The sequence below is a fragment of the Chlorocebus sabaeus genome, chromosome X (genome assembly GCF_047675955.1).
Source record: "Chlorocebus sabaeus isolate Y175 chromosome X, mChlSab1.0.hap1, whole genome shotgun sequence".
NCBI lineage: Eukaryota > Metazoa > Chordata > Mammalia > Primates > Cercopithecidae > Chlorocebus > Chlorocebus sabaeus.
Genome location: NC_132933.1, coordinates 52792443 through 53052873, shown reverse-complemented (window position 1 = coordinate 53052873; position 260431 = coordinate 52792443). Strand labels below are relative to the sequence as shown.

Below are 260431 nucleotides of genomic sequence, written 5' to 3'. Positions count from 1 at the left end.
AAAAAACAGAACAGGAGACATTACAACCGGCACCACTGAAATACAAAAGATCATTCAAGGCTACTATGAACACCTTTATGCACATAAACTAGAAAACCTAGAAGAGATGGATAAATTCCTGGAAAAATACAACCCTCCTAGCTTAAATCAGGAAGGATTAGATACCCTGAAGAGACCAATAACAAGCAGCGAGATTGAAATGGTAATTTTTTAATTACCAACAAAAAAAGTCCAGGACCAGATGGATTCACAGAAGAATTCTACCAGACATTCAAAGAAGACTTGGTACCAATCCCTTTGACACTATTCCACAAGACAGAGAAAGAAGGAACTCTCCCTAATTCATTCTATGAAGCCAGCATCACGCTAATACCAAAACCAGGAAAGGGCATAACCAAAAAAGAAAACTACTGATTGATATCCTTGATGAACACAGACGCTAAAATCCTTAACAAAATGCTAGCTAACCGAATTCAACAACATAATATCAAAAAGATAATCCACCATGATCAAGTGGGTTTCATACCAGGGATACAGGGATGGTTTAACGTACACAAGTCAATAAATGTGATACACCCATAAACAGAACTAAAAACAAAAATCACATGATCATCTCAATAAATGCAGGAAAAAAAATTGACAAAACCCACCATCCTTTAGAATTAAAAGCCTCAGCAATATCGGCACAGAAGGGACATACCTCAAGGTAATAAGAGCCGTCTATGACAAACCCACAGCCAATGTTATACTGAATGGGGAGAATTTAACAGCCTTCCCTCTGAGAACTGGAACAAGACAAGGGCATCCACTCTCACTCACTACTCCTCTTCAACAGAGTACTGGAAGTCCTAGCCAAAGCAACTAGACAAGGGAAAAAAATAAAAGACATCCAAATCCGTAAAGAGGAAGTCAAACTGTCACTGTTTGCTGATGATATGATCATTTACCTTGAAAACCCTAAAGGCTCCTCCAGAAAGCTCCGAAAACTGATAAAAGAATTCAGCAAAGTTTCCAGATGCAAGATTAATGTACACAAAGAGGTAGCTCTTCTATACACCAACAGCAACCAAACAGAATCAAATTAAGAACTCAATCCCTTTTACAATAGCCACAAAAAAATAAAATATTTAGGAATATACATAACTAAGGAAGGGAAAGACCTCTACAAGGAAAACTAGAAAACACTGCTGAAAGAAATCACAGATAACACAAACGAATGGAAACACATTGTGATGGTTAATACTGAGTGTCAATTTGATTGGACTAAAGGGTAAAAAGTATTGGTCCTGGTTGTGTCTGTAAGGGTGTTACCAAAAGAGATCAACATTTGAGTTAGTGGGCTGGGGAAGGCAGACCTACCCTTAATCTGGTAGGTACAATCTAATCAGCTACCAGCAAATATAAAGCAAGCATAAGCATGTGAAAAGGACTGGCCTAGCCTCCCAGCCTACATCTTTCTCCCATGCTGGATGCTTCCTGCCCTCAAACATCAAACTCCAAGTTCTTCAGTTTTCGGATTTGCACTGCCTCTCCTTGCTCCTCAGCTTGCAGACAGCCTATTGTGGGACCTTGTACTCATGTAAGTTAATACTTAATAAACTTACGTGTATATTATATACAGTATATATAGTATATATAATATACATATAATATATAATGTATATATTTTACATATAATATATATAGGAGTTGATATATAGAAAAAAGGAAAGATATATACATATACATATCCTAATAGTTCTGACCCTCTAGAGAAACCTAATACACACATCCCATGCTCATGGATGAGTAGAATCAATACTGTGAAATTGACCATACTGCCAAAAGCAATCTGCAAATTGAAGCAATCCCCACCAAAATACCACCATCATTCTTCACAGAATTAGAAAAAAGAATTATAAAATTTCTACGGAACCAAAAAAGAGCCTATGTAGCCAAAGCAAGATAAGCACATAAAACAAACTAGGCATCACACTACCCAATTTCAAACTATACTATAAGGCCATAGTCACCAAAACAGCATGTTATTAGTATAAAAACAGGAACATAGACCAATGGAACAGAATAGAGAAGCCAGAAATAAACCCAAATACTTAACAGCCAACGTACCTTTGACAAAACAAGCAAAAACATGGACTTTATCTCGAGGTCCCGGAGCAAGATGGCCAAATAGGAACAGCTCCAGTCTCCAGCTCCCAGCGCGAGCAACACAGAAGACGAGTGATTTCTGCAGTTTCAACTGAGGTACCGGGTTCATCTCACTGGGGAGTGCCAGTCAATCGGTGCTGGTCAGCTGGTGCAGCCCGACCAGCGAGAGCTGAAGCAGGGCGAAGCATCGCCTCACCTGGGAAGCACAAGGGGGAAGGGAATGCCTTTTTCTAGACAGGGAAACTGAAACACACAACACCTGGAAAATTGGGTAACTCCCACCCTAATACTGCACTTCACAAAGGGTCTTAGCAAATGACACACCAGGAGATTATATCCCACACCTGGCCAGGAGGCTCCACGGAGCCTCCCTCATTGCTAGCACAGCAGTATGCCATCTAACTGCAAGGCAGCAGCAAGACTGGGGGAGGGGCGACTGCCATTGCTGAGGCTTAAGTAGGTAAACAAAGCCACTGGGAAGCTCAAACTGGGTGGAGCCCACAGCAGCTCAAGGAGGCCTGCCTGTCTCTGTAGACTCCACCTCTGGTGACAGCGAACAGCTAAACAAAAAGTAGCAGAAAGCTCTGCAGATGCAAATGACCCTGTCTGACAGCTTTGAAGAGAGCAGGGGATCTCCCAACATGGAGGCTGAGATCTGAGAACAGACAGACTGCCTGCTCAAGTGGGTCCCTGACCCCTGAGTAGCCTAACTGGGAGACATCACCCACTAGGTGCAGACTGACACCCCACACCTCACACGGCAGGGTACACCCCTGAGACGAAGCTTCTAGACAGACAGGATCACTCGCCATTCAGCAATATTCTATCTTCTGCAGCCTCTGCTGCTGATACCCAGGCAAACAGGGTCTAGAGTGGACCTCAAGCAATCTCCAACAGAACTACAGCTGAGGGTCCTGACTGTTAGAAGGAAAACTAATAAACAGGAAGGACACCCACACCAAAACCTCATCAGTACATCACCATCGTCAAAGACCAAAGGCAGATAAAATCACAAAGATGGGGAAAAAGCAGGGCAGAAAAGCTGGAAATTCAAAAAATAAGAGCACATCTCCCCCTCCAAAGCAATGCAGCTCAGCGCCAGCAACGGATCAAAGCTGGACGGAGAATGACTTTGATGAATTGAGAGAAGAAGGCTTCAGTCCATCAAACTTCTCAAAGCTAAAGGAGGAATTACGTACCCAGCGCAAAGAAACTAAAAATCTTGAAAAAAGAATGGAAGAATGGATAACTAGAATAATCAATGCAGAGAAGGCCATAAATGAACTGACAGAGATAAAAACCATGACACGAGAAATACATGACAAATGCACAAGCTTCAGTAACCAACTCCATCAACTGGAAGAAAGAGTATCAGCGACTGAGGATCAAATGAATGAAATGAAGCGAGAAGAGAAGTCTAAAGAAAAAAGAGGAAAAAGAAATGAACAAAGCCTGCAACAAGTATGGGATTATGTGAAAAAAACAAATCTACGTCTGATTGGGGTGCCTGAAAGTGAGCGGGGAAATGGAACCAAGTTGGAAAACACTCTTCAGGATATCATCCAGGAGAACTTCCCCAACCTAGTAGGCCAGGCCAATATTCAAATTCAGGAAATACCGAGAACGCCACAAAGATACTCCTCGAGAAAAGCAACTCCAAGACACATAATTGCCAGATTCACCAAAGTTGAAATGAAGGAAAAAATCTTAAGGGCAGCCAGAGAGAAAGGTCGGGTTACCCACAAAGGGAAGCCCATCAGACTAACAGCAGATCTCTCAGCAGAAACTCTACAAGCCAGAAGAGAGTGGGGGCCAATATTCAGCATTCTTAAAGAAAAGAATTTTAAACCCAGAATTTTATATCCAGCCAAACAAAGTTTCACAAGTGAAGGAGAAATAAAATCCTTTACAGACAAGCAAATGCTTAGAGATTTTGTCACCACCAGGCCTGCTTTACAAGAGACCCTGAAGGAAGCACTAAACATGGAAAGAAACAACAGGTACCAGCCATTGCAAAAACATGCCAAAATGTAAAGACCATCGAGGCTAGGAAGAAACTGCATCAACTAACGAGCAAAACAACCAGTTAATATCATAATAGCAGGATCAAGTTCACACATAACAATCTTAACCTTAAATGTAAATGGACTAAATGCTCCAATTAAAAGACACAGACTGGCAAACTGGATAAAGAGTCAAGACCCATCAGTCTGCTGTATTCAGGAGACCCATCTCACATGCAGAGACACACATAGGCTCAAAATAAAGGGATGGAGGAAGATCTACCAAGCAAATGGAGAACAAAAAAAAGCAGGGATTGCAATCCTAGTCTCTGATAAAACAGACTTTAAACCATCAAAGATCAAAAGAGACAAAGAAGGCCATTACATAATGGTAAAGGGATCAATTCAACAGGAAGAGCTAACTATCCTAAATATATATGCACCCAATACAGGAGCACCCAGATTCATAAAGCAAGTCTCTACAGACTTACAAAGAGACTTAGACTCCCATACAATAATAATGGGAGACTTCAACACCCCACTGTCAACATTAGACAGATCAACGAGACAGAAAGTTAACAAGGATATCCAGGAATTGAACTCATCTCTGCAGCAAGCAGACCTAACAGATATCTACAGAACTCTCCACCCCAAATCAACAGAATATACATTCTTCTCAGCACCACATTGCACTTACTCCAAAATTGACCACGTAATTGGAAGTAAAGCACTCCTCAGCAAATGTACAAGAACAGAAATTAGAACAAACTGTCTCTCAGACCACAGTGCAATCAAACTAGAACTCAGGACTAAGAAACTCATTCAAAACCGCTCAACTACATGGAAACTGAATAACCTGCTCCTGAATGACTACTGGGTACACAACGAAATGAAGGCAGAAATAAAGATGTTCTTTGAAACCAATGAGAACAAAGATACAACATACCAGAATCTCTGGGACACATTTAAAGCAGTGTGTAGAGGGAAATTTATAGCACTAAATGCCCACAAGAGAAACCTGGAAAGATCTAAAATAGACACTCTAAAATCACAATTAAAAGAACTAGAGAAGCAAGAGCAAACACATTCGAAAGCTAGCAGAAGGCAAGAAATAACTAAGATCAGAGCAGAACTGAAGGAGTTAGAGACACACAAAACTTTCCAAAAGATCAATGAATCCACGAGTTGGTTTTCTGAAAAGATCAACAAAATTGATAGACCGCTAGCAAGACTAATAAAGAAGAAAAGAGAGAAGAATCAAATAGATGCAATAAAAAATGATAAAGGGGATATCACCACCGACCCCACAGAAATACAAACTACCATCAGAGAATACTATAAACACCTCTACACAAATAAACTAGAAAATCTAGAAGAAATAGATAATTTCCTGGACACTTACACTCTCCCAAGACTAAACCAAGAAGAAGCTGAATCCCTGAATAGACCAATACCAGGCTCTGAAATTGAGGCAATAATTAATAGCCTACCAACCAAAAAAAGTCCAGGACCAGATGGATTCACAGGGAATTCTACCAGAGGTACAAGGAGGAGCTGGTACCATTCCTTATGAAGCTATTCCAATCAATAGAAAAAGAGGGAATCCTCCCTAACTCATTTTATGAGGCCAACATCATCCTGATACCAAAGCCTGGCAGAGACACAACATAAAAGAGAATTTTAGACCAATATCCCTGATGAACATCGATGCAAAAATTCTCAATAAAATACTGGCAAACTGGATTCAGCAGCACGTCAAAAAGCTTATCCACCATGATCAAGTAGGCTTCATCCCTGGGATGCAAGGCTGGTTCAACATACGTAAATCAATAAACATAATCCAGCATATAAACAGAACCAAAGACAAAAACCACATGATGATCTCAATAGATGCAGAAAATGCCTTTGACAAAATTCAACAGCCCTTCATGCTAAAAACTCTCAATAAATTCGGTATTGATGGAACGTATCTCAAAATCATAAGAGCTATTTATGACAAACCCACAGCCAATATCATACTGAATGGGCAAAAACTGGAAAAATTCCCTTTGAAAACTGGCACAAGACAGGGATGCCCTCTCTCACCACTCCTATTCAACATAGCGTTGGAAGTTCTGGCTAAGGCAATCAGGAAAGAGAAAGAAATCAAAGGTATTCAGTTAGGAAAAGAAGTCAAATTGTCCCTGTTTGCAGATGACATGATTGTATATTTAGAAAACCCCATTGTCTCAGCCCAAAATCTCCTTAAGCTGATAAGCAACTTCAGCAAAGTCTCAGGATACAAAATTAATGTGCAAAAATCACAAGCATTCCTATACACCAGTAATAGACAAACAGAGAGTCAAATCACGAATGAACTTCCATTCACAATTGCTTCAAAGAGAATAAAATACCTAGGAATCCAACTTACAAGGGATGTAAAGGACCTCTTCAAGGAGAACTACAAACCACTGCTCAGTGAAATAAAAGAGGACACAAACAAATGGAAGAACATACCATGCTCATGGATAGGAAGAATCAATATCGTGAAAATGGCCATACTGCCCAAGGTTATTTATCGATTCAATGCCATCCCCATCAAGCTACCAATGAGTTTCTTCACAGAATTGGAAAAAACTGCTTTAAAGTTCATATGGAACCAAAAAAGAGCCCGCATCTCCAAGACAATCCTAAGTCAAAAGAACAAAGCTGGAGGCATCATGCTACCTGACTTCAAACTATACTACAAGGCTACAGTAACCAAAACAGCATGGGACTGGTACTAAAACAGAGATATAGACCAATGGAACAGAACAGAGTCCTCAGAAATAATACCACACATCTACAGCCATCTGATCTTTGACAAACCTGACAAAAACAAGAAATGGGGAAAGGATTCCCTATTTAATAAATGGTGCTGGGAAAATTGGCTAGCCATAAGTAGAAAGCTGAAACTGGATCCTTTCCTTACTCCTTATACGAAAATTAATTCAAGATGGATTAGAGACTTAAATGTTAGACCTAATACCATAAAAACCCTAGAAGAAAACCTAGGTAATCCCTTTCAGGACATAGGCATGGGCAAGGACTTCATGTCTAAAACACCAAAAGCGACGGCAACAAAAGCCAAAATTGACAAATGGGATCTCATTAAACTAAACAGCTTCTGCACAGCAAAAGAAACTACCATCAGAGTGAACAGGAAACCTACAGAATGGGAGAACATTTTTACAATCTACTCATCAGACAAAGGGCTAATATCCAGAACCTACAAAGAACTCAAACAAATTTAAAAGAAAAAAACAAACAACCCCATCAAAAAGTGGGCAAAGGATATGAACAGACATTTCTCAAAAGAGGACATTCATACAGCCAACAGACACATGAAAAAATGTTCATCATCACTGGCCATCAGAGAAATGCAAATCAAAACCACAATGAGATACCATCTCACACCAGTTAGAATGGCAATCATTAAAAAGTCAGGAAACAACAGGTGCTGGAGAGGATGTGGAGAAATAGGAACACTTTTACACTGTTGGTGGGATTGTAAACTAGTTCAACCATTATGGAAAACAGTATGGTGATTCCTCAAGGATCTAGAACTAGAAATACCATATGACCCAGCCATCCCATTACTGGGTATATACCCAAAGGATTATAAATCATGCTGCTATAAAGACACATGCACACGTATGTTTATTGCGGCACTATTCACAATAGCAAAGACTTGGAATCAACCCAAATGTCCATCAGTGACAGATTGGATTAAGAAAATGTGGCACATATACACCATGGAATACTATGCAGCCCTAAAAAGGGATGAGTTTGTGTCCTTTGTAGGGACATGGATGCAGCTGGAAACCATCATTCTCAGCAAACTATAGCAAGAACAGAAAACCAAACACCGCATGTTCTCACTCATAGGTGGGAACTGAACAATGAGGTCACTTGGACTCAGGAAGGGGAACATCACACACCAGGGCCTATCACAGGGAGGGGGGGGGAAGGATTGCATTGGGAGTTATACCTTATGTAAATGACGAGTTGATGGGTGCTGACGAGTTGACGGGTGCAGCACACCAACATGGCACAAGTATACATATGTAACAAACCTGCACGTTGTGCACATGTACCCTAGAACTTAAAGTATAATTTTTTAAAAAAAAGCAAAAACACAAAGTGGGGAAAGGACACCCTTTTCAACAAATGGTGCTGGGATAATTGGCTAGCCACATGTAGGAGAATGAAGCTGGATCCTCATCTCCCAGCTTATATAAAAATCAACTCAAGATGAATTAAGGACTTAAATCTAAGACCTGAAACTATAAAAGTTCTAGAAGGTAATATTAGAAAACCCCTTCTAGAAATTGGCTTAGACAAGGATTTCATGACCAAGAACCCAAAGGCAAGTGCTATGAAAACAAAGATAAATAGTTGGGACTTAATTAAACTAAAGAGCTTTTGCACAGCAAAAGGAACAATCAGCAGAGTAAACAGACAACCCAGAGTGGAAGAAAATCTTCACAATCTACACATCTGACAAAGGACTAATATCCAGAATTTACAATGAACTCAAACAAATCGTAGAAAAAAAAATCCCATCTAAAAGTGGGCTAAGGACATAAATAGATAATTCTCAAAAGAAGATATACAAATGGCCAACAAACATACGAAAAAATGCTCAACATCGCTAATCATCAGGGAAATGCAAATCAAAACCACAATGCTATTGCTATTACTCCCACAGGAATGGCCATAATAAAAAAAATCAAAAAACAGTAGATGTTGGTGTGTATGCAATGAACAGGGAACACTTCTACACTGCTGGTGAGAATGTAAACTACTACAACCACTATGGAAAACAGTGTGGAGATTCCTTAAAGAACGAAAAGTAGAACTACCATTTGATCCAGCAATCCTGCTACTAGGTATCTACCCAGAGGAAAAGAAGTCATTATTTGAAAAAGATGCCTGCACATGCATGTTTATAGCAGCACAGTTTGCAAGTGCAAAATCATGGAACCAACCCAAATGCCCATCAATCAACGAGTGGATAAAGAAACTGTGATATATTTATTCGATGAATACTACTATGTCGTAAAAAGGAATGAATTAATGGCCTTTGCAGCTATCTGGTTGAGATTGAAGAGTATTATTCTAAGTGAAGTAACTCAGCAATGGAAAACCAAACATTGTATGTTCTCACTGATATGTGGGAGCTAAGTTATGAGAACACAAAGGCATAAGAAAGATACAATAGACTTTGGGGTCTTGGGGGAAGGTGAAATGGGGGTGAGGGATAAAAGACTATAAATAGGGTGCAGTGTATACCGCTCAGGTGATTGGTGCACCAAAATCTCACAAATCACCACTAAAGAACTTATGCAACCAAATACCACCTGTACCTCAATGACTTATGGAAAAATAAAAAATAAAACAAAATTTTTAAATTACTTAGTCAATCAAGAAACCTTTAAAAGAAAGCCATCCAAGTTGAGAATAATTCTTATTACCACTATTTATCACTATCCAGTAAATAGATTCAAAATCCTCTGACATTGGTGGATTCTCAGAAGATATACACGTACATATCAGTACACCCACCCAGCAAATCAAAGCAAACATTGAGTTGAGTTTCCTGGAGTTTCACTCAACTTTGCCACAGTTCTTAATACACAGGAGTATTCATATAGCATGCTAAGAAATGATATATCAAGCTAATCTATCCTCAGATGTTCTCTGTCTGAGCTTCCCAAATAAGTGAGAATAGAGTATATAATTTTCTCACAAAGATGTAACTGCTTCTCTCAAATTGGCCACTCCTTCCTTGCCACCATTCTAGTTCAAGTCCCCATCATCTTATAGTACTCTTGAATGATCTGTTTTCTCTTTCTTCCCCCCACACTAAATTCTTTGTGCAACAAATAGACTGATGCTTTTAAAACATAAATCATGTCACGACTCTGCTTAAAATACTTCAATGGCTTCTCTTTGTATTTAGGGCAAAATTCACATTTTTATGTTTATCAGAGCCTATGTGATCTGACCCTTGCCTATTTAATTGGCCCTTCTACAAAACCTCACTCACTTGGTCCAGTCACAGTGCCCTTCCTTCAGGTCCTAGACTATGACCATCTGTTCCCACCTCAGAGGCTCAACATAGGCTGTTTTCTCTGCCTGAAATATTCCTAGCCCAGTTATGCTTTCTTTATAGCAAATTCCTTTGTAACAGGTCTCAACTGAAACATCTCTTCCCCAGATTGACCTTTCCTAATAAACCTATCTAAAGTGGCACCACACTCCCCATCATTACTCTCCTTCAAAGCATAACTTGTCCTTCATAGAACTTATCACAATTTGTCATCATGCATTTATTTTTAAATTGATTTTTAAAATGTATCTATTGGTTATTAGAATGTAAGTTCCTTCAAGGCAGGAATAGTACCTGTTGTATTCACTTTATATGCAGTTCCTAGCACATTGCCTAGTATACATTAGACATGGATAAACATATGTTGAAGAAGAAACAAATGATTAGCAACTGATACATTTGGAAATTCTACAATACAAATTATTACATCACTAACAGTAAAAAAGGATCATGAATTAGACAAGATTTCAAACCCAGTACCTTTTTATTGGGTAACCATAGTGAAAAAATAAGTGGAAAGGGCAAGGACACAAAAGAGAATACCACTGCAGATATTCTGAGGTGGCACGGGAAAGTGGATTATCCATAGATCCATACTGGACTATTCTACACTGTGTATTTGTCCCTAAAAGCCTAAGCCCTTCCCTAAAATACAGCTGTCAGGGGGCACATTTACCTACTTCTTGTTTTTCTCACTTCTATCCTGGGAAGCTGCCTTGGTACATTTTCCACATCCAGAAAATCCAAATCAAGATGACTTCAAAAGAGAAGTATAGTGATGGTGAAAGTGAAGAAGGAAAGCCTTGGGTAGATTAAAGAAAGACCCAAGATTGGACATACAGCTATATATACTTAAGCTTATAATATAGAGGAACAAGTCTCATTTGGCATCCTGCATATGATTTTTTATATTGCCATTTATTGTTTTATTATTTTCAGGTTCAGCTATATTGCAAGGCCTTTCTTGCAGGCTGGGTTCCATTCACCTTTGCCTTGCTTATTATGCCTTGCCTAGTGACTTATACATAACAGCACACAAAAAACATCATCATCATCATCATCTTCATCATCTTTATCATAAAACTTGCACATTTTCTCCAGGCTTCACCTTCCTTATTTTTTTACCCCTGCACTTGGAACATTACTTAAAGTTGACTATTCTATCAATGTGACAGGATAGATATCTCGTTCATACCCGGAACATGGGAACCAATCGCTTTTGTGTAGAGACCCATTTCGTGGGATAGAGGGACTTTCTCTTCGCTCTGTGAACTAAGTTCTGTTGCCTTGCAATGTTGTAATTAACCTTCAGAAGAACTTAAAGTTCCAAATAGGAATGGTCAGTGTAAAATCGAAGCTAATAGATGAAAACTCTGTACCAAAGGTCTTGTACACTTCACTGCCATCTTCTTTTTAGAACAGCTGTTGCAGAGTGTAAATTAGAAGTTAAATGCCCCCCTCCCCAGCTTTGTTTCACTTGAAGTCCACAAACCACCAAAAACACAACAGAAACCAGCTTTAGCAAGTAAAGATGTATTATGTAGGTCTAGAGCCTTCATCTATTTTTAAGGAAACAGGTTTTTATTAAAACATCTCAGTACTCATCATGCTAGCTACATTGAGGGTAAGAATTTTTGGAAACATAAAATTTTAATTTGTTTGCTACCACAGAAAGCAAGAGGAGAAAGAATTTCTCAGAAGGACATGGGAAAATTATTTTTAAAATACGCAGAAAATAACACTGATAATTAATTAATTAATTGAACAAATAACTTAGTAATCTCATTGACAGAAAACTTTTGTCCTATAAGGACAGTCACAAGTATTCAGAACCATGACTTGTGAATCACATGTGTGATTAAGCTGCAGAATATAGCTAACACTAAAGTTATGGTGGGGACCTGAAGAAATAATATGCCCTTTGCTATCTGATTCATTGAAGGCAATGTTCAAAAGGAGATTCTCAACTTATATGACAGTTGCTTAGAGATTCATAGTCTGTTCTGTATATTCAACAAATAGGCATACTAGTCCATCATATAGGAGTTACCCCAATGTGACAGGGGCTGAAATAATCAGGAACTAAATTGTAAATGAGCTACAATTGAGACGGTTTAGGTAAATATTGATTTGAGTATAGAGTCTTGTCCAAAGATGTTTCGGAAGGCAGCTCCTTAGGGAAACTTTGCTATAAAGCAGTTCATTATTTATTTTATAAATATTTAATGAATACCTACTATGTTCTAAACACTGTTGGATGGTTTAAAAAATAGCAATGGAGTACAAAACATACAGTGTTCCTCACCCTTATGGGACTTAAAAAATAGAGAGTAAAAAAGATAATAAATCAATAAATAAATATACAGTATTAGATAATGTTAAGTGCTATAAGAAAACAGATTTATCTGATAGTCATGCATGAAACCTACATCAGATTGGAATGTTGCCAATTTGCTCCTGACAAGCCACTATCTTCATATACTCCAAAATACTTCCCTACCACTGCATAAGGAACCAGCTTCCTGGGTATACAGGATACTAAGAAAATAATAATTTCTCCAGGATAGACTACATTCAGGCTAATTCTCAAAAGCATTTGGTTTCTGGGATTAAAGCAATTGTGAAACCAGGTGGTTCTTGACTCAACCAGCATTCCAAAAGGACCAGACAGGCCCAACAATATACCTAGTGCCTCTGGCCTCTAGTTACACCCACATGGGTGGAGTATTAGTCACAAAATTTGAATCATGGGCACATAGCAATCTTATTTCCCAAAATCTGATATAGGAATGGGGCTTTTATCAGTCTGAGGGTGGGTTTTAGTGGTTATTTCTGGTGCTTTTTAACCACCCACACAAATTGCTTCACAAGCCTTCTAAATATTTTAGAAAAATAAAGCATGTTGGGTTTGAAAGATACTAAAATATCAACATTTTATTGAAGAAACAAATCATAATGTAATGTTTTAAACGGTTCATTGGGAACCTCTGTTAAAGAATGCAAAAACATTAAGGTAAGCATGGTTTTCTGACGTTATGCTTTATAGAAAAGCTGATGGGGCTTTTTGTTGCTGATACCTATTCAGTATCCAGTCAATAATAACTTGGGAATCCATGGATTAATTCCATTTTTAATGAGCTGGGATGCAGACAGGAGCATTTGAATCTTGGAAAACAGTCTCAATCAACAGGCCTGACCATATCTGCAACTCTCCCCCAATCCTGGACCACAGGAGCCTCCAAACTAACCTAACATGTTAGCTTTGAATGCAAGTAGAGCAACATGAATTTATCAGGCTAAGTTCCTTTGGAACTACAAGCTTTAAATGCCAGCATCTCTATCTACAAAATCCAACAACTTGGCCAGGCATGATTGCTCATACCTGTAATCCCAGCACTTTGGGAGGCCAAGGCAGATGGACTGCTTGATCTCAGAAGTTCAAGACCAGCCTGGGCAACATAGCGAAACCCTGTCTCTACTAAAAACACAAAAATTAGCCAGGTGTGCTGGCAAGCGCCTATAATCCCAGCTACTTGGGAGGCGGAGTCATGAAGAATTCCTTGAACCCGGGAGATGAGTTTGCAGTGAGCCGAGACTGCACCACTGCACTTTAGCCTGGGCGACAGAGCAAGACTCTGTCTCTAAAAAAAATAAATAAATAAATAATAAAATCAAACAATTAATACTGAGCTCTCAGCCTCTCGTTCAACTACTTTAAATAACTCTAGACACTACTTGCTACACATTTTTATCATTACAATTGCTAGATATCAGGTATATCAGGTGCCTAGGTTGACTTATTAGCATCATATCAGATCAATATTTTATTTCCATTTTCTGGATTGGAATTCCACTGCAAAGGAAATTATTTGTTTTCAGGACTAACATCTGGAATGAACAGTAAACTTACTATAAGGAATTTGGTTAGCACAGAGTGTGGAATTAAGCAGTTAAAACAAATGCAGTTAGTTACATGACAGATTGAGTTTTATTTTTCAACCATCCCAAAAGCCATCAAACAGTGAGAGAAACTGGAGCTTTCCTCTAGTGCAGAAGTCATCAATGCCATTCTGGCTCCCTGCCAACATCCAACATCGTGGGCTCAGCTTGGCCTGCTGCTCTGTCTGCCTATTGCCACTTCCCAAACTCCATTCAATGTTTGTAGATGTATAAGGAAAATACACCCTGGGCTGAGGTGGAAGGTATCAGACTGTGGAGGGAAGAAGGGAAGTAGGGATTTTTTTTTGAGGTACTTAAAAAAGTAAACAACCACAAAAGAACCCCAGGGCTTTCTGACCTGAAAATCTCTATGTTAATAGTCAAACTTTTTTTGAAGCTCAGTCAGCTCTGTCCTCACCCTCTTGGCAAATAAAACCCATTCAACAAAGCTCAAAGAAAGTTCATGAAAAGTGCATTTCACTATAATAGACAAGTCATCCAGGCCTAGCCCTCAAGGAATTCTCATGAAAACACATTACTGGGGCTAACAATGATACAAACACATGGACAGCATCATGCCAAACACATAAAATAGAAATGGCTGGCCCTTATTAAGCTCTTATTGTGTGCTAGACTTTGCTATGATTAATAATATAATTATTATAACAGCCCTACAAGATAGATACTATTGATGTCAAAATTTTACAGATTAGGAAATTCAAGTATAGAAATGTAAAGTAATTTACCTAAGGTCACACAGCTAGTAAATGACAGAATTAGGATTTAATCTGAGGCACTCTGCTTCCAGATCCCACATTTTTTTCCCCAATCCCACCCAGACATTCTTATTCAGTAGGGTATAGTGCCTCCCTATTCACCCACAGATGTTAGAGTAGGCAGATAGCCAGTCGTGAGCAGGAAAAGAGAGCCCCTGTGGGGAGGAAAGCCTAGAAAAATCTCACACCCCAGAGATTACCCAAAACATGCATGCTAGTTATAAGCACAGCAGAAGGGAAATACCTACACAGGAAGGAATGCCCATTAAGATGCCCAGTAATCATTCACTCTTCAGTTAACCTGTTAGAATGTAGCTAAGATGCATGATGATAAAAGAAAGAGGGCAAAGGAGGAAATTTCTAAGAAATACATAGGTGCAATTCAGAGCCAACAGCAGGCCCACGCATGTGCAACAACTAATAGTAAAAGACGGTACCACAACCCTTGGGGTGGGAACTAGGCCAGGAAAAAGCAGAGACTTAAGGCAGGAGCTGGAAAAGTAGACCAAAAAAAAAAAAAAAAAAAGGCAGAGACTTAAGACAGAGGCGGGAACTCTAAGACAAACCCAACATCATAAAAACCCAAGGCAGAACTCTCAGGGTACTGCTGGCTCATTCCCTTTCAGGGGTCCACTCTTCTTTATCTTTTCAGAGTGTACTCTCTCTCTAAATAAGCTCTCTGCTCTCTATTTTCCTTCAATAAGTTCTCTTCTTTGGCTAAACCAGCTGCTTGGCAGAATTCTTTCTCCAAGACTAAGAACTGAGGATTCCTGCACTTCCTGGTAACACAGAGACGTCAAGAACAGTGCAGCACAGTAAACTTACAGCATTTTCCCACTTAAATTGAGGAAAACTGATCTAATACTTCACTCCCATCTTTTCTACTTTTCTCCTCCCAAACAACACTAAGAATACTATTCCCTTTTCAATCTCCTGTCATTGGGACTCCTCATCTTCTGACAAAAACAAAAACAAAAAAAAGCCCTTTCCTGGACTTGAACCCTTGTAGTGACGCTTCTTGATGATTTAATGCTCTGACTGTATCAACGTGCTTTATAAAAACTGAGCAATGCTTCTTATGTGTTTTTTAAAGTTAGCTCCCACCACTGCCTTACATGCCTTTTTTGCTACCTGGCACCATACAACTTTTATTACAGATGAACCCATGAACATATTATCCATAATCTTTTCCAATTTGAGGCATGCAGGTCCAATGACAGTCTCTCACAGGCCTCTGAAATAGGTATTTGTACACATAAGCACCTGTTTTAAGCTATCTAAAGGTATACATTAGCACTCCACATTCTGTACCACATCTCAGTTTGTATGGAATACTTAATCAATAAGAGCACATTGTGCCTGATTCTTCCCTTGATGGTTGGTGAATACACTATTATAAAGCTATGGAGGGAGTTTCTGGGCTAAATTACTTAAGGAGTGTCAAGTCAAAAGTTGAACCCATATGTTTATACAGCTGAATAACCTGCATCTGGGCAGTCAGCTAGAGGTGATGATGAAAGGGCCTTCTGTTTAAAATCTGTATTTGTAAGGTCCACTTATGGAACTGCTACTAAGATACACTTCTAGGTATTACTTCCCAGCACACATAAAAGCCATACTTGCAGTATATCGTAGTGGTTAGAGGCCCAAGCTTTGGCAATAAATTTGAATTTTAATCCTGGCTCCACCATTTGTTGACTGTGACCTTGGTCAACTCACTTTACCTTCCTATACCTCAGTTTCCTCATCTATAAATAGAGATAGTAATAGTATCTACCTCATAAATTCACCTGTGCTTCAAATGAGATGTTTTATGCAAACTAATCATCTAATGTTTGGCTGTTTGGCACACAGTAAGCAACTAATAAACAGCAGTTATCAGTTATCATATAGTCTCCCAATTCTGTCAAAGTATTCTACCTTGTACATTCAGTAAAAGGGGCATAGATGGGGCAGAGAGCAAGTTGTATCACATCGGCAGCTTCAAAGAAAATCTTAGGGCTCCCCTAAGGTAAAGAGAAAAACTGAGGCCACTGTGTTTGCGTATGTAATCCAGTCCTATTCTAGTTGATGTCAGAATACACAGGCACACATTTTTGGCATGTGAAATAAAAGCAGGGGGAGGAAATTACAAGACAGTGAGCATGCATAACAAAATGCTCTTAATTTTCCCTGTAATAAAAGAGAATCAAAGTGGATCATTAAAACTGTTCATTGAGGCGGGGCACGGTGGCTCACGCCTTAATTCCAGCATGTTGGGAAGCCAAGGCGGTTGGATCACTTGAGGTCGGGAGATCGAGACCAGCCTGGCCAGCATGGTAAAACTCCGTCTCTACTAAAAATACAAAAATTAACCAGGCGTGGTAGCAGGCTCCTGTAATCCCAGCTACTTGGGAGGCTGAGGCAGGAGAATCACTTGAACCCGGGAGGCAGAGGTTGCAGTGAGCCAAGATGATGGCACCATTGCACTCCAGCCTGGGCAACAGTCAAAAAAAAAAAAAAAAAAAAAAAAAACAAGTTCATTGAGAAATCAAGTAGCTCTCATATTAACACATGTGAGACAATGATAACTTTGCATGATTTTAGAATGAGAATGTGAGTGTCAAAATGCAAATGCCAAGGGGAAACCCAGTTGCCTCATTTTTTTTCAATATTAATGTTTTTCTTTTGTCCACTGAATTCTAGAGCTATTTTATTTAAATTCAATGTTTGTATGTAATCTTGCCTGTGGTTGGCATTCTTCAGTAAAAAATGGTTCAGCAGAACAAAAACAAAATCTAGTAATTATGGCTGTAGCTACAATGTTTGTTAAAACTCAAAAGCAGACAATAGAAATGATTGTTTAATCACTGAAATTCAAAGAGCAAAAAAAATCTCCCCGTTACCCTTTTGTTGAACCTGGCTCAGTGAAGGAGAATTATAGCTGAATGAACCAATGCAGATGTGTGTCTCTTTTTAAAATATTTTAAAGGTGCAAAACAGATTTCCCAAAGCAAGTTTGGTGCTGATGAGTTTTCTTCATTGGTAAATACTGCCTACCAGCCTCCAGTTGCCGACACACAAGACAGGTGAAAATATGATTTTAAGAGGTGTGATAACGGCTCCCTCACCATACTTTATTAATTCCAAGATGCGTTTGTGTAGGTGTTAAGTACTTTTTTCTGCCTCTTACTGAAAGATTTCAGGATATTTTGAGCAGATGTGGCTAAGAGGTGATAAAGAAACTAGCTATATTTTACTGCAACATAACGTAATGGCAGTCTTGTGTCACCATGTGTAGTGGTCACTGAACCATTCATTCAAGCTTTCATGAAAACTTATCGAGAACCTACTATGTGCTGAGGAATCAAGAGTAAATCCCAGTGATGTGATCCACAATTTCATAGAGCTTACAGTCTACTAGACATGGACAATAAGCGAGTAAACAAAAACATATAATAATTTCGAGCTGTGAATAATGCAATGTAGAAGATATAGCATTGTTAAAGTGCCTAATGGGAAAGAAATATTTCTAGAAAGCATAGCATTCACTGGGGAAATTGTCCAGTTTGACCACTTCAAGGATGAACTGACCATCTTGAAGCATGAAGATTAATGACCCTGGTAAGTTTAGCCCAGTTACTCTACCTGTTCATAGCATTTAATTTACCCAAGGAAAACTTACCAAAAGAAAATAAAATGTGTTGACATGTCTGGTAACATAAATGCCCTCATTTATATCATGTGACTTATGGAAAAGGATCAGGTTTGAGCTTTTTTTTTCAGGATAGTTGCTGTTTAATTTTACAAAACATTCTTTTATTCCCACATCACAGGAAAAAGTATAAAGGTATCACTGTGCCCTCCCTCAATTGTTAATCATATTTGTTCATCACTCCCCCATTCCCTCCCCTTCTTTCAAAACAGAAACAGTCTAGAGTGCTTAAATCTTTCTTCTTCCAGGTATTTCTCAGGTATTTCGATTGTTGGGTTTTGTTTTTAATTTATTCTCCTTATTTTTTTGAAGGAACACTGATCATGAAATAAAGCATCCCAAGCTCACTTTCTGTAGCAAAGGAGTCCTTATTACATTGCTGACAGGATTCCATTAAAATGTAAGAGTGTAATCATTCATCTTATTAACCAGTCCCAGAACTAGCCAGAAGAGCACAAAGGGATGGAGGAGGTCTTGAATAGAAAATGCATCTGTTTGGTTACTATAAGGAATGGAGCTACTGAAAGACTTTGTCCTTCTTGCACCTGTTCATACTGTCAACAATATCCTTGCTTTCAAAAGGGCTGTTTGTTGTGGTGCTGGTTTGTTTGATTCTTAGAGTGGTAAATGATCAAATTCTGACAAATCTGTGATGTTATATAAAACCATGGTAATTCATCAACTTGGAGCACATTTCCTGGCACTCACACAAGGTCACTGCCCTTGATCAAGCCCTGCTCTGATCTCCTCTGAACTCTGTCAAAAACAAGGACTATATTGTTTATTACCATCATTCCAGGAAGGTACAGCTTTCCCTCAGTCCCCCCCTCCCAATCCTATTTCAAACTAGTTTGTTGTTTTTATCCTTTAAACCATATCTAATAGCCTCTTATTGGAGGAAGGTGCAGTCACCTATAGGGAGGATGAAAGGAATCAAGATACTATATAAGAAAAAGCAAATGAATGGCTCCTCCACTGACTCTTAGTGTACAGAAAATGACAGATATTCCTTGGGGGAAACCAAAAAATATGGTTGTCACTCTTCTCTTCCTCTTTTCAAAATGATTGGAAAAGTGTAGCCAGAATAATGCCTAGTTTCCACATAGATGAAGTTCTAAGCTGATAACTCATGTGGTTTTTCTTTTGATTGTTGTAGGGATTTAAAAACTAATTTTAAACACAGAGATATTCTTCAAAATGTGTCTGGCAACAGACCTGGATCTCTAAATGATAAGACAGGTATGAAAGAAAACAATTTATTCAACGGGATTTCTAAACTACAGGAAATGTTCTGGCATTTTGGCAAGGAGTATTAAGCTCTAGCTGCGTGATAAATAAGTTAGTCTTTTAATAATGTATTCTTTCTTAGTGTTTTTGTTCCTTTATCTACATAAGAGAGTGGGGGAAAATCCCTTGCACCACTGTCTCTCAGTATACTACATTTCTATATTGTTGGTTGCTACTGAAGGCAAGTTGAAAGCAAAATTCTCACATAAATCATTCATTGGGATTTGTGGATATCATAAAGATATGTAGAGTGAAGATTCCACTACTCTTCTTTAACAGTATTACTGGTTATAGCCCTCTCTGCAATACACTGGTAAATTGTATTATCTGTATTAATACTCCAAATAAACATAAGCATCTGCCCTAGGTAACAGGGTAATTAATTAAGCAGTCACTCTCCTTATGTAATCAGACCCTGTTGAATATGTCCTAAGAATCAATGAAAGAAAGACACACCTCTCATTTCAATTCACACAATATTCATCAAATTCTGTAGTTGGTGGTGTAGGGAAGACCTGCGCATGGACCTGGAAGAGGCTCCTTTATGGGCTTTCTGAAAATGTGTGTTCTTTTATAAAAAGCTTAACAGTAGGTCAGCCTACGAACACAAGAAACAGGGAGGCTCAGAATAATCTTTTAAAAGCTGCTCCTTTTAACAACAACAAAAAAATAAAAATTGATGAAAAAGGGGAATGGAGGGATGCATACTTGGTAGGGTGTTAACACAATTACTCAACAAACAGCAGCATCCAACTTTACAGGAAGCAGAAATCAAGGGATTAACAACTTTGTCCATCCATACATGGATCTATAATGCAAAACAGCTTCTAGCAAACTAATTAAGGCTTGAGGTTGATCATAAGGTCACCATAGAGGTGGCTGGAACAAGCCCTTCTCCAAGACATTTCAAATAAAAATAGGCAATAAGAAGAAGAAGAAGATTTCATATTATTTGAATAAAATGTCTTTGGAATACTTGGAAAAAATTTAATTGATATAACATAAAACCTAAGTAAAAAGAGTATACTGTTACTCACACTTTCAAGGCCAATTTTCTAGAAACATACCAAATATATAATTGCTTTTCATTTCCTGGATAGAAATTTTGGAGCCACCACAGTGGCTGAGAGTTAGAGGGTGGACTTGGGGTTAGGAATAGGTTCTCATCAAAGTTACCACGTTTTGGGGTTAGGAATAGGCTCTCATCAAAGTTACTAGGGTTTTTTTCAACCAGGCTTGCATGAAATTAGATGAATGACAGCCAGGAGAGAAGCCTAAACCAAAGTTTAAGCATGGTCCTTGATTTTGCCCCTGATGCCTCATTAATCTTCCTATCCCGAGGCCTCAACTTACAATTGTAGTATGGGGAGAAGGGATGTTTCAAACTAACCATTCATTCTGCTATGATCTGAATGTTTTTGTCTCCCCAGAATTCACGTGTTGAAATCATAAACCCCAAAGTAATGGTATTAGGAGGTATGGTTTTTAGATAAATGATTAGATAATAATGGAGGAGCCCTCTTGAATGGGATTAGTGCCCCTATAAAAGAAGCCTTAGAGAGACACCCCCCTGACACACACACACCTTATGCCTTCCATCATGTAAAAACACAGAAGGTGCTACCTATGAGGAAGCAGGTACTCACCATACACTAAATCTGCTGGCAGATGTAGGTACTCACCATACATTAAATCTGCTGGACTTCTTAGCCTCTGAAACTGTGAGAAATAAATGTCTGTTGTTTATAAGCCATTCAATTTCTAGTATTTTGTTAAAGTAGCCTAAAGGACTAAGACAGGAAATTGATACCAGGAAGTAAGAGTGATATTGTATATAACAAATACCTAAAAATGTGGAAGAGGATTTGAATCCAGGTAATGGGTAGGAGCTGGAAGAGTTTTGAGGTTCATGCTAGAAAAAGCCTACATTGTTGTCAAGAGTTAATTCTGGTGAGGGCTCAGAAGGAAAACAGGAGAGCTGTAGAGAAAGCCTCAACCTCTCAGAGAATGTGTAACTGGTTGTGAACAAAATTACTGGAAGAAATGTGGACAAAAAGGCCATTCTGATGAGGTCTCAGACAGAAAAAAGGAACATGTTATTGGACAATGGAGGAAAGGCCACCCTTGTTATTAAGTAGAAAAGTACTTGGCTGAATTGTGTTAGTGTCCTAGTGTTTTGTGGAAGATAGAATTTGTGAATGATGAAAGTAGATATTTGGCTGAAGAAATTTCTAAGCAAAGTGTTGAAAGCATGGCTTGGCTCATCTTGACTGCTTATAGTAAAATTGGAGAAGAGAGAAATGACTTAAAGATATATAATTGTTCATCAAAAGGAGAGTAAAACTTAAAAATCTGGAGATTTTGCAGCTGATCCATATTGGAAAAAATGAGAAAACCTGTTCAGGAAAGAACAAAGGTACAGCCAAGAGACTATCTGATAAGGAGATTCATATGAATTGAACATCTCAACGGAAGTCAAGTACTATTCATCAAGACAATGGGAATATTAGTCAGCCATCTAAACAAAAGCCAGGACCTATTGTCTAAGACAATAGAAGAATGACCCAAAAGACATGTCAGAGATCATCAGGGCTTCTTCTCCACCATAGGCCCAGAGTGCCAGCGTCTAGGGGGCAAAATTACATCCAAGGAAAGGTTTAAGCTGCTGCAAATTGTAAGTTCCACCCTTCTTACTCAGTTGCCTTATTCTTTGGCTGCCCTAGATGTGACTCTAGTAGGTCTGGGTCAATGTGTACTTGTACCCAGCAAAACCGTACGAGCAGGGCTGCCTCCAGAGAGCCACAGGACCCAGGTAGAGAACAAATACAGGGGCAATGCCACCACAGAGATCCCTCACTAGGGCAATGCCCAGTAGATCCATGGAGACAGAGTCACACCTGCAATTCCAGACTGCTAGAGCTACAAGCCGCCAACTCCAACATGTGAGAGCTATAGCATGGGCTTTGCCCAGCAGTGCCACAGGGTCAAGGTTGCCTAGAGTCTTAGGAACCCAATCTCTGCCTTGTAATGTCGCAGAGGCAGGATAGCTGACTCAGTGGGTCTGGAAGGCAGGACCTCCACGGCAATGGGCCTGGAGGACAGAGTACTGAGCCAAAGATTAATCATGAGCCTTAAGATTTTGGATTTGTTTGGGATCTGCCACTCCTTTCTTCCCTATTTCTTCCTTTTGGAATAAGAATGTCTATCCTGTGTTCGTCCCATCATTGCACTTTGGAAGCACATAATACATTTGATTTCACAGGTTCACAGCTGGAGAATAATTTGTCTCAGGATAAATCAATCATACCTTGAGTCTCACCCATACCTGATTTCAATTATATTTAGATGAGACTTTGCACTTCAGACTTTCGAGTTGACGTCAGAATGAGTTAAGACTTTGGGTGCTACTGGAATGAAATAAATGTATTTTGCATGTGAGACAGATATGAATTTTGGGGGCTCAGGGACAAAATGCTATGGTCTGAATGTTTGTGTCCTCCCAAAATTCATGTGTTGACATCCTAATCCCTGAGGTGATGACATTAGGAGGTTGGGTCTTTGGGAGGTGATTTGGTCATAAAGGCAGAACCCTCATGAATAGGATTAGTGCCCTTATAAAAGAGACCCAAGAGAAACACCTCTCACCACTTCCACCATGTGAGTACACAGCAAAAAGACACTGCCTAAGAGCCAGAAAACAGGCCTTCACCAGATACTGAATCTGCTGGAATCTTGATCTTGTACTTCACAGCCACTAGAACTGTGAGAATAAATTTCTGTTGTTAATGAGCTACCCAGTCTCAGATATTTTGTAATAGCTGCCCAGACTAAGACAAATCTATTTTGTTAACTTCAAAATAGAATGAATTTCTAATTGAATATTTAAAATATAAAGGTATTTTACATCAGATGATATACAAGAATGAAAGCACTTTGAAAAATGAGAAAGTGTTACACAAAGCTAAAGGCTTCTCATGACAACTTTAGCTATAGTTTTGTTATAAACAGTGTTTTAAGGGGTCCACACAATTTCACCACATGTTAGCATCGATGGTCAAAACAGACAACTGAGCACTTTACATCTTTAGGTATCCCTTGGTAAAATAAATTTGGTTGTGCATCCAAAGCTTGGTAATCTACCACCTTCAACTCTCACTGCTGTAGAAAATCTCAGCAAACTTCAAATATGGGCAAAGTGGGAGATGGCCTCTGCAAAATGTTAATGTTTAATTTCAAATTGCTATTAGACTAAAGAAGCGGTTTGGGGAAGATGCAATGCAATTGCACTGTTAGTGACTTCAGTGACAATTGAATACTAAATTGGAACTCAAATGGGATTTTTAGTACAAAAGTCACCTTTGTGAGTCACAGTCCAGCTGGCCAAGGGTTACCCTTAAAGACTCATTTATGATTTCATTTTTCCAATGTGTGCAATTTACTCAATTCATGAGTATCCTTGTTGACATGAAACACACTGAGTTTGGGTACACAAAATTAATCATTCATTTGCATTTAAGGATTCTTTCCAAACAATTCTTCCTAAGCTGATGTCATGAAGCTGATTGGACTTGTACCAAATACTGAAAGCCAATATTAGTATATTTGTATGGAATTTCTAGAACTAGTGAATGCCAACTCAGGGATTCCTTATAATGTTTCTTAATATGAAGCCTTATCTTTGGACATCTGAAGGCCAAACCTATGAACCATCAATTAACATAATTTGACTTATCAAGACAAATATAGTAGTGTTTGAGGTAAAGGGTATATCTCTCAAGTAAACAGGCTAACAAAATAAGAAAAATATATTTAGCAAAGCTCTTGGTTTGGGTTCCCCCAAGAACAGATCCTGAGATAAAACTCAAGAGCAGTATGTTTTTTGGGAGCTGATCCCAGGAAATACCCACAGAAAAGTGGGGAAGTGAAGCAAGGAAGGGAAAGAAGCCAATATAAAAGGGCAACAAGAGCTCAATCTTGGCGTGGGACTCTGAAGAAATTTATTCCAACTGAGAACCAAGGAATTACAATATTTACCCACAAAATTCCCCTCAGACATTGGTTGAAGGATGTTTCCAGGGCCATTAATTCTCTGGCACTTCAGGCTTGCTTTGCATCTAGGACAAGTGCTCCCACAGGCAAAAAAAAAAAAAAAAAAAAAAAAAAAAATCCTCAGGCAGATAGTCAAGGGCATAAGCAGTCTCCAGGATGTATTGAGATGAGTGTCAAGAAATATGGATAGGGCACCACAGTGGCTGTTACACTCAAGCAGCAACATCAGAATAACCTGGAATCTAGTTCGAAATGCAAAATCTCAGGCACCACTTCATCTCCATGCACATTAAAATTTGAGAGGTGCTATGGTATGAGATACATAGATTAGATAGATAGATAGATAGATAGATAGATAGATAGATAGATAGACAGACAGACAGAAACAACCCCTCTCAAATAGAACCAACTGCATCTACATGCTATTCTGAGCCAAAAGAAGCAAAAGAACAATCTGGAATTCTAATAAAGGAATCCCTTTTTGGTTGCCCACTAACATGCTTTGTCAGAGCCAATTAATCTAAAGTCCCACAAACATCAGAAGGGCAAGAAAGTGCCCCTGCAGATGCAGAAATTTCTATAGTTTCAATACCTGAAGGGTGTGGGGCTACTGCCAAGAGGCTGCCTAGGGTTTTAGCACCTTGTCTCCAAGCCGAAAACTAGTCAAGACCATCAGAGTAAGTATTTCTTAATAAACTATTTCCATAATGATAGTTATTCTGATTCAAATCTGATTCATTTTCTTACGAAGTATATTAAAAATGCATCACAATGAGAAAATGTTGACCTGAGTACAAACTTAAAAGCAGCAACTGACATTGTTAGGCTCTTCAGGCTCCCTAAATAATCCCTCAAAGCAAGAAGAATGCTGCAGATCACCTAGAAATAATTGTCAATGCTAGGTCTTCCATATATATACAAGGAAGTTGGGGATGAGAGAAGGCTCTGCTAACCCATAGAAAGTGAATAAAGTCTAAGAGGGACTACAGTCTGGGAATTAGCATCTGGAAAGCATACTGAGTTAACAAGCCCAAGATCATGGGGTAAGAAGCTTCAGATGGAAGGTATCTGTTACATAGGCAATCAGCCACCCACAAGGACACATCATACTGAAATCTGAATTGTAATTTCGGTTACAAACTTCAGTACATTTTTCAGCACGTTTTAATTGCATTATAACACACTGTTACCTCTATGAGGAAACTATAAAATTATCATAAACATGACATATAACATGTATTGAGTATTTATATGCCACACGTATGCACTTGCATGCTTCCACTCTCATGTAATTCTCAACCTGATGAGGTGAGGTGCTATAATTAATTCCTATGTTATAGATGAGGAAACTGAGACTGAGAGAAGATAGGTAACACACTTTCCCACTGTTATACAATTATCAAATTGTCCAGTGAGGATTTGAACACCAAACCTATGGTGACTCTGAAACTCACACACTTATGCCCAAGACTCTTCTATTTCATTATAAGATATTCTCTCCTTTATTAGTGAACCAGTCATATTTGAAAAACCAGCCCATCACAAGTCAAAACAGGTTTAAAAATCATTGGACTACAATTGAAATTAGAACTGGAGGAGTTTCTTTTCTGCTGAGTTTGTTTTAATGTCAAAAGCAGATGATTTCTCCTCAGTGCGCTTTCACCTCTGGATACACAAAACATTATCTATAGCAACATTACTCATACAAAATGTGGGAGATTAGTTGGTTCTACTACCTTTTAGGGGCTGCTCATTCCCTTCAGGCTTCAATATGTCATTTGAAATCTGGCCCTGGATTTAGTTGAGAAGGGCCTAAACTTTCATAGTCAACCAAGGGAAAAGATTGAAGCCATGAAGAGAGCACAAAGCACCCTGAATTCTTAAGTTTGGTTTCCTATTCAGGTTTCCTGTTAAACTGCAGGAAAAAAAAAGAAAGAAAGAAATGCAGAGAGGTAACATAAGGGCTCTGAGAAGAAACCAGTAGTTCTATGAAAATCCCACCATGGAAAATGTGTCAAAATATGCTGATACCCTAAAAAGTACAAATGCAAAATAACAGACATTTAGACAGAGTTTTACAGATTTCTAAATAGGGGAACATTAGCAAAAGAATTCAGGTAAAATAGATAAATTTATCTTTTGCTTTAAAGCCTTACTGACTCAGAACTTGGTCAAACAAGTTTGATTTTTTGAAACAAAGAGAACCAGAAAAAAGTGTGGAAAAGAGTTAGCTAAAGACTATAAGAAAGGGAAGGGGGCCAGAGGATCAGGTGGAGAAAGAGCAAAGGGGAAAAGAAGAATAAGTAACTGGAATAGTTGGGGCAGGAGGAAGAATATACTCAATTTAGTAGCTTTTAATGAAGTTGTCCAACATTTAAGTCCAGCAACATATGGTTAAGCAAAACATCAACTTATCAAAGTAAATACTTGTTACAGAATTATTATTATATATAAGGTATTCTGTATATTTTTTAAATCAAGAAGAGTACATTAAGGAGAAAAGTGTTTGAGGGTATTTCAGGAGAAAAGTGAAACTCCCAGGAAACCTGATAAAATGAGACTATTTGTGGGGATGGGGACAGAGTTTAGAACAGAGTCAAGACAGAGAAAACAAGTCAGTAGCTGTTTCTGAAGAGTCAAAAGGCACAGAAACAATACTATAGAAACTTGACTTAGAAGTGCAGGTGGATTAATGCCACACTCAGCATACTGCATGTGGCATTGCCTGTATTTATTTTCATGCTGGTAAAGGGTCCAAGTTACAAATCCAAAAGCCTCACAATCTATTAAGCCTCATGATCACTGCAGGAGTGAATGCAAGAAGCATACACGGGCTCAGTCCATTAGCCTCCAAGGCCCCAACCACACCTAGACATCCCAGAATGTCTTGACTTTCCCTGAGGGGAACTTGGTAACAATGGCTCAGGCCCATCAAATATGTCCCAAAGTAACACAGCAGGCACCTCTCTGAGTACAAACAGCACAAGATCCGCATGTACTATTATTCTCCATTCCTCACATTTATCACCCTCTTGGAAGGCTAGTATAATTGAGAGTGTACTATTATACATGAATGCATCTCTGAGATCAAAGTCCAGAGAAACCAGTATCTGCATTATTTTCTCTAGTGCTCACCCAATCTACCTGAGAAAGGGAACTTGTAAGTTTCAGCAACTTTTAAGTAACTTTCCAATAAAAAATTCAGGGGAAACGTGCTATTAATAATGATATCTAGTTTTATGGGACTGATGTAAGAACAGATGGGGCGCGGGTGTTCAAGGAAGCATCCGTGTGCAAGTGTGAAACTGCAGAGAGGTGTGAAGAGGCACCTCGTCTTCCCCTATGTAAGGGCTTCTGTGGGCATCTGTCACAGTCTCGTCTGAGAATTCACTGAGGAAACTTGGGAGTAGAACCCTCAGAGGGCACCTGAGGGAGTCCTGCTGCTTACTGGAAAAAAGAAAAAATAGAGAATCAAATCAGACACAATCCCACAAACTCCCAGGACATTAATTGAGAGGAAGTGGAAAGAGAAACCAAATAAGAAGTGATTTAATGAAATTTGTTGCTTCCCTTAAACTCCAAAGTTATCTGAAATGTTGAAGGCTTCAGATACATCTGCCAAATAGAACCACATAGTGCCTGAGTGCAGGCCAAGCCTAAACTCTAAGCAATTTATATCAGTAGAAAACACTACAGTGAAGAGCAGCCATACTCTCATTTGGCCAGGCACTGTGAAGATCGCCAATACAAAACAGCATTTGCTCTATGAAGTGTCTTTAGCAAAACCAAAACCTTCCATCTTAAAGCAAGCTTATGGTCTTTTTAAAAATGTATATTATTTCATGGCAGCTTTGAGTCAGAGTAATTTGCCCACAGGTAAAATGGTTAACTGTTTTAGATACTTTATTTTTCTGGTTTAAAGGATATCAGAAGAAAGAAAACAAAAACCAAAAAGAAGGGAATTCTGAGAAAGGGACCAAACAATGTCCCTTCTTAGGGAAGAAAAAAAATCTTTAGCCATAGCTGGCTACAAAGTAGCCTCTAGAGTAGACACTGCATCCCAGTACCCTGTACACACATAGCAGTATCACAACTACTCTTGCTAGCTGTCCAGGGAACTATTGGTTCAAAATAGTTTGATTCTACCAGTGCCCAAATCCATGATTGGCTGTAAAATCCAAATTGAACTCTAGAAATGGAAAAATTTACCTTGACAGCATAGGGCAATTTTGAAAAATTCAACAAATTATGGAACATAATATTTCTGAAGATGATAAAATACAAGAGGGATAACACTATTTTATATACACCAATTATAAATGCATATCATCCAAGCATCTAAATTCACACTATCCTTGGCTATAAATAAGTAAAAACCAATATAAATAATATGTCAATTGTGTTCTAATGATCAAAATCACTGAGAGTACAAATATCTCAAAATCCATAACTGGAATTAACGGGAAAATGCCCACTTAACAGTCCTATAGTTGACCAATGGCTGTTCTTAGCAAAGAAACAAGGTTACTCGAGTTATCATTTATCACTTCTGTGCAGCCTGGATTCCTAGGAATTCTCTTGGGAGTTTCAAGGGGCCTGTACATCATCAGCCAATTAGAAAGTGATAGCCAATTAAAGAGAGTTCAATCAATAACTTTGCTTTAAATCTGACCACAGAACCACTGTCTGTTCCTTTCTTTGGAAATAGGAATGATTGAACTCCCTTTTCCCACAGGACAAGCATGAGGAACCATTGCAAATCACTGCTCTTACATTCTACATCAATAGTTGCAATGATAATGATTGTGTTGGTTTATAGCATGAATATTGAACCTAGTGTTTTTCCAAGGAGGCTCTCACAAACCACTAAATCATTTCCCTACCTCACACTCGCTTAATTTAGAAGTTTTTGTTCTGGGCATTTGAGCAGCTAGAACATTTTAACAATTAATTACCCTAACCTCACAGTGCTGCCTTCCAGTCTTATAGAAGACTCTCCTCTCTCGGGGATCAGGATACATGTTTTTCTACCTTTCTTTATGACTATCTTCTCTTTGCCCCTAGACCACATATCCACATTCTTCAAGGTCTTTGGTACCACACTCTCTGTCAGTCACTGTACCTTAACTCCAGTCATTGGCCTGTATGTCTTAACCATGCTATAAGCCCAACCATATAGCCCACAGTTCCTTGAGCTCTTTTACTCCAAGGACTTTCTCCTCCATTTCATTTTAGAAACCTACTCCCAAGGCCACACTCTGGACTTCATCTCCGACCAGAACTGCTCCACTTCAGAAATCTTGAATACCAATTGATCTTTTCTTGAGGACTAACTCTTGTTTATTAATCTCACTCCATGATTCTTACTTCGCCTGTTCCTCATCTTCTTTGAGTTCCACAATCCTATGACCCTTCTGTTTTGGTCAGTATATTGGTCCATTTCTGGCTTCACTTCCTTCCTTCCCCAGCCTCAAGTTTACAATCCAATCTGTAAGCATTCTTTTGCCAATACCCTCAAATATACTGCCTTCTTAGGCGATTCTACCAAGACTATCTTGTAAACCTCTAGCCTTTATTCAATCCAACCACCTACTTTCTCTATTCCTACATTGAGGCATCTGAGCATGACTAGATTTAAAAATCATACAAATGTGTTGGTGTTCTGAAAAATGATTGTCTCCAAACTAAGGCATTAGTTAATTACTCCATAGGTGTCCAACAATTCTTCTAAATATCTTTGGTCCAAAATTCCACTTATTAAAAAAGGAGAGAATGGTTATTGTCTCTACATTTTCACCTCCTATTTCACCCTTAAGTCTGATACAATCTTACTTCTGCCCTTAGAAACAGCTTTAGCTTATTTTACTCATTATTCTTTTTTTTTTTTTTTTTTTTTTTGAGATAGAGTCTCACTCTGTTGCCCAGGCTGGAGTGCAGTGGCAGTATCTCAGCTCACTGCAACCTCTGTCTCCCCGGTTCAAGTGATTCTCCTGCCTCAGCCTCCCAAGTAGCTGAGACTACAGGCGCATGCCACCATGCCCAGCTAATTTCTTATTTTCAGTACAGATGGGGTTTCACCATGTTGACCAGGCTGGTCTTGAACTCCTGACCTCAAGTTATCTGCCCACCTCAGACTCCCAAAGTACTGGGATTATAGGTGTGAGCCACCGTGCCAGGCCTGCTCATTATCCTTGAGGGCAAGAATGAAGGTTTCTTTGTCTCTCAGAGATAAAGCATAATAATATCAAAAATAGCATAATGTCAGCATGCATCACTGGCATTTTACTGAATAAGGAATGGAGACCAAAAGAAGAGAGGTGACTTTTCCAGAATGTGTGACCATTCCATGTGTTTAGGTATATATGTCAATGTTTGACAACAGATTAATGTAAAGATGGTAAAATAAGGAGAATGGAACATTAAAAAGAGTCTTATACTTCATAGTTTGTGCTCTCAACACCTAGTGAGAGTGACCAGAGCTAGATTTAAAGAATGCAAGCATGGCATGGATACTGAGTCCTAATGAATCTGTGTGGGTCTTACCCAGTTGGAAATTCATTTTGCTTCACTCATCCATGTGATCAGGATCCAAATAATCCACTCTACTTTCAGGCTTCCCTTAATTCTTTTATTACTATAAAATTATTCCACTCCATCCACTCATTGACCAAGAATCATGGAAGAGTATCCTGGAATACCTTACACTTTCAGCAGGTGCCAAGAGCAGAAACTATGAAGTATAAGGTTCTTTTTAATGTTTCATTCTCCTTATTTTGCCAATTTACATTAATCTGTTGTCAAGCATTGATATGTATGCTTAAGCACATGGAATGTTCACAGACTCTGGTAAAGTCACCTCTCCTCATTTGGTCTCCATTTCTTACTCAGTAAAATGTCAGTGATGCACACTGACATTATGCCATGCCAGCCCGGAGCACCCTAAAGTTATAACTGTACACTTTCCTTTATGTAAATGATACAAACCCCCATAGTCAGAGAATCATGCCTGGGAATGACATGGCATAAGTTTCCTCTCTAAATCTATGTCAAATCAGCTTCTAACTGCATCTTAGAGGTATCAAAAGGCTTTTTCTTTGCAAAGCCATGTCAGAACTTTCTCTTTTCTCTTGGATAATTTTTCATTTAGCATTCCATTGCTTTAGCTCAGCACACCATTCATTTAAGGGTCAACGGGCATAGGTACACTTTTCTTTAGGCAAGGTAAATTAAGTCTATTTATAAGCTCTTGAACCAATGAATTTTCACAGTAGGTTGCTCCAGAGTCATTTAGCTCAAGATTCTGTGTAATTGTGATACATTGAGACAACTCTCTACTGAACACTGGGGTTCAGTACAAAGTGCATTATAGTTGCAGGTGCTGATGTGAGACTTGAAGGACTGGACTGAGCCTGAGTGAAATTTCTCCTAAGGAAAGTGCTTCTCTAAAACTCTGAGTCATCCAAAGTTAGGAGAGTTTCAAAGTAAGCTCAGAGGGCGAAGAGTAAAAAATAACAGAGTTAATTAGGAGGGCTATTACCACAGGAAGCTTTGGGCAGGCAGAAACCCCGGTTAAACAGACTCCCAGACATAAATCACCAGTGCTTACCAACTACATAGGCAAGTTGGCAGGCTTTACAAAAGACATGGTTGGGTTCCCAAGCCATACCACTTGAGAGTCAGAAATGGTGTAAAATGAGGAAGCACGGTAGCAGCTGAGATAGCCAAACTGCGAAAGCAATGGTCCCCTGGAGATTCAGCTATGCAGAGCAGGAGGCAGGCAGCAGTTAAATCATTCTTCAGTGGGTGTTTGTGCCTCACGATTTAACAGACTTAGAATTGTACACATTTTTATAAATTTTCAATTAAGCCACTGGATTATGTTCTTCCTAATTTGATACTTCAAGTGTTAGTTTCTCCTCTGGAAATTCCTCTGCCCTGTGACTGTCTACAGGGAGCATGACCAGAGGAGCCACCTGGAGGCAGATAGGCCAGCTGTAAACTCAGGTTTAGGATTCCAGGCACAGCCCTCTAGGAGATTACCTTCTGATTCATTTACAGTTTTCCCCAGACTAATACCTCTTGGGAAACCTGGGGCTGTCTCCTGCCCTTAGGCACTGTGTTGTAACTCCTAAAAGACAGCTCCTTTGAGCAGGTCTGCACTTGCTTTTGTGTCACTAATGGAGGACTGGATTTCCTCACGCCCTAAGAGTCTTTTGGGAGGAGAGATGTTTGGGCCTCCCTCCTCCTCCCTTGAAAGTCCTTCCTTCTTTATCTAGGCTTCCTACACAGATTGTTTTCTCACTATCCTTTTCTAATATCCTCAACGAAACCTTCTCCAGCTACCTCAGCTCACACAGAATTCTTCCTCTCCTAAACAGCTATGGCATTTAGGGAAGCAATGTGGCACAGTGAGAAAAAAAGAAAACTCTGGAGTCAAACAAGCCTGAACTTGAATGCCAGCTCCAGCATCCCCTACCCATGTAACTTTGGAAAAGTTGTTTCATCTCACTAAAGGTCAGCTCTCTTATATGTAAAGTGAACATAACCGCAGTCCCTATTTCACAGGGATTTATGAAGACTAAATAAAAATCACAGCAACCATCACTTATATTGACAATGTGTTAAACTCTTTTGTAAGTACATTGCATATATTAATTCATTTATTGCTTTTTTATTGAACTTTAAGTTCTGGGGTGCATGCGCAGAACGTGCAGGTTTGTTACATAGGTATACACGTGCCATGGTGATTTGCTGCACCCATCAACCTGTCATGTACATTAGGTATTTCTCCTAATGTTATCCCTCCTCTAGCCTCCCAACCCCCAACAGGCCCCAGTGTGTGATGTTCCCCTCCCTGTGTCCATGCGTTCTCACTGTTCAGCTCCCACTTATGAGTGAGAACATGTGGTGTTTAGTTTTCTGTTCCTGTGTTAGTTTGCTGAGAATGATGGTTTCCAGCTTCATCCATGTCCCTGCAAAAGACACGAACTCATCCTTTTTTATGGCTGCATAGTAGTCCATGGTATGTATGTGCCACATTTTCTTTATCCAGTCGACCATTGATGGGCTTTTGGGTTGGTTCCAAGTCATTGCTATTGTAAATAGTGCTGCAGTAAACATACGTGTGCATGTCTCTTTATAGTAGAATGATTTATAACCCTTTGGGTATATACCCAGTAATGGGATTGCTGGGTCAAATGGTATTTCTGGTTTTAGATCATTGAGGAATTGCCACACTGTCTTTCACAATGGTTAAACTAATTTACACTCCCACCAACAGTGTAAAACCATTCCTATTTCTCCACATCCTCTCCAGCATCTGTTGTTTCCTGACTTTTTAATGATCACCATTCTAACTGGCGTGAGATGGTATCTCATTGTGGTTTTGATTTGCATTTCTCTAATGACGAGTGATGAGCTTTTTTTCATATATTTGTCGGCTGCATATATATCTTCTTTTGAGAAGTGTCTGTTTATGTCCTTTTCATAGGGTCGTTTGTGCTTTTTTTTTTTTTTTTTTTTTGTAAATTTGTTTAAGTTCTTTGTAGATTCTGGATATTAGCCCTTTGTCAGATGAATAGATTGCAAAAGTTTTCTCCCATTCTATCGGTTGCCTGTTCACTATGATGATAATTGCTTTTGCTGTGCAGAAGGTCTTTAGTTTAATTAGATTCCATTTGTCATTTTTGACTTTTGTTGCCATTGCGTTTGGTGTTTTAGTCATCAAGTCTTTGCTTATGCCTATGTCCTGAATGGTATTGCCTAGGTTTTCTTCTAGTGTTTTCATGCTTTTAGGTCTTACATTTAAGTCTTTAATCCATCTTAATTTTTGTATAAGGTATAAGGAAGAAATCCAGTTTCAATTTCTGCATATAACTAGCCAATTTTCCCAACACCATTTATTACATAGGGAATCCTTTCCCCACTGCTTGTTTTTGTCAGGTTTGTCAAAGATCGGATGGTTGCGGATGTGTGTTGTTATTTCTGAAGCCTCTGTTCTGTGCCATTGGTCTATGTATCTGTTTTGGTACCAGTACCATGCTGTTTTGGTTACTGTAGCCTTGTAGTATAGTTTGAAGTCAGGTAGTATGACGCCTCCAGCTTTGTTCTTTTTGCTTAGAATTGTCTTGGCTATGCGGGCTCTTTTTTGGTTTCATATGAAATTTAAAGTAGTTTTTTCTAATTCTGTGAAGAAAGTCAATGGTAACTTGATGGGAATAGTATTGAATCTATAAATTACTTTGGGCAGTATGGCCATCTTCAAAAAACTGACTCTTCCTACCCATGAGCATGGAATGTTTTTCCATTTGTTTGTGTCCTCTCTTATTTCCTTGGGCAGTGATTTGTAGTTCTCTTTGAAGAGGTCTTTCACATCCCTTGTAAGTTGGATTCCTAGGTATTTTATTTTCTTTGTAGCAATTGTGAATGGGAGTTCACTCATGATTTGGCTCTCTGCTTGTCTATTACTGGTGTATAGGAATGCCTGTGATTTTTGCACATTGATTTTGTATCCTGAGACTTTGCTGAAGTTGCTTACCAGTTTAAGATTTTGGGCTGAGATGATGGGATTTTCTAAATATACAATCGTGTCATCTGCAAATGGAGACAATTTGACAATTTGACTTTCGTTCTTTTGCCTGATTGCCCTGGTCACAACTTCCAATACTATTTTGAATAGGAGTGATGAGAGAGGGCATCCTTGTCCTGTGCAGGTTTTCAAAGGGAACGCTTCCAGTTGTTGTCCATTTAGTATGATATTGGCTGTGGTTTTGTAATAAATAGTTCTTATTATTTTGAGGTATGTTTCATAAATACCTAGTTTATTCAGAGCTTTTAGCATGAAGGGGTGTTGAATTTGTTGAAGGCCTTTTCTGCATCTATTAAGATAATCATGTTGTTTTTGTCATTGGTTCTGTTTACATGAAGGATTACGTGTATTGATTTGCATATGTTGAACCAGCCTTGCATCCTAGAGATGAAGGTAACTTGATCGTGGTGGATAAGCTTTTTGATGTGCTGCTGGATTTGGTTTGCCAGTATTTTATTGAGGATTTTCGCATCAACGTTCATCAGAGATCTTGGCCTGAAATTTTGTTGTTGTTGTGTCTCCACCAGGTTTTGGTGACAAGATGATGCTGGCCTCATAAAATGAGTTAGGAAGGAATCTCTCTTCTTCTATTGTTTGGAATAGTTTCAGGAGGACTGCTACCAGCTTCTTTTTTGTAGCTCTGGTAGAAATTGGCTGTGAATCTGTCTGGTCCTGGATTTGTTTTGGTTGGTAGGCTATTAATTACTGCCTCAATATCTGAACTTGTTATGGGCTATTCAGGGATTCGACTTCTTCTTGATTTAGTGTTCAAAGGGTGTATGTGTCCAGGAATTTATCCATTTCCTCTAGATCTTCTAGTTTATTTGTGTAGAGGTGTTTATAGTATTCTCTGATGGTAGTTTGTATTTCTGTGGGATCAGTGGTGATATCCCCTTTATCATTTTTATTGCATCTATTTGATTCTTCTCTCTTTTCTTCTTTATTAGTCTAGCTAACGGTCCATCTATTTTGTTGATCTTTTCAAAAAACCACCTCCTGGATTCAGTGATTTTTTGAAGGGTTTTTCACGTCTCTAACTCCTTCAGTTCTGCTCTGATCTTAGTTATTTCTTGTCTTCTGCTTGCTTTTGAATTTGTTTGCTCTTGCTTATCTAGTTCTTTTAATTGTGAAGTTAGGGTGTCAGTTTTAGATCATTCCTGCTTTCTCTTGTGAGCAGTAAGTGCTATAAATTTCCCTCTAAACATTGCTTTAGCTATGTCCCTGACATTCTGGTATGTTGTATCTTTGTTCTCATTGGTTTCAAAGAATTTATGTATTACTGCCTTAATTTCATTATTTACCCAGTAGTCATTCAGGAGCAGGTTGTTCAGTTTCCATGTAGTTTTGCAGTTTTGAGTGAGTTTCTTAATACTGAGTTCTAATTTGATTGCACTGTGGTCTGAGAGACTATTAAGATTTCCATTTTTGTATTTGCAGAGAAGTGTTTTACTTTATGTGGTCAATTTTAGAAAAAGTGTGATGTGGTGCTGAGAAGAATGTGCATTCTGTCAATTTTGGATGGAGAGTTCTGTAGATGTCTAATAAATCCACTTGGTCCAGAGCTGAGTTCAAGTCCTGAATATCCTTGTTAATTGTCTGTTTTGTTGATCTAATATTGACAGTGGGATGTTAAAGTCTCCCACCATTATTGTGTGGGAGTCTAAGTCTCTTTGTAGGTCTCTAAGGACTTGCTTTATGAATTTGGCTGCTCCTGTATTGGGTGCATATATATTTAGAATAATTAGTTTTTCTTGTTGCATTGATCCCTTTACCATTATGTAATGCCCTTCTTCATCTCTTTTGATCTTCATTGGTTTAAAGTCTGTTTTATCAGAGACTAGGATTGTAAATCCTGGGTTTTTTTTTGTTTTGTTTTGTTTTTTATTTCTATTTGCTTGGTAAATATTCATCCATCTTTTTATTTTGAGCCTATGTGTGTCTCTGAATGCAAGATGGGTCTCCTGAATACAGCACACCAATGGGTCTTGACTCTTAATCCAATTTGCCAGTCTGTGTCTTTTAATTGGAGCATTTAGCCCATTTACATTTAGGTTAATAGTTATGTGTGAATTTGATCCTGTCATTATGACATTAGCTGGTTATTTTGCCCGTTAGTTGATGCAGTTTCTTCATAGTGTCGATGGTCTTTAGAATTTGGTACGTATTTGCAACGGCTGGTACTGGTTGTTCCTTTCCATGTTTAGTGCTTCCTTCAGGAGCTCTTGTAAGGCAGACCTGGTGGTGACGAAATCTCTCAGCATTTGCTTGTCTGTAAAAGATTTTATTTCTCCTTTGTTTATGAAGCTTAGTTTGGCTGGATATCAAATTCTGGGATGAAAATTCTTTTCTTTTAGACCATTGAATATTGGCCCCCATTTGATTCTGCCTTGTAGGGTTTCTGCAGAGAGATCTGCTGTTAGTCTGATGGGCTTCCCTTTGTGGGTAACCTGACCTTTCTCTCCGGCTGCCCTTAACATTTTTTCCAACATTTCAACCTTGATGAATCTGATGATTATGCATCTTGGGGTTGCTCTTCCTGAGGAGTATCTTTGTAGTGTTCTCTGTATTTCCTGAATTTGAATGTTGGCCTGTCTTGCTAGGTTGGGGAATTTCTCCTGGAAAATATTATGAAGAGTGCTTCCCAACTTGGTTCCATTCTCCCCATCACTTTCAGGTACACCAATCAAATGCAGGTTTGGCCTTTTCACATAGTACCATATTTCTTGGAGGCTTTCTTCATTCCTTTTCAATCTTTTTTCCCTGATCTTGTCCTTATGCTTTATTTCATTAAGTTGATCTTCAATCTCTGATACCCTTTCTTCCACTTGATCAATTCAGCTATTGATACTTGTGTATGCTTCACAAAGTTCTCATGCTGTGTTTTTCAGTTCCATCAGGTTATTTATGTTCTTCTCTAAACTGGTTATTCTAGTTATCAATTCATCTAACCTTTTATCAAGGTTCTTAGCTTCCTTGCATTGGGTTAGAACATGCTCTTTTAGCTCAAAGGAGTTTGTTATTACCCACCTTCTGAAGCCTACTTCTGTCAATTTGTCAAACTCATTCTCCATCCAGTTTTGTTCCCTTGCTGGTGAGGAGCTGTGATCCTTTGGAGGAGAAGAGTCGTTCTGGTTTTCGGAATTTTCAGCCTTTTTGCTCTGGTTTCTCCCCATCTTTGTGGATTGATCTACCTTTGGTCTTTGATATTGGTGACCTTTGGATGGGGTTTCGAGTAGACGTCCTTTTTTAGATGTTGATGCTATTCCTTTCTGTTTGTGAATTTTCCTTCTAACGGTCAGATCCCTCTGCTGCAGTTCTGCTGGAGTTTGCTGGAGGTCCACTCCAGACCCTGTTTGCCTGGGTATCACCAGCAGAGGCTCCAGAACAGCAAAGATTGCTTCCTGTTCCTTCCTCTGGAAGCTTCATCCCAGAGGGGCACCTGCCAGATCCCAGCTGGAGCTCTTCTGTATGAGGGGCCTGTCGACCCCTGCTGGGAGGTGTCTACCAGTCAGGAGGCACGGGGTTCAGTGACCCATATGAGGAGGCAGTCTGACCCTTAGCAAAGTTCGAATGCTGTGCTGGGAGATCCACTGCTCTCTTCAGAGCTACCAGGCAGGGACCTTTAAGTCTGTTAAAGCTGCACCCACTGCTTCCCCTTCCCCCAGGTACTCTGACCCAGGGAGATGGTGGTTTTATCTATAAGCCCCTGACTGGGGCTGCTGCCTTTTTTTCAGAGATGCCCTGCTCAGAGAGGAGGAATCTAGAGAGGCAGTCTGGCCACAGCGGCTTTGCTGAGCTGCGGAGGGCTCCTCCCAGTTGGAACTTCCCTGTGGCTTTGTTTACACTGTGAGGGGAAAACCGTCTACTCAAGCCTCAGTAATGGCAGACACCCATCCCCCCACCAAACTCGAGTGTCCCAGGTCGACTGTAGACTGCTTTGCTGGCAACGAAAATTTCAAGCCAGTGGATCTCAGCTTGCTGGGCTCCGTGGGGGTGGGATCCACTGAGCTAGACCACTTGGTTCCCTGGCTTCAGCTCCCTTTCCAGGGGTGTGAATGGTTCTGTCACACTGGCATTCCGGGCGCCATTGGGATATGGGGGGGGGGGGGGAACTCCTGCAGCTAGCTCAGTGTCTGCCCAAATGGCCGCCCAGTTTTGTGCTTGAAACTCAGGGTCCTGGTGGCGTAGGAACCAGAGGGAATCTTCTGGTCTCTGGATTGTGATGACCATGGGAAAAGTATAGTATCTGGGCTGGAGAGCATCATTTCTCATGGCACAGTCCCTCATGGCTTCCCTTGGCTAGGGGAGGGAGTTCCCCGACCGCTTGCACTTCCCAGGTGAGGCATCACGCCACCCTGCTTCAGTTCACCCTCCGCGGGCTGCTCCCATTGTCTAACCAGTCCCGATGAGATGAGCTGGGTACCTTGGAAATGCAGAAATCACCCACCTCCTGCATTGATCTCACTGGGAGCTGCAGACCAGAGCTATTTCTATTTGGCCATCTTTCCAGCCTCCCTAATTCATTTATTTCAGAGGAACAGAGAGGTTAAGTAACTTCCCTGGGTCACACAGCTGGTGGGTAGAGAGAGGAGTTGAACCTCGGAGTCTAGTAACCACAGCTCATGACCTTTAACCTCTACATTATAATAATATGCTATATATGTGAAGGATTTAACAAGGAGCCCCACAAATAATGGATGATCAAGAGGGATAAAGAAGCCCCCTACCTGTTTGTCCACAGGAAACCAAGTGTATACTATAGAAAGAATACAGACTTTGGAGTAGGAGGCAAAATTCCAGATCTGTTACTACCTGTGTTACTAAAACAAAGTCACTCTTCCTATCTCAACTCCACCTTCCTCATCTGCAAAATGGGGCTGATCATAGCACCAACTTTATATGATTGCTGTGAGGAACTAATGGCCTGTGTAGATGCTCAGCAAATGCCTGTTTACTTCCTCATTGTTTGTATCTATCATTTGACACTTATGCTGCCTCAGATTGCTGCTTCTCTCCTGGTTTGTGGGTCCTATCTCTCCGGGTCTATGATAAGCCCTTAAGGACTAAGACCATACTCTAAGCCTCTTGATAACCCTTTAGCATAATGCTATGCCCATTAAAAGTCCTCATTAATTGAATTCTTAACCTCCACTGGGCATGTACTCAGGCACTATGCTATGTTCTCAAATGCATTATCTTCTTCAAGTCTCACAACTATTGTCTGTGTTTGTTGATGAATTTTATGTTTTCAGGCATAAAATCTCCACTGAGAAAAGAGACATGCCCTTTTCTTTCAGACTAATTTCAATGGGTGAGGATAATTTCAGAGTCTTCCAAACCCCTTTGTTGGCTAGTAGAAATAAAACTTCTTTTGCCCTCCCCTCTAGATACCCTTGACTTACTGACATTTTCTAAACAATTGTCAGTGTTTGTGCAGGTGGGAGCCAAGTTCTTTTTCTGGGGTTCAGCTGTATGAATCACCTTGAGATTCTTTTCACTGAACCTTTGCCCTCAGCTCTTTTTCTCCCCCTTTTATTTTATTCATCATATTCAAACCTCAGAGGACACGCAAGGCAGGGCTGTGTGACAATACTAATTCTTAGCATATGTGGGGCCAAAAAGAAAAAATTGCAAATTGTGTGTAAAGAAATTAACCCTGGAGCATTATTTGAATGGACTGAGGAGTCATAACGCAGACATGTTGAACCATGTATCTGTGCTTATTATTTTCATGATTGTGGCTTCATAATTGTTTCTGATGAAAAGCAAGGAAATGAAAATTCAACATTGAAACATAAATTAAAGGATTTACTTTCCCAGACAAAGGGGTGAAAATAAGTGGGTTTGCTGCTATTGAATTCAAAGAAATTGAACTCAGCTTCTCTCTGTAGTTCAAGTTTCCAGCAAATAATTTACAGTGTAAATGTAGCAGAGGTTTTTGCTGAACAAATGGTTGTGTATTGTGAATATGATAAATTAAGGATAATATTTTTCTTCTAAACCCACAAGTAAATAACTTCCCATCATGTTTCCCTCTGTACCGCAGTTCTCTTTCCATGTGTGGAATGTGTTGCTTTGGAACAAAATCGTGGAAACCAGCATCTATTCGAGTGGTGTGCAATCACAATGGGCGGAGGAGTGCAGTAATGCAGTGTGGTGCTTTAAATGAGTTCAGGTTAATACCACAACTTAGGAATATCAATTTCTATTACTTACATTAAGGCTAAGCTATTGAATGTAGCAGTTATAGGTAGCAGGCATTGGAAGCCACACATCGAGCAAGATCTGCTTAAAGAGTCACCTGCAGTTGTTGTTTTTATCCCCTTGGCTCTGGATTGAGATGCTAAGTACCCATTACCAGAACATGTCAACTCAATAATCTAATTGTACCACTTCTAATTACTGAAACTGTCACCATTATTGGGTACCTGTGATCCACTACGCTCTTCAATAGACATTTTGCTTATCTTGCTGCATTTAATCCTTACAACAACCATGCAAAGTAGACATTATGATGTTAACTTTATAGATTTGGCAACTGACAGACAGAAAGGTTAAGTAACTTACCCAAGCTCACACAGCTTCTAAGTTATACTGCAAAGATTGGACCAGATCTGTTTGAATGCAAAGCCTGTGCCCTTTCCAGTGTGACATGCTGCTTTGGCTCTACTGGTGCAGAGAAACGGAATGATCACTTTCAGCAGTACCCTTGACCTTCTGACTGAAAGAAGGTTCCACACCATCTCAAGAACTCCTTCTGCTCGGATTTGGTGGGAAAAAGACAGCATTATGGTTGCAATGTGGGTTTTAACATTAGATAAACCTGGAAGTTCTCCAGTTCTACCACTTGCTAGTTGTGGGATCTTAGATAACATACTTATCTCTGGGACTTGGTTTACTCACCTGAAAAATGAAGATAATAATGCTATGGCATATCCTACAGAAATTGCAATACAGATTAAGTGACATCATGCATGTTAACTATCTGACGTAGTACCTGGCATATACTAAGTGCTCAGTAAATCTTAGCTATCATTATTAGTGTATTATATAATATCTTCATGTATAAAGTAAAGGATTTCGCTCTCTCTCAACTTGAAGCTATGCCTGTCTTAGCACTCTAGCATAAATGCAACTGTGGCTGGTATTTGTCCCCTAGCACCCCTGGAAGCTATGTTTCAGCTATAAAGCACGGCAGTTGTAATATCGCCTCAGATGCTCAAAGATCTTTGAAAGTGCCACATCAGAGGAAAATCCTTAGAGAAACAAGAGTCTCAGATTTTTAAACCTAACTTAAGATTTTTCTCCCAAAATAACCAAATTTACTGAATCAGCCCTTCAATTCACCTACCTTAGGCATCCACCCAAATTTCAGAATTCTTTCTTGTAGCCATGCTCCCTGAGAACTTCTTCATTGGGTCATAATCCAAACAGATATTTAAGTGTCCTCCACAATACCCTATTAGGTTGCTGTTACAAAGAGCTGCTCCTTTTCAAACACATTGCCAAGAATCAAATTCTTAGGCTGACTTACTTCATTCTGTATAAAAACCTGAGTTCCTAGCCCTGATACTGAAATATTTAGTGTGCGTGTACAGCACAGTCATACCTAGCATTTATTTTTAATTGCCATAGGATTATTTTTGCTATAAAGCAACTGTACACTTTTTATTTCAACAAGGTAAGCAGAAGCAGTGCTTATAAAGAATGAGCTTCATCCCCAGGATCAAACAACTTAGCAAGGTTGAGTCAAATGGCCAATTTATAAAACTCCATTTAAGAAATGTTAAGGGAAACATTAGAAGAAAAGTAAAGTGCTGGGAAAGTGAGAGACCACTCTAATTTTATTACAGCTGCAACCATATACATTAAGCCTTTAGGACAAAGAAAGTCATTTAATAATGCCACCCCTAAAAGCTGTAGCACGGTATATAACTAGCAATCTGTCTTCTATAGCCACTCCCTAGGAAAAAAAAGAGGGTGTGTCAAATGACAACTAGTACCCTGAACTCAGTGGGAAGACCAAATGGACTCAACAGGCAATCTCCAACCTTTCACTCTGCTTCAGACTGAGGAACATCCTCCAGTTCTTCCAATGTAGCATGCTTTCTCTCTCCTCCAGCCTTCACACGAACTGTTCCCTTTGCCTAAAATATTCTTGCTCTGCGCCATCATCTGTTTCACTCTTACTTACTTTTCTGATCTCATTTAAAATGTCACTTTCACCAAAAGCTTTCCCTGACCACCCCCTCCCCACAACTCTGGGTTTGTTAATACTGCTTTATGTAACCAGAATGCTATATACTATCCCTATCAGAGCACAGTTTATATCACACTGTATTATCATTGCTAATTTATTTGCCTAATCATCCATTTTAAGCTGTAAGTTCAATAAAGCAGAGACAATGAGTTCCTTTTTCACTATTATATCTCAGTGCCTAGCACAGTGCCTAGGAAATAAATATTTATTCAATTGAATATAACTGTACTTGAACTTCCATAGATAAGAAAGCTGCCAAAATAGTAAATTTATGATTGGGAAATTTAACCTTCTTTGGCAATACAGTGTAAAAGTTATGAAATAGATTTTAGAGTCAGTCAACCAGACTATAAGCTTCACAAGGGCAGTTACCATAACTGTCATATTCTCTACTACATCCCTAGTCCATCGAACAGTGTTGAGGAATGATGAAAGTTCAGTAAATATTCACTGAATGAAGGAATAAATTGATAGCTCTCATTTTAGATAGTTTCTCCCAATCAGGAAAAGTTCATTGCCTTGGAACACAAGGGGATCCCCACCAGACCCTAACACGAAATCTACCTCCTCCATGGAGTTCTTACATCCACTACCCCTGACTTAACAGGAATCTTTATACCACACTGAATGAAGTCAGAAGGCAAACTTATAAAATGTGAACATTACTACAAAGCTTAGAAGAAATAGTCAATAGGATGGATGACCAAATCAAGATTCAGAATGATCTCAATAAACCAGAATAAAATGCCTAAATGAAAAAGATTCAATTTAACTGAAATATGAGCTAAGTCCAGCATTCAGGTTCAAAATATCAATTTCGCAAGTACAGCAGAGGGAGAGACCAGTCTTGACAGCAGTTTGTGTGAAATAGACCTAGGGATTTTAGTTGGCCTCAAGATCAATATGAGCCAGCAGTGAGATTTGACTGCTAAAGATGCTGGTACAATCTAAAGTTACACTAGTAGAAGTATTTTGTCTGCTTCACAAAAAGCAATTGTCCCACTGTACCCTGTTACAGTCCAACCATATGTGTGATATTGTTTTCAACATTTTAAGAACAACATTTACAAACTGATTAAGTTCAGAGTAGATCAACTAGAATGATGACAGAATGTAGAAAATATAGTATATAACAGATAGCTAAAGGACCTGGGGACATATACACTGAGAACAGAAAATCTAAGATCAAGGAATGTAGCAGCATTTCTAGGAAAGATGAAAGAAACAGGTGGTAAGGAGTGGTGAGGGGCATGTGTAATTTGAGAAAGTCCCATCAATACGTCAAATACACACACAATCTACCATACCCACGCCACATACATGGCTGAGGACTACCGTCCCTGAGGAAATAAACCAGCCAGCTGAATATTAGAGGAGGGCAATTCTAAAACTAATGTTATAATGGTATTATAGCTGAAGCAATATAACAATGCAACAGCTTCTTATGAGGCAGAGGCCCAGTATCATTGGAAATATTTAAACAGAAACTGAATGCCCACTCTCAAAGATACTAAAAAGCAAATTGTTTTGGAGTCAGATGTTGGAGAAGATGCCTTGAATAACCACTCCATGTTGCAAAGATAATAATGATTCTATGTCCTCCTACTTCTCCTAATCCCTAAATCAGGAGTGTCCAAACTTTTACATTCTCTGAGCCACACTGGAAGAAGAAGAATGGTCTTGGGCCACACATAAAATACACTAACACTAACAATAGTTGATGAGCTAAAAATATCACAAAAAAACTCATAATGTTTTAAGCAAGTTTACGAATTTGTGTTGGGCTGCACTCAAAGCTGTCCTGAGTGGACAAGCTTGCTTTAAATCTTCCAATTAATTCTATTCCTCTGGCAATTAACATCCATTTCTTTGAATTGTATTATATAAGACCTTCATAAGGGTGAAATCTATGCTAGTCTAGAGGTAGATTCTATGGCCACTTGCAGAGTAGGCCTCCAAATGTATAGTGAACAAATAAATCCTTGAATTTATCTTGTGCACAGCAAAGGAAACAATCAATAGAGTGAAGAGACAACCTCTTGAATGGGAGAAAGTATTTGCACTATTCGTCTAACAAGGGATTCCTATTTAAAATATACAAGTAGCTCAAACAACTCAAAAGCAAATACATAAATAATAATTTCATCAAAAATGTGCAAAAAAATCTGAATAGACATTTCTCAAATAAACATATACAAATGGCCAAGTATATAGAAAAGAAATGCTCAGCATCACTAATCATAAGGAAAACACAAATCAAACACAATGAGATATCATCTCAACCAAGTTAGAATGGCTATTGCCAAAAAGACAAAAAATAACAAATACTGCCAATGATTCAGAGAAGAGGGAGCTCTCATACACTGTTGGGGGAAATGTAAATTAGTGCAGCCATTATGGAAGACAGCATGGCAGCTCCTCAAAAAACTGAAAAAACTAAAGCTAGAACTACCATATGATCCAGCAACCCGCTATAGGGTATTTATCAAAAAAAAAAAAAAAAATGGAAATCAATATATCAAAGAGATATCTCACTTCCATGTTTAATGTAGCATTATCCACAATAGCCAAGATATGTCCATCAGCAGATGAATGAATAAAAAAAATGTGCCAGCCAGGAGCGGTGGCTCACGCCTGTAATTCCAACACTTTGGGAGGCCGAGGCGGGCAGATCACAAGGTCAGGAGTTCAAGACCAGCCTGGCCAATATGGTGAAACCCCGTCTCTCTAAAAATAAAAAAATCAGTTCGGCATGGTGGCAGGTGCCTGTAGTCCCAGCTGCTTGAGAGGCTGAGGCAGGAGAATCGCTTGAACCTGGGAGGCAAAGGTTGCAGTGAGCCAAGATCGTGCCACTGCACTCCAGCCTGAGCAACAGAGGGAAACTCGGTCTCAAAAGAATAAATAAAATAAAATAAAATGTGCTATATTTACACAATGGAATACTATTCAGCCATAAAAAACAATGAAATTCTGTCATTCTTGGCAACATGGATAAGCCTGGGAAGACATTATGTTAAGTGAAATAAGTCTGGCACAGAAAGACAAATACCACATGTTCTCACTTACATTTGGGAGCTAAAAGAGGTCGAGTTCATAAATAGTAGAATTATGGTTATAAGAAGCTAGAAATTGGGGGAGGGAAGGACAGGGAGAAGTTAGCTAATGGATACAATGTTATAGCTAGATAGGAGGAATAAGTTCTAGTATTCTACAGCCCTACAGGGTGACTACAGTTAATACTAATTTATTGTAATTTTTCAAACACCTAGAAGAGATGATTTTGAATGTTCCCAACACAAATAATAAGTGTTTGAGGTTACGGATATCCCAATTACCCAGATTTGATCATTACACATGGTATACACAAATCTCTGCACCCCTAAATATGTAAAACTATTACTTGTCAATTAAAACCAAAAATACAAAAAAATAAATTAATAAGAGGGCCGGGTGCAATGGCTCATGCCTGTAATCCCAGCACTTTGGGAGGCCAAGGTGGGCGGATCACCTGAGAGCGGGCGTTCGAGACCAGCCTGGCCAACATGGTGAAACCACATCTCTACTAAAACTACAAAAATTAGCCAGTCATGGTGCTGGGCACCTGTAAACGCAGCTACTCGGGATGCTGAGGCAGGAGAATTGCCTGAGCTGAGGAGGTGGAGGCTGCAATGAGCCGAGACCGTGCCACTGTACTCACACCCGAGCAACAGAGCAAGACTCTGTCTCAAAAAAAAAAAAAAAAAAAAATTAAGAGGTTTCAGAAAACTGAGTGTTAACATTTGCTGGAAAGACACTGGGTTTGGATTCAGAATACCTGGGTTCTAGACCCTGTTCAGTAACATATTATCTTTTGACTTTTGTCAAATCATTTGAAATTGATTAATCTCTATTTTTCATCTTCAAGGTAAGAATAAAAATGCTTTCCTTGGCCATCCCATGGAGTAATCATTAATTGAGACAGTATATCAAAAACTTTAAGATTTAAAAGTGTTTTATAACCTGTAAAGCACCAGGCATCATTCAACCCACTGGTGTATGAACAAATGGCTAACTACCTCTCTGGCAAATTTCTATTGCTATCAATATCACTATTACTCCTCACCCAACCCACCTCCAGTCTCACTCCAAGAACATGTAAACTTTCCAGTGGCTCAAGCCATTTGATACTTCTTCCTATGAGGCTCTATTCCTCTCCCTCCTTCTAAATACAAGTACAAATAACTTTTTAATGTTATTAAATCTAAAGGTATTTTTTTAATTTTTATTTTAGGTTCAGGGGGTACATATGAAGGTATAGGTATCATTACTTTTGCACCAAATGAATAACTTTTTGAGTAATCGCCATACTGCTTTCCACAATGGTTGAACTAATTTACACTCCCACAAACGGTGTATAAGTATTCCCTTTTCTCCACAACCCAGCCAGCATCTGATATATTTTGACTTTTTGGTAATAGGCATTCTGATTGGTGTGAGATGGTATCTCATTGCGGTTTTGATTTTCATTTCTCTAGTGCTCGGTGATATTGAGCTTTTTTTACATATACTTCTTGGCCTCATATATGTCTTCAAAGGTCTAATAACCAACAACTATAAGGAACTTAAAGCAAATTTATGAAAGAAAAACAAACAACCACAATAAAAAGTGGGCAAAGAATGGGAACTTCTTAACAATGTGTTGAAAGAAGAAAACCATTTGGTAATGGAAAATGGGTGGTTCCCCTACAGCCTTTGCAGCCTGTCTTTTAAGAACCTTCTTCACCACCATCAAAACCATTAGCCAGGCTCCCAGTTTCCTCCTCCTATTCCTATGCTAATTAGGATGGCCATTACTGCATCTCCCAGTCTTCCCCTCCTCAGACAGCCCCTTGGGTCTCCTTTCCTTTCCTCTTCACTTTAGTAGCTGACTGACTCTGGCTCTCTTCTGAAAACTGTTTCTTGGAAATGCTGTGAAAAAAATTTTCCAGGCTGAAGTATTAAACACTGACAGCATGTCCTTTCTCTCCTCCTTTTCTGGGAGCTGTCCATTGATAGAGATCAAATGCCTTCTTATCCCAAAGGAATGAGCCACTAGGGGACAGGATTGTCATTATTTGATGACACACAGAGCTCTTCATGGAATTTTTTACATAGGCAACAATAGGTGAAACCGTCTTTGCAAAATTATGACTGAGGCAGTGAAAGAGATCTAACTTAACTGACTCTATCTTGCTTCTAACCTCCAAGCTGTCCTTGTTCATTCCTGGGCGTCAGCTGAACTAACTTTCGGAAAAACTTAGTTTATGGTTTATAGTTTAAACAAAGATGGCTACAGCCCTTTCCCAAAGCAGACCTCCTTCCTGCCTGGGGACTAGGTTGCCTTTGTAGGACTAACATTTGCCACAAGATTGGAAATTATGGGTTTGAAGTCATGCGGCTGGAGGCTACAAGATTCTGACCCTCCCTAAACTACTCCTGAGATCAGTGCTTGAGATATTTTGCAGACCTTGTACTTGCTGGATCAGCTGGCACCACCCAGATCAATGAACTGGCTCATTTGATCTTGTGGCCTCCACCCAGGAACTGACTGAGAGTAAGAAGACAGCTCCCACTCCCTGTGATTTCATCTCTGACCAATCAGCACTCCTGGCTCGCTGGCTTCCCCCCACCCACCAAGTTATCCTTAAAAACTCTGCTCCCCAAATGCTCAGAGAAGCTATTTGAGTAATAATAAAACTCCAGTCTCCTGCACAGCCGGCTCTGCATGAATTACTCTTTCTCTATTGCAATTCCCCTGTCTTGATAAATCAGCTCTGTCTACACAGTGGGCAATTTGAACCCCTTGGGTGGTTACATAGGGATAAACTACTCTGAAAAGAAATCCTCCCCTAGTGCATCTCTACTCTCTGAGCTCAGTCACCTTTGGGTTGTATCTAAGTATACAGGGTTGGCCACATAAGCTAGTCTTGGGTTTGAAAACTTTGGTAACTCAGAGCACCGAGATCCCAGTGATCTGTAGGTTGTAGTTTGAATAATAAAGTAAGGGCATGTGCCCCTTCAATTCTTCCTCTCTATGATTTTCTGAGATGAACATGGCACATGTAATGTCACCTGTTATGCAATGTAAATTTGTGAATATGAGGCTCCACATAGCAACAGGATTCAGTGAACGACTCTAAAGAAACACAAATATTTAAAGTGATGTGAAGAGGAAGTCTCACCAACAACTGCAGATTTTAAAAATTGTACTAAAGCCCTTGGCAAGGTTTCATATTTAGACACTAATACAATTTAAACAATTTTCACAACCTTTTAACTTAAGAAATCATTCTTTGTATTTAACTTCTCCCTCTGCTTACTCTTGTAAAGTCAACTGAATAATGGAAGAATAAATTAAATCATGCAACCAGCTGTGTATCTCAAATCACATTCATCTCCTTATACAGACAGGGACAGTTCTAAACTTACATAAGTTGCTCCAGACAAATTTATTAATATACAGTTTGTGGCAGCATCTGCTATAAAAAAAAAAGTTATGTTTTTTAAAAAATGTTCATAATATATGAACTCTCATGTCGAAAAATTCCTCTTCAGTTTATGGTCTATTCCAGGGCTGCAGAGAATCATCTACCAGGCTCATAAGGTTCACATTCTAGCCTCACCTCTGTCATTACCAGTTGTGGGATCCTAGGAAATTACTTTTTCTCGCTATGCCTCACTTTCTTCAACTGTAGAATGAATGTAGTTGGACTAAGTCAATTGTTCCCAAATAATAGTCCATAGATAGATACCAGTTTGTGATAAAACATTTATCAGTCCTTTCTGAGCAAAAAAAAAAAATGCATTAATACAATGTAGTAAGGTTTTCATTAAGCTACATTTACTCAATTTAAAAAATTCTGAATGTGTGGCTTTATTGGTATAAAGTCCATTATTTTATGATACAGTGGTGAGGAAAACGGTAATTTTTTAAATAATGTCTCTACTTGGGAAAATTGAAAGTTGTTAAGTCTATATCAGCTCTCATGTTTTCATTTTTAAAATGGTTTTGGTACATTACAATCAAATGTCAATTGGATGGTATCTAAGATTCCTTCTAGCTTTAAAATTCCTAGGATTATGCATCATGTAACCCTTTCTTGCCCAGGCTTTGCCATTCTTTTAGGGCCACATTCAAAAGTTTTACCTTCAGAACCACTGTATTGAGCGCTTACCTCAACAACAACTCCAAGAGATACTGAAGGAATCTGTTAAATAAATAAATAAATAACCGGTGGGTCTCCTTTATCCCCTCATTGCAAATCCCAATAATCTATAATCTGCAACCTCCAAATGTTGGCCATGTCCCATATTGAAGGTCTCAACTATAGCTCATATTACACAGACACACACAAACACACACACACACACACACACACACAGAGGGAGACAGAGAGAGAGAGAGAGAAAGAGAGAGAGGATTCCACATTCCCTATACCAAAAAGATTTGGGGATCCCAGTGGTTATGCCTTAAAATATTTCTGGCCCCAAAAAGTCATGTCTTTCTCAATGCTACACACTACCCAGCTTACCAGGTTTACCCAGCTTGCCCTCACCGCAGTAACCACATATACCTTTTAATCCACAATGATACACTACCTCACGTAAGTGCAAAGGTTTATGCTTTTTATAAACCTTTTCTATATTTTATCTTGTTGGAGTTACCCTATATAAACTGAGCTTACCAGATGAGCAAGACAGGTCACTGACATGACATATATTACATAAAATCAAAGAATAGTTACCACTATCCCCAAAAAAGTCTCTATTATCCGGATTTAAAGTAGTCCTTCGAAAATGTCCCAGTTTACTCTCAGACACTCAAAAGAGAAATAAACTTTTATTGTTTTTGTTTGTTTAAAGCACATTTTTAAAAACACAGCTCCAAGTCAAGTTTTTCCTGGCTTAGTGTTGAATCAAGTCTGGTTTTGCTGTTTTTGAGAACACGTCTCCCACAAACAATTTCTAGAAAGTTGTAAGACATTAGCCTCCTGGCTGGCCAAGGAGTTTTCAAGACGAAAAAGAACATCAGAAACCTCGAATGAGGAAGCACTGAGAGTGAAATGGGCAAGAAAGGGACTCTTTGATGTCCTGTTTCAAAGACATTTGAAATGATCAGGAATCTCCTTCTCAATGCAGAGCCTTTGAAACCAAAGTTGCAATTCAGGATGGAAGCAGTATTAGGGGAAAAAAAAAAAAAAAAAGAGCTTCCATTAATCACCCTGTTCCAACAGGGTGAAAAGCTAGTGACTAGGAAAGTTTCTTGCCAGTGACTTTGTGACCTGTCTCAACTTGCCATTCTTTGCTTCTTTCTGCCATACAATGAAGAAAAGAATCACCAGAATCAACAGAGTATTTTGTTGCATGGTAGCCCCACAGAATGGCAGCCAGCACAGTGCCTGACATATTGGGGACATTCAAAGTTTGGTTGCCTAGTCATGGACAGAGGATAACCATATATTTACTATTCAAACTGGGACATGTTTTGAATGGGAAAGTTCCAGCTATTAGTTACTATTACATGTGGACAGCAAGTTTAATCTACAACTGTCCCCAGGCAAACCAGCACATGTGATCCCTCTAGTCATGAAGAATAGGATTCAGATGGTGGATTTAATTTCAGACAGTGCTGACTAAAAAGAGGCTACCGTTCGACTCTGGAGAAGTCAGGTGATTGCTTAAGGATGGCCAGATGTTCTCCAAAGAGAACTCAAGAATGTCTGAGCATGTCTCTAATTTTAGGTTTATGATGTTTTTAATTATGTAAAACTGCTGATTAAGATAGACAACTGTCACAGCACAGAATTTAAAGTATGTAAAAAATTAAACTGTATTATCATATTACCAAGAGTATATAACAGGAAAAAACTTTCCATTGGAGAGCCAGTGGTCTCAAGAGGACATGAAAATTGTTTCTCCCCCAGCAACCCTCCACAACAGCTCACTCTACTGACAATAAGTTAACTTACACCAAGATGCATATAGCTCCTACTGAATGCCCTTGAACCAAGTCTTCAGGAACCCCATGATTAGTAGAGTTGAAGGCTAGGCCTTCCAACCCTTCTTTATAAGAAACTGAAAGGTGCAATGGATTCATAATGAAACCTCCATAGCATCTGACCCTCTTTCAGAATATGTCCAATAGAAATCTTTCTGAATCAAGAGACAGCCTACCACCTAGTCATGCAGTAGCCATTTTCCTAGCAATCTTTTCAGCATCCTCAGAAAAAAGCTTGTCAATCAAGTTGATCAGAGAATCTACTCTGCAAGCAAAGGCAAAGACCACTTGACCAACCAGCAGTCACTTGGCAACATTTCAAGGCTGGGTCCAGAAGAGCTGGAAGCAATTCAATCCTTGATTTTAGAATCAAGGAATCCCAACAGTTTGAACAAAATTGGGAATGGTTTTTCCAGATCCCTCAGGGAGAAGACAGTGTCCCTGTTTGTTAACATCAGGATTTATGTTGTTCAAAGCCAACACAACTTGAGGATAAAGAAAAATGCACCTAGATATGTAAACCCAGTAAACATCCTCAGTTCTGTACTGCGAAGTGGATATTGGCAAAGAAAATCTTTAAATTACCCTCATAGCATGTGTCTCCTTGGCAAAGCACCAAATGTCCCTTTCTTCAATAGTCAAACTAATGAGGAAAAGATACATTCACAGATGGCAACAAGACCTGTATTGAGCTAATCATTATAATCCTCTCTCCCACCAATGCTTTTACCATACATCAAGCAACTATCAACATGCCAGAAAAATACCCAGAAGGTGAGTAGCAGAAGGAAATGTGGTCTGACTGGTCAAAAGTCTTGACAGTTACTGCTAAGTATTTAAGAGTGGGCTTAAACATTCATAGTTCCTAACCTTACATGTAAGGCCAGCTCCTGACTGACTACATAGTTTGCTAATTCTCCCCTCCTAGCCACTCCCTCTTCAAGTCACCTGGCACTATACCAAAGCTGATAAGACTTGCTTATTTCTGATAAACTAAATACTAATAATATTACTTCTCTGTTGATTTATATTTTCCTTTTTAACAAGTTTTTTTGGTGTATAATAGTCATACACATTTTAGGGGTATATGATATTTTGATACCTGTATACAATGTATAATGATCAAATCGAGGTAATTGGGATACTTATCACATCAAACATTTATCTTTCTTTGTTTTAGGAACATTCCAAACTTCTCTTTTAGCTATTTTAAAATACACAATAAATTGTTAGCTGTAATTTCTCTACTGTACTATCTAATACTAGAACTTATTCCTTCTACTTAACTGTATTTTAGTACCCATTAAACAACTTCCCTTCATTCCTCCCTTCCCCCTTGCCTTCCCATCCTCTATTAACCACTATTCTACTTTCTGACTCCATGAGATCCAGTTTTTTAGCTTTCCCCTATGAGTCAGAACATGTAATATTTGTCTTGCTGTGCCTGGCTTATTTCACATAACATAATGACCTCCAATTCCATCCATGTTGCTACAAATGACACATTTCACCTGATTTATGTAGTAATTCCATTGAATATATGTACCATATTTTCTTTATTCATCTGCTGATGAACATTTAGGTCAATACAATATCTTGGCTATTGTGAATAGTGCTACAATAAACTGAGTGCAGATACGATAAAATATTAGTGCAGGTATCTCTTCAATATATTGGTTTCCTTTATTATGGATGTATTATACCCAGCAGTGGAATTACTGGATCATATGGTAGCTCTATTTTTAGTTTTTCTGAGAGACCTCAATACTGCTCTCCATAGTGGTTGTACTAATATACATTTCACCCAGCAGTATATAATAGTTCCCTTTTCTCCACACCCTTGCCAGAATTTGTTATTTTTTCGTCTTTTTGCTAATAGTCAACTTGCCTTTAAAGATAAGATTAACTAGAGTAGGGTTAGGTATGGTACAGCCTGATTTTAAGGTAAATGTCACCAGAATGGCAGCCAAAATTCTACCTTTTTCAGCAACTCACTAATTTCTGTTAAGAAAGTTACTTTACCTCCTTATATTCTCTTCTGTGCAATGGAAGCTTTAAAGTAGATGACCTAAAACTGCACTTCCAATATTGACAGTCTAAGTTAATATTAGTCAGAAAGAATATTTATCTATAGAGAAGGCTGACCCTGTTCACAAGTTTTATTTGTGTAGACACCCAGGACCACTCCCACCCCATATACACCAAAATCCATATACTTGGATGATAGTTTCAGCCACGCCACTAGGTCATCTTGGGTAACTCACTTAACTTCTCTGGGTCTTTCTCTTTCTCTGTAAAATAAAGGAATAAAATGTAGCAGTAATTTTCAAATGATATTCCATGGTGGCCTTGGATTGCACATCCCTATAGCTACAAATGCCTCGAGATCTGCTACTAGAGAAGGCAAGAGGAAAAACAAGAGGAAAGCCAATTGTGTGAGACTCTTGAACATCTGTCCCTGTCATGACAGAACAGCTCTGCTTTCATCTATATTATATTTTTTGTCTGAGTAAAATTTCTTTTGAAAAGGGGGTTCACCGTGTGAAAAATAAAATAAAATCCATAGGACTATTTGCTCCCTGAGTTTTGTTTTACAAAGAGTAAGCACTTAGTATTTGTTAAATGAATGATTCTATAGTTCTAAACCAGGTGTTAGCAAGCTTTTTCTGGACAAGTTACAGATAGTAAATATTTTAGGCTTTGTGTGCCATAAGGTCCCTGTTATACTGCTCAACTCTGCCATTGTAGTGTGGAAGCAGCCTCCTTGGACAATACACAACCAAATTAGCACGGGTGGCTGCGTTCCAATAAAACTTTATTTATAGACCATGAAATTTGAACTTTATGAAATTTTCATGTGTCATAAAATAGTATTCTTCTTTTGATTTTTTTTCAACCATTTTAAAACATAAAACCATTCTTAGTTTACAGGTTATATAAAAACAGGTGGTGGGCCTGATTTGGCCCATGAACAATAGTGTTCTGACTCCTATTCTGAACCATCTGTACCCACATGGTATTAAAAAGAAAATCAGAAATAACCACACCATTAAAGGCCATGATCAGTAAATAAACTTAAGAAAAATATTTACTTACAGCTAAACTGATCTCTCCCTGATATTATCCACAGTACAGTCTGAAAAATGAAAGCACTGGAGTCAAACAGACATGAGTTCACAGCCAGGTCTGCTATTCACCAGCTTTGTGACCCAAACAATTTATTTAACCTCTCTGATCCTTAATTCCCCCATCTGTCATGTAGAAATAAAGGTCTTTTACATTCTGCTCGAGGGAATGTAGTACAAATTATTTGGAGAGCAATTTGGCAAAATCCGTGAAAAGTATAACTACATCTACTTTTTCACCAGGCAATTCCACTGCTAGGAATTTAACGCAAAGATATATTTGCAAAGGTATGCCAAGATAAATGTACAACATTGTTCACTGAAGTCTTATTTACACTAGTACAAAAACAGGAAACAACCCAAATGTCCCTTTATAGCGGACTGATTAAATAATGAAATCTGTGTGTGATCACCTGCTATGTAATCATTAAAAGAATGAGGTAGATCTGTATTAGAGGCTAAGAAACTATCTTCAAAGAAGACTATTAAATGGTTTTTCAAAGGTACAAAATCATAAATTAATAATAATTATATTTGTTAAATAATTGTTTAATGGTGATGATAATGTTCCTATTTCATAGCATTGCTATGAGGATTAAACAAGACAGTGCATGTAAAAAATAATGATTTAAGCTTTTTGAGGGCAGGGACTTTTTAATCCTTGTATTCCCTGCAGCACCTAGCACTATTCTTGACACATAAAAGGGTCCTAAATAAAGTTGTAGGAGACAATGTCTTATAGATTAAGGGCATGGAATTTCATGTTAGGCAGACCTGGGTTTGAATCCTAGTTTTGCCATTTATTAATTGTGTAACCTTGAACAAGTCAATTAACCTTTTTGTTCATCAAATTCCTCACCTGTAAACTGGGGGTAGGGAGTAGAATAAAATATATCTTATAAGGCTATTGTGAAGCTTAAATCTGATAACATTTATAAACTACCTCTCATATAGGCTTTAGTGGATATTCTCTATTTATGCCTCTATATCCATTCTCCACCTTCTCTGCTCTGCTCCAGGCCTCAAGAAGATATGGACTGCATCAGTTGGGCCCCTTTGCCCTCAGGCTTTCAGGTGATTCCAACCAATGGGAGACACTGGCAAGAAATGAGAAGGTCAGAGGAGATAAAGGTCAAATTATCTGTTCTGCCCACTCTCTGCCAGGCTGTGATTTGGCAGTTCCTATCAGGTGGCCCTATCATTAAGGATCCTCTCTCCAGATTTCAGTAGCACAATTTTCTCCTCTTGTCTCTTTGTGCCCTTCCTACTATTGTTAGTCTCACGGCACTTCACCATCCCTCAACCCTGTTCATATCTCTGTAAACACTCCCTTCATCAGTCTCTCTTCCATTGCCCTTTGAGCATGCCATATGTTTCCTATAGAACCATGACTAACAAATACCTTCTAAGTAAATATTTTTGACCCCAACTTTCTAAATACACATTTCTCAACATGCTGCTTTTCACTTCTCTAATCTAGAAATAACTGTCTCAAGATACACTGCAGGTCCAAATCAATCATCTAATCAGAAAGCTCTTTCTCTGTCCAAACCTGAATGATCCTTCATTGAAGAATTAGCAAATATAACAAACCCCATAAAGTTTTAGCCTCATGTTTGCAAATGTTTGCAATTCATCTCAGCAAGGGAGAAGTGGGAAACCTGTCTACTAGATTTAACAGGAAACTCTTGGTATGAATTGGTTGACTCCTCTGAGGCCAAAAAATCTCTTTCCTTTATCTTTGGGAGTTGCAGTTCTGCTTTTGTGTATCTATGCACCAGGCCAATAACAACCTACAGCTACGTAACCCCTGAGCAAACTTTTAAAAGCAGTTGTTGATAATAGAAAAACTAGAGACCTAACATACAAAACTTATTGAAATTTTTATTTGTTTGTTTGCTTGCTTACTTGTTTGTGTAAGTAGGATAATGTGTTGGTAAAAAGGTGGGGAATGGATAAACTCTTGCTAATGACTGGTAAGAGTAACATATGCTATTGGTAAACCCTTTTAGCAAAGTGAAATGAAAAATAAGTATTAGCATTCAAAATGACTAAGACATTTGGTACATCTGATTAAGTAATTTCTGAAGAAACAGCAACAAACTAAAATACATATGTACAAGAATATCCTTGCAAAATTATTTATTAAAATATCTCCAGGACAAAATAAGGAAATTAATTGAATAAAATATAATAATGCATACAACTGAGCATTACATAGTAATTTAAAAGTATATTCTCAAATAATATTTAGAGTTATTAAAAATGTTCATCATCATACATGGACATGGCAGGGAGAACCACACACACTGGGGCCTGTCAGGTACGGGGCAGGAAGAGAATCAGGAAGAATAGCTAATGCATGCTGGGCTTAATACCTAGGTGATGGGATGGTCTGTGCAGCAAAACCACCATGTCACACATTTACCTATGTAACAAACCTGCACATCCTGCACAGGTACCCTGCAACTTAAAATAGAAGTTACAGAAGAAAAAAAAAGTTCATCATCTAATATTAAGTATTAAAAAATCAGGGCACAAAACTGTACCTAAAGTAGAATTTGAGTTTTTAAATCTGCATATATGCATATATGTGTATATATATGTGCATACATATATGTATATACTCCATATATGTACACATATATAGAAAGTGTGTGTGTGTATATATAGCAGCAGGCAGAATAATGGCCCCCAAAAACGCTCACCTCCTAAACCTTGGAATCTGGGAAAAGGAACTTTGTAAATGTGATTTGGGTTAAGGAATTTAATATGGGAAGATTATCCTGGATTATCAGGTGGGTTCAATCTAATCATGTGTGTTCTTAAGAGTAGAAGAGGACAGCAGAAGAAGAGAGACAGAGGGAGATATGACTACAGAAGAGTGGTCCAAGAAATGAGGCGTTGCTGACTTTGAAGATGGAGAAAGGCGGCCACAAGCCAAGGAATGCAGACATCCTCTTGAAACTGGAAAAAAACAAGGAAATGGATTCTCTCCTAGAGGTTCTAGATAGAAACACCGTCCTGCTGACACATCAATCTTAGTCCAACTAGATCCATTTCAGACACATATATATACACATACTGAAAGGATACTCACTAAAATGAAGTAACAGTTATCTCTGTTTGGTGTGGTCATAGATGGGTATGTTGCTCTTTATTTTTCTTTTTTCAATTACAAAATATTTCAGGTACAAAATAGATTTAGGTATAGATACATAGATAGTATGTATTTGTATATGCATGCACATATATAAGTACACACACACACACACACACAAAGTTTTACCAACCACCCCTTGGATATATTTTCCTAATCCATTGCTCCTTTCCTCCCTGCCCCTCCAAATCTTAGCTATTTATTATCTTTATTTTGGTGTTTAATATTTTCATGTATGCTTTTAAATGTCTACTAAATGGACACGTAGTATAATCTAGGAACAATATTCAGTATTTTCATTTGTTTAACTTTATATAAATGACATTATAGTCTATGTATTATTTTACCACTTGCATTTTTTATTCAAAGTATTTTTTCAGGCTTACTCATTTTCATACATATAGTTCTAGAGTATCCACTTTCAGTGACATTTCACTTTTGGTACCATGACCACACCACACCACTGTGTAATTATACCGGAATTTATTTAATCATTCTCTTGTTCATGTACATTTAGGATGCTTCTAATATTTTACTATTAAAACAATGCTTCCAAAATTGACAAATGATAATCTAATTAAACTAAAGAGCTCTGCACAACAAAAGAAACTATCATCAGGGTGAACAGGCAACCTACAGAATGGGAGAAAATTTTTGCAATCTACCCATCTGACTAAGGTCTAATATCCAGAATCTACAATGAACTTAAACATAATTACAAGAAAAAAAGACAAACCACCTCATCAAAAAGTGGTCAAAGGATATGAACAGATCCGTCTCAAAAGAAGACATTAATGTGGCCAACATGTATGAAAAAAAGCTCAACATCACTGACCATCAGAGACATGCAAATTAAAACTGCAATGAGATACCATCTCATGCCAGTCAGAATGGCGATTATTAAAAAGTCAAGAAACAATAGATGCTGGAGAGGCTGTGGAGAAATAGGAACACTTTTACACTGTTGGTGGGAATGTAAATTAGTTCAACCATTGTGGAAGGCAGTATGGAGATTCCTCAAGGATCTAGAACCAGAAATACCATTTGATCCAGCAATCCTATTACTAGCTATATACTCAAAGGATTATAAATCATTCTATTTATAAAGACACATGCACATGTGCATTTACTGCAGAACTAGTTACAACAGCAAAGACATGGAACCAACCCAAATGCCCATCAATGATAGAGTGGATAAAGAAAATGTGGTACATATACACCATGGAATACTATGCAGCCATAAAAAGAAATGAGATCACGTCCTTTCCAGGGATATGGATGAAGCTGGAAGCCATCATCCTCAGCAAACTAATGAGAGGTGACAATGTGCTAGCAGCCCTCATTCTCGGTGCCTCCTCGGCCTTGGCATTCACTCTGGCAGTGCTCGAGGAGCCCTTCAGCCCCGGTGCAGGATCCACTAGGTGAAGCCAGCTGGGCTCCTGAGTCTAGTGGGGACTTGGAGAACCTTTAGGTCTAGCTAAGGGATTGTAAATACACCAATCAGCACTCTGTGTCTAGCTCAGGGTTTGTAAATACACCAATCAGTACTCTGTGTCTAGCTCAAGGTTTGTAAATACACCAATTGATACTCTGTATCTAGCTAACCTAGTGGGGACTTGGAGAACTTTTCCATCTAGCACTCTGTGTGTAGCTCAAGGATTGTAAACACACCAATTAACACTCTGTGTCTAGCTCAGGGTTTGTGAATACACCAATCAGTACTCTGTATCTAGCTAACCTAGTGGGGACTTGAAGAACTTTTCTGTCTAGCACTCTGCATCTAGCTAAAGGATTGTAAACGCACCAATCAGCACTCTGCATCTAGCTCAGGGTTTGTAAATACACCAATCAGCACCCTGTGTCTAGCTCAGGGTTTGTGAATACACCTATCAGTACTCTATACCTAGCTAACCTAGTGGGGACTTGGAGAACTTTTATGTCTAGCTAGAGGATAGTAAATGCACCAATCAGCACTCTGTCAAAACAGACCAATCAGCTCTCTGTAAAATAGATCAATCAGCTCTCTGTAAAATGGACCAATCAGCAGGATGTGGGTGGGGTCAGATAAGGGAATAAAAGCAGGCTGCCCGAGCCAGCAGTGGCAAGCCGGGCTCAGGTCCCCTTCCACCCTGTGGAAGCTTTGTTCTTTCTCTCTTTGCAATAGATCTTGCTGCTGCTCACTCTTTGGGTCCACGCCGCCTTTAAGAGCTGTAACACTCACCACGAAGGTCTGCAGCTTCACTACTGAAGCCAGGGAGACCACGAACCCACCGGGAAGAATGAACAACTCCAGACGTGCCACCTTTAAGAGCTGTAACACTCACCATGAAGGTCTGCAGCTTCACTCCTGTCAGTGAGACCACGAACCCACTGGGAAGAACGAATAACTCCAGACACACCATCTTTAAGAACTAACACTCACCATGAGTGTCCACGGCTTCATTCTTGAAGTCAGCGAGACCAAGAACCCACCAATTCTGGACACACTAACACAGGAACAGAAAATCAAACATTGCATGTTCTCACTCATAAGCGGGAGTTGAACATTGAGAACACATGGACACAGAGAGGGGAATAACACACACCAGGGCCTGTTGGGGGGTGGGGAGTAACGGGAGGAAACTTAAGAGGATGGATCAATAGGTGCAGCACACCACTATGTATACCTATGTATAGGTAAACCACACATATACCTATGTAACAAACCGTCACATTCTGTACATGTATCCTGTTTTATTTTTTTTAGGAAAAATAAAAAATAGGAGTAAGAGAAAAAGAATTAATAAACACACACACATGCAAAACAGTGCTTCAGTGAACAATCTTAAACAGATATCCTTGTGCCTACCTAATGAAATTTCTTAGGATGTGAACCCATCACCCAGTTAGAACTTCTAGGAGGCTTTGTTTACTCTGTGAGGGGTAAATCGCCTACTCAAGTCTCAGTAATGGTGGATGCCCCTCCCCTCACTAAGCTCAAGCATCCCAGATCAATTTCAGACTGCTGTGCTGGCAGCCAGAATTTCAAGCCAGTGGATCTTAGCTTGCTGGGCTCCATGGGGGTGGGATCTGCTGAGCTAGACCACTTGGTTCCCTGGATTCAGCCCCCTTTCCAGGGGAGTGAACAGTTCTGTCTCGCTGGCATTTCAAGTGCCACTGGGGTATGATAAAGATAAAAAAATAAATAAATAAAAATAGAATAAAAACCTCCTGCACTCTAGCTTGGTGTCTGCCCAAATGGCCGCCAAGTTTTGTGTTTGAAACCCAGGGCCCTGGTGGTTTAGGCACCCAAGGGAATCTCCTGGTCTGCAGGTTGTGAAGATTGTTGGAAGAGCATAGTATCTTGGCCGGAGTGCACTGTTCTTCAATGCACAGTCCCTCACGGCTTCCCTTGGCTAGGGGAGGGAGTTCCCGATCCCTTGCACTTCCCGGATGAGGCAATGCCTCACCCTGCTTCGGCTCATTCTCCGTGGGCTGCACCCACTGTCTAACCACTCCCAATGAGATGAGCTGGGTACCTCAATTGGAAATGCAGAAATCACCCACCTTCTGGATTGATCTCGCTGGGAGCTGCAGACAGGAGCTGTTACTATTCTGCCATCTTGCTAGCCACTGCCTATTTGCCAGCTCTTCTTACATCTTACTCCCTCTTTCTGAATTCACTGTTGTTCATTATTTCAACCTCACTTTGAAGCCATTATTCAACTTTCTTCCGACTTCTATTGTTGCTGTTCAGAATTCTGCTGTCAGACTAGTCTGTCATTCCTTGCTGTTAAACAGTCCTGTTTCTCTGGTACCTTTTAAGCTCTTCTTTGTCCTTGATGCTCTGTAGTTGCACCATGATGAGTCAAAGTAAAAATTTATTTCTACTCTTCCTGCTAGGGATCCATTATACTTCCACAATGTGGATTCAATTCTTTACTCAATGCTATAAACTTCTTAGTCATTATTTCCTTGAATTTTGTTTTCCCCTTATTCACTATTCTCTCTGTGTAATGTCAATCATATATATAATATGAATGTGTGCATATAAATTTGGCATTTCATGTGTTTTTATTATAAATACACACACACACACCTTCTCTACGTCTCTTAACCTTAGTTTTGTTTCCCATCTATGTTTCATTCTGGTGAATTTCATCTAATCTCTTTCAGTTTAATTATTTCTCTTTTGAGCTGCCTCTAATTTGCTATGATATCTATTGAGGACTTTTTAAATTTCAATGTCTATATTTTTATTTTGGATATTCTATTATTTATAATCTACCTGTTTATATAGTTTATTATTATTACCTTTAATGTTTTTCAGTCCTTTATCTTATTTCTGTCATGGTTCTAAACATTCTAACTTGATGGGACTCTATAGGATCGTTCTATTTTATGATATTCTTGGGATTCTAATCCTGCTTCTTATCATACTTCCGCATCTCATGGTAGTGCGGTTTTTGTTTCATTTTGTTTCGTTTTATATGATATTGGGTGGCAAGCTCTTCTTCAGCAGGACATTACATATAGAACTCTTTTGCAGCCTGGTTTTACCACTGTCCTGGAAACAATTCTATGTTGAATTTTTTGCCTTGCAGGTGCCTAACTAAACTCTGCAGGTAGTGTAAATAAAAAAGCTGGACCTACGAGAGTCACAGACCTGTTGATAGAAATTTTCAGCAGAAACTTTTTTCTCACCCAGATCCTACACAAAGATAAGCTTCTTTGTTGTTTCTTAGTATTACGGCATGTATTTTTTTTTTTCTCACTCACCATGCCTTAAGGTTGTAACCCTTCAAAGTTATGGCTTTAGGTGAGAGGTACTTTTCCTTACTCAAGGTTTTATCTCTTCTCCCCAAATACATGTTAACTATAAAAAAATAAATACATAAATAAGCTTTTAGACTGAGCCTGATACACCCTCTACCTCTTAGTCCATTTTGTGTTTCTGTAACAGAATGCTTGAGGTTGGATAATTTGTAATGAAAAGAATGTTTAGCTCACAATTCTGTAGGCTAAGTACAAGAAGCATGGTGGTGCCAGCAGCTGCTCAGCTTCTGGTGAAGGCTACATGCTAGGTCAAAACATAGTGGAGAAGGTCAAAGGAGAGGCAGTCACATGCTAAATGAGGGGCATCTTGGCTTTATAACCACTCACTCTGGAGAGAACTAACCCATTCCACAAGAACTAACCAAGTCTTGCCAGAGCGAGAACTCACCACCGCAAGAACTCACTACAGTAAGAATGGCACCAAGCTATTCATAAGGGATCTGACCCCACGACCTAAACACCTCCCATGAGGCCACACCTCTCAACGCTACTAGTTTGGGGATTAAATTTCAACATGAGTTTTGGTGGGGACAAACTCAAATCATAGCAACCCCCTTCGAGGACATCCACATCACAAAATATGTGTTTACCCCTCAATTTTTAGCTCCCACTTTAGTTCTGGATCCTAGAAATATTCTCCGCTTATTTGAGAGATAAGTTACATATTTAATAGGTGGCTTGTTATGATTTATCTAACATTTCTAGAACCTTCCTAGAGCATACTCATAGTATCTAATTTGCATTAAGTCCTTCAATATTGTTAAAAAATTTTTTGGTTCATTTTAAAAGAAAAGCTAGATAGAAACATAAATGAAAGTTTAAAATAATACTGAAATAGGAAAGGCTTTTCTAATGAAGATACAAAACACAGAATCTCTGAAGAAAATATTTGACACATTTAGCTACATAAAAATTAAAACCTTCTGTATGGCAAAGAACAATCACCATTAAAAAGGCAGAAGACAAATGAAAAACTAAGAACAAATATTTGCTATGTAGTTGACAGAGAAAAATGGCTAATTTCTTTCATATTCAAAGAGCTCTTAAAATTCATTAAGAAAAACATATTAATAGATAATGTGTGGTTCACAGAATAAGAAATGCAAATCACAAGTAAACATACAAATACATATTCAACCTCACTTGTAATTAAATGCAAAATAAAACATGATATCACTTTTCCACCCATCAAGTTGTCAAAGACTGTGAAAATATCAATATCTTGAAAGCCATATATGGGTATATGTATGTGTAAAAATATATATGCACAGAAAGTTTCTGGAAAACTTAACAGTGACTACTGACTACTACTGAGTAAGGATAGGTGGGAAAGGAAGAGAATTTTACTTTTCACCTTTCTCTTTAAAATTCAGATTGTAAACAATAACAAGAATTACTTTTGAAATGAAAACAGAAATGATAAGAAAAATAACAACAATAATAAATGCCAAAAGGAATAGGGCTGCACTGCATACACACATGGAAGCAAAGAGGGAACGAAGCGAGAAGGCTGAGATCTAAGCAAGCACTGAGCTACTGTGTTTTTTGGCTGCTTCTAGAGATACTGCCCAAATAGAGATGAGAGACAAACTGGCTATGAAGCTACAGGCTCTTCAAAGGGAAAAGTAATGGCTAATTAGCCCATGCTTATTAGTATGGCAAAACTGTTGCTACATTCCATCCTGCACTGTAATTCACTGTGTTAATTTGACTATTTTCATTTTCATGTACATTAATTGTAATTGTGTTCTTTCAATCCTTTTCTGAGGAATACAGGTGGCAGCCATCATCATTCGCTATTTACCAAGTGCACAGACATATTGAAAAGATTTATTAATATAAAAAAGGAAGAAAAGAAAACACATTTGTTAGCAAGAATTATGTTTTCAGAAATTCAAACATGATTGAATCCCTTTCTCTTCCAGCTCAACCTGTAAGCCCTTAATCTCAATCCATATGTTCAAGCTCCTCTAAGATATTGCCCTTTCATTTTCATAAAGCATACAGTACACAGGTTGAGAAGAAAGGGAAAAGCTTTGTCATCAAATTGGGTTCCAATCCAGGCTGTCCAACTTTCTAGTTGTGTGAGCTTGAATAAATTGCTTAAGTTATCTGAGTTCCAAGCACAGTTTCCTCATTTGTAAAATGGAGATTATGAAAGCACCTACGGGGTATTAGGAGAACTGAACAAGATGACTAGCTTGTAAAGCACTTAGTACAGTGCTTGGCAAATGGTAAACAATCCATAAATGTGAATGACAAATCAATGGTATATTAAGGGCCCAGAACCATGTTACAATGATGTCAGGGATACTCTCATCTTTTACAACGCTGTTGTGTAGAAGAACACGCAAATTCCAAGCTTTAGCTATTGAAACCATATATTGCTGATTGGTAAGTACTCAGTCAACCTCACCCTCAAAATAAAAATGTTCAGCAGCCCGAAAGTACAAAGCTCCTCTTGTCAACAATGGGTCCACTAAGGCAACATTTTCAAAAGGTGGTGGGAGGGGACATCGTGGGCACGGAAAGAAAAGGAAATTCAGCAAGTGAGAAAAACCAGGCCTTCAGTAGGACTGAATAGTCCAAATCTACAACACTGATTATTCTCATGGCATCTGATCCAAAAACAAGTCACTAATTACACTTTTACAGCTTCATAAAGCCAGGCCTACAACTATTTGATTTTGTTGATTTTCCGTGGGCTACCCAGCCAGCCAGGTAATCCCTGCAGAAGAGTAAAGGCCACCACTTCCACAGGTGTTTCCCAGAAAAAAAAAATACATCAATCAAATGGCTTACACATAGAAAACAACTGCCTCTGCTGATGCTGGAGGTGGTGGTGGAGATGATGATAATGACTACATCAACTGCTAATGAATTCCAGGAGTGTTCTTACAATGTCCTTATAACAAAATTGTGACTAGTAAAAATCTCATAGAAGCACAAAGTGTTAGAGCGTCAAAGGACATTAGGTCTCTTAAAGTGTGGTCTGCGGCTTACAGATATCAGAATTACTTGGGGGTGGGTACCTGTTAAAATGCAGATTCCTGAACTCACTTGAGTTCAGATATATTCATTTTCATCAAGCTTTCTGGGTGATTCTTACGTCTAAAGTATGAAAGCATGCCTTTAAAGACCATAATTTCATTTTTCAAAAGATAATCTTCAATTAGGTAGAAAGTTACCAGCCATGGAATAACAACAAAAAAACAACCATGCTTCTTGAAAGCAGGATAAGAAAAAAGCATGCGTGTAAAATCAGACAAATCTGTGTTCAAATTGCACTTGTGCTAAGTAAAGCCAAACTTACATGATCAACTAATTTTCAACAAGGGCACCAAGAGGAGACAACAGGGAGAGGATAATGTCTTCAATAAATGGTGCTCGAAAAACTGGATCTCCACATGCAGAAGAATGAAATTAGACCCTTGTCTTACACCATACACAAAAATCAACTCAAAATGGATAAAAGACCTAAATGTAAGACCTGAAATCATAAAATTCCTAGAGGAGAACATAGGGGGAAAGCTCCTTGACACTGGCCTTGGCAATAATTTTTACATATATATATATATTACATATTATAATATACATATAAATATATAAAAATATATACATTTTTGCTTTTGGAGCCTGAGCTTTTGGTGTGTGGGATAGATATACGTTATATTGTAAAGCACGTAGTACAGTGTTTGGCAAATGGTTAACAATCCATATATATTATATTTTTATATTTATAAATATATTTTATATAATATTTATATAAAATATATTTGTATATTTATATATTTTAAATATATAAATATTTAAAATATATAATATATAAAATATAATATATTATATTTTATATATAATATAATATATTAAATATAATATGTAACAATATAATATATATAATAATATATATCTCTCTCACACACCAAAAGCTCAGGCTACAAAAGCAAAAATAAAGAGGACTACATCAAACTAAAAACCTTCAGCACAACAAATGAAACAATCAATAAAATGAAACAGCAACTTACAGATTGGGAAAAAAAATATTTGCAAACCATATATCTCATAAGGGATTAATAACCAAACTTTATAAAGAACTCATACAATTTCATAGTAGGGAAACAAACCCAATTTCAAAATGGGCAAGTGACCTGAATAGACACTTCTCCAAAGAAGACATAAAATGGCCAACAGGTATATGAAAAGGGACTCAACATCGTTAATTATCAGGGATATGCAAATCAAAACCACAATGAGATACCACTTCACACCCATTAAGATGGCTATTATCAAAAAGTCAGGAGACAACAAATGCTGGCGACAGTGTGGAGAAAAGGGAACTCTAGTATACCACTGGAGGGAATGTACACTGATGTAGCCATTATGAAAAACAGTATGGATGTTCCTAAAGAAATTAAAAATAGAACTGCTATATGTCCCGACATTCCCTCTTCTGGGCATATGTTCAAAGAAAATGAAATCATCATCTCATAAAGATATCTGCACACCAAAATTCAATGTAGCATTATTTACAATAACCAATCTATGTAAACAACCTAAGTGTCCATTAATAGATGAATAAATAAACTGTGGTACATATACACAACAGAATATTACTCAGCTTTTAAAAAGGAGATCTTGCCATTTGCCACAACATGGATGAGACTGAAGGGCATTATACCAAGTGAAATAAGCCCGACATAGAGATAAGTATTTCCTGATCTCATAGTGGAATTTAAAATAAAACTCAAATATACAGAGAAAATAAAACTGGTTACCAGGGGTAGGATTGGAGGATGAAATGGAAACTCATTTCCTTCTCTAATGTAGATCAGAGGTTGCAAAGTAACAGATACATAGAAAGAATAAGTCTAGAGATCTAATGTACAACATGAAGACTATATAGTTAATAAAATTGTACTGTATTTGACATCCTTGCTAAATGACTAGACTCTAGCTGCTATTGACACAAAAACAAAAAAAGGTAAATATGTGAGACAATGGATATGTTAATTTGCTTCACCATTGTATTAGTCCATCATCGCATTGCTGTAAAGAAATACCTGAGACTGGCCAGGGGTGGCGGCTCACGCCTGTAATCCCAGCACTTTGGGAGGCTGAGGCGGGCGGATCTTGAGGTCTGGAGATCGAGATCATCCTGGCTAACACGGTGAAATCCCATCTCTCCTAAAAAAAAAAAAAAAAAACACAAAAAATTAGCCAGGCGTGGTGGTGGGCGCCTGTAGTCCCAGCTACTCGGGAGGCTGAGGCAGAAGAACAGCGTGAACCTGGAAGGCGGAGCGCTTGCAGTGAGCCGAGATCGCGCCACTGCACTCCAGCCTGAGCGACAGAGCGAGACTCCGTTCCAAAAAAAAAAAAAAAAGAAAGAAAGAAAAATACCTGAGACTCAGTAATTTATAAAGAAAACAAGTTTGATCGGCTCACAGTTCTGAAGGCTATACAGGAAGCATGGTGGCATCAGCTTCTAGGGAGGCCTCAGGGAGCTTTTACTCATGGCGGAAGTAAAAGTGAGAGATCTTACATGGCAGGAGTAGAAGCAAGGAAGGCAGAAGGGGGAGGAGCCATATACTTAAATGACCAGATCTCACAAGAACCCATTCACTATTACGAGAACAGCACCAAGGGGATGGTGCTAAACCATTCATAAAGGATCCACCCCCGTGATCAAATCACCTCCCAACATGCCCAACCTCCAATACTGGGGATTACACTTCAATATGAAATTTGGGTGGGGACACAGATCCAAACCATATCAACCATAGAAGCCTTTTTACTATCTATATGTATTCCATAACAGCGCATTGTGTACCTTAAATATACACAATAAAATTTATTATTTAAAAAAACAAATTGTACCTGGGATACTTATGGTTTGGTCTTGGGTAAACTACTTAATCTCATAACCCTCTGTTTTTCAGTCGAAAAAAGTATAGATGAGATGATCTACTTCATGGGATTGTTTCACAAACTGAATAAGATCGTATGTGTAAAGCACATAGCACATATTAGGTGTTCAATGTTACTTCTTTAACACCATATGAGCTGAGTATATCTGAAAGAAAAGGAAGTTAATATAGTATATATTGTGTGCTCTCTATGTGCTGGTACTTTACATACATGTAAGCTTCACAAACCAGGGATCTTTGTTTACTTTGTTCACTGATTTATTTTGCCCGCTGATGCCTAGAATAGGGCCTTGAATAAGGTAAGTGCAAAATACGGAATATTTGATGTAGACATCCTCCCTCTTCTCTGAGTCTCATGCCATCCTGGATAGCCAAAAGATGGGGATGTGGAAGGTTAGGGTAAACTTCAGGAATGGGGTAAAAGGAAAGGTTGTTGTACATATCATCCATAAGAAATAGTGTTTTTGTGTTATATATCTGGGGACAGCTATTTTGACACCTTGAACTAACAATATAGGGCCATAAATGGTTGGTGTCAAGGGTGGAGAGTAGACAGTTGCTTTAGAAAGTAACTCAGCAAGGCCTTGTGCAGAAAACTGTATTAGGGCTTCGTCTTTAAACATCGGCCGAATTCAATAGAAAGGCAGTAGGATTCAATAGAAAGGCAGTAGGATTCAATAGAAAGGCAGTAGGATTCAGATAAGCAGAGCTAGGCAGGAATTCTCTCTACCACATCCATGACAGTTTGCCATCTCACCTCTATGTAAACTCTTTCAGGGACACAAAGGTCATTCATTACCTGACTAGGCAGCACCTTTTTTTTTTTTTTTTTTTTTTTTTTTTTTTTTTTTTTTTTTTTCTGAGCAGCTCTGATTGATTCCTTTGCCAAACCAAGTCTGCCTCTTCATAACTTCTGCCATTACTCTTATATCTGCCCTCTGCAGCTCCAAAGAATGTCTACTCACTTTCCCACATGGCGACCCTCCACATTTTAGAAGGCAGTTTTTCAGTCCTCCTGAGTCAGGCAAAAGTGAGGAAGACATTCTTTCCTTAAATTCATGTACAATATGCCCAAGCCCAGTAGACTCAGGAACATCCCCATCCCAGTGCAGCCCACCCAAAGGGGAAAGCATTTCTGAAAAAATAAAATAGACACAGAAATGGGCCTGGTAAAATAATCACTGCTAAAAACAGCAACTTGCTGGGTGGCCTCCAATTCAAAAAAGCAAGCAGCCAGCACAAATGTGTTCAAGTGAGGAACTGGGAAAATGGATCCATTTTCTCTTCAGCAATTATTCTTTATGAAATTGAAAAATTTCTCACAATCTTCCATATTATATACTAATTATTACCTGATGCTGAGGCCAGTGGAGGCTCCTTAACTGAAAATTCCTAAAGAAAGCAAAAGCCCCTCCCTTCCACCCATAGATGCATTTTCACTGTCTTGAGCCCAGGTTTATTTGTCCTAGGAATCTAGAGGAAAACTGGAGTGGAACAGATGAACCTGAAACATTCGTTTTCATGAGATGACAAGGGAAATAATTGCACTCACAGAATTTCACAGCAAATCTGACAGAATGTTGAGGATGTGAAGAATTTTACAAGAAATATGAACATTATCAAAAGTAGCATATTTCTGTGAAATTCTCTAAAATTCAGCTATACTCATCTTACAAAGAAATTGGTCACAACCTAATGAAACAGATTTTTAATCTTATACTCTCTCTATGCAGCTTTCATTTATAGTTTAACAGTTTTAGTGAAGAGTTCATATCACATGATTTACCAAGCAGATCCATATTTCCTAGATGGATTGTAGGTACTGCTTCTCTCCACAAACCAGCAGTATCCTAACTTTCCAACTGTAGCTTTAATTCTACTCCTTCACAAATCAGTCTATTGGCCATGTTCCAAAAATGCTCAGTGCTTTCCTACCTCTTCAACTTTCCCTAGTGACTTCTTCCACCAGAAAAGTCTCGTTCTCTTGCTTCTACCTCTCTACACTCCTGGTTCTTTCAAGATCCAGCTCAAATTATTCTTCCTCCATGAATTGTCCATCATTCTTTCATCCCAGCCATTTCTGAGTTCTCACAGTAATCTATCTATCGTAGCGTAGGACTAAAGCACATTTTAGTATCGGAGGGAGAGGGACAAGATGATGCTAGAATTCAAGGGGGAAAACCTTAAAGGTCAAAAGCCAAACCAACTGCTACATCACAATGACCAAAGCTAGAATTAGAGTTAATGAATAGAATATATTTATTCAACAAATATCTACTGAGTACTCCTTATGTGCCAGTACTTATAGCACAAAGAAAGTCGGGGGAGGAAGCAGTAACACCCAAGAGAAGCAAGCAGACATTGACCAAATAATCATACAAATAGAGACCACACAAACATCTTTTGCTTGAGCATCTGGATGGATGGTGGTACCATTTACTGAGTTGAGGAAAACTGAGAGAGATGTCAGTTGGGGTGGAACTCTGGGAACTGAAGAGTTCAATTTTGGTCACTTAGTTTGAGAAACCTGTGCAACATCCAGGTGGAGATGTCAAGTAGGCAATTGGATATACAAGTCAGGGACTCAGAAGACAGGTCAGGGGTAGAAATAAAAGGAACAGTAAAAGTCAACAACTAGAAAGTCAAGAGACAGTTGAAAGCAAGTGAAATGGGGCCACTGCAACCAATTCTGTAAATGTCAAGAGTCTCAAAAGGTACTTTTTCTACATTGGTGACAGGCTTTGCAGGGTCAGGAGCAGAATCTCAAAAACAGCCAAGCCACGCTTATGGTGCTTATCATATTCACCTTTTCTTACCATTATATATGGACTAGACTTGTCTCAAATATCCTATTAGACTTTGGTTAGGGATGGAGAGGAGGCCAAATAAATTCCACTCCTCTGAACTCTGAGCCAATTGCATAGTAGGCAAAGAGGTCAGGCTGGTAAAAACTAAAATGTCACCTCTTTCACTGCTGAAGTCTAGAGTCAAGGGCATAGCTTAGATGGGCTTCCTAATTCTGAACCCCAGAATTTGACAGACTTAACCACCCAGTCACAAATGGCACTGGAAGTCAGCAGGCCTCCCCATGTGGGGACCTGCACCTATACGAGTTAAGGCATGCAGGAGCAGCCTAGAATGTGTGTTTCCTGCAAGGCTGCTGGCTCTCAAATGGAAGCAGAAGGGCACAGCTGAGCCTCACTGGCCTAGTACCTTCTCTCAAACTCATCAATCAGAGTAGTCACCAATTCCCCCCAGGAAAGGAGCAGGTTAGAAGGCAGAGAGAGGCCAGGAGTGTTATATTGATGAGATATTACTCCATATACAAGCAAACATCAGGAGTGGGGAATACGTGAACCTCCTTAACAGACCTGAAGCTCCTGGGGGAAGGCAGGGCTGGAACTTTGTACCTCTGTGTATCTCCAAAGTACCCCTCATAGTGCCATGCTACAACAGATGCCAAATAAATACCGAATAAAGGAATGGTGCCAGGAGCACTGTGTGTATGTGTTATGGGCCTCCTTCATTCAAAACTCAGCTTAAAATTTTCCTCCTCAGGGAAGCCTTTTCTTATTGACCTTGCTTCAGTAGGTCACTCTTCATTCTGGGCTTCCACAGCCTCTCCCTATTCTAGTTGCACCACATTAATTTGCACTTATTTGTATGCTGTTTCACAAATGTTCTTGTAAGTCATTTGCTATCCCCTTAAAAATACATCTTTGCTCACACCTGTAATCCCAGCACTTTGGGAGGCCAAGGTGGGTGGTGGATCACAAGGTAAGGAGTTCAAGACCAGTCTGGCCAACATAGTAAAACCCCATCTCTACTAAAAATACAAAAAATTAGCCAGATGTGGTGGTGTGCGCCTGTAATCCCAGCTACTAGGGAGGCTGAGGCAGGAGTATCACATGAACCTGGGAGGCAGAGGTTGCAGTGAGCCGAGATCACGCCATTGCACTCCAGCCTGGGCAACAGTGCAAGACTCCATCTAAAAACTAAAAAATGAAAAAAAATACATCTTTGCTCAACTAGATAGCAAGCTCCCTGTAATCATGCATCCTATTATTCCCCCTCAGCTGTGTGCCTAGAAGAGTGAGGAACACACAGTGGGAGCTCAGACAGTGCCATGACTAGCATTGCTAATTGTTGAGGTTGTCAGTCTTCTTTGAGAAATAGAGTGCAGTAACCTCCAAGACAAAAGAATCTGCGCTGGGGCTCTGACTTCTGTACTGGATGCATTTCTACTGTTCTTCTGTACTAGGCTCTCAGAACAAGATTCCTCACCTACTGCCTTTTTCTATCCATCACAAAGGAGCACATAAAGAATGACAGGCTCCAAACAGACTGAGCTTCTTCCAGCCCTTTTGCGCTGAAGGAACACTCCACAGTGACAGGCTTTTGAAGGAGATGACAAAGAGAAGCCCCAAAATGAAAGCTGATGACAGAGATTTGTCTGCATGAAGTTGGTCTTATCTTAATTCCTCTGTGAGCTGAGTTATGGAGCAATCACAGGTCACACAAATTGATAATGCATTCGATAGGGCATTAAAAATAGCAGATAGGAAAAGTTCTAGAAATAAGCTTTTACTCCATTGGAACTCGTAGAAGAGAGGACTAACCCAACAGATATTAACTGAAATGCCAGCTCTAAAACTATGAGCCTTCCAATTCCTAGTCCCAAATTGACCTTGCCCACTGCAGAATGATTTGGCATATGCAAAGAGTAAATTAAAAATAAACTCCACAAGGAAGGTGCAGCTTCAACAGGACTTTGATATGAAAATATTTAATGGGATCAAAGTTCACGTCTTAGTGTGTCTATGCATCATGCTGCCAATGTGTGCTATGTATGTGTGTTAAATAGGAGAAGTGGGAAAGTGATTAAGGGCAGATTCGTTGTATATGATTGGGGGAGTAATTATTCTGATCTGGAAATATATAAAATATCACAGCTGGAAAACTTTAGCAAACACCAAATTCAAAACCCCTATTTTATAACTAAGGAAAATCAATCAAGAGGCAGAGTATATTAGTTCTCAAACCCAGGCCTTTAATTTCTAATGTGTGTCTTTCTGCTCTCTATAAGAAGGGAACTTGTAGAGAGTACACTATTTAATGGGACAGTTCTCAACTGATATGCCCTTTTAATCACATAAACTGTAGTAATGATATATTTTAATCATTTTTTCCTCCATAGTAACTCCACAGCCACTATCCATATTATTTTTGCCATGTAAATTGCAAGATGGCACGCCGCATCTTGCCATCTTGCAAATGCTGAAAGGACAGTGACAAAATTATCTTTACAATTTCACAGAGCTCATTATAAACTCCAGTATTCGACCTTTGTTCTGTAGGTGATATATAAGATTTGACTTTAGGGTAAAAATTAACCCATCTCTACTGCCTCCCTGAATATGCTGTGTGTTTTCTTTACATTATACCTTGACTCATGCTATTCCTTTGCCTGGAATATCTTCTTACCATCCTAGCCCATCCCCATCCGGATCTATTGCAGGTTGGTACAAAACAGTTGCGGTTTTTGCCATTAAAAATAATTTCAAAAACCGCAATTACTTTACTTTTTCACCAACCTAACATCAAAATTCTGGCTCTTTTTCATGGTACATATTAAGTATTACCTTTATATGGAGCCATCTCTAATGCCAGGCTCTCAAACAAAATAATGCCTTTCTTCATTGAAGCTACAGAGTCCACCATTTATACTATCCTGAAGTATGTGTCACATTCTCTCTTTTATGGTGGCCATTCATTGTGGCAAACAATGTTGGTCACATACTCAATAACAATTTCCTCTACTTCTTGCTAAAAGAAACCTTGGTCAGAGGAGCAATGTGCTCAGTCCCAGAGAATGAATTATAATGTATGTAAGCCAAATATGATTATTCCATTTTCCTTTGCTGTACAATCTCTATTCCAACCTCCCTCACAGTAAGGGGTGACCATATGAAAAAATTCTGACCAATAAGGCTCAGAACTGTGAAAGGTCAGAGATCTTACCCTACTTATAAGCTAACAAGTTAGCCTGCCATAGTGATGTAATGGCAGAAAGCACACAGCTCCTGGGACAGAGACAAAGGACTTCACCACTCATAGCAACAGCAGTAACCAGAGTATCAGCATTTTCTTAAGCCAATTCTCCAGTCCCCAATTCCCACAGGTTGATACAAACAGGGCCACAGGCACCTGCATACTCCGTGGATTATGTTACAGGAGAGGAAACCTAAGTATAGAAAACCCAAATATTTTATGATAGGCAGTAAGCATGTTTGATATTTGCCCTGGAAGAAGGCATTATCTCTATCTTCCACAGCTATTTACTATATAGGCATCCTTGAAAAAAGTAGTCCAGAACAAAAGCTATCAGTATCTCTGTTCACAAGATGTGCTGAAATACAAGTGATGATTGTCTCTTATGTCTCCTAACAGAGACATAAGCAGAAATATGCTGTAAAGGCTTGTGTGATTTTTCTCCATAATAAAAAGAAAATGGCCCAGAACCAATATCATCACACACAGAGTCACCAGCAGGGCCTGCCCCTCAATTCTCCCCTCCTAGCTGCTTGTGGTGAACGCCCACAGACAGGCAGGTACCCCAGCAACCACTAGCACCCTGATGCAGCCAATGAGCATGCACCCCACTGTGCTGCCACAATGGCTACTGCTGGCACATGCAACAAGGATGAAACCTGCTGTCATCACACTACAAAACACTTTGGCTCACACCACCCACCAAAGTGTAGTGACCAGTGGTCCAGGAGCACCTCAGCATGCCCCCCACCCCCACCGCTTCGAGGGCAGTGGATTCCCAATCTCAAGGAGCCAGAAAACAAAGTAAGGGGACAATACAAGTCCCCCAGAGTTAGAGCATGCAGTCTAGGAGTTGGAAGATGAGCACTGTCCCCCTAAAATCTTCCAGAAATGAAGCCAGTCAGATGAATTCACCTTATAACACAACCAAACCCTCAAGGTTATCAAATAAGATAAAAGAAAAAGAACCCATCCAAAGGTCAGCTGCCTCAAAGATTGAAGGTAGATAAGTCCACAAATATGAGAAAGAACCAAAGCAAGAACCCTGGCAAGTCAAAAAGCCAGAATGCCTTCTTTCCTCCAAATAACTGCACCACCTGTCCAGCAAGCATTCTGAATTAGGCTGAGATGGCTGAAGTAACAGAAATAAAATTCAGAATGTGGATAGGAAAGAAGACCATTGAGCTAAAGGAATACATTGAAACTCAATCTAACGAAGCTAAGAATCAAGATAAAACAATGTAGGAGCTGACAGATAAAATAGCCACTATAGAAAAGAATGTAACTGACCTGATAGAGCTGAAAAACTCACTACAAGAATTTCAAAAATGCAATAATAAGTATCAATAGCATAATAGACCAAGTGAAGGAAAGAATCCCAGAGCTTGAAGACTGTCCTTCTGAAGTAAGACAGTCAGATAAGAATAGAGACAAAAACAATTAAAAATGATCAAAACCTCTAAAAAATATGGGAATATGTAAAGAGACAAAACCTATGACTCATTGATGTCCCTGAAAGAGATGGGGAGAATGGAACCAACTTGGAAAACATATTTTAGTATATCATCCATGAGAACTTTCCCAAATCAGTTAGGCCAACATTCAAATTCAGGATATACAGAGAACCCCAGTAAGATACATCACAGGAAGATCATCCCTAAGACACAATCATCAGACTCTGCAAGGTCAAAATGAAAGAAAAATGTTAAAGGCAGCTAGAGAGAAAGGTCACGTCGCCTACAAAGGGAAGTCCATCAGACTAACAGCAGACCTCTCAGCAGAAACTACAAGATAGAAGAGATTGGGGGCCAATATTCTACATTCTTAAAGAAAAGAAATTCCAACTCAGAATTTTACATCTGGCTAAACTAAGCTTCATATGCCAAGGAGAAATAAGATCCTTTTCAGACAAACAAATGCTGAGGGAATTTGTTACCAGCAGATCAGCCTTACAAGAGCTCCTGAAGGAAGCACTAAAAATGGAAAGGAAAGGCCATCACCAGCCTCTAAAAAACACACTGAAGTACACAAAACAGTGACACTATAAAGCAACTTCATAAACAAAACTTCAAGATGACCAGCTAACATCATGACAGGATCAAATCCACAAATATCAATAATAACCTTGAATGTAAATGTGCTAATTGCCCCCAATTAAAAGATACAGAATGGCAAGCCAGATAAAGAACTAAGACACATTGGTATGCTGTCTTCGAGAGACCCATCTCACATGCAATGAAACACATAGGCTCAAAGTAAAGGGATGGAGGAAAATGTTACCAAGCAAATGGAAATCAGAAAAAGGCAGGGGTTGCAATCCTAGTTTCTGACAAAACAGACTTAAACCAACAAAGATCAAAAACAAAGAGAAGGACATTACATAATGGTAAAGGGTTCCATTCAACAAGAAGATCTAACTATCCTAAATATATATGCACCCAACACTGGAGCACCCACATTTCTGAAGCAAATTCTTAGAGACCTTCAAATAGACTTAGACTCCCACACAATAATAGTGGGAGACTTTAACACCCTACTGACAATGTTAGACAGATCACTGAGTAAGAAAGTTAACAAAGATATTCAGGACCTGAACTCAGCACTGGATTACATGGACCCAATAGATATCTACAGAACTGTCCACCCCCTCAAAAAACAAAATATACATTTTTCTCATCACCACACAGCACGTACTCTGAGATTGATCACATAATCAGAAGTAAAACACTCTTCAGCAAATACAAAGGAACTGAAATCATAACCATCTCTCAGACCACAGCACAATTAAATTAGAAATCAAGACTAAAGAATTCACTCAAAACCATACAATTACATGTAAATCGAATAACCTGCTCCTGAATGACTTTTGGGTAAATAATGAAATTAGGGCAGAAATCAAGAAGTTCTTTGAAACTAATGGGAACAAAGATACAACATACCAGAATCTCTGGGACACCGCTAAGACAGCGTTAAAAGGGAAATTTATAACACTACATGTCCACATCTAAAAGTTAGAATGATCTCAATTTAAGAAGCTAACATCACAACTAAAAGATCCAGGGAACCAAAAACAAACAAACCCCAAAGCTAGCAAAAGACAAAAAATAATCAAAATAATAGCTGAACTGAGGAGATTGAGACATGAAAAAACATTCAAAAGATCAGTGAATCTAAGAGTTGGTTTTTGGAAAAAAACATTAATAAAATATATAGACCTTTAGCTACACTAACAAAGAAGAAAAGAGAGAAGATTCAAATAAACAAAATCAGAAACAACATGGGAAAAATTTATACTGACCCCACAGAAATACAAACAACCATCAGAGAATATTATGAACACCTCTAAGCACATGTATTAGAAAATCTAGAAAAAATGGATAAATTCCTGGACACATACACCCTCCTAAGACTGAACCAATAAGAAATTGAGTGCCCAAACAGACTGATAATGAGCTCTAAAATTAAATCAGTAATAACTAGCATATTAACCCAAAAAAAGCCCAGGACCAGACCAATTCACAGCTGAGTTTTAGCAGATATACAAAGAAGAGCTGGTACCACTCCTGCTGAAACTATTACAAAAAATTGAGGAGGAGGGACTCCTCCCTAACTCAATCTATGAGTTAAGCCAGCATCATCCTGATACCAAAACCTGGCAGAGACACAACAAAAACAGAAAACTTCAGCCAATATTCTTGATGAAAATTGATGCAAAAATCCTCAACAAAATACTGGTAAACCAAATCCAGCAGTACATCAAAAAGCTTATTCATTACAATCAAGTAGGCTTTATCCCTGAAATGTAAGGTTGGTTCAACACATGCAAATCAACAAACGTGATTCATCATAAACAGAACTAATGACAAAACCACATAATGATCTCAATAGATAAAGACTTTTGATACAATTCAACACCCCTTCATATTAAAAACCCTCAATAAACCAAGTATTGAAGGAACATACTTCAAAATAATAAGAGCCATCTATGACAAACCCACTGGATGTACAAAAGCTGGAAGCATTCCCCTTGAAAACTGGTACCAGACAAGGATGCCCTCTCTCACCACTCCTATTCAACATAGTATTGGAAGTCCTGGCCAGAGTAATCAGGCAAGAAAGAGAAAGAAAGGGCATCCAAAAAGGAAAAAAGGAAGTCAAACTATTCCTGTTTACACAAGACATGATCCTATATCTAGAAAACCCCATAGTCTTGGCCCAAGAGCTCCTTCAGCTAATAAACAACTTCAGCAAAGTCTCAGGATACAGAATCAACATACAAAAATCACTAGCACTCCCGTACACCAAGAACAGTCAAACCAAGAGCCAAATCAGGAATGCAATCCCATTCACAATTGCCACAACAAATATATAATACCTAGGAATACAGCTAACCAGGGAGGTGGAAGATCTCTACAAGGAGAACTACAAAACACTGCTCAAAGAAATCAGAGATGGCAAAAACAAATGAAAAAGCATTCCAGTCTCATGGAGAGGAAGAGTCAATATCGTTTAAAATGGCCATATTGCCCAAAGCAATTTATAGGTTCAACACTATTCCTATCAAACTACCAATGATATGCTTCACAGAACTAGGGAAAAAAAAAAACTATTTTAAAATTCATGTGGAACCAAAAAAATAGCCAAGGCAATCCTAAGCAGAAAGAATAAAGCGGAAGGCATCATGCTATCTAACTTCAAACTGTAGAACAGTGCTACAGTAGCCAAAACAACATGGTACTGGTAGAAAAATGGACACAAAGACCAATGAAACAGAATAGAAAACCCAGAAATAAGGCCACTCACCTACAACTATCTGATCTTTGAAAAACCTGACAAAAAATAAGCGATGGGGAAAGCATTCCCTATGCAATAGATGGTGCTGGGATAACTGGCTAGCCAAATGCAGAAGATTGAAACTAGACCCCTTGCTTACATCATATACAAAAATTAACTCAAGATTGAGTAAAGACTTAAACGTAAAACCCAAAAGTAAAAACAAAATTTAAACCCAAAACTAAATTTAAACACTTAAATGTAAAACCCCGGAAGACAACCTAGGCAATATCATTCTGAACACAGAATGAGCAAAGATTTCCTAATGAAGACGCCAAAAGCAATTGCAACAAAAGCAAAAATTGGCAAATGAGATCTAATTAATCTAAAGAGCTTCTGCACAGCAAAAGAAACTATCAACTGAGTGAACAGACAATGTACAGAATGGGAGAAAATTTTTGCAATCTACGAATCTGACAAAAGTCTAATGTCCCACATCAATAAAGTACTTAAACAGATTTACAAGACAAAAAAACAAACAACCCCATTAAAAAGTGGGCAAAGGACATGAACAGACACTTTTCAAAAGACAAACATGCAGCCAAGAATCACATTTAAAAAAGCTCAACATTACTGATAATTAGGGAAATGCAAATTAAAACCACAGTGAGATACCATCTCACACCAGTCAGAATGGCTATTATTGATAACTAAAAATCAACAGATGCTGATGAGGTTGTGGAGAAAGTAATGCTTGTGCACTGTTGCTGGAGTGTAAATTAGTGCAACCATTATGGAAGACAGTGCAGTGAGTCCTCAAAGACCTAAAAACATAAATAGTATTTGACCCAGCAATCCCATTACTGGGTACATACCAAGAGGAATATAACTCATTCTATCATGAAGACACAAGCACGTGTATGTTCACCGTAGCACTATTCACAATAAAGACATGGAATCAACCTAAACACCCATCAATTATAAACTGGATAAAGGAAATGTGGTACATATACACCATGGAATACAATGCAGCCACGAAAAAGAAAAAGCTCACGTCCTTTTCAGGGACATGGATGGACCTGGAGGTCATTATCCTTAGCAAACTTGTACAGGAACAGAAAACCAAATACCGCATGTTCTCACTTACAAGTGGGAACTAAATGATGAGAACACAGGGACACGTAGAGGGAAACAACACACACTGGGCCTGTCAGAGGATGTAGGGTAGGAGAAGGGGGAGGATCAGGAAAAATAACTAATGGTACTCTACTTAATACCTGGGTGACAAAATAATCTGTACAATAAATCCCCCATGACAAGTCTGCCTATATAACAAACCTGCACTTGTACCCCCAAACTTAAAACAAAATTTAAATTTAAAAATAAAATATAAAAATAATAAATAAATAACACTATGTGATAGAGAAAACAAAAGAAAGAAAAAGAAAATGTTGCAAAAATAAAGCCCCTTCATTTCTTTCCTGTTTAGAACACTTGCTTGTGAGAATATGATGCTTACTTAATTCTTCTGCAACCATCTTCAAACTAGAGAAAGGCAAAAAGAATCCCAAGGATTCTACCCCACGCCCAGGGATTACGGAGCTGCTGAAATGTCCCTGGAATTACCTACTTCCAGGCTTACTGGTAAGTAATAATATAATGGCCTTATGGCTTAAACCACTCTTCATTGAGTTTTCTGGTATGTGCAGGCAAAAGTGTCCAGCCCGAAACATTTTTCATAGGTCTTATTATTCATTCATTTACTAAAAGCAAGAAGTATATCCAATATAATCATTAAGACAGACATAGATTTGAATTCTTAGTCTACAATTGACTAGCTGTAGTTTTAGATTGTCATCTAACTTCTCTAAGCCTCAGTTTTCATGTCTGTAAAATGAGTATAGTAATAACATAAGCTACATCAAAGAGTTTTTGTGATAATTAAATGAAAAAGTAAATGACAAGTACTTATCCTAACTCCCAGCACACAGCAAACACTAAATAAAAGATAGCTATTAATATTTGTCTGTTCTCTTATATATGGCCTAGGATAGAGCCATGTATAGAGTTGGAAGAATCTGTGAAATGAGTCATACAGAGTTACACAGCTTGTGACTTAAACAAAATTACTTCACAACTCTCAGGCCTAAAGAGAAATAGGAAGAAAATAGCTAAATAAAACCTCTGGATAATCTACCAAATTCATATTTCTCAATATTTTCAATTCCTAATCCCACTGTTCACTGAATATTTTTGAATACAAATTTTCTCAGTTATAACAGTAGTATATAGTCAGCGTAGAAAATTTGAAAAAAATACCAAAAAAGTAAAAATAAAAATCAGGAAAAAAATCAGTCATAGCACCACCACTCAAACTCAATCACTGTTATCATTCAGTTGCATTTCCTTCCCTCCTTTTCACTGTGTGTTTATATACATACTTTTAAATATGATTGTGTTCACTCTGTGTAAAGGCTTGTACTCTTTTTTTCTCCAGTTAATACTGAAACATAAGTATTTCTCCCATGTTATTAAAACCTCCTTGTGAACACATTTTTAATGACTGCCTGATAGCACATCATGTGGATATGCCATAATGAACTTAAACATATTCCCACACTCTCATACACTTTGGTTGTGTTCAATATTTGGCTACAATAAATAAGTTACAATAAGCTTATCTGTGCCTAAAACTTTACCTACCTTATATAACTCCCTGAGGATATACAGATTCCCAGAAGTTGAATAATTACATCAAGGGGTATAAACGCTGCCACATTGTTTGCCAAAAGTTGTACCAATTTATAGTCCGGCCAGCAACATATGAGTGCGCCTATTGTATCATACTTTCTTCGGCTCTAGGTATTTTCATTTTCCCTTCTTTACTATTTTGATTTGGGGGGGTGGAATCTCAATATTCTAATTTGCATTCCTTTGATTATCATTGAAGCTAAACATTTTTCCATGTTACCACTGAATCTTTTGATCAGAGATGCTGACATGTTATACACATCTTACTGATTCATACTTCCTTCATTCCTAGTCTGGAAGCAACCCCCATAAGAAGGTGGCAAAAACAATAACCAGTAAAAGTCTCAGAGGTGCAAGTTAGCACCTAAATAACTTGATTTGATTGTACAAATAATTGGCTAGAGGTTCTCATTCTCACAATGGTTCCCTGCTTCCAGGTCTGCCCCTCATAAATATTCCAGTTACTGGCTCAGCTATATCTGAGGTGGGTAGAAAGTGAGGTACTTTCCCCCTATCTCTGGGTTTCATAAACATAACCTATAAATGGCTAATTAAAGAACAAGCAAGAAGTGCCTGCTTTGAAAACCTCAAATTAGAAGATGTTGCATAATAGGTACTTAAATCAGTCATCATGCTTGCTTTTAACTTTCCTTACCACTAAGAGGCTTCAAAATTTACAAGGAGTGCAGGACATACTGTAAACCTATGTGCATTATGACCTGACATACTTCTCACACTTGCCTCTCACCCCACCTCCCTTACAGCCACAAAGTAGTCAGTGGCATGTCCTGAAGTATGATTTAAACTGACCTCACTGGCTCACCACTCTGTATCAGAAGACTTGGGGGGAAGGAAAAGATGTGCAGCTACTCAATGAGTGCTTCTCTCGGGTGAACGCCTGTGCTTTAATATTTAGGAAAGAGACCTCGACAATCCTTCCACCAATTCTGCCTGCATAGCATGAGAAATACCTTGCAGTTCCCTATAAAGTTTTAGGTGCCTCCTAGTCAGGTTTGTCACAATGGCCATCCATCCTGACCCAGCCATATGACTTTCCTGCATGAAGAAGATGGCTGTGCCCCAAATGTCCCTGCATTTGAGGGTGTTTGCCTTCTGAGAATCAACATGAGAAGAAAGTTAAAGCTATTTGGTATATGATGAAAAAAATTCACTTCTGCTTGATCCAGATTCCTTTTGCTTGGCTTCCAAAGTTTAACTGGATCCAAGAACCAGCCAACATCATTTTCCAAAGCAAAGACACTGTTGTGTTAGGTAGGCAACACAATAGATCAACATGACAGGAGAAACCACCAAACGTATTTTAAGATCCCAGCCCATTTGCACTTATCCAGCTTGACATAAAGTCAGCACAAGCTTGAATCTTCTTTGAAGCATAACGAGCATTCTTTTATGCAGCTCACTGAAATCAAGAGTGTGAGACTTATAATGGAGGTATCAAACCACAATCATTTTCAGGAATAAATCCCCATAATATATACTTGCTCTGAGGCTGCATTTCCTTTATCATACTATCTTGGTCTGACTATCATGTCCCAGCCCACTTTTTCTCTGAACAGCCCTCTGATCCACCGCTGGAATGTCAGATAAGGAAAAGCCAGGAAATTATGAACTCACCCTCCAGGAAGCATGTCGCAGATGTAACTTCCATTGAGAAACCCATTTTTTGCCCTCAGTTGATAACCTTAACTTTCTCTGTCTTTATTGTTAAAAATACAACTTTCTGTCCTGGTGAGAGTAGAGTGACTGGTTTGGGTGCCAGTACCCATGTCACAGAAGTGATTCTGTTTTGGCTTAACACACATATTCAGAACCAGAACTCAGTATCTGGCACTTGCTTAACATGTAGAAAATGTTGAATTGAATTGAACTGAACCACATAAAACTGAACGGAATTAAATATAATTCATTTGGTTTGGATGTATTAAATGAGGCCTTTTCTTTCACATATGACAGCCTTCCAAGTGTCCTATTTCAACCTTCCTCAAACAACCTGAGAATAACCAAATGACCAATAGAATATAGTATATATGAAGAACAAAGATAAAGCTAGGTTTTTATTTTTATAACGATAACCATCGAAGTAAAAGAGAAGGATAATTGCACAATTGGCACAGAAAGCTAAGAGCCTAAGGAAACCTTGGCTTTGGAAAGCATCATGAACAGGACAAAGTTTGTCCTCAGAACCAATGAACTCTCCATCCTAGGCTCTCCTATGGCCCTCTCAATCTTCCCATACTGAGTACTTTAATGGGATCTCTTCTACTCCTTTCCCCACAAAAAAAAAATCAATGTCAATAAAGGATGAAATGCACAGACTCATGCTAAGAGGAAGTTATCAAAAAGTCTTGAAAACATCAGCCCTCTCAGTGATGCTTACATGTTATAAGGACTTAAAAGTTTATCTTAAAGGGGTAAAGTGGAATATCAGCAGTCAACAGTTGGGGAGAAACAAAGTTAGAAATTTGGGGGTTTTGTTTTTCTCTGATTTGTTTTTTAATTAGGCCAATAGCTTAACCCCGTGGTTTTCAGCTTCCTCATGATGGAAAAAGTATGTGGTTTACAAATCAGACAACTTCCCATGGAGGCTCTTCTAGTTAACTATCTGAAGGCCACCCAGACTGAATATCACTTTGGTTCCTTAAATTGTCTATGCTGTCTAGGCTGAGATGTTTGAGAGTGCATTTCTAATTAGTAGTGATGTTTGCAGTGGCTGGCAAGATAGCCTAATAGGAACAGCTCCAGTTTGCAGCTCCCAATGAGATTAACGCAGAAGGTGGGTGATTTCTGCACTTCCAACTGAGGTACCTGACTCATATCATTGGGACTGGTCAGACAGTGGGTACAGCCCACAGAGGGCAAGCCGAAGCAGGGTGGGGTGCTGCCTCACCTGGGAAGCGCAAGGGGTCAAGGAACTCCCTCCCCTAGCCAAGGGAAGCTGTGAGGGACTGTATCTTGAGGAACACTGCATTCCAGCCCAGATACTACACTTTTCCCATGGTCTTTGCAACCCGCAGACCAGCAGATTCCTCTGGGTGCCAACACCACCAGGGCCCTGGGTCTCAACCACGAAACTGTACGGCCATTTGGGGACACTCTGAGGTAGCTGCAGGAGTTTTTTTCATACCCAAGTGGTGCCTGGAATGCCAGTGAGATAGAACTGTTCACTCCCCTGGAAAGGGGACTGAAGCCAGGCAGCCAATTGGTCTAGCTTAGCAGATTCCACCCCCCCAGAGCCCAGCAAGCTAATATCCACTGGCTTGAAATTCTGGCTGCCAGCAAAGCAGTATGAAGTCGACCTGGGATGCTCGGGCTTGGTAGGGGGAGGGGTGTACGCCATTACTAAGGTTTGAGTAGATGGTTTTCCTCTCACAATGTAAACAAGCTTCTGGAAAGTTCGAACTGGGCGGAGCCCACCACAGCTCCGCAGAGCCACTGTGGCCAGACTGCCTCTCTAGATTCCTCCTCTCTGGGCAGGGCATCTCTGAAACAAAGGCAGCAGCCCCAGTCAGGGGCTTATAGATAAAATTCCCATCTCCCTGGGACAGAGCACCTGGGGGAAGGGGTGGCTGTGGGCACAGCTTCAGCAGACTTAAATGTCCCTGCCTGACAGCTCTGCAGAGAGCAGCAGATCTCCCAGCACAGCGCTAGAGCTCTGCTAAGGGGCACACTGCCTCCTCAAGTGAGTCCCTGACCCCCATGCCTCCTGACTGAGAGACACCTCCCAGCAGGGATCAACAGACATCTCATACAAGACAGTTCCGGCTGGCATCTGGCGGGTACCCCTCTGGGACAAAGCTACCAGAGGAAGAAATAGGCAGCAATCTTTGCTGATCTGCAGCCTCCGCTGGTGATACCCAGGCAATTGGTCTGCAGTGAACCTCCAGCAAACTCCAGTAGACCTGCAGCAGAGGAGCTTGACTGTTAGAAAGAAAACTAAAAAACAGATATGAAGAGCATCAACATCAACAAAAAGGACATCCACACAAAAACCCCATCCGAACGTCACCAACATCAAAGACCAAAGGTAAATGAATCCATGAAGATGAGGAAAAACCAGCGCAAAAAGGCTGAAAATTCCAAAAACCAGAACACCTCTTCTCCTCCAAAGGATCACAACTCCTTGTCAGCAAGGGAACAAAACTAGACAGAGAATGAGTTTGACAAATTGACAAAAGTAGGCTTCAGAAAGTGGGTAATAATGAACTCCTCCGAGCTAAAGGAGCTAAAGCAGCATGCTCTAACCCAATGCTAGAAAGCAAAGAACCTTGAAAAAAGGTTAAAGGAATTGGTAACTAGAATAACCAGCTTAGAGAAGAACATACATGACCTGATGGAGCTGAAAAACAGCACAAGAACTCTGTGAAGCATACACAAGTATCAATAGCAAAATCAATCAAGCAGAAGAAAGGATATCAGAGATTGAAGATCAACTTAATGAAATAAAAGGTAAAGACAAGATCAGAGAAAAAAAGAATGAAAAGGAACAAACAAAGCCTCAAAGAAATATGGGACTATATGAAAAGACCAAACCTACATTTGATTGCTGTACCTGAAAGTGATGGGGACAATGGAACCAAGTTGGAAAACACTCTTCAGGATAGTATGCAGGAGAACTTCCCCAAACTAGCAAGGCAGGCCAACATTCAAATTCAGGAAATACAGAAAACACCACAAAGATACTCCTCAAGAAGAGCAACCCAAAGACACATAATTGTCAGATTCGCCAAGGTTGCAATAAAGGAAAAAATGTTAAGGGCAGCCAGAGAGAAAGGTCGAGTTACCCACAAAGGGAAGCCCATCAGACTAACAGCAGATCTCTCTGCAGAAACCCTACAGGCCAGAAGAGAGGGAGGCCAATATTCAATGGTCTAAAAGAAAAGAATTTTCAGCCCAGAATTTCATATCCAGCCAAACTAAGCTTCATAAGTGAATGAGAAATAAAATCCTTTACAGACAAGCAAATGCTGAGAGATTTTGTCACCACCAGGCCTGCCTTACAGGAGCTCCTGAAGGAAGCACTAAATATAGAAAGGAAAAACCAGTACCAGCCACTGCAAAAACATACCAAATTGTAAAGACCACCAACACTATGAAGAAACTGCATCAACTAACAGGTAAAATAACCAGCTAGCATCATAATGACAGGATCAAATTCACACATAATAATATTAACCTTAAATGTAAATGGGCTAAATGACCCAATTAGAAGACACAGACTGGCAAATTGGATAAAGAGTCAAGACCCATTGGTGTGCTGTACCAAAGAGACCCATCTCACATGTAAAGACCCACAGGTTCAAAATAAAGGAATGGAAGAATATTCACCAAGCAAATGGAAAGCAAAAAAAGCAGCAATTGCAATCCTAGTCTCTGACAAAACAGGCTTTAAACCAACAAAGATCAAAAAAGACAAAGAAGGGCATTACATACCGGTAAAGGGATCAATGCAACAAGAAGAGCTAACTATCCTAAATATATATGCACCCAAAACAGGAGCACCCAGATTCATAAGGCAAGTTCTTAGAGACCTACAAAGAGACTTAGACGCCCACACAGTAATAGTAGGAGACTTTAACATCTCACTGTCATTATTAGACAGATCAACAAGACAGAAAATTAAAAAGGATATTCAGGACTTGAGCTCAGCTCTGGACCAAGCAGACCTAATAGACATCTACAGAATTCTCCACCACAAATCAACAGAATACACATTCTTCTCAGTACCACATCACAATTATTCTAAAATTGACCACATAATTGGAAGTATCACCACTGATCCCACAGAAATACAAACTACCCTCAGAGAATACAATAAACACCTCTATGCAAATAAACTAGAAACTCCAGAAGAAATGGATATATTCCTGGACACATACACCCTCCCAAGACTAAACCAGGAAGAAGCTGAATCGCTGAATAGAGCAATAACAAGTTCTGAAATTGAGGCAGTAATTAATAGCCTACCAACCAAAAAAAGCCCAGGACCAGGATTCATAGCTGAATTCTACCAGAGTGTAGAAAGAGGAGCTGGTACCATTCCTTCTTCAAGTATTCCAAACAATAGAAAAAGAGGGACTCATCCTGATACTAAAACCTGGCAGAGACACAATTTAAAAAAAGAAAATTTCAGGCCAATATGCCTGATTAACATTGATGTGAAAATCATCCAAAATATACTGGCAAACCAAATCCAGCAGCATATCAAAAAACTTATCCACAACGATCAAGTCGGCTTCATCCCTGGGATGCAAGGCTGGTCCAACATACGCAAATCAATAAACATAATCAATCACACAAACAGAACCAATGACAAAAACCACATGATTATCTCAACAGTTGCAGAAAAGGCCTTTGATAAAATTCAACACCCCTTCATGCCAAAAACTTTCAATAAACTAAGTATTGATGGAATGTATCTCAAAATAGTAAGAGCTATTTATTACAAAACCACAGTCAATATCATACTGAATGGGCAAAAGCTGGAACCATTCCTTTTGAATACTGGCACAAGACAAGGATGTCCTCTCTCACCACACCTATTCAACATAGTATTAGAAATTCTGGCCAGGGCAATCAGGCAAGAAAAAGAAATAAAGGGTATTCAATTAGGGAAAGAGGAAGACAAATTGTCTGTTTGCAGACGACATGATGGTACATTTAGAAAATGCCATCATCTTAGCCCAAAATCTCCTTAAGCTGATAAGCAACTTCAGCAAAGTCCCAGGATACAAAATCAATGTGCAAAAATCACAAGCATTCCTATACATCAATAACAGAGAGCCAATTGTGAGTGAACTCCCACTCACAATTGCTACAAAGAAAATAAAATACCTAGGAACACAACTTACAAGGGATGTGAAGGACCTCTTAAAGGAGAACTACAAACCACTGCTCAAAGAAATAAGAGAGGACACAAATAAATGGAAAAACATTCCATGCTTATGGATAGGAAGAATCAATATCACGAAAATGGCCATACTGCCCAAAGTAACGTACAGATTCAATGCTATCCCCTTCAAGATACCATTGACTTTCTTCACAGAATTAGAAAAAAACTACTTTAAATTTCATATAGAACCAAAAAAGAGGCCACATAGCCAAGACAATCCTAAGCAAAAAGAACAAAGCTGGAGGCATCATGCTACCTGACTTCAAACTATACTACAAGGCTACAGTAACCAAAACAGCATGGTACTGGTACCAAAACAGATATATAGACCAATGGAACAGAACAGAGGCCTCAGAAGTAATGCCACACATCTACAACCATCTGATCTTTGACAAACCTGACATGTTATAAAACAGCAATGGGGAATGGATTTCCTACTTAATAAATGGTGTTGGGAAAACTGGCTAGTCATATGCAGAAAACTGAAACTGGACCACTTTTTTATACTTTATACAAAAATTAACTCAAAATGCATTAAAGACTTAAATGTAAAACCTAAAACCATAAAAACCCTACAAGAAAACCTAGGCAATACCATTCAATACACAGGCATGGGCAAAGACTTCATGACTAAAAGACCTAAAGCAATGGCAACAAAATCCAAAATTGACAAATGGGATCTAATTAAACTAAAGACCTTCTGCACAACAAAAGAAACTATCATCAGAGTGAACAGGTAACCTACAGAATGGGAGAAAATTTTCCAATCTATTCATCTGACAAAGGGCTAATATCCAGAATCTACAAGAAAAAAACAAACAACCCTATCAAAAAGTGGGTGAAGGATATGAACAAACACATATCATCAGAAGACATTTATGAGGCCAAAAAACATGAAAAAAAGCTCATCATCACTAGTCATTATAGAAATGCAAATCAAAACCACAACGAGACACCATCTCACTCCAGTTAGAATGGCTATCATTACAAAGTCAGGAAACAACAGATGCTGGAGAGGATGTGGAGAAAGAGAAACACTTTTTTTTTTTTTTTTTTTTTTTTTTTTTGAGACAGAGTCTCGCTCTGTCACCCAGGCTGGAGTGTAGTGGCCGGATTTCAGCTCACCGCAAGCTCCGCCTCCCAGGTTCACGCCATTCTCCTGCCTCAGCCTCCCGAGTAGCTGGGACTACAGGTACCTGCCACCACGCCCAGCTAGTTTTTTGTATTTTTTAGTAGAGACGGGGTTTCACCGTGTTAGCCAGGATGGTCTCGATCTCCTGACCTCGTGATCTGCCCATCTCAGCCTCCCAAAGTGCTGGGATTACAGGCTCAAGCCACCGCGCCTGGCCAATAGAAACGCTTTTACACTGTTGGTGGGACTGTAAATTAGTTCAACCATTGTGGAAGACAGTGTGGTGATTTCTCAAGGATCTAGAACCAGAAATACCATTTGATCCAGCAATCCCATTACTAGGTACATACTCAAAGGATTATAAATCATTACACTATAAAGACACATGCACATGTATGTTTATTGCAGCACTGCTCACAATAGCAAAGACTTGGAACCAACCCAAATGCCCATCAATGATAGACTGGATAAAGAAAATGTGGCACATATACACCATGGAATACTATGCAGCCATAAAAAAGGATGAGTTCATGTCCTTTGCAGGGACATGGATGAAGCTGGAAACCCTCATTCTCAACAAACTAACACAGGAACAGAAAACCAAACAACACATGTTCTCACTCATAAGTGGGAGTTGAACAATGAGAATACATGGACACAGGGAGGGGAACATTACACACCAGGCCCTGTTGTGGGGTGGGGGGCTAGAGGAGGGATAGCATTAGAAGAAATACCTAACGTAGATGACGGGTTGATGGTTGCAGCAAACCACCATGGCACGTGTATACCTATGTAACAAACTTGTACATTCTGCACATGTATCCCAGAACTTAAAGTATAATTAAAAAAACAAAGAGTTAGTAGTAAAGTAAACCAAATGTATCTTTGAATTGCCTTATTCTCTTACCCCACATAATCTAAGTTGTGCACTTGGCAATCCCCCACAGTAAACTGGTTCCTTTGTCTACTCCCAAAAGGCACTTACTCTATTTAGACTAGATAGAATGAACTCTTAGCCATAGCTAATTTAGGGATAGGAAAATTGCCGACGAGTTTACTCTTGAATGTACTCTTGAATAGGAATCGAAAGAGGAAAAAAGCGGTGAAAAAAGAGGAATTTTTTCTTACAAAAAGATGAGGGAAAACTCACTCTTCCTGCTAGTAAGGCTTACTACATAGATACAGTAATCAAGACAGTGTGGTACTGGCAGAAGGATAAACACATAGGTCAACAGAACAAAACAGAGAAGCAAGAAATAGACCCCACAAATATGCCCAACTGATTTTGACAAAATGCAAAAGGAATTCAATGGAAGAATGGGTGCTAGACTTCTCAACAAATGGAGTTATAGTAATTGGACAACTATATATCTATTGGCAAAATAATAACAAAAGAAAACATCTTTGGGATTTAGGGCTAGACAAGAGTTACTAGACCTGACACCAAAAGTATGGTCCATAAAAAGAAAAATTGATAAATTGTACCTCATCAAAATTAAAACCTTTTGTACTGAAAAAAAAAAAAAGCAAAAATAATGTTCACGTAAAAAGACAAATTATATACTCGAAGGAAATATTTGCAACTACCTATCTGACAAAGGGCCTCTATCCGGAATATATAAGGAAATTTCAAAACTCAATACTAAAAATACAACAATTCAATTAGAAAATGGGCAAAAGACAGGAATAGACATTTCACCAAAGAGAATATAGAGATGTCAAATAAGCACATAAAAAAATGTTCATTAACCATTATGGAAAGGACAATTAAAACCACAATGAAATATTACCACATAGCTATCAGAATGGCTACAATAAAAAATAGTCACAACACCAAATGCTGGCAAAGATGTTAATAAACCAAATCACTTATATGTTGCTGATGAGAATGTAAATTGATACAGCCACTCTGGGAAAGAGTTTGACAGTCTCTTGTAAAACTAAATTTGCAACTGCTATATGACCCACAAAGACCTGTACACTAATTTTCAAAGTAGCTTTAATTGTAATAGCCAAAAATTGGAAACAATCCAGATGTTCTTCAACAAGTGAATGGTTAAACAGACCAAGGTATATTCATATTGTGGAATACTACTCTGCAAACACAGAAGGAATTATGAATACATGTAACACCTTTGGTGGGCCTCAAGGGAATTATGCTGAGTGAAAAAGAGTTTACACATGTTATGATCCCATTTATATAACAATCTTGAAATAATGTAATATATAAATGGAAAACAGATAGTAGTTGCCAGAGACTAAGATTTGGGAGGGAGGGCTAACTATTAAGTGGTAGCAAGAGGTTGCCTTGACGTAATGGAACAGTTCTACAAATTGTTTGTGGTGGTAGTTACATGAAGCTACATAAGTGATAGAATTGCATAGAACTACACATACACAGTAATACACACAAATGAGTTCATGTATAACTGGTGAAATCTGAAAAAACTCTGTAGATTATACCAATGTCAAGTTCATGGTTTTAATAATGTACTATGATTATGCAAGATGATAACATTGGGGACAGAGGAGTGAACAGTGCATGGGATTTCTCTGTACATTTTTCTGTAACTGCTTGTGGATCTATACTTATTTCAAAATAAAAAAGGTAGAGGTAAAAAGCCCAATCTCAACATGGGTGCGCTGTTGCCTCTTAGTGTGGTATCCTGCCTGCTAGGTTCCAGGAAGAAGGCTGGCTATGGCAAGCATTAAGTAGGCAAGTCCCTTTGCAGAGACCTAACCTTGGACTCTCCCTAGGACTGGACACTAGCAGCGGCAGGTATTCCTGGCCTTGGACTTCTTTCTTGCCTCTGCTAATGCTTAAGATGAGGGCCAGATGCAATCAAATACATGGGCTGTAACTGATTTCTTTGGAGTCCTTGATACAGAAAGCCTGGCAGTGAAAAGAAGAAACAGATCTCCCAGGATAGTGTGAGAACTAAGAGAGTAGAATGGAAATGGGTCTTGGGGAGAGGAGAGGGCAGGCATCAGGGCACTTCTCTGAAGAAAAACAAAATGTTTGGCCATTGCCCTTTTCAGAGACCAATCAAAATAAGAAAGGGCAGAAGCAGCCTTTCTTACTAAGTTGCTTTTAAACTGCAAAATTTTATGCCTGGCTGTTCTACTTGCTAGTTTCGTCTCCTGCGATGTGAAGAAAGAATGAGTTTTTGCTTCACTGAAGATTCTACTTCTAAGTTGTGTCCTTAAGGTATTACATGTTAACAAAATGTTGACAGATCAGACAGCATTTTTAAATGCTTCTTCCTTTTTTCTTTTTTTTTTTTTTTTTGGACTATGCTTTTTTTTCTTAAGCAGAAGTACTGCTAGCAGCACCTTCAGTGTTCATTTCATCAAAGGACTCTCTAAACATATCGTGTATTTATTGCATCTTTGGGAGTAATAATTTTCTTCCCAGCTTTCAAATTACTACATATTTGTTACCGCACCACTGAGGGAGGAGATCATTTGTTATTAGTTCCTTGTCTGACGTGAAACATTTAATTTGAACTGAAACCACTGCACAAGAAAATAAACAGTGCATTTCATACGCAAAAGTGTCTTCTTCCCTCACTGTGAGGCAGTGGGAATCATTTTGACCATATGGTGGGTGTTTATCATCAGATGGCTCATAAGCATGTCTGCTGTCTGCCTCCATTTTCCCTTCAGACCTGGGTACTGGCTCTTTTTCAAAGAAGCCAGGTCAGCTTGCTTTCAAACAGAGCATCTAAACTCTGGAAGCTCACCAGAATTCCAACAGGAGATTTTTTTTAAATAACGATGACCGGACCACACCACTCTCAGGTCTGTCAACAAAACTCTCTAGGGGTAAGGCAGTTTAGTGAAATATTTACTTTCTTGGGCTCTGAAGCCAGGCTGCTTGGGTATGACACCCAGTTTTGTCACTTAAGACCATCAGTTTGTATGCAAGTTATTTAAACTCTCTGGGCCTCAGTTATCTCAAATGCAAAATAAGGGTAATATTACTTAAGTCATAGGGTTATGGTGAGGACTAAGTAAAATTAATTATGTGAAATAATTAAAGCAAAGCCTGGTCATAGTAAGCACCTGATAATGTTAGCTATTACTGTTTCTGATGAGCACCCCTATTCTTAATATCTGATAAGAAAGCTAGGAGTTATTATATTATAAGCTGTTCTTACCACCTTGAGCAAGAGCTCAAGCCATTGTTGATAAAATCCCAAACACCGCCAAAAAAAAAAAAAAAAAAAAAAAAGAAATCTACAGAAGAGAGGAAAAATCCCAGGGCCAGTTTCAAAGGAGGCTCAGTACACGGCAGGTTCTATCTATTTGTATTGCTTAGAATCAGAAATGTCAAAAGTGAGTGAAAAGAACTCTTTGAAGAAACTTGATGCTTTCTGTTCAAAAATTTTTAACACACACACAAGCGTGTGCACAATGCCAAAGAGCCTTGAAGAGCATTAGGATATGTGACTACAGACATACGACAAATACAGCAAACACCATGGTATTCCTTCTTATACCCAAATCCAGATCTGATGACCCTGGTTTTTATGCATCTGTAAATTCATACGAATTGCATTTACAATTTATTCTAGTTTTTAGCACTATTGGATGAGTTAGATTTATAGGAATGCTGTTACCTTGAAACATGTCCTTTGGGTTTCACAAATATATGTGGCACTACTTGGCTCTTTAGATTAAAATCTCATTGCTGTTAAGCAGACCCTTCAAACTGCCCTGGTATTGAAGATTGCCACATGTTGGATGAATTTAGGGGCTATAGAAAGAAAAACATATTGGACAGGGCTCTGAGCTCTCTCATTTCATATGTGAAAGAGATCATGGTATACCTTTTAGTTCTTCCCATGGCACCTAGCACAGTTCATTCAACAGAATAGGTGGACATTCAAGATTTTGAGACTGTTGAGTAATACAAAGTGAAGTGCCCTGTAACTCCAGGAGAGTTTATACATATTTAAGATGTGATATATAATATTATTGCCAAAGCACTTAATTTTATTGCTTAAAAATTTAAACACACACACATACACACACACTAAAAACCTCTTATTTCCAGACACATAAGGGAGAGTGATGAAAAGTCTTTTACTTACAGTAATTTTTTGATCTCTTCTGGTTATTGCTTATTTTTTTCACTACTCATATTAATCTTCTTTTATTGATGCTCAACTACAAATCATATCTCTGTGTTTATTATGGCTTATTCATAACTCTGAATGAAACATTATTTGATAAGTGAGCATGAATCACTAGCCTCTTTTATCTAAATCTATCCCTCTACATATTTCTAGTGTCCATTAGCCTATCAGACACCGGTACCAAGCCAAATATATTAAATATATGATCCTTTCCTGTTAGAGATAGAAATGACACTTCAGCATAAAGTTTGAGAGTCCCCAAATCACATTTTACTGCCATTTTTAAAATATACCTACTATATTATGTTAAATTTAACCCTCAGAATACTGCTACCTGTCTTTAATTGAGGCTTTTAAAAAAACTCGCTACATTGTTAAAAGCCTCAGCTTTTTTCACTTCCAGCCACAATAGTAAGTTAATATAATGGAAAGTTACTAACACAATATTCTTTTAGCACGGCCCTGTCACATTATAATAAGATTTTACTTTTAGATCTTTGAGCAATTTAACACAGTATGGATTTCATTATCTTAAGAGAACTATTGACCAAAAAAAAGGTGGGGAGAAGGAAGAACGAAAGCGTACTACAATCACGAGGCTAATGGCCTTATGTGAAAAGAAACTTTGCAAATGCTTTTCCTCTAAAATGAAACTGGTCAAAGGCCAGACTGATTGTTGAGGGAAGAATGCTACCATGGTTAGAAGGAAGTGAGTTAATTGACCTGCTAGGTTATATCCTAATAATGATAGCCATGAGTTTATCATTCAATTCTTACTAATGTATCCACAGACAAATGGACTGTGATATTTACATGTACACAGTACAGGGAAACATGTAACTATCTGAGCCATGGGTCTCTTAACAAAAAATTAATGTTGACATTGACACCTGGGAAGGTTTTTTACTCAGAAGACAATGTGTACTCACTTGGCATTTGCAGGTTCAAAGCTGCTAGACAAGGAAATACTCAGAAAGCAATCTGGTGAGGTGACAAACTTCAGTCTCCAATGCTCTGTGAATTTTCAGTCCACCCCACTTCCATCTGCTAAAAGTATAGCAGCCCCAGCTATGGCCCCGCACTCTGCATTGAGAGCAGATGTTCTCTCTGGAAATAGGTTTCTCTTTTAAAGATGAACCATCAGACTCCATTATAATCTATTCTCCTGTCATTTGCTTTGTTATACTTTTTGTGCCAACAGATTGTGAGGCAGCACACATTTTAAGTGAAGCTCTGTAAAACTGCTAATATCCAGCAATAACTATCAATGCTCAACTGTCACATGATAACTAGATATGGACGTAAAGTTGGCTAACATTTGCTAAGTGGCAAATAATTATTTCATATTCATTTTAACAAATGTGGTCAAGAATGAACTCATTATTAGGATAGATATGAAATACAGTTTGTGTGTAATTCTGTTATATACCACTTTCTAAAGGGAAAATTGTAAAGGATGAGTGGCAAGGATACTTTTTAATATTCTAGTCAATTGGCCTGTGAGATTGGTGGCAGTGCGATTGAGTTTATACTTTCATACCCACAGGCATGTGCGTACACACACATGCACACAAATACAGAGAGAGAGAGCACTGAAAAAATAAGTAGTTCTCCTATTTTTTTTTTTTTTTTTAATTTTGTTGTTGTTGTTGTTGAGATGGAGTCTCGCTCTGTCGCCCAGGCTGGAGTGCAGTGGCCGGATCTTGGCTAACTGCAAGCTCCGCCTCCTGGGTTCACGCCATTCTCCTGCCTCAGCCTCCCCAGTAGCTAGGACTACAGGCCACCTCACCTGGCTAGTTTTTTTGTATTTTTTAGTAGAGACGGGGTTTCACTGAGTTAGCCAGGATGGTCTCGATCTCCTGACCTCGTGATCCACCCGTCTCGGCCTCCCAAAGTGCTGAGATTACAGGCTTGAGCCACCGCGCCAGGCCTAATTTTTTTTTCAATATTGACTTTTCCCTCCTTTAGAGACTGTATCTAGAAAAATTTGCTTTGGGTGCTAGGAATCTAAAGTAGTAAAAAGGTAGATAACTTGCCCAAGGTCACTCAACTGGAAACAGGGAGTAGACTGGATTTGAACTCTGGTCTGTATAAGCCTAAAGATGACAACTTTAGCCACCATACCATACTGCTTCCTCACCCAGGGAGCGAGTGCCATTTTTGAAATGACCTACAAAATGCTATTATGAGGCCAGGCACGGTGGCTCACACCTGTAATCCCAACACTTTGGGAGGCTGAGAAGGGTGGATCACCTGAGGTCAGGAGTTCAAGACCAGCCTGGCCAATATCATGAAACCCCCGCCTCTACTAAAAATACAAACATTAGCCAGGCATGGTGGCAGCACCTATAATCCCAGCTACTCAGGAGGCTGAGGCAGAAGAATCGCTTGAACCTGGGAGGCAGAGGTTGCAGTGAGCCAAGATCGCACCACTGCCCTCCAGCCTATGCGACAGAACAAGATTCTGTCTCCAAAAAAAAACTGCTATTATAAAAGCAGCCTTTAGTACCATCACAAACCTAGCTGACCTTTAGCGACATCGGGTCAGCAATAAAATCAGAAATGGAACAGCTAATTTAGTTGGCCTTTCAAAGCTCTCACAGCAAAATACCTAGCTCCTACAGTGTGAACACACTACCAAAGATCAAGAAATGAGACTTTTGGTTTGAAAGTAAGTGGGAAAGAGGGCTGGGCATGGGGAGGTTACAACGTTGTTATTCTGTATGCAGAACTCTGTGTTCATGTATTTGTGTAATGTATTACCAAGGTGGTTAAGGACATGGGATGTGGAACGTGACAGCTGTTTCATGTATAAAATGGAAATCATAATGTTATCTATTTTGGGGGGTTGTTGGGAAGTTGAAATGAAAGAAAACATGTCAAACTCTTCACACAAGGACTGAAACACAGTAAGCACTCATAGGTGTTAGCTACTGCTATTTTTGTTGTTTTACAATGATTAATTTTGTTGCCTCTCTCCCCAAATAGTCCATGAGCCCCTAAGTGCAAAGACTCATATTCCTCTTTGAAAAGCAGTAGAATGCAACTGTTAAAAGCCATTTCTAGAACCATACTACCTAGGTTCAAGCCTGGCTCTGCTATTTACTGCCAGTGAGATCTTTACCTCTCTATATCTGTTTCCTCATTGATAAAATGGGGCTAATGTTAGAATCAATCTTATAAACGTGTTATAAAAATGAGAGTATAAGTCCTACAAGGACATAATTTTTGTCTGTTCTGCTCAACAATATAACCCCAGTGCCCAGAACATACCTAACACACAATAAGTGCTCAATACCAATGTGCTGAATAGTTACACATCAGGCATTTAAAATAGGCCCAGGTACTCAAATAGGAAAAGGTTAGCTATTATTATCACATGTACCATCAGAGCCTAGTACAGTGCTTAGCACAGGTTAGGCCCTCAGTGAACAAATGAATAAATGTTGTCCCTCTAGTCTGAGTTAGCTAGGAATTGCTCATCAAAAATTATGAAGTAAGTGAAGTCTGATCTTTCATGTCCATGGCTTCCCTTACCTGCATCACATACTGTGTAAATGCTTTTAGTATTGAGAGGTGACAGCGTGCTGGCAGCCCTAGCAGTCCTCGCTCACTCTCAGCGCCTCCTCGGACTCGGCGACCACTCTGGCCGCCTTGAGGAGCCCTTCAGCCCACTTGCGCACTGTGGGAGCCCCTCTCTGGACTGGCCAGGCCAGAGCTAGCTCCCTCTGCTTGCTGGGAGGTGTGGAGGGAGAGGCGCTGGCAGGAACGGAAGCAGCGCAAGGCGCTGACCGGCCAGCGCAAGTTCCGGGTAGGCGTGGGCTCGGTGGGCCCTGCACTCCGAGCGGCAGGCGCGCGCTGCCGCGAGGGGCAGTTGAGGGACTTAGCACCCAGGCCAGTAGCTGCGGAGGGTGCGCCGGTCCCCCAGCAGTGCCGGCCTGCCGGCGCCCTCCCCTCCCCGCGCTGTGGACTCCTGCTCGGCTGAGCCTCCCCCACGAGCGCCGCCCCCTGCTCTGCGGCGCCGGGTCCCATCAACCGCCCAAGGGCTGAGGAGTGCGGGACTGCCGCTGGAAACTGGCTGGGAGTTCCGCCTGGGGCCCTGGTGCGGGATCCACTAGGTGAAGCCAGCTGGGCTCCTGGGTCTAGTGGGGACTTGGAGAATTTTCTAGCACTCACATCTGAACATCTGAAGAAACAAACTCCCAGCACACCATCTTTAAGAACTGTAACACTCACCGCGAGGGTCCGTGGCTTCATTCTTGAAGTCAGCGAGACCAAAAACCCACCAATTCCGGACACTTTTTTTTTTTTTTTTTGAAACGGAGTCTCCGTCTATGGGTGGGGGAGTCTGACTCTATCGCGAGGCTGGAGCGCAGTGACGCAATCTCGGCTCACTGCAAGCTCCGCCTCCTGAGTTCAGGTCGTTGTCCTGCCTCAGCCTCCCGAGTAGCTGGGACTACAGGCACTGGCCACCATGCCTGGCTAATTTTTTTGTATTTTTAGTAGAGACGGGGTTTCACCCTGTTAGCCAGGATGTTCTCAATCTCCTGACCTCGTGATCCACCCACCTCGGCCTCCCAAAGTACTGAGATTATAGGAGTGAGCCACCGCGCCTGGCCTTAGTAATTTTTTTTTTAATAAGGGGATGAAATGAAATAGAATATTAAACATGTAGGAGATCTTGCGGATCCACCATTTAAGCCCTCCATTTTGCTCATGTATTCTATATTCATTCCGTATTTTTTAATTTTATTTTTAAAATTTTATATTTTTAATTTTTGTGAGTACATAGTAGGTATGTATATTTATGGGTTACATGAGATATTTTGATAGTCATACAATGTAAAATAATCACATCATGGAGAATGGGGTATTCATCCCCTCAAGTATTTATCCTTTGTGTTACAAACAATCCAATTACACTCTTTATTTTAAAGTACAATTAAGTTATTATTGGCTATAGTCACCCTGTTGTGCTATCAAATAGTAGGTCTTATTTATTTTTTCTATTTTTTTCTACCCATTAATCATCCCCACTTCCCACCCACTCCCCACTATTCTTCCCAGCCTCTGGTAACCATCCTTCTACTCTCTACCTCCATGAGTTTAATTGTTTTGATTTTTAGATCCCACAAATAAGTGAAAATATGCAATGTTTGTATTTCTGTGCCTGGCTTATTTCAACTAACTCAGTGATCTCCAGTTCCATCCATGTTGTTGCAAATGACTGGATTTCATTTTTTTTATGGCTGAATAGTACTCCATTGTGTATACGTACCACATTTTCTTTATTCATCCATCTGTTGATAGACATTTACGTTGCTTACAAATCTTAGGTATCGCAAATTGCTGCAGCAAACAGGAGTGCAGATATCTCTTTGATATACTTATTTCCTTTCTTTGGGGTATATATCCAGCAGTGGGATTGCTGGATCACATGATACCTCTATTTTTAATTTTTCAAGGAACTTCTTCCAAACTATTCTCCATGGTAGTTGTACTAATTTACATTCTCACCAGTAGTGTACAAGTGTTCCCTTTTCTCCACATTCTCAACAGCATCTGTTATTGCCTGTCTTTTGGATATAAGTCATTTTAACTGGAGTGAGATGGTAGCTCATTCTAGTTTTGATCTCCATTTCTCTAATGATCAATGATGTTGAACACCTTTTCACGTCTGTTTGCCATTTGTAGGTCTTCTTTTGAGAAATGTCTACTCAAATCATTTGCCCAATTTTTCAGTGGATTATTAGATTTTTTTCCTATACAGTTGTCAGAGCTCCTTATATTTTCTGCTTATTAATCCCTTGTCAGAGGGATAGTTTGCAAATATTTTCTCCCATTCTGTGGGTTTTCTCTTCACTTTGCTGATTGTTTCCTTCACTGTACAGAAGCTTTTTAACTTCATGTGATCCCATTTGTGCATTTTGGGGTTGGTTTCCTGTATTTGTGGGGCATTGTTCAAGAAATCTTTGCCCAATGCCCTAGAGACTTTCCCTAGTGTTTTCTTATAGTAGTTTCATAGTTTGAGGTCTCAGATTTAAGTGTTTAACCCATTTTGATTTGATTTTTGTATATAGAAAGAGATAGGGGTCAAGTTTCTTTCTTCTGTATATAGACATCCAGTTTTTCCAGCACCATTTATGGAAAGGACTGTCTTCCCCAGTGTATATTTTTGGCACCTTTGTCAAAAATGGGTTCGCTGCAATTCTGTGGATTTGTGTCTCTGTTCTATATTCTTTTTTTTTTTTTTGAGACGGAGTCTTGCTCTGTCACCCGGGCTGGAGTGCAGTGGCCGGATCTCAGCTCACTGCAAGCTCCGCCTCCCGGGTTTACGCCATTCTCCTGCCTCAGCCTCCCGAGTAGCGGGGTCTATATTCTGTTCCTTTGGTCTATGTGTCTGTTTTTATGCCAGTACCATGCTGTTTTGGTGACTGTAGCTCTGTAGTATAAATTGAAGTCAGGTAATGTGATTCCTCCAGATTTGTTCTTTTTGCTCAGGATAGCTTTGGCTATTCTGGGTCTTTTGTGGTTCCATATAAATTCATATACATTTTAGGACTGGTTTCTTTTTTCTGTTTCTGTGAAGAATGTCGTTGGTATTTTGATAAGGATTGCATTGAATCTGTAGATTGCTTTGGGTAGTATGGACATTTTAACAATATTGATTCTTCCAATCCATGAACATGAAATATTTTTCCATCCTTTGGTGTCCTCTTCAATTTCCTTCATCAGTGTTTTATAGTTTTTATTTAGAGATCTTTCACTTCTTTGGTTAATTCCTAGGTATTTAATTTTATGTGTGGCTATACTAAATGGGATTACTTTTAATTTCTCTTTCACATTACTCACTGTTGGCATATAGAAATGCTATTGATTTTTGTGTGTTGATTTTGTATCCCAAAACTTTACTGAATTTGCTTATCACTTCTATGACTTTTCTTGCGGCGTCTTTAGATTTTTTCAACTATCAGATCATATCATCTGCAAACGAGGATAATTTGACTTCTTCTTTTCCAGTTTGGATACCCTTTCTTTCTTTCTCATTTGATTGCTGTAGCTAGGACTTCCAGTACTATGATAAATAACAGTGATGACAATAGGCATCCTGGTCGCGTTCCAGATCTTTCAGTTCTTCCCCATTCAGTATAATACTAGCTGTGGATCTGTAGCATATGGCTTTTTATTATGTTGAGATATGTTCCTTCTATACCCAGTTTTTCTGGGATTTTATCATAAAAGCATGCTGAATTTTATCAAATGCTTTTTCAGCATCATTTGAAATGATAATATGGTTTTTTCTTTCATTCTGTTAATATGATGTACCAAATTGATTGATTTGTGTATGTTGAACCATACTTGCATCCCAGAGATAAATCCCACTTGATCATGATGAATGATCTTTCTAGTGTAGTGTTAAATTTGGTTTGCTAGTATTTTGTTGAGGAAGCTTACATCAGTACATCAGATATATTAGCCTATAGTTTTCTTTTTTTGATGTGTCTTTGTCTGGTTTTGGTATCTGGGTACTACTAGCCTCATAGAATGAGTTTGGAAGTATTCCATCCTTCTCTGTTTTTCAAATAGTTTGCTTAGAATTGGTAGAAGTTCTTGTTTAAATGTTTCTTAGCATTCACCTGCTAAGCCATCAGGTCCCAGGCTTTTCTTTACTGGGAAACTTTTTATTACAGCTTTGATCTTGTTACTTCTTATTGGTCTGTTCAGCTTTTGGATTTCTTCCTGGTTCAATCATAGTAGCTTCTATGTGTCTAGGAATTTGTCCATTTCGTTTAGATTTTCCAATTTATTGGTATACAGTTATTCATAGTGGCCATTAATGGTCCTTGGAATTTCTGCAGTATCATTTGTAATATCTCCTTTTTCATTTCTGATTTTATTTATTTGGGTCTACGCTCTTTTCTTCTTTGTTAGTCTAGCTAAAGGTTTGTCAATATGGTTTAACTTTTCAAGAAGCCAACCTTTTGTTTCATTGATCTTTTGTATTTTTTTCATTTCAATTTCATTTATTACTTCTCTTTTCTTTATTATTTCATTTATTCTACCAATTGTGGGTTTGGTTTGCGCTTGGTTTTCTAATTCTTTAAAATGCATTGTTAGGTTGTTTATTTGAAAATTTCTTCTTTTTTGATGTACGCACTTACAGTTATAATCTCTCTTAGTACTTGTTTTTGCTGTATCCCACAGGTTCTGGTATGTTGTGTTTCCATTATCAATTATTTCAAGAAATTTCTCAATTATCTTCTTAATTTCTTCATTGACCCACTGATCATTCGGGAGCATATTGTTTAATTTCCGTGTATTTGTATAGTTTCCAATATTCCTCTTATTAATTTCTAGTTTTATTCCATTGTGGTCAGAAAATATGCTTGATATTATTTCAATTTTTTGAATGTTTTCAGACTTGTTTTGTGACCTAAAATATGGTCTATTTTTGAGAATGATCCATGGGTTGAGGAAAAGAATGTGTACTCTGTAGCCATTGGATGAAATGTTCTGTAAATATCTATTAGATCCATGTGATCAGTAGTACAGATTAAGTCCGATGCTTCTTTGTTGATTTTCTGTCTGGAGGATCTGTCCAACACTGAGTCTCCAGCTATCATTTTATTGGGATCCACCTCTCTTTAGCATTAATAACATTTGTTTTATATATCTGGGTGCTCCAGTGTTGGGTGTGTATATATTTTAAATTGTTATATCCTCTTGCTAAATTGATCCCCTTATCATCATGTAGTGACCTCGTTTGTCTCTTCTTAAAGTTTTTGTCTTGAAATTTATTTTGTCTGATATAAGTACTGATATAATGTTATGATTGGTAAGTAAGGACTTACTCCTGCCATTTCGTTATTTGTTTCCTGGCTGTTTTGTGGTCTTCTCTTCTTTTCTTCTTTCCTTCCTTTCTTCCAATCCAGATTACCAGAGTGATGTTCTCTGGTGATATGATTTAGGTTCTTGCTTTTAATTTTTTGTGTATGCATTGTATGTTGTTTTGAGGTTACCATGGGGCTCGCAAATGCTATATTATAACCCATTATTTTAACCTAACAACTTAACACTGTTTGCATAAACAAACAAGCAAAAAGAAAACTAATAAAAATTCTATGCTTTAACTTTGTCCCTCCACTTTTTAACATTTTATTGTGCTGTTTCTATTTATATCTTATTGTACTGCCTATGTCTTAAAAAGTTGTCGTAGTTATTATTTTTGATTGGTTTATCCTTTGGTTTTTCTACTTTGGAAGAGAGTAGTTTACACACCAGTTACAGTGTTATAATACTGTGTTTTTCTGTGTACTTACTATTACCAATGACCTTTGTAGCTTCAGGTGATTACTTAGTGTTCATCAATGTCCTTTCCTTTCTGATTGAAGTACTCCCTTTAGCATTTCCTGTAGGACAGGTCTGGTGTTGATGAAATCTCTCAGTTTTAGTCTGAGAAAGTCTTTATTTCTCCTTCATGCTTGAGGAATATTCACGTCACATATACAATTCTCAGGTTAAAGTTTTTTATTTTTTTCTTCATCACTTTAACTATGTCATGCCACTCTCTCCAGGTCTATAAGGTTTCCACTGAAAAATCTGCTGCCAGATGTATTTGAGCTCCATTGTATGCTATTTGTTTCTTTTCTCTGGCTGCTTTTAGGATCCTGTCTTTATCCATGATCTTTGAGAGTTTGATTGTTAAATGACTTGATGTAGTCTTCTTTGGGTTAAATTGGCTTGGTGTTCTATAACCTTCTTGTACTTGGATGCTGATATCTTTCTCTAGGTCTGGGAAGTTCTCTGTTATTATCCCTTTGTATAAACTTTATGCCCCTATCTATTTCTCTACCTCCCCTTTAAGGTAAATAACTCAGATTTGCCCTTTTTAGGCTATTTTCTAGATCCTCTAGGTGTGCTTCATTGTATTTTATTCATTTTTTGTCTCTTATTACTGTATGTTTTCAAATAGCCTGTCTTCAAGCTCATTAATTCTTTCTTCTGCTTATTTCTGCTATTAAATGATTCTGATGCATTATTCAGTATGCCCATTGCATTGTTCAGCTCCATAATGTCTGCTTGATTCTTTTTAATTATTTCAATCTTGGTTAACGTTCTCTGCGTTATGTTGAATTTCTTCGAGTTTCCTCACCTCAGCTCTTTTGAATTCTCTGTCTGAAAGGTCACATAATTCTGTTTCTCCATGATTGGTCCCTGGTGCCTTATTTAGTTCATTTGCAAAGGTCATGCTTTCCTGGATGGTGCTGATGCTAGTAGATGTTCTTCAGTTTCTAGGCATTGATGAGTTAGGTATTTATTGTAGTCTTCACTGTCTGGGCTTGTGTGTAGCCATCCTTCTTGGAAAAGCTTTCTACATATTTGAAAGGATTTCACTGCTATGATCTAAGCTGTATCTGATTTAGCAGGCACCCCAAGCTCAGTAAAACTGTCATTCTTGCAGACTCGTAGAGATACCACCTTGGTGATCTTGGACAAGGTCTGGGAGAATTCTCTAAATTACCAGGGAGAAACTCTTGTTCTCTTCCCTTACTTTCTCCCAAACAAATGGAGTCTTTCCCTCTACTTCTCTCTCTCTGTTCTGAGACAACTAAAGCTGGGAGTGGAGTCACTCAAGTACCCCTGTGACCACCACAACTATAACTACACTGGGGCAACCTGAAGCCAGCACAGCACTGAATCTCACCAAAGACCTGCTGTAACCACTCCCTAGCTACTGCCTATGTTCACTTGAGGCCTGTGGATCTATAATCAGCAGGTGGCAAAGCTAGCCAGGCCTGTGTCCTTCGCTTCATGGTGGTGAGGTCCCCCAGAAGCACTGCCCAGCAGTCAGGGACTAGAGTCAAAATCCTTACAAGTCTACCTGGTGTTCTATTGTACTGTGGCTGAGCTGACACTCAGAGCACAAGAAACAGCCCTTTCCATTCTTCCCTCCCCTTTCCAAAGGCAGAGGAGACTTGCCCTGTAGCCACTGCCACCATAGGCCATGAGGAGTGCTCTCAAACTAACACTGATGTTCCTTTAAGGCCTAAGGGCTCTTAAGTCAGCTTGTGGTGAATGCTGACTGGCCTGGGACTCACCCTTCAGTGCAGTGGGCTCCCCTCTGGCTCAAGGCAAGTCCAGAAATGCCATCAGAGGGTCAAGTCTTGGAATTGGGGACTCCCAAGAGACCACTTGGTATTCTACCCCACTGTGGTTGTGCTGATACGTAAGGTACAAAGCGCGTTCCCTTTAATTTTTCCCTCTGCTCTTCTCAAGCAGTTTTGCCCTGTAGCCAGCACAGCTGGAAGTGTGCTAAGTCTCACTAAAAGCTTGCAAGTCTCAGAGGCTCACCCAAGGCCATCGATGTAGTACCTGGGTGTTGCTGCTGGTTATTCAGGGCCCAAGGGCTCTTCAGTTAGCAGATGATGAATGCTGCCAGCACGGGGTCCTTTTTTTCAAGGAAGTGGGTTCCTTCTTCACCCAGGGTATATCTAGAAATGTTGTCTGGGAGCTGGGGCCTGGAACAGGGGCCTCAGGACTCTGACCAGTGCCCTATCCTGCTGTGGCTGTGGTGGTATCCAAGACGCAAGACAAATTTTTCCCTACTCTTCTCTCCCCTCCCCTCAAGCAGAAAGAAGGGGTCTCTTCTGGAGCTGTGAGCTGTGCAGTCTGAAGGTAGGGGAGGGGTAATGCCAGCACTTCCTTAGCCACCCCAGCTGGTGTCTCAGTATGTCACATCCCCTCCACCCCCAGTCCTCTGTCTCTGGGCCTAGTTCAGCACTAGGACTTGCCTAAGACTTGCAGTCCTTATGGCATAGACTACCTTTCAAGTTTAGAGACACAAAGCACTGTAGCCCTCAGTGGAGAGATTTGCAGAAACCCAAAATTTCCAACTGCTGGGATGGGTAATTCCCCTCTGGCTAGGGCTGGTTTAAACGCTCCCTCCGTGGGTGGGTGCTGGCTAGGTTTGGTCCGGGTTTCCTTTCTGCTGTAACAAGACAGCATTGAGTTCAGTGCCTCACAATTGCTGTGTTCTTCCTCCCCCAGTGCCCCAGAGTTGCTCTCTGTACCATGCTGATGCTGCTTGGCCTCGGGGAGGGATGGCATTCCTGATTCAAGACTGTTTTCCTTATCTCTTTAATGCCCTTTCAATAATATGAAGTTAAAACCAGGTACTATGAGTGCTCACCTGTTTTTTAGGTTCTTATGAAGCTGTTTTTTCTGTGTAGATAGTTGTTGAATAGGTGTCCTTGCGGGGGCGGATGACAATTAGTGGAGCCTTCTATTCCACCATCTTGCTCCACCTCCCGCCGAAAGTCTCCTTCAATAACTTTTTTTATTGAGCACCTACTATAGAATTGACTTGACCCTACGATTAGTAGCAGGGCCTACAATGGTGAGCAAAATAGTTATGATCTGCTCTCATAGAGCTGTGGATCTTATAGTCTAGTCATTTCTTTGTAATTCATTTTCCTCATCTGTAAAATTAGGAAGCTGAATGATTTCTAAGGTCCCTACCAGTTGAGAGAGAAAATATAGCATGCTGCTTAAAATCATGGGTTTTCAAATCAGGCTGCCTGTATTTGAACCCCTCTTCTTATACTTGCTAGCCATTTGAACCTCAGCAAGTAAAGGGTCTCCACGCCTCAGCTTCCTCATCTGCAAAGTGGGAATGATAATAGTAACTATCTTACTATCATGTTAGGTGGACTAAATGAGAAAATATGTATATATATATATATATTCCACTTTGATAATGCCTGGTGCACACTAAATGCCCAATAAATGGTGGTTAATGCTATACAAGTTCTATCACTCTATGATATACAATCTTTAAGTCCCCTTATGGGAATTTGCTCCTTATAAAGTCCCACCTTGACTACAGAGGTTGAATGGGGCCAACCTGCATATCACACCTATTTTTCTGAAATTTCTTTGGATTCCACTTCATTTTAACTGAGTTGTCAGATTAAAAATTAGAAGGACTTGGCCATTGCTAAGATTTCTTACCTGAAGCACATTGCCAGGAAGCATCAGCACCCCCAATCACCACTAAGTGGCAAACCAGGAGTGTGTGTTTTTCCTCAAAGTTCCAAATGTGCAATTCTCTTTCTCACACAGTCCTGGGAAAGGAAGCCTTCTTGTGCTCACTGCCTCCTCACTGAGGCTACTGTTTTGATCATGTTACTCCTTGGTTTATCAAAGCCAGCTGCAGCTTCCTCACAACGTGTTGGGAGAGATTTAAAACACTTTCAGCTGCCTTTGGAGACTTCAAGAGGGATTGGTCCAGGTCAAATATTTGACTTGCCATCTGAAAACAAGTAAGTGAAAAACTACCATATGCTCAACTCAAGCTCCACCCAGTTGCAGGTTCTGGAGCCAGCCCAGTCCATACCACCACCACCCCCAGGGTGAGTCTATGGCAAATGACCATGACCCTCCCTGATATAGCTTCATTAGAGTTCTTTGTGTCAAACTAGCTATTTTCTAAGCAAAATCATACCAGCCTTTGTCAGTTGGACCCCTTACTGGCAACAATTACCAACTGAAAAAATGAAAACGTTTGTGGGTACTCCTCCTTCTCACTCACCTCCTCCAAGAACTTCTGAAGCACTCTTCCCCGTATACACACACCCACACATATCCAGTCACACACACACAAACACACACACAATTTTTTGTTCCCAATGCAATCAAGGTGAGGGATAAAAGTGATGAAGATGGTGCAAAGTTAAGCTTGACATTTATTCTCTGAGGAAACACAACAGGAAACTGTAAAGACCTTACATCTTTCAAAAAACATAGAGCTTGAACTTAAAAAAAAAAAAGTCAATGCATTGCAAAAAAAAAAAAAAAGTAAGTGAAAGGCAACTATTGGCAAAGTAGATTACTTTTCCCATGGATTTCAATGATAAAATATAGCATTGAATTAGGATTTCTTCAAAAGGAAAAAATCCCATGTAGAATGAATGAACTGAGCGAAAAACTTTGAAGACAAAGAAATTAGCCATAATTGGCAACCCATAGCCTCTGGGAGGTTGTGCTCTACCAACAGCTCAGCGTTTTCTACTTTTCTTTAATAGAATTTTCCCAATTCTAAAATGTATCACACCTCCTCTGTCTAGCCTCCGTTGTTCTTCAGTCTGTAAAATCTGGAGTTGCCTCCTATTTCTGGACCAGACTCTACTCTGGGTCTTCTGATTTCAGAGAGATCAAAATGTCAAAATTCCAAAAGACAGAGTCTAACTCAAGGGTTCTGCTTCTCTCTTTATTCTCTATGAAATACAAGCCCCAGATGTATTGATAAGTATTAAAGTTGTGTGATGGGAACATTGCATTTATCATACTATTCTCTCAATACTATATAGATTTGAAATTGTTCATAATAAAGTTCAAAAACTCAAGGCACAAACAATTTCCAGATACTACCTAGTTTGCTTCCAGCCTTCCAACAACAGGAAGGAATTCTGAGTTTTCATCTACCAACAGATAGTACTGAACCCCAAACCTGGGCATCACACACTTGGTGATTGGAGATCAGACAAGAGGGGGGACTTTGCCTATAGTCCGCTCATGCAGGAAGCACAGCTCCAAAAAATGTATTGGGCTGTTCTGACCCATTAATTTCCTTTCCTGGGGCTGATTAGAATTTCTTTTCACCTCAGCTTGGAGAAGAACAACTATCTCCTTAATCTATACATATTTTTTTAAAAGTCCATTATTTCAAAATGCTGCAAAACAAGTTACCTTACATGGACATAGATAAAGTGAAAAGCCATGGTGATGAGTTAGTCTATGCAATCAGAAGCACCTGATATTGAAAATGGATTTAAGACACATTCTCATTTTCTGACTTTGCTCTCCCACATGTCCCTATTTTTATTTCTCACAATTATCTTTCCTCCTCTCCCCACTGCCTATTCTCTTTTACTCACCAGGACCTCGAGCCTCTCCACCATTTTGCCACATTTCTTCCCTCTTTCTAGTCTTTATCTTCTATTAATATTAATAACAGCATCTGTGGCTGCATTGAGGCAGTTAAGAATGTAATGGGATCACTTCTTACCTACTCCAAGGCCACTACCCTCGTTCAAGCTACTATCTTATCTAGCCTGGATTATTGCAGCAACCTCCTAAGTGGTCTCCCTGCCACTGAGCGTTGAATCTGCACATTCCTTTGGCAGTATAGCCATTTTCACAATATCGATTCTTTCCATCCATGAGTATGGGATGTGTTTCCATTCGTTTGTGTCACCTATGATTTATTTCAGCAGTGTTTTGTAGTTTTCCTTGTAGACGTCTTTCACCTGCATGGTAAATTATATTCCTAGTTTTTTCCTCAGCTATTGTCAAAGGGATTGAGTTCTGGATTTGATTCTTAGCTTGGTCTTGGTGTATAGCAGTGCTACTGATTCGTGTACATTGATTCTGTAACTTGAGACTTTATTGAATTCTTTTACCAATTCTAGGAGTCCTTTGGGAAAGTCTTTGGGGTTTTCTAGGTATACGATCATATCATTGGCAAATAGCGAGTTTGACTTCCAAAAATAAGAGGTATAATATTTAAAGGGGACTTTGGTGTGGAACTAGTCATGATTTGGGCCTGTGATTATGGCATTGTGTGATACTGAAATGTCTCCAGTTAGAGCACTTACTACCTGGGGTGGAGGGTACAGCGCTCTGCATTCTGTAAACCAGGGAATCTTTGTCTGAGGGATGCAAAAAGTCCCTGGAGTTGTAAGCAAAAGTATTTGTGTGTGCTTCTCCAATGCTAAAATTTAGTAGTTGCAATAGATACCATATGGTTCACAAAGCCTACAGTATTTATTATCTGGTCCTTTGCACAAAAAGTTTGCTGACCCTTGGCATTCAGAGTTGCATAGAATAGATCAGTGCCTTTCAGGTAGTAAGGATAAGTATTGTTTGTGAAATGTTCATTTCAGTTATGAGCATGTGACACTGAATTGAGGTGCAAAATGCATTTCTTAGTATGGAAAGCAAACAAAAAATTGAAAATCACTCTTGTAGTCTATGTTAAGGGATTGGATTTCATCTTAAGAGAAACCATTATTGGGTTCTGAGCTGAGTTGTGATTTAACCAGTGTTGTATTTTAGCAAGATCCCTCTGGCTACAGTATAAAGAATATGATAAAGAGAGGCAAGGTGAGTAAGAAACAGATTAGGAGACTATTTCCATCATCCAGATGAGGGATGCTGAGGCCTGGGCCACTGTGGTAGCAGTGGGAATAAAGAAAGTTTATCAGACATTTTTGGAAAAGTTCCTGAGTATTGATTTAGGGGCATAAAATACCTCTGTCTTGGTCTCTGACAATATCCCTATTTTTCTGTTAAAAGGGAAAAAAAGAATGCTAGAATGGCACTGGCAAAGCATCTCAGGGTTTACCATTGCATTTAACTCAGCTCTGACATCCAAAACCCTGAGAACTATATCCCAGTCTGAGAAGTGCTGGACCACTGAGGCAAATTAGGAAAACTTAAACAACAAAATATTTTAAATGGCTTGGTATTTAGTCTCTCTATATAGAGGCTTCCTTTGGAGAAGCTGGTCTACTCATTACGAGAGACTTTATGCATGTAGTTGGGATCATTCCTCCCCTCCCTTCACATTTTTTTTTTAATCTGACCTCACTTCTTAGTTTAGCTCCGTGTCAGATCCCTTGCTAACTTAGAAGGGCCAGATAAAGGTCCTTTGGGGGCCTATCAACACCTCTTCAACTCCACTTGCACTATGAGGCAAGCATAAAAATCAATCCCTAGGCTTCTGATGGCCCAGTGCTTACAGCTGATTCAGCCACATTTCCCAGCTGATCGTTCCACCCTCTGATCTCTTTCCTCGCAGTGGCCTGGGGTTTCAATTTCTTTTTCAAACATGCCTCCCCTACCCACTACCACTATAACCTTGCCTTAGCCATCAACCTCCCTCACCCTCAACTAACTTTTTGGATCTAAAAAAGTAGCCAAGACCTGTTGCTAACATATACTGTGATTGACTCCAACTGTGCTGACCTGTAACACACATGAATACATCCTTGACAGATTGCTTGAAACCCAGAGGGACAGATGAATATAGGGTTACCAGACCTTCATTTCAAGGGCTGTTGACTAGCTAGAGTGCACAGACTCTAAAAGGAGTCACAGTCCTGCCATGCATGACTAATGCAACTTGAAAGGCAGGCACTCGGTAGAGAAGGAGTAGGAACATGCCTAGGAGGCTGATCAAAAGCACCCTAGCCTGAAAATCCCACTGCTGCAATCACTTATTTGGGCCATGACATTGGTTTCCCAAAGATCTCAGTTAAAACGTCAACATGTCCTCCAGGATGGATAAATGCCTTAAGACATTAGTACCCACTATTACTACTCTAGCCAGGAAGAACTTATCATGTTGGTTGCTGATCCCTTAAGAGTAATTGAAAAGAATAGTAATTCCTAAGTAGACAAACATGGATTTGAATCCTAGCTCTGTCATTTAGTGTTCATGTGGCCCTGGGCAAAATCCCCTAAGCTCTCTGAGTCTCAATTTATTTGTATATAAAATGGAGATATCAGTATTTACTACATAAGTTGCTGTAAGGATAAAATGGGATAATGTTTGTAAAGTGTCTTGCACATAGTAAGTGCTCATGAAAAGTCTTAGTACCTTAAGCCCTAGCACTCCCCACTCTGCCCAGGTCTTGAATGTCCGTGTTAAATGAGTGCCCACCAAAAAATAGTAAATGGATGGAAGTGTCAGATATGTACAAGCAGGTTATTTTTCAACGTGTAGAAAGGTTAAGACCTGAAACTCTCAAGGAATACCTCTCTGCTCCCATCCTAGAGAATTTTGTTCTCGAGATAAGAGCCCCACCCCTTTACAAGTGGTGGCAGTGCATTCAAGGTATACCTCTCTAAGGCATGTCCATACCCCCAAACCAAAATAATAAAAATGGTTACTCGTATCTTTGTCTCTGGAGCAGCTATCATCTCCTGTTGGAGAAAGCCCTCTTACATATCAATTCCCATCACGGTTTCTTGACTTCACACACAGCATGTCAGTGACATATGTAAAATGTGTCACAAGCACTTTGGTTAGTTTTAATAATGTATTTTGTTTTGTTTTATAAATTTGAATCGATTTGAGGTTATGCCTATAATCTTGCCACTCACCCACACTTAGGCAGAGTTACTGGTGTTGTCAATGACCTTGGATATGCCTGTGTTGCATATGTAAATGCCCTTCATCATGTGAGACTTTGTTTTTCTCTTGCTCATTCCTTGGAGGGTCTTATTTTAGGATGGAGTTGCCATTTCCTTTCCAGCCCCTCCCCCTGAAAAAAAGGTAGTTGAAATGTGGTCAAAGAAACATTTTCTTTGTGTTTTTGGTGTGAACTAACTCAGAAGCACTCATATACCCTCCTATGACTTAATGTGCTCCAAGTCAGTCACAAAGCAGCCTCCTTCCAATATGCCTTTATGAACATCTGGGAGTCTGCGTGAACATCTGTACATACATCAGTATGTGTGACTCCATGTGTCCCAGCATGTCTGTGCTTGCATTCTGATGCAACACCTGTTAAACTACAGTACCAAATTGCTGGCTATTGCTGTGACTTTAGGGCTAATTCTGGAGAATAAGATGCAATCTCAATTTAATACAGGTGGATAGAGATAACAGGAAGATGGAGATCCAGGGAGACAGTAGATTTCCTTGAGATCATTTTTAATTGTCCGGAGAGAATAGGTCATGCTGAAGCAATTTAGCCTTTAACCACTAATGGCACTATTTGGAAATGTTCTGCCATGCTCCTGTTTTTCCTCTACTCTTGATTTTTTTTCTGCCAGTCGCAGGCAGAATGAATACTTACAGTCCAAGTGCTAAGTCCCAGAGAATAATGGCTTGGATAAAGAAAGCTTGTCAGGGTTTTCTCTGCAGCCTTGTTCTGTGCAAAGTCAGAGCCTCTCCTATTGCTTCACTTTCAAACCTGAAGGCATCAAAGGGGCAGCCAGGTCATCTTTGTTTTAAACTCTCTTTTCCCCTGCTGTCAGCCTCTACTATTTCTCACCTTTTTAAAAATTAATTCTTCAGAGAAGTCTCACTGTGAAGTTGCCCTGAAATGATTTATTTTAAAGAATGGCTTTAGCACTCTTGTTTAAAGTACCATCCAGGAAAGTCTTTACTATTCCAGATATGTTTGGGTCTCCCTCCTCAGGCAACGGTATTCACTGGGGTAGGAAGGAGAGGAGGTGCTCAGGAAATAGCTGGAACCTGTTGGAGGAAGAGCCCACCGCCCCCCCTCCCCACTTAGTTGGAGGTCGTGAATACTGTGAAATAGAAAAGGCAAAAGGATCCCTTGGGGTCTGAACATCAATGACTCCACTAAGGACTGGTGACCTCTTAGGTCTAAGAGTCGCTTCCCGCGAGCCAACAAACACTCTCTGAAACACATTCCACCAGACACTCAATAATTTTTCCATAATAGCCTTTAATACTAAAATGCATTAAATTTTTGAAGCAGAGAAAACACATTTAAAGGGGGAAACAGAGAACCACCAGATAAAAGGAAACAATGTGGCAGATAACACCATTTGAAACATAACTGTAATAATTTAATAAAGCTGCTTTATCATCTTCATAAAATAGACAGTGGTGATTCTTTTTTGTCTTTTTTCTTTTTACAACGATTCAATCACTGTGAAAATGTACATAACATACAGATCAGCATATACAACAATTTCATCTTCATATAATCAGCAACAGAGACTGCTTAATGAGACATACTGTACTTGCATCCCTCTAAATTTCCACCCTGGTTTGACAGGTAAACAGTAATAGTGTCATCAGGCTCATTCCCCTCACTAGAGGAGCGAAGGCGTAAGCCTTTTGCAACTAATACCTTAGCATTCAAATAGCACAAGGAGGTATTTGTTGCTGATTTCTAGCTTGAGCTAGTCTGGCTCTTGGTCATTAAAGTCTGTATCCTAGCCTTCCTCAGCTGAACGCCAGCCAGTGCCAGTAAAAATCTACTTAACCAGTGCTGTAATGGTGTTAGCTGGTTTGTTTGCTAAGGTTGACAGCAACTTTTCAGTTAGTAACAAGGTCATCTTGAATTGCCAACACAGCTGGATCAACAGTCAGCATCATCAGTTTTCCCTAATGACCTACAATGCTTTCCAATCAAGATCAGGTGTTTGTGGGTTTTTCTTTACCAAGAGCGCCTTCCAATCTATATATCAGACAAGGTGGTAAATTTTCTTTGTTTCACAAAAGCAATATGATTCCTATTTGAAATTAATTCACTTTTGCACAACAAGTGACCCACGGGCCAATTCCAGCGGCACAAGAAAACAAAGAGAGCTGCAACAACTTCATTAGGACAATGTGTTTTGCTCTGGAATATTTCATTATCAATATAAAGCCACCCGGTCCCAGCCCCACCCCCACACATCCCCTTTGAATATTACTTTGTTACATACTTAAACTAAAGAACAACATCTCAATACACTTCAGTGTCAGCAGATACAATTTGACTCATGAAATGACATCCTTAAATGTAATTTTACCAAGAAGGCAAACACTAGGACTGTATACAATGGATTTCTTAAGCTCATTTATGCCAGTTTTTCAAAGTCAATAAGGGTCTTCCTACCTGGGGTAAAGAGCCAAGTGGACCAAACTTGTCAGAATGCTTTGGGGGAACATTCAACATCAAAATGATCCCCAGAAAGTGGATTGGAATTCCAGCCAAAACTGCTATTATGTACAATAATAATCCTTTTCCACTCTGGATGCCCAATTGAGCTATCCCCTTCACCCTGCCTCTCCTTAAATTGCCCTTTGTCCTTGCTGCTTCAAGTGGACCACTTTTGTTTTGCTTTTTTTAATATGATAGGGCTATAGGGAAAAGTCAGCTAAACTCCCTTCATAAAATCAGTCAGTCATATGCTGAAGTAACACTATCAAGATGATACTCTGGTAGGTTCCAATTTTCAGAGACCTAAATTGTACTTTTTAAAAATATTTTTGATTAGAGATCAGTGGATCACTGAGTGAACAAATTTGTCTAAATGAACACCTTAGGTGCAATTAGCTCTATCAGGCAGGTTTCCACTACAGAAGTGGTACTTGAAGTACGGTCCCTGGATCAGCTGCATCAGTATCATCTGGGAATTTTTACATATGCAAAAATGCAGACCCCACCCCAGACCAACTGAACTGAAAACTCAGGGAACTATCAACCTGTGCTTTAACAAGCCCTCAACCTTTAATGGGCATCTGATTCATAAGTATTTTTGGACCCCACCCCCAGAATTTTTTATTCAATTGGTCTAGGTGAGGATAGAGAATTAGCACTTCTAACAAGTCCCCAAGTAATGTTGTTGCTGCAGATCCAGGAACTACACTTGAGAACCACTGCTCTACAGAAACTGCAGGATCCTTTGGGGGCCCATTATCTATTTCAGCAATAAGGTGGGCCATAATTTACTCTACTGGCTTCAAGAGGATCAAAGGGATGGTAAGTTTAATTCTGAACAGGTTCACAGATTAGTCCCTAAAGGGAAAAGAAAAAAGGGATTCCACATGGCATTGCCCCCTTCTCCTTTGTTATGTTGTATATCCCCATATTTGGAGGAAAGCAATCAATGTAAACCAAACCCCTTATTTTGGATGAAGAAGTTTACCTGTCTGGGGAAGGATGAAGGAGTTTACCTGTCTGGGGAATTGCCAAAGCAGTTATCATTAAAGCATGTCACACTTCAACACCAACTCCTCCTTAAAAGGGACATCAGAATAAATGGAATAGAACTGCCTAGGACTTAGGAACCAAAATCACTCCCTTGAGTTTACGTGTGCAACATGTTTAGAGAACGAAAAGGAAGAATATTTGGCCCTGTGGACCTTGTAGCTTTTCACCAGACATGCCAAAAAGGAGAAGGTGGGGCGGGGGGCAGGGGAGTGGGGATACATGAGCCAAAGGGAAATTTAGGATCCTTGCTCAGAATGCCTGTTTGCAGGTACAGCCTGCCTACAAAACCAGTTTAGTTTACAAAGCCCTCCTAGTATGCACTTGTGCTTCTGAGAGGACAATTTCTTAATGAGAGGAATTCTCTGAACATGCTCAGTGAGGTTTGGAAGCCAAAAAAAAATTCTGACTGCCCACTGAGAACAAAGTATTTGGATAGGGAAGAAGGATGGATATATAACTTGAAGATGAATTATGAAAAGAAATGAAGAAAACCCAAGAGAAAAGCAAAATCAATGCCAATGCCACTCTAACCTTTTAAAACTTGGTTGGTAAGAGGCATGGCAGCCAGTGGCTTCTCTGGCTCAACAGTCACGTGACAATTAATGTTCCCACTTTCCACAATCTTTTCTGCTCCCTCGTTCCCACTGAGCATAGCAAGAAATACACCTGTAGAAAACTGTAGAGTCTGACTTCAAAGTGACCTTGAAATGGCAGCTAATAACATATCAGGATGGATCAGGGTGAGAAACAGTCTAAATTCTATATAGGCAGCCATCGTAACTCAAAGGGGAAATTTAAAAAAAAAATTTTTAATGTGTTAATCAAATAGTCACTTGCAAAGAGAAATAAATACTTAATTCAAAATCCACTACCAAAATGAAATAAATCAGAGGGAGAAAACTGTATGAGAGGCAATGAAATGAGGAAAAATGAAGATGTTATGGTAATTCATCCTTAATTGTGTCAGTTTCAGAAGGAAATTTGCAGCCACACCAATATTTTGCATGAGGTAGTATTCAGCACTGAATAAGAAATAAGGATGGATTTGTAGCTTCATTATAAGTTCTTTTTCAGAAATGTTCTCCCCTACCTAACCCCATCCCTACTGCCTTACCCACCCCCTCCCTCAAAACCCTTCTCCCTCCCATAAAATACTCCTAGTAATGTGTAAAGCTAGGAACTCAGGCAAAAATAAGTAAAACATTCAAAAGAGCTGACTTATCTACCTAAACTTAAGAAAATAAATCCTCTTTTGCATTCTAGTGCTCTAACCTCTAGGCCTTCTCTCTGTGTACTCTTGAATTTCAAAAAATGAAACAAATGAAAACAGAACCATAAAACTTGTTTCTCTAGAAACAACTCTCTTAAGACCAAGGCAGAACAAAGGTGACATATTTCTTTAGTTTATTTTTAAATAATGAACTCTTAGGCTGCAAAAATACTATGTTGGCTAGTGAATATTAATAGACAAAAGATAAATGGGGGAGTTAGAGGAATGTTAAAACAGAAAAAAAAGATGTACAGTTTAATTTTAAAAGGGTGTATTCCTAGCCTACAGCAAAAAGAGTTGGCTAAATCTAAAGGATTTTTATTTTAATATTTTCTTGTTCACATTTTTAATCAAAAAGTATTAGTCATAAAAAGACGAGTTCAAGTGTCTGAGTGTCTCCGTTTAGAAGGCACAGTAATGGGATTAGCAATGCTGTTACCTGTTACCTGTCTTTTCCAAAATGTACACTTTGTACTGCTTACTCTATCCCTATGTATAAGCCTAAGATACAGAGCAACATGGAGTTCTCAATTCCAGCCCATGACGTGCTTTGCAGTCTAATTCTAATCATGATTGGGAAACACTGAATCAGGAAGTGTGTGTCTGAAGAGATGCTAATTTAGATCTTAAAATAGATTCAGTCATCTTCAGTTTTAGATGATTGGAGAGAGGGAATTTCTAAGCCTGGAAACATAACTTCAGGAGCAACTTTCCTGTTCAGGGCCTGAAAATTTAAAAGATGGATGTCATAAAACTTTCAGCACAGTATTTCTGACAACTGCAAATTAGAGAGCAGCCTATCCAAAAATGACTTTCTGCAATGATCTATCATGGACCTGGGCAGACCACCGAAAGGCAGGAAAAATACTTTGCAAAGTGGTGAGCAATCACTACATGAGTTAAAAAACGTGAGTATTCTCCAAGTACTCAATCTATATGCGTGGTGTTGCTCATTCATTTGCTGTCTCAGTTGTTTGCACTGTTTTTGTCTGTAGTTTTATTATTTTTTTAAGAAAAAGAAAACACCAACCTTTAAAAGCCTTTTGCCATCACCACACACATAGCAATTTGCAATATCAAATACAACAATAGCACAGCTAGCAAAAGGGTTTTTAAAGCAGGGGTGTCCACAGCAAAGTAGCGGCATTGGGAAGTACTCGAGCTTCAGAAACAACCTTTTGGGGGCTCAATTTCACATCACTGAATCAATGAATAGTACACAATAAATGACCATTAACTTGTCTACACTACAAAAAACAGTGGCGAGCTTATTAAAGGTGTCCAGAGCTTTTTTTTTTTTTCACTTTTTGCTTTTTTAAATGTAATCCTCCACAAACAATGGTAATTTATATTATAATTTTGACATAGAAAAATATATAAATTCAAACACTTAATACATAATACTTTTCACAACTGAATTTGTCTCTGTTTCCCCAACATCAAGGCCCCATGAACAACTCAAGCCAAAGCTAATTTGCTCCAACTGAACACCCCTGCTGCCTGTTGAAACAAGGGATTGTCACGGAATGATAGTCACCTATAAACAATACATTTAGGAAAAGCTCTGAAATATAGCCACTCAAGAACCAACCATTGGTGAGCAATTAAAACAAGAAGCTCCTGCTTCTTCACTAGCCAGTGTGGTTTCTTTCTCTTCTTCCCGGAGACTGGTTTAGAGAACGATATCCTTCAGACGCTTCACACCAGGGGACTCTTTGTTGCGACCTTCCTTCAGAATGGGGTTGACCTCGTGCATGACTTTCTCGCTGTCAGCTCCACGGGGCTCAGCTTCAGAGGGACGAGTAGGGCCATTGTTGACATTGTTGACATACTGCTCCAGATCACGGGCCGGGGGAGCCAGGGCAATGGTGTAAGACACGGAAGGCTTGGTGGGCAGAGGGCTCTTGAGGTGGAGCGGGGAGGTGACAGGGCTAATCGCCTCACAGCCATTGCCTGCCTCCCGGATAACGCTGCTGACCTTGGGGCTGCAGATGGTCACATCGACAGTCCTCTTGCCTTTCAGGGTGGGCCTCTCCTCAGCCGGGTGGTCGCTGACATCTTTCCCAAAGGTTGCGAAAGTCCGTTTGGTGGGGCCGCAGTCGTCATAAGCCTCAACATCAGCAGCAGTAGCTTCAATAGACAGCGCGATGATGTTCCTCACATGCTCAGGGGACTTGGAACGGATGGGCATGGGGTTCCGGGGCATCCAGCACCTGTCAGAGTGGCCAAGAATCCGGCATTCTTCCCGGCAATGAAATCCGTCATTCTGATCTGTTTGGAAAAAAAGAAAATATCAATTTCATCAGCTTTTCCCAGGAATCATTGTTACTCCCCAGTGCTCTGGTTTCTTAGATATCCACAGGCCCTTCTGGGAAATGGCACTTTTAGGTAGTCCTTTATTGCCTTTTGGGACAAGTGTGAAGAATTGGATTTTTAAAAGGCTGTAGATCTCCCTCTATGTACATCCTTTTTAAGGTTCCCACTACTGACAAAACAAAAAACCTAAAGGGAAACACATTATGATGAAAACACATATATATTCTAAAGTTCATCTGGAGTGTCAAGGTGCTGAGAGTCAGCATTTTAATCAACAGCTCCTGCTAAAAATCACCTATGTTTGAAACTGGATTCAGCAGATGAGGGAGTGAAGGCAGGGAAGGGAATCCAACAGTCAGTATATTTAAGAAGCCTTGGCCATATTTTTGAACAACAGCACTGCCGAACACCCTTCCACTCTACCCATCACTGATACACAGCGCTTAATTTTAGATTGATATCCTACTCTCTGTGAAAGGCCAATCACACCTCTTCTTTTTGACCACCAGTCCCACCAGCCAATCTCCTCACTATGCCACTTCCATGACTTGATTTCCCATCAGAAGGAATAAACTGAGATCCCTTCTTTCCAGCTGACCCATAAGCTTCAATTGGCCCTATGCAAACATTAGTCACATGTTGGGCATTGTTAATTAGACCCAACTAGCCATCCCTCCTTATCTTTCTTATCTGCAGTTTTGTTAGAGAAATATTTCTTAAAGAAATCTTTCATGGATTATTTTAACTCCATCCTGGAAGATCTCAGCAGTTATAATTCACAATTATTGGGGAGACATAGATTTATCTTTCCAGGTCAGGTTCACTAAGGGTTAAAGTTTCAATTTGGCTCTCAGAGAGGCTTACTACACAGGCTTTACCAAGGCATGGACCCAGGGTTAACTTCTGCCTGTCACTGGAAAACTGTTAATCTCAATGTTTGTTTTATAGCCTCAGTTTTCCAGATCTATTTATATTTATGTTACATTCTTGCAAGAATTTTCATTAGGATGACCTAATGAAAATTTTCATCGCATTGCACAATGCATCAAAATATGAGCAACTTAACATTTACAGAAAAAAATATACATATACATATGTATATAGAATATATATATTTATGCTGTGACTGATTTTTTGCAGGGGGAAGATGTCTGCAATTCAGAGTCTTACTTGGCATCAATCTGGATATAACACAACTTCCTTGTATACCTGTATTTCTATATTTTTGGTGTTTTTTGCTTGCTTCTTCATTGTTTTTAAAGAGTAAATGGCATAGCAGAGCAACGTACTGCTATGCCTCATTCATCAAAGGTTCTTTGGTGAAGGGGCACAAGGCAGAGGGCTCAAGGAATAATGGTTGAATTGGCTGTACACTTCATTATTTGGAGGAAAGACATTAGAAGCCTGGTAAATATCAAGGACCTAATCCAAGCTAAATCCAGCTTTCAACACAATTCTGGGCATGGCCCTTGACCTCATTTAAGCTACTTAAAAGCAAACTAAAGACAAGATCTCTTCAGTGTACCTGGACATAATTTGCCAATTTATCTTTAAGATGGGCACTTCCGTCCCCCTTTCAGTGCTGGGGAACGAAACACTCAGAATTTTGCACAGTGGAACCAAATAACAAATGAACAACATCGCAAACAGGGAAAGTGCCTTCCACATAGATAGGACAATGTTTCTGCAAACTCCAGCACAGTTCCACATCAGGCTGCATGGCCACTTCTGCAAAATGAAAGGTCAAGGCCCTTTCTCTGCCCCTTCCCTGCAAACTCTCTGTGTTGCCATCTGATACCCTATTATCATTCAACATGCATGTACCTGGGAGGCAGAAAATATGAAAGTAAGGGAAGCATTTTGGGATATACTTGAGAAGTACTTTGTGTAGACTAAACAGTATGAGTGGAAGAGTTAGTTGATCTACTTTTAATCAGTTTCCTCCAAATATAGTGTTTTCCACAGGAGGTCCCAAGATCCCTCAGGTAGAACGGAAGTCACATCTTTAGGGTTTCCCAGTAAGCTGTGTTTGCCTCTTCATCTCTTCTGAGGCCTATCTGGTAACTTTCCAAATAATACCTCTAAAAAATTAGTGAGAGTGTTTCAGGGTAGAGAGAGTAAGCAGTTGGAGGTGAGGGAAAAGTTCAATAAATTATTTCCATTTCTACAAATCAGAGTAAAAATCCCTGGAAGCCAGCAAAAAATGTCCAGAAGGCTATAAGATCTCTGTCCTTTTGTCCCTAACTGAAAGGCATAAAAGCATAAAGACCTAACCCTTGAGCCCTGAAACCAGGGACATATGATCAACTAAGAAAAGAAAATCCCAGCCAAGATTAAGACTGATACTTCATGCCACTTGCTCACACTTCTAAAGCAGAACAGTAGTGAAGTATAATTGAGTAGAATCTGCCCAATGTCCTCAACATGAAGCTCAACATTTCTTGGAGTTTTTTAATATGAAGTGACTGCCCTCTAATTTTGAGGTTCAGTTTTTTTCAACACCATTCAATAGGAGAATGCCACCCATGTGTCACCCTGGATCCGAGTACGGTGCTCCTTCCCTGTACTAGGCTGCCTCAAATGAACAGCATGAGGAGACTTGAATCCCAGAATACAGGGAGGGAGAATAGAGAGCCCAGAGACAGACACCTCCAAGATCTAATAAATCTAGGAAGACCAGAGCAGGGAATTCAATCTTCTCTGAGGCTTCTCTGCATAGACAGTACTTGCCTTCAGCTGACCCACTGTCTAAATGAAACAATCACTGTTGGGAAAAGGGAAATGTAGACTAACTCAGGACACACCCAACAATGCAATCAGTCTAAGCTTCCCCACCAAGCTCACTGAGCCTACCTCAGCTCCATGTGAGCTGGACTCATATGCAGTTTTCTCAGATTACTTATGTAAACTTATATGCACTGCCCTTACCTCATGCAAGTGAAGACTTGAATCTAAGAGACTCTTTTACTCACAATGTCTCATCCTTGGCTTGGATCTGATACCTATATGCTTTTTTAAGTCCTTACCAAGGGCACCGAGTTGCTGTTTCTTATTTTTGTGTTTCAGATATTTTGTCATATTTTTGTCTATACAGTTACAATGAAGTCTAACTTAGCTTAAGTATGTTTATAGCCACTTTATATATGAAGTAAAAATGGTTAATATAGACAGGCAGGAAGAGCATCTCTGCCCAGCACAGGGTAATTTACATTCATAAATATACTGCAGATGAATTACCTTTCAAAAATCAAAATTTCAGTTTAGTAAAGAAATTGTGTAGTAAATGTGAGAAAGTCACAATACGAAGCCCCTTAAAAGTAGCAATGAAGACAGACCAGATGTAAAAAAATAAAAATAAAAAAGACTACTTCTGTAACTGTATAGGACTTGTAAAGATTATGTGCCAGCCCTCATGTAGTATAGTGGCTGGGAAGGGAGTTATGAGACTAGAGAAGAACCATTTTGTAGCATCACAAACCGTCAAGGTGCTGGCTCCAGCTTACATAGAGAGGTGGGCTAACAATTCACTAATTTCCTGCTAAGATTCTTCTTATGAGCCTATATGTGACTTGATACTTTGCTACATTTTTATCTGAAAGTTCTGACCTGAACCTAGGCAAAGCAAAATGTGGCATTCTAAAATCCACATATAGTTGTGGAAATTCATGTATAGATGAATGAAAGCAGGTATCTCTAATTTAAACACAATGATGATTAGGGCTGACTGATGAATTTGTAAATTGGTTTTCCCTGCTTCCGAAGTTGCCCCTAGGATTTGCAAAACAAACAAGAAAAAGAGAGTGCATACATTTGGAAGAGGAACACAGATCTTGAGACCAGAGAACTCCTTAGTTCAAAACAAATCTGATTATTTTAGACCATAAAAAATACAGAAAAAAAGTGAAAGTTTCTTCAATCCACATGGTAATAAGTATTTGGGGGTCGCAATTTGTCATCAGGAAACTTGGTGAGAGAATCCCAAAACTCCTGGCAAAAAAAAAAAAAAAACACTAAAGCATCAGTCTTGTCAGGGTACAAGAGGCAAAAGAGGCAGTAAGACAGTAATGACTAACTCATGATGGATTAAGGAAGTAATTCAAATAGAAAAAGACCAGAATATGTTATTTTGTGCAGATAATAGCAAAACATTATGCAGCAATTACTACTCTCCTCAGGATATGAAACTGCCGTCTCCTCAGATGTGGGCAAACAATGTACTTCCACACTAGAAAGAGCCTACCCATGGTCCCCACCAAAGTAATAAAAGAAAATGATGAAAACATCATTTCAGGCTTTGCTAAAACTTTCAAAGTCCTAGTGGGATAGATGAGCTAAGAGGTTCTGCTGGGCTTGTATAGATATCCAGTCACAATGGATATGTTCGATAATGCTGGCAGTTCTTTACTGTGATTCAGAGTTTGGGTGTGTTAACTCAAAGATCCTAATGATCACAGACAAAAATCCAACACTAAAATAGTTCAAGGTTACAGTTACAAGAGCAATATGTTTCCTCTTCAGAAATAATCTGCAATCAGTGAAGCAGAAAGAAAAAAGTTAAAGTGAGTTCCAGTTCCTGAGAGCTCAAATAGTTGGCTACTTCTAAGTGGCAGCAGTAATAGAACCAGCAAGCAAGTGATGTGCATATCAGAAAAGCTTCCTGAATTGTACTCTTATACATCTACTTAGCTTATTCTGCATCACCTCATGAACAAGACAATCTGTGACCAAAGAAGGGCCATTTTTTTGTGAGATATAATGGAAGAGATTATGGCAATGATTATGAAGAAGTTTAGTGGTGTTAAAATTGGTCACATGTGCCTAATCAAGGAAACATAACATAACCACCACCCACCCTTGACCTATCTAACACCTACTCGATGAAGCAGAGATAACTAATTACCTGCCAAATATCTTTATCTGTTTTTGTTAAATAGAAACAAAGCCCCATTTCTGTTAGGGATGGCAATGTGCTCAGCTAAAAGAAACTACATTTCATAGGCTCCCTTGTAGACAAGGGTGGCCATGTAACATAAGATTGGACCAATGTTATAAAGCAAGATGTTAAGAAAATTCCTTAAAAGGGGAGAGTTGACTTAGGTAGGAGACTATTTTGTCTTTATTCCTTCCTGCTTTGTCCTGTCTGGAATGGAGACATAATGACTGGTGCTGCAACATTCGTCTTACTACCATGAGGCAACCCTGAAGATAGAAGCCACGTGCCTGTGGGTGGCAGAATAGAAAGACATAAGGACCTTGGGTTATTAAAGATACGGTAGAGCTACCCTCACCAGACTTGAACTTCTTTAATAAGAGGAAAAATAAATCTCTCTTATTTAAGGCATTGATTTATTTTCTTTAGTAGGAGAGGGGTGTCTTTATTACTAGCAGTTAAAAACAATTCATGATTAATACATTACCCCTGAAATCTCCATTTAAATTTCACTTCCCCAGGGAGTCCTTCTGTGATCCTTTAGACTAAGGTAGATCTCATAGAACTTCCCTTTTATGACATTCATCACATGCGTAATTACAGTTGACCCTTGAACAACATGAGTTTGAAATTGCATGGGTCCATTTACAGGTAGATTTCTAAAAATAAATATGGTCAGCCCTCTGTATCTGCAGGTTCTGCATCTGTCGCAACATGTGAATAGAAAATACAACTTCTGTGGGATGCAAAACCCTCAGATTTGTAGGGTCAACTTTTCATTTATCCACAGGTTCCACCAGATTCCCCAGGGCAAACTGCAGGACTTGAGCATGCACAGATTTTCGTATCCTCAGGAGTCCTGGAACCAATCCTCCATGGATGCCAAGAGACAACTGTACTTGTTTAATGTCTATATTTTCTGCCACCTTTTAAGCTCTGGATGAGCAAAGATCACATCTATCTCAACCTAGCAAAGCATCCAGCACAGAGCTGTCAATTAAACTGTCAATAATAGTTCAATTTAATTGAATGAAAAATGCACAGAAGGAAGGAAGAATCTTGGTCAATGCCCCAGATACTGTCCCACCCCAGATACTGTGCAACTCCTAAAAGTGGAAATAACTATTTTATCATAAACACTACAGAAACCTACAAAGTAAACTATGTAGCTTTGTCACAGGCAGTAAATTTAGAACTTCTGAGAAACATTAAGTGTCCTCTTAGTCTCTGTGTGGTTTCCTGCACACTATATACAGGTGTTAGAGAGATCTAGTACCCTCTAACATCCAGTTGAAAATACATTTGCCATAGATATGCAAGTTTTCTATCCTAACAATAGTTAATAGTGCTCTCTCCTGCACTATTAGTGATCCCATCTCTGTAACTTAACAAGGCAAGTAGGGCAGCAACGGGCTCAAAGGAAAAGGAAGGAAATGGAAGAAGGAAGGAAGGAAAGAAGGAAATAAAATATTGCCAAGGCTTTAGGCATTTTATTTTGATTTTAATATGATTGATACCTTGAGGATTGGGCTTATTTGAGTGTTTAGATATCATATGGAAAATATCTGTTATGTATCTAGCAAAAATTCAATATGGGCATAATGACAACTTCCTAGAGCCCTCCCAGGCTGTAATGTTGCAGGGGGTTTACAGTCATATTCTAAAGTAAAAGTTTAGCACAAAAAAAAAAAAGATGAGGCCGGGCGCGGTGGCTCACGCCTGTAATCCCAGCACTTTGGGAGGCCGAGGCGGGCGGATCACAAGGTCAGGAGATCGAGACCATGGTGAAACCTCGTCTCTTCTAAAAATAGAAAAAATTAGCCGGGCGCAGTGGCGGGCGCCTGTAGTCCCAGCTACTCGGGAGGCTGAGGCAGGAGAATGGCGTGAACCTGGGAGGCGGAGCTTGCAGTGAGCCGAGATTGCGCCACTGCACTCCAGCCTGGGCGACAGAGCGAGACTCCGTCTCACAAAAAAAAAAAAAAAAAAAAAAAAAAAAAAAAAAAAAAAAAAAAAAAAAATGATATTCCATCTGTAAAACATTCAAGGGAACACCAGTGAAGGCTGAGATATTTGTAGACACTCATGAACCAATGACACCAAGCTATCCTGTAGTCACTCTAAGTGACAAGAAGTACATCACAAATTACACTACAAACAACTACTTGTCTCTTTTTCACTCCCTTCTTCCCTTTTTTTCAGCAATTTTCTCCACTTTTGGTTGCTCCCTAAAACTTTCTTTTTGTTCTCCTGTTTCCTAGCCTCCTCCTTGTTAGCAGCCCTCCCCTACAACACTATGGAATGACAGACATCAGGCAGAAGGGAAAGGATGCCAGCACTGATTGGCATTCAAAACACTGATGTGGTATTACTTGACAGATGCCAAAAAGTGCTATCCAAGAACCAGCCCTTGTAGCATGGAGAAAAATATCCACATTTTTCATTAATCTGGATACATGCATTAAAAAATGCCTGTTAAAATAAGATGATCCAGCATCCACACTACAATACTGCAGCTGATACACTCTGGAAAGCATCACCTCCTGGCTGGAGGCCAATCAACACAAAACCAGTGCACTAAACAAAAATACAGCCAAGGACCCTCACAGAGTCCACTTCACTCTCCTGCTACCTCCACTGGAGCAGGTGCCAATATCCATGACTGAAAGACCTGAAGAGAGATCATGTCACAGGACTTTCTGCAGACACTCCCCAGTACCAGCCCATAGCCTGGTAGCTCCACTGGGTGGCTAGACCCAGAAGAGAAATAACGATCACTGCAGTTTGGCTCTCAGGAATCCCCATCCCTAGGGGAAGGGGGAGAATACTACATCAAGGGAGCACTCCATGGGACAAAAGAATGTGAACAGCAGCCCTTGAGTCCTAGATCTTCCTTCTGACACAGTCTACACAAATGAGAAGGAACCAGAAAAACTATTCTGGTAATATGACAAAACAAGGTTCTTTAACACCCTCAAAAGATTACACTAGCTCACTAGCAATGGATCCAAACCAAGGAGAAATCTCTGAATTGCCAGGAAAAAAAAAAATTCAGAAAGTCGATTATTAAGCTAACCAAAGCGGCTCCAGAATAAAGGTGAAGTCCAACTTAAATAAATCAAAACCATGACACAAGATAAGATATGAAAGGAAAAGTCTTCAGTGAAATAGATAGCATAACAAAAAACAATCACAACTTCTGGAAATCAAGGACACACTTAGAGAAATGCAAAATGCACTGGAAAGTCTCAGCAATAGAATTGAACAATAGAAGAAAGAACTTCAGAGCTCAAAGACAAGGTTTTTGAATTAACCCAATCTATCAAAGAAAAAGAAAAAAGAATTTTAAAAAATGAACAAAACCTCCAAGAAGTTTGAGACTATGTTAAGCATCCAAACCAAAGAATAATTGGTGTTCCCAAGGAAGAAGAGAAATCTACAAGGTTGGAAAACATATTTGAGGGAATAATCGAGGAAAACTTCCCCAGCCTTGCTAGAGATCTAGACATCCAAATGCAAGGAGCTCAAAGAACACCTGGGAAATTCATTGCAAAAAGATCATCACCTAGGCACATAGTCATTAGGTTATCTGAAATCAAGACAAAGAAAAGAATCATAAGAGCTGTGAGGCAAAAGCATCAGGTAACCTATAAAGGAAAACCTATCAGAATAATAGCAGATTTCTCAGCAGAAACCCTACAAGCTATAAGGGATTGGGGTTCTATTTTTAGCCTCCTTAAACGAAACAATTATCAGCCAAGAATTTTGTATCCAGTGAAACTAAGCTTAATAAATGAAGGAAAGATACAGTCTTTTCAGACAAATGCTGAGAGAATTTGCCACTACCAAGCCAGCACTGTATGAACTGCTAGAAAGAGCTCTAAATATTGAAACAAGTCCTTGAAATACATGAAAATAGAACCTCCTTAAAGCATAAATCTCACAGGAGCTATATAACGATAACACAATGAAAAAAAAAAAAAGGTATTCAGGCAATAAATTGCACGATGAATAGAATAGTACCTCACATCTCAATACTAATGTTGAATGTAAATGGCCTAAATGCTCCACTTAAAAGACACAGAATGGCAGAATGAATAAGAGTTCACCAACCATGTTTCTGCTGTCTTCAGAAGACTCAACTAACAAATACGGACTCACATGAACTTAAGGTAAAGGGGTTAGAAAAAGATATTCCATGCAAATGGACACCAAAAGGGAGCAGGAATAGCTATTCTTATATCAGACAAATTGTAAAGCAACAGCAGTTTAAAAAGACAAAAAAGGACATTACATAATGATAAAAGGATTAGTCCAATAGGAAAATATCACAATCCTAAATATATATGCGCTTAACGCTGGAGCTTCCAAATTTATAAAATAATTACTACTAAACCTGAGAAATAAGATAGATGGCAACACAATAATAGCGGGGGACTTTAATAGTCCACTGACAGCACTAGACAGGTCATCAAGACAGAAAGCCAGCAAAGAAACAATGGACTTAAACTATAACCTACAGCAAATGGATTTTACAGGTATTTACAGAACATTCTGCCCAACAACTACAGAACATACATTCTATTCATCAGCACATGGAACATTCTCCAAGACAGACCATATGATAGGCCACAAAACAAGTCTCTGTAAATTTAAGAAAATTGAAATGATATCAAGTACTCTCAGACCACAGTGGAAAAACTGGAAATCAACTCCAAAAGGAACCCTCAAAACCATACAAATACATGGAAGTTAAATAACCTGCTCCTGAATTATCATTGGGTCAACAATGAAACCAAGATGGAAACTGAAAAATTATTTGAACTGAATAATAATAGTGACACAACCTATCCAAACCTCTGGGATACAGCAAAAGCAGTGCTAAGAGGAAAGTTCGTAGCATTAAATGCCTACATTTAAAAGTCTGAAAAGGCAAAAATAGACAATCTAAGGTCACACCTCATGAAACTGCAGAAACAAGAACAATCCAAATGCAAACCCAGCACAAGAAAAGAAATAACCAAGATCAGAGCAGAACTAAATGAAATTGAAACAAAAGAAATAATACAAAAGATAAATGAAACAAAAATCTGGTTCTTTGAAAAAAATAAATAAAATTGATTGACCAAGATTAACCAAGAAAAGAAGACAGAAGATCCAAATAAGCTCAATTAGAAACAAAATGGGAGATATTATCACTGATACCACAGGGAAACAAAAGATTATTCAAGGCTACTATGAACACCTTTATTATGTGCATAAACTAGAAAACCCAGAGGAAACGGATAAATTCCTGGAAATATTCAACTCTCCTAGATTAAACCAGGAAGATACAGAAACTCGTAACAGATCAATAATGAGCAGCGAGATTGAAATGCTAATAATTGTCAACAAAAATAGTCAGACAGATTCATAGCTGAATTTTATCAGATATTCAAAGAAGAATTGGTACCAACCCTATAAACACTATTCCACAGGATAGAGAAAGAGGGAATCCTCCCTAAATCATTCTGTGAAGCCATTATCGTCCTAATACCAAAACCAGGGAAGGACATAACAAAAAAAGAAAGCTACAGACCAATATCCCTGATAAACACAGATACGAAAATCCTCAACAAAATACCAGCTGGCCGAATCCAACAGCATATCAAAAAGATCATCCACCATGATCAAGTGGGATTCATACCAGGGATGCAGGGACGGTATAACATATGCAAGTCAATAAATGTGACACATTACACAAAATTTAAAACAAAAATCACATGATCATCTCAATGGATGCAGACAAAGAATTTGACAAAATCCAATATCCCTTTATGATTAAAACCCTCAGCAAAATCAGCACAGAAGAGACATATCTCAAGGTAAAAAGAGCCGTCTATGTCAAACCCACAGCCAACGTTATACTGATTGGGGAAAAGTTGAAAGTATTCCCCCTGAGAACTGAAACAAGACAAGGACGCCCACTTTCACCACTTCTATTCAACATACTACTGGAAGTCCTAGCCAAAGCAATCACACAAGATGAAAGAAATAAAGGGCATCTAAATTGGTAAAGAGGAAATCAAACTGTCACTGTTTGCTGATGATATGATCGTATACCTGGAAAACCCTAACGAGTCATCCAAAAAGCTCCTAGATCTGGTAAATGAATCAGCAAAGTTTCAGGATACAAAATCAATGTACACAAATCGGTAGCACAGCTACACACCAACAGCAAACACACTGAGAATCAACAAGAACTCAATCCCTTTTACAACAGATGCAAAATAATAATAATAATAAGGAATATATTTAAGTAAGGAGGTGAAAGAACCCCTACAAAGAAAACTATAAAACACTGCTGAAAAAAAATCACAGATGACACAAACCAATGGAACCATATCCCATGTTCATGGAGGGGTAGAATCAATATTGTGAAAATGACCATACAGCCAAAAGCAATCTACAAGTTCAATGCAATTCCCATCAAAACACCACCATTATTCTTCACAGAACTAGAAAAAACAATCCTAAAATTCATATAGAACCAAAAAAGAGACCACACAGCCAAAACAAGACTCAACAAAAGAACAAATTTGGAGACTTCAGATTACCCGACTTCAAACTATATATAAGGCATAGTCACCAAAACAGCATGACACTGGTATAAAAATAAGTACGTAACCCAGTGGAACAGAATAGAGAACCCAGGAATAAAGGTAAATACAGCCAACTGATCTTCGACAAAGCAAACAAAAACATAAAGTGGGGGAAAGACACTCTATTCAACAAATGATACTGGGATCATTGACAAGACACACGTAGAAGAATGAAACTGGATCTTCATCTCTCATCTTCTACCAAAATAAACTCAAGGTGGATCAAGGACTTAATTCTAAGACCTGAAACCATAAAAATTCTAGAAGGTAACATCAGAAAAACTCTTATGGACATTGGCTTAGGCAGAGACTTCATGACCAAGAACCCAAAAGCAAACACAGCAAAAACAAAGATAAATATATGGGGCTTAATTAAACTAAAAAGCTTCTGCACAGTAAAAGAAATAATCAGCAGAGTAAACAGACAACCCACAGAGAGGGAGAAAATCTTCATAATCTATACATTTGACAAAGGACTTAGATCCAGAATCCACAAGGAACTCAGACAAATCAGCAAGAAAAAAACAAACAATCCCATCAAAAAGTGGGCGAAGGACATGAATAGACAATTCTCAAAAGAAGATATACAAATGGCCAACAAGTATATGAAAAAATGCTCAACATCACTAATTATCGGGGAAATGAAAATCAAAACCACAATGCCATATCACCTTACTCCTGCAAGAATGGCCATAATAAAAAATAATAAATGTTGGCATGGATGTGGTGAAAAGGCAATATTTTTACACTGTTGGTGGGTATGTAAACTAGTATAACCACTATGGAAAACAGTGTGGACATTCCTTAAATAACTAAAAGTGTATCTATTTGATCCAGCAATCCCACTACTAGGTAACTGCCCAGAGGAAAAGAAGTCCTTATATGGAAAAGGCACTTGCACACTCATGTTTATAGCAGCACAATTCACAATTGCAAAAATTTGGAGCCAGCCCAAATGTCCATCAATCAACGAGTGGATAAACAAAATGTGATGCGTGCACACGCGTGCACACACACACACACACACACACACCCCATGGAATACTACCCAGCCATAAAAAGGAACAAAATAATGGCATATGCAGCAACCTGGATAGAATTGGAGACTATTATTCTAAGTGAAGCAACTCGGGAATGGAAAACCAAACATTATGTGTTCTCACTAATAAGCGGGAGCTAAGCTATGAGGATGCAAAGGCATAAGAATGATACAGTGGACTTTGGAGACTCAGGGGAAAGGGTGGGAGGAGGGTGAGGGATAAAAGACTGCACACTGGGTAGAGTGTACACTTCTTGGGTGATAGGTACACCAAAATCTCAGAAATCACCACTAAGAACTTATTCATGTAACCAAACACTACTTGTTCCACAAAAACTATTAAAATAAAAAATAAATTTCAAAAAAATTTTTAAAGAGGCACCACTATCGAATTGAGATTATCAGATTTTTTTTTTGGTCACATAACAGAGCCCTGAATGAGGGTATCGAGGATAAGAGAGTTTTGATGGGATTAAAAACACTAGAAATGTCTGGATGTGGAGATGCCTCAGGAAGGATGAAGGATGGGAATGGGGTGTGGGAACAAAGTTCCTGAGACTGGCAAAGGGTTGTCGCCAAAAGAGAAGATAGAAGAAAAAAGGCCAGCCCTGATTAGCATAACTTGGCATTTTCAGTATGGCTGACTAAACAGCAGAAATTCTGCAAAGTTTAGTTTTAGTTTGAGATAGGGAGAATGGCTAAAAAGACTGATGAACCCCAACCTTGTCCTAGATCATTTGACAGATCAGCATCAGTTAGCAAATGTCACCCAATATTCAGCCTCTGTGATGCCAAATGGCACATAGGCCTCTCCCATCATTCACAGGCTATGCACCTGAAATTCACTTAACTCCCAGTGCAACATGAAAATAGATTAAAAAGATGCCCCTTTCAGAATTCAAAGCAATTGAATTATCTTCAATGGAATCTTTAGTGCTGAGCTGGTCAAACAGACAAAGTTAAAACATATTGAAGAATAAGTGCTTGAGAATTTAATATTTATGATAGATGAGAGTGTGGCGCATACAGTCATAAAATCCAAGTTGCAATTTGGGCAATCACAACAGTTCCTGGAGTTTTCATTTTTGTATTGGGGCTCAATTCAATTCAATCCATAAAGAAGAGATTTCAAGATGTATGTAAGTATAAATCATTTGTGCTGATACATGGGGAGCAAGGAAATCAAGTAGAAGGCTGCCTGGAAAATTGAGACTAAGAAATAAGAGGTGCTGACAGTGACTGAGACAAGCAGAGATTGACTAGACTGGAATCTTTGTATTTTGGCTTCTGTGAAGGAGAAAATAATCTGACAAAGTGCTGGACTTCATCTAGGTGCTTATAAACCATTTGAAAAAGCAACTTTACAAGTAAATATGAGGTGACACAGAAGGCCAATGAACTATTCCCCAAAAGGTAGAACACTGAGATGCTACAACTCTGAACAACATAGGACCGTTTTTGAAAGTTTCATATGAAGATGCCCACAGAATTAAGTCCCTCAAACCTACATTAGTGGGATACCTACAACATCTTGTCACTTCTCTGAAGAGTTCAAATCAGTTATTTGACTTGGTGTAGATTAAAAAGTCAGGCACATTCTACATGCGGTTATACATCTAGGATGACAGAGCCTTTACAAAAAAAAATAATAAATAAATAAAATAAAATAAAACGTCTTTAGAGACAAGGTTTCACTCTGTTGCCCAGGCTGGAGTGCAATAGTGCAGTCATAGCTCATTGCAGCTTCCAACTCCTGGACTCCAACAATTCTCCTGCCTCGGTCTTCCAAGTAGCTGGGACTGCAGGCTAATTAAAAAAAAAATATTAGAGGCAGAATCTCACTATGTTGCTTAGGCTGGTCTCAAAATCCAGGACTCAAAGGATCCTCCCACTTCAGCCTCAGGAGTAGCAGGGTTTATAGGAGAGAGTCGCTGCGCCCAGTCACAGAGCCTATCACACTTAAAGAGTAGTTCTGAACCTAAAGTTATCTCCAACTTGGTTTCAACTCTTTCGTGGAAAATAAGGAAACTGCTAGCAGATCATCAGCTTCTGAAGAAGCCACTTTTATGATGGTCATGAGCTTCTAGGAGAATACATAGTGAAGATGGCACACATAAGACTGACACAGAAAGCAAGAGTAGACAGAGCACATTGGCCAAGAGAAAAATCTTCTCTTTTTTTTTAATGAAAACTTACTATTGAATGGAACAAAAAAGGCACCCAGCAGCTGGTGTTCCCCTTAACAGGAACTGACACTTCCTTCAGTCAAGTCCCAGGACATTCAGTTTTGTAGAATAGGCCATACTACACATGAGTCAATGAAAAAAGTTGCAACTGTAACTACTAAATTCCTTAAAGGTTTTTGACTACCAAAATGTTCCTAGGACTGGGTGGGGAAGCTAAGAAACAGCTTTAGTAAATCTCCAATCACTTCTTCCACATTTGGAAAATAAAGAGTTCGGTAAACCAATCACTGTCTCTTGTAATGATTCAAAGGGATAGTGTGTGTGTTTTGTCATCAGCTGGGTATCACTAGAAATGGTCCTTGGAAACAAATATCTATTAATTAATATCCATTAACTACCTGGGATGGACTATTCATTACCAATAGAGGCATCATAAAAAAAGTCTAGCATTATCTTGATGTTTCAGTGTAACTTAGGGAACCATCTGGAATACTGTAGTTGTGATGACACTGCTTCTGGGTACAGCAAACAGCACAATCATTAAAAAAATTCATTTCAAATATCTTCCTGGAAGCTAATAAATTTTACAGCAGTTTTAATCCTTCCTTATTGCAACAAAGAAAAGCTTAGCTCCAGACAAATTAAAAGTAAATTGATAGCCTTAGGGGACTCTACTCAAATATCAGTTTTCCACGTTAGAAATCTTTTTTCCTAAAACATTGAGAGAGAGAGAGAGAGGAAGAGAGAGAAAGAGAGAGAGAGAGAAGAGAGAAGAGAGAAAGAGAGAGAGTAAAACATTGAGTGGGAGAGCAAGGCTGATGATGGAGACAAAGGGTGTAAAAGGGGCTAGAAGCCAACACTGTATATGAAAAGACAAGCAACAGAGGAAGAGTGAGAGGCAGCCCAAATCATTAAATCCTTGTTTGCAGAACCAGGTAGAAATCAACTTAAAATAAAATGCAAATGTGTCACTGGGGCACAAGCCTAACATTTGTGCTGGAATTTATGAATAATAGCTATGAATAATGAATACCAAAATTGAAGGGATCAAACACCACCTTCTGTGTTTACTTGTCATTATCCATCTTCCATGGACAATGCTAAATTTTACTCTTTTGCCCTTTTCTTTAAAATTTACTTTGAATGATTCTTTTTCCATTTGTCCACTTAATTATACTAGTCAGAAAAAGTAAGCTATATTTTTTCAGGGTGTTGCCTCAAAAGCAATTATACAAATTCAGAAGAAAGGCTAATTGATGTATTGTTTGAGGATGTCTGATAATTTGAAGGCACTCTATGCTTGTCCTAGTACTCTTATTAAGAAGAAAAGATTCTTTACACCTTTCAGCACATGAAGATTACAATATAATCCTCTGGCCTCCAGTTTGCCCAACTTGTCTTTGATAGAGAGAACGGCTCTTCCATCTGAAGTTTCAGAGAAGTCTTGGAATCTATCTGGGCCACAGCTGTGAGGACTTTTTCTGAGTTGACTCGAGCCTTTGCACGTAGGAGTAGCAGAAGGCTCTCTGGTTGAGATGACCTGAATTAAGACACTCAGACACAGCTCTATAAAAATCTCTTTAGGAGCTGATGCATAATAAGCCTGGATCATGGCCACAAAACCACACACACACACACACACACACACACACACACATTCACCACCACTACCACCAGTCCTCATCATCCTTAAGATGTATTTTCATTCACAAATTAATGGAACAAATCAAAAAATTACTGAAAACCAGGCTGGTAAATTTAAATGCTCTGTCCATCTTTAGATCATGTATCTTTACACTCTTGGAATAATGTGTTTTTCCAAAACATTGCATCTCCTGAACTCCAACTTTATTGTGTTTTCTACTTGTTGGTTAACATGCCAGTTCTTCATGACTGGGTCTGGGAAACATGGGGCTAATGGAGAAATGCCATGCTGTGGTGGGGGAAGCCCCGAGGAGTCTAGTTCTGTGTAGAGACAATAAGACAATACTGGGAGAATTTGAAGCTCCGTTCAAGCCTGCATGATTTCCATTCCAAGATTCCAATTCGGCAGTTATAAGAGGAAGAGTGCACATATGTTTAATATAAGATGTTGAACTCTAGCATAAAAATATTCTAAGAGCAAATGGAAATTATTAAAGAAAAAGACTTCTTTGGCTCTAGTACTTTCTTACCCCTTAATTCCACTTTGCAATCTTTTTTTTTTTTTTTTTTTTTTTGCTTTCACAGTTAGTGAACAGCAAATAATCTGGTCTGCTATTAAAACTGCAGATAAAATAATCAGCTTTGGCAAAATGCAAACAGCACCTAGCTGAAGAGCTAAGGATCATCATTTGCTCATATATTAAGACATGGTACAACTTCTTTATCTATCCTAATGGCCCTGGATGGGTAGGTGGTGGGAAGGGAGGTAGAAAAGGGTTGGAAAGGACAAGAGAGAGGGGCAGATGCAGAATTATATTTTAAAACCTCCTGCTGGAATTCAAAGAGTCCTCTGCTGTTAATCTCTCTCTCTCTCTCTCTCTCTCTCTCTCTCTCTCACACACACACACACACACACACACAAAGTCTACACAGAATTGTAATGCTGACACAGCTTCCTGAATAAGATGCTTATAGGACACTAATAAACAAGGACATTGACGAATGGTTTTATTCTCCTGGGGAATCTTTGTCCCCCTTCTTCCAGAGTTTATGCAAACTAAAAAGTTTATATTTTTAACACCCTGTTGTGCATTCCGATATGGGAGGTCAGCAGTATTTCAACAAAGAAACCACTCATGAGTAACGATTTTACGGAGACAAGAGTGGGGAAACGAACTGCTTGAAATGAGTCTAATTCCTTGTGTGATGGCTAATAAAAAGAAACATCTGAACACAGTGCTTGAGAAGCATTTTTGTACTGTTCAACAGACTGAAAATAATACCCTTTTTTCTGGTCTGCATTACCATTAATAACAGCCTTCTCTTCTGGTCATGTGTGTTTACAGAGGGAATAAAGATTGATACCAAGAGCTTGCCTTTTTTTCTTCCCGACTCAATTAGACACAGACTGTCCACATGATATTTTTAGCACAAACTAACTTTGATTTTTAAAAGTTAAACGAATAATAGTCTCTAAATATTTCAGAAATTACTTGGATCGGTGAGGAAGCTAGAAATTTTTCCAGGTAGCTCTCAGAAAAAGTAGTTTAGAAAGTAAAAGGTTATGCTCACATCTTGCCTTTGTTTAAGGAAGCTCTTGAACTCTCCTGAGAGGAAATCTTCCATCTGTTCTATCCACTTTATCTTGACCACACCCGGAAGAATGTCCAGGGTAGGAAAATAGAAGAGTGATTGTGCACTAGATAGAATAATCCATAAACTGCAGGTTGTCAGCTCCCCCAGTGTATTTAAGATTGAATTGCCGTTACAAAATTTCAACATATTCACAAGCATTTCATATAAGAAGGGTCCCCTGGAGTTCAACGAACCTTTTATTCCAACTTATAAATAATAAGTGCTTTCATGAATTCATTCCCACTCCTCTTCTCATCTTGTCTCCATTCCATAGTGTTCAACTCATCTCTGCCATGACCAAAATAGCCTCTCACTTAGTTTTATACAGACCTCATCTCTCTTCCTTCAATTTTGTGGCTTTCCCTCACCACAGCAAATCTTTCTGCTTAGAAACTCATACCTCCAAGGAAGCTACAGGGAGGCAATCAGAGACAATGGCAGTGGCCAGGACTCTGCCAGAAAATCCAATAATATGGAAAAGGCCTGGTCTCTGGGGCCTTTCCTCCTTCCTAACAAAGAACCTTGAGAGTAAGCCTGACAATTCTGTAGGGCGGGGCACCTATTATTAGAAACAGCTGTGCCTGAAATTTCCTTAGTAGGGTATGTTATCAGCACCCCTTACAAGAAAAACACAGAGAAGAGTATTAACTGTACAACTACATAACATGCACACCCTATAAAAGAGCCCACATTTCCCTATTAGGAGAGTGAATGGTTGACATGTACTATAAAATAAAATTTCAAGTCTTACATGTCTCTCAAATTATGAATTTTGTGTTTGTCCCACCAAAAAACCAACAGGGTATTCAGTAAACCATTCCAACTACTTGCTCATTAGAAACTCACAGCCTAAAGTAACATTGTTCCTCTCCTGTCCTTCACGTCAGGATTGTTGGGCCATCAGCCAAAACCTAGAGAAGTAAGCTTCATCTTGGTGAATTGGGATCTCTACTGTCAGATACAGTCAGCCTGACTAATGGGAACCACAGCTTGCCAAAATCTACAGCCTCCCTGTCTGTTCCGCCCACCAAATATGCTTAGAAGTCCCATGGCAAAAGCCCAGCAGTTCACATATCCTAATCAACTATCAATAGTTTAAGTGTAAGTGATTGTGGATGAAGTACAAGCCAAATGTGTTTCCTTTTTAGTTGCAGGAATTCCCGTGCTATTATGACACCCATAATGTTCATATCTAATGATTCAGACGAGCATCCATGAGCTAAGTGTTGTGGTATGTACATGCTACAATGCACATGCTACAAATACAGAATTCAGTGAAGCACTAATAGGCTCCCAGTCTCAAGTTCCAGAGGTACCACATGGGCAATATTGACAGGATTACCCCTCCCCCTGTAGTTGAATATGATGGAAGATGGAAGGGTTCCCCTATGCCCTGCTGGTACTCTGGAGGCATGTTTCTGCCTCTTTGGGCTACCAAAACTAGTGAACAAAAGAATGCATGTGTGTACATCATAGACTGGAAATCTCTAGTGAGTCTCTTATCACTCTGACCATCCAATATTGCATCAACAGTAATTTCTTGAATTTTCCTCTCTTTCTGTTCTTGAACACTTTCCATATGATTCAAACTCAGTGCTTTATCAGCCTAGCATTTCTCTTTTTCAATCCAGAGCTCCCCATCCTATAAAAGAATATTCTGTCTCAGAGACATTTTGAAGTGAGCTTCTCAGAAAAATAGTTTTTCAATAGCCAGTTGTAACAGGAACCAATACTATTGATTGGGTTATTCCTAAATGCATTAGAATCCCCAGCACATTCAAAAGGTAATGCTTTGTTTTCTTCCTTGATCAGGACGATGTCTTGACATTCATATCCAGTAGGAAGCCAAGTATCTTTGTGTTAACTATCAATGATATTCCCCCAAGAATAACCTGGAGAATCTAACAAAACAAAACCTGCTATATCATCAGAAATCCCATCCTTTAGGGCTCAGGAATATGTATGCCCATGTTCCTCTTTAGATAGACAGAACAATTACTAGATCTAAGACTCTACTGAACTGAGCAGAGCCAACACTGTACATAATTGTGGGTGGAGGAACAAGGACAAAGGAATTGGATGATCCATAATATTTGTATTTGTTATGAAGAAATTGCATTTCCTTCCATAATAATAGTGCTCCTTTATTAGAAGTCTTTAGCATTACTTAGCTACTCATTATTTAAACAAATCTCAAGAACAAAATTGAGTCCAAATATTAGAACAAATCAATCTTTTACAATCAATACAATATTTCTCTACTCTTGCTTCAAGTGACCACAAAAAAGAATCAACTGGAATATAAATGCAGCTACAATTTCAATAGATATTTTATTGGATTTTTTCTTGTCATATTTAGTATTTGGGGATTCCTTATTTTGTCCAATGTCTTCCATTTCTTTGTTTCCTACTGCCATAACTGGAGCATATTTGAGGATATAATTTTAGATTTTTCTAGCCCTTGCCTAGTTCTCATCCCCTACCGATAAGAAGCTATAAAACAGTATAATTAACTCCAGCTGCCCCATCTTCACTTCTGACTCTAGGAGCTGAGCAAGCCAACCCTGCAGGGTGTGGACTGAAGTAGGTGGAAGAATGTCTGGCTCCAGCCCAGCTATGGTGTGCCACTCCTAAATTGCAATCCTCCCCCATTAGACAATACTTAAGTTCTGCAAGCATGTTTACACAGCTGGAACTGTGCAGACCCTGAAAATCATGCAAAGCACAGACTAAGACTGCTCCTTGCTTCATTCTGAATTTAATCCTATTTATCTAAAGAAGAACAAATAAATGCATCAAATTCCCAATGTTGGGGTAACGGCTGCTGGGAAAGCGAATGAATGCTTCCCTTCTGAACAGAATGTTCATTGTCATGATTGCAGCAACCCACAGGTGTGAATCATTCTGTCTACTAGTAAGTAAGCAGCAGTCAATAAAAGTTCAGTCCAGAAGGAAAAACAGTAGTAACAGAAAACACAACCATCCACCTCAGAAAACAATTCATTGTATCACCACATTTAAAAAACAAAAACAAAACAAAAAAAACCTTACTTATAGTGAAGAGACTAGTGCAACCTGAGTGAAGCATGGTTTCTAACCATACTTGCCTTGAGAGTGTGGGTGAGTCTACTCTCCCCACCATGGACACCCCACCCCCACCCGCCCTGCTGACCCTGAGTCTGTCATATTCATGCTCACCAACACCAAAGAGAGCCTCCCTCCCACACACACATACATAGCTCCCTCAGCTCTGAAGGTAGAGAAAAGATAGAGTGTAAGCTTGGTCCTAAGCATTTGGCAAATATCCCTACTGATGACTTAAAACTACAGGGACTGGTGAAGAAAGTTTTTAATACTGCTAAGTTTTGAGGTGCAGAAAAGCAAAGGCAAACCTTTCTGCTGTAGCACTGTGTCCAAAGGCTAACTTCTCTCCAGAAAGAATGAGATATGAGCCAGATCTACTGGAGCAACTCAAGACTTCATGTGTTCCTTGCCAAAGGGAAGCTTACTACCCAGCAGCACATCTGAAGTTAGCTCTTCTGAGTGAAGTGTATATGTCAAAAAGGTACCATCCTTCTCCCAGAGGCAGTGCAGCAAAGAGTCTAAGACTATGGGCTCTGGAGTGAGACTAACCTTAGAGTCCCAGATCTAAGACTTAATAGCCCTATCCTATAGAAGATACTTAAAGTTACTCTGTGTGCTTTTTTTCTATTCTGTAAGTCAGGACTAATAGCACTGATGTTCATAAGGAATTGTTGGAATGATTAAAAGAAAAAATGCATGTAAGCTGAGCTACACAGTGCCCAGCACTAAGGAAAAATTCAATACATGTTAGATAGGCATTATTATCCATCAAGCAGCTCTAACTCTCTGGGATAAATGGAGTCCAAGCTAGCCTTATCATTTGACCATGTAACCAAATATTGGTGGGATATAAGGGAACTGATGCTGGGAAAAAGACCGTATCCTAAAGACATCACCCCATCAGGCTGCAATGGTGACCCAAATGCCACCATTAGGTATTCTTTTGGATTATCATCACATTAAGATATAAATACTATTTGGAAAGAAAGAACAGATCGTTTTAACAGGTCCCTTGAAATAATTAGGATCTCGGGGAAATGGAACATGGACCAGGTAAGTTTTTATGGGGAAAGTAGGAAACAAGGAAAGACTGGGAATGCAGGGCCCCGACCAGAAGGGTTAATGGTGGCAGAAACTAAGAAAACCCAAAGAGAATATTGAATGCCTGTGCTCCCAAATGGAGGGGAAGGTGCAGGCAGATAGATATAGTGGCACTGTATAAATAATTGTGCCAAGGGCTGGTGCTCACATATACCTTCTGAGAATGTGAGAAATATTTTTTCCCTCTGTGCTTTCCTTTCCTCCTAGGCACAGAGCTAATTCTGGCTCTCTGTTGCAGTAGATCTCATCATTTAAGAAGAAAAAAAAACCCTACACATGCAGAATGCATTCAAATTTTAAAAATAGACCTCAGAAAGGAAATATTGACAAGAAGCCTAATATGGTAAGTATATGGAATTAAATTGAATGAGGCGTTTGGGGTGGGGAAGCAAAAACGGGCTGCACCACACACATTTGGAACAGCACTACTAAACCCACAATGCTTTTGATGATTAACAGGGAGCATAATGTGAGAGGGGAATTGGAGTGGAGTGGAGAAGTTGACTTGATATCTTAAGTGTAAGGGACACATATGATAAAAGGAAATCCCAACAATTAACAATGGATATGAAATCATAAAATTAAAGGCTGGAGGGGCAGATGAAGTCAAAGTACATGAGGAAAAACAGCAATCACTTTCTTAAATACTGGTACATAAGACTAAAATGGAACAGGCAAAAGGGCTTTTCAGAAACTGAAGTGGAGATCCTGTGACAAATGAGGGCTATTTGATTCCGGAACAAAATAGACTGAGGATCTTCTTATCTTCTATTTCTCCAGCAAAACCACATCGGGGACACCAGGCTAGGTTCTCCTCATAGATCAGCATCTCAAAAGGCTGAACAATGAAATCACTTGAGATAATGAGATAAATGGAGCTCTGAAAGATTGATAAACCCTCCACTTCATATGAATTAAGTCCCCAGAAGACTAAAAGGCACTAAAGGCAAATTGGAACAATTCTGGCCATGGGATTTGGTAGTTCCATCACACAGGAAATGGGCTAGCAGTCCTGAACTAATGGCCAGCTAAAAAATCAAAGGAAAGAGCTAATCATGCCATTTTGGGAAAGATAGAGGCAGTTGCCAAAGTATCAGAGGAGGAACAGCTGTGTTCTTCACTTAGGGGAAAGACCTCATTAAGTTGAAAATTGCTAACTATTCAGAAATGGATGATTCAGTAACGGGGAAGGAAGATGAGAACATGAATTTGGTGTAAAAGGAAAAGAGGACCATTTCCACGAAAATACACACACTTGAAAGCAGAGTTAAGCTAAACATGTGCAAACAAAAGCCTAAGAGAAGGAAAGAGCTCAGAATGTTTAACAAAAGCCAACTTCACCAATGTCTCATCCTCATTCCTCTTGCCACAACGGAAGGATTATTGCAGCCCAAAGCCCCAGGAGTAAGAGTCAGATTTCCCACCTTGCCTTGGTCTTTAGAAATACACAGGAAAATCCAGACAAAATGCCATCCACTTTCCAAATAATCTTTCCATACTAAATATGCAACAAACAGTAATAGAGTATTAGGGTATTATCAATAATAAGCACCTATAAGTCATTCCAAGTCCAAACTCTTCATTTACAGATGAAAAAAACTGGAACCCAAAGAGAGGAAGCAAGTTGCTTGAGATTACACAGAGTTAGTGGCAGTTCCAGGACCTGAATCCAAATGCTTGAATCAGGGCTTTTCCCCTTTCCTATGCAATAAAAACCCCAATTAAAAGAAAAAGGCAATAAGAAACACCTCGATAACTATTGGGATGTTAAGAGTAATAACAATGTGTTTAAACAATGTGGAAAATCGTTTTTGGATCACTTTTGAGAAATGACAATCACCAAAATGCCCATATAGTACCACAAAGAACTAATCGATCTTGAGTGACTGGGCCTTAGCACACTTGCAGTCCAATAAATAAAAAAGAATAGAGCCATCTGATAAAACTTTTGAAAACATCCTATCTAAAACAGCCCAGATCAGCGGAAATGACAAGAGGAAAACAAGCTAAAAACTTGCATTTCATCAGGCATTTTTTTTGAAAGAAAAATTCCTTTTTTTTTTTTTTTAACTTTTTTTTCCCATAAGTGATTGGCATACAGGTGGTATTTGGTTACATGAGTAAGTTCTTTAGTGGTGATATGTGAGATTTTGGTGCACCCATTACCCAAGCAGTACACACTGCACTCTATTTGTAGTCTTATATCAATCGCCCCCCCTTCCACCCATCCCCCACAAGACCCCAAAGTCCACTGTATCATTCTTATACCTCTGCATCCTCATAGCTTAGCTCCCACATATCAGTGAGAACATACGATGTTTGGTTTTCCATTCCTGAGTTACTTCACTTAGAATAATAGTCTCTAATCTCATCCAGGTTGCTGCAAATGCCGTTAATTCATTCATTTTTACTGCTGAGTAGTATTCCATCATATAAATATACCATAGCTTCTTTGATGGGCATTTGGGTTGGTTCCATGATTTTGCAATTGTGAGCTGTGCTGCTATAAATATGTGTGTGCAAGTATCTTTTACATATAATGACTTCTTTTCCTCTGGGCGGATACCCAGTAGTGGGATTGCTAGATCAAATGATAGTTCTCCTTTAAATCTTTAAGGAATTTCCACACTGTTTTCCATAGTGGTTGTACTAGTTTACATTTCCACCAGCAGTGTGGAAGTGTTCCCTGTTCGTCGCATCCATGCCAACATCTACTGTTTTCTCATTTTTTATTATGGCCATTCTTGCAGGAGTAAGGTGGCATCACACTATGGTTTTCATTTGCATTTCCCTGATCATTAGTGATGTTGAGCATTTTTTCATATGTTTGTTGGCCATTTGTATATCTTCTTTTGAGAATTGTCTATTCATGTCTTTAGCCCACTTTTTGATGGGATCGTTTTGTTTTTTTCTCATTGATTTGTTTGAGTTCGTTGTAGATTCTGGACATTAGTCCCTTGTCAGATGTATAGATGGTGAAGATTTTCTCCCACTCTGTGAGTTGTCTGTCTACTCTGCTGTTTCTTTTGCCATACAAAAGCTCTTTAGTTTAATTAAGTCCCACCTATTTATCTTTGTTTGTATTGCATTTGTTTTTGGGTTCTTGGTAATGAAATCCTTGGCTAAGCCAATGTCTAGAAGGGTTTTTCCAATGTTATCTTTTGGAATTTTTATAGTTTTAGGTCTTAGATTTAAGTCCTTGATCTATTTTGAGTTAATGTTTATATAAGGTGAGAGATGAGGATCCAGTTTCATTCTCCTACATGTAGCTAGCCAATTATCCCACTGCCATTTTTTGAAAAGGGTGTCCTTCCCCAACTTTATGTTTTTGTTTGCTTTGTTGAAGATAAGCTGACTGTAAGTATTTGGCTTTATTTCTGGGTTCTCTATTCTGTTCCATTGATCTATGTGCCTATTTTTATACCAGTACCATGCTGTTTTGGTGACTATGGCCTTAGAGTATAGTTTGAAATCAGGTAGTGTGATGCCTCCAGATTTGTTCTTTTCGCTTAGTCTTGCTTTGGCTATGCAGGCTCTTTTTTGGTTTCATATGAATTTTAGTATTGTTTTTTCTAATTCTGTGAAGAATGATGGTGATATTTTGATGGGGACTGCACTGAATTTGTAGATTGCTTTTGGCAGTATGGTCATTTTCACAATATTGATTCTACTCATCCATGAGTATGGGATGTATTTCCATTTGTTAGTGTCTATGATTTCTTTCAGCAGTGTTTTGTAGTTTTCCGCATAGAGGTGTTTCGCCTCCTTGGTTAGGTATATTCCTAAGTTTTTTTGTTTGTTTGTTTGTTTGTTTGTTTGCAGCTATTGTAAAAGGGGTTGAGTTCTTGATTTGATTCTCAACTTGGTTGCTGTTGCTGTATAGAAGAGCTACTGATTTGTGTAAATTAATCTTGTATGTGGAAACTTTGCTGAATTGAAAGAAAAGGTTCTTAAATATCAACATGAGCAAGAAATCAGCAAAGCTGGAGGGAAGGAAACTTGAAGACTCAAGCTGTTACTCAATTGAAGTGTTTTGGTCAATGGAATTACCAGTGACACAGAAAACATAGCAGGCCAACTCAAAGAGCAAAATGTAAAACACACACTGAGAGGTCAATATCTATACTGGTGCCAATTCTGTAGACATACCTGGGTACTATCAAACATGCTTCTGAGCTAGTTAGGCACACCAGTTATTTGCTTCCATCTCATAATAATACTTCTGACTCCCTGATCTTTCTGGCTTTACTGCTATAATCTGCTGCTGTTTCCCTAAGCAACATCTCTCCCAAACTCGAGGCAGTAACCCTTCCATAACAGGAATTAAAACTTCCTGTCAGTCTAATAGCCTTTGAGATTTCAAATGGAAAAGCAGAACAATGCCCTGGAGTCACATAATATATCCAGGAAACACAAACTCTCTTCTGATACTTGCACTGCTTTACAATAGATCATTTCACCTCTGGAATCTATAAAATAAGGTAGATAAGAACTGCCCTGGGGATCAAACATTGGTGGATGGCATCTGTTGTTTGGTAATGTTCAGAGAAATAAATTGATCAGCACTTAGTCATTGAGGGTCTTCCTCACTCATGCTAGTATACTGTGAATTGTGTGGAAGGAGAGAAAAAATAGTAAAGAAGATAACTTTACCAAATAAAAATAAGCCATAAAAATCTTCAGAAGGGAAGACTGAACCACTACAACCAAAAAAACAAAAATTCTCATTCAGTGTCATTAAAAATTATTTCTATTCTCTGTAAAAACACAGTGATGAATGAGAAATTGCCTAGAGGGTAAAACGATAGAATTAGGCCAAGCAGAAAGGGGGGAGGGTTGGAGAAAGAACTAAATAAGAAGCATCAAGGAAAAAAGTGTGTGTGAGGAGAGAGGAGGAAGAAGACAGACAGAGGAGGAAGAAGATGGGGAAAGGAGTTTATATAGTAAAGTTAGCAGTATACAACTGGCTCCAACAATGCCTTACAGTGTTAAGAGTTTAAGAAGAACAGACCAACTGTGAGAGGTGTGACATGATGGCCAAGGAGAAGGAATCTTCTTAAACTTTAAGAAAAATGGAGACAGTTATCAACTAGAAATAGCCACCTTGCTTAGGAAAGGAGGAACAACCAGACAATTAAGTATGCTGAAGAGTTACTTGGTCCCTAACACTAGAAGTTACAAGCCCCTCACTTGGTCGACCTTCACTGGTTCTTAGTTTTTAACAATAATTTTTTCTGAGCTAGGCAGGTGACCTGCTACTTGTTTGATTTTCATCCCATGCTTTATGGCATTGCCACTGAACAGCATCCAAAGTAGGAATGCCAAAGGGAGGAAATTAAGATAAAAGAGCAATTACCCCTCAAAGCAAGCACACCATACCATCTGTTAATTTGAGTGTGACACCCATTACAGATCCATTGGCAAATGGCTGTGTGCTCAGGAATCTGAAAAGGTTGTACCCAGAACCCAAAATCAGAATAAAAGAAGCTCAGAAGTTGAAGGGTCTTAAAAATTATCAACTTTCTCATTTCACATTTTTAAAAAATAGGATAAAGCAAATTAACATGATATAAACTCTGCACATGGGTATTAAAGAACACCAGGTAAAGAAGAGATCATGACAAACTGTTAGTCAAAAGAGGCTGCTTTCTGGGACTTAAATTTTGCTTGTAATTTTAAAGACAGAAAGAGATGTGGATAAACGAAGAGGGGAGACAGGAACTCAGGGAGAATGTTTCATCAGCATCATCTTGCTGCTACTCTTTTTAAGTGCCTACTGTGGAACAGACACTGTACTAAGTGTTTTACATGCATCGTCTCATTTAATCCTTACAACCACCCTACAAGGCAGGTACTACCAGTATCCTCCATTCTGCAAATGAGAAATCCAAAGACCGGACTGGACAAGTAACTTGTTTATAGGCTATGAATCTGTGGAATATGATGAACACATAAAGTTCCCAATTCTCAGGTCAGGTCAAAAGGCCAAGGAAGAGAAGGGCACAAAAAAAACCAAAAGCAAAAACAAAAAAAACAGCAAAACACCTAGCCATCCGATTCACAATTATATTGTACTAAGAAAAAATACTATATATATGTGTGTATACATATATGTATACATATATATACATACACATATATACACATACACATACATATATATATACATACATACATATACTATATATATATAGAGAGAGACACTTTGATTATTGGTCTTATCAACGTTAATGCAACATTGCTCATCATTCCACCTGTAAATATACGAATTGAGACTTTGAGAGGTTAGTGACTTATCCAAGCCTCTACAATGAACAAACAATAGAATGAAAACTACAGTTCTCATTTCCCAGTAGGTCACATGGCATTAAAGTATTTTAGGGACTATGATGATCTTAGCATTTTGTGTATAGCACGTGGATTTAGATTTTGGGGAAGGCCAAATGTATGCACTTCCAGTTACATTGTTCATGGAATGTTCAAACTATAAAAGAAAGTTTATTTTCACAATGAATCTGCCTTTTTCAAAAACACAGTGCTTGCCTCTGTGTTTTGTTTTTTCATATCCCTAATTCCACACAGTTCTATGTGTGTACATGTCTCCCCAAGCCCTGCTTTCCAATAGGATGTTGACAAACACAAACATGTCACGAGATCCCTTACAAGCAAAAATACTTTATGCAACAGAACTGTAGGTTGCTATACTCAACACCATATTATCAGTGAAGGTGGGCCACCTGGCTTACATTAATATAAGACAAACAGCTCTAAGCAAGGCAAGGGTAAAAAATATTTTTTCATTTATCAACTGTGTGTCTGAGTGGCTCTCTCCTGGGAGTTATAGAGAGAGAATTTTATAAAGGGCTTTGGTTGAGATTTTTTTTCTATCATTAACAAATTCATTTTTCCACTACAAAATGAGGCCAAAATCCAAAGGCACATAAATTCCCATCATTTCTCAGATGACACGCTCCCTATGGACCTACTGGAAGCTCATTCATATGGCAAGGAGATATGACCTTTCAGGTAGAGCTGAGCATTTTTCAGTCTGTTGTTAGAAAAAAAGAATAGAAGGGATTCTTTGCAGTGTGGCTTTTTTAGAAAAAAAAAACTAAAAATGAAAAATGCATCTCCTCATTTATTTTTTAATGAAAGTCTGGGCATGCAGTGGGAGAGAAAATAAAGGAATCAAAATGATGTCTACCACCCATTATCCATTTAAGAACCGTGAAGCGAGAGAGGGAGAGCAGGGAAGAGCAGCAGGGATCCTGGGGTTGGGGTATGCGGCTTTTTTTGATACAGGGCAGGCAAAGTGGAGTCAATGCCTCCAGAGAAGAACCAGGGTTTCTCTTACCTCACAGTAAGTGCTCAAGAATATGTATATTTTGCAATGTAAATGAACACAACCTCTTTTCAAACCTTTGGCAGACATCTTATAATTTCTCAGAGTCTGGGCTGATTCAGAAAAATGATTTGATAGTAAAGGCAGCTTTCCAGCATCCAGACATTTCACAGTGAGTAAATCAAATTACTTTCTTTGGACACCAATAGCTCTGGCAAACTCATGAGGTTGTGACTCCTTGGCACCCCATTTCTATGCATTTCTCCCCTCTGACTCTCCCCTCTGAGACTTTTAAAGTTCAATATTCTAGAAACTATATTCTTCCCCCCACCACTCCTCTCAAATAATAAGCTTAGAAACAATCTAATAGCAACTATTTACAACTTAGTGTGAATTTGAATAAATGCATTTTCTTTCCCCATGGACTGCTTGAAGTGTGAACAGTAATTGTAAAATGAAATGCCTCACTTTCTGTTAAAGGGATCACAGATAGCAAACAGATGGGGGGCTTTGGGTGGTAGGGTACCTGAAATGCTATAAAGTGGCCATTTCACTGACTCAGTCCCCACAATAGCACTTGCTATGTTTTGGGAACTTGCTATATTCCAGGAAGTATTTACCTGGATCTTCTCACAACATTCTGATAGGTAATTTCTATCATTACTCCCATTTTGCAGTTGTGAAAATTGAGGATTCAAACAAATAAGGTCAATAGCTATTAAGTGGCAAAGATAAGCATGAAACTTAAATCTGTCTTATTTCAAAGTCTGTACTCTTAGCCACTATGATGTTCTGCCTGCCTTTGTATTTACATGCAGACTAATGATGTCAATCTTGAATATAATGGAGTAGAGTGGAAATAGTTGTACTGATTCATTAGGACTGGCTCATATTAGTTGGAGCCTGAATTGATTGGACACTATCTGTCTGGAAGATTCCAATGAGAATTAGAATTATTAGGTTTATCAATGTATTATCTATTAGCTAGATAGTAGATGTAAAAGGAAATCTGGATTATAGCCCTTATGTCCCTGCCAATCTCAGTTTCAACCATAGATATTTTTATCTTATTTCATTCTCTCTTATCACCTCATTCTAATTTTTCTGAACCTTTCCCCATTAGCCAAGATTTTGATTTTGATCCTCAGTATAGATGGCTGTCATTTCTCTATTGACTATTTGGAATTCTATGCTTGTCTCTCCCTTTCAGTGTTGCTGTAAGGGATAAACGATATATTATAACATGAGTTCCATATCACAATGATTTCAGGGACTTTTTAAGACTTTAAACATTCCATATTGATGACAGTGAAAGCTTAAGATACCAAAGGGGCCCCAGGTAACGCAGCAAGAAAAATATTGGATTCTGTGCCTGCATTTCTGGTATGAATATTTTAATTTCTAAAGGATCCTAGATGACTAATATTTGGCTTATGGAAGAAGTACCTCTTTGCTAAATCAAATAAAACAATGTCCAGCTTTGCAGATCTCACTTATTTAATAGACAGCCAATTCCTCATCTAGAGATTCTGTCCCCTAGGATCATGTAAGTCATTTGTGCTAGGTAATTTTTATTTTAAATAAATGAGAGAAATGAGGCACTAAAAGGTGCTATAGACAGGTAAACAAAAGCACAGGATGAACACATGGGTCCAACATGCTTAGAACACTTATCTCATAATGCTCTTGTTCTAGGTGTAAAAAATATGAAAGAGGAAATGAGATGGGGGACTAGAGCAGGAAGGCATGCTGCTCCTCCATCTTCATCATGCAAATATAATAGTTTGAATGTTGAGTGGACCCATTTGATAACTTATTTGGAGCTAAACAGCACGTCAACTTAGAAGACTTTTCCTTCTCCCAAGAGTACAAAGCTCATTCCTTGGCTCATCATCCCCCAGAAAGGAAGCAAAGCACACATCTAACCCCCTCAGGCAATCAAAACAAATTCACACCAAAGGAGGAGGCAGACAGGCAGTCTGGCAGACAGGGCTACAGCGTGGGAATGGGTACTTTCAGACAGTCGAAACATAACGGTGGTAGAAACATCTGCCGCCTACTTCAGTACCACCGGAATCTGGAGAGTATTATAAATTATACCAACTACAGAATCAACTTTTCCTGGCATTTTAATTACCAAAACATTACAGATTAATTATCCAAACTTTACTTAAATGGCAAGTCAGTCATTTTCCTTCATGAGGGAAAAGGCCATACAAACAGGAGCCTTAAAGTGAATTGTGTTTCTTTGAAAATTGTATTTTAAACCGAAGATCTAGAGCAGATAGTTTTATGGGTCTCTAATTAGCGTCACAAAGGAAACACCAAAAGGTTAATAAGAGATGGTTAGTTGAAATGGTGGTTTCCTGGTGCCAGCTCCAGCCGCTCAGTCTGTTTGCAGACTCATTAGCTGCAGATTGATTATCAGCTGAATTCAGCAAGTGTTCACTTGCTGTTTTAGCAGAAGGCTAGTGTGATTTGATACACCTACCCTCCAGCTAACCAGGGTCCAACAATAAGGTAATACTTTCTACAGTCAAGAAAAGAAGGTTTTCTTTGACTTCAACTTCAGTTGACATCAATTATAAATCTGAAAGCATTTGATGAAGCTGATGGAGGCATAATGAAACCTTCTAAATTGACAGTTGGCACAAACAAAGGTCTGGCTCTAGGTCGTTAAAATCCACTTGTGCATAGACACTGTATTTCCGAATTCTCATTTTGTCACTAAGCAAAACCATCCAGTGAAGAAAACTCAAACTTAATAGAGTACTCACAGATAGTCACTAAACTTCTACAGTGTGATGAGCATTGAGTCAAGCAAAAGAATTTGAACTTTAGGCTTCACTCTGGACTGTGCTATAGATTTGTGTTCTGACATTAATAGAGTGTTTAAAATTTTGGTGCATTTGTTTTTCTTCTAAAAAAATGGAACAGATATTTATACACAGCATGTCTCCGGAATGCAATGGCTACTTGAATTAAAAGAACTAAAATTTGACTGGGCGTGGTGGCTCACGTCTGTAATTCTAGCACTTGGGGAGGTCGAGGTGGGCAGATCACGAGGTCAGGAGCTCGAGATCAGCCTGGCCAACGTAGTAAAACTCTGTCCCTACTAAAAATACAAAAAAATTAGCCGGGCATGGTGGCGGGCACCTGTAGTCCCAGCTACTTGGGAGGCTGAGGGAGGAGAATCTCTTGAACCCAGGACGCGGAGGCTGCAGTGAGCTGAGATCACGCCACTGCACTCCAGCCTGGGCAACACAGGGAGACGCTGTCTAAAACAAACAAAAAAAGAACTAAAATTTCTGGCTAGTGATGGTAATAAGAGTTCCACAAATTTAAAACAGTTCACGTTTGCATGTGAATGATGGTTCAGCGTCAACATTTGACTTGCTTTGGTTTATCAACAGTGTGCAACCTGACTCTTACAAGCTGGAAGCATTTTTTTTTTCAATAAGCTGATTTTTAAATTAAATTAAAGTCAAAACAATTCTTTTGCTTCACCTCCCAGATTAGAGCAACTGACAGCCTCATTAATGATTAAAAACAGCAGGTGGTGATGCCTTGGAACAGTTTGACCAGCCTAAATATCTTGAAACATACATCATTCCTCTTTTCCTTCTTTTCCATGTATTAATAGAACTAAATATTCTATTGTTCACACAGGTTGGAAACTCTATAGAGGACACAGGTTGGAAACTCTATAGAGGCCGAAAGAGGAGGAAAGAAAGCAAGTTGTCAAACATTTATTATTATGCAAGTTAAGGATAGAAAAGGAGAGAATATATGAGCTTAAAGGTGGAAAGGCGACCACAGAAATTGGAAAATATATCTCTGGCATTGGACTTGGACTTGCAAACTCATGACTTGGAAGCTGCCTTGCTGCAATGAACTAAGAGTACCAAGTTTCTCCAAATTATTAGAGTACTGTGTGTCTACAGATTTCTACTTAAAGAGGAAGCAACATTATAAGTTATATTTTTATTCAAAGCAGATTACATTTGCAGTCCTGCATTACTTAGAGTCTAGGGACTAGACCATAAAATTTAGAAAGACCCTAAGGCTTAGCTTACTGGGGACAGAGGAAGATAAACTTGCTTTTAGAGTTCTAAAATTCTAGAGCTCTTTAGCCAGATTGAATATTTTCCTGTTAAACTAAGGCAGTAACCTAAAGAGTCTTATTTGCCATTGAAATTAATATTACTAAGGTTAAAAAGAACTAAACTAATGATAAAACAGGGTTGTCTGTTATTTCAAATTTAATAGTTTGCATTTTTGTTGTCTAAACTGTCGTGAAGGATAATGAAGTACAATTATTGTTTCTGATGACTAGAGACCCTCAAAAGAAAAAATTATTTGTCATGAGGCCGCCTCAATGTAACAAAACTTTGAGTAACTTCAGTCACAAAAAGTTCATTTTCTGATCAATTCTTTTGGCCCCTTCCAGATTCACTGCTTTTCGAATCACCTCTTCTACACACCATCCTACACACACTTCCAACCACACATTAGTCTCTGAATGGCACATTTTTAAGTGAAGTCCAGTGTTTACCACAAAACCTAAAATCCTACAGCACCCTTCTGACATAGACACCTGCACACACACACTTACAGTCCCAAAGGATTTGTTCCAAAACAACTCTGGAGACTGATATTTCATGATAATCTCTTTAGCGCAAACTATGAGAACTGCTTTATATTCTCTCTACATGGCAGAATGATTGGTTTACAGGGTTCCATTTTGTCCAGTTGCAAAAGAGTCTGTTCTGTCTATCCACTGTGAGCTTTACAAGTCCATCTAAGACCTAAGCCTAGATTATGTGAGATCTTTGAAAATATCCCCAGAAGAAGAACCTGTGTGTGATCCCCTAAAAAGCAACTTTTCTGATGTTCCTAAAAAGGGCAGCTCAAACCTTTTCTAATTTGGTGCTTGATGATTGATATGGTTTAGCTCTGTGACCCCACCCAAATCTCATCTCGAACTGTAATCCCCATGTGTTGAGGAAGGGACCTGTAATCCCCACCTGTTAAGGGAGGGAGGTGATTGGATCATGGGGACAGTTTCCCCTGTGCTGTTCTGATGATGGTGAGTGAGTTCTCATAGGAGCTGATGGTTTTAAAGTACAACACTTCCTCATTCCCGCATTCACTCTCTCTCCTGTCACTTTATGAAGAAGGTACCTACTTCCCCTTCTGCCATGACTGTAAGTTTCCTGAGGCCTCCCCAGCCATGCAGAATAGTGAGTCAATTAAACCTCTTTCCTTTATAAATTACCCAGTTTCAGTCATTTCTTTATAGCAGTGTGAGAATGGAGTAACACAACGATTTTTCTAGGCTGGAGTTTTACTGGGGATAAGCCTTACAGAAAGAGAAATGAAAAAAGACTTTCTTGTCAAAAAGCCACATTTCCAAAGTGGATGTATCAATTAAGCTTTCCTTGATGCAAAGTATACAGGGCACTGAGCCATCTGATACAAACAAGAGACCAAAAATACCTTGGGCAAGTCCTGACCCTGGATGACAAAAAGCATCTATCATAAAAGAGGAAAGCCATCTCACAACTGTTTTGTCCGCACAATAAATAAATGACACATAATTTTGGTATTGTTGAAATTGCTTTTAAAACTATGGGGCCAGGGCATCAGAGAAATGCAAATCAAAACCACAATGAGGTAGCATCTCAACCCAGTTAGAATGGCTATCATTAAAAAGTCAGGAAACAACAGGTGCTGGAGAGGATGTGGAGAAATAGGAACACTTTTACACTGTTGGTGGGACTGTAAACTAGTTCAACCATTGTGGAAGACAGTGTGGTGATTCCTCAAGGATCTAGAACTAGAAATACCATTTGACCCAGCCATCCCATTACTGGGTATATACCCAAAGGATTATAAATCATGCTGCTATAAAGACACATGCACACGTATGTTTACTGCAGCACTATTCACAATAGCAAAGACTTGGAACCAACTCAAATGTCCATCAATGATAGACTGGATTAAGAAAATGTGGCACATATACACTGTGGAATACTATGCAGCCATTAAAAGGGATGAGTTCATGTCCTTTGTAGGGACATGGATGAAGCTGAAAACCATCATTCTCAGCAAACTATCGCAAGGACAGAAAACCAAACACCGCATGTTCTCACTCATAGGTGGGAATTGAACAATGAGAACACTCGAACACAGGAAGCGGAACATCACACACCAGGGCCTGTTGTGGGGTGGGGGTAGGAGGGAGGGATAGCAGTAAGAGATATAACTAATGTAAATGACGAGTTAATGGGTGCAGCACACCAACATGGCACACGTGTACATATGTAACAAACCTGCATGTTGTGCACATGTACCCTAGAACTTAAAGTATTAAAAAAAAAAAAAAAAAAAAAAAAAACTATGGGGCCAGGGGTGGTGGCTCACATCTGTAATCCCAGAACTTTGAGAGGCCGAGGCAGGCAGATCACCTGAGGTCAGGAGTTTGAGACCAGCCTGGCCAATGTGATGAAACCCCGTCTCTACTAAAAGTACAAAAATTAGCTGGGCATGGTGGCACAGGCCTGTAATCCCAGCTACTCAGGAGGCTGAGGCAGGAGAATAGCTTGAACCTGGGAGGCAGAGGTTGCAGTGAGCCAAGATCATGCCATTGTACTCCAGCCTGGAGCAAAACTCTGTCTCAAAGAAAAAAAAAAAATCTTGATTCCAGTCCCTTAAACTGGCTATGAATGGACTTAATTCCCCACATTTATTTCATAACAAAAGAATTAAAAGGAAAATAAACAGAAAAAAATACAAATATTCAAAATCCATGTTTAGACTTATCATTTCCCATCCTGATAGAGTGTATGGCTCTTAACCATCTTATGACAGGACAGAAATAATGTTAGGCTGGGAGCAGTGGCTCATGCCTGTAATCTTAGCACTTTGGGAGGCCGAAGCAGGAGGACTGCTTGAGCCGAGGGGCTCAAGATCAGCCTGGGAAACATGGCAAAATCCTGTTTCTACCAAAATAAATTAGCCAAGCATGCACCTATGATCCCAGCTACTCGGAAGGTTGAGGTGGGAGGATCACCTGAGCCCAGGAGGTCGAGGCTGCAGTGAGCTGTGATCACACCACTGCAGTCCAGCCTGGGTGACAGAGTGAGATCGATCTCAAAAAAAAGAAAAGAAAAAAGAAAAGAAAAAAAAAGAAAAGAAAAGAAAAAGAGAGGGAGGGGAAGGGAAGGGAAAGGAAAAAAGAGAGAGAGAGAGAGGAAGGAAGGAAGGGAGAGAGGGAGGGAGGGAGGGAGGGAGGGAAGTGGGGCGGGGGAGGGAGAGAGAGAGAGAGAGAGAGAGAGAGAAAGAAAGTCCGTCCCACAAAACAAGTTGATTTGTCTTTCATCTATAAACCTATTGGCAGTGTCCCTACTTTTCATGGCCTACAGAAGTTGATTTTTCATGAAGCAACTGGAAAACATTCACCTAGCAAATCACCCAAATAGAGCATAATTTTATCTAGCATACTGTGTTGGGGCCTGGCTTCCACTATTCCTCCAAACAGATCCCATTACACCAAAGGGTCCTTTTAAATGCATTTTGGTTTCCAGCTCAAAAAATCTTAATTATTTTCTTCACCGATCCTATGTAGTCTATTCCATACTGGACCATTTTTGTTATTGGGCCATAAACTACTGGAGAATGAAATTCTTAATTGTTCATTGGGCTCCCTTTACATATCCTGCATCCTCTAACGTTTTCAAAATGCTTAGAAATATGGAAATTCTTAATGTCAACTAATCAAGAACAGCTTTGGCATTTATTTTTGGATGAGTAATGAATTCCTTACCACAGGCAGTTTTCTGTTGTTGTTTTTGTTTTCGTTTTGTTTGTTTGTTTGCTTGTTTTGAGACAGAGTCTTGCTGTGTTGCCCAGGCTGGAGTGCAGTAGTACAATCTCGCTCACTGCAACCTCTGCCTCATGGGTTGAAGTGATTCTTGTGCTTCAGCCTCCCAAGTAGCTCGACTTACAGGCACGTGCCACCATGCCCAGCTAGTTTTTGTATTTTTAGCAAAGACAGGGTTTCACCATGTTGGCAAGGCTGGTCTTGAACTCCTGGCCTCAAATGATCCACCTGTCCCAGCATCCCAAAGTGCTGGGATTACAGGCATGAGCCACCATGCCCAGCCCACCACAGGTAATTATTAGTAATAATAAATATTAAAATAACTTTGAATATCAGACAACTAAAAGTTCCAAGTAGATCGGGAAAACACACATGCACGCACACACACTATGTAGAGAGAGAGAAAGAAAAAAAGCATAAATATATATATAGAAAGAAACAATGTATTGCATATTTCAAGATAGCTAAAAAAGAGGATCTTAAAAGCTATTACCACAAAGAAATGATAAATGTTTGAGGCTAGATACACTGTTTTGAAATTCATGTGGTTATTTCTTCCCCAGTTTTGCTCATATAGAGACTTTTAAAAATGTCTTCATCCTCTTGCAAATATATCTAGTGAAATGTTTAGTTACTTGAACCCAGGAATGTGGGTCTAGTGTACACTTCCAGGGCATGATTCCTATAAACCCCAATCTCATATCAGGATTGCATATTTAAGTAATAATGGGATATCCACATCATCAAAAGTGGTTATGCAAAGAAGCAAGGAGGAGCCAACTCCTAGCCCCCAGCCCCCACTACTCAGCTCAGAGATAACCCGGATAGGAAGAAATTCAAGCCCCGTGATACCCGTAATCATGCAACAAACCCATGAGCCTCTGGCAGCTCTCACCACTCTACTTGTCAATCACTCTTTTTAGAGACTCTCTGCGGGAACCGCATAACATATATACAACCAATGTGTGTGTGTGTGTGTAGTGTGCGTGTGTGCATGTGTTTTCCTGAGATACATATATATATGTGTGTGTGTGTGTGTGCATGTCGGGAAACACAATATGCTGTGACACAATATGTTAAATAGATATGCTATAACACAATAGCACAATGCCAAAAGAATACTAGAAAAGAAATTCTGACAACAGGGAGGTTTCCATTAGTGAAGAACAACTTTTTATTCTAGTGATTATTTTTCCAATAAAATGTAAATGTTGCTTTAGAAAAAAATCCAATTATGTAGTACAGCAGATAACTGGTTTTGAAAAAAAAGAAAAAGTTCTACCTGTCACCTCTCTTCCTACCTGCCCAAAAACTGCTGAGACTAAGAGAAAAGATAAAGTTTCTGGGCATCAGAAAAAAAGGGGTACTAGGCATTGAGTGCCACTGACTGCCTCTAAACCAGCAAGGTAAGTAGACATGTCAGACATGTCAGAGATTAAACTTAGCATCCTACAATGACATTAACCAAAGGTGAGTAGGAAATTCAACCTCACAACAGGTGGATTAAAAAAAATGTCTACCAATGTGATATGGTCCAAATTAGAACATCAAAGGAGAAATATTTCATGATATTCCCATTGAAAATAACATCTTGATTATAACAGTCTTTTCGTATTGCTTCTCTTGCTTTACTGGTACAATATTCACAAGATTTTTAATGACCCCAAAATCTATTCTTATAATTTTTTAAAATAGAATTATTCATTTCATCAGTGAGCTGGCCTTGGTCACCTCAGTAAATCCCAGATTAACAAAAGCAAAAAGATGACAACTTTTACAGTCAATAACAGCAGTAGTTGAAACATTCAATTGCCAGAGCCAGGCACATAGTGGGCATTCAAAAATATTACTGAGTAATGAGTGAACTATATCTGTCTGTTCATGGTTTATTCCTGCCTAGTATACCAGAGGCAGGATGAAAGCAGCTGGAAGTCACATATATAGAAACACTGTGTACACATTCCTGGGTTCAAGTAATTAAATTTCACTAGGTATATTTGCAAGAGGATGAAGACATTTTTAAAGGTCTCTATATGAGCAAAACTGGGAAAGAAAGAACCACATGAATTGCAAAACATTGTATCTAGCCTCAAAGATGCTAATTCAGGTCCAGGGGGATCTAATCAACCGCTTTGTTCAAGTAAAGATAAAACTTTTTGACAGCAAATGCTATTCTGATAAAATGGAATTTTCAATTACTCTATGAACATCTGGCCCATGCTACCCTATCTGGAGCCCAGCAGCACACTGCTTTGCAATGACACGAAATAGTCTCCATTGAGAACTCCCTATTTTGCCAAGAGACTAATTGAAATGAGTGTTTCAAAATTCAATGAGGTAAGAGGTGAGTCGGGGGATAGATAAGAAGATAAAAGAAGGGATGTTCAGTCATGGAATCATAATTTCTTAAAATGGCTAGAGGAAACAAAATTACACATTGTTGGTAGAGTGTTGAAAGTGTAAACATCTTAATACACCTGTGGTTGACACTAGAACAAGCATAGTAGGCAGCCTACAGAACATTTTCATGGCAAATTTGTAACAGCAGTTGCATTAGGCACAGATCAAGTTCTTCAAATCCATGTTATACACAGTGAACATGTTAAATGCTATTCAGGTGATGAAACTAGTAAATAAACAAGTCTACTAAAACTATACTTCCATTATGCAATTCCAAATGCAATCATTATATTGCACTTGGATGCATGTGATATGAAAAGCAGATAAATCTTACAAAAAAATTCTGTAAGTTGCTTCCATTTGGTATCAGTCAGCATGGAGGGAAACCAATTCAGTGTTGTAGTGAACTCCAAATAGGGTGCATATTAGAGCAATTAGAGTCATCTTTTCATCTGGTGAATTTATAATCAATAATTAAAATCATAAGGAAAGAGGGAATGAGTGTAATTTGAAACAAAATAGCTGAGCTTGGGACTAGTGTACACTTCTAGGGCATGATCCCTATAAACCCCAATCTCATATCAGGATTACAATTTAAGTAAGAATAATGGGATATCCACATCATCAAAAATTGTTATGCAAATAAGCAAGGAGGAGCCAGCCCCCAGCCCCCACTACTCAGCTCAGAGATAATCTGGATAGGAAGAAATTCAAGCCCCGTAATACCCGTAATCATACAACAAACCCATGAGCCTCTGGCATCTCTCACCACTCTACTTGTCAATCACTCTTTTTAGAGAGTCTCTGCAGGAACCGCATGAAGGCAAAATTCTTATCCCCACCAGAGGGTGGTAATTTTACCAGGTAACTCAGACTCCTTCAAGCCAAATAATTCCCTCAAGGACAGAAGGCATCAGTTAAAAAATTTGAGTGTTGACTCCCAAGCTCAGCACCAAAGTGCCTCAAGAACCAAATCAAGTGGTAAAATCTGCCAATGACAACACTTACTTGGTCTCAAGCCACTCAGAGCTATTAAGAGACAGCATTCCAAAAAATGCCATTCTACAATACACCAGTAGAAAGCACAGGATAAAGAATTCTCTATCATCTTCTTTTCGGGGAAGCCATAACAACAAGAGCTGAATAATAAGGACAAACTGAAACGTATTAATTCATGGGCACTGGATAACAAATGAATTTGTAATTCAGTCAGCTGGCATCCAGGAAATTCAGCTTAGCCAGTTCATCAACCAACTGACCTCGTCTTAGGCATGTCAAGAGAAACACCAAGATTGACAGTAATCCAGAAAGCAGAAATTCCTGTCATTCTCTCTCATTTCCACCCTCACTGAGCTCACGAATGTGTCTGGTTGGACAATCAAAACACAATCCTTCTGGTGTCTATACATAGTAGGGAGACTATAGCTTATAACAATGTAGTGTATATCTCAAGATAGCTAAAAAAGAGGATCTTAAAAGCTATTGCCGCAAAGAAATGATAAATGTTTGAGGTTGCTGGATACACTAACCACCCTCATTTAATTATTATATTATTATATAACATATACATGTATTGAAGCATCACACTGTACCCCACAAATATGTAAAATTATGATGTGTCAATTATAAGCAAAATAATAAGTAAATTTAGACATTTTTAAAAATTGAAAAAGAAACACATAATGCAAACTTCCTAGTGACTAAAATACCTGACTTTTGCCACTTGAGTTCAAAAGTCTTCTAAGCCAGGCGCAGTGGCTCACGCCTGTAATCCTAGCACTTTGGGAGGCCAAGGCAGGTGGATCACTTGAGGCCAGGAGTTCGAGACCAGCCTGCCCAACACGGTGAAACCCTGTCTCCACTAAAAATACAAAAATTAGCCAGGAGTGGTAGTACACATCTGTAGTCCCAGCTACTCGGGAAGCTGAGGCAGGAGAATCACTTGAACCCAGGAGGCAGAAGTTGCAGTGAGTAGAGACTGCACAAGTACACTCCAGCCTGGGTAACAGAGTGAGACTCTGTCTCAAAAAAAAAAAAAAAAAAAAGGCTTCTAGATAGTCTCCTTCCTTTGTTGAATATAATATTCTCCTTCCTTCATTAAATATAGTGATTCTGGGTTCCCACCTCTAGGAATATTCTCAGAGAAGGGTTATTGAAAATTAAGGAATTCGGGCCCTTACTCAGAGTCACAAAGCACCCTTGTCATTCACACCGATCATTCTTCTGCTACAATAAAATCTTAAGGATAAATCCCATAGAAACTTTTGGCAGTGTGGAAAAGCACAGGGCCCAGGTGTCTCTTAAAAAGAGGAGCAAATATAGTTTATACCTTTACCCCAAACACAGGCAACACAGTATCAGCTCCTTGAACAACCCATTCCTGCTCAAAGGAAAAATTATCTTTATTTTGAAAATTCTGAGATTCCCCTTCAATCATGTGTCCACATATGTGCAAGGAAAGATGCAGTACTAATATCCAAATTAGAAAAGTCACAGAGAGAGCTATAGACATGAAATACAAGGTGAGCCAAACTCCCCAAAACAAAGGTGTAAGGCACACTCTTCTTGGATACATTTGGCCCAACTTTGGAGTGGTTCTGGCAGGACTACAAGAAATTTCAGGATCAGAGTTAGCCTGACAAATTCACTATATTCTTTACTCTGCTCCAGTGATACCTACACAAACCTCAAGAATAGTTGCTCTGGAACTCTAAGAATTTCAGAACACTTGGGTTTAAGATTCCTATCACAGTGTCAATGAACCAAGGGGATTGGGGACTAGTTTTTTTCTCCTCAAGGAATTCTTGAGATTTTCAGTACAGGTCTCAGTCCAGTGCAGATTCTATTTTCCCATCTCACCTTTCTAAATTGGTAATCCTTTGAAGCAACAATACCATGTTACCCTGGGACAAATCTAACTAAAATGGTTATAAGATGAGGCATGCATGGTGGATCACCCAGTGACTGCCTTTCAACCACTGTACCTTAAGATAAAATGTGATATACTTATTATGCAAATGCAGACTTGAGATAGTAAAATGCTATGAAATATTAATTGTTGGAATTGTTCCTCTTTTTTGAGGTTGCAGTCATCAGTCCAAGTGAACTGGTGATGGAATATGTGTGGCAAGCCTGAAGTTGATTTGGGACACACAAGTATGATCACAGAAAGCTTCAGAAGTAGTAGGATATCACAAGGGAGAGACTGAGGTGTAAACAAGGCCCAAATTCTTTTTGTACCTAAACTTAGGCAATCACACAAGTTGAAAAGAACTCACTCAAGGGTTGCTTCAAGTGGTTTAACCACTGCTGGAATAATAGAAAAAATGAAGATACACACATGCAAATCAAATAGTAAGAAACAAAACGTGAAAGTGTTACCAAAATGACCCAGCAAAAAGTGTGTGTGTGTGTGTGTGTGTATGCATTTGTGTGTGTGTAAAAATCATCATCTTATATGTAGGAGAATCTTGGAGTATTGCCACACATCTCCTTTAGAATATTCTCATTATTGATTATGCCAAGGACACAGATGTAAAGTGAGGTATACAAGGCAAATTGGGTTATGTGGTCACTCTACCTATATGGCGACTGGTGGTCTCTACTTTCAACCCAAATGACTAAGCTGAAATAAAATTTAGGTATGCATTCACAAAAAACAATACTCTTACTATCCAATCTACATAGCATATATATATATATATATATATATATATATGCATACACACATACACACACACATACATAAATACATATATATGTAATACATCCAATTTGTAAGAAACACTCTCTCAGAAAAAACTAGCTGCAGTTCCCTCATACTGTTTTCCTAGAGAAATGTGACAAAAAATTAAAACAGATGTTGTTCTAACCACGCATAAAGTGAAAATCAATTATGACTATTTCCTTTCCTGGAGTCATTTCATTTTAGAGAGCATCTAACTAAAACCCTTTCTTGATATAAATGAAAAAGCACTTCTTTGAAACACACAACTAGTAAATGATATATATCAGTTTGCATCCTGTGACATACTGCTAATCCTCTGAGTATTAAATTGCCTCTGTTTCAGTTATATAAGTGTTTAATTTTTTTCATCTTGAGTCATAGTGAGGTTTCCCAGAAAGTGTATTATCTCTGCAGATGTCACCACTCACCAATTAGGGAAGGCAGCAGTGCACAATTCATAGTGACCTCTCTATATAATAGACTTTGACACTTGGGTCTGCTGGGGAGGGGATGGATTAGACAATTTAATAGAATCTACAGTGACTGATTTTTTTTCCATGAAAGACATTTTGTTTTGTAGATAGTGAATTTTTTTCCTTTGATTTCCAAAACCAAAACAAAAGCATTTAATGATGTTTACAGTGAAATGAAACAGCTGAAGACCAGCACATAATCACCATATTTTGTTTTCTCATCTTTAAGTCTTTTAGCAGTAGGGCTTCCAGCTGAGCTTGAGTCTAGCTTTTTCTCAAGACATAGCCAAGCATTCTGAAGCTTCACTGAGCCTAACCACCAAGTTGAATTCATATTTCCTAATTGAAAAAGACAGGCTGTTTGCATAGCATGTTTGCATCAGTAAAATATTGAAAATGACATTTGTGCCCAAGTCCATCTAAACATTCTGCCTTAGCTGAACTCTGCTAATGTTTTTATACCCTGGTTTCTGCCTAGCAAAGTTTTAAATAGTGCCTCTTGATAAAGCATGTGTGGCTGAGTTCTGAGTTCACAGAAATAGACTCTTTTTCATACATGAGGATGCTACTCCTGACATGTGCTTTGAGGTGCCTTTCACATTAATGGAATATTTTACATTGACTCAGCCACGTTGTCTTACCCTGGTCTCCCCTATGACTAATGGCACGGTTTTGTGTGGAAGCTAGAGGGAGGGATTTGGCATAGCAGCCCCATAGACAAAATGGGAAGTTTAGTACTTTCCATCCTCAGTAAATAGTACACAATCCGCAGTCAGAGAACAGAGTCTCACTCTGGGTAAAGCTAACCAGTCTGATAGGGAAATAAAACCCACCCCTTTGGTCTCATTAGTGCTGCGTTCTATGCAATTCAATTGATCAGCTTAATTCATGTACTAAAGCAAAAAGAGGCATTTATTCCTGGAGAGAAGGCATCTGTTCATCTCCTATGAGCTCAGTGTAATTTTATTGAAGAAAATGTATGCAATATGTACATGTAGTAAGCTTCTGAAGTGCCTGAACATTATACAGACCTAGAGGATCCACTTAGGGAGGGCAAAGAAGAATCTGGCTAGATGTCAAGACATCTCAAAAACCTGTAGATGCTGCTGAGGTGTGAGCTCTGTAGACACCTTGATAATACACTTATTAAGCAAAGTAGTATAGTGTGCCTACAAACATTTTGGGTTCTTTGGAGTCGACTGTTGCAACTTACATCCAAACAGTCCTTACCATGGTCAGGCATCTGAGATCCCATGGAGGTCACACTGGTGTTCAGCACATCATTGACAGCAGTATCACAATACAGGCTCCGCTGGACATCATGCTCACTGTCAGTTTGGTCACTCTCCTCATGTCCACTATCCTTCAGGCTGTTGCCCTCTAAGTCCTTGAAGGTGGAGCTGCTGGGTTGAAAAAAGAATGATAATTTACGACCGTGACAGATCTGATTTTAAAAATCTTTCTGAGCCAGGATGATGTCAGCTCCATAATGAGGCAAACAGTGGTTAGATTGCCCAACAGGGTAGGAATAAGGCGAAGAGAAATTTGTGTTTAAAGATAATAAAACTTAACATTGCAGAGAGGTTCCCACTATTGGATGCTGATACAGCTAACATTTTCATTCACTTATCTTAAATGCATCACTACAGACAAGGTGGAAGAAGTTACATTTCTAAAACTGCCTCTAAAGAATGTCATCATTTCAGAAGGCTTTTTTCACTTCTTATAAAATCAAAGTAAAATAATAATAGCTAATGTTTACTGAGCAATTACTATTCATGAGGCACTGTTTTCAGTGTTTGGCATTAATTAACTGTTTAAATCATCACAACTGTATAAGAGAAAGGTGCTACTAATATTCTCATTTACAGGTGAAAAAAAACCAGAGGTACATGGAAGTGAAATAACTCGCCCAAGGTCACACAGCTGGTAAAAAGTATAGCGGATCTAAGACTGAAAACAGGTAGTCTAGCTCCAGAGCCTGCCTAGAAATTTAACCACTATGTATATTGACTCCTAAAAGATGTTTACTAACCAACTGTAAAAAGCAAAGGTAGCAGAAATTGAAGTAGTGCAACTAAAATAGGAAAGATTATCAGGATCAGAGAACCCAGGTCAGTTTTATCTGAGAAAAACAGATGAACATATTCAAAGCAAAAGAGAAGAGTCAGTAGCTGAGCATGGAAAGTGTGATGTTTAATTCTGTGAGTCAACTTGACTGCACCATGGAATGCCCCGATAACTGGTTAAACATTATTTCTGGGTGTGTCTATGAAGGTGTTTCCAAAAGAAATTAGCATTTGAATTGGTAGGGTCAGTAAAGCAGATAACTCTCCCCAATGTGGGTGGGCATCATCAACCCACTGAAGGACTGAATAAAACAAAAATTGAGAAGGAAGTTGAGTTTGCTCTCTGCCTTACTGCTTGAGCTGGAACATTAATCATCTCCCGCCCTCAGTGCTCCTGGTTCTCAAGACTTCAGACCCAGACTTGAATGTACACTATTGGCTCTCTGGTTCTCAGGCTTTCAAACTACACTTCCATCTTCCCTGGTTCTCCACCTTGCAGATGGCAGATTATGAGACTCCTCAGCCCCCATAATCACATGAGCCCATACCTTACAATAAAACTCTTTCTACATATTTATAGATTTAGATATGCCTATTGGTTCTGTTTCTCTGCAGAACCCTAACTAATATAGAAGGTAAGACAAAAGTGAGAACCAGAAAGTGAGCACTAATACAACTCTTGAGTATAGTTATACTAAGAACATGAAAACTTTCAGCTCAAGTGTTGATGTGTAAAATGATTCTTGCATTTATTAAATCAATCTACCATCCAATGCACTAAGCATGCAATCCAAGAACTCCACAACATTTCTCATGAAATAGAGAAAAATGCATAAGGTACAGCTATAGGGCATCCATCTGCTATTTCTAATACTTTGTATGTCCTGACAGAATCCACAGCTGTGCTACACCATGAACCATAAATTATGCATCTGAAATACCTAGTGGATGGTGAATCCATTCCCTAGTCGGCGAGGAAGCAGCAAAGGCACACTCAAGAAAATGTGTTGTTGCCTCAACAAGGAAGAGTGTTATGTTTGTGAATTAGAACAAACCCTAGTAGACCTACTATGCCTCTGAGAAAAGAGTCCTGTGGAGATGACACTGCAAACTCACTTGATCTGCTCAACCTTGGACATTCACAGGCCTGGCTCTCTGAGACCGATAAGAAGATTCAGTACATATAATGAAGAGCTATGCCATGGACACAATGGATACATTGTCACTCTCCACACTTGGTCAAGAAGAATCACAGCAGATTTTTAACATATGACCAACCTAGATGTAGAATGCTTGCTGACCTGAATATAAAAAGTAAAGATCAGGAGGGCAGTAACTGGAAAGCCATAATTATAAGAAAATGAAGAGCAGGAGAGAGTGAAGCATTGACCTGTTAGCTAATTATTTTCAGAAAGAATAACTGAGCATCAACTGCACTAAAATTAAAATTACTCAATAGGCCAACTCATTCAGCTCCTTCAATTTATGTCACATAGCTAACTCAGCCTTATGGACCCACCAGAATGCCGTTCTTTTAAAAAAAAAAAAAAAAAAAAATTATCTTACAGTTCTTTTATGGTCATGATGGCCAATTGGAAACACATGATTTAAAGTGTTTCACCATTTCTAGCTTTATGGCACATATTATGGAGTTTTCTGTAAATATTGTTATAATCCCACAGTTTAAATAGATTTAAAGTTTGTTTTTTAGAAATTATTCTCTGTTTTGTGAGGTGGGTGCCTGCCTACAAGCATCCATGTACCTCCGGAGGAAGGAAATGACCTGCCTGGATAATATTCAGGTAACTCCATTTTTATAACAAATATTTAACTTTCCAACCTGTATATTTTCTGGTGTCTGAAAATTTCCTTAATCCACAACACAAATTTGTCACTTTAAGCCAGAGAATTCAACTCTGAATTCAGCAGCTGTTGAAACTTGCTTGAAACATATGATGGTGAGGGGTCTAGTATGGGGGCAATGTAACTAACCAGCCCTTTGAACAGGGCTTCCCAGTCTTGGCAATATTGACATTTGGGGCTGCATAATCCTTTGTTTGTGGCTGTCCTGTGCATTATAAGGTGTTTAACAACATCCCTGTCCTTTATCTACTGGATGCCAGTAGTGACCCCCACTTAAGGGAAAAAACCAAAAGTGTCTCCAAAGAGACATTGCCAAATCACCCCACAGTTGAGAACAACTGCTCCAGGTTCTTTATTTCTATAGCAGACTGCAGTGAACAGTCTGAACTTGGAGTCATTAGGAGAGGTAATAATCTATAAACTGCCACTTCATCTGTGTGACCCTGGACCTGATATCTAATGTCTTTCAATCTCAGTTTCTTTATCTGTAAAATGTGTTTGCTAAAACCCCCTTCACAAGGCCATTTAGAAGACTCAAAGAGACACTGTACATGAAGTACCAGATACACATAAATGTTCCATAAGTGGTTATTGTTTAATATGATCATTATTCTGTGTAGTAATGTTTTCACTGAGTTACAATTAAATATTATGTCCACAGTTTTTATAGGATTGGTATAGAAAATTTATATTTAAGGAACTCTTCTATATCTTCTGTAAACAATAGTCACATACTATTAGGTTAATTTCTTCTAACATCAAAGAACAGAAAATAATAGTTCTCCTGTCAAATGGCCATCCTTCCTTTAGTGAATAATGAAAACTATATCACTTGATGTACTTACTGCTTTGTCTTGATTTCTCAAAAACTTCAACATAAATGTAATGTTTAGTTGCAGTCAGTTACCTCCCTGGATGCCAGGGATGTCTACCTTACTTCTCCTAATTGGTTTTGCATCTGCCTTTCAAAAATTTGATCATCTTTTTTATAGGCATCTGAATGTTATAAACAACCTCAGAGATTTTGTTTTTTTAAATAGAAATGATGGAAATAATAAAACAGTGAAGGATTAGCTACTAGGATGTAAGGGACTGGTAGTGTGAACATGGTAAGTTGTGTAGTCTCAGAATAAAAAGCAAGAGGTGTAACAACTCCCCAAAACCTTGGAATAGTTAACTCATTTAAAGATTAGTTTGCCCATCTGACAAACTAAGCACCACTTACACTGATCTTGAAAGAGATTTAGTGGTTTAATGAATGGATTTGTGTAAGGCAGTTTAAGACCCAGTGAGCAAGATGCCACAAATTGTAAAACAGCCTGGTAAATGGCTACTCACCCAAAACAAATAACAATTTATGCCAGGCATAAAAAATGTTGATTTCACTTGCTTTATTACCTGCATACCTCTTGGGAGATGAAGGACTTGTAAAACAACTTTTGTGGGACAATAAATTAGGGGTTCCTGTTTCCAATGATATTTGCAAATGCACATGTTTCTATTACTGCTCTGGTGGCCAACAGAAAGACAGATATGTTTGAAAACACCTAGAACAGGGTTCTGCACCGAAGAGTTACTCAGTAGATGCATGACGAATGAACATCACACAAATTCTGACCCATATTTACCATCTGAAATGTTAGAGCTCTTTTCCAAAAGACATAAGAATCTGAATGGAAACAGGTTATATCTTACTAGTAGGTGATACCACATACCCAGGGAATGATATCTGAGGCTAAGAATGAGAAAGGAGTGAGAATGAAGATTATTATAATTGTGTTTAAGTAATACAAGGAAAATCCTAGAGTGGTTTCTGGACCACCTGTATCACAATCACCTTGGGAACCTGTTACAACTGGAGGTTCTCTAGGGATGGAACTAGCATCTCTGCATTTAACAAGCCTTCCAAGTGATTCCAACGCACATTAAAATCCAGAAATCACTGGCTTAAAGAGAAATCTAGTGCTAGTCTTTAATAGAAAAATGCTAAGGTTTTCTTCAATTCCTCTCATGCATTCATTCAATAAACATGTACCAAGCATTTATTATATACAAGGCACCATACGAGGTGCTGCAAAAACCCCAGGACAATTTGGGTGGAAAAGAAAGCATTGTGCATGATTTAGGAAGCCAAAGCTCCTAATCCTTTCCACACTGAGTCAGTGCTTTGTTCATTTTCTATTTCATTTTCTTTGGGCCACAGCCTTATGCCCTGCTTGATATTGTTCCCAAAGAACTGTAGGAGTGGATATCAGACAGCAGCCCACAAAACAGGCATGAGGAAAGAGTGCTGCAGCAGGGACAAAGTACCACTACTGGCTTTCCTTGCTCTGAGAAGACAGCAAGAAACAGAGCAGGAAGGAAGGCCATTCAGAAGAAACTGCACTGCCATGATTTGTTAATCTGGGGTCCTCACATAAGCCTCCTTGGGTACACCTGCAGGTTGCAAGTGACATTCTGAAAAAAAAGAAAAAAAGAAAGAAAAAGAAAACTACAGAAATAGATTCCTTGGTGCATAAAATTATGGGAAGCCTGTCATACCACTTCCTTTTCCCAAGGCTAAGCTCCTTTCTCAAACTTGATTTGTGCCTATGAGAACCCCCTTGCCCTCTGGCTTTCTGTTGGGTTTAGCCAAAGGAAGACACCAGCAGGAGATCAGAGCAGGGGAGAACAATGATATCAGGATATTGATTGTCTCTGCTCCCTTCCTCCAGGGTCACTTCATGATGACTGGATCCCTTGGCCAACCAGAAGTCACTGTTACTCTCAAGTCAGTGTTCCCTACATGCTCTCTTCCCTGGTCCTGTCTGAAGTATTTTTAGCTCCTCCGGTGCCATAATACTGCAGTATCCCTTGAGGTTCACTAACCATGCCCAAGCCTTTGTAAATGGTCCCCTTTGTAAATAAACTTTCCTCAAGCCATTCCAATTTAGGCGTGCCAACTATTTCATGTAAGAACCCTGACTGATGAAGGAAAGACCCAGAGATGGACAGTGGTGGCTGCTGTTCAACTACTCAGGGTAGATAGAGGTAAAAAGAGGAAAAGATGCCTGTATGTAAACAGTCTGGCTAAGAATGCTAACAACTGCTAAAGAATGCTGAAAAGAAGGGTCCAAGAAACATCCTTGGATAAGTAGAAAGTGAATAGAAGAAGAAAACATGGATAGAAAAATAAGTTCTCAGCCGGGTGTCGTGCCTCACACCTGTAATCCCAGCACTTTGGGAGGTCAAGGTGGGTGGATCATTTGAGGTCAGGTGTTAGAGACCAGCCTGGCTAACATAGCGAAACCCTATCTCTACTAAAAATAAAAAAAATTAGCCAGGCACGGTGGCACATGTCTGTAATCCCAGCTACTCAGGAGGCTGAGGCAGGAAAATAGCTTGAACCCAGGAGGTGGAGGTTGCAGTGAGCCGAGATTGCGCCACTGCACTCCAGCCTAGGCAACAGAGCAAGACTCGGTCTCAAAAAAAAAAAAAAAAAGAAAAGAAAAGAAAAAAGAAAAAGAAGTTCTCAAAGTTAGCCTGAAATTGTATTGGCATTCAAAGAAACAGGGACTTGATAGTAAAATTAAAACTGATAATCAGATTCAGAATTTCCTGGCCAAGAGCTTTTACCACGCATGTAAATGGATCTTCAAGAAACCACATACAGCAAAACCCCTTTCAAACATTGCTGTGAGCTATTTGAACAGGCTTTGCATGACTTTATCACCTGGTGTTAGCCACCACTCTCAACATTTTCCTCACATTTTACATTTAACACAGTTGGTCCCCAGAACAGCATAGCACACAAGATTCCCTGTATCTTTCTAAGTATTATGCTTCGTCTATACTCAATTGACCACACAAATTCCAAGGCCTTCAGGGTTTCCCAAAGCCCTCACAGCTCTCTTAACAGAACCCTGGCAAAAAAGCATGTGTCCCTGAGTTTTCAGATGTTTCCTCTTGATCAAGGTGGTCCCTGGTTTTACTTAAAAAAAAAAAAAAAAAAAAAAAAAAAAAAAAAAAAAAAAGCTATCTTTGATTTCATGCAAAATCAGGAGACTTTTTCACCAAGAGTCCATTAAGTCTCGGTTGTGCCTTTTGTGAGTATGTGTCTATAAACAAAAAACATAAAATAATTAACCAAAATCAGAAGTTCCCAGTAAGGCTCAATGCTGCTGTGGAAATACATGTATCCCCAAAGTCATTAATGTTTAAACATAAGTTTTTATCTTATCAGTCTACCTTGTAAATTGGATAGTCAGGACTGATGTAAGATGCAAGGGTGCCTGGGAGTCTTAGATTTCTTCCAGGCTGTGACAGTCAGACTCATATTATCAGGTTTTTAATTTTATTTATTTATTTTTCTTTTTGGTAGAGATGGTAGGAGGTGGGGGGGGGGTGCACTATTTTGCCCAGGCTGGTCTCCAACTCCTGGCCTCAAGCAATCCTCCACCATCAGCTTCCCAAAGCACCGGGATTACAGGCATGAGTCACTGCGCCCAGCATCATGTTATCTGTTTAACCTGGCTATAGAATTCCCAGGTACCCTGAGTTAGCCCAAGGGACCTGTGAGGCTAAGGCAAGTCACTGTTTTTATCAAAGTTTTAAAATGGAGCTTTGAAAGTAACAATCCGGAAGCAGAAAACAAAGCAGGTTTCTGCTATAAAGGCACTCTAATCAGTGCACATAAGAGGATTATTTTTTTCTTTCTAAAACAAATTAGTCAGATAATTTTGAATTCCTCACCTTTTGCTTTTATTCTGTGAGCCAGGAAAATATTCTAAATGGATTCCTCCCAACCCCTCAAAAAAAAAAATTTCTCAACTGTGCTTTCACTGATAATACAAGGGCTACCTATTTTCAGACAACTAATGATCGTCACTTAAGGTCACAAGCAATTCCAGACCAATACAGATAAACTTAGCAAGGTTTAGGGGTTACTGAAGCCTCATGAATTAAATTAGACATGAATGCAAGTTACCTGAAGCTTGTTTATTCCTTGAAATCTACTCTTCCGGTGATATAACTTTATGGGATTAGAGCCAGCAAAATAACAGAATTTGCAAGTCTTCTCTGCTACAGCTCTAACATACCCTGCTTGCCTCTCTGTTTCATTTCTATTATTTTAACAAACATACTCAGAGTTCAATTTTAACTGCAGAATAACCACTGGACTATGTAAGCGATATTTACATGAAACAGCAATAAAGGCATCATTTGAATGGTCAGGACTGGTCTTTCTGCGCAAGAGGTTATCTTCTTTGCTCAGTTTCCACCTTTTAGAGGGCTTCCCAAACTCCTTGTCCTTCTCCCATTGGGTGTAGCCCATTGCACTAGATGGGATCTTTCTGGGCAGTATTCAGCTCTGTACTCAACATCTATTATGGTTCCTTGGATACTAAATTATGACCAATCAATCACATAAATCTCAACTTTGTTTCCTCTGAAACACTTCTAAATATTTTAAGACGAATCAGGCAAATTTCTTTTTCTCTCTCATCTAGAAAGGAATGGATTAGCTTCTGTCATTAAAATATCCTTAAAATGATTTCAAAGTTGTTGAAATAGCATCAATCTCAAAACTCATGGGAAGTTCTACATGCATAAAATTTTTAAGGCTTTCCTTTATTTAAAGTGAAGAGCAACAAGAATTTTGGTATCAACATGATTGTGAAAGTTTTCTACTGTGTATTTCTAATATCACATTAGAAATATTAGAAATAATATTAGAAATTAGAAATAATATTAGAAATATTAGAAATAGTGAATATTTGTAATTTCGGATTTCTGTCACTAGATAAAACTATATTTTAATATAATCCCAATTTTATTTTTAATTTTGAGTGTTTATACATACATTTTCATACCAAGAAATGTAAAATGTCAACAGTGATTACCTTTGGTTGATGAAATTACTAGTGATGTTTATTTACTTTTTTATGCTTTTCTCAATTTTCCAAACTTTCTACAATAAGTAGGTTAGACATTCATTTTAAAATCCCCCAAAAAAATACGGTTTAAAATTTTTAATCTGTTTTGCTTTTTAATGTTAAATCAAGCTTAGTTGTAGCAATAAGCAAGCAAACCAACATACCTTTTGATTAAATGGGCTCGGCTATTCACGTAGTTGGAGTCAAAAGAATAGTTTTCAGTCTGCAATGAGAAGAAAAAATTAAAAAGGTTACATAGATGATTCATAAGTAGATTTCGAACTATCCTACTTAGAAGGAATTTTTCTTCTGGGCCAAGAAGCAGCGAGTGAATTGGAACCCAAGGCCACAGTGGAGCAGCAGCCTCTGCCTCCTTCAGGCCCTAGGGGCTCCTGGAGGCAGTAGCTCCCCACTGCAGACCAGGACAGCCTTGGCATAAACATTCCCTAGAATATGACTGGCTACTGACCATGCGGCCACTTACCGAGAAGAGATAACGTGACCTACAATCCTTACAGAAACTAATTGCTTCCCATTCCCCAGTGGAGAAAATTCTATGCCCATCAAATTGGCTGGAAGTTCAAAGGTATTTTTATTAGTAGTAGATAATTAACATGTTAAAATATTTATTCCAAAGATATGGAAATGCAGGCAAGGTAATCCCCCACTGTGGATTTAAACTCCGCACTTCCCTTTGTTTCAAGACATTTGCTCAGCACTGGTTATGCAGGAAGGCCTTTGTTTTATCACAGATACAAACGCAAACAAGCATTATGCCTAAAACAGGGTGAAGGGCAGTCCACAGGGGGTGCCAAAGCCTTTCATGTGAAACATGAAGTTTGCAAGCAAACCCCTGTCTCAGCTCCTATCATTAGAACACCGCTGTTTAATCTGGTTACAGCAGACTGCTGGAGCAATGGCTTTATAAAAGCAAATGCAGAATACCTGCCAGATGAAAGAGACGGAAAAACAGCTTATGATCACCCAGAGGTTGGGAGAACTAGAGGGGAAAAGCCTTAGAAGGGTGAAATCCAGAGAAAAGTCAACACTAAAGTAACTGAATGTCCTGGTAAAGTGATCTCACGCCCAGCACTAAAGTACTACTCTTCTTGTACCATTGTATAATCCAGAAACTACCCAAACACATCTCCCCGAACCTCTTGCCATCCCACTAGAAATCTCCACCATTCCCACTATTCCTTAGGAGCCTTCTGAAATTACTTCAACTGGGAGTGTGTGGAAAAGGAAACACAACTGCTATCTAGCAAACAAAATAGCAGATTCCTCTCAGACCTCTACCTGTCAGAAACTAACTGTTCTAGGCTCCTAGATGCAGCCCTTGCTTCCAAGGAGCTCACAGTTTGATGGAGAAGAAAACAGAACAGGCAATAGCAGATCCAGCTACCACATGGGCACCAAACAGCCAGCAGTCAGAGTACAGACCCCAAGTGCCTACAATAGGTAGTAACGGGGATGGTGAATGTGTGAGAGAGAGGAGGAGACAGTACTTCAAAGGAAACTAAACCCCAACATTGCCCTGCACTTACTCAGGTGTGTTCACAAACCCACCCATGCCCCTCATTTGAAGATGGACTGTGTAATATCTACTCACACTGCTTTTGTCTAGAAGTTTATATCCCCTTTTTAATGTAAACCCAAGCAATTTTTATGCTATTGGAAGCATGGGTTGGGAGATTAAAAATCAAAAGGGTTGGTTCATTTCTGGTTTCTTTAGAGAATGAATGCTGAAATTGTCACAAACAGGATTAGGAGGCAAACTTGAAGCTGTGTTAGGAATACAATCCAAGTATTTGCTGGAAGAAGTTTATCCAACAGTCAGTCAACCAACAAAGATGTTTAATTGTTGTACCAATATAACAGGTAAAAATGATGTTGGTTAAATGTGTTCATCTATGGTATTCAGTACAATATATAATTTAACAAGTGGGAAGTTCACCACCCCACAAAAATTATGCTACCCTGTGGATGTGGTTTGGACCTGTGTCCCCACCCAAATCTCATGCTGACTTATAATCCTCAATGTTGGAGGTAGGGCCTGGTGGGAAGTGATTTGATCATGGTGGCGATTTCTCATGAATGGTTTAGCACCATCCCTCTTGGTACTGTCCTCTCGATAGTGAAGGAGTTCTCATCACATCTGGTTGTTTAAAAGTGTATAGTCCTTCCTCCCCATCTCTCTCTCTTGCTCCTCTGGCCATGTGATATGCCTACTCCCCCTTAATCTTCCATCATGATTGTAAGTTTCCTTAGGCCTCCCCAGAAGCCAAGCAGATGTCAGCATCATGCCTCCTGTACAGTCTGCAGGACCATGGGCCAATTAAACCACTTTTCTTCACGAAATTACCCAGTCTCAGGTATTTCTTTAGGGCAACTTAAGAATGGACTAATACTTCTGTCAAAACCCGGAATTGATTAAGCACTCAGCAGTTCAAATATTCATTTCACTCTGCGATCTTAATCCCTGTGTGCTTCAGTTTCCCTCTCTGTAAAATAGGGATAATAGAACATGAATCCAAAGGAGAATTTCAGCTGCATTTATCAGGCCCATAACAGGAATGGCGGGAATCCTGATCCCCTGCTTTATTCAGAACCTGCAACTAACTCCAAGTAGGATCAGGAATTTGACCTCATTCAGGCAATAAAATAGGGGCACATGCATGTTCCATCTCATCTTCCAAACTTACTAAACCATTTTTTCAAGAAGGTTAGTAAAGAAACAAAAATACAAAAAGGAAATCTAGAGGATACTGGCTTTGCAGGAAAAGGATAAGCAGCAACCCAAGCTACTGTATTTAAAGAATCTGTCTTTACTGCCTTTAAAGAAGACAGTTCTCAAGTAGAAAATTTTCCATATCTTTGCATATGAAGGCATGGAACCTGTGTGCACTGTGCATCAAATATGAAGCTCCATGGTGACCTGACCTCCAGGCATGGTGCCAGAGCCACATGTTCAGGCAAAAAAGCAATACTATGCACATTTTATCGCTAATGAAAATACTACTTCTTGGTCCTAATGCCATAATATATCTCATCATGAGAATTCCCACTCCCGGGCACTGAGTTGAGAAGAGACAAGTCTCGAGGGCTTGTTTGTAATTACCTTAACAATTCTTCCCCCAAATACAGTTCTGTTAACCTTGGGCAGATGTGCCAGGAATGATTTGCTACTGTAAAGAGGAGAATATCATAGAAGCTTATAACCTTCCTATCTTTCTTCCTCCTTTTTTAACTCCAAAGGAATAAACCACCCATTCTTATGGGTCCTGACCTTCAAATGAAAATATATTCCCCCAAATCAAAACAAACCATCATGGGCAGATGTCCCATGCTGCATCCTAATGCAATTAGTAGCGCTAGTCAATGTTGCAGGTTCCTAGAACCGATTTTCCCAGAATGGATGGGGCTATGCTGATTCACCCATTGTCTTGTGCCTTTGTAATCCGTCTCAGGTCTCTTTGTGAGGCAGCTGGGTTACAGTTATGGGAAAAAATCTATGCAACAGAATTATTCTAATTGGACAGAATACACTATTCTGGCCTCATTAGTACTACATTCCAAACAACTGAGTTAACTGGCCATAGATGGGCTATTATATTATGGGTCTATGTATACTGACATCAAGTGTTCTAGCTCATACTGGTTCGAGGTGTATGCCCAAACCCAACTCCTGTGCACTGAGAGAGTATATTTTTTCACACTTCTGGTGGAGCAAAGGATGAGATTCAGATCATCCTGAAGAAGGAAATATTTTCTTAATGAACAGTTTGTATGTCTTAAGCCAGTGGCTCTCGGCCCTAACTACAAATGAGAATCAACTCAGAATCTTCTTCTTGTAAAACATAAAAAATAAAAATACTGTCACCAAGGACCCACTCCAAGAGATTCTGAGGTAATTAGCCTGGAATTGGACCCAGGCACTGGGTGGTTTTTTTAAAAGCTTTCCAGGAAATTTTAGTGTACCTCCAGGGTGGCAAATAACTGTCTTGAGCAAAGGACTAGCCACAGGCTCTGACCTAACATGCTGCATTTTCTAAGGCAAGCCCAGTTGTTTAGAAGATGTCATTTCTTTTGTCAGATTACCTACCAAGGTCATCTCAATATAGGATAAAGAACCACAGAAGAAATACATTCTTTAAGATATAATACAAAAGCCTTTTTTTTTTTCATGAGTGTATTGGCTCCTACTTAGCCTTATTTAATCAAAATTTGCTTGACATTATTCCAATACCTTCTCTAAGTATGCTAAATGGCAAACAACATGAAACATTTGAGAGAGGAAATTTTCTCTAAATGTCACATTAATTTCACTAGGAAATGTCCCCATTTCTAATGAGACAGGCAGGTTAACACAAGAACACAGCAAAGAGATAAGAACAACATTTGCTTTGGAAAAACCTAATTGTGACATTAAAAAAATGAGTCTAGAGCAAACTTTTTTATTTCATCTCAGTGGTAAATAAGAGTCACTTTCTTATTACTTAGTATATATATCACAAAGTTTTTTTCTTTTTCTTTTTCTTTTTTTTGAGACAGAGTCTCGCTCTGTTGCCCAGGCTGGAGTGCGGTGGCCGGATCTCAGCTCACTGCAAGTTCTGCCTCCCGGGTTTACGCCATTCTCCTGCCTCAGCCTCCCGAGTAGCTGGGACTACAGGCGCCCGCCACCTCGCCTGGCTAGTTTTTTTTTTGTATTTTTTAGTAGAGACGGGGTTTCACCATGTTAGCAGGATGGTCTCCTGACCTCGTGATCCGCCCGTCTCGGCCTCCCAAAGTGACAAATTCTTTTTCTAATTTGAATTCTTTACCCTTGGGTGTAACAGTGAAAGCAGGTGTCTCACTTGACCTAGGTTTAATAAAATTTTGATTTTTAAAAATTCTCAAACAATAAATAATTCTGGACAGCTCAGTTTTCCAGATAGCTTAGGGCATTCTCCTTTAAGAACTAAAACTTTGATTTAAAATCCTAACCATCTGCCTTGTTTCTGAAACATATCACAAAGTTGCCCTCCTTAAAACAGGGTATAAAAACATAATTTAACCACTTATTGGTTACTTAGGAGCATCTTTATAAATGTAAATTATTACCCCATGCAGGTTTTGCCTGTATACTCAACGGCCCCAAACTGCTGTGGTTTTTTTCTTGTCTTTAATTTTTAACATAGGATCGTCACCAACCTTCCATCAAACATCGTGTTTTTAACTTTTCAGTGCTGTTGGTATATCAAAAGTAGCTTTTCTTCCATTTCAAGTTTGACGCTTTTACTCTACTGTGTTCTTGGAAACTATACAATTATATTTGTGTCGAGAAAAAAAGAGTTGCAACGTTCTGCATAGAGAGCTGAGATGTTGCGGTCCTAAGGGGGAAATTACATGATCTTTAATATAGGGATTTTTGTGCAATGTTTTGGTTTTCGTTGTTTGTTTGGGTATTTGTTTGTTAGCTGCTTGGGAGCTTTATTTGCTTACTACTTGCTGTTCTCAGCTCTCTTCTGGATATAGGAGGATTCTAGTAAGACGTTTGGGTGGGGGATATGTTATTACATTTCTACGTTAGTAAGTCTGGCATATCAGAAGTCAAATACTTCCACTTTGTCAGGCCCCCAAGGTACCAGAGAATGCCCTACTTTAATTGTCATTTTGCATTACTTTTACAGTTCACTGAATCGTGCCCTAGTCTCTAGAAGAGTGACTGCAGCTCTCTCAGCACCACATTTATCAGCAGAGAGACTTCGACCCTAAGGAGAAAGAAGCCCAATAAATGCAGATATATCCAGGACTAGACTCTTTGTCCAGTGGCACAAATCCCAGGTCACTATACCAAGCAAAAAAAAGGTTGCAGACACTAGGATTAAAACAGAGGTTACTCAAATCTTTAGATTTTCATTTGAAAATGAACGATACTTTTAAGCTACACTTTTAAATCCCATCAAGCTGAAAAGCATTATAAGTGTAACTTGCTACCTAATTTTTTAAAGGTTTTAAGTCACTTTAGCAATCAAAACAGGAAAACTGGAATCCCATATCAGATATACAACCAAATGATTATAAAATGCTGCTTCTTTTTTTAACTACTGACTTCCAATAATGATAATTGTGTCCATTGACCCATAATGAAAAGACACATAACCTTTCCTAAAGCTGGTTGCTGTTTTAGATATTCAAATGGCCATCTCCTCACAAAGATGGTTTTTGGAAATGAGATAATAAATAGTTTTTGCCTACTTCCTATCCCCGACACATAAAAATGAATATGTAAATTCTATATAAAAATAAAGCTGACGTGCCTCCAGCTAGAATGTATATTCAAAGACTCATCCATCCAGACAGCAGCAACCGAAGCAGGAATTAGTGAAGGTGGAATAAAAGGCACCATCCCCAGCTGCCAACATTACAAAGTTCATATTTGCCCTGAACTAGAAAACATGCTAGGTAAACTCCTACTAACCACTTATTGTCAATCGTATGCTCCCCACACACCCCAGCCATAATTCAAATTCATTCTCTCTCTCTCTCTCTCTCACACACACACACACACACACACACACACACACACACACAGTTTGACTACAGAAAGCAGTGTGGTGTAGTGGGGACAGCTGGATTCTCTCCCTAGGATTGTCATTAACTTACAGATGACCTTGGATAAATCACATTAACCCTCTTGAGGCCTTAAATTATCTATCTTTAAAATGAGGAGAATAACCAAAAGGATTCCATGTTGCCTTCAAGCTCCAATAATTCTAGCCGTCTAAAACAAAGTGATTCTCAATTTATTCATTTATTTATCCAGTAAGCATGAACCAAACACTGGGAATTTAAAAAAAAATAGCCTGAACCTTCAAGGAGCTCACAAACTAATGGATCTTTTCCAGAGATGATTGAAATGTCAGACATTCAGGTAAATACACATATACAGACTGGCACCTATGTACCTGCAGATACATGCATATACTTGTACGCAGGCTACTGGAGTGCGACTTGGAGAATTACACTGCTACTTTGTAGAACTAAATAACACCCTAATGGCTCAATGACTGTAGGTGACTCATATAAGAGAATCTGGCCCTCATATGTGTCATATGTATATAACCCACATCATAAAAGGCAAGAAACCTCCCTATCCTATCAAATAGGTTATACAATTCATAAAGTTCTTAGAAATAGCTCATATATCTGTCCTTTTGGTTCCATTTCCACAGCCTTCATCACCTTGTGCCATTGTTTTCTCACCTTCATTTGTTCTACCTCATTCTGCAAAATGCTGTTTGGATAATCTTCCTCACCCATTATTTTCGTCACATCACTTCTCTTTTCAAGACCTTACAGTAGCTCCTTGTTGCAATTAACATTAAATCTAAATGAAGTCCTTAGCTAAGCAGTCATCCAACACAAGCCATCTAATTCCCCTCATTTCTAATATATCTCCATCACTGATCATCCCACATTGCTTAGCATTTTCTCAGCACTTTGTATACAGACTGTACCATGTAATTATGCATTTCCTCAGGTTCTATGATTATTTCATGTGTAGTGTGTCAGTTCATCTCTCAACGGGACTGGAAGCTCTCTTCTGAGGTCCCTGTGCCATCTGCCACAATGCTAGACATTTAGCATGTGTTCGTGTAATACATCAATGAATGATCAGAGAAGAGATGGAAGGGATTAAGAATGAGGCTACTTATCACAATTAAGGAAAGTGACCAAGTTTATTGGGCCAAGGTGGTTCTACTTCTTCAGAAAGCATCCACTCTGCACACTGCCTTCTGTAGTTACAATTTGTTCACTGTTATCATTCCCAATTACTACCTTATAAATACACAACAGCCTATATATAACTAAAAGGGATAAGATGACACAGTTAGGTGCTTTCTGTCCATCTAACTCCATCAGTCCCACCACATCTCTGTGAATGGTGGTGACAACATATGTTAGTGTTCCCAAACCCAAGTAGATAATGTTTCTGTGAGAAGACGAGGGTTCACCAGAATGTAGACCTCTGAGTCACAGATTGACAGTGTGGCAGCTACTTTTCTACAGGTGGTAAACAACTCTAGCATCCCACTGACTATCAGGACAGGGCTATCAATGAGAAACACAGGCCATGTGGTTAACATTCAACAAACTAAAGTGAAAGAATTCCCCTCGTAGCAGCCTCTCATCATCATTCCTATTGTTTCACTGGCACTAATGATGTGGTCACCTACCTAGAGGTGGCAAAGATGGCTTAGGGAAAGTATTTTTCTTTGATCTCATCTTTGGGTCAAAGTTATGCCTTTAGAAGAGCAACCCAGTTGTGAATATCACTACAGAGGCCTCCTTGAGAAACCTGGCAGCTGTCTGCAGTAATCCATACAATTCAAAGCCTGCTGAAAGACGAGCCTAAACACCATACCATAAAACAAATACAAGTTTCTGAATAAGGCCCTCGACCCTTTTCTAAGTCCTTTGTGGGCAGAGTGCACTCTGAAATATTATCTGCTTATAGAAAGCTCTCTGGAAGCAGTTAATGCCTATTATATGTACAAATGCAAAATCAACAATATCTTGGTATGAGTAAGAGTACCTCAAGAGCAAATAAAATGAAAAATCCAGTCATGTAAGTCGAACTATTTAATCCCATGTAAGCAGAACTTAATGGAGAACCAAATAGCTCTCAACCACATTTGCCAGTGGAACAAATTCTGGAGTCCAATCACCCTCCCGAACATGTAACAACAACACATTAAAGCTATTTTGCAGGGACAGAGTGCCTTTCATCCCCAAATATCAAAGCACTTTACAAGCAAGTGCCAACTGTTATTTCCCCTTTAAAGAGCCATGAAAACAAACACACAGGTTAAGTGCTACAGCCACATTAAGTACTAACTCAGCTAGAGCATGCCGCAACAAGGACAATAAGAGAAACCCCAGGAGCACCGTTCTTGGCATTTTCTGCTACTGGGATAGGAAGCAATCAGAAAACAGTAACATCAGGGAAGTGATTAGCCTGCTTCCTACCTATGTTTCTCTGAGTGATTTCCTTGGCTCATTCCAGTGAAAGGGTCAGGGGAGTATAGTCCAGCACTTAGACAAAGGAAAAACTTGGCACACACTAACTGGAAATCATTCTCCAGACCTAGCTGGAGGGCCTAGTCACAGAGCCCAAGGGATCCAGAAGTGAGCCATTTTGTTCCCCGAAACCTTGATGACCATTTTGGTTGCTCTTTAGAGACGCTGGCAACCATTGTTAGAAGGTGACCTAAGATGTAAGATTAATAGTCATGATAGTGGTTTCAATTTTAGAAGTTATGATTTGGTAAAGCTGGTCCAACTGACAATAATAAACCCATATAAGATCTCCCACAAGAGGGTTGGGCATTGTGGCTCATGCCTGTAACTCCAATGACTTGGAAGACTGAGATGGGAGGATCGCTTAAGGCCAGGAGTTCAAGACCAGCCTTGGCAACATAGTGAGAGCCCATCTCTAATAAAGAAATAAATATACACATATATACATATACATAATATATACACATATATGTACACACATATAAGAGTGCATGTGTGTGTGTAATCTCTCACAAGCAATGGGATCCAGGAACCCACAATATGAGCTCTCCTGGATCCAACCTACCTTTGAGCCCTTCTGGCCCAGAGAAGGACCCTCTGAACCTGAGCTGGACCATTCCTTTCTGCTAAATTCTAGTATATCAGTGCCTCAGTTCTCTGCCACTTACCAGCTACAGAGCCCTGACTGCCTGCAGAGTGTGCAGAGTACAATTTCTATTGAGTAAGCTTTGTCAGCTAAAAAGACTTTCAAAATATTTAGAGAAAGCGGCGGGTGGCCGTGTGCCTTTGGGCCAAAACAACACCCCCAAATTCTGTTCCAACCCCAATCCCATTATTTATATTATGTGCCACTAAAAACCAAGTTGCCTCTACAAGCTTATTTAAGACTGAAGGAGCAACAGCCTTTGGCATATCATTCTAAATTCATTTCTCTTGTACCAGCTTGTTGCTCAAGCCCGTAAAATGTGATCATGCTGACAAAAAACAATCAAGTGATAGACCATCTTGGAAATAGTGAATGCATTAATGTCTAATATTGATGTTTTCTAATTAGATACAATACAATAGATCATTTTCTTGTTTGTGATCAATGAAACCTGCCATAGTTCTCTTTTGTTGCAGATATTTTGATTACTGCCTTGGCAGACAGGGGGGTGTCTCAGTACACTGAAATGAGTAGAGTCAAGGATATGAACACACAGCATTCACTTATATTTACTGTCACAAAAATATAAACAGATTATTTATTTCTGACCTTTAAGTACTCATTTCAGATTTAATGAGGCACAATAAACATTTCCCAAACTCAGATTCCATGGTTGCTTAACACTGGCAGCCCTCTAATTATGACTGTAGTAAACAAAGGGCATTTGGCTCTGTTGAAATTATTAGGCACAGAAGGAAACCCACAGGAGCCTCCAGTTTCTAGCAGCTTAAACAAGCATTGCAGCAAATCAGCGTTGGAGGCAAGATAGAGCTTACACTTTGGCATCACTTCATAAACTGTAACTGAGAAGCAATAAGAAGATGACTCAAAAAATAATAATAGATATGTTTACTCATTCTCTAAAATGTCCCACCTGTCCTTCTCCCAAATCCTCACAGTGCTTCTCATTTTATTTGGGAAGGGGGATGAGGAGGGATGAGGGCAGGTTAGAATTTGATCTGATTTAAAATAGAGATTAACCAAAAGGCTACTATCTGACATGAGAGTGCTGGCAACCATGCACAGAAAGCCACAGTTGCACTTCACAAAGTGGCTAATATTATCAGCATCTTGAAACTGCCAGAGTATTAGAAATCTGTAATGCAGTTATGCAAGGCACCGACAGAACAATTACTAAAGCACCTTGTATTTCTATGAAATCTTTTATCACAAAGACTTCCAGAATGTCTAACTGGCTGTTATAAAAAGGGTTCATTTCCCCCCACAGCTGAAACACAATAGTCATTTTGCACCAGTAACAGTAAGCATAAAAAGATTGCAAAAGAGAGAAAAACTACTAAACCTCAGAAAACACATAAAGAAGAAGAATGTTTTTAGATAGGGAGAAAACAGACACCCAAGTTCATAACTGGGGCTGAAGGTAGCTACATTTTCTCAGATCTCATGGCACAACATTGAAGAATTTTCCTTCCCATGCAGCCAGCAAGACTTCCATGAGGTGCTGAATGACCGTCATGGAGCAGATGCTTCCTGTTAGTAAGAATAGCATTTGAAAATGGACACAATACACAAAAACTTGCCTTTTCTTTTTCTCAAAGCCTTCTAAACAACATTAACTATTTAATCCTCCTGCTGCCTTTATGAGCTAAATAAATATTATTAACCTCGTTAATGGCATTACAGAAGAGGTCAAGAGACTTGCCCTCTACTACACAGAAGCATCTAGCATCTGCAACTAGAATTTGAGACTCTTCATGCCAGGTCCTGTGCTCACACCACTAGGCCACACCTCATTAGGATTCTGGAAAATGCACTGAAATCAAAGTAAATAGGACTGCCTGACTAGGTGTACTATTTGGGCGAAAGAAAATACACTAGCCTGCTTAAACACGACAGGTTCAAAGGCAGTGAACACAACCAGAGCAATTTCCTCCTGCAGGCAGATTAAGAAATGAAATAATGAGGGGAACACCTCACTCTTCCTCTGCTATCAGACTCCCAGCAGCAAAAATCAGGACCAATTTTAAACTTAACTGTCAAAAAACAAAAGTTAACACTGTCAGAAACATAATGCTGTACTATGTCAGACAGCATACTCCTCAACCAGTGTGGCTGATGTCTCCTTTCCTTTCCCCACATTGTTCTCAGCTCCCCCCCTCCACAGCTCTCTCTTGGACAATTTTTCAAATATGTTTAGAAACCTCTTTCTTCTTTCACTCTTATGTACACAACTTTCTCTTGAAGGAAGCTTTCCTCATCCTGGTTGGCTCAATACCTGTGTCTATTTGATAACAAAGAAACATTTTTGTGGGGGCTAAACCAGTAGAAACAGGTGTGGTCAGTCATTTCTTAACTCTGTGTGTGTGTGTGTGTGTGTGTGTCTATATATAGTTATATATACGTGTATTATATATAATTTTTGTGAGGGGGAAACAATGATGTACCTTTGTGTACAGATATTTTTAAATGTTGGTTCCTGGTAGACCCAGCTTCAGTTAGGGTCAAAAGTTACTCTGGAGATTGTTTCCTGCAGATGGTTGTAAGCTTTGAAAAAAAGCACATAAGAAAAAAAATTTAAAGAAAAATTCTACAAAGCTTCCAATCACAGAGCCTTCAAGATGAAAACAGAAAAAGTTCTTACTCGCTGTGTGACCTTGCAGACATCATGGAGCCTCTCTGACTAGATTATTAGAAATAATCTATAAAATGGAAATAATATCGGCCGGGTGCGGTGGCTCACGCCTGTAATCTTAGCACTTTGGGAGGCTGAGGCGGACGCATCACCCGAGGCCAGGAGTTCGAGACCAGCCTGCCCAACATGGTGAAACCCTGTCTCTACTAAAAATACAAAGAAATTAGCCAGGCGTAATGGTGGGTGCCTGTAATCCCAGCTACTGGGGAGGCTGAGGCAGGATAAACACTTGAACCCGGGAGGCAGAGGTTGCAGTAAGCCAAGATCACACCACTGCACTCCAGCCTGGGTGACAAGAGCGAAACGCCATCTCAAAAGAAAAGAAAAATGGAAATAATATCTGTCCCAAATACCTTCTAGGGGATATTTTTTTAAGGACCAAATGTACAACCACTTTCCAAAACTGTGAATCACCAGACAAATGGCAAATCTTCTTATCAGATCGTAAACTTGATTTCTTCTGAATATTTATTTCTATGTCCAACTAAACTCCCATTGAATATTGTGAACAGTTTTCTTTCTGAGGTTTCCTACTAGGATATTTTATCTCAGTCTCCCTTTATCTATGCTATCAGAAAAAGAATAATGCGGTGAAGAGTTGTGTTTTTGGCATGGGAAGTTGTATTTATATATATATATATAGAGAGAGGCATATAATATATATTCTCTCTCTATAGAGAATATATATACTATAACTCTCTCTATATATATATATAGAGGCATAAATATATATTCTGTACATGATAAATATATTATGTATAAAATATATTATATATGCTTTATATATATATAATATATATATTTTATATACCCAACTTCTCTAATTGCTGATTCAGTAGGAATACAAGGAGCCTCATTTACCACAGCAGACCCTTTAGGTAGAATGTGCGTGCGTGTGTCTGTGTGTGTGTGAGAGAGAGAGAGAGGGAGAGGGAGAGAGAAAGAGAGCTAATACTCAGCTTAAAGAGTTGAAATGACCTCACACCATCTGAAATTACGTGAAAAGCAAGATTTCAGACATTTTAAAAGCTTTTATAAACTAGTTTTCTTTGACCCATTTTCTTCCTTCATTATGACTGAACTGTCACAGAGTATCCTTTCTTTATGGCAGGGTTGGGGGAAGGGAGTGAGGGAACCTCATGCCATGGTTGAGTAACACACATTAGCATGCATAATTCAGAGCTGTCAGCTGGAAAGGAGCCATTCAAGGGCTAGTGTAGTATTTGGATAGGAAAACAGGGTTAAAGGACAGGGGCAAGTTGACTGAAGCTTTCTATGATCCAACTCAGGACCTCCTTGGAGCCTGACTGTGGGCTCACACTACCATTCCTCAGAGGTGTGCTGTCCAATAACATAGACATTAGCCACATGTAGCTAGTTAAATTTAAATTCACAAAAATTAAACTAAATTAAAATTTTAGTTTTTCAATCATAGTAGCCACATTCCAAGTGCTCAGTAACCACATGTGGCTAGCATGTCCTGGACGGGGCAGACATAGAACATTTCCATAATCACAGAAAGTTCTATTAGACAGCAGTACCTTAGAGAGAAACCGGAGGCTTGTCACCCAGGATTCGCCGGTTCTGAAATGTTACCTAAGAAAATATAAGGAATATACTTACCTCTATCACATCACCTAACACATTGTGTTGCTTAGTTATATCTCACCCCCACTGGGTTGGAGAACTCCTTAAGGGCAAGAACCACATCTTTAGTATTGGTATCTTCAGTGTCTGTCACTGTTCCTGGCACTGGCTAAGTGCTCACCCACTGTTGGTTAACTGATTAACAGCTGATAGGAATCTCTCACCTGTTTCTTTCATAGATTGAATCAGAAATGCAAAGTTTGCAAAGCTCTTTTAAGAAAGGCTGCTGTGCTTCCTAGACTTGTATTTGTTTCAACATTTCCCAAGAACTTAGTAGGAAAAACTGGCTTAAGTCAAAAACAAACTAACATTCTGTTTCCCCATCCCTCTATGCCCATCTCTTTCATTTATCCAAAGTATCGCTTATAAACCTAAAAAATTAGAATCCCATATTTATTAACATAAAAATGCCAATGTGTAATACACATAATATTGAACATGATATAATTCACACCTTCAAAGACAGTGTTTTACAATCTAGCACAATGAGAAATACCTGTATAACTGTGTATCTCAATGGCCCAATTTTAAAAATTATTTTCTCAAATAACACCTTGCATTAATATAGCAATTGTTTTTTTTACAGAGCCTTGACCTATGCTCCCTTCTAATAGCCACAACAGTCTGAAGATGTATATAGGCAAAATACTCCTTTCCCTTTTTAACAGATGGAAAAACTGAGGCCCAAAAGTTTCTGAATCCATGATCATAGCCAATTACTGGCAGAGGCAGAGCAAGAACCTAAGACTCCTTCTTTCCAAACCAGGGGACCTTCCACCCAGTCTAAATTTATAAATAGTAGAAAATGGAAGCCCAATTGGCTCACTTACTGCTTTTGCTTTCAATCTATAGTCCCTTCTGATATCTATCCTTCATAAATTAAAAAATACATTTTTATGCAATAGTAATTATTTCTTCAGGTCATGGTAGAGCCTACAGTAGCTTTATTGCCAAATGTAGTCATTTGCAAAGGTTCTTGAAATCATTACTGCAACCTGACAATGCTAGGCTGTCCACTGAAGGCTTTGAAAAACTGAAAAATTCCCCTTTGGGCTCATGAACAATCACAGAATATATATCCGTAAAGCATTAAAATTCAATATGACCTTAGAGTTAATCTAATCTATAATCTCTCTCTTGCACACACACGCACACACACACGATATTTTGAAGATAAGGAAATGGGCCCAGAGAAACTTACAACCACCCCCAAAGCAACGCAGCTGGTTATTAGAAACTCAGGCATGGGTTCAGAACTGAGCTTTTCTGACATTCTCTCTACTTGCCCAGCTCCTTCTTGTTATTTCTCTTAAGAAGTCCTGGAAGAATAAAATCTAATACTCAAAGTCTTGTCAACTAAATTTCTCATGGGAGGAAAAAAGTGAAATTTAGTGTAAATGATATTTGTAGATCACATCTTGTCAATACTCTACCATTAAGAAAATTAATTGTTCCTAGGGATACTGCAGAAAGAGGATGTACGATCCACCCAAGGAAATAGACTGCCTTTAGCTGAGTGATCCAGAGAATATTGAATGATAAAGCTCTGTGAAATACGGCCTCATTCTAGCAAACAACTTGCTTTGTTGCCACTTAAATTGCTCATCTATAATTGCTAGAGATAAACTGCAATCAAAATACAATATCTTCTATTAGTTTTGCCCACTGGGGATTGTTTGATCATAGTGAAATTATCTAAAAGGTAAATTTTCTCATTTTTACTGCCTCAGTGGAAAGAAACTTCTCTGGCATTAGACCACCAAGGGGAGCTGGAACGATGATAAGTATTGCTCCCTGGTGAAGGGAGCTTTTTTCTTGTCTAAATAGTACTGAGCAACTAACTCTAACCTTCTGCCTTTGCAACTAACAACACCTAAGTAGAAAAGGGAAAATCTGTTCTGCTCACTCCCTGAAAGCATCCATCTCAGGCTTACTTGCTTTCCCGTGTTGGAGTCATACCTTTGCGGTTCAGATTTCAGTAATTCATATTTGGTGATCATTTGGATAGAGCTAGGCTGCTGTATCTATTTTTATAAAGGTTTGCTGGGCAAATTGTGGTATCAACAAGGTTACAAGGAAAATGTTTAAAGAGAATAAATTGTTTTTAAGCACTTTAGAAGCAATTTACAAACAACAAATATGTTAATTGCACATCATTCTTATTTATTCATTAAAACAAGTCCAAGGACTTCTACTTGGCAAAACTTCCTGGCACAGACTTTATTAGTCTACTTCTTCTTATTCTATGAACTTGAAAGTGATAAAATTGAATTTCTTTTCTATCTGTAATTCCAACTGCCCTACTCCCAAATAAGTCTCAATCAGATTTGACTATGCCATATAAAGCATGAGTAAAATGAAAAGCCATCAGCCCCGGGTCAAAAGACAAAAAAGTCACTGAAGATCCTGCACTGTGTTTAAGACTTCTCTTTGCACAAGGTGCAGGCAACCAGTAATGAAAAGGGGTAGATGGAATCGATGAGAAGAAAAAGGCAAAAATAGATCATTCAGAGGCTTCCCCACAATTGAAAAGCTTTGCCTCATGCTTCCTAGCTGTCCTCGACTGACTGTTGCAGAACAAATGACAGCTTGTACAGCTCAGGGCTGAAATAACTTAATTCAATTCAGCAAATACTGTTAAGACTACGTGTCAGGCCCCATGGGAGATGCTAGGGATCTGGAGATTAACCAGATTCCACTCCTGCCCTCAAGGAGTTCACATTTCTAGTGTCTGGGACAGTTAAGTGGAGAGACAATTATAATGCAGGGTTGTAAGTGCTACCACAGTGGCATCTCAGTCAATTTGTGTTACTATAACAAAATACTTGAGACTAGGAAACTTATAAAGAAAGGAAATTTATTTATCACAGTTCTGGAGGCTGGGAAGTCCAAGATCAAGGTATCAATAGATTTGGTGTCTGATGAGAGCTGCTCTCTGCTTCCAAGATGGTACCTTGCTGCTGTATCTTTCTCTGGACAGGAGGAACATGGTGTCCTCACATGGCAGAAGACAGAAGGACAAAAAGGTGCTGGTCCCTGAAGCCATTTTATAGGGCCAATAATCCCATTCGTAAGGGTAGAACCCTCATGACTTAATCACCTCTTAAAGGCTCCATCTTTTAATACTATCACATTGGGTCTTAGGTCCCCAACATATAAATTTGGGGGGAACACCAACATTTAGGCCATAGCAAGTGGTATATACAGTGTGCCATGGGAGCACGGAGGAGATAGCAATGGAGAAGAAAGCCTCCATTGGTAACACATGCCATCAGAAGTGCCCTCAGACTATATGATCTAAGGGGGATAGAACTAGGGAAAATATTTGGTTTGGGGGAAGAGTTTGCTTCTCTCTAGCTGTAATTTTTGCTTTTGCAAGTTACATATAAATGTCAGGGGAGAGAGAAAGAGAGAACATAAGCCATGCTTAATAAAATCAAGCAACTTCTCTACAACCACAAATCCAGCTGGATTTGGGTTGGCTCTTCTGTAAAGTTTGGAAGATGAGTTACATTCCGTACAAGTGCTAGAAAAATCAATGTCCGAAGGGGTAGCTAATTAAACCACAGAGACTTATTTTTTGAGCCAGTAAAGGTTTTCTCCAGTGGTCAGATGTTCATGAATTTCAAATTCTTTTTGCAGACTTTGCATAAAGATGAGTCCTGAGACAAGTCGACCCTAGCTTGGATAGCCTCTAAAAACTGGCTCTAGTCCCCTTGTCAAGGATAGGAAAGACAGACTGAGCGCCTTCTTCCTGCAGCAGCCTGTAGGTGGAGACCTTCACTTTCCTGAGCAGGTCAGTCCCACTCTCTGTCAGTCCTATGAATAGAGAATATACCATAAAACTTCCACACTTGGTGGGGAGCAGAGACAGCTTTCCTTTCACCATTTATGGACTTCAAGGATGTGGATTTTATGCTTGTTCTCCTCCTCTCCTGATTGCTCGACATTGTGCCTTTTCTCCAAAAGAAGCTGAAAAGTTACTGAGTCACCCTTCTCCCTCCCAGGAGCTGCTGGACCCTGAGTCCCTTCCTGTCTCTCCCCAACTAACTGTGTGCTATCTCTAGAGGCCTGACCCCATTCAGTGCCCAAAAGAGGAAGAAAGTCACAAGAAGAAACAAAGTAAATCTTGGCTTGCTCAGAAACACAGTCTCTACTCTGAGAACGATGTTTTTGTGTCTTCTCTTCCTGGATAAGAGGGCCTGAAGGGCTCTGAGGCCAGAGTCTTTCTGTCCACCACAGGCCTTAAGCCAACAATGTACATATTGTGTTGCTGTGCAAACAGGGTTTACTTTTATCTCTTCCCCCCAAAGTTTTATCTGCTGTGCTTTGGAAAAGTAAATCAATAAGGCATGAGCAGATAGAGAATTAATTTAAAAAAGGTATGAATGACCTCTCCCTAGGTGTTCTTAAAAGAATAAGGTGGTCAACCATATTATAAAATTTGCCTTTTGAAATTTTATTTTCAGAAGACAATATTTCTTCTGTCATTTGGGCATATTATTATTACTATTATTGTTACTACTATGACAAGTGCCTTTTGGAAAAAAACCCTATAGCACCAGTAAATTTCAAAATTTCCCACAACGTGTTCATCTTCTCAATATTCCTAAGAGGAAATCAAGCCACATCCAAGGTTTTTCCAAGATATTAACTCCTTCCTAACCCCACTAAAGCGTACCACTACAAAGCTGCTAAGGATCTCAAGAAGATGGAAGACAGCATAACAGCCATCAGTCCATCTTTTCGAGGAACCCCACCTCTGTCAGTGGTGAGCATCTGGTTTTTAATGATGAGAAGATTAAATACAGAACACTCTACAAAGGGAAGGGAAATCTCCATGATCACCCAAGGATCAGTCTTTGGCCTTATACCTAAGAACGAATTGTCCTTGCTGAGTATGTGAAAGCTGTTGTGCTAGTCAATTAGCTGGTCCTAGACTCAAACACTATAAATATTTGTACTCAACATAACTAATTAACAAGCCAAACATTAAGAAGAATGTTTCATGCTTTTGTGAAAGTTTAGTCTCTTCAATTCAACACATTTGCCCAGTGCAGATCAATGTTAAGGCGGGCTTCATACAACTCTTTACCTCTCTCATAATTAAGCAGTATGAATGTTGTTCCACAAGTGATGTGGTCTCCAGGCCGTTTATCAGTCTCTTAACCTCCCTTGAAGCTCATTCTACTGTGTCAGTGTTTCACGTAAAATAAGGCATCCAGAATTAGACATAATTATCCCGATGTAGTCTGAACAGCAAATAATTCAGAGGGACTAATACCTCCCATAATCAGAAAACTATACCTCCTTAATGAGGTATAATTTGTTTTAGCGGTCCATTTAACTTCAAAGTGATTCCCTCATAACATATCTACCCTTCCCAAACATTCCTTCCATTTCGGCATCACCAGCTCCACTCTGGATTGGCATTGGGCTGGAACTTCCAAAACGACCACCAGATAGGCAAGCAGAGCCACTGAAGGAAAAGAGGACCAAAAGGAAAAGTAACAGTCCTCCCAAACAAAAGAAATTCTACTGGAAAAGAAAGGGAACAGAGCAATTAACAGTGTTACCAATGCACACAGATGTAGAAGGAAATTTGGGGATTACCAGATATTGTGGTAGGGAAAAGAATATCACAGTTATACCTACTGCATTCTTCATTCGTAAACAACTAATTACTTCTGCTCACAAAAGTAACACCACATCATACATAAAGGCAGAAATCAGCATAAATAACCAAACTGTTGTCTACTTGAAGAATAAACTGAAAGGAAAAAAAGTTCTCTAAAACTGTATTCTAAAGCTGTCTATTTAGACTTTATTGAAAGTCAAACTCTCCTAGACGTATTTTTCCCTGACCTAGCCTTTTGTTCTTCTATGCCCCTCCCCTCTAACCTCTCTGAACGATTAAGAATTTGGTAAATATATTCAATTATTCTAAAGGTGCCAAAACTCTCATTTCAACTTGTTTCCCAGTTAATGTACCATAGCAGAGAATGAATCGCTATTACAAGGAACTAAAAATAAAAATGTTTCTGAGTCCATAATTGGCTTATCTTGCTGGACTTTTTACGGAGCCAAAGTACCAGTTCCAGACTATTAGCCGTTGGTTTGTAGGAGAATAATATAATATATTTCATCATTAAAATACTTCGCTGTCTACCACTTAAAAATTAAAAGATGCATTTTTGTCCTATCATCTTTCATTTTTAGGAAGTTTTGAAGCTTTGGAGGCACAATGAAAGGACAAGAAAAAACAAATAGGTACTCTGCTCTAAAAATCAGCCATTACCTTCGTTAACATTTTCCCTCCTTCTAAGCCTGTTTTCTAGCAGTTCCACAATACACCACATCAAAAGATCATTTGTTTTCCAAAGAATACAACAGTGCATGTGTGTGCATGCACGTGTGTGTGTGTGTGTACGCATGTGTTTAAACTCAAATGCCAGTAATTGGCTAGGTTGGAGGCTGAAAGTATCTCATAAAATTATGGCAATCAAACATTTGAAATCACAAATTCACAGATCCCTAGACACAGGTTAAACCAAACGAGACTTGTGGCTTTGTAATCATGTCATTGTGGTCCTTCCTACTAGAATCCAGGGATACCAAATGTTTGGTGGTCCATCTGTGGCCTTTAGCTTAATAGAATTAGTAGCTGTGTATTGGCCTCCATATGTAGTATGTGCTAGTACTTTCTATTACTTCCATCACACTTATCACAATTGCAAGTAATTATCTGTGTAATTATTTTTTAAACGTCTATCTCCTGTACTATACTTTGGGCTCCAAAAGGGTAGCAGCAAGCCTGTTTTGTCCTTAAATGTGTATTCTGTACCTGGTAGGATATAAAGGTAGGTAGAGTAGGCATTAATGAATGAATGAACCATCTGCTTTGCTGGAGAAGAAAGTTTGTGTGTGAAGTGGTAAGAAATAAAACTGGGCCTCATTGAAGCCTTACCTAACCACCCTATTTAAATTTGCAAATTTCCTCCAAAATGCATTATCTTCCTTTTCTACCTTATTTTTCTCCATAGCACTTATTTTCTAAAATACCATATATTTCACGTATTTATTGTGTTTATTATCTCTCTTCTCCTACTAGAATGTTAACTCCATGATGTTAGGAATTTTTTTTTTTTTTGTTTAGTTTACTGCTGTTCCTGGAACCCTGAAAACAGCTCCTGGCACAAAGTGCTTATCAAGAGAATGAAGGTCCTTCATGGACGAGACAAATGACTATACACACACACACAAACAAAAAAACTTAAAAATACTAAATATATGATATCATGGCCCATTTAATAATAACATATCAAGAAATGGAGGCCAGGCACAGTGGCTCACACCTGTAATCCCAGCATATTGGGAGGCCGAGGCAGCTGGATCACTTGAGGTCAGGAGTTCGAGACCAGCCTGGCCAATATGGTGAAACCTCGTCTGTACTAAAAATACAAAAATTAGCCAGGAGTAGTGGCGCACGCCTGTAACCCCAGCTACTTGAGAGGCTGAGATGGGAGAATCCCTTGAACCCAGGAGGTGGAGGCTACAGTGAGCCAAGATCGCACCACTGCACTCCAACCTGGGTGACAGAGCAAGACTCCACGTCAGATAAAAAAGATAAAAAAGAAATGGGTCTATGTGTGTCAGTTTTCAGCTTCCTAAGATGTCAGAACCTGATCCTGATCTCTGACTTAGTAAGACAGGGACACCTGGAGGACCCTAAACCACTCCATCTTCCATATATGCCATGCAGCTTCCAAGCACCACCAAGCCACTTCTGCAATAGAAAGCCTTTCTTCCCTAACAGGGCAACTGAAAGTAAAATAGAGGAAGCTACCTTCTGATCATGAGATTCCAGTATGACATGGGAAGAAAGTGCCTTGGCACTTTTTCTAATGTATTAATCTAACACCCTCTGCTAAAAGCTTTTTACCAGAATTTCCCCCAAACTTGAATTTTATGGGTCAGTCAGAATGCTGGCACTGACCTAGAAATCTCAATTGCTGAATAGGCAGTGAAACAAACAAAATAAATGGGCATTTCTATTCAATAGAAATTTGGGGCGTGAGCAAGGCATCTGGAATTAATAAAGTACTAAAAGCTTCTCGCTTTTGGGGGGAAACTCTGTTCTAGCTGGTGTAGAAGAAAGGAGACTCTGAATCAGAGACTTGAGGTTTAAGACCTGTGATCTCAGAAAAATACTTAACTTTCACATACTTTAGTTTCTTTATCTGTAAAGCTAGGATAATAATGTTTCCAGTGTCATAGAGTTGTTGGGAGGATTAAATTAGTTAATATATGAAAAGCACTGAGCCCAGAAACTGACATAGATTAGATGTTTAATTAACATCCTCAGTTCTCTTTCTGCCTTGTATCCCTTCTCTTCTTCTTCTTTTTTTTTTTTTTTTTGATGGAGTCTTGCTCTGTCGCCAGGTTGGAGTGCAGTGGCACGATCTCGGCTCACTGCAACCTCCGCCTCCGGGGTTCAAGCGATTCTCCTGCCTCAGCCTCCCAAGTAACTGGGACTACACGCACATGCCACCACGCCCAGCTAATTTTTGCATTTTTTAGTAGAGGCGGGGTTTCACCATGTTAGCCAGGATGGTCTCGATCTCTTGACCTCATGATCCGCCTGCCTTGGTCTCCCTCCGGATTACAGGCGTGAGTCATCTCCCCCAGCCCCCTTCTCCTAGCTTTATGCAGGAAATGGAGAGAAATTGATTTGCTGTTTAAACTATTACAAAAAGTCTTAAAGTCCTTTTGTGAACATTTACTCTGAAAGAATCATCTCATTGGGGGAAATCAGTTTCAGTTTTTAACCTCTCCCTTTCTCTCTTCTTTGCACTAGAATAAGAAAAACAACTTAATATGCTGTGATGCACAGAGAAGAAACTTGGACTTTTACTCTTCACTTTTTTAAGGAAGAGAGAGAAAGCTCTTCAGAGCTAGCCTATTTTCCTTTCTTTGAAAAAAAGAACAAAACCACCATCAGGCAATGTTAGATGGTCCCTAAGGCATTAAATAAAAAAAGGCCTCCAACAAAATTAAAACTTGGAAAACCTCAGAGGGGCAGAAATGTGGGTGATAAAAACTCACAATTTCCTTGTGAGGGAAAAATAAGAAAAAAATGATACAATGAACAGGCTGCAGAGCAAGGCAAGAAAGTTCTAGATGAGCAAAAAACAAAGCAGGGCTCTGCTAAAAGTAGAAGCCAGAGGGACGGTCTCTTGGGAGTTCTCACAGGTGACTAAAAGGAAAGCAGCAGCCTCAGGAAACTGACTATTTAGTTCCTCTTTTTAACTACTTTTTTTCAGTATGGCTTGTGCTTGCTGACTCTGAAACATCCAAAAGTAGAAGAAGGTCTCATAAAAAGGAGGGTTTCTCTAGGGGAGCACCTTTGGAGGGTAGGTAGCTTTCACTAATTTCATAAGTAGCTTTCTTAGCAGAAGGATTCAAGCATTATTTTAAAGTTTACACCCCTCACCCTTTTGATAATGCTGAGGCAATATCTTGGGAAAAAGGGGACAAACAACAGTTATTAATTACCCTGATTAACCCAATTCATAAGACATATTTGTATGGCTGCCATGACAACTGCTTTGACTAACTTGCCAAGAATAGCTTAGCTGTCCATTCAAATAAATCCCTGATAATTACCAGTCTAGTTTACTGGGCTTCTGTGATAATAATAATTAGTGCTACTGTGCAAAAGGTCGCACTAAACAATTTATGAATGATGCATTTTGCATGGTGATTATGTGAGTCACAGGCAATGTACAGAATGTTTGCCATTATGCTATTAATATTAATGTGAAAGGGGGTGGTTAGATTTCAGGCAGTGACTGGCATTATGGTCTTTATAGCTAAAAATGAGCAACGGGGGAAAATGGAAATTTTACTATTAAATAAGGCATGTCCAAGGAATCATAAGATACACTATAACTCACTGTTTCTCTGAAGCTGTAATCCATAAATTATGGTTACAAGTTTTGGATTCAGAAGAAGATGAAATATGAAATATTTGAGTTATGGAAGTACATGTCTTGGTAGGAATGATTGTGAAGGTAGGAACATGCTACATTACACATAACAGGAGCTCGGGAAAGGTTTGGGGACAGCATTAGGGAAGAATAAAGTCTGTGTCTAGATGTTCATATTAAGCCCTATATGATTAAAGACAAGCCTCAGAAAAGAAAACCTCCCTGACTACTGGTGATAACCATGGTCAAGAAAATAGGGCATTTCAATTGAAGATCAACATGTTATTATTCTAATGAAATGGTGCTATGGTCCAAAGGCTTTGAATAGCAACACACCTTTGAAAACTGAGTTCTAAATGCTGCTGTCACTTTTCAATACTAATAAAACCTCTTTATGCTACACAATCAGGTTAGAAAATACAGATATCGGCCGGGCGCGGTGGCTCACACCTGTAATCCCAGCCCTTTGGGAGGCCGAAGTGGGCGGATCACTCGAGGTCGGGAGTCTGAGACCAGCCTGACCAACATGGGGAAACGCCGTCTCTACTAAAAATACAAAATTAGCCGGGCATGGTGGTGCATGCCTGTAATCCCAGCTACTTGGGAGGCTGAGGCAGGTGAATCGCTTGAACCCAGGAGGCGGAGGTTGCAGTGAGCCGAGATCACGCCATTGCACTCCAGCCTGGGCAACAAGAGTGAAACTCCGTCTCAAAAAAAAAAAAAAAAAAAAAAAAGAAAGAAAGAAAAGAAAAAAGAAAAGACAGATATCATACTCTGAATTTTAGACACACAATACATATGAGTAGTTAGAAAAGATTGGATAGATAGCAAAAGCATTGGTCCTGTGACCTCTTTCCACTTTGACTTACTTTTGGTTCCCTTCCTTCCAGGGATTTTTTTTAAATGACGCAATATTTTGTTGTTAAAGAAAAAACTTAAACCGAAGTCTGGGTTTTTATTGAATTCCTATAGCAAATAGCTTTTCTTATTAGCTAGGTCTTTTTCTAAACTATTTTCTTTTTAAATCACTGTCATTTCAAGCTTCAGATTATGCCAGGAGTACTGTTCACATCAAATTAGAAATTTGGCATTAATGAAGTGCTCTGGTTGAATTGGCAGAAAGGGATAAAAACACATCCCTTTGTTGCCAGTAACTTAGATTTTTTTTATCTACAGCAAATACAGAGAAGGAAGATTCATTTATGATGAGCAATAACTGGGATTCTACAGTAAAGCATCCGGAACAGTGCCTGGCACATGTTAAGCATTCAAGGAATGAGAAGCTACATGAAGAAGGTATTAGGCAATATTTACACTATTGTGAGACACCAGATTGTGAATTTCCAATGAAGTTGAGAATGCTGAGCAATAAAATAACAACTGGTAATGCCTTCTCCACTTTCTGTTGCTTGTGGGAAACCATGACTCACTCCACTTTGTATTACTTTTGGTTCCCTCTCTTTCCAGGGGTGAATAAAATTGCACAGTATTTTGGTACCAAAAGAAATACAACAGAGATAGATCCTAGTTTGCAAGTAATGTCAAGGAATGTTAGAGTGCAGTCTACATAGGAATGTTTATTTCTCTATGCCTAATGGATATCTCTTAGAATTATATGATTTCTAATACTGTCTTAGGTCTGTATGAAAGCAGGGTTGTTAAGAGTTTAAGAGACCCAAGAGTTTTCTACCAACTCTACCAATAACTGAATTGGAACCTGGTAAAAGGTTTTTTTTTTTTTTTTTTCCCACACAATTGTGTTTTTAATGTCTTTTTTTTCCCATTATGGAACAGAATGGTGGCAATAATGGCATTATGATGAATATGTTGCCTTCTAAGGTGCTTTAAACATGCCAGAAACTAAACTGTTTCTAGGAAAAGAGTAAAACCAATACTTAACCTTTGCGCAAATAATTCTTCATCTTATGCACTGCCCTGCCCTGGATCCACCCCAGTAGACTGTAAACTCTCTGAGGGCAAGGATTATTCAGCACCCATTTTTGTAAACTCTGCAGTATCTAGCCCAGACTCTGATGCATAGGTATTCAATACCACACAGCTCAGGTAAACTGAATCTGGGCAGATATGGCTAAGGCACTGAAGTGTGAGGTCAGAGCTTTGGAGAACTGTGTGTCACAACATGTGCAGGAGAAGTGAATCTGCAAGTGTGTAATTAACAACCCAGTGACTGCTGATGAGAAAGAGAATTCGATACTACGCAGCACTGAACACAACTTAACAAGCAGCAACTCATGTAAGGGAACCTAATACTCTACACATTGTGGAGAGGAAAATCCTGAGAGGCAGTGAGGTGAAAGGGAATCTAATCTTCTGTGAATGGAAGGCAGTCTAACAGGGTTCGATGTGATTGGAAATCCAATGTACTGGTATAGAAGGAAACCCAAGACGAAATAGTGGTGAAGAGGGAATAAACGTTGGTGATTAACCAGACTGGTCACTGGAAATTTCCTTTGTTCTAAAAACACAAAACCAAGCTGGATAAATATTCAGCCCAGGATTTCAAGTCCATTGAGAAAGGGCAGAAATGACCCTGACTATACAAACACTATTCTTAAGTTGTTCATTTATACCACACAAAACTAAGAAGTAGCCTGGGCTCAACTCCCAATCCTGCTCTCATCGTACAGAAGCCAACCAAGAGAAAGCAAGCTGGCAGCACCACTTGCTCCATCAGAAACAGTTACTGTGTTAAATGTCCTTTGTGTTTAGATTATTAGTGTTTTGCTGGCATGGAAAGTAAGAATGTGTCTATTGGGTTCTCCGGCTAACATGCAATCTGCCTACGTGGATCCTTGAGATAAGGGGGAACCCCAGAGCCCCAAAGGGAAAAGCTGAAAAGTATTTTATTGAGTAATCATTCTACTTTTAAAATAACCTGTTCGTCATTACAGCTCTTTTTCAAGCTCACTAACAGTAAGGAAATTTACATGAAAAATGGACTTTAGGAGCCATCAGTATTATTTATGAGGAGCTATAACTGTGCCTGATGCTTTACAATAGGCAGAATATGCTAAACTAAACCTTGCCTGTTCTTCATGTGTAGTTATTATGAGACTAGTTGGTTATAAAACACCCTGCACTTGTATTAACGTGCTAGCCAGTATAACCACCACCAGCCAAGCAATTCTTTCTGTCACTGGAATCGTTTGAACAAACTACAACAAAAGTCAGGTTAAGACATCAGAAGGAGATTAGCACTGGGGCAGATAAACGTGAAGTGTGTGGGCTTCTGTCAGAAGACTATACTAAGCTGCACACTTCCTCACTCCCTGCAGCTGGGCCATGGATGTCTTCTCTGATTATGTCATTGACACAAACAAGTCTCCCTTTTCGTCAGCACTGCCATATCAAGGCATCTTTGGAGCAGCTTAAACTACAGCTCTCCTCTGCCTCTCACATATCATCCACACAGCTGTCACAGACAAACATGGATCGCTCTCTGCAGCCAGAGATGTGGGAGGCAGGCAGGCCACAGCTGGATTCTCTGACCTTGGGCAGAGTAAAAAGGGCACACAGTTAAGAGGGGACAATCCTCTCTGGACTTTAGCAAGGGGAAAATTCAATGAAGAAGTCAGATTAGGGAAGAAGATGAATCGCCCCCTGGCCACATCATCTTCATTATTAGGACATGTCAGGAAGCAGGGCAGCTGCTATCAGGACAACAGCCCGGGGAAAGCAAAGAAGAGGAACCCAGACTGTCTGCTTTGCTATTGGCAAAACGAGTCCTCCCCAAACGAGTCACGTAGGGCACCAGCAACTCTGAGATCTGTCACATACACACACACACACACACACACACACACACACACACACACACACACCATTTCCTCCCAGCTCTCAGGAACACAACTTTTTTCCCTTTATCTAGACAGTAGCTTTTGCCCACCTTTATAAAATAGGTAAGGAATGGTTGCCCTTGATGGTACTATTACAAAGAGAAAACGCCAGGATGCATCCCTGCCTCTGAGGAATGTAAAGATGAAGAGATAAAGACAATGAAATTACCGTGGCCAAGTTGAATAAAGGCTGGATTTTGATGCATCTATACGCCCTCTGCTGACTGTCAGACAGAACGTCAGAGAAAAAAAGTTGGAGCAGAAAGGAAAAAAGAAACAGATTGGAAGCAGAAATAGGGAAGGAAAGATGCCTTTCTTCTCTGGAGACCGCTGTCTGTTTATCCAGAGGGAAGATAAAGAGGAGGAGGCCTTTGACCTCCTATTTATCAAGAGTAGCCAAGAAAGAATATAAAATGCTAAATATTGCCTTAACACTACTCTGATTCTATGTTATTAATGTGACTAGATGAACCTTGCATGCCCTAAAAACACTATCTTACTGAGCTGCATCTGCACACCACCCATTGACATTGGTTGGGGGTGGGAGGTGGCGTGGACTCAAAAGGGCCATCGAGCAGTAACTGGAGGAATGGATTTGAGCCACAAACCATCCATCTGAAGCTGACTGCAGGCTGCTTCTTTCTTTACTTTGAAATAGATTCTTTTCATGACTGCTTTTCTGAAATGAATTTGCTTTTTCCAGAATTCATGGTAGACGTGGTGTGTTACCACAACCACCACCTCCTGCCTCAGCCTCTTTCCACTTTTTAAACCAATGGCTATGTGTTGGATTCAAGACTTTGGCACTCAAATTCAGACTACCTTGGTGGGAGAGGGGTGGGAAATGGTTCCCTGAGATTAGGCGAAGAGTTTAATGTCAACAGCCAGACATCAACCATTTTCCTGTCCCCCACCTTTTGGCCTCACAACTCCTGTTCACCCTTCAAGGGTCAGCTCAAATATTACTTCCCTTCCCCCAGACTAGGTTGAGTTTCCCCTTTTTCCTCTTTCATAATAATATGCTCTTTTCTTTCATAGCATTACAATTTTATATTGTTGGTGTTTTGTCGCCCCACTCCATGAAGACAGGGGACTATGTCAGTTTTGCTGACCACTATTTAGTTATTATCTAGAACAACACAAAGAATGGCGTAGATACTGAAAAAAAATAGCATAGAATGAAATAAATTAATATATCCATAGCAAAGCAAACTAAACTATTCAACAAAATGAGTTGCTAGTATTGAAATAACACTTAAGAAAGCATTTTGAAACACTTCCTCCAAAGTCTCTGTTCTCTGATTCTTATTCCTCCCAAACCCCCAGATATATTCAGTTACTTCAAAAAGTGCTGGCAGAAATTTTATACCACAGCCTGCTTTCTGCTTCAATCACCTTTAATTTTGTTTTCAAATTCCAAATGAAAACCCGTTTCCCTGCTACAACTTACCACTGCAAGTGCTTACACTATGTTTATTTAATTTTGCAAACCAAGGAATCAATAAAACATTGTATTGATAATATAATTTCATTGAATCCTGCAAACAGGCCATCAGCTGATACTGAACCAATTAATATTGAATTCTATGTAGTTTCATTTGGTCTAATAGTCACATATGATATTTACAAAGTCCATTATTCAGCAATAAAAAGTCCCAGGATTATTTGATCTATTTCTGACCTTTCTGGTTCTAAGCAATCTTTTTTTGTCCACTTTGAAATATTGCCTATAAGGCATTTTACAAAACTGTACTCTGTGAGCAACATAGAAGGTCTAAGGCCAAAGATAAATATTATTTGTAAACACCTCATCTTAATAGTAGGTGACTAAACATATAATATTACCTAGCCTACAAATGTTTAACAGTGATAAGAAAAAACTGGAAGGTCTTGGTTTACTTGAATTTCACATACCTGACTTAAAGATGAGTTAGTGCAATCCACCAACAGAGACACTGAAAGTCTTCCCTATAGGATATGCCTGTGATAACAAAAGACAGTATAGTCTGACAAACTGAAACCCCAGTAAGACCAAGCCTCTTGTGGCCGTTGAAGATAGCTTTTTTTTTTCTCTCTCTGCTACTCAATGACAGGGAAATTAAATTTCATTTGAGGTTAATGCTTACTTGATATGCTGTGGAGGGAATTTTTCTCCCCTTGGTTCTTTACTTACGCCAAAAGAAAGCACATCCCATGGAACATTTTAGGTAGACTGTAAAGGTTACTGGCACAATGAATATGATACACTTCTCTCTGCTACATCATTATCAATCATTAAATTACCTTAGGCTTGAACAAGAAAGCAAGAACAAAGTAGGGGGATCTGTTTAGTGCAGAGAACCACTCCTAAAATTAATTTAAAAGAAACTGTCCACCTGAAATGAATCATTAGATAAGCCTTGTATTTTGCACATTTCACAATGGTTGGGATGATGTAATATGGGCAATTACACACAAGCAACTAGAAAGTTGTCGTCCAAAATAGCTGCAGCACAGCTGAGGTTTACTCTGGGTCTGTGGTTTATAGCAAAGCAACAACCTTCCCTACACACACAGCCATTACAAATTCAAAGGAAACTCTGAGCTGCATTTGGATATCATTTTAATTATATGTGCATGGATTACAACTCGATAAGCTAGAGAAGGAAAATAATCAGCCTGTACTGAAATGAACAGAAAGCAGTTAGTACTCAACTGCTGACTCTATTGGGAACAATATCTAGTAATTTTTTTTTTTTTAAAGCAAACTGGTGTCTCAGGGCTGTATACAATCTCATTAAGAAACAGACACAACCAGCTACCTATTATTTTCTTGGCAATGGTTCACTTACAGTAAGACTCTGTTTGGCAGAGTCCACATATTTTACATTCAGGTTAAATATTATAATAGATAATTAAGCTTTTGTTCTCCCCCTCCCCAAGCCGCCTGGCACTTCCCTAAAACTCCCCACAAGTATAAATTTGTCCACAAGTGGCCAAAGTGAAATTGGAGTCCCTGCCCTAAGCCACTACATTTCATCCCAAAATTGAGAAAAGAGTGTAAAATATTCTTGGATAAGAGAAAGAAGAAGCTGGTTTCCTGGGTAGAAGGAAAACATGTCTGAGACAGAGCATAGTCCTGGGAACATGATCTCAAAAGTTCCTCACCATGAACTGGCTATTTAAAATTCATTTGTAAGTCACTTGCATGAAAGAAAGAAGAAAAGGCAGTGGCCCTGAAACAGAGCCCAGGTCTGCGGAAGCAGCAGGTCACAGGAGAAGAAAGGCTTGGGGCAGTATTTATTAAAGTGCAGGTCACAACCCCAAGCCAGTGGTCCATGAAATTGCCATCTCCAGTGCTTCCTAGCTAATGGAGATACCCAGCACAGAGTCATGCAGGAGAAAGGTTGAAAAATGCCAGATTAAGGCCTAAATTGATATCCACTGACTCTGGAAAGAAAATACTAAGGGATAACATCAGAAAAGGGCTTCTGGCTCTCTAGCCAGCACATCTAGCTAACTGTGATTCATGTAGGACCTCCTCCCACTTCACATTTGAACTAGAGATGGGTGTCACAGTAAGGAACAATGAGAAACTCTGAAGAAACCACTAAGGAAAAGAATAAATACTGCAATGTAAAAAGGAATTTGTGTAACTAAAAGCAGAAAAGCACACTGAGGTGGAATTTATTTGCAGTAACAGAATAGAGGCAAATGGAAGTTTTCTTTAATTTCAAAATTCAATTGTGTTGCCCTCTACAGTACATTGCTAGGGGCAGTAAGAATCTGACTGCCTCCTTCCAGAGTAAGAGGCACAAATTAGATATTTTCCTAGTCAAAAAGAGATCAAAATAATAATAGCTACTTAACATTTACTGATGGCTTATTATGTACCAGGTGCTTGAACATTCACATTGAATCCTCACAAGAATCTAGGAGGTAGGTCCCATTACTCTTATTTTACAGATAAGAAAGCTGAGGCACAGAGAGGAAGTAATTTCCCTAAAGCCACTCAGCTCCTGACTCTAACTTCTAAAAGCAAAGATGCAATAAATCAAAATAACTATTACATGAACACTCAAGTGACAAACCGTATCTAAGAAAACATGGAGGGTTCAATACAAAATAGAGACGCAAAAGTCAAGAGCTCTCCTATGTACTCTGCCAGCTTTGTCCGATTAGAAAATGTAATGGAATAAAGAGCCCACTCAAAATAACAGCAAAACTATTAAATAGTCAGAAGTAATCTTAACAAAAAATGTAAGGAGAGCTATGTAAATATGCTGATAACATTAGAATGAAACATGACTAAATGGAAAGATGTCATATTTCTAGATAAAAAGCCTAAACATTATACGCATGTCAATTCTTCCTAAATTTATCAGTTTGGTACATTTTCAATCAAAATCCCAAGATAATCATTTTTGAAACTTAACATGACTCCAAAGTTCATCTGAAACAACAAACAGAAAAACTGAAACTCTTTTTAAAGACAAAGAATAAGGAGAAACTAAACCTACTATCTATTAAAATCTATTATAAAGTGTCAATAATCAAATCAGTGTGGTATTGGTATAGGAGTAGACAAACAGATCAGCAGAAAATAAATGAATAGCCCAGCAAAGGGCCTAGTCTCTGTAAAAACTCAACATGTTTTTCAGAAGCACCAGAAAGTTAAGGTGAAGAAGAAATAAACAATAAATGGTACAAACTCAACCAATTAACCATCTAGGAAAATGTTTTTTACATCATACTTCCAACTATATGTCAAAATAAATTCCTAATGAATTAAAAATGTAATGTAAAAGTGAATTCATAAAAATACTGAAAGAAATGTTATATATATAATCTCTTTGTTGGTAGAAAGTTGAATAGCTTAAAAGCAACAGAAGAAATCACAGATTAAAGCACTGATAAATTTTTTTTTCAAATAATGATTCCAAAACACTGTAAGTCAAAAATAATAAGCATAAAAAGTTAAAAGTCATACAACAAACTGAAGAAAAGTATTTCCAATAAATTAAACAAGGGATTTACCTTAACATATATATTAGTAATCAAAGAAATACAAATTTCAACTAAAATTAGATGCCCATTTTCCATCTATGAAACTAATAATTCTCCTTGCCACCCCTGTCCCCTGTCCTCTCATTTGCCATTCTCCCAACAGGTCTCCATTCTAATTAATTTTGTATTTATTCTTCCATACAATTTCATGTATTTATATAAACCAAAAAAATATATATTCTCTTTTTCCCTCCTTTTTTCATGGAAATAATAGTGTGCCCTACACTTTTTTCTGAATCTTCATTTTATTTAGTTAACAATATATTTAGAGATTTTCCATATCAATATATAAAACGTTCCTTTAAAAAAAAAATTTCTACTGACAGACATACACATTGTTTCCATTTTTGCTATTTCATATAACACATCAATGAAGAACCTTATATATACATCATTTTTCATGTGGTCAAGCATATCTATAAGATTAATTCCCTAGAAGTAGAATTGCTGGGTCAAAGTGTACGTGCATTTGTAATTTTGAGAGATAATGTCAAATTGCCCTTTATGGGACTGGTACTAATTTACACTTCCAGGCCGGGGCCTGGTGGCTCACGCCTGTAATCCCAGCTCTTTGGAAGGCGGAAGTAGGCAGATCACCCGAGGTCAGGAGTTCGTGACCAGCCTGGTCAACAGGGTGAAACCCTGTCTCTGCTAAAAAATACAAAAATTAGCCGGGCATTGTGGTGAGCGCCTGTAATCCCAGCTACTTGGGAGGCTGAGGCAGGAGAATCGCTTGAACCTAGAAGGTAGAGGTTTCGGTGAACCGAGATGACACCACTGTACTCAGACCTGGGTGACAGAGTGAGACTCTGTCTCCGAAAGAAAAAAAAAAAATTATACTCCCACCAATAATGCATGGGACCGCCTGTTTTCCCTTCACCAGATTGGTGGTGACATTTAAAACTATAATAATGTTTTGCCAGTACAGTGAAATGGGCTTTCATACACTGTCAGTGGGAGTACACATTGCTACAACTTATCTGGGGGAAATACCACTTTTAAAAATATATAAACCCTCAGATAAAACAATTTCACTTGTAGAGAACTTATTACAGGCAAACAATCAGAGATCACAAGAAAATTTATATATAAGGATAGCCGTTATAGTGTTATTTATATAAAACAAAAATTTAAATAACCTCAAAGTTCAATACTAGCAATGGTTTGAGTAAAACTAAACCCTATCTATAGAACAGAATACAATTCGGCCACTAAAAAATTGCTTATAAATATTCTGTAATGACATAGAAAAAATGTTAGCTGGGCATGGTGGCTCATGCCTATAATCCCAGCACTTTGGGAGGCTGAGGCAGGTGGATCGCTTGAGGTCAGATGTTCGAGATCAACCTGGCCAACATGGCGAAACCCCATCTTACAACACAAAAATTAGCCAGGTATGGTAGCAGGCACCTGTAATCCCAGCTACTTGGGAGGCTGAGGCAGGAAGATTCTTTGAACCTGGGAGGCAGAGTTTGCCTCCCAGAGTGAGCCGAAATTGAGCCACTGTACTCCAGCCTGGGTGACAGAGTGAGACTCCGTCTCAAAAAAAAGAAAAAATGTTATAACGTAATGTAACGATGAGAAAAGAGAAACAGAATGATCTCAACTAAAATTTTAAAACATTAAAACCATGGACGTTTTTCTCATTAATTCAACAAACTTTTATTGGGCATTTATTTAGTCATGACATTAACATATGTGTTTTCAAAAATACCAACTCATTGAGATTAGCATTGGTTTCAGGGAGCTTTTGTGTATCTACATCTCCCTACGTGGCTCTATCTCCCTCATGGGCACTGGTAAACAAGAACATTTCAGTCACAACATCCCATCAATTCTGTTCTTGGGACCTAGCAAACAGCAGCCATAGGAAGTGGAGGGTGGGAGCTAAGGGTACCTCAAGGCCTTTTGGCCTATCCGGGGCCCATAAGCAAGTTCAGAGTCAGGCCTTCACACACATCAAATAGAGCATCATGTGCTTAGTAGGGCTCTCTTCACAGCCAGTCCAAAACCCTCACTGATTGGCAAGTGTAAATAGAATTTGAATGCAATAAACAAAATTCCTTGCTTTCGATCTTCTTATCACCTTCTGGGGTTTTATATTAACTTTCGTGCTGATATGAATTTACATAATATTACATAAATTTTTTTCAGCTAGAACATTCTGCTTTATCACATTAACTTTTTCCAAATCCTGGCTTAACTGCAATTAAATATTTTAATTTCATGGAAATTCTTTTCTAATCCAAACAATCTCATCTTTAAGCCATCTGAAGAGAAAATATGAATCTTAAGTTGCTCCATAATCAAGTTTCAAACATTCTCAATACTTCTTTAAATGAAGACTTTTACTTTAAGGAACTGAACTCTAAAGGAGGCTGGGGTGGGAGGTTCCCTCAATTTTTAGACCTTTCTTTCATTTCTATCAAATGCTCCATGCTATAACATGAAAACCTTGTAATTTGAATTTAAACCCATCTAGTTAAATGGTTGCACATATAAGAAATATAGTCCTGCTGAAAGTCAGTCTCCATTTATCCAAGGGACAGACTACAGAATTAGGCCACAGACATTTTCCTATAGCAAAGATTTCATTTACAATCAGAGTGATGTTGTACACGGTTCTCATGCATTAGCTATGGGGTGGAGAGTGAAGCATCTGTGTGAGTTTTTTTTTTCCATGAGAATTTTCTTTACAATATCTAAGTAGTTCTGATGTCTATCTACACAGGGCCACTGAATTAAATATTTTGCCCTTAAGTGTGCTGCTTAGGATGTAAGAAGTTTATACAGCCATCAATTAAAGAAGTATTCCAAAGGATGCTGGCTTTTGTATTTATGCTGTCCAAAACTAGGCTACTAGATGAGGAAGCAATCAAATAAATTTGCCTTTCATAAAAGGATTGAACCCATTCTACTTTGTTGAAAAAAGAACAAAACTAGTGCATTTAGTCAAGGTTGAATTTAAAATTTTTAGCATCTCAGTGATCACCAAATCATTGACTCCTTCTTCTTTGTGTTCCAAATGGTTGGGGCTATCATGTTGAAACAGGATGCTTCAAAGCCCAGAAGCAAGAACATGAAATCAAGTATTGCAGAACACTAAAAAAGCACTTCCCTCCAAATTGGCCATTTGGTACTGAAAAAGGCACTGAGAAAAATATATCTTGTGAAAAGTGGCCCTTAGATAAAGCCTTTATCATTTTTATAGTATTAAATATCTGTATAAGTTGCAGTTAAATTTTACTATTTTAAAACCTCTCATTCTAAAAATAAAATATGTGAACCAGATGTCTAACACTGGTGAGACAAATCTACTTTTACAAGAGTATACATACGGGCAAGAATGAAAAAGGAAACAAATATTGTTCATAACATTATTTCTCACATTTAAAAGGTAAACTGTAAATAAAAGAGTAATTTTTAAACGTAAAACTTCATACTTGTTACCTTCTGAGAGAGACCTCCAAGAGAAGAAAATTAAGAAGAAAAAATTCATGTGATCTAATTGGAAAATGAAAATAAGGAACATTTTGGTCTGCCCCTCCTCGGAATAACTGATAAAAACTGTCAAAGCCACCTTTTTGGCCCTTAATACCTACTGCATAGTATCATGGTTAATTTAAGTAATTGCTTTTCTGATGTCAAAAATAATACATATTCAACGTAGAAAATTTGGAAAACTAAAAAAGTATACTGTTTAAAAAGTAAAAATTGCCTGACTTCCTATAACCTGAGATAACTGTTAATGCTTTGCTAATTTTCTTTCCAGTCTTATGTGTGTGCATATGTGCATGTGTATGTGTGTGTATATATATATACACACACACACATATATATACACACACAATTGGATTGTTTACATATTATATGTATTTATATATTGTAATATATTTAAACAATTTGAATAACTAATATATGCATATATTAAACTGGAATTAATCTATGTATGTTGTTTCATTTTCTGATTTTTTCAATTAATATATATTATACCATATTTTCATGTGTAATTAAATATTCCTCAAAATAGTATTCTACTGGCTTCACAGTATTCTAGCATATCTATATATCATAATATATTTAGCTATTAACATATTGATGATATTTAAGATATTTCTGATGTCTTATCCTCATAAATTATACTGAGATTAACATCTCTGTACATGAATTTCTATGCTGATCTAAAATTATTTCCTTAGGATAAATTCCAGAAGTAGAAATATTAGATATCTTAGGGCTTTTAATGTGTATTGCCAAATTGCCCCCAGGAAAGATTATATTAATTTTTAAAATTATATTCCAGGTTGCAATGTATCATAACCACACCCTTGCCATCACTGTTATTTTTTTAATCTTTGCTTATTTGATAAGTACAAAATGACACCTTACATATCAAATCATTGTCTGTGATTCCCCAGAGGTAACAGATTGGTGAGGAAATAGTTGTGAAGACTTTAACTTTTTACACATTCCTGTGTTCCTTGATTTTTTAGTAGTAAGTATGCATCATCTTTGCAATTAAAAATCAATAGCAGTTCATTGCTATTAGTTGATTACTACGGTTGAAATATTTTTATATATCTATTGGCTGTTTGAATGGCCTCTTTATTAATTATCCATTTGTGTTCATTTTACATTTTTTATATTGGGGTGTTTGTCTTTTCATTGTTTTGTAAGAGCTCTTTATATATAAGGGTATTGTTTAAAAGTCCTCTTATTCAAGATGTCTTCCCTGACCTTCCTAGAGCAATCCTCGTTCTCGACAAAACATGTATGCTTCATGCTTCCTTATTTTTCTTCATATCACCATTTGCCCATAAAAACGTAAACTCAATGGAAACAGAGATTTTTGTTCACGGTTGTATCCCTAGCACCTTGAATAGTGACTAACATGTAGTAAGCACTCTATAAATAACTGATGCATTAATTAATGAATTAATAAGCACAGGTTCTTCATAGAAGGAGAACAGAATGGTGGTTGTCAGGGGTTGTGGGTGGGGGAAACAGGAAGATATTGGCCAAAGGATACAAAGATTCTATACAAGATAAGTTCTGGAGATTTAATGTACAGCATGGTGACTATAATTAACAATGCTGTATTGTATTCCTGAAATTTTCTAAGAGAGTAGATCTTAAGTGTTCTCACCATTTTGAAAAATGGTAACTATATGAGGTAAAGGCTATGTTAATTAGCTTGACGGTGGCAATCATTTCACAATGTATACATGAGTCAAAACATCAAGTTGTACACCTTAAATATACACAATTTCTATTTGTCAATTACACTCCCAATAAAGCTGAAAAACAAATTAATAAATATAGGTTCTCTGCACTATAAATTTAAAATATTTTCCCAGCTGATGGTTTATTTTTTAATTTCGTTTATGATACTTGTAGATATACAGACATTCCTAAATTTTATATAGTGAGAGCTGCTGGTATTTTTCTTTGTGCTCATTTTCATTGTTTTTATGCTCTTGAAGTCTTCTTCAGTTTCAAAATTAATTGGATATTTATTTATATTTTCTTCTAATAATTTTATTATTTGAGTTTTCATATTAACTAATAAATGTGAAATTTATTTTTGTCATATAGTGGGAAATAAAATCATATTTTTTCCAATTGTTAACCAATTACATGGCACCATTTAGTAAATGATCCTTGCTTTCCTCATTGACTTAAAGAAAACGTGTTTAACTTCTATCTTGTCTCCTCAGTGGCAATATAAACTACAAGGTGAGGTACTACTTACGCTTTCTCTATGTCTCTCTGGGCTGAATACAGGCCTGGTCAGTGAAGGATGATCTATAAATATTTGGTGGAGGGATGAATGGATGGATATTTTCAAGCTAAAATTTTTTTTTTTAAAGAGCCTAACTACTAAACAGTAAGTCCACTCACTAAAGTCTGGAGGCAAATCATCATAGAGGGCAAGGTTTGACTCAGAATAAATGAATACTCTCTAACAGCAGGGCACTGTAACCAGTATAGAGCTAGTCATCAGTAACAAAATACATTTAATAAACACCTGACACTGTCCAAAAGAAATTGCATAGAGTTGATCCTACCATCAAGGAGCTCCTAAAAATTATTGTTTAGGGAGCCTAGGGTAGAACAGAGCTTCCAAGGGTGTCCCCTCCGACTGCCCCTTCCCCTGAAGTAACAGTAATTCCCTGAAAGAAATAGATTGCTTTGTTACAGAAGGTGCCCCAAATCCTGCTGGATGCAGTACATCAGCCTCCAACATGCATTGGGTTTAATAATTCTGGAATCAAATCTAGTTTAAAAGAAAATCTACCTCATTTTTGGCTCTTAAGTCAAACCCCAAGTGCCAAGTATATATTGATTCTGTAGGGCTCAGTCAGCCTCCTATGGCCTGAAATTAAAAATAATAGCAAGAACAAAAATACATTTTTTATTGAATTTTGGCTCTTTTCTTATAATCTATAACAAACAGCAAAATGAGCAGAGCCATGGTGGGCTGCCTCTCATGCCAACAAATCCCACGAAGAGAATGACAATCAGTGAAATATATTGTTAAGCATGAATAGTAGCTAAAATATTTATCTCCGTTGCAAGGTATTAAGATGAAAAAACTCTCAAAGTGGAAGCTTCAAGCAATTGCATTAGAAGTTGCATAATTTGGTTAGACTGACCTTAGAACGGAATAAAAAGCTGCTTATTTCCATAATGTTGGCCTTCAACTGTATAAAAGGTTAGATAATTTATCATGATATACAAAACAGTTTTCAAGAATACCCAACTTAAAAGGAGATCTCGGTGACTTCCAGCTCTGTAAATTTTTAGGTACAGTGATAATCGACATAATTTATATTTAAGTGAATTTGTGCTCTCCTGAAAGGTCGTTTGCCAGGCAAGACACGTGCATCTCCTATTCATCCCTAAAACAAGTACAGACCAAATGAAGCAAGGTTAGAATACCCATTGCTGCCTTTATGGCAGAACTCGCATTGGACAGGAAGACATATTTGAACAGAGAGGCTCTGAGTTTTGGCATGCACACTCACAACCCAGATTATACACAGAATATGCTGTTCTCATTGAAAGCTAATGTGCTGTACCTATTGTGTCACCTGCCATAGCTAAGTCCTCTGCCTTCAATATCACCTACAGAGCAACCATTGTCATCACATGGACTCAAACTTTAATGCAGGCAGCTACATGAAGCCCTTCAAACCAATGCTGCAAATATTGACACATTTACACCTAGAGCTGAAAGACAACTTGGAGATCCCCTAACCCAATCTCTTCACATATTGTTGCAGGTTTGGTGTAGTTTGGCATTTGTCTGGAATTTTCAGAATTCTCCATGTCTTGGGTTCTGATTTCCCTAGTAATAACAGGTTTCAACAAACTAAAGCTTCTCTTTTATGTGGTTGTTTCATCTGTTTTGCTAGTGACCTCCTCCCCTACCTCAGAATTGCAGATTTCTAGATGGTTATCTTTGATGATACAGTCACTTGGGCTCACTCACACACTAGAGAAAACTGTCCTGATAGAGTTTGCTAGGCTCAAAGAGTGAGGAGAGCAAAGTGTTGCAAACATCACACATATTTATTTGATCCCATACTTCCAAATATGACACCATGCACAGCCACAAACCTTTACAGGTACGGATTTTTCTCCACCTTCCATGATCTCCTCTTGAGGGTACCTGGTGATCAGATGTGCAAAGACCAAGCCCCGGATGTCATTCCAACAATGCCCAGTGCCATGGTATTTATAGCTTACCAGTTTTATAAGGTTTTGCTCCATCAGGCCACTACACAATGCAGTTTTTGCAAAGGCAGGTTAGCTTTCTTTCCGTTTCAGGAAATTATTATATTTTTACTGCAACAAAGCACACCTCTTTTTCTATTTCTAAAGAATTACCAGTAAAGGCAAAATTAGAATGACCTAGAAGTGTAAGTACACATATGCCATTAGTAAGTGCACAAGCCACACAGAAAATTGGTGTTTCATATGTAGTATTTGCAATTTGTTTCCAAAGAGCCATAACTATCATAAAATTATTTTGCAATTTTAAAATCAGGCAAAATCTTCACTACGAAAAAAACAATATTTAGTACTAATACCATTGTCTTCTCTCCCCTAAGCTTTTAGGAACAAATGTTACCATTAGCATACTCCATCACTCAAAAGTCTATACTTGAAAAAATGGAAATGCACTAATTAAAGAAATGATCAGTACAGCAAGCTCATAGTCGATGCCAATCTTATGAGTGCAGTGTGTCTGTGTCCTTACCGTGGCCTCTGTGCCTGGCTGCACAGAGGAGGAAATCAGTCTTCCAACAAGCCATTCACCATTACCTGTAGCCATATGCCTCTGTTCGTCCCTGTATCTCCAGAGCCCTGCCTCCTTCAAGTATGTCAAGTTTCAAATATGAATGCTAGATTACGGACCTTTTTAGCTATAAAAAAGTCTCTTAAAGGTTAAGCCAATCCCTCTGAACACAGTTTGACAGGGTCTCCCTGTCCATTCTTCTCACTTAGAAAAGATATGGTTTTATAGCAAACGACCTGTATACATAGGCAGCCCAAAGCAGACTCCCTCAAGCCAAGAGAATTAAAGAAGAGGAAAGCTTGATACAGAATTGTGCCCAAAAGAAACAAAAAGAGAAAGCAAGCCTCAGAAAATAATTTCTAATACATTGAAAATATGCACTATAAAGTATTCTTAAGCTGAGTTGTATGCACAGCAATGATTATTCAGCTGCTTCCTACTCACCGAGTTCTCAATTAAAAAGAGTCTCTGAGATATCTATCCTTGAGCTATATCAAATTGGGGTGTCATGGTCTCACATTTGGGGGATCACAGCCTGCTGTGACTAAGCTCATGAGCATTTCCTCAGGGAGACAACCAGCAGAATGTCAAAGAGCTGGAAAGGGGGCTCTGAGGACCTAAATCATAGACATGTGTACAGTCAGCCCAGCCAGTAAAGGCTCCATCACCACAGAGGCAAAAAAGTGAATGAGAGAAGCAGATAATGTTCATTTTATTCCCTCCCGCTTCTTTCTCTCTCTCCTTTCCCCCCTCCCTGTCCCACACATACATACACACATACACACACACACACACACACACACACACACACACTCTCCCCTGAAGAGGGATCTGGCCTTTGGATTGAACTTTTCTTCCTGTCAGCTTACACAGGGAATCCATTTTGCTCAGAAGAGCAAACTACACAATCTGAGAAGAGGTGCCCTTCATGCTCTGGAAATCAGATTTGGGAGCGAAAATAATCCAGAAGGCAGAGACCGCCAAGGCCAGTGCTGGTGGCAGTGAGGGAGAGCAGCTTGCCACAGAACAGCGGCCAGATGGGGCCCAGTGGGAGAAACTGAAAACTGGCCACCCTGGCACTCAGAGACTTAATGGAGCATCAGAAGACTATGCACATCAAGGCAGTGCTTAAGCATGTGACATTAAGAAGCCGCAGTGCAGCCAGGCGTGGTGGCTCAAGCCTATAATCGCAGCACTTTGGGAGGCAGAGGCGGGTGGATCACCTGAGGTCTGGAGTTCGAGACCAGCCTGGCCAACACGGTGAAACTCTGTCTCTACTAAAAATACAAAAAAAAAAAAAAAAAAAAAAAAAAAAATTAGCCTGGCATGGTGGTGCATGCCTGTAATCCCAGCTATTCAGAAGGCTGAGGCAGCAGAATCGCTTGAACCCAGGAGGCGGAGGTTGCAGTGTGCCGAGATCACACCACTGCACTCCAGCCTGGGTGACAAAGTGAGACTCCGTCTCGATAACAACAACAAAAAGAAGTCGCGGTGCTAGCCCATGAACAGAGCTCAAGGAGAACAGAGATTTGACACCAAGCTTCCTGCCTGCTTCAGTCCCAAAGGGTCTGCTCAAAATTCTGTAGGCAGTTGGTCCTAACATGTGTCTGTCAATTTGTCTATCTCACTCTCATTCTCATTTTTCCCCCATTCTGAAAAGTGATTTTTCTCCCTCCCCAAATACTGAATATAAAGGAAAGTCTAAGAGAGCTCTTTCATTTTCCAAAGTAATTCCCAGGCTCTACCCAATACAGGAAAATCCTTACTGACTTGGGGAGCTTTCAGAATCTGAGACGGCAAAGAGGAAGCTATCTCTTTTCAGGAACAAGCTCTAGAGGTGAAGACAAAAAACAAAACAAAACAACAACAGCAAAAAAAACATTCGTGATGGGCCTCTGTCCTTTGAGTCAAGGGTTTACAAACAGTGGAGAGAAAAGGATGGGAAGGTGGCAGCTGTCATATTTTATTTCATTTTTTAAGAATCTGGAGCAAATATTAAATGCTAATACTTGTTCAATTTCAATGGCTCGTACCCATGTTTTCTGGACACTATATTTTAAATATTACATAGTTGCAAGTTGTTTAATTAAGTAAAATTCAAACAGGAAGGCTAACCAGTGAGGATTCAAGGGCCAGATTTCAATCAAGGGAAAAATGAATTGGCCCACGTTTCAAAGGTTTTGTAAATCTTGTCAATTTGAGGAATCTAATTTTAAGCAAACAAGATATGTGAAAATCCAGACTTACAAAAGAAATCAGTTAGGAGTCGATTATTCACATTATATAAGGACTCTTCTTTATGAAAGGATCCACCACAGGCTTTCTTTAAATACAGAATTCCACTGCTGTGATTAGCATGGGGTCTAATTTACAAAACAAACACTCTTAGGCTGACCAGCTTTTCAGGAACACAACTACCATTGAAAGCATACCCGCAGGTCCTCCTGGAGAGTCCTGTCAGGTTTTTCATTAAGTGACAGAAAACGCTTGGAAGCTGCACCAGAGGAACTACTATGAAGCAAAATGGAGGCTTGTTTGGCTGCAAATGTTGTGTGCCTGGGTAAGTCATTTGCCTTTTCCATTTTCACCACTGTAGAGTGGAAACACTGGTCCATTCTGACAGCTCTTCTAGAAATGCTGTGGAGCTGTGTGGTCCTAACCAATATGCCTAATGATAACAAGTAAGGTTTCTGCATAGGAGCTCAAGCTCCCGGAGTTGGCAGAGTTGCTGTCCCCACAGCTGCAGGAATTTTCTTCATCATTCCCCTAGCGGGCACAGGGAGGTGCTAGCAGCCTGGGTACACCAACTAGAAGCTGAGTGACCCCACTATGCAGCCCACACAAAAACCACTCTAACTACACAGCAGCCAAATAGGAAATGTAACTTGAAGAGCATTTCCCTCTGCAAACAACCGATCCTTTGGGATTTTCACTTCAAGTCTCTCAATTGTTCGAAGTAAATGAGGCTCACATTAAAGGCCAGCCAGTCACACATCAAGAAATCAAGCTTCTTCTCCGTGGGGGAAAATGGCTGCTCCAGAGCCAGCCTCCCACCTCTCACACACAGGCCTCTTGTAAAAACGACTTTATTTATCCACATCTGAGACACTCGATTCAACCAAGCTTGGCCTCCCCTAAATCCTGGAAGCTGAGGTACACATGCAGAGGGGTCAACATCTGAAACTTGAAGCAGACGCCTAAAAGCCACAGCACTGCCACAGCTGAAAGACTCCAGCTTTGCCAGGAGGTGACTTCATCCTTTTTTAGTCCCCTAATTCCTAACAAGCAATCCCCTAAGCCCTTAGCTTCTGCCCTGGGCACAATAAGCTCAAGCCACAGCACAGACTGGGGCAAGGTTAGGGAGAGAGAGGTCTGCAGCTCACCCCACCTTGTAAGTCTGACTGACAATCAGAGAAAAAACCAGGTGGAGCCACCTGGACCCAAAACAAGTGGTCCTCTGATAAGGCGAATTCCAAAGCCTTAGGGCCCTCTCTGGAAAATGTCCTGCCTCCAGCCCCTTAGGGAGAAAAAATCTCAGGATCATTAGCAAGAGCTCTGGCTGAGCTCAACTTTAGCGAAGGTGTACGGGGAGAGAGGTGATCTCTAAGGTAACCAGCTAATTGCCAATAAGGAATGATAATAATAAATTAGCAGATACTAATGTAAACTAACTCAGTTCTGCAGTTCTGTGGCAGTTGCATGGAGACAACAGAGGAACAGTTTATTCTGGAACACATCTTGCAAGCCCATCCCCGCTGGGAAACTGGCTGTCTCAGCTAGAGGTGAAACACGCCAATAAGATACAATGTAGGCAATGGGTGTCCCTAGAATGACTGCTGGTAGAAATGGAGTCCTTGATTTTTGAAGAAAACTTAAATGAGAATGCTTGAAAAGATGTGGGCTGCGTTGTTTTTCATTGCTTTCTCCTGCAGGGTTATTTTGACCCTTAGGGATAGGACTTAAACGATTATAAGACCCTGCTGTAATAAGGAAACAAACAAGATGTGCACTAAAGGGTTTGTTGGTTTGTTTTAATTAGAGGTGGTGCTTTGTGTCATTTCCATGCTATCCAAACCAGTCTTATCATACCTATTATTTTTTAGCGCTTTCTGAATCTACTACCTGATAGGTTTGTGGCTGTCTAATTTAGCCCAGAATTTCATTTAAGTCACTGCAAATCTCTAACTTTAAAACTCTGTTTTAGGAACTAAAGTGTACTGGACTATTTGTTTTAAAAGCCTAACTAATGTTTTATTTTCATTATTTCCACTAAGATGACCAGGCATTCAGACTTTTTGTAGGATAATTGGAAGCATTCAATTTGCCTACCACACACATTCTTGTTCTGCAAACTCTTCCACGGCTACTACATCGCTACGTATGAAGACTGTTACATCAGTGACTATAGCAGAGCATGCACACACAACCCTTAGATGCCTCATATCAAAGAAACTACAGTTTCCTGATGAAAGGTAGAAAATAGAATTCATGATTGAGATTGAAACCAAAATTTAAATCCCTGCGTAACTATGACTGTAATTCTCTAAGTTTTTACCTCCTATCACTCCGTTAGAACTGTCAGCTCAGAAACATTCAACATCAGAAAACTAAAATTTAAAAATACTGCACAAAAGACACTGGGTGTTTGGGTCATTTCACCCCTCCTGGAGGCAGGAAGAAGCCTCACCCAAGTCTCCAATTCCAGTACAAGCAATGAGTTGCATTTTCTTCCTCCAATAATGACTGGACCCAGGTGACAAAAATGGTAATGCAGGAACGCTGCTGTACAAAGGAATAACACTTTCCAGCATCCAGAGGCACCAGTAGGCATGTCTCCATTCCATAAGACTGGAAGAAAAAGTATTTGCCATACTAAGGAGCCTCTCAAAAAACTTGGACTATTTTTAGAAAGATCTTAGCAAACTGATAAACCTACTATCTTTCTTCTCCATTTTCCTTCTTTTTCAACCTCCTTTCCTCTCTCTTCACTCTTTTCTACTCCCTCATACACACACACACACACACACACACACACACACCGTCTAATTCATTCACATATACACTAAGTCTATGAGTAAAATAAACCAGGATACCAAGGAATGCAAACCTCGCCTTTCAGTTTAAAATATGTAAAAGATACCTGACATCACTAATTCTACAAAAGTCTTCTGTAAACAGCAAAGGCATCCTCCACTTTGCTCCTCAAATTTGTGTACAAAACCACAAAATCCACACAGCTGATTTCCCAGCCAACATCAGAGGACAAGTAAATAATGATATAGAGTTCTACACAAGATTATCTCTGCAATACTATAAACTGAGTTCCAATTCTTGACTAATGTTCTATTCCCTTTACCTTGTCTACCTAACCGCATTCAAAGTCGTATTTCTGTTAGCTTCTAGAGCCAACAATGTTCAGATGTGGCTAGGTTTGGACACTGATACAAGAGCTATCTTCCATTCAGCACTAAATTTTGAGGGTTCAATGGCAAACCTACATAAAATGTAAGGCTGCCATGAAAGGAAGAGAAAGGAGTTCTTAGGAGTCTACAAAGCGACAGGTGATCAGAAACTATCTTGTATTGCTTGCCAGTGAAATCATTGTGGGTGATCTTAGCTCTCCAACTAGACTGTGAACTCTCTGAGGGCAGAATTTACGTCTTAAACTTATTTGGAATCTCCATGGTCCCTGCCACACAGCTGAGCACATAGTAGATACTCCAACAATGCTTACTGACTTGATCTAATGCCATGGTGACAAATTTCAAAGTGTGATAGAGTACAGCTAGCATACAACAGGTCTGAGTGGACTCGTCTATAATCCCTTTGAGAGTAAGCCCTGTAACTGGATCTATAGCTCATAAAGGGAATGGGTTTGACACAGGTAATCCAACAGAGGAACCTACTAGGTAGTGCCCTTTTGTCCCAACCTGGAGAGTAAGAATGTAACATGTGCTCAGGAATAGGATATTATTCTGAATTGAAATTACCTGTTTACTTGTCTTTCTGTAAGCTCCCTGGGGTCAAGAAACAAGTGTTTTATTATTTTTGATCCTCAGGAAATAGTACATTATCTGGCACATTCTAAATGTATAATAACTGGTAATGGGATAAATTAATGAACAAATGAAAGAATCATTTAATGAAATAATATAAAGAACAATGTAAGTAACATAATATGATTTAATAGAGAAATTTCTATAGAATCTTATATTTGCCACATCATAGCACTTATCATTCTGTGCTATAATTGCTTAATAAATGTTGCTTTCTTGAATGGATTAATTAATTAGGGAAATATAAAGATAATGTAAGAAATATATCAAGATGTTATTATCCTAGCAATGGAGAATATCCCATTGAACCTTATATTAGCATTTATTACTCTATATTGCAAATCACCTATTTACTTGATTGTCTCTCACGTTAGAATGTGCATTTCTTGTCTTTTTCATCTCTCTAATGCCAAAGCCTAGAGCAGTACCTTACAAAGAGTAGGCTCAACAAATATCAGCTGAATGAATGAATCAATCATCCCTGCTCTTCTATAGATTTCATTGAACCTAAGTATTCCACCAAGTCCAGTGGCCTTTGGTATAAAAGAAAATGAGAAGTGCCATTTTCCCTATGCAGGGCATTGTGACTGATTCAAGTTAAATGGCCTGGTATATATTTGGCTGTAAGTGGGCCTCTCTCCTTTCTGAATGGGTTTGCCAGTTGAATTCTCCAGGAGGGACTAAATATTAGAAATACACACAACCTCACTATGTCTAGTACACACTCTCTTGGCCCTGACCAGCTGTACACACCAAAACTGTGTAATTTTGTTAACCAAGGAAAAGCATCTGGCTTTGTGAGTCAGAGACAGGATCAGAACTGAGATTTTAAATGGCTTTTCTAAATAATTGAAGCAACATTTTGTTTCATTCAGCCCATGGAAGAATCCCAGAAATGATACTAAGTCTTAGGTAAACCAAGCAGATGTAGTCATATGTTTTCTGTCCTCTCCATCTATTTCATAGACACCAGAACTCACATTTATCTAGTACCTTGGAATGATTGCTTAAGTGACCACCAAGTCCTCCGGATTCAACTCTTTTGTCCATCTCCACAAGTAACAGTGCCGTTACTTGTGAACAACTGAACCCACAACTTTGGCATCTTTCACCTCTACTGTTTAAATGATCAATATGAATAGTATGGCCAAAACACTTTGTAGGACTTACCTGTATAGAAGCAGCCTAAATTCCTCTTTGGTTACAAGTGCCTAGGGAGACACAATCAGTAGTGCAAGCCATTGTAACACTGATTCTCCAACTGTCTGATGAAGAGGTCTACTATTTTGGGGACATCAATGAGTTGGACCTTCTACACTACACAAGTCATCTTGGAAAAACTTTTCATGACAGGTATGCCCGTTTTGTAGATAAAGAAAGAGTCTTAGGTTCCACAGCAAGCAGTGATCCCTGGCTTCAAAATCATGATCAATCTGATTCCCCTACACACCACTACCTCTCACTTTCTATTGCTGAGCTATTGGTGATCCACAAGTAGTCTTCCAAGTAGTCTACGGTCTAGGCCTTAGTAGTATTCACTAACATTAATAATTATCACTAAGTTTACCTAGCACAATATTGGACTTTCAAAAAAAATCCTTATTTATAGAGTTATAAATAGAAAATATTGGTGCTTTTGTTGCTGGCAGAATACCATCAGTTACTCATCAAAAGCACTGGTGTTCGGCCCCATTAATTCTGATGAGAATTATTGTTCAGGAACTAGAAGAAGCAATCAATGTAAGTGGTCCTAAGACCCCTTATCCTACAAAATTGACACAAATACTATGAGGCCATTTTATGTATGCATCATAGCCTGGGTATGTCAGGTTGAATTACTTTTAAGGCAGGAAGGTGTCACTGAAATCACATTTGCCAGGGAGTATGGAGTCCTTCAGTCTGGTCCTCCCTCTCTTGATGACCAGCTTTGTGAGTCTGAGTAAGTCCCTTAGCATCTCTGGACCTCTGTTTCATCATCTACTGAAGGGGCAACCTATCACCTGATTGTGAGGATCAAACAAAACAATGTTTGGGAAGGTGCTTTGAAAGATGTGAAAGAGATCTCCAAGTGTGCAGTATTCTTTTCACTGGTAGCTTGGAAGAGGACATATGCCTTCCAGGGCATCAAATTTCTAGCCAAAGAGGGACTTAAGCAATTCATGGAAAAATGAAATCAACTTAAGAAATGTTATTTATAGCCTCCCACCCAGCTACCCACCAGCCATCATCCATATACCACTCTACTGCCCTGAAATATTTCAATAGCCAGCAAACATCTGACCACATCACATTTTAAAAAATATTTCTACTTAAGCCCAGCGCGGTGGTAATCCCAGCACTGTGGGAGGCCAGGGCAGGCCAATCACCTGTGGTCAGGAGTTTGAGACCAGCCTCACCAACACGGAGAAACCCTGTCTCTACTAAAAATACAAAATTAGCCAGGCGTGATGGCGCGTGCCTGTAATCCCAGCTACTCGGGAGGCTGGGGCAGGAGAATTGCTTGAAGCCGGGAGGCAGAGGTTGCGGTGAGCCAACATTGCACCATTGCACTCTAGCCTGGGCAACGAGAGAAACTCCATCTCAAGAAAAAAAAAAAAAAAAAAATCTACTTAAAATCATTCATTCCTAGTGAAGAGAAACAGAGCTAACTCGAATGCATAGATAATTCTTATTCTTTTTTTTTTTTTTTTTTCGTTGTTAGAGACGAGGTCTCACTATATTGCCCAGGCTGGCAAGCTGATCTGGAATTCCGGGCTCAAGGGATTCTCCTGCCTCGGCCTCCCAAAGTACTGGGATTACAGGTGTGAGCCACTGCAACCAGTCAACTAATTCTTAAATTTTCAGCAATAATGACAGTTTCAATCTTCTCAACCATCAAATGTTACCACTAGAACTGCTAAGAAATGGCAAAGTGGCTTTTTAATTTTTTGCTTTGCCTCCTTTTAACCAGTCCACCCATATCTCACCAAAATGCTAGAGAACAGTGATGTGACGAAAGAAAAAGCAAATGGGGGCTTTAGGAGGCTGAATCACTCTCACACTGGAAAACTGGTCCCAGGGCATTAGAGGGTTTCATCCATTTTCAACACTACTTAATGACTCTTTCTAAGCCACTTTACTGGCATACTGGTACTGCTGGCTGTCAAGCGTGCTATATTTGCAACAGGTGGAGCAAACTTGAGTTATGCCAGGATATCACACAGTGATTTCAAGGGTTCAGACTCTTTGAGTTGCCAATTCCAACACCCACACATACACAAAGGCCCAGTATGTTGGGTTACCATTTGCTCCAAGAAGCACTGGTAGCAAACCCTTAGTATGAAAATAGGCATAAGCAGAAAAATTCCCCCCACCCCTGCCAGAGGATGTGCCAGCACAGCAGCTTATGGTATCCAGCAAGCAGCTAAAGAAGGAGGTCTGGGAGAACCTCACAGAGCCACTTAGCTGCACTCACCTCAGGCAGAGGCACACCGTTGATAATCAGGTCAGGCTGCTGGGGCCCCTGGCTGTTGAAAGAGTGATGGTAGATGTGGTTAGCACTGGTGTTGCGGGTATTCTGGTTCTCCACATTCAGGAAAGTGCTCTCAGAGCGGCGGCAGCCCAGAGGCAGCGTCTGCTGGTGGTAGTCAAAATAGTTGAGGGACGAGGTCAGGGAAGAGCAACTGACAACGTTCATCTTGTCTGTCTCCTCCACATCCCGGGGTACCAGGCGGATGTCATTCTTACTGATTTTTTTCTTCTTGCTTGATTTCTTTTGATGCCCATAGGAGTACTCAGCAATTCTATGTAACAGAAAAGGCAGCATGAATCACTAACACCCTCTCAAACCATGCACTGATTAATAAACATTAAGCACCCCAGAGGGTTGCACCCCATTTCTGCTCCAGCTCCTTATTCTGGCGCATTACATCATCGGGTTTCTCCCTATGCTTTTTACATGGGAAAACAAGCTGAGGGCCACAAACTTTTCATATTAAACATAGTAACCTCCCACCAACCCCCCTAAAAAAGTTTCTATACTTTGGATTTGGAATTTTTCATTGTGAGTGGCCTGTGAGCACGGGTGTGGGGACAGGGAAAGTTGAGCCTATGGGAGAGAAAGCATGAAAATGCTCAAATCTGGAGCTTCCCTGGAACCAAAAGGAACTCCTAGGTGAAATACAAAGCAAGTCACCAAAGAGGAGATAGAGGAAGATAAAAAATACCCGCCTCCCCCCCTCCCCGCTTGCCAGTTCCTCCAGGCATTTGCCATGTGGCACACGCCCTCAGTCGGCTTCCTCTATGACTCACTTGATCAGTTTTGGACTGGGGTAGGAGATCAGACCCCATTCTTTCACGTCTCCTCCACACCCTCCTCCCTGCCCTAGCCCAGTTCCCTTTTACTCTCCCCCCGACCCCCTCCTCTCCTAGAAAAATCTAATAGCCAAACCCATTTAAATGAGGGGAAATGCCTTTTTACCTCTTTCCCCTTAGGCTCACTTTCTCCTCTGTCTTTTTGTCTTGCTCCTCGCTAATGGGAGAAACTGAGATGCAATGCAGACACTTGCTGTTTTGTCCTTTTATAAAACAGCCGAGGAGACAAGTGATGGTTAAACAATTACTGCAAAGGAATTTAAAGGTTAGTGCATTCAGCATCCTTCTCCATTCAGGTGTACCTACAAGCAGCTGTGCTGCAACTGGAACATAAAGAGCTCAATTTAATTAACACTGACACAGACCCAGCAACGTGCACCAAAGACACCAAGCATTAAGAGACTTATCAAAAGAAATACATTTAAATGTAGCCAGATTCTCAAAGTCATTTGTTACTTTGCACATAATGATGCAGTTTATTTTTTGGAAATTCGATTTCTGGGCAATAATCAGCAAAACAATAGGGTTAATAAATAATAAGGGTTGATCTTTACAAGGGAAAGACTGTGCCTTATTTTCACTCGACAAAGCTAATTGTCTGAATACAAAAAGGGAGCCCAATTCAAGCAGCAATTGCAGATCATCTCGCAAGTCTCATAAATGAATGCATTTCAGGAAGAGGTTCTGCAGAGGCTTAGCAAAAGAAACCTCTGCCTAATCACATGGAAAGACACACTCCTGAACTTTAGGTCTCTAAAAAGTCTGAGCAGATAGGGAGACTGCACATCTACAGAGGCAAAATCTTGCTCTGTCCCCAGGATCTACCTAGAGCTAAGCAATTGAGTTCCCCTCACCCCTTCGCTCTGTGCTCAGGCAGATTTGCAGTGATGGCAAACTGGTACTACTGGGGTTTGGGAGCAGATAAAATCCCCAAAACCCTAGTACTAAGGTTGATTTTCTATTCTAATCTGTTTACAGAATCAATGGGAAATTTTAATCATTTTGTTTACCCAAGATGAGTAAGTTTGGCAATGCCCCATCAAATTATTCAGCTGAAGCATTCATTGTGCAGCCCTTTCTGTATTGACCAATTATTTAATTATACTGTACTTCATTAATCCCAAACCATCACAGGAAACAGAGTGCTTCACAAAATACACATTTGGGTGAAGTTGGAGAGCACTGAGATTTACTCTTTTTTTTCAATATTCAGATGCTCTCCTCCTGTTTAATCATCTCCTTGGCAAGTTCTCAGAAAGGGCTCTCACTTCTACTCATACATCACCAAGAGGTGGCAAAGCCTTCAATATCTTTATTTCAAGCTAATTTCTTTTTCATCAAGGAAAGCATCTTATGCATTTACTTCTATGCTGAGAAAATGGCTTTAAAAGAGTCCTCTCCATAATTATCTCCATATAAATAAAATTTTATTGACCCCACATTTTTCTCCTATAAAAATCGCCACTAGTAGTCACAGGTTTGAAAGGTAAGAGCAATATTAATTTCCATTTCTCCCATCTGAAATGACTTGGTGCTGAAGGAAAGAAAAGTCATGGCCATTTCACTAGTAACAGGATTAAAGCATTTATGAGGCATTGCAGCTGCTCTTTTATGGCACCTGATTGATATTCATGTGTGGTTAGCATTTGTCTACTAACTTGTGTAACGCAGAGAATAGTAAAAGGGAAACAATAATTGCATGGCTGTTACATATTCAGGGGGCTCTGATTCACAGAAGTGTGCATTTCAGACGGTGTCAAATACAAACTGAACCTACAGGAACATATTTTGACTGATTAACATGCAGACACAAATGGCACAAAAGACACACTGATGTGTAGGTGTGTGGAAAGCACACACACACCTTGGTTGTAAATAGCAGCATCATTCATTTTCAGCAAACTAAAGAAACAACTTTTTTCAACTGTTTCGATGAGACACTGCTGGAAAAAAAAAGTCATGTATTATTCTAAATTGGATTCTAGGATTTTAGAAATGCTTAGACTTATGTTCTCTATCCAAATGTAAGAAAGGGGTTCAGTAAGACCTTCTAATGTGCTTATCAGGAAATCTTTTTTAAAAATACTGTGCTTCCACATTTCTTTTCTCCCTTCTCCTCCCCCTTCTATCCCTCTCTCCCCCCTCACATACACACACACACACACACACACACACATCCTGCACACACTTCAAGAGAAACTGTAACACAATAGCCCACAGTGACATCCACTGGTAGCAACCAGATCTTAATGCCACAACACAGCCTCACATTAGAGGAAAGCATCATCAACTCTAGAAGATTGCTATTTTTACTGAAACATCTGGATGCAAAGTCTTGTTCCTCATTGGGATGTTTGGTCTCCACACTACCAACCAACCAGATATTTGAAAACATACAGATGCCTGACAGAATTTCACTTTATATAGCCAGATGTTTGGGGACTAGATAAAAAACAAGCCAAGAATAAACTAAAAACCACTAATCACCTGCATCTCCACACACTCCTGTTCTCTCCTCCCCCAATCTCCCTTTCCCATTTTACACTCCCACTCCCAGTCTCTCTCCAGAGTTCATCACTGCAACAAGACAGTGTAGCTGCCAACACTCCCTCTCCTTTCATTCAGTACCTGTCCCAAAAACACTGTGCCCCAGACAGCAAGTTGTGGTAGTTGGCGGTTTTCCTAAAAACATGAACAATCTCTCTCTCTCCCTCTCTCTCTCTCTCTCTGTTTTTCCTGCCATAACTTCATGGAGACAGCTATGCAAATTTTAAAATGGTAATTGCTTTTCTGCTCATCATCATTATGTGACAGAATCCATTCAAACACTAAATGATTGTCTTCCAGCAAATTGTCAGATCAAAAGAATTGATCAACTTGGACTGCCACAAACTTTTCACCCTACAAAAAGAAGCACTGCAAGTATGCTGCATGCATTTAAGTAGGAAACAAAAGCACCAGGATTTTCACACAGAGACACAGATAAACACACCTTACTCATCCAAGACAAAGAAAGAAAACTTGGCTTTACCTGCAGTTGTAGGTCCGGATCTCTTTGTTGTCTCGCTTGCACTTGATTGCCACGAAGATCATAGTTACAAAGAGGATGCCCGCAATGGAGCCCAGGGCAATAATGAAAATCAAGGACAAGTTCACAGAGCCCATTGACTCTTGGGCATCGAGAGCAGGGGACAAGTATATTAGGACGAGAGCAGAGGCAGAGAGAGATGTCTTGCCGTGGTCGTGAGCTACCACGATAAGCTCATAGGAGGACTTGGAGCTCTCCCCGAAGGTGCGGGTGGTTCTGACTTCGCCGTTGACCTGGTCTATTTCAAAGAAGCCGCGGTCGCCCTCGGTCATGTCGTAGGTGACTCGGCCATTTTCGCCCTCATCGTAGTCTTCTGCCTTGACAACAGTCACCAGGTAGCCTATGCCAGAGTTGCGGGGTATGTAGACTTCGGCAGTGCCGTTAATCAGAGGTGGGGCTGTGATGACCGGGGTGTTGTCGTTGACGTCGAGGATGATGACCCTCACCGTAGCGTTGCTTTGCAGTGAGGGAAGGCCGCCGTCCTTGGCCAGCACCTTGAATTCGAACGCCTTGGTCTGCTCGTGGTTAAAGGATCGCAGCGCGTAGATGTCGCCTGAGTTTGGGTTGATGGAGACGTAGGTGAAGACAGGCATGTCCCGCACCTGCGATGGCACGATCTGGTAGGAGACACTGCCGTTGAGACCCAGGTCGGGGTCGCGAGCAGACACAGAGAGCAGATAGGCGCCAGGCGTGTTGTTCTCCTGCACAATGACCTGGTAGTAGGGCTTGGAAAAGTGCGGGTGGTTGTCATTTTCGTCAGTGATGAGCACGGTAAAGGACTTGGCACTCTGCAGCATGGGCACGCCGCTGTCGCGTGCCTGAATTGTGAGGTTGTATTGGTCGTGCTGCTCGCGGTCCAGCCGTCCGTCCACCAGAATAGTGGAGAAGCTCTCGTATTCCTGCAGTCGAAAGGGCACATTGCCCAGCAAACGGCACTGCACACGTCCATTGAGGCCTGAGTCGCGATCAGACACCCGCACCAAGGCGATCACGTAGCCCGGGGGGGCGCTCTCGCTGACCTCCACAAGCTCACTGTTGACTGACAGCAGGTTGATGACTGGCGGATTGTCATTGGTGTCCAGCACGCTGACGGTGACCTTGCAGTGTGCCGGGATGGAATTGGGCCCCAAGTCCTTAGCCTGCACGTCCAGCTCGTACACGTGCCCCTCTTCGTAGTCTAAAGCGCCAGTGACAGTAACCAGGCCACTGTGCGGGTCGATCTGAAAGAGCTCACGCGTGCGGTCGTTGACGTAGCCATAGAAGGAGTAGACCACCTGGCCGTTGGTGCCCTCGTCTGGATCGCTGGCGTTGAGGCGGATGACGGGTGTGTTGGGAGGCGAGTTTTCTGGCACGCTCACCGCGTAGGTGGACTCGCTAAACACCGGGTTGTTGTCATTGGAGTCGGTCACCTTGATACTAAGGCCAACGGTGCCCAGGCGCGGCGGGTCGCCACCGTCTATCGCAGTGATTCGGAAGCTGTAGTGCGACTGCGTCTCGCGGTCCAGGCTCTTTTCCACCACGAGTTCAGCGAAGCGCGAGCCGTCGCCGCGCGTCTTGATCTCCAGGCCGAACAGCTCGTTGGGCGTAAGCTCGTAAGTCTGCACGCCAAAGCTTCCTGAGTCTGGATCGTAAGCGCTGTCCAGCGGGATGCGCGTGCCAGGGCTGGCTGCCTCCGAGATCTCCAGCTCGATCTGTGCTGCCGGAAAACTGGGCGCATTGTCGTTCAGGTCCTTGATCTCCACCTTTATCACGCAGATTTCCATTGAGCTGGACATGACCTCGAGCGAGATGATGCACTTGGGGCTCTGGCGGCACAGCAGGTCACGGTCAATCTTCTGCTTGGTGACCAGCAGGCCAGAGCTGGGATTGATGTCCACTAGGTGTGGAGCCGAGTTGGACACCACGCGAAAGGCCGAAGCCTGCCGGGGGTCCAGCGCGAAGCCCGCCTCCCGCGCGTCCTTGGCCACGTTGGCAATCACCGTCCCGGCGCGCTGCTCCTCTTCTACTGAGTACTTGAGGTTAATGAGGGCGGCTGCCTGCGTCCACAGTACGGCCAGCAGCAGCAGCACCGGCAGCAGGAGCGACTCCATGGCTGCGCGGGGCTCTGCCTGGCCTCGCCTCTCCACACCCCTCCGAGACCGACGCCGTCGGCGCTCCAGCTTCCCGCCGGCTCGGGCCGCCTGTTGCGCGCGCCCCGTGGCCCCGGAGGCAGCGGGAGGAGTCCCGCCCAGGGCGGCCCGGCGGCGCGCGGGGGACACCCGCGGCGGCTCCAATGCTGAGGTTGCGGCGGCCGCGGCGGGGGCTCGCGGGGGCCCCGGGGGCTCCGAGGGGCCAAGGGAGCGCCGCGCGGCCCCGAGCCCCCTCCCTCCAGCCCGGCTACTCAGTTTTCCCCCTTCAAAGTTAGCCGGGCGCGACTGTCCGCAGCCGCCCAGGGCTGCGGGTCGGGCAGCGTCTGCGCGGCCTGAAGGACGCGCCGCTGAGTCCGGATAGTACTTGAGGCGAAGGCAAAGAGGGCGGAGGAGGCGCAGCCTTTCAGGCACTGCCCGGCCCGCCGCGGCGCACCGGCACTGAGGCTGGCGAACTCGCTGTCTGTGCACCTGGCATGCGCAAAGACCTCCCCCCAGCGCTCTCGGTTCACTGCGGAGAGAGTACCCGCTTGGAATGCGCCCTCCGGGGTCTGGTGGGGCCACACTGGCCTCTTCAAGGCCTGTTCGGGAGAAAGGGGGTGTCACAGGCGGGAGTCAGTTACTGGCAAGCGCCGCGGGCACCCGGTTATAGGGTTGAGCCGGATGGCGGTCCCGGGGCCAGCAGAGGAAGGGGGAGGGGAGAGACGCTGCCAGGGCTTGAGCGCGCTCCCTCGCGCTAAGGCTGGCTTCGGAGGGCTTGGGGGCGCGTCTGTCCAGGATCCGAGGTGGGAGCGGAGTTCCCCCCACAGAGCAGTTGAGGGTCTGCGGGCGTTTGCGTCTGGGAAATCAAAGTTAACAACGCAGCCCGACCCTCCACGTCAAGTTTGTGGAAACGGGGAGGTGGCAATTTGTCCAAGAAAATCAAAGCCCCGGTCTTTCTAATGGTCCGGGGTGGCGGGGAATGGGGAAGAGGGAAGGGGAGGCAACAACAGTACCGGCCAGGAGAGGCGGGGCCGCCGCCGTGGGTACCGGGTGCTTCTCCTCTCTCCGTTTGGGCTGGAGTGTTGCTCCAAGGGCCGCCGCCGCCGCCGCCGCCGGAGGAAGCCCTCCTAGCTCACTTGCATGTCGCTCGGATCCGCCTCAGCAGCTGCCACAGTCGACGATTTTGTCGCCGCCAAAGTTTACTTGCAGGAGAGTCTTGATTTCATCTTCCCGGAGAGGCGCTGGCCGCGCTGCGTTGGGCTTCCTCCCTCCCGGGCGCTCGCGCACTCGGGAGGTCTGTCTCGCTTTCTCTGTCTGTCTCGGGCTGTGTGTGAATGTGTGAGAGAGAGAAGAAGAGTGTGTGGTGTGGGGAGTGTGAGTGTGGAGTATGAGCAAGCAGGAGGCAGTGGGTTTGGGGTAGGAGGTTTAGGATTTCGGATGAATCCGCTCAGCCGGAATGCCGCGGAGCGCAACGCGCCAAGGGCCAGCACCGGGCTAGGGACGCGGGTGCCAGTGCCTCCCGGGCAAGCCGGGCATGGTGCACTGGAGCTGTGCTGCCGTCTGTGCCCGCTCGTCCGTCTCCGCGCTGCGCCAGCCGCCGCCGCTACTGCTGCTGCTGTTCTTCCCGATGCCGCAAACTACTGGCCGCGGAGTCTGGAGAAAGCCGGAGAGAGCTCGAGCTGCCGAGCCCGGTTACGCCAGGCGCTGGCCAATCAGCGCGCCGCCCAGCGGGCTCCAGTCTTGGGGCGGGGCCAAGGGGAGGGGGGGTGGCGGGGGGTGGGGCCAAACGGAAACTTACACACCGGCGGGACCAAGTGGTACCCCGGCCCGTAGAGCCCTGGCGGGATTCAAGGGAGGACGGACAGACAGGCCAGGCGGGAGCAATAGGGCAGGAATGAGCAGGGAGGCGATGTGCTGGCGCTGCGGCTGAGCCTCGCCGGGAACTGTGCGCTTCTCATGTTTGCAGAGATTTCAGGAAAGATGAGGATGTTATGATTCTCTTGTCGTGTTTAACTCCCTCACATATCTTCATATCTTGAATATAATATCTATATTGTAATCATATATATATATATATACATCCCTCTTTTTCTCCTTGTCTCTTCACCCTAAAAATTTGTCTGTTTTTGTTTGCCTCTCTTCTCATTCTCCGGTAGTGGAAGGAAGAAAGGGAAGGAGAAAGCGCCCCTGAGGTGGTCATTCATCCAGCTTTTGGCCGGTGCACCTTCACATCAGGCGACAGCCACAGCCGCCATCCCCCCCGGACCGTCACCCCCATCCTTCCACCCCGGCAGACGCCACACTACTCTCTGCCCGCTGCACTACCAGCAGGGCCCCCTGGTTCGGTTCGCTCTTGTCTGTTGCTTGTTAATCAAATGGGATATGTGGCACTGAGAATGAGCTGCGGAGGGGGGCTGGACACATTTCATTGCCCCTCACCCCACCCTGTTGGAGAATTTAGCTCCCTATAAATAAACTCTACGTTTGAGAAGAGCCGGTGGAGGGGACGCCGCCGCGCCGCGCCGCGCCAAGCCAGCAGAGCTCAAAGCCGGGCAGGAGCTGTGGGGCGGGCGCGCCATACGTGTCCGCTTAGGTCGCGGACAGCTGGGAGCCGGCTCCGATGTGCAGGGCGCCCCAGCCTTCCCGCGGGGTCTCGGTCCCAGTGGGCTGCCAGCTCCACTTGGGCGGCGGTGGTGGCTGCGGCATGTGCCAGTACTGGGAAGCGGGAGGCCGGCATGGCCAGGGCTGACATCAAGCTCATCCTGCCTTGTGCACTGAAGGCTCCCTGGGGGCAGCGGGGCATTCCTCCTCACTCGGGCTCTGAGGCTTTTAATTAAGGTCGCCGGCGGCGGCGAAGAATCAAAAACATGCCCGTTAAACAAGTTTTTTTTTTTTTCCTCGTAGAAGGTGGGGAAGCTGCTTCTGAATTCACAATTCTTGGAAGAGTAAAAATGTCTTCTGAGTGAGTCGTCTCGGATATTTGGGAGTGGGATAAGCAAACTCATAATTAGCCCAGCGACATTGGCTCGAGCCTGTGGGCTTAACATGAGAGTCACTTTTGCCCTCTAAAAAGCATTAAACAAGAAAAGGAAACCGGCATTTGGACACATAATGGGTTTTCTCAAAACTGCCATATTTTAGTGGAGAGCAACCCAGCTGCTTTTTAAAATATTTTTCCTTCCAAGAAGAGCTACTTTAGCAGCCTTTACCTTGGCGGTGGGAGAGGGGAAAGGCAGCTTCCTCCTACAGAAAAAAAGTATTTCGCGAGTGAGGTTGCGATCCCCTGAACGTGCAGCCGAGGCCAAAGGGAGAGCGTAGGGAGCCTGATCCGCTTTCCGCGTGGGGGTCGTTTCACTGTTTCACGTTAGGATGTGATTCGGCCCAGAAAAACAGGGAGAAAATCGATGCTTCTGCAAGGAGTATCATTTAATTTTGGTCATTTAGAGCTGCGGGTGGACACCAGAATGGTGGCTCAAGGGAGCCCGGTGGTCCTCCCGGTTTTCTCCAGACACCGTTGGAGAAATGGGCAAGTAGTAGAGAATGACAACATGGCAGGCAGCGGTGGGCGCACCTCGCGGGCTCCGCGAAAGGAAGGGTTCCATTTGATTTATCACAGTTATTTACCTTTGATGTCAGAGCATGGGAATGAAGTGCATCTTGGTCTAATTAAAAAGGCCTAAAAAGGCATTTGAAATGGGTTTGTTATCTGATCACGGGATGTGAATTCGGCGTTTGGCAGCTTTCTAAAATATTGCTTGGACTATTTAAACAGAACAATTAGCAGCATGCTAAAATGTTTGCATGCTATGCTTAGAAGCTTTTAGCTGTAAACTTTAAGGCGATCTGTTCCCCCTTTAAGTTAAAAAAGGATGATGCTGCTTCCTTGTGGCGAAGGCTGTCAGGAACCCACTGATCAATAAAAGTAAACTGGCGCCTCCACGGCTTGATTGAGCGGGAGCAAAGAGTCTGAGAAGTAGTCTCGGCCATTAACAATCCCCCAGGTAACGAGAAATGGAAGAATTACTCAGGTAAAATGATTAACATTGTCGTAGGATCTGAAAAGATGCACACAACAAGATAAGAAGACTGCAGACCTCTTACCTTAGGGAGTGCTAATAGAATGTCTATATTCTGCTGTCTTTTAAAGATAAATAGGAGAATTCAATTCATGTACAATGTCATTACCTTCGTAATTGCAATCACATTGTAAAGACATGTTCTGCATTTGCAAAGACAAACGCTCTTTGCTAAGGCGATGCCACCGTGTTCCCAGGTTCCTGCTCGCTGTTCACACTCTAGGCACCCCTCTTTTCCAAGGAGAGCATCCAAGTACTTCCAGCTACCAAACCACTTTTGCACAAGCCAGGTGCTGAGGGAGGCAGGGGCGTGTGTCTATGCTTTCCTTCTTTCCTATTATCTCCTCCCCACCCCTAAGCTCAAAGTGACAGTTACACAGCCTTCCCCACCCCCACACACAAGATAGCTCTTCCATCCCCCAGTCTATTTCTACAGATAATCCTAACAACAGCCTTTGCCCTCAGAATTTCTTTTTTTCTAATAGGCACACTTGATCATTACACTCCAACAATGCCATTGACTAAATGAGTAGCCCAAAACACTTTCATGATCAGGAATTTATTAACTAACTGAATAAAATCGTTCTGCATGTAGATAACAAAAACAAAGTTCTCTCCGTTTTAGCTTCCCTTTACTTCAATCCTGAAGGGAGCCACGCCTCCTCAGCCTCTTTAGAGACACAAGAGGGACATCTAGTGACCATCCTCAGTATTTTTTATCCAACAGCTACTAAGAAATACTAACTATGGTGCTATGCCGCCTACAGCTGCTCTCCAGGCCAAAGCAGCTCCACAGAGGCCAGCATCAAAATTGGTAAAGAGATTTTTCTTTTTTGTCTTTAAAATGTCATCCATGCCACTAAAATCATGCTGAAAGGCAATAAAAGAAGACCAAAATGGGAGAAATCTTACTTTTAAACCAGTATGTGAAGCTAATTCTTGTTCTCCTAAGATTGATAAGGGTAGGGTAAAAGGTTTTGTTCAGAAAAGTAAAAAGTAATGGTAGGAACCAAGATACCAGTATATGAGGGACTGTAACTCTGACAAGTTTAAGGGAGCTTTCTGAGATGTGTTTGTTTTGTTCTGTTGTTTTAGAGACAAGGTGTCATTCTGTTGCCCAGGCTAGAGTTCAATGGTACAGACACGGCTCACTGTATCCTCAAACTCCAGGGCTCAAGCGATCCTACCACCTCAGCCTCCTGAGTAGCTAGGACTATACAGGTGTACACTGTCACACCTGGCTCATTTTTTTTCATTTTATTTTTTGTAGAAATGAGGTCTCTCTCTGTTGTCCAGGCTGGTCTGGAACTCCTGGCCTCAAGCAATCCTTCTCCCTTGGCTTCCCAAAGTGCTAAGATTACAGGCATAAACCACTGTGCCCTAGCCTGAGATGTGTTTTTTTTTAAATGTTTGCTTTAAGCTCAAAAGAGATCAGCCTTCAAATAACTCCAGTCTCTCTCTTTCTCTCCTCCTCCTCCTCCTCTTCCCTTTTGTCCCCTTCTCTTTGCCCTGGCTGCGGAAAAGTGGGTCATCTTCTAGCTTGGCTTTCATTGCATATCATGGGGATCCCATTCCACCCAACTAGTTTGACCAGCTGCCTGATGAGGTTCTCTTAGAAAGAAAAACTTGATTTTAAAATTAGCAAATTCAATCAAACTCCTTTTGACTGTATATCTGATCTCCTTACTTAGGTTACAATGCCTAGAGAAGAGAATATCAAAGAATGAAAATGGAGGAAATGGCAAAAAAAAAAAAAAAAAAAAAAAAACTATAAAGTGTCATTATTAAAGTCATCATCTCATTTAAATTTTTACAATATCCCTGGGAGATAAAGACACTTTGCAGATGTGGAAACAGAGTTGCAGAGCAGTTCAACGATTTTCCAAGATGACCTCATTACACAAAACTCAACCACTTCCCTTGTGAGATCAACAAGTGTTGGCTTTTTGTCCAGCATTGTGTTAAAGATTGATAATTTTTTTTAGTGGATCTTGCCCTTGTGTAGTTTAATATGCAGTTGATTAATTTAATAACAGCATGTATTTCTACGTACTATAAATTTTCCTAGAGGAGAAACTAGGATGGGATATATCATGTTGACAGATTCCTAAAATTCTGTTCTCTTCTGCCCACAATGATTGCCCAATTTCTAGATAGTCCTTACCTCCCTTCCTGCCTCCCCGGCCACTATCCCAGACAGTATAAGGAAAGGCATCAACAGCAGCAATCGGGGATGTGGACCTGCTGGGCAGGGGTGGGGTTATCCTGGATGCTGTTTCTAACCCTTCTGAAACACCAAGAAGACTAGGACAGAGGCCAAGAAAAACCTTTGAGGTCCCTTGCACTTTTCCCTCTCTTCCTCTCAAACTCCACCCCCTTTCCTACCCTGTGACAGAGGATAACATTAACAGCAGGGAGCTGTAGCAGATAAACAAAGTAGAGAAAGTGTTCCTTAAGTGCTGAAATTATTCACCATGGCCCCAATGCCTGCCTTTTCCAAGAAACACAAGAGATGAGCGGGACAGTGGAGAAAAAGAGACTGAGAAAGTTATTAATCACTTCATGTCTTCCCATTTTGACAAGGCCAGCATCCTTGAACAAGTTATGTCCAAACTCCCTCCATGCCTTGTCCCCTCCCTTTAGGAATGGCACTTCCCACAGGACCAAACCCCTGCTGCTGCCAAACTCATAGCTGTCCCTAAATAAGCACACATCATGGGGACCATTTAATTAGCAAACGCTAAATCAGCAGATACATTTCAATAAATGACACTGCTCTCTAACACCTTTTGTACTGCCCTGCAGTGATCACCTGTGATGTTTTGACAGCACCATTTGGGCTCTCAGCATTATTGCTTCAATCTTTTCATGTGAATGTTCTCCAAGTGGACCCCAAATGCTGGTTTCCTAGGTGCAACCTCATGTCAGCTGTTACTCCCCCCATCACCACTTTTGAAAACAGAAAGCTCTCTCTTCAAAGGCACTCTGATTAAATCACGGCCAGCCTTCCCGCTGCTGACTCCCTCATCCCAAGGAGGAGGGTAAGGGTGACATTCCACAGCTCCCCAGAGGAAATGCTTTTTTGACAGCTTGAAAAAAAAAAAAAACTATCACCAAATTGGAGACCTCAAAAACCATTGAAATATGAACCACAATGATACAAAGAATACGTAATTGAAAGTGAGCAGACTTTCACTTGGGATGCACTGTTTTAGGCCAAGGCCAAGCCTTTTTTTTTTTTTTTTTTTTTTCTGTACTTATATCCCCAGCCTCTAATGCTGCAACCTAGTAGGTGGATCCCAGGCACCTTATACCTTGTGTAATTCCCTCAGATTGGAGCTTCTGATTAGGGCTCAGCTTTTGACTCCCACCCTAGGCTTCTCTCACAGTCTCTTCTGCTATTTCTGAAGCAGTACAAGTGGGGCAAGAAGAAAGCAGAACTATCACTGAAAGGAATGGTTGAGGGTTAAAAGAGCCCTGGCCAAAATATCAGCCCTACAGAATATGCCCTGAAGATCAGTTTTCCAAATTAAAAAATAAAAATAAATACCTGTCTGGTTGCTTGATCTTATAGGAGGCTGAGTTCTTTTTGGAGATATCCACAAGATTGGAGAAAACAAACCAGATCTTTTAAGACCTTGAGATATACAGTACTGGAGCTGAGGTGAGTTTGTGAACTCCACACTATAGTACCCTTTTGCATTAAGTTCAAATGAACAGTAATAGCCAGAAGAATACAAAAGTCAGTCTGATGAGCCAGTTTCCTGGGCTTCTCTTGGTATCTTGGGCAAAAGATGATCTCTGTGAGGCACCAAATCTGTTGTATACTCTTTAGTTCTAAGTGACCAGGCTGGGCCTAGATTTGCTCTTGGTTCCTCCCAAGCTTCTCCTAGAACTCAGGAGAGGCCTAGCATAGCTCCCTGGGAGTTCCAGCTGCTCCACCAACTGATTTTTCACTGAACTAGGAAACTCGCTACTTGGCTAATGTCAACTTAAAAGGGAAAGAAGGAAACTAATAAACATGAAGAACTGCCAGTTTGACAGCTGCAGTTACATTACCTGGGCTAGCAATATAAGTACCAAAGGCATGTCACGTATGCCACTAACAGCACAAGGCACAGTATCTGTTCAGGTTGACAAGCCCCGGGGCAGTGGAGAATAAACTGAAAGAAGGAGATCCCAGAAGGAGGCAGAGAGAGCCCCACAAAGGGGACAGATAGAGCAAAAGTAACAGAAAAATCATTTTAGCAGCATGGAAGTTATGTACCTTTTTATGAATGAGAAGAAAACAATGACTTGCCAGCTGGGAAAACATCCTGTTTTAGGGTCTAAGAGTTTGCATATTGGTGCACTGGACTTGGGGGAAAGCCTATTAATTTGTGTCTGTTGTCTCCGGCTGGAGCCAGAATGGCCATAGAGGACCAGTGACCTTTCTTCCAAAAGCTGGGAGTTGAGAGGGTTAGGGAGAGTGCCCTGTGTCACAGGAGATACCAGTTGGGCTGAGCTTGGCTGATCTCTTTTAGCAAAGATCACAAAATGCAGTGACATCAGTAGCAGGCCATATCCACCCAGAGATAGCAACCTAGGCAGCAGTGATCAAATTAAGTCTTGTACCTACTGATGGGTTAGTAAGAAAACTAACAGTCATAGAGGACAGTGGGCCCAGCTTGAGGCCTGTGCAGCTCTGCGTGCTCTCTGCCCGGGGAAATGGTAGAACTTGAGAAAGCCTCGCTGTCTGGCTGTGCAGTTTCATTTGGGAGAACAGGCAATCAGTTCTGGAAGCCTGACTGAAGAGAGTGGACAGAATGATAGCTCAAAATGAGATCCATCAATGACTTTGTTGCAGCCCCAGCCAAACAATCAAAAGCAAATAGTCAGCTTCTAAAATCAATGCTTCATGAGATGATGAGCCAGCCAGTGGAGTTCACATGGGGGTGGGGTGGGAAGGAGGTTATGAAGGGAGGATAGAAAAATTCCCTCTTTCAAGCCACCCACCAAAGCAAGCAGCTGCATTTCCTTGAAACAGCAGATTTGGTTCCTAGCAAAATCAGAACTGCAGTCTCCTAGCAGAGCAAAACAAAGGAGCAGGGGGCGAAACAATTTTGAAAACAGGAAGGCGTTTTGGCAACAATCACAGAAGGGCTGGTAAGCCATTGTGCTCTTGGGATCCATCTGCTGAGCTCCAAAACATCTTCCCCCCACTCCACCCCCACTCAGCGCTCAGATTGCATGCTTAGGGTCAAGAACAGGGTCACTCAGGAAGAAACGGTAAAGTGGAAAAGACAGACTCAGCCTCAAGATGTGAAGCAAGAAAGCCCAGGCCTGATTTCTTCCATCCATGGAGGATGCGGTGAAAGACACAGGCAAGCCCTTCCCATTCTTGGTGCCATTGCAGGGGAGCAAAAGTTGGCTTGATTAAATTAATGGAAAACACATTTAAAATCAGCCTAGAATTTCCTGCTGTAAGACACCTTTAAGAGAAGAATAGTGACTGCATCTTTAAGGACCCGAATAATTTTTAGCTATTAATAATGTTGTTAGTCATGCAATATAAGTGAACGCTAGCAAGGTAATCAAATTGCTTGCTCTATAGCAGAGATCAGGGTAATCTGGAAAAAGAAACAGGAAGTTTTTCTTCAATGCAATGTATATGAAGACATCTTCCCCAGACCTCTGTTCCTAATGTAGAGAGGATAGAAAGTCATATAGTTATTTTTAATAGAACAACAAACTTGATCTCATAGTCTGTGAAACCACCATATTAAAACCCCAGCAGCAGTAATCACCTACAAGTGTTAAAAGAGAATCCATAACGCCTAATTTCATATCTTTTATTGTACATTTCAAGAGATTCATGCATGGGCCTCCCTTTCTTTATAACTCGGGGCTCTGAATATTACTTAGTGGACCATTAACCTGTTCTAATATAGCATTAGATTTTTTTAACCAAGGAGAGTAAAATAAAGATGCTTAATTTAGTTCTCTTTTCCCTGAGAAATAAATAGCTGTCACACATCCAGAACAGCAGGGTTCATGAACTGCTTTGGAACGTGGAGATCAATGAAATCTGATCCTCTCTTGAGAAAAGGAGCTCCACGTAGAGTTTAACCAAAGATTTCCTATGATAGGCAGTCCCGGATCATCAGGAAGCCTTTGAAGACCCTCCCAGGTTTCCTGTTCAGTCTTATTTGATCTCCAGTGAACATTAAAATGATTGTAAAGCAGTTTTATAAATGTAAATTATCCCATAAATGCAAAATAATTATGTCCAGCCTAGGCAACTAATTTCTGGTTTCTGGAAGTTCCCATGGATCAGTCTAAAATAGCCAGTAGACATAACAGGATAATTCAACCTCTGAAGCAGATTTATTTGTAAGGGTGGTGGTTATGATGATGACTATCTATTTCTTCTTTGTTCCTTCAGTTTCTTATTCCAGTAACTAATATTTGCACATAAAAGGACTGTCATGTTCTGATACATCTTTATGTAATATAGATCTCTTGTAATTATTCATGAACCTAACTTCAGTTTTTGGCTCCATTTTAAGCCAACAGGAAATATTAATCGCTTTCTCAGAAAATATTAATTGATTGCCTACACTTGATGCATGAGACTGATAATGCATAATAGTGTGAAACATGGATTGTGCCCTCCAATTGCTTACAGTCTAATTATGGATATCATAAAAGGAGAATTAAAAATACAAGGATGTATTTTTCAGGTGTCAGAGCAGCAGTGCTCAATATTGGTACAACCCAAGTTACAAACGGGTGACTGATGACCTAGAAGCTGTGGGATACCTTTCAGGTGAGGGAAGGGGTGTTTGCAAAGGCACATAAGCTTCAGTAAGGTGTGTTAGGAATGAAGAGTGCAATTTGGCTCAAGCACTTACTCCACAAACACCATTGAAGTGTTGTGCTGTAGTTATTAAGGGCACAAGCTTTGGGGCTAAATGGATCTGAGTTGAAGTCCTGGTTTTACCACTTCCCTAGTTGAATGACTTTGAGAAAATAATATAATGTCTATTTATAAAGTTGTGGTATAACATGAGATGATGCCTTCAAAGGGAAATGATAGCTATACAGTACTTCATGTTTTACATGCCTAGCACAGAATAAATAACTCAATAATTTTTAGTTGTTACATTTTCTGAACACCACAAAGTTCCAGATACAATTCAAGATGCCAGTCTGCTACAAAAGAAGAGAAATCCTGTGCCCTCAAGGATCTCGTGGAAGGATCGTATAGTAGAATAATGGGAGTTGAGGTTAGAGAGGTAGGTAGAGGCTACTGTGTAGAGCCTTGATTGTTAGATTGAAGGATTAGAACCTTATTAAGGTCAGTGAAGTCATCTAAGGCTTTTGTAGTAGGGAATAACTAAATATCATTTTTATGATTTTTTAAATTTTCAAATAATGTCAGATTGGCTTCCTCAACCTTCCTCCACTTTGCCCACATTTTAGATTATGTCACTAATTCTTACACAAGTCAAATTCCGGTATGACATTTACCAAAGCAATATAACTAGAGTAAGCTCAGAAGCAAGGGCTCCTAAAAATGGGTAGGAACACTGAGATGGGGGTATTGCAAGTAGAGGAGGCTGGTATCAGCAATAGCAGCTGGGTGTCCAAGTCATTGTGTTCAAGGAATTCATCAAGTCCCAAAATGTTTCATGGAAGCAGAAGATAGGATATGTCAACAGAAAATTTCAGTCAACAAGCACAGGTGGCGTCTTTGTTGGTTCTAGGACATCTGGCCATCTGTGACAGATGGTGCAGTGAGCAGGATTTATGACTTGGAGGCTACACAAACAGCCAGGGTTCATCTCTAACACACTTCATGCTAGAGTAAGGTATCTTTACAGTTTACACAACACTTCAACTTTTTTTTTTTTTTTTGAGACAGAGTCTCACTCTGCCTCCCAGGCTGGAGTGCAGTGGTGCGATCTCGGCTCACTGCATGCTCCACTTCTTGGGTTCACGCCATTCTCCTGCCTTGGCCTCCCAAGTAGCTGGGACTACAGGCACCCGCCACCACGCCTGGCTAATTGTTTTGTATTTTTAGTAGAGACGGAGTTTCACTGTGTTAGCCAGGATGGTCTTGATCTCCTGACCTCGTGATCCACCTGCCTCGGCCTCCCAAAGTGCTGGGATTACAGGTGTGAGCCACCGCACCCAGCCAACACTTCAATTATTTAATATGTTTGTACCTTTATAATTTTGGTACCCTAGTCTACATCATCAATAGCTTGGATGATTGACAGGATTTGGGTCCAAACCTAGGGGTAGGTCCCATTAGTAGATCTAGCTGTCAATAGCTGGAGAAAGCAAAGGCACTAGTGAAAAAGAAGGGCTGACGTGGAAAACTGTTTGGAATGTGTTGTCCTGGCATTTTGTTTGTAGCAAATATTCCTTAAAATAAAATGCTTCATCAATTTGTATCTAAGAGTCTTTTTGTTATAAAGAGATTTTATGGCAATGGGAGCTTGGGGTAATAAGATTTATAATATTTGAGTTGTTTAGGGAAATTTTCTTAAATTATCATTCATTCACTTGGCAAGTATTTACTGAGCTCTTGCTGTGTGCTAAGCACTGTGCTAGGCACCGGGGAAAGAAGAATTAACAAGACGACCATGGTTTCTGCCCTCATGCAACTTTCAGAACAGTGGAAGAGAGACAAAAAACAAACAAACAAACAAAAACAGAAAAACTGACACCTACAACAATTTTAATTCATAATAAATGACATGAGACACAACCCAGGCTCAAATTATAGTGATAATGGTGATAGTCAGGCACTGTTCTGAGTGCTTTATGCACCATCACTAATCCTCATGACAACCCTTTGAAGTACATACTATTATTATGCCTATTTTACAAGTGAGGAAAGTGAAATGTAGAGAGGTGAAAGTAACTTGCTTTGGGTAACACAGCTAGTGGTGGACAGAACCAGGGAAGTGATGCCTGGCTCTGGAGCATGCTTTCTTAAGCACTATACCAAAAAAAAAGAGGTCGGAGCAACCGACTTCAGAGCACATAGTCAAGGAAGGCCTCTCTGAGAATATCTGTCACATTTAATATGAAACGTAAAGACCATCTAAGGCAGTCTACATTGATAAGAATTCACTAAATGCCAATATATGGCCTGTCAAATAAACCTGATTTTCTTCAAGATATTTCCTGGAGATTAGACCAAGAAGGTTTTGGTAAAAGCAATACGTGCTTTTCCAAAAGGTTACACAGTGTAAGGAAAAGACAGTGTAAGGAATGCAGAGGTTAGTATCAGACTTAGTGCTAGAAATGAAAATGATTAATTCTGAGAACTCTGACAGTATAACTGTAAAACCATGTATTGCAATGATTTGCATTTTCTTGGGAACTGAATGTCTTGGAACAGAACTCTCCTGTGTATTCCCACAATTTCTACTTCTGTCAGATCTTATGACTGCACCAGAGGTGTGGTGTGTTCCATGCTTATAACTTACCTCTCTTTAGGTCTTTCCTTGGCATAATGAAAATTAAATGTGTGTCTCAGAGCAGCCAGATGACCAATACTACCAACCAACCTCTTTCATCTGAACACAAAGCAAGCCTGACTTTAAAAGTGAAGTCAGCAAATGGTAGCTCTCTTGGTGCTCTCCACACACTTGTTTTAGGCCTGACACATGGACCAATTCCAAAGTTCAGAAGGCCACACATGGTTGGAATGTATGCATCCCTCCAAAATTCATATGCTAGAGCTTCAATTCCAATGTGAGAGTATTAAGAAGTGGGGCCTTTGTGGCGGGTGATTAAGTCATGAGAGAACCCTCATAAATGGTATTAGCAACCTTATAAAAGGCTGGAGGGAATTAGCTAGTTGTTTTTTTCTTTAGCATCCCTTCTACCATGTGAATACACAGCATTCTTCCCCTCCAGAGAACACAGCAACAAGGTACCATCTTGGAAGCAGAGAGCAGCCCTCACCAGACACTGAACCTACCAGCACCTTGATCTTGGACTGCTCAGCCCCCAGAACTGTGAGAAATAAATTTCTATTATTTATAAATTACCCAATCTGTGGTATTTTGTTGTAACAGTGAGAGAGGAGAGTTCCCTTGACCCCTTCACAGGACTTGTGACAGGGGTGTGACTCATTTACTCAGCCTCTAAGCTCAAACCCTTTGCAGGAGAGGGAGCACGCAGGTGAGCAGGTGCAGGAGCCAGGGCGAGTGCCTTCAGGTGCCAACCAGTCTGCAGCAGTGTCTAGAGGTTGCACACAACCACTGGAGCCCCAGAGGGTGTGAGTTACAAACAATGGTATTTTAGCTTTGCCATCTGTGGACAACTTAAGCGTTAAACAGCTCAGATGTAAGGATGTAAGTGTGGTGTATGTGGAGGATTTTATTGAGTGATAGAGGTGTCTCAGTGGGATGGGGAGCTGGAAAGGGAATGGAGTGGGAAGTTCTTCTCTGACTGTCCCTGGCCAAACTCCTCTCAATGTTCAGACACTTCTCTTCTCTCCTTCTCTGCCATACCACTCTGCTCCTCTGCCAGTGGAGCTTGGGGTTTCTATGGGTACAGGGTGGGGGGACCTGGTGGGCCAAAAGGCAACATTCAGGCAGAAAAACAGGGATGTGAAGTTCTCATTTAGGGCCACAGGCCCAGGCTTGAGGGTGAAACCCTGGCCAGGGCCCCGCCTTTTTCCACCTAGTATTCGAACAGACTAAGATAAAAACTTACCCATCTTACACTAGATTTCACGTATCTATAAAAAGGTAATCCCAGACAGATATGGTGACTCATGCCTGTAATCCCAGGATTTGGGGAGGCCAAGGCGAGAGGATCGCTTGAGCCCAGGAGTTTAAGACCAGCCTGCACAGCAAAGTGAGACTGTCTCTACTAAAAATAAAAATAAATAAATAAAAATAAAGGTAATTCCTACTCTCTTCTTTAGCACAAAGATCGTAGCAGATCAAGCAGTGAAGTTCACCATTGTCTTCTGCCAAGAGTCACAATTAAAGTCTGCCATGAAAATAATCTGTGGTTGTCCCAAACCAGGAACTAGCAGTGCAGATGAAACCAAGGAGATAAATAGCAAGGTTCTCAGCACAGGTTGGTATTAGGAAGACGGAGCAGCCAACCAGCTTTCTAAAACTTCTTAGGTCTTATAAAGCATATATAGCATATAGTATATATAGTATAATTAACAAGGAGGTCCTCAGTCTCTCGACAGCTATATGTCCTCAGACAAGAGGTTAACAAAGAGAGTTGGACTGCAGTTGGGCCGCAAGATTAATCATGCCCTAGCACTGGTCAGACCTAGGTTACTAATGCACTGTTTTATTAATCATAATGGATAGCTGTGGCTAGTAGAGTACAAGAAACCTGTTTAAAGATTCATCACTGCCAACCTTGTAAATTTCATCAGTAGCCCAGAGACCAAACCCTATTCCATATCAAGCACTCCCCAAAGAATCAGGAAGCTTCTGGAGAAAAGGATTTTTCTCGGACAAGAGAATAAATTCAGCATTCTGTCTGTAAATGAATAACTGCTAAGAGTGAGATAAGGACAATACCTGCTGAAACACTCCCCAACCCCAGGTGGTGGCGGCACAGCTCTAGCTCCAGAAGCTGAGGCTACTTCACTCTAAGCCTTGGAGCAACTCAGTAGTTACAAATGGCTGGAATCAAAGGAGAAATCTTAAGTCACAGCAGATGACCAAGTCAGACTCGGGCTGTAACTGAGGTTCCCTCAAGCTTGTCCCTGCTGTTCAGACACAACTCCACCAGAGTCCTTGGATCCACTGACAGGAGTATCCTGGCTGGCTACTTCACCATGTTATCTGCACAAAATAGGCCCCAAAACGTTTTCATGCCACTCAGAAGGCCAACGATGGATCTGATCTGTTCTTTTGTAGGCTTCTGCTTCAAAAAATAGTGTCCACAACAGAGATTGGAAGGCTGGGAAAGGAGAGAAATGTGGGAGAAAGACAGAACAGTTCTCCCTTTCTTTGGCTGGGCTACATTCTTCCATCTCTAGTTGTCAGCCTAGGAAAAAAAAATGATGTAGGGCCTCCCAGAATAGCTATGACCTACTCAAAGTGGTTGGATGAAGTCAAAGCTACAGAAGAGCTGAAATACCATCTTCTTTTCCTCTTTACCACCCTACAAAGGATGTGCTATTCCAGGCATGACTGGAAAGTGGAAACAACTCATGCCAGGGATGGATATTATTTTCCTGTAAATTGACCTATTCCCTCAGCTTGGTATCACAGTAATGACAAAGGTAAAGAAAGGTGTACAAAAAGGCCACAGGCAAAATTGACATGTGTACATATTCAGGACTAAAATTGATTCCTTGAGTATTATAGAGGAATAATAGTCATTATAGTTCCTATTCCTAGGGAATTCTATGGGTTTTTGTTTTACAAAATACTCTCACATATACTGTTACATCTGAGACTCCCAACAACACTGTGGACAAGTTGTAGAAAAACCATTTTGCAGATGAGGAAACTGAAGCTCAGATGATTAAGGGACTTGCTCAAGATCTCTCAGCTAGCAAGTAAACAGAAGCCAAGACGCAAACCCAAGTCTGTCTGACTCCAAATTCAGCCCTTTTTCCTATACCTGTTGCTGTGGCCTGAATGTTTGTGTCTCCCCCAAATTTACATGTTGGAACCCTAATCCCAATGTGATGGTATTCAGAGGTGAGAATTTTGTGAAGTAATTATGGGTGGAGCCCTAATGATGGGATTAGCGCTCTTATAAGAATATACATGAGAGATGTGATCTGTCTCCCTGCCATTAGAGGACAAAAAGAAGGCAGCCATCTGCAAATCAGGAACGGGGCCCTCACCAGACACTGAATCTGCCAGTTCCTTGATTTAGGACTTCTCAGTCTCCAGAACTTTTTTTGTTCTGTAAGCCACCCAGTCTATCCTCTGTTGCTTTAGTTGCCTTAATTGACTAAGATACCTGTGATTCCCAATCTTCATGAATATAAGGACCCCTGAAATAGTTCAAAATATTTCAACCTCCCACAAAAGGGTTGTTGTTCTTTTTTTAGCCCCTGGTTTAATAAAATGAATCATGACATGAAGCCAATTTTAATTCATTAATGCTTTTATTTATTTTTGAGATAAAGTCTCTCTCTGTCACCCAGGCTGCAGTGCAGTGGTGCAATCCTGGCTCACAACAACCTCCACCTCCCAGGTTTAAGCAATTCTCCTGCCTCAGCCTCCCAAGTAGCTGGGATCACAGGTTCCCGCCACCACGACTGGCTAATTTTTGCATTTTTAGTAGAGACAGGGTTTCAGCATGTTGGCCAGGCTGGTCTTGAACTCCTGACCTCAAGTGATCCACTCACCTTGGCCTCCCAAAGTGCTGGGATTATAGGCATAAACCACTATGCCCAGTCAATTCATTAATGCTTTTGAATGAATTTATAGTTTACTTACTCAAACCCTAATATTCATGTAATAATATTTGTTGAGCACATTAATGCTTTTAGTCTACAGATAATGCTTAGAAGATATATATATATATATATATATATATATATAGAGAGAGAGAGAGAGAGAGAGAGAGAGAGAGAGAGAGAGAGAGAGAGACAGAGAGAGATTCATAGGCCCCGAACAATAGCTAGGAACCACTTCACTAAACTACCAGGAAAGGAGAATTTGATTCTTATTCTGACCACTAAATGATATAACATGGTGACTAAATACTTAGGCTTGGGAATCAGACTTTCTGGGTTCACAGTGGTATCTACACTAAGGTGCAGATACCTGGTTCTGATAACTTACTAGCAGTACTGCCTTGGGCAAGTTAGTTAACCTTTCTGTCTCTGTTCTCTCTTCTTTAAAACAGGATAGTAATGACACCTACTTCATAAGGTTGTGGAAATTAAATGAATTATACACTAAAAACAATGCCTGACACATGGAAAACACTTAAAATGTTGGATATTATTATCTGCTACTAACCAAATGTATTATCTTTATTTGATCGTTGGAACTGTCTTCAGTGATTTCAACTGTAAATGGAAATAATGATAGCTTAGTTTCCCTAAAGCAAGTGGCTTACCATGATATCATGAAGTCTCCTCCAACTCTAAGATATATGGTTCTCAGACCATCACCAGCTCTTCGTAATAACAGGACTGCTATTAGATTCAAGGATCCATAGCAAGTAAATCTAGAATCAGAGAAACCCATGAAAACTCCACTAATTCAGAACAACCCAAACAATATATGTGATCTGGTATGATCTCATCCTAATTTGATTACATCTGCCAAGACCTTATTTCTAAATAAGGTCACATTCACAGGTTCTGGGTGAACGTGAATTGGGGGTGCAGGGGCACTATCCAACCCACCATACCTGGGAATGTCACTTGATTTTCCCATACCTTAGTTAATTTATCAGTAAATTGGCGATCATAACTTTGGCCATGTCTATGACACAATTATATTCCTTTTGGGAAAACCATTTTTACTTGTAGAATTTTGTACCCACATTTGTGATTCCAGAGCTAATTCGAAAGATGGGGAAGTAGTTTTTCCACCCTTCCAAAATATAGTTGGTTGCTTCTTACAGGAGGTATAGTGAAATGGAAGCAACACCATTACATGCTACAAAACTATAGGCTGGGTTTTCATAAACCAATCATATATATATATATATATATATATATATATATATCTCATTATTTAATATAAATAATAGATGTGTCAGAGGTAACCACTTTTGAAAAATCAAATGTGCTGTCCTTTAAATAGAAATAACCCTACCGAGCCACAGTCAGTGAAACACACACTTTGAAGTGTTTTTCCAGAACAGGAGTTCATCAACACCCTCCCGCACACACACCCGCCACTTAGTCCCCATAGCATAGACATAAACCCAAGGCCAGAATAAGCCCAATCTCAGGCTGCTTCAAGTAGCTCCCTGTGTATTCAAGACTCATTTAGCAAGTGATTACACAGTGTACTGAGTCCTGTGCAATTTCCCTGAATCATACATAGATGGAAATACACCAGTTAGTTTATCATTATTTGAGGCTAATCAACAATAAGCTTAAGGTTAAGTTGAATAAATAGAATGTTATTGGTTATAGTTTCCTTGTGCTGGAGGCTTCACAGTTTTCTACTTGGTTCAGTGAAGTTGGTTGTTGGTGTTGCATGTGCTCTTGTGGAAAGAGGCGTACCTCCCATCAGCCATACTTTTACCACCACTAAAATGAAAAGAAAAGCAACACAGAGAACGAATCAAGAAATACCCCTATGGGCTAATCCCTGAGTAGTTTCCCTTGGGCCCTCTATGTACTTACTGATAGATTGTTTTGCCACACTAGAGGACTGAGAAAATCCATCGTCTCTTTCAGCTCAAACCACCTACATCTCAGTAATAGCTTTGCTCAAAGGAAAGGAGAATTTTTTCATATGAAAATTCGGCAGCCAAGCAAAAATTTTGGTAGACGTTCCCCAAACAACAGCTGGGTGTCAAGCTACACCTTCAAAAAAAGATGTGATTTTGATCACTTTGGGGTGTTAGAATGATCCTCTTCTTTGACTAATCAGATTGATTTTTCCAATTAAGAATTAAGAGGGAACCAGGCAGCTAAGACTATTTAAACCAGTCTGCAATTGGGATTTCTCTGGTTCTTTCCAGAAAGAAACAGCCAGTTTGAATGATGACATAGGCTTACTGAGGTCAGACTTGAACACCTGGAAAGGAGATATTTGTATGGAAGCCTCTAAAATATGTTAGAGAAAGAAGTTGTGAGATTTGGAATATGGAGTCTCTGCATATATAGTTCAAGAGGTCTCTCTGCAGAAGTAGTCTGTCTCCCCTGAATCTATTAGGGTCAGTGTTACCTACCATAACTAGATTATCAATTTTACCTAAAAAATTAAAAATAATTTTATATTTTCTATTTAAAAAGTAAAAGAGTCATGATGTCAAAATCAGATTTTTGGACTTGCTACAGTTTAGTATAATTTTCACTTTTGAATTACATAAGTTGAGGAGTTGATATTTCTTGATTCACTGAGGATTATAGAAAAAGTACAGGATCAGTAAGGAAGAACTATAAACTTTTCAGTGCTTAGAACCTCTAGGTGTTAATCTGACCAGGAATGAAGCACACGGTAAAGAGATGCTTGGGAGCATTGTTAAAGGATGTCTGAGGAAGAAGGTTAGGAAAATCTGGGGGTCTGGAGTTTAATGATTCTTGCTACAAACAAAGGCACTTTCCTGTTGATCCTACCAGAAGCCTTGTGTCTGTTTACAGCAAGTTAGTTGGGCAACTGAGGTGAGACTCTCAGACTAGTTTCCAGAGAGCAGATGCTAGTGGTGAGCCCTGTTTACTAGGCCATGGCAGGTCTGCCAAGCAGAAAGACCCTGTGGAGAGGCTGTGGATTGCAGACTTACGACTGTAGCTCTTCTGAGATGGTCCAGGACTCCAGAGCTGCCAAGCAGGCACCTGCTGCCAGCACTGAGATTAGGAGAGAAACCAAGCAAACAAACATTCTCATCAACCAGTATTTAACCTCCTGTTGCTGGGAGTTGAGATTTCTTGATTCACTGAGGATGATGGAAAAAGTACAGGACCAGTAAGGCGTGAGTTCTATACAGGCTAATGCCAAAGAGGTTAGAGTTTCCTCTCTGAAACAAGCCAGTACAAAGTGTATTCAACCTCACTGTGTGATTAGGGGTCACATTTCAGTCAGTCAATCATGCAAATGAAACTCATTGAAATTCTGCATGCCTTTTTAAACAAACAGGGACTTCAATCTTCATCCCAGCCTCTGCCTGAGTCTATATTAGACAAATATGGAAATCCATTTCAGGATTTTACTTCCACTGTCATGCGCTGAAGCATTAACTCAAAGACTTGGCCCAGCGAGACAATTCGATCCCTACCTGAGCCAGTGCATTCACTTGAAATAATTTAGTAGCAGGGGCTTTCACCTCCGGCAAGCATAGGTAAATCCTGGATTAGCAGTCCTTGTCATTCTTAAATGGACTGCACATCTCCTGCTGCTGGGCCTTCATTAACAAACCACTGAATAAACTGAAGGGAAATAAACAAGTCTCTTGTCGCTCACACATGTACTCGCGACCTCCTCCACTTTCTTCTCTGACTACTTCTCTTGCCTCCTGGGATTCTCACTTCATGCTGGGATCTTTGAAGAGTATTTTCCTCAGTGCCTTTTTACTCCAATAACACGTCCACTTCTTTTAGCTCTTCTCTCTTCGACTCCTCTTTCTTTGCTCCCCAACTGCACAATGTCATCATCTCCCATGGATTTCTTTTTTTCCTCTGTCTACAGTGACAATTCATACTCAAAAATAGAGCTCTCCCATTCTCTACCTTTTGCCCTCCCCTCCAACATGAATAGCCCTAAATAACAACCCATGCCATTATAGACGAGGAGATCAAGGCATGTGTGATTCACAATACCTTAACCATACTCAAAGGACTGGACAGTTCCATTTCAAAAAGGATCTTGAAGAAGGAATTGACATGGGCAGGTGGGCAAGAAGGAGTCCTGAGTTTGGTGCCAGCTGAGTGACCTTGACAATTTCATGATAGTTTCCTACACTTCTGTGTGCCCATCTGTTAAAAAAAAAAAAAAAAAAAAAAAAAAAAAAAAACCGCTACTTGATCATTTTATAGGAGACTTACAAGTCAGTTATACAAGAGAAAAAACTCTAGAAAAAACATAAAGAACTCCATAAATCCCTCTCTGGAAAAGTGGGAAGAATAGTGAACATAGGAGTAAGAAGCTGCCAAATTGTGCCCCCACAAATCTGTCCTTTACTCGCTTCTCTTCTCTCTCCATTCTCTCTTCACAAGTGTATGGTCTGAATGTTTGTGTCCCTCCCAAAAATCATATGTTGAAACCTAATCCCTAATTCAATAATATTAAGAGCTGGGGCTTGTAGGAGGTGATTAGCTCATGAGAGTGAAGCTGTCATGAATGGGATTAATACTCTTATAAAAGAAGCACAAGGTGCCTGTTTGTTCTTCCACCATGTGAGGACACAGCAAGAAGGTGCCATCTATGAGAAATGGGTCCTCACCAGACACTGAGTGTGCTGGTGCCTTGATCTTGGACTTCTCAGCCTTCAGAACCTTAAAGCGATAAAATCTGTGTTGTGTATAAGTTACCCAGTTTAAGGTATTTTGTTATAGCAGCCCAAACGGACTAAGACAAGGAGATCGCTCATAACTAAAATTTTAATCATTGTGCTGAGGACTTCTAAATCTCGATCTCTGGGCCTCACCTCTCCACTGAGCTCTGCATTTTTATATCCAATTGCATACTTACTGGATATCTCATATACACTTGGATATCTCATAGACATTTCATAGTTAATTTACCCCAAATCTTCTTCTCTTATTCCTTAATCCATAAAAAGAGTAATTATCCACCCAATTATCATAGTCAGAAACGTGGAGATTAGCCCCTCCCTCATTCCCATCTTTATTCAGTCTACCACTGTAACATAAGCATTTGTCCCTTTCTCTCCACCCACACACTACCAGTCTAGCCTTGGCTAACATCATTTTTCACTTGTATTACTGCAACAATCTCCTAATTGGCCATGAACCCTCAACTTTGCTTATAATACTCCGTATACTTGTCAGTGTGCTTCCCCCACCCCCTACCACCCCCCACCATTCCATTCTTCTTTCCTAGACAACTAGTCAGGCACTGTGTTAGGACCTTTATATGCATATCCCCACTTCATCTGTACAACAACCCTTTGAGATATGTACTATTATTGTCACCATTTTACGGAGGAGAAAATGAAAGCTCAAAGAAAAGGAGTAATTTGTTTAAAAACAAACAGCTAATTTAAATTCAATCGTGGCCAGGCAGTGGCTCACCGCCTGTAATCCCAGCACTTTGAGAGGCCGAGGTGAGTGGATCACCTGAGGTCAGGAGTTTGAGACCAGCCTGGCCAACATGGTGAAACCCAGTCTCTACTAAAAATACAAAAATTAGCTGGGCATGGTGGTGGGCGCCTGTAATCCTAGTTACTAGGGAGGCCGAGGCACGAAAATCACTTGAACCCAGGAGGCGAAGGTTGCAGTGAGCCGAGATCACACCACTGCACTCCAGCCTGGGGAACAGAATGAGACTTTGTTTCAAAAAAATAAACAGGCCGGGCGCGGTGGCTCAAGCCTGTAATCCCAGCACTTTGGGAGGCCGAGATGGGTGGATCACGAGGTCAGGAGATCGAGACCATCCTGGCTAACATGGTGAAACCCCGTCTCTACTAAAAAATACAAAAAAACTAGCTGGGCAAGGTGGCAGGCGCCTGTAGTCCCAGCTACTAGGGAGGCTGAGGCAGGAGAATGGTGTGAACTGGAGAGGCGGAGCTTGCAGTGAGCTGAGATCCGGCCACTGCACTCCAGCCTGGGCGACAGAGTGAGACTCCGTCTCAAAAAAAAAAAAAAAAAAAAAAAAAACAAGTAAAAATAGATTCAATCGTACATCTGCCAGACTGCAAACTCTATATCCTTTCTGCCACATTGCACTGCCTTCCTTTTTCTACCATTATATTTAGAATTATTCATAAGACTTATTTGGTCCTTTTCTCCCTCCTAAACTGTGTTTTGCCTGTAGGCACCATGTTGTTCTGGTTTACTACTATATCCCTAACACTAAGCACCATGCCCAATGTCTAGTGTGTACTCAATATGTAATCGCTGAATAAAAATGATGACTGACTGCTGGGCGTGGTGGCTCATGCCTGTAATCCCAGCACTTTGGGAGGCCAGGGTGGGCAGATCACAAGGTCAGGAGATCCAGACCATCCTGGCTAACACGGTGAAACCCTGTCTCTACTAAAAATACAAAAATTAGCCGGGCATGGTGGCAGGCGCCTGTAGACCCAGCTACTGGGGAGGCTGAGGCAGGAGAATGGCGTGAACCCAGGAGGCAGAGCTTGCAGTGAGCCGAGATCGCGCCACTGCACTCTAGCCTGGGAGACACAGCGAGACTCCATCTCAAAAATAATAGTAATAGTAATAATAATAATAATAATAATAAGTGACTAAGATTCACTAAGGAATGCTCTCCACAACTTCATACATCTCAATTTTTCCCACCTTACAGTCTCACTGGGGCACTACTTCACATATTGTGCCCAATATGAGGCCTGGTTTGGAACTACAACCTGGGAAGAACGTGTCAGGCTAATTCTGCTGATTCTCCACTTCCCCTACAATAGCCCAAGATACTTGTAAACCTGCTGGGTTTTCTTGCCTAGTAAAGCCCTTTCTCAGTCCGAGCACAGCCAGGAATGTGGCTGAGATGGTGGGAGTCCCAGCTCCCAATAAGATTGGTGGGGTGGAGATGGGGGTTGAAGGATGATTTACTTTTACCCTGGACAGCTTCAGAGGGTATGACACTATGCCTTTCTGAGCTCCTCAGTGAAAATCAGGCTCACCAAATGTTATACATTTCTAACCAATAGAATTTGGCCAAGAGCCACTCATTTTGTTTAATGATGCAGCACATGCTCTTGGCACTTGAACTCTAATAAGGACTGTACAGGCACTTGGCAGCACACGTTCTATCAAGAGGTTTTGACAACTAGAAAACAAACAAAAGGACAATTTAAATGTAACATCACATCCACTCAGACTGTCACTCAAGTGCCTACCAGTGATCTGACACCAAATCAATAGTATTATGGTTCATTGAAGTCAGATCAATGGCTTCACAAAGTTTCAGAGCAGCAGTAGCAGCACAATAGCAAACTTCATGTCTCCTGTCTATTATTACAAAGTAGGTAATCACTGTCTGACTTCTCTGAGTGCCAGAGCCTCAGCACACTACTGCCTGAAGACTCTGGGATTCTAATTGAGATGACTGGGTATGCTGCCATGCCATTTTCTCCTCACCCACCACCTCCCTCTATCCTGCATCCTTCTGCTCCAGGAAGGAGTTTGCAAAGGGTTTGCCCCACCCTGACCCAACAGCCAGGAAGAGTCCGTTGTACACAAGCTTTGTGAGGAGCCACCACAAGAGTGCAAATTCCCAGGGAAAAGACTACTTTTTAACGCTAGCTCAAGCTTGGAGGGTTTCAAGTGTCTCTTGGTCTCTTTATTATTTATGTATTCAAGTTTGCTTGACCTTGTGACCCATTAAGAGGCTTATCTTTTCAACTGGTGGAGGACCCTCTCCCAATTGCCAATTTTCACACTTTTCCATTTCCCTATGCCCCCAAAAGCTAACACTTGGGAGTGTCAATTTTCTAGAAGTTTCTACAGAGGAGTTTAATCATTTGAACAGCTTAATAAGGATTATACAAATATAAATCCCCCAAAAAATTAAACAAGGAAAAAGTACGGGTTCTAAATGCTCTCAGTACTCTAGAAAGGGGTACTATAGGAGTCTAATAAGGTTGAAAAGCCTCTAGTCACAGGCCAGAACAGCATTAGATGGGTGGGTCAGACAAGGGGTACATCGATTTGAGAACTCAAATGAATTTCTCCCCCGTGCCAGAGCACCTATTGCACTCACCAACCTAGCCAAAGGCTTGCACATCAATGAGATGAGGATGAATTATTGAAAAGCTTCTGTATAAAATGCTGTACTCTGCCATTTCCTACAAATCAAATTATCGAGGGAGATATTTGATTGTAAACATATTTAGAAAATGATTTCATTGTCATTCGGTTGGTTTTGCTTGCTCCCCCACCCTTAAATTTCATTTGCATTAAAGTGCTACAAAGTTAAAAAGGTCACACACACACACCCCCAACCAGGAGCTTGCATACAAGCCACAGAAGCAACTAAATTCAATCAGCAAAAATGAAAACCTATTATAAGCAATAGAAAAACCCTTTAAATCATGCCTAACATGCTTAAGACAGAATTGTCTCCTCCTTACCCAAGTCTCTAACACACGGTTATCCTGAAAACAAATGGCTATTTCTTTAAGACCGAGAGACCTAAATTCTATTTATTGTTTTTGAAATGCAGACCTAATGCGGTTAACCAGGTTCCACTGTTAATTCAAGAAGATCTCTATTTCAGTTGCAGTTCACTTTCAGGGCCTCCTGTCTCTGGAGATAGAAGTGTGACCCCACCCTGCTGGGTCTCAAGTAGGCTGCACCCATAGGCACAAAAGCTCACTCAGCCTAGGCTGAGCAGATTGTTTCCTGCTGCCTTGGGCAGAATAGTCATCAGAAAATGAGGCACCAGATGACCCAAAGGCCAAATTGCTTCTGTTGAAAGACTTGCCTAATGGCATTCAACTAGGATGCCATTGCCTAAGGGAGTGCTCATCAATGCCTTTGGCTCTAAGCACTTGAAAAACAAAGAAAACAATGTCTTAGACTTCCCTGCTCTGAAATATGGTGACAAGGAGAAGAATCTAGTGGCAAGGGTGAAGGATGCATTAATTCAATATTCATTCTTTGTTCTCAACAGCTATGTATTGAGTGCCTGCTATATGGAAGGTATTCAGTGAATTTAAACCAGAATGGTGAAATCCCATCATCAAATTTCCAGAGCCTTTAGACTCAGTCTCTACTTCAAAAAAATGACAGTAATGTAGGTGAGTCATTGAGGTGTCAGAGAATTTGATCTATTAGAAATGAGCCTCTGGACAAGTGAACTGGTAATTGATTTAGCATGTATTTATTTATTGCTCACATTTTACAAAGAATTGAACTAAGCACAGTGACCAATGGAAATGCGGGTGGGGAAGGATACAAAAGAAAGGTAATACATGGTTTCCCCCTCAGGTTGGTTGAGATGACAGTGGAGATACCAGGAAATAACCAGAGACAAAGCCCAGTATTAATTCATTTGGCTCTATTTGAACTGCAAGTGAACAAGATTATTTGGTGTTTTAAGTTCAATTATTCCTTCACTCATTCAATGTTAATTGAACGCCAGTGCACCCATCACAATGCTAGGAAACCTAGGAAGATAGACATAACGGTTTATATAATAATAGTAACCATTAAGTGAGAATCTACTATATACCAGGCTCTGTGCTAAGTGCCTTTACAGGATCTTTTGCATCAAATCTCTCAAAATCACTGTGTTTCCAATGATCTTGTGTGTAATAATGTATGGAGGTCACTTCTAGGCACAGGAAAAAATATCATCTGCTAACTAATGGTTCCTTATATGTAACAGAACAGCTCCCTGAGAAATATAACCTTAGGAAAGGTTATTAGTTTATTATTGTTTCTCGTAATTATTATATTCATTGTAATGATGGTCACAGGTGGGACCATCTATTAATATGCCAAATGCTGTGTTAGTGGCTTTCCATATATTATTATTTTCATTCTGCACAACCACTTTATGGATTATTGCTATCCTTATTTTACAAAGAAGGAAGCTGAGGTATAGAGAGTGAAATCATTTGCCTAAGACTCTGCAGCTAGTAAGTGGCAGAGTCAGGCTTGAAACTGACTTGGCTGCCTCCAGAGTTCTTTCCATTACCCTCACTTTAAGGTTGCTGACTTGAGGTATTTCCATCGTGGTGAGGAAAATGAGACCCATCCAACAAAC

At 39.8% G+C, this 260431-nt stretch overlaps 1 protein-coding gene across 4 annotated transcripts; it reads right to left on the bottom strand.

The window, feature by feature from the left end:
- Positions 1 to 119810: 119810 nt before the first annotated feature.
- Positions 119811 to 232794, bottom strand: PCDH19 (protocadherin 19). Of its 4 annotated transcripts, none has more exons than XM_007992235.3 (6): positions 230648 to 232794; positions 227723 to 227863; positions 226718 to 227045; positions 176103 to 176161; positions 167322 to 167494; positions 119811 to 121962 (listed from the first exon to the last, which is right to left on the bottom strand). In XM_007992235.3, exons 1-6 carry the CDS (start codon positions 232792 to 232794, stop codon positions 121364 to 121366), a joined length of 3447 nt encoding a protein of 1148 aa, XP_007990426.2. In that variant the 3' UTR covers positions 119811 to 121363. The 4 variants fall into 4 exon arrangements, with proteins under 4 accessions (XP_007990426.2, XP_072869633.1, XP_037844861.2 ...); XM_073013532.1 differs by having other exon boundaries at positions 167322 to 167491; XM_037988933.2 differs by lacking the exon at positions 227723 to 227863.
- Between the last annotated feature and the right edge of the window lie 27637 nt (positions 232795 to 260431).

Bases quoted from the DNA above. Each gene is read 5' to 3' on its own strand.
- PCDH19 (XM_007992235.3), bottom strand. From the start codon at position 232,794: ATGGAGTCGCTCCTGCTGCCGGTGCTGCTGCTGCTGGCCGTACTGTGG. The intron at 227,046-227,722 runs GTAAAAAGGCAT...TCTGTTACATAG, and splicing joins GTGAGCCTAAGGGGAAAGAG to AATTGCTGAGTACTCCTATG. The intron at 176,162-226,717 runs GTGAGTGCAGCT...TTCTCATTGCAG, and splicing joins ACGGTGTGCCTCTGCCTGAG to ACTGAAAACTATTCTTTTGA.